A 288,358-nucleotide genomic window follows, 5' to 3' on the forward strand; every position below is an offset into this window, starting at 1 on the left:
CAATAGTGGTTATCTCTTGAGGCATGCTGTATCTGGGTTATGCCACATATTTATTTAATCTCTGCTAGAAAGGAATCTGACAGATACACATCTTTATATTTAAACATCCACCCTTGATTTATACTGATATCAGAAAGACAATGAAAGACAAACGTTAAATTATATGTTTCAAAAGTATGAATTCCACGTATAATGGAACTGAGCTGAAAACTTGAAGAATATCATGACAAAAAATAAAAATAATGAAGCCTAGGTTTATATTTCAATATTTTGACTGGAAATGCATGACAACAACAACATAAGATCGTATTTCTATTTGAATAGCCCGGACAGCCTGTTTTAAAGTTAAACATGATTTATTTGTTTCCTCTCCATTCTCTAAATATACAGGAACGTTGTCCTTCATTAATGATTCAGGTGCTGACAGGGTTATTTCCTTTGCCCTGCCTCATGTCAACAAGCCTAGAGTGTGAAATTGTCTGAGATGATTTACTGTTTGCCCTCCCCTCCTGTTCATCCGCCACCACTTCAGTACCTTACTGCTATTTCCAAAGGAAGATGATTTCAAGAGCTAAGTGTTATTTGGGTTTGAACCATCCACATATAAAAAATATATTTTAAATAAAAAATTCCTCGTGTAAACACCTAGAAATAATAAATATATATATGTATATATATACACACACATATACCCACCCCATATATATATTTTTTTATATTTATTTATATATTTATTTTTTAGCTTTCATGTGCCTACTACTGTTGTAGTGGTTAAGAGCTGTAGCTGCTAACCAAAAGTTGGCAGTTTGAATCCACCAGGGGCTCCTGGGAAGCTCTGTGGGGCAGCTCTACTCAGTCCTATAGGGTCAACTATGAGTCAGAATTGACTCAATGGTGGTGGTTTTTTTTTTTTTTTTTTGGTTTGTAACAGACATTGAATAGATTCTGGGAATTATTTGCGGTAAATTCTAAATCTCTCTTCTAATGGGAAAAAAATTGAAAGTGAATTTCTGAAATCTCAGTATGACAGAATCTTTAAACATTCCTTTTGGAATACTTTATTTAATAATGGTACGTATATTCTTGGTACATAGGTTTTTATTCACAGGAATGGTTTTTCCAAAATTGTGATTAGTTTCTATAGCAGAGTATTCATGGGCAATGATAGGAAAACGCACATAGTTTAGGTTTAGAATCTACACATATTGTTCAGAGGTAAACAGTTTGCTTTTGCTTTAACTGTATTTAATAATGAATCAATTAATTAAAACAACATAAAAATTAATGTTATTAATTTCTTCTGCCAAAACACAGTGTTTCAGTTAAAAATACCTTAGCACATTATTTAACTTTTATAACTATGCATCGATGAAGGTGTCACTGTAAACAAAACCAATTTGATTTCACACACTACTTGACAAATCTTTATGAACAGAGAATTATTTCTTAATGTGTCTTAGATTATCTTTTTCAGAACACCTTGAAATGTTTAAAAATAAAATTTGCTCACAACTAGATGGTGTGCAGCTACCACCACCGACTGCTCTGACAGGAATCACAATAGAGTGTCCTGAACAGAGCTAGAGAAAAATGTAGAACAAAATTCTAACTCACAAAAAAAAGACTAGGCTTACTGGTCTGACAGAGACCACAGAAACCCAAGAGTATGGCCTCTGGACACCCTTTTACTCAGTACTTAAGTCACTCCTGAGGGTCATCCTTCAACCAAAAATTAGACAGACCCATAAAACAAAACAAGAGTAAATTGGAGGGACAGGGACTAGAAGGGAGGAGGGAACAGCAAAGCTGGTAACAAGGAACCCGAGGTCGAGAGGGGGAGAGTGTTGACAGGTGATGGGGTTGGCAACCAGTGTCACAAAACAATATGTTTATTAATTGTTTAATAAGAGGTTAATTTTCTCTGTAAATCTTCATCCAAAGAACAATAAAAAATAAGTAAATAAAAATAAAATTTCCTTAGACTTAAGGCAAAAATCACTGAAAGAGCCTAGATTTGAAATGCAAGGCTCTGCAGTTTAATGGTACATGAAATTAATATAACTCATAGATTATTTTAGAATCACTACTTTAGACAAAGTTTAAGTCAAAAAATAGCTGAATATGTTTAAAGAATATTTTTTCCCAATGGAAAGGTTTTCATAACAAAAGGGTAAAAGTATTTGAAAATATTTCCGGTTTATATATTGCAAGGCTTGGGGAATCAAATTTGAGGCCACTATTGGTTTATTTTTCTTTGTTTTTTGCAATTTCATCTTTTAATAAAATTTATAGATTCAAAAATATAATTGTTTACAGTACATGAAAAGTATTAATTAGTTCAAGACAAAAAGCCATTGAACTAATGAATAGGTCAATGAAGCTTGATCTATGTAAATGAAAATAATTTTACACAATTCTATTTTATCTTTTCCCAGTGAGTACAATTTTTCCTAAAATTTTCCGGCCTTAAGAAAGTGTTAACTCAGACATTAAGTGGCTGGAAATTATAACTAAACTAGAATATATCAATTGTGCAAATATTCTACCAAAAAAAAAAAAAAGGATAACAACCAGGACTTTATTATGACTAATGGGAGCTCTAGGCACTTCTGCCTTCCTAAGCCCTTTTCTCCATAAAATAATATTAAAAATTATATTTTAAAACTGTTGGCATCAAGATGAATATGCCCTTTGAGTGTATGAGTTTTTTTTCTTTGGAATTTAAAAGAAATTAAAATATTTCCATGGTCTCCTAAACATCGTGTGGGCCACACACTCTGCCACTCTGCCTATGGTGTCCAGAGAGTAAGCCAACTCTACTGAGAATCATAAGAAGACAAAGTACATACTCCTGGCTCATACCCAAATGCAATGCCTAAAAACAGTATTTACTACAAATAAATACAATTAATTCTTAGTTTTACACATTTATATAGGCCTTTTTTTTTTTTTAGAAATCTAGAAGAAAACCATAAAACAAGAGAGCCAAATTATTAGTGAATTTTACTTTTCACGTTTTATCGTCAGAAAAAGAATAAAAAACCAACCCACTCATGCCTCTCAAAAAAAGAAAGCTGACTTAGGATACATTGAGAATATCAGAATGTCATAGTGGAGAAAAGATGGGTTTTGGTTTTATTGGCATGTGATTAAACCATATCTCATATATTAGTTGTGTTACCTTGGTCAGTTAATCTCTGTGGATTAGTTTACCCATTAGAAGAATATTAGAATTAACTTGTGTATTATAATGGGGGTTATAGATAAATAATGAAGAAGCATGAGGCAATTGTGAGGACAATATATGTAGTTTGTTCTTGCTAACACCGGTAAGGTTTGGTTTGGTTATTATCTGTGAATGGGTGTTACTGACCTTGTCTGCCCTATATATTTGTAGTGGAGCAGTAACTTCAAATGGCATTTGTACTCCTTCATTTAAAATACCTTTGCCTACCACTACCCAGGTGTTTAAAAAGAGAATGTAGAGTCAGACAGTATTTGTCCTTTTGTGATTGACTTATCTTACTCAGCATAATTTCTTCCAGCTCCATCCATATTGCAGCATGTATCAAGACTTCATTTCTTCTACTGGCTGAGTAGTATTCCATTGTGTGTATGCACCATATTTTGTTTATCCATTCATCTGTTGATGGGCATTTAGGTTGTTTCTACCCTTTGGCTTTTATGAATATTGCTGCAGTAAAAAAAAAAAAAAAAAAAAATTTTTTTTTTTAAACATTGGTGTACAAGTCTCTCTTTCAGTCTCTGCTTTCAATTCTTTTGGGTATAAACCTAGGTGTAGAATTACTGGGTCACATGGTATTTCTTTATAGTTTTTAAGGAACCTGCCACAGTGTTTTACACAATAACTGTACCCTTTTACTAAGAGCAATGGATAAGGGTTCCAGTTTCCCCATGTCCTTACTAGCATTTGTTATTTTCTTCTCCTTTCATTTTTTTTTTTTTTTTAATTAGTCATCCTAGGAGAGTGAAATGATATCTTATGCGGTTTTGATTTGCATCTCTCTGATGGCTAATGACATTGAGTATCTTTTCATATGTTTGGTGGCCATTTGAATGTAATCTTTGGTGAAATGTCTATTCAAGTTGCCTTTTCGTTGTATGACCTCACAAATATAAAAAAACAAGTAAAGGCAAATATATAGAGACCAATGTTTATTAGTGGTTACCAGGAGTGAGAGGGAGGGGGAAAAAAAGGGGTGGTTAATCGTAATGGAAAAATCCCATTAAGGGTAGGGTTGCGTATCCGATTATTGTATGTTAAGTTGTCAGCAAGTTGTATACTTGTAAAAAGTTGAACTGGCAAAATTGTATAATAGGTATATTTATAACACCAATAATAACATAAAAAGAGTAGCTGCCGAGGCTGCTTACCTACAACCAAAACCCTCTTGGTTCCTTGGTTTGGGCTTTAGGGTCATGGTTTCATGGACATTCCAGTTAACTAGCTTAATGTATTTAGTGCTTCTGTTCTACCTCCTAGGTCATTGCACAGTACTTTGGGTATTAAAAGTTTGCAAGCAGCCATTCAGGGCATGACAGTTGGCCTCTTTCTATTTGCCTAGAGGAGGAAGGGGAGTCAGGAAAAGGAGAAGGATATGGAATTTTTGGCTAATTGCCTTCATGAACAGCTGCCTCCTTTGCCGTGAGACCAAAAAAACTGGGTGGTGCCCAGCTACCATTACTGAACAGTTTGGGCAAATACACTATAGAAGATCCTGATCAAAAGGAAAAAAATGCAGAAAGGAATTTCAAATTCTCCTGGATTCTAGACTTTATGGAGCCATGGGGGCTGGATGACCCCTGACACTATTGCCTGGAGATCATCTTTAAAACTTAAACCAAAAATATCCCCTGACATTTTCTTAAAACTAGGGTAGTTTAGCTTAACTAGTAAAAAATATCTGCCTTGAGCATTATGCTCTTTTAAGAACTGCCTATATAGGACTGAAGTGACTACAGCAACTCAAAAGATTGAGTTGGTTTTTGTTGTTGTTGGAAAGTTTTTGATCACTGATTCAGTCTTTTCATTTGTTATGGGTCAGTTGAGACTTTCTATTTTCTCTTGAGTCAGTTTGGTTAGGTTCTGTGCTTATAAGAGTTTGTACATTTCATCTAAGTTATCCAGTTTTGTTGTCATACAGTTATTCATAATAGTCTGTCATAATTCTCTTTATTTCTTTTGGGTCAGTTATAATGCCCCCTCTTTCATTTATTTTTTTTGGCTATTTGCATCTTTTCTCTTCTTTTCTTTGTCAGTTTCTTTGTCGATTTTATTGATCTTTTCAAAGAACCATTTCTGGGTTTACTGATTTTCTCTATTGTTTTTCTGTTTTTTATTTTATTTATTTCTGTTCCAATCTTTGTTATTTTCTTGTTTCTGGTAGGTTTAGGCTTAGTTTTCTCTTTCTAGTTCCTTGAGTTGTTGAGTTAGGTTGTTGATATGAGATCTTTCTTCTTTTTTCATGTAGGCATTTATTGCTGTGTGTTTACCTCTGAGTACTTCCTTCATTGCATCCCATAGGTTTTGGTATGTTGTGCTTTCATTTTCATTTGACTCTAAGAAATTAGTGATACCTCTTTTGATTTCTTCCTTGACCTATTGGTAGCTTAATAGTGTGCTGTTTAATTTCCATATGTTTGTATATTTTCCAGGGCTTTTTTTTCTGTTATTAATTTCTAGCTTCACTCCATTGTAGTCAGAGAAAATGGTTTGTATGATTTCAATCTTTTTAAATTTATCAGGACTTCCTTTGTGACCTAAGATGTGGTCTATGCTGAAGAATGATAAAAGTGCACTGATGTAGAATGTATATTGTGTTTTTGGGGGGTGGAGTGTTCCATATGTGTCTGTTAAGTCTGGCTGGTTTATAGCGTCATTCTGATCCTCTGTTTCCTTGTTGATCTTTCAAAAAAAAAGTTACTGTAAATATGCAGATATTCTGTGACATACTGTTTTTAAGTTCAGAAAAGGCAGTGTGAATAAGGCAGTATTGGTATCTTTTTTTCTTCTTCTCTGGAGGAAAGATATTAAAAATTAGTAATTACGCTTATACTTTTATAATTACAATAAATTATCATAGGAAAGAGGGAAAAAACTCCTGGCCATGTTCAAAAGTATTCTCCATTCCTAAAACCATACCTAATAGAAATTATTTACTATATAAGTTTTGATAAGTAATAAATTAAGGAAAGGAAGAGGTTGAAGAAAACTGTGGCAGGGGCCTCATTAATGATTGAGTAATAGAGATTGCAAAGAGACACATTTGAAAGAAAATATGTAGGACACAGAGTCATAGAAATGGTGTGATGATGAGAGGTGAAGGGAAAGGAAAAAGGGGGTAAAAGATGACCCTAATATTTCACTCTCGGAGGATGGGTCAGTGGTGACATCCTTAATGAAATAAGGCAGACAGACACAGAATGCTACATTGTGATGTACATATATCTTTAGATGATTTATAGCATATAATTACTTGTAAAGATCAAATATAAAATATATGAGCATAATATTATATTTCCATTTGATTTTAGAACCAGCATTTGCTAAACTTAAATTCATAATGGATTGAAATTCTGCTTAAAGCCACTATGCATAGATTTATACATACATACATGTATGTACAGGTTATAAAATTTTCTACTGTCTCTTGTATACATATTAACACTAGTAGAATTTTTCTAGACAATTAACCAAGTTGCAAGTGACATTCATGAAATTAATAATATAACCCAGCTATGAAATAGGTGGCTATTTGTATATCTTGTGTATATCATTTATTCTCAGTGTAACTGTGTTGCTCATGCCTTTCCTCCCATTCTTCTGTACTGACACATTTTTAAAGTTCTTTGATTACTACACGTGGCTTGACATCATGTTATGACCTTGGTTCACTTTATTATATTTGTGTGCTTGTGGGTGTTACAAAGGATTGAGAATTCTATCAATAGAAGTGTCACATCTTGAAAGAAAACAAACACTTAAAAACAAAAAACAACGGTATATTCCTCGGTTTCTCAAGACTGTCACTCAGTCGAATATGAGCTCTTAATAACTAGAGAGATTGCCAGCTGTACTTCAGTTCCATACCTCTTTATTAGCCTTGGTCTTTTAATGTGAGGCTTTATTTAATTTTTTAAGTGGATGGAAGGAAAGTGACAGACGCAGTCAGCTACAAGACACTCAATGAAGAAATTCATATTTGTAATTTAACTGTAAAGGCCAGGACCATTCTGCTTTGATGATATGGCCTTTGTGATGAACTTGGCTTGAGAAACCCCATGTACCACACAGTCTACCTAATTGAGCCATCAGAATGCACTGCAGCAAACAGAGTGCCTCATATGGACTGGTATCAGTAATTTTTGCTCCTCTATTGCTTGGTTAATAAAAAGAGGCACTATTCTAGATTATGACTGATAGAGGCTATGTGGTACAGCTGTTGCAATTGTGCCTGAGGGTGGAGAAAGTGTTTGGTTAAGAAAAAAAAAAAAAACTGTTTGCCTGAGACACTCCCATTACTTCATTCAACTATTTTTCCCTCAATTTCTTAGTGAGCATTCATTTATTCTGCCCTTTTTTTCTCTTATTACTCGCATCTTTCCTCTGTCCACCTGCCTGTGTCCTTTGTTTTATAAACCGATCTGGCCTCTACGATGTTTTCACATAGGAGGATTATTTTAAAAATTATGTCCTTTCAATAATTCAATAATTCATAAGTGGATATTTTGTACTAGTAATATAGGAAATATGTAAATATCACAAGGAGAATTTAAATGCATACAGGCCATGTTGGCCCTCTCCTTCAAAAAGAATCTACTGTGAATATTTTAAAACAGCATTTAAATATGTGCGTATATATTTAAATATGTGTTTACACACATAAAACTGTATTTTTATTCTAAATTATTTGTACAGGTCTGGTTCATAGCCACAGATGATATGGAGGTAAAACATCAATTTTTAATCCTCTTTTAAGTGAGATAAGATTTATCATCTTCTTTTATCACCATTAATAGTCATTCTCTAAATGACCAGGGTACCAGGATGATGGATCTACACAAATGAGTAGATTCCTTATATTTGCAAATATTTCTATAGAAGTATTTTATACACTTTCTCATGTTTCTATCTAAATGGTAGCTCATTTTTCACCTTTATTTTAGTGTTATATCCATTTTATATTATATATATGTTCATTCATATTGTATGTACTCATTCATGTGTTGACTTGCAATTCAAGCACAGACATTAGCATGGCAAATCTATCATAAGAGACAAGAAGTGGGACTCAGCCAGCCCCATGTTGCTGTTCTTGTTTACGACATATCGTTGTTCACTGAGTAATAAGCTTTCCTTATAAACTTGTAACTCTAATAGCTTCTTCCTATCTCTTCCATTGTGCATGAGTGTTTTTTTTTTTTTTTTTGGCTCCTTGTTTTCAAAAATATAGTTTTTACATTTGTTGATATCGTTAGGTGCTGCTGAGTTGGTTTTGACTCATAGCAAACCTATGTACAACAGAACAAAACACTGCCTAGTCCTGCACCATCCTCAAAATTGTTGTTGTGCTTGAGACCATTGGTGCAGCCACTGTGTCAGTTCATCTCACTGAGGTCTCCGTCTCCTTCACTGAGCCTCTACCAAGCATGATGTCCTTCACTGGGGACTGATCCCTGCTGATAACATGTCTAAACTATGTGAGATGAAGCCTCACCATTCTAGCTTCTAAAGATCACTGGGGCTGTGCTTCTTCCAAGACAAATTTGTTCATTCTTCTGGCAGTCCACGGTATATTCAATATTCTTTGCCATCACTATAACTCTAAGGCTTCAATTCTTCTTCAGTCTTCCTTATTCATTGTCTAGCTTTTACATGCATATGAAGCAGTTGAAAATACCATGGCTTGGGTCAGGATCACCTTAGTCCTCAAGGTGATATCTTTGTTTTTTAACACTTTTAACCACTCCTTTTTTTTTTTTTTTAAGCAATTTTAAATACTTATCTGTCAGTTTGTCATACTGTGGTGGCTTGCTGTGACTCTGGATGCTATGCCACCAGTATTTCTTATACCAGTAGGGTCACCCATGGTGGATCGGTTTCAGCAGAGCTTCCAGAATAAGACATACTGGAAAGATGGACCATCTGAAAAAATTGGATAGTGAAAATCTTATGGTTAAAGCCGGCTTTACATAGTTTTGCATAGTTACATAGGAAGTATTATGCCTAACAATTTATAGAACTGATTTCACATTCTTTTAATAATCTACATTTCATCAGATATAAGGTACAGTTGATTGTAAGATATGACATTATATATTACTGAGAAAAAATTCCTACCAATTAATGTCTTAATTTATGTAAAATAAATATATATAATTTATGTATGATGCATTAATTAGTCAATCCAGCTTCTTATTGTTTTGAAGTTTGTTTTTATCTCTTCTGAAGGAGTAGACAATATCTCTTGCCTTTTAGTTGCATTGTTTGCTAGGTGTTATGGATTGAATTGTGTCCCCCCAAAATGTGTGTCAACTTGGCTAGGCCATGATTCCCAGTATTGTGTGGTTGTCTACCATTTTTTGATCTGATGTGATTATCCTACGCATTGGAAATGCTGGCATTATGATTAGAGGCAGTTATGTTAGTGAGGCAGGACTCAATCTACAGGATTAAGTTGTATCTTGAGTAAATCTCTTATGAGATATAAAAGAAAGAATTGAGCAGAAAAGGAGAGGGACCTCCTACCACTGAGAAAGAAGAGCCAGGAGCAGAGCTAGTCCTTTAGACCTGGGGTCCCTGAGATGAGAAGCTCCTAGACCAGAGGAAGATTGATGACAAGGACCTTCCCCCGGAGCCAACAAATAAAGCCTTCCCCTGGAGCTGGCACCCTGAATTTGGGTTTCTAGACTTCTAAAATGTGAGAGAATAACTATATCTTCATTAAAGCCATCCACTTGTGGTTTTTCTATTATAGAATCACTAGATAACTAAGACAGTAGGTAACAGACAATGCTTTTGAATTTTCTCAGTAAGTAGATGCCTTCTTCTAAGGTTATCTTCTTTTTGTAGAATAGTAAAACTTAATTTTTTCTTCATAAAAATGTAGATCTATAGCCATTGCTTCAATAATAATCACTCCACCAATGTCAAATCTATGCCTGAAATTTCTTTCTAAGCCTCAAATAACAATACATTTACTGACAATACTCATTCTTAGTGGTATCATGGAAAATGTTTTAAATGATAATTAAACTCATGTATTCCCAAAAATGCACACAACTCAAATGAAATGAAAACAGTATGAACAGTTACGATCAAGTAATCACTTCACAGTCAATGATGGTTCCATCAAAGTTACTTTCTGGCTTGGAACCGTTTAAGATGCCATCAACTGTAAGGATTCAGAGTCAAAACCTCGAAAAAAAAAGTATATTTTAATCAATGAAATATGATATATTGAGGGAAATTGAGCCTAACAAAGTCCTCCTTTCCTCATACCTATTTTATGTTAAGAAACAGATATTCAATAGTAAATTATTCTTGATAAAACCAAAACCAAACCCATCGCTATCGAGTGTATTCTGACTCATAGCAACCCTATAGGACTGAGTAGGACTCCCCCACAGAGTGTCTAAGGAGTGCCTGGTGGATTCGAACTGCAGCCTTTTGGTTAGCAGCCGTAGCTGTTAACCACTACGCCACCAGTTTCCATTCTTGATGGTAAATCATTATTTAAAGGCTCAAAATTGTCTAATATAAAGCAAATTATATAATAAAAATGCATGTACAGTTAAAATCTATCCATTTATTAGCCTCATTTTTTTCTTCTGGATGGAAGTGTTTTTCTCACTTATAGGAATCCTCATCAGAAAACCAGATCTCCTCACTTGGGATCTTACTACCATCTTAATAGCTGAAATTCCTAGCAATATTGACAGTGCTGAAATGAATATTATAGTTCTTTATTAGAACATTTTTTAATATTTTCCCACAGAGGTCCCTAGCAAAAAATAAGAAGCATCAGTAGATACTATGTTCTTTTTTCCACAAATTTGCTAGATTCCTAATAGTATCACTTCAATAACAAGAACTGACTTTACTTTCAAAAGTACACAAAGACGTAATTATGTACAGAGAGGAGTAGTTGCTAAGTATTAACCAGGACTGATTAGAAGACAATTTTAGACTTAATCACCATGGAACTAACTTATATAATGATTACACTGACTAAATAAATTTGCTAATGAAGTGAATCTTATTTCATTAAATCCTTTGGGGGTCATCCTGCTCTCATACTCATTTTGTTGCATTTTTCCACCCCATACCTTTTAAAAATATGTCATATTCTTCATAACAATATATTTTATTTTAAATATGTACAATAAAATTCCCCCGTGTGTAAACCCACCCAGAAGTGCCTCAGAAGGCAGGTCTGCCTCCAAAATGTCCCAGCTGGAAAACCTTACGGAGCACAGTTCTACTGTGACATACGTGAGATCGTCATGGGTTGGAATCGTCTTGACACCAACTAACAGCAATATAATAACTTCAGTGTAGAGAGATGATATTGGAAAGAATATTCTCTGTAGAACTAATAAATGAAATCATAATCAAATATGAAAAAGGTTATATAGGATTTTGTCAAGTTAACAGTAATATTTTTATAATTTAATTTATGGATTAATTAGAAATGATTCTGTCTAATCATAAAAGGAATTTTTTTTTGCATTTTAGAATATTAATTGCAGCTAAAAAGAAAAACAAAAAGGACAATATAATTGAAAAAGAAGACCAGAGAAAACTTAATGTGAAAAGGAAAGCATGTGAGTGGAACAAGCAGATGTGAGTCAGAATCTAATGTGCTCTAGGTGTTCACAGAAGCAACTCCACAGATATGGGAAGATCTGGAAGCCGATTGTTAATCATCAGAGCATAGATGGCTTATTCAAAGTTGAGCCAAAGCTTTTATCAAGTGTGTATACCCGTTGCTGTTGAGTCGATTCTGACTCATCACCATCCTAAAGGACAGAATAGAACTGCCCCATAGGGATTCCAAGGAGCGGCTGGGGGATTTGAACTTCTGACCTTTTGGTTAGCAGCCGCAGCTCTTAACCATTGAGCCACCAGGGCTCCAAGTATGCATAAGGATAAGCAGTTTTAACAGATTGCTTTATTTATAGTGAATAAATTGATACTAATCAAAAGCATTAGCTTTAGTGTCAGACTTACTTGAATTCTCTACCACTTATATGAAATGTGAGAACTTAGGAAACTTGCACTACTTTTTCATGGTGTTTTGTTTTGTCTTCTTAAAGGAAACAATATTTACCTTGTGATATAGTTGCAAAGATTAAACAAAGACTAAAGTGTCTCATACAAAGCCTGGTACGTTGTTGTTAGTTGCCTTCAAGTCGATTCCAACTCATGGTGACTCGATGTATACATAGTAGAACTGCTCCATAGAGTTTTCAGGGCTGTAGTGTTTCAGAAGTAGATTGCCAGCCCTGTCTTCTGAGGCATCTCTTGGGTAAATTCCAGCCAACAGCCTCTCTTGGGGTGGTCGTTGTTGTTAATTGCTGTTGAGTCAGCTCCAACTCATGCCTATTCTTGTACCATCTCCATGATGAGTGATATGTGTGAGCCCATTGTGGCAGCTATTGTGTCAATCTATAGTGCCTTTCTTCCTGAGGGGATCATCTTCCAACAATGTTCCATTGTGATCCACAAGGTTTTCAGAAGGGGACTGCCAGGCCTCATTTCCTAGCCTGTCTTAGTCTGGAAGCTCCATTGAAACCTATCCACTATGGATGAATCTGGAAGGCATTATGCTGAATGAAATAAGTCAATTATGAAGGGACAAATATTGTAAGAGACCACTACTGTAAATACTCATGAAAAGGTTTACATTCAAAAAGAATCTTGGATGGCTATAAGGAAGGGGAGGTGGAGGTGGAAAAACACTTAATAGACAATAGATAAGTGGAAACTTTGATGAAGGCTAAGACAGTACACAATACTGGGGAAGCCAGCACAACCTGTACAAGGCAAGGTCATGGTTGCTCCATAGATACAAGCAAACTCCCTGAAGGACTGAATTGCTGAGCTGAGGGCTGTGGGGACCATGATCTCAGGCAATATCTAGCTTGATTGGCATAACATTGTTTATAAAGAATATGTTCTACATTCTACTTTGGTGAGTAGCATCTGGGGTCTTAAAAGCCTGTGAGCGGCCATCTAGGATACTTCACTGGTCTTACCCTTTCAGGAGCAGGGAAGAGTGAAGAAAACTAAAGACACAGGGGTAAGATTAGTCCAAAGGTCTAATGGATCACATCTACCACGCCTCCACCAGACTGAGTCCAGTACAACGAGAGGGTGCCCGGCTACCACCACTGACTGCTCTGATAGGGATCACAGCAGAGGATCCTGGACAGAGCTAGAGAAAAATGTAGAACAAAATTCTAATTCAAAAAGAAAGACCAGACTTGCTGGCCTGACAGAGACTGGAGGAATCCTAAGAGTATGGCTAGTAGTGAGGTCACTCCTGAGGTTCACCCTTCAGCAAAAGATTGAACAGGCCCATCAAACAAAACAAGACTAAAGGGACACACCAGCCCTGGGGCAGGGACTGGAAGGCAGGAGGAAAGCTGGTAATAGGGAACCCAGGATTGAGAAGGGAGAGTGTTGACATGTCGTGGTGTTGTTAACCAGTGTCATAGAACAATGTGTGTACTGTTTGATGAGAAACTAGTTTGTTCTGTAAGCCTTCATCTAAAGTACAATTTTAAAAAAAGGAAAAAAAATTTCATCAGATTTAACTAATTAAAATAAATTTAAAATGTCAAAAAACATTGCTTAATTGAAGAAGGACTTAAATATAAGACAGAAAATATGTAGCTGAATCAAAGGTTACCTAGTGGCTTGGCTCTGCATGATGGTGTTAATGACTAAAACCAAGAATATTTGGAAAAGAGAATTATTTCAGATTCATGGGCGAGTTAGAAAAGAAGACACTGTGGTATAGAACTGATAGATTTCAATGTAGGTAGCGGATTTGGAAACAGTGGTTCATACACAGAGCCTTGAACTCCTCCCAGGTGTGCCACCAGGCTGATAAATGTGTTACGTCAGACACAGTAGCGTTCAGATGATACTAAGCAGTATAACCAAAACCAAACCCATTGCCCTTGAGTTGATTCTGACTCACAGCGATCCTACAGGACAGAGTAGAACTGCCCCATAGAGTTTCCAAGGAGCACCCGGTGAATTCAAACTGCCGACCTTTTGGTTTGCAGCCATAGGTCTTAACCACTATGCCACCAGGGTTTCCCTTAAGCAATATCGAGAAGAGTAATTTGCTGTGACAAACAGAAGACACAATATCATGTCACACCCAAATCAAAGAAAATAACTCAAATTTAACATAATATGTGAGGAGTTGCCTTATCATATGTAAGAAAGGGTATTGGTGTTAGACAATTCTACTCAAACAGTGATAACAAGAGAAATGCGCGATAATTGTGAGAGATTCTCTAAACCTGATGACATGTTTTTGTACTGTAGTAGTGATTTTGATTTAATTATTAGTGGATCACTTAGCATGATGAGAATTTTAAACATTTCAAATATGTCATCAAAAAATGTTAGTATTTGGAAGTACGCCTTGGAGTGCACAGAGCATTTAACATTTATTTTTTCAGGCATGAAGATTTAAGAAAGGATTTCAATATATTTGTACTGCTCTTATGAAGTACTTTACAAGAGATTTCATACACAGGCCATTCAATCTTTGCATTTCCTTTTTAAGAAACACACAAAGAAAGAGCGTATGCTGATTGCTCAGAATATTTGAAAATCCTTGGTCAAGAGACACTAGAGAAACATATAATAAAATGTTGGAATGTTTACTAGAATTGACCAAGGAAAGTTTGGTCAAATGCTGCCTGTTGTGAAGTATGTTTTAAGTTTTATCTTTTCGGTTCATCACTGTGTATCTTTTTGTGTCTGGTCCGTAGTGACTGTTGAAACAGTTCAATGATTGTAATAAAATCTGATTCACTATTATAGTATGTCATGATACATTTTGATTTAAACAAAATGGATTAATTTGCCCTCTGGAAAATAGAATTTAATTTATTAGGAATTACAGTTTTTCAGTTAGAGGTATTATGTGGCAGATCTGATTGGACTAACTTGATGTAAAAGTCAAAAAAACACCAATTTTGACTTAAAAGGTATTAACAAAATGGAACAAAATACAGTGAGGACCTTTGATATATTTATATAGTCTGACTGATTAAAGTAAATAATAAAAAAAAAAGAAAAAGACTACAATAATATTTTGATAGGCAGAATTGCCACTGATGTAATCATATTTTTATGACGCTATATGGAGTTTTAATGAGATTTAGGTAATAAACTAATTGTATGTTTTTTATTGAATGACCAAATTTTCTTGATTTGGCCCTTCAGTATTATTTATTTATTTATTTATGTTTGCTTTTTGTGTTTTTCTGACTTTAACTCTTTGGTTTTACTACTTCTTCCTTACCTTGAAAATGGATATAATAATTGAGGATATCTTACATGTTGTTGTTGTCGTTAGATGCCACTGAGAAGATTCCAGCTCATAGCAACCCACTGTACCACAGAATGAAACACTGCCCAATCCTGCCTGAGCCCATTGTTCCAGCCACTGTGTCAATCTACATCGTTGAAAGTCTTCCTCTTTTTTTTGACCCTCTACTTTACCAAGCATATATCATATAGTCATGTCATTGAAAGGAAAAACAAACTTGGGATCGATTTAAGATTGCATTATATCATTTCAGAACACCGTACTTCTCCCCTTGCTTAACTTAAAATAACTTATCTTAGAAAAAGATCAGCATAGTTTTAGCTATTTCATAAATGGACAATAAGTTTTTACTAGATACATTTTCATTACTTAATTGTTTTTTTCTCAGCCTTTCTGTTGAATATTCTACATAACAATATTAAAATATGTACCATACAACTATAACTTAACATTTCTAGAATTATACGGCAGGAATATTTAGTTTGTTTATAACTACAAGAATCAAATAAGCTACTTTATTTAATCAGAAAGGATTTTACTATGAGTATATGTACACATACTGACAGTCAAGAAGATATTTCAATCAATGTTCCATATTTATTCCATTTGATATATCACATTATTTCTAATAAAGCTCTTTAGTGCTAGTATGTAATCTATGACTTTTTTTTTGTAATTTTTTTTCCTTTCATCCAGAACAGACTTGAAATGAGAGTAGCATATTTCATTTTACAGTTTTACTTGCATGTTAAAATGTGTTTTTTCAAATCCATATATATATATATATATATATATATATATATGGAAACCCTGGTGGCATATATATATATATATATATATATATATATATATGGAAACCCTGGTGGCATAGTGGTTAAGTGCTACAGCTGCTAACCAAAGGGTCGACAGTTCGAATCCACCAGGCACTCCTCGGAAACTCCGTGGGGCAGTTCTACTCTGTCCTGTAGGGTAGATATGTCGACGGCACTGGGTGGGGATATATATATATATATTTTTTTTAATCAGCAAACTTATATTGAGTCATTTGATCTCTGATAGCAATATAAAAGGCCCAGGTAACTATGCTAAATTTGGGAAACCCAAACAAAAAACCTGCTATAATTTTCCAAAATATTCAGTGAGTTCATTGATGTTGCTACAAGTTCAATAGACTTACCTACTCCCAGAAATTACGGATATATCATATAGATACATGAATTAATTAACCAATTTAAACTTAAATTTGCACTGAATCAAACATGTAGGGGACATATGTATCAGTATATTTTCCCAAAACTTAATGTCATCCTTTTAATTTTTGCAAAGGAAGACATCATAATATACATTTTTAAACGAACTATTTCCTTAGTTTTTATAGTTTAAAAAAATTGTTTTCCTTCATAAACTTACAAGTTGACTCTGAATCATCATAAATGGTGTATTGAAAACTTTGTCTTTGTTAGCTCTGTCTTTGCCTCTTTGAATTTAGAAAGGTGTTTATCTCCAAAAATAAAATCCTATACCTCTTTTAACTTCCTACACATGACATCAAAGACTGGAATTTTTTTTTTTTAATGTTTGGAAATATTTTTAATATTATATTTGCAGAGTCATGGTGTCCAAATAACTTATTACATGATTTGAGCTCAAAACTATATTTAATTTTAATATCTGACTTTTAGTAACTTGGGTTTCATCTAGAGTTCTAAATATGCAATGATGTTGCCCTGGAATTACCTCTGGCCTTGGGAAGGTCACTCCTTTGCAAGTTATTGCCTCTCGTCAATTGATCTAATCTTCTAACTAATGGCTGGACATGCTGATGATCAATATTTTATTGCTTCTACATCCTAAAACACACCATGAATTACAGTTAAAATCGTTATCAACCAGCACCACAGACATAACCATAATATGCATGTGGTATTACTGCTCAGCTTGTGGTAGTGTTTATGAAGCAAGACTCTGCTTGAATGATCTTATTACAGCCTTATTATACTCTTCTTTAATTTATATACAGAGATCCACTGACGGTTATCACTGGGATAGCCCTCTCCAAGGCCAGAGTAGTAACTCATTGTGATTTTTTACTGTTGCAAGCAAATCCAATTTTTTCTTTGATTTAAATGCTTCTAAAAGTGAACATTATATTTTCAAAGTGTAGTGTAAGTTAAAGGTAGTTAGTAGTGTAAGTTTAGAATAAAGTTATACATAAACTAATACAATTTGCATGAAGGAATATCGCAAACATTAAAAAAATGTGATTTAGACTATAATTAGTGATTCAGTTATCATGTGATCATATTTTTTTAGTCAAAAACAATGTATGGTACACATTAAGTGTACTAATGTATTTTAATATCATTTATTTTCACCGTTTCATACCATGCAGTTTTCTGAACATTTTTCTTATTTTTCTTTGGTTTTGTATACAAATGCACTGATCTTTTTTAGTCAGATTCTCTTGTCCATGCATCACTCATCTGTTTCAACATTTGCTTTTTTGATGGGTGTGATGACAATCAATATTTGACAATCTGAAAGTACTTCTAGTAATCCACAGTTTGTTAGGGTCCTGATTCTGATGGAAAAATGGAAACTTCCTCTCTTGGGAGGCCGAGCACAGATGTCATAATGAGTGTAATCAGAAAATAGTTTTTCTGCCTCATAATCCTAATCCCATTGTCTATAATTTTCAATCAGTTTCATCCCCATAGTCATAGACACACACTGCAGTAATTCAGCTTCCTAGAGGTAACAGGGAATTGTTGGTCTATTTAAACACTGAATGTCACTATCTAGATGCGGTGTGTGCTCACTGTCCTTTGGGGATGTGTCCTTAGTTTGCAGCATACCTCAAAGCAATCTGGTAAACTCAAGCTTCAGGAAGTGTCTGTTTGTATAAGATCGTTCAGGTGGGTTTGTTTGATCTTATTAATATTCACCGTTTTTTCCCATTGATTGCACTGATATATTTCATTTTTAATTGAACTGTCTTATTAATGTGTTAGGTGTTGGACAAAATATTGTACATGTAAACATGCAAACATGCACATTGGAAAGCTTTATGTAGCAACTGTGAATTCACTGTGGATAATTTAGAAACTATTAGTTTTACATAGAAAAAATACAACTAAATTTTAAGTTGAATTATTATCCTATGGCACTTTTAATGGTTTAATCACTTGCTTTATCAGAATAAATATAAAAGTCTAGTATTGGTGCTTTAATATTTGATAGCTTCCCTTTCAACCTTTCTCAATTTATGTTAGTTCCTAGCTTTCGTAAAAAATATTTTTGGGTCAGCATTTGTTTTATTAGTTTGAGAGAAAATACCTTTAATAAACTGTCAGCAAAAGGGGTCAGTATCTTTAAAGGTTGTTTAGAACTTTAGTTAAAATTTAGTTCAAACATATTAAACTATTTCATTAAAACTCATGACCAAAAGGGTACCCCAAAAAACCCAACATGCATTTCTTCTTTCACAGTAATTAAGTGTGTGTGTGTGTGTCTGTGCCTGTGGGTGTCTAATAAAGAAGAATTTAGATCACCAACACAAATCTATTGAGGACAAATTAAAAAGGTGGTGCTAAGTTCTTCTAAAACAGTTAGGAGCTGCTTTTGTGGGTAACTATCACTGCTAGGGAAACCCTGGTGGCGTAGTGGTTAAGTGCTACGGCTGCTAACCGAGAGGTCGGTAGTTTGAATCTGCCAGGCGCTCCTTGGAAACTCTATGGGGCAGTTCTACTCTGTCCTATAGGGTCGCTATGAGTCAGAATCGACTCGACGGCAGTGGGTTTGGTTTTGGTTTGGTTATCACTGCTAGGAGCCCTGATGGCACAGTAGTTAAGAACTCAGCTGCTAACCAAGAGATCAGAAGCTTGAAACCACCAGCAGCTCCTTGAAAACCCTGTGGGGCAGTTCTGCTCTCTCTATAGGGTGCCTATAGTTGGGATCGACTCAACAGAATGGGTTTAGTTTTTGGTTTATCACAGCTTAGTGTGTTGTATTGTCCAAAGTGAAATCTAGCACAGAATATAAAATAAAATTATAAGTAGATTATAGACTCCCTTCCTAAGATTGGAAACCCTGGTGGCATAGTGATTAAGTGCTATGGGTGCTAACCAAAAGTTTGGCAGTTTGAATCCACCAAGCACTCCTTGGAAACTCTATGGGGGCAGTTCTACTTCATCCTACAGTGTCGCTATTCGTCAGAATCGACTCGATGGCAAAGATTGTACAGGATTTTTCTGTTTTAAAATCTGCAAATGTAATATATTTATATACCATACTGTATTCATAACCATTTTACAAAAAAAGTAATTATTTAGAATTTACGTCTACACTGTAATATGGGGAAGGGGTTGTGATTCTACTTGAATTCTGAAAACTGTGGTCCTCCTCACCGGAACAAAGGGCATGTGTGCATGGACACACAACATTTTGCATATAATTTCAGGAGGCTGAGAAATTGCTCTAAAGTTGATCCATGGACCCCTTTTTAGTCAGCAAGAAGAAAAAGCAAGAGTCAAGATTAAAAAAAAGATATATTCAATCAATTGGCCTTTTTCATGTAGAAAATAAAGAGCTTTATGGATTAGTCAAGGTTGAAATTGAAATTCAGGCATCAACAATCACCACACCCAACTTTTTCACTTTCTAATTGTTTGAAAATTTGAACATGGAGATGGAGAAGATTTGTTCATGGTCCATTAAAACAACTCAAATAAATTTTTCTCCTGTCCCTACAAAAATGTACTGTGTATTTGGATCCACTTTGCTTGTAGAAAAGGAATTTTCCCTAGGAAATGATTTATCTTTGCTTGAATTTTTTGAGCATTAGTTATTTAAAATTTTAATTTTTTTCTGTTTAACTGTAGATTTGTCAGGCTGCTTTTAAAAAATAATAAATGTAACATCTGAGTTGATCTGTCTACTTTTTAAAGTGTGTCAATAAAGAGGGGTGGGACTGGTGAAACTTCAGAGAATCAGCATTTTATTTGCTACACCAAAACTCAGATTTCCAAAAGAATATTGCATTTTTATCAGCTACAAAAGAAGTTCCAGGGTCACTTCATTTTTAGGTGTATCTAAAAAAAAATCAAAACTGTCTAAAAATCAATCTTTTATCAGCTTCTTAATTTAAAATTTCTGAATGAAAACATGGTAGTGGAGTGCAACATAATGCATTTGCCCTAGCTTCTCAGAAAGTTATAATAATTCATAGATTTAATCAAGTTAATTAAATTCAAGACAGGACCAAAATAACCAATTTAGTTTAACTTCCAAATTAATGACAACATCAGAGGAAAATGGAGAGCAATATTGACTGGAATCTCTTGAATGATGGAAAAAGTTAATAATTAATATGAGGAAGAGTAATACAATTAATATGAAACTTGGCCATGCATAAATAGACAACAAAAATACAGTATTTTATGTAGAACAAAATTCTAACTCATGAAAAAAACCAGACGTACTGACCTGACAGAGACGGGAGAAGCCCTGAGGGTATGGCCCCCGGACACCCTTTCGGCTCAGTAATGAAGTCACTCCTGAGGTTCACCCTTCAGCCAAAGATTAGATAGGCCCATAAAGCAAAACAAGACTACAGGGACACACCAGCCCAGAGGCAAGGACTAGAAGGCAGGAGAGGACAGGAAAACTGGTAATAGGGAATCCAGGGTCAAGAATGGAGAGTGCTGACATGCTGTGGGGTTGTTAATCAGTGTCATAAAGCAATATGTGTACTGTTTAATGAGAACCAGTTTGTTCTGTAAACCTCCATCTAAAGTACAAGAAAAAAAAATACAGTATTTTAGCTTCTGATGAGTAAGCATGGAATACCATCTGTATTGTAGGGAGCACTAAGAACAAGATATGCTCATCGTTATTTTTTCCCTTTTTTAAACACTCCTGGAGACTGAGATTGTATCTTTTAAAATGATTCATGATTAGAAGACTGTGTCCCAAATATAACTGTAGTATACTCTCCTGGATTTGTGCCACCCAAACACTTATTTTCATCAAGGTTAGACAGTTCTCCTTTTCATGATGGGTTTTTGCGATTGGATTTACAAATCACTGTTACTCTCTTTAAACCAAATAGTTTTTGATTTATTACAGTAAATAATTCAAACCTGGCAAATACATTCAGTAGCTTACTGTGTTATTAAAACAAATAAAACTGAACTGAAAAGCTAATAACAACATATTTTCTTGCTGCTTTCCTCTTTACTTAAAAATAATTTTTTTTAAATATGTAGTTCTTAAGATCTGTTGTAAGATACATGATTCCACATTAAACTTAAGTGAGTGGACAGCCTGTGAACCTGAGTTATAACTAACATTAATAAATTATTCCTGATCATCTTGTAGGAGAGAAAATATTTTTTTACGTTGTTGTTCGGTGTTTTTGTTCAACTCTTTTTTTGTCATTCCTGAGTAAATTCAGAGCCAGATAGTGCTCTGTAGATCTCAGACTTTTTTTTGAATCCTGAAGATGACCCAAGGATTCATCTCTACTTAAGCAGAACCAGGAGATAAGCAATCTGAGTAAAGAGTTCCTTGATGCAAGAATTTTTCTGGTTTTGTTTTCCTTGTGTCTTTTCAGTTTACTCATTCTAGCATTATGCACAAATTGAAAGGGAGTAGCATTTCCATTTCGGCTGAAATCCAAAATGTCCCCATATCAAAATGTTTCCTATTAGCAATGGGAAACATAGTAGATAACAATCTGTTATGAAGATGTGAGATATGAGCTGGTCTACACTGATGATAAGGGAATGCAAAGTTCCCATGAAGAAGGGGTCTTAGAGCTACCTAAATGGTTTGTGGATCCACGTCAATGTTAAACATTGACTTTTGGCTAAACAGTGAATATTTGAATATGCATATTAGTACATATTTCTTTAAAAGGATAGTTGAATTAATAGGAAATGTATATTAAAAGTTTTCTCAGTGGATGGATACTAAAAGCTCCACCATTTTCATGAAAAAGAGGCCCTGTGAAATACTTATATACTAGAAAGAGCTCTCAGAATCAAAACTTTCAGAACTTACAAGTCTTAAAGCTGACTCGGCCTGGGTCTAGTATTTTCCGTTCCTTCAAGCCCTCTCAAGTGATGTGATGGGTGCCAAACAGAGAAGAGACAAGAATAGCTGTCACTCTTTTGAGGCCAGTGTAATCTTAGAAGTGTCTTTCCTTTTTTTTTTTTTTTGCTGTATTCGTTTTATTATCTTGTGTTTGATAAGGAAGGACTTTCAAGGTTATTCTCTATAAGTTGTCTCTAAAGGAAAGAAGCAGATTTGGGCACATGTGGGTTTGTAAGCCCACCTGAAAATTTTCATTTCAGCATCATCAACTAATAACTAGCATAACTGTAATTATTGTCAGTAATTATTTAAATGCTTATTATGTATTTCAAAAAGCATTTTAGATGCATTATTTAATTTTCAAAATTCTGCTTTCTCACATTATTCTCTCAGTTTTGAAGTTAAAGCAACTGAGAATTAAACAAAACCCTGGTGGCGTAGTGGTTAAGTGCTACGGCTGCTAACCAAGAGGTCAGCAGTTCAAATCCGCGAAGTGCCCCTTGGAAACTCCACGGGGCAGTTCTACTCTGTCCTATAGGGTCGCTATGAGTCGGAATCGACTCGACGGCTGTGGATTTGGTTTTTTGGTTTATCACTTGCTAAACTCGCGTGAAGAAAAAATGGAGTAGCTGAATGTAAACTGAGTTCTGTCAGATACTTGAGACTATGTTTAAATCCACTGTACTTAATGTGCCTCCCAGGCTCCCACTATTGGTGATGGAGAACAAGATATATTTGCAATGCTCTTTTCTACAACTAACAATGATTCTAAAGTAATATATTTATGAGCAGGATTCTAGAATTTGGAAATTAACTTTTTAGTCTCTTTCTGTAATTTTTTTTTTTTATAGTTAATACCAACCCTGTGATTAAAGTTCAGCAGTTATCTGGAGTAATTACATTTGATTACCATTCATATAAAATGAACATTATAGAGCTTAAACAGGGCATATGGTGGTTTTTTAGCAACTTACACTGAAATATGTATGATAGGATTTTCACTGTTACTAAAAATTTACTAGTGGGATGCAGACCCCAAATTCTCATAAAAAGACCATACTTAATGGTCTGACTGAGACTAGAGGAATCCTGGCGGTCATGGTCCCCAAACCTTCTGTTGGCACAGGACAGGAACCATTCCCGAAGACAACTCATCAGACATGAAAGGGACTGGACAGTGGGCAGGAGAGAGATGCTGAAGAAGAGTGAGCTAATTATATCAGGTGGACACTTGAGACTGTATTGGCATCGCCTGTCTGGAGGGGGGATGGGAGGATAGAGAGAGTTGGAAGCTGGCCAAATTGTCACGAAAGGAGAGACTGGAAGCGCTGACTCATTAGGGGGAGAGCAAGTGGGAGTACGGAGTAAGGTGTATATAAACTTATATGTGACAGTCTGACTTGATTTGTAAAAGTTCACTTGAAGCTCAATAAAAGTTAATAAAAAAAAAATTTACTGAAAAACGTGAAGTGGGTTAGCAGGGTTAGCAGGTGACTCCTATTCTGCGTATTTTATTTATGATCAGAAACATTATCAAGACAATCTTATTTTTATATGCAAAGTTAATATCTTGATTTTTTCTTAACTGTGAAATTTGAAAGCATGAAGTGTTTAGTTACTAATTTATAATATTAATTCATCAAGCTTTTAACAGTATATTTTTAGTTAATTCCATTGCTGTCAAGTCAATTCCAACTCATAGTGACTCTATAGGAGTAGAACTGCCCCACAGAGTTTCCAAGGAGCCCCTGGTGGATTCGAACCGCCAACCATTTGGTTAGCAGCCGTAGCACTCAGCCACTACGCCACCAGGGTGTCCTTTCAGTTAATTAGCTCTCATAAAAATTAGCATGCATTTTTTTTAAAAGTGGTATAAAATACTTGCAAAAGCATCCTAATCACTCTATTCGAAAGGACATATTTAAAAATAGTAATATCATAACAATAATAATTCTCGTACATTCTTTGCAATGTCACAATAAAATGTACCAACATTAAACATATAAAAGATCACCTTGGTGATAAATTAGTGTTTGACTTTGGCCCCCCATACTTCATTACATACTTTCTTTTGACTGAAAAGTTCTGACAAACAGAAATTTATGGGGGAAATGACCTCTCAATTTTATTTATGGAACCAGTAGCACAACACAGCAGTAGATCACAAGATGACATACGATTACTGTTTCCAGAAGTAGGTACAGTATCATGCAGTGTGGCGAACCGTGCCTGGTACTGGAAGCCCACATGCTCTGTGCTAACCCATGGATGGCATACACTCTAAGGTAGTAAGTGGAAATTTGACAGGGCCAGATTGCTACAAAAAACCTTGAGTTCTATCAGAAGTGTGTTTTGCATGTGAAAAATTGCAGAAAAGTATAATTTTCTTCACGCCTGGTTTAACCTTTGTGGGCCAATTTGGAGTTTCTAATTGTCTGCAATAATGGTTTTCCATGTAAGCATGTTTACCTCGAAATTGGAGTCTTTTCAAATTCTTCTCCATGTTCCATTGTTTTTTTTTTTTTTCCCTCTCCATTTTATTTTTTCTTATTATATAGTGGGTAGGCTGCTATGTGAGTATCATTTCGATGTTGAGTGTTAAACTCCTAAGATCTATATCATGGAGTAAATTTACATGATGATAGTCTTAATTTTTAAAAAAGTTGTACAAATATGGAAGAAAAGTAAATTATGTATGCTACAGCTTTTAAGATTCACCCCCATGTAATATTTAAAATACACATGCGTGCACTTGTCTGTGTGTATTTGCGGTATTTCTGTGTATATGTATATATGTATACTTGTGTACATAGCTGTGATTCACCTTAATATTAGCTTGTTGAATGAAAGAATGAAGTCAGATGAGATTTGCCCAAATTATCATGGTGTTTCATAAATTTTTGAGACAAAAAGTAGAAAAATAGGCTCTAATTTTTTGAAGCATTGTAATGTCCCTTGACTGAGAAGAAAATCCATATTGACTTCTTTTTTCCAACTTCATCTATAGGTTACACATCAAAATAAACCTCATTTAATTTATTATATATTTAATAACTAAAATATTAATATTCCCTTCAATGTTTATTACAGAAAAGCATATTTTACTCATTAACTTTTAGTTATAGTTCTTTGTAAAAAATTTAATTTTTTTTTTTAAATTGTATGTTTAATTTAACATACATTTTTGTGTAAAGTCTTCCAAATTTGGCTCCATGATGTACTGTGTTATTGTTGCTGTTAGTTGCCCTCAGGTTGATTTTGACTTATAGTGACCCCATGTGACAGACCCTATCTGCCCCATAAGAATGCACTGTTCGATGTATGAAATTCAAGTAATTTTAATGCATTAAAAAAAAAAAAAAGATATTTTTTTTTCTCTCACGGACCTTGTAGATTTCAAAATGAAGCACCAAATTGCATACAAATAATTTCTTTCATGTCGGATAGCTTAATGGATTATTACTGATAACTATTGGCTACTTCTCTTTCTTATTCAAGAATTACTGGATAATTCACATCATATAGACAGCCCACCTAAACATAGCTTTTTTTTTTGAATGAAGATGGTAAAAAGTTCTTTCCATACTGTATCCATCCAAGTCTTGTGGTATAAGAATAAAAGCACACTTACCACCAAAATGACCTTTCAACTCCAAAAGAATGAATAACCAGAAACAAAATATAAGCAGTTAACACTGAAGAGAAAGTGAGGCAGTGGGGATGAATGGGTGGACTTGCTTTGTTGAGGTGTTTCCAGTTGCATCATACCATTTGTCTTTACAGTTTCTCTCCTTCTTTAGAAATCATGGCCTCATAATCTACATTCACTTTTATGAAAGTTCATCCATGGTTACAATTTTCCTTAACTTATTTTATGTATCTCAAGATCAGTTTTGTATGCCACAAGTAGAAGGGAGTTTTACTGGAACAAAGCAAGCAACACCAAACAGAAAAAGACATGAAATGCTCTCGCCTACCATTTTTGCTCGTAGATGGGCACACTCTGACATTGAGCGTAGTATTTCATTCCAGCCATATACAAGTTCCCAGGGGAAAAGGTCTGAAACACTAGATACCACACAGAGATGAGATAAATTGGATACTGAGAATGCAATCTCAAAAACTTTTATAACTTTGTTACTTTTAAACAGAATATCTTCAAACATGTCAGAATCTCTTTACTTCACTAAGGCTCAGTTGGCTTCAACTATTTGTATGAAAAAATAATTTATTTGAAGTGTAACAGGAGGGCAAATCCACTGCAAGTTTTGTTTGTTTTTGAAGTGAATATTACTTTGTATTAGTATGAAGATTCCAATTAAAATTTAAGTTCTTGAATTGCCATATCATACTGAGAAAAACAAATGGGAAATAAAGTTGACTGGCTAAAACCAATTTAGCAATATCCTGAAACAACATGCTGTTGCTTTGATTTCATGACTGTTTATTTTGGTTTCACCTCATTATTTAATTAAACTGCATATTAATTGAATATTTTGATCCCCTAGCAAAGAAAATGCATTCATCCAGTCTTAAATATGTTCTATTGAACATATTTCAACTTAGATATTGCTTGAACCTCAGGAGAGAGAAAGTCATAATACCCTTTGGCAGATGATGTTTCAATAATATAGACAAATAAATCATAGACAATATTCAAATAAATGTGTTTTCTTTTGTGCTATTCTTTTCTTTTTTATTCTTCCTCCTTACTTCCCTCCCTTCCTTACTCTGTCTCTCTCTCTCACTCTGTGTGTGTGTGTGTGTGTGTAGTGTTTGTCAAATTAAAGATGGGAATTATTTTAGAGAAAAAGTAAATTTTACTTACTGTTAAGTGATATCTTTATGACAATAGTTCATTACATAGTTCATAGGCTACATACAAATAAAACATTTTGGCCTCTGACCTTTGTCTTTGAACCTGCTGTCAAAAAGTATTCATTTGTCAAAGGATAAAGATGAATTGCTGAGCTTATCTGTAGAGGCCAAATGTATACAATTTTAGATTGGGAAGATATGAAGTAAAGCCAGTTGTCACCTAGGGGTTATTAATTCTAATCATATAGAAATGGCGTTTATCCTCAGGAGAACAACAAATAACCCTAAGATGATAGGAATCATCCTTGTGCTATCTTACCTCAGGCATTTTGTGTCTAATAGTAGACAAGTAGAATTCTTAAATCCAACCATTTGTATTATGTTGCAACACTGCAGCCTTCCACTTGCTATTGTTGAACATAATGGTTTCTATCTGAATCTGTCCAATTCTCTTTGCCCAAACTGCTACTAATATGCCTTACTCTTTCATCACTTCTTACTTGGAAGATAGAACAATCTGCCAACGGTCTTGCCTAACTTCAGCCCTTCCTCCAAACAATATCACAGTGGTTCTTCTAAAACAACAAATCTGACCAAGTTAGTTTCCTATTTTAAAAAAAAAAAAAAAAAAAAGGCTTCCCAAAATCTTAGGGATAAAATTTACAGTCCACAGCATGGCATTCAGTGTCCTTTACGATGTGTTCCGTGTTTAAATCTACACCTCCTCCTTTTATTTCCTCCTTCACTCCAAGCTCTGACAAGTACTACATGAGTGAACTCTCTCAAGCCAGACTTTATGTTTTTCACTTTTTAGATTTCATGTGCTCTTATACGCTGCCTGGAACACCTTCGCCAGAGCCCTAGCGTCACAGGAATCAGCTCTTGCTATAAACCTCATTCCTCCTTTTAGGAAGGCCACACAGCTCAGTGTTTCTCTTTAATACCCCAAAGTCTGTGTACCTGCTTAAAATCTGTTTTCCTGCTGGTTCAAAAACTTCTTGAAGGCAAAGGGTCATGTTTTATTTGCCAGTGAGATTCTACTTGAATAGAAAGGCTTAGGAGAAATTGAAAGCCCAGATCAAGGACCGGATAGGGAGAAGGTCATGTTTCCATCTCTGGTGTAGAACTCTTATGAACACTGGCAGGAGGACTGTAGCCATAGTGTGAGGTCTAGGAATAATCTAGAAAATGCTTTCCGCTTGACTAGTGGAAGAGTCTGGCTGTATCACAAAAAGCCTGTTATTAGTCAAAAATCGGTTGGAAAAAAAAACAGACTGTAAGTCATTGCTGAACCACGTTGAAAGGCTTTGGGAGCATAGAGCAAAGATGGTGAATGATATACATAGATCATAAAAATTGTTAACATTTTTCTTGCATGGGCAAATTAGATGACAAGCTAATATTTGTTTGGTAAATTTCACATGATAACAAAGGAGTCAGTTTGTCTTTTCTTTGTACAAGAATCATTCATTTTCCCTTCACAAGTTAGAGACACATGATATTCCTAGCTTCACCTCCTACTGATGATGAGAGCAGACCAAATGTGATTTTACAACCTCAAACCCTATCGCTGTGAGCTCCATGGTGGGAAGGTGAGGTGGGCCACTAGACCCAGGATGGCTGATTCACTGCCACTGGCCACTGCTGCACCTCTGACAGACAGACATCTCTCATTGGTCCTGGCAATCTTTCCCTGCTGCTCCAGAAAGCCTCTTTTAATCAAATGTGCTAGCAGAAAGGATAAAAGCTAACTGCTATTCCTGAGTAGGCCAGTGACATTCTATCTGATGAAGGTAAAGAAAGTATCTTCTTATATGAATGTCTTCAAGTACAGTAATATTAGTGTATATTCTTAACTTACTGAATTATTCATATGATATCACATGTTAATTCTCTCAGCAAATAGTTTTAACTTCTACGGTGGGCAAGGAGCTCTGCTGGGCATGATGTTTATAGTGAAGACATAATCGTGCCCTTTTGATTTTCACAAAAAATCTGAATTACATATCAGGGAACTGTGGTACAGCCAGGATTAAACTAGTTCAATCCTGGTCCAATATTATTCCACCCCATAAACTTTCTGCCCTGTAGTGAGTTTCCTGAAAGATATATCACAATTCTTTGGTATGCTAATATTTATAATATAATGTGACCAACTGATATTTTGTTGATACCAAGTTTCTGTGTTACTTGCCAAAAGTCTCACTTGAAAAAAATACTCAGATATATTATTTAGTTATACCAAGAATTTGTGGTTCTTTTCTTTTGCAAATACTATGCTAGTGTGATTGTATTTTATTTTAAAATGATATATAAATAACCATATTATATAGTTTTATTTTAACCCAAGATGATATTTTGTAACAGAGCTGTACAGTCACATAATTTTGAAGCAGTATTATTTTAATATGCCTAATGTACTTCCTTTTTTTTTTTTTAATGTACTTCACATCTTAAAAATCCAATTTTTATCCTCAGACATGAGTTTATTTAAAAATAATACTAGAACTCATTAACTACAAATCTGCTGAAACTTTTCACATATTTGACAAGATTTACTTTTCAGGCTCATTAATACATAAGAGCTAAGTAACAATGAATCACACATTGATTGGATGCTTGACTGAAGCTTTCGAGATCTGTTAAAGTTTATAGATTCAAAGCAGGAGCCCCATGGACTGTTTTTTAAAGATGAAGTTTAACAGACCTGTGTATCTTTCTCTCATTTGTCATGCTCTCACTGGCTTGGGGGCTCTGAAAGTAACTTTTTCATAGAATAATAATATCTTTTCAAATCTAATGGAGAATACAGACAAAGTTGTAATAAAAATCATAATGTTTAATTATGTATCTTAAGGTTTTATAGTCGTAATTCATGTCTAAATAAATAGTTCAAAGTTGAATGAAGATGATAATGGAAACCTATTTGTTTAAATCTACATGTTTTTTGCTATATCTAATTCAGACTTTAGTCTAATTAAGACATTAATCAAAAAGGTCATCAAATAGATTAACAAAAGTACGTATAAAGACACTTTCAAAATTAAGATTTGCTTCATTTTATATAAATATTCCTTGGTATTATTGTCATTTTATCTTTTTCAAAATAAATTTCCATTGCATTTAGTGTTTCTTTTGTTAGTTACTAGATTTTTTTTTTCAATTACAGTTAAAGCTTAAATCCCTTGACCAAATTTTTCCATATCACATAGACATAATAAAAGGTATAAAGGCAGGCAAAAATTTACAAAGTCTTAAATTTATACTTATAGTTTTAAGCACAGAATAAAATATCTTACATTCAATTACAGGTACTTCCTTCTTCCCTAAAAATTCATAGAATATACACTGTTGAAACTCTTTGAATTCAAAGTCATGGGCAGGGATTTAAGAGTAAAGGGACTGAGTTAAGGGGCAAAATATTTATATGAAGAAGTTTTTTTTTTTTTTTTTTAAGACAGAGCTAAGCAGAAGGGCATAGTCGCACACATGAAACAGAAACAATTTCCTCTTAAAAACTTGTATTCAAGAGGAATTATAGAATTTTGTTATATCTTATGTCCATGGAGCAAAGTGAGGAACTGATTACTAACTTAGTGAAATTTGTATTATCTTTTCTATGTTTTATTCATTGGATTCAACCATGTCTGACAGGAAAACTATCAATACAAGTGAGAAGTAGCATGCCATTTAGTGATGGAAAAATAGAGTTTTACTTGCATTTATATCAGCATGTATAACTATATGTACTCATATGTATACATTCATATATATTTATATGTATATATATACTTAGATACATATGTATATGCATATGTATATATACACAAACAAAATAAAACTTTATAAATGGGTTTTGAATGAATAAATGGAAAAATACCCCTGAATTTATTGAAGTATGTTATAAAAATAATTATTTTCTCTTTTCATTGTGTAGATTACCTACAGTTATATGCAATACAGTGAGTGGAATTTACACTTGACTATGTATATGGATAAGGAGACTCAATTTGAAATACGAATTGCCAATAACTAGCACCCAGTCAACTCTCTATGCTGGTTATTTACTTATCATTATCAAAACAAAAATGTTGAATGACTAGATGATTTATTTACACAATTTTCAACAATTCTAAGATCTGCATTGTTTCACATATTATCATTTCTGACATCAGGATAACTTTTACAAGCACATTGTCAGTGTTGGCTTTGGGGAGGTTACTCAAAAAATAATGTGCTTTATCAATAATGATATATTTGATGAAAAAAGTTATTTAAAAAAATTTCTTTAAGAACTTAGATTCTATGATTCTATACATTCAAGGTATAAAAGATAAAAGTTTAAAAGCCTGGATTACAATACTGAAATATACTCTGACTTGATATGTAATTTTATGGAAGCAAATATAGAATACACCATCTTGCCTGAATCCGCTAAACAATCAGATTGATTCCTAAAAATTATATAACAAAGAGCCCACATCTTTTGCTCTGCTTCAACACACACGGCAAATCACATTATCACGCATCGCACATTCCACTGGATAGACCCCTTGATCAGATAAAATGTAGGTTATATGCCATTCCTGATATGTTATCACCATTCTGTCACTGTAGATATCATAATAGAATGAGTTTTGCTGAGTTGTAATTTTGCTGTTGGTTAGGCTCTTTTGCTAAGGAAATTATTCACCTGTATTAAATCTTTGAGGTTTTACTCAAAAGAAACCCATGGTGATAAAGACAACAGATATGTTAACCATGTAGCCAAGCCTCACAGGCAACCAAGAAAAGCTACATAAGAAAGCAAGAATCTCAGTTCCTACTGGCCACAAGTCCACTGAAAATGAAGCTCAGAAACTGGGAGATCCTTCTGGGTCTGACAGAATTTTGGCAAGTGGATTATCTCGCTGCCAGTCTACTGCTCTGTTAATGTTATCAGCAGCTTTCTCTGCTTCTTTCTCTGTATCTTTCTGCCCTTCTCTTCGTACCAGCTAACACACTCTGTAGCTCATATTGGAGATTAATAGGAACAATATGACCAGTTTAATTAATCATATTGTTCTTGTAGTTTGGCTGGCCATGTATTAGTTACGTTCCTGGGTCAAATACCTTCAGTCAGGATCATAAAGAATGTGGCGGTCTTTTGGTCTCCTCTTAACCAAAGTGATGAGCTCAGCAAGCCACCTGAGACTAGACCCAAAAATATGAGGGATAATCTAAAATATACTCTAATTTATAGTTTCAATATTTCTGTGATATTTCAAATGACAAATAAAAAATATAATTAGTAACAAATTACTTTTGTTAAATTTGAACATGAAACTATAGTGGTAAAAAAAGCCTTTTGTAGACACACAATGGTGGTGTTTTCATGTTCTTTTCCCATTGCCATGACAAAGCTTAGGACCAATTTAACTCAACATTTTTTTCTTTATCCAAAGTTCAGTCATTCCATGTATTAGGCCAATTTAGTTGTTCTGAGGTTAAGCTCTTATACTTTTTGAACAAATATGTATCTTCTGTGTGCCATGCTCCGTGTTAGAATCTTGCACCTTTCTTCTCTCAGTTATTTCTCATAATAAGCTCTCAAGTAAATACTGATAGCTCTAATTTAAAGATCGGAACAGTGAGGTTCTAAACTTTAAGGGACTTGCCCATATCTCCGCGTCTGGCTCCAACTCCAGTGCTCTTCCCGCTTTCTCAAACAGCCTGCTCAAATTTTTTTTTTAGTTAACTCTTTAGTCTTTGGAATAAACTGGGTCTTATCATGTTGTCATTCCCTTTTTCCAGGATCTTGTTCAACATATCTTTTCAAACTTACCTTATACTAGGCATCTTAAGCCTTAGCTGAATCGAGCAATTCAAGATTAATTACCTTTGTCCCATGTCTTTCTGCTTCCATGATTTTGCCAATGCCACTCCCACTGTCTGGGACGCCCTCTGCATATCTCCTTAGATCTACATTTTAACAGAACTTTACTGCTACACAAGCCGAGTATTCATTTTCTCTTCAGTACTCCTTGCTTTGCCCTTGTTATTGTTAGTTGCAATTGAGTTGGCTCCAACTCTTGGCAACTTTATGTGTAACAGAATAAAATGTTTCCTGTTCCTGTGCCATCTTCATGATCTTTGCCCTATGAAGGTAGTGATATCTCCTTTTTCTGATGTCCCAAAGAATTTTATTTGTTCAGTGCTTGTAGTATTTAATACTATCTTATTTAGAAATATAGTTTTTATATTCATAAGTTATCACCCATTGAACTGTCAGCTCTTTAAGAACCAGTCTTTTTTTCCCTTTCTAAGCCCCATGGTATCTAACTCATTATGATGAAGTTACATGGAACCAATAAGTTCTTATGGAATAGAAAATGTGTTACCTGAAATTAAATCTATGTATTGAAAACTTGACCTCATGATATCTTAGATTATTTACTATCCAAAAGTCCTGAGATTAGAATGAAGCTAATCATAAATTCTACTGGTAGGAAATGACTTATAAGCGTTGTCATTATACCACCAAAAATACTGGAAGCCACTGATTTATTGAGTTTCCACCCATCAGTACACTGTTTACTTATCAACTCAACATAAAACTTTGTAAGGAGTGATGAGAAATCAATTCATTTTTGATGCTTTATAATTATATAAATTAAGAACTAATTTATATTCATATAGCCAGAAGGCAACAGCCTTGGCCCTTCTCAACACAGAGAAAAAAGCAACGAGAGATATGCCTGTGTTGGTTCCAAACATTACAGATACATTCTGCATTATTTGAAATCTTCCTTGGAATTAATATTATGTGAAATTAGGTTGAATCATATATATTAATCAGAAATTTGTAGTTATTTCATACGCTCAAATGGAAATTACCCTTTTAATTTGGCATATTACTTAGTAATTGTGTATGACTTGATAAATAAAAATTTGAATAATAGTTACCTTCTTATTGAAAACTTTGCATAATCCATCATATTGTCTTAAAAAGATGATGTTTGATATATATCTCATATATAGCATTTTGTAATGACAGGGTGAACACTTCCCTTAAATGTTGTTCTATATTGCTGGAAGTTGATAGTGAGATTCATTTTTAAATGAGACTACTATGCATACTTCTATGAGAAAAGCATGTTATTGCCTTCTCAGAGAAAAATACATGAAATGATAAAACTTTATCCTGTGTATTTATGTGGTATGATATAATTTGAGTATCTGTGTCAGAATATTAAGTCAGAAACCTGATCAAAGAATAGAATTATTCAAAGATGGTGTTTGCGAAGTGGAAATTTTGTTATGGTAAGTCAAGACAGAACTGAAATCACCCTAGCTTGTTTGGGGAATAAGCACAGTTAGAGCTTGTTCAATTTTAAAACCCACTGCCTGACAACAAGTAAATGAAGGTGTCGAATCTCATTTTGATCACATTCAGTAATGGGCTCGAATGCATGCAAATGCAAAATTTACTCAATGGGGCTGTGTGACAACTGTACGATTCAACTGTGAAATTGGAGTAGCTTATGCTTAAAGTGGAATTTCACACCTACTGATCTAGCAGTTGGTTTTTTGGTTATAGTACGTAGAAAAAGAATACACAAAGGTTTATTTCCATTTGTTTATGTGATCCGTAATGGCCTTGGCAGTAGTAAATGTTCAGTGTATGTACTTAATACCCCAATCAGCTATTGTAATTATAGCAGTAATAAAACACCAGAAGCTATAGGGAATTGAAGTGTGTGAGTTTACAAAATGCACATTTTGAGCATTGCTGCATTTTCCTGGGATTTAACACATCTAGACAGGTATTGCAGCCTAACAAACAGAAATGATCTGCTTCTTATTCCCTATATAAACTGCCAACTATCTTCCAATGCCCAGATAATGATTGGGTAGCTTGAACTATTAAATTGGAAAATAATTTGTGTTGGCTCAGAGAACGTCAGTTAGGAATGAACGTTGGAATATTTACATATTGGAAATGCGTGCATATTTTTCTGTCTATTAAACTAGTGAATTTTCCATTCTATAAGAGAATAAAGGTTGCTTCCATAAAGCTCTATATCATGACAGCCTCCCCATTATTTCCACATTTAATTGAAAAAAAGTAAAATGCATGAGAACTGATTTGGGAGTAAGGAGATGAGTTTTTTTTTTTTTTAATTGCACAAGTAATAGGAAGGTAAATTGAACGAAGGCTGCGTTTAGTTTAAAGGTGACATGTGTGGATCTGAAAATATCCTGATCCACAAAAGAAAATAATGATATTTTCAGAGTTTGTCATATGTTAATATTATGAATGACTCTTCAAAGGGCATTGTATGTTGTCCTAGTATATTTGACCAAAGGTCTAGTTGTGTGTGTATTTTTCTGTGATTATTCTTCTGCAGAATACATTTTGGGTAACAATGTCTAATAACTTTTCCACTGCAGCAGGTAACCTTTAGAATCAAGCTGCAGCTTTAATATGAAAGAAAACTCTTTCCTTCTCACTTTTATCAGACTTTACAGCAAAATAGCCTGAGGACCATCTTTTCTTGCTCATCAGAGAGAATATAGAACATGAGATAAAGAGGTTCTCCATCCACTGTATATTGCCAATCTCGAACGAACATATGAGTGCAAAAGGAAGAAAAATACTTTAATTCCTGAGTGCCCTTTTCTTATCTGTTCTATATTATGTACCTGAAGAAAGAGGCTTTCTAAGAGCCTCTTTTGAAGGGTCTTCTAACTCCAAATTCATACAAAATTCTGCATTTATGCCATCACATAAAAGGCAGAATGTTGAAGTACCAGCCTGGGAATATCTCAGCCACCCAAACAGCTTGCTCTTCTTCTAGCAGATAGCTAATGCTTGAAAGGGGACATGACTCTAGTGAAGAACGTGTTCTTTGCCTAGATGAATATTTTCTTTCTCTGTCCTCCATTGGCTTTTCTTGTTTTGACTGCCAAGAAGTTCTTTGCAGTTTCCATCTTGAGTGAAGGTAGGGAATAAAGAAAATTTAATGACACATTTTTATTTTTAGAAACTTAAAGTATAAATGCAGTCTAGCCTGTACTCTTTAACTGCAGAGTAAATGTATTTCCCATGAAGAAGGTCACTTTTTTGCCACTCCTATCTGCACGGTCCACATTTTTTGACAGAAGTTATTTGTATGCCTTTATCTCATTCACTGTGATTTTACTATGTGTTCTACTAATTTTTTTTCCCCCCAAGAGTCATTGTTTTAAAATGACTGAAGTATGTATTCATGCTGGTCTTTACCAAAAGTGGAAATTATCTCTCCCCAGTATTTCACCATAATATAACAAATTGTTCAGATTTTTAAAGTGTATGCCAAGGCATGCATTAGTTTCCTATTCCCTATATATTAGGACTTCCATAAAAAATTACCCCAGAGAAGGTGCCTTAAGCCATCAAAAAATGTATTATCTCACAGTTCTGAAGGCCAGCGATTCAAAATCAAGATATCAGCAGGGTAGCTCCTTGTGGCAGCTCCGAGGGAGCATCTTTCCATGACTTTCTCCTAGCTTCTGTGATGGCCACCGTTCCTTTGCTTGTAAATGCATCACTCCACTCTCTGCCTCTGCCTTGCCATAGCCTTCTTCTTTATATATATGTATTTTTTTTTCTACGTTTTATAAGGACACTCTGATCTCATCTCAATCATTACCTTAATTACATCTGAAAATGCCTGTTTCCAAATAAGGTCATTTTCTGGGGTTGGGGGTAAACGTGAATATTGGGGGAAACCTATTCGTCCCACTACAACGTGTAAGCCATAATCTTAAGAGAATGGTGGTTTTCTGTCACTAAAACAATTACACCTGCCCATGTTATTTGGGCTTAAACTGGAGTATCAAATAAAGTTTGAGATGTTTCAGGTTCCAAATGGCATTGTAGGACTTGTGTGGAGCCATTTACTAAAGTGCTTCTCATTTTCTTTAGACTCTGAAAGAGCTTTTTAAAAGCCTTTCTTAGTATATACTTTGAACTTTGCTGATGCCGAGAGTAACAGCTATTCAGCGAAGTTGGGCTACCATTAGAAAGATGTTAGTTGAGCTGTAGTGCTTATTACACAGGAAGTCAAGAGGAAATCTGCTTATACACCCTCAACTTCGAGATGTTTTATTCTAAAAAATATGTAATAAGGGATACTTTCATTTTCTGTTCCATTACTTTCCAGAACTCCATAGTGTGGATTGTGTGTCCTGAGTGCTCTCATAACATGCTGTGCTCATTTCTAAATATTTTATCATGTATGTGTGTGTATAAATACATACGTAAGTCTGTGTAAAAGGGAGATTATGTCTGTCTACACACATATATGTATCATAAACTCCTTGAAGGCAATACCATTATTCTGCCGCATACTCGTTTTCATGTATAAAGCATGAATAACCAAAACGGAAAGCCAAATCCGTTGCTGTTGAGTCAGTTCCAACTGATGGCAACCCCGTGTGTCACAGAATAGAACTGCTCCATAGAATTTTCAATGGCTGTAATCTTTACAGAAATAGATCACCAGGCCTTTCTGCATGGGTTCTAACTGCCATCTTTTAGGTTAGTGGCCAAGTACAGATCGTTTGCACTACCCAGGGACCTTCTGAGGTATAGATAGTACTAAGTAAATGTGCAATGAGTTGATGAATGTAATACAAGTAAAATTAATTTGCCCAAAATTACAATGATTGAAGCATCTGATTTCCCCTTTGGACATTTATTTTGGGAGAACATGATTGTTTTTACAGGATTGCTCAGCCAAAGAGAGACCAGAATCCTTTCTGAAGCATATTTTGCTGTTGAAGAAGCAAGTGCATCACTAATGCTAAGTACAAAATCCTGGCTATTCATCTCCTGATAATGACCTCGTACCCTCTACCAAGCAGGGGAGCTCTTTCAGGAGGGCATCAGGAGAGCACTTTCAGAGTTGTTTTCTCCCATTTGTACATCAACCAGTACTCTCAGTGTGCCAACAGCTTGCTGTTCATTGGTGGAGACAGAGAATGATTCAAAAGCTTATTACTGCCAAGAGAGAATATTGGCTTCTAATTCTGGCCACTGCTTTCGGAGAGTAGTAGGAAGTCGTATTCACAAGTGGCCGCACTGGAGTTAGAGAATGAGCTGCCTCCCCTTTTCACAGTATCAAGTGCTGCTAATGTCACACAGACCTATTCACAGCCAATGACCGTGAGCCTAACTGTTGTAAAGGATGTCTTAGCATCTCTGCTGTTTTGTTTTATTGAAAGTTAATGAGAAAAATACACATTTTTCTTTTGCTGCCTATAACTGAATTAATAGCCTTATAGCCCTATATTAAGCAAATGTTTTTTCTGCTCATGTCAGTGTTATGCTTCTCATTCTTAAAGTCCACAGTGTGGTTCCACATTAGCTATCTACTTTTATGTAACACTTGGTGGTAGACTTCTTATACCCAGAATAACTCTTTAGTATATGCTGTATGGTAGAGAGTCATGGGGTTGGTCTTCCATCCAGAGCCTGGTTACCTACTGCATGGTAGGAGTGCTTCCCTCTTATAACACTTAATACAGTATTTTTAAAGAACTTTAATTAACGAGAAATAGATAAATTAAAAAATGGGTCGATGCTAACCATTGAGCTGAGTCTTACTCTGGGTGTCACAGACTCATGGATTTGCACAGAGAGGATCCGCACAGGGAGAGCCATGGTGATCCCATGTGTTAACAGTGTAGAGCTGAGCTCCGTTGGGCTTTCTTGGCTGTAATCTTTAACAGAAACAGGTCATCAGGCCTTTCTTTGCTGTGCCATTGGGTGAGTTTGAACTGCCAACTTTTCAGTTAGTAGTTGAAAGCAAACCATTTGTGCTCTCCAAGGTCTCCATGAGTTGAAATGGATGGGTTTGTTTTATTTTGGTTTATAGGGAGGTTAGGGAATCTTTCTGTGTTTGACAAGAAATTTCTGTGCTAATATCCTCTAATGAGTGTTTTTCTCTCAGATTATTTGCTGGTCACTGTTTAGGCATTTTGCTAGTAATTCAGTTAAGAGTTGTATTTGGTGCTTGAAACTATGAGGAACTTGAAACCTCAAAGATTGCTGTGAGGGAGCTCACTATATGTCCTCAACATCACTGAGATTGCCCTGCTTTTTCTTCTGGAAGCATCTCCCCCACTGGAAACTCGAGAGGGAAAAAAATCACGCCAGAGCATTTATCTTCTTGACTTTTCAGAAAGTAGTCCTCATCACCGCACTTTGCCTCTGTTAAAACAGCTGTATATCCCTGGGAGGGCACAATGGGGGCCATGTCCTTCTCATTAGAAAGCATTAATTAGAGGGAAGAGATTAATGACATAAATTCCTATTTCCTTGGATGCTCACCATCCTGAAGAGGATTTTTTTCTAAAAATTTTAAATATTTATAGGACTTTCCCAGAATCCTCCAAAATCATCAAGGATTACACTTACATCCCCAATATGTATCTTCCTCTCTAGTCATGTCTGCACGTTCCCACCCATTCACTCCCAAATAATATCTCATATTTTACTTACTCTGATCTTAAAAACAGCATGGTGTAGAACATGAGCTTTGCAGCCAGTCTAGATTCTATATACTTGAAAAAGTCTTACAATTTTGCAATTTCATTTTCATCCTCTGTGACATGGCATTAAAAAGAGCTACATTAGCAATAAAAGAAAATAAATGTGAAAACCTTTGGGATGAACCTCAATCAGTGCTCAATAAACTTAGTTATTTTCCTCCACATGTTTATATAAACCCTATGGACTCTTCCAAGCACAGTTCAAGTCCCATCGCTGATGGTTTTACTGCTTTTTAAATCCACATGAATATCCTCCAGAATTGACTGCCCTGTTTCTTACCTTAATTCTAAAAACAGGTTTTGTTTTTAATTACAATCAATTTAATAGTCTCTGGGAAACTCTGGTGGAGTAGTGCTTAAGAGCTACGGCTGCTAACCAAAAGCTCAGCAGTTTGAATTCACCAGGTGCTCCTTGGAAACCCTATGGGGCTGTCCAGTTCTACTCTGTCCTATAGGGTCGCTATGAGAATTGACTCCATGGCAACGGGTTTTTTTTTGTTTTGTTTTGTTTGCGTGGTGCAAATGGTTAATGAGCTTGGCTGCCAACTGAAGGGCTGGAGGTTTGAGTCCAACCAGAGGCGCCTTAGAAGAAAGGCCTACCAATCTAGTTCTGAAAAATCAGCCATGGAAAATCCTACAGTGCACGGCTCTACTCTGACACACACGGGGTCGCCTTGAGTCAGAATTGATTTGACAGCAACTGGTACTATAATGTACAATAAAACCTTGTCAAGATTACGGTTCACTAAGTCTTTAACTTCAAGAATCAACAGCTTTCTCTTATAATTGCCCTATCAGCATTTCTAAACATAACTGTTCTAAATAGAGCATACTGAGCATAAACTCTTCTTGATGACTGGAGGCCATCATTAAATAACCAGTTAGAGAAATGTGCTGTCGATAGGATATAATACTGAACGGACGTGGTCTGGAATAATTGACCTGAACTTACTTTCAAAGAAAAGTTCCCCATTATCTTCAAGATTATCAGACATCTTTCTCTTTCTAAGAAAAGTGGAGTGTACCCTGTGCAGCTGCAGGGCTCCTGTTCAGGAGACAGTGCATGAAACAACGCAGACTTTCTAAACACTTAGCTTCCCCCTTCTGGCTGTCCCCCACCCTTTCTCCTAAACTTACCTTCTTCTCTGTACCTGTCAGCATCCTTTGATTTGCCATTCACACTCAGAGCACTGTTTGTTTGGAATCACCTGCACAATGGCCCACAGATACCTCTTGAGAGTTTGCACCCATTCCTATCTCTGTTTGGGGCTGGGGATAAAAGGGAATGGCCCTCGCCATTTCATCACTGTATTACGCACATATGATGCCCATCCCAAAACCTATATATGTTTTAATTAAAGAGAGAAAAGAGAAAATTTCTTTTACGTGATACCTTCGTGGTCTGTGAAGGTACCAAAAGTTACTAGAATTAAAAAAAAAAAAAGTTCTAGTGCTTTCACTATGTTTTAGTTTGGGCTCTGGAAGCAGTAAATAATGTGTGATACCATTAAAAACATGTAAATAATTAAATGGTCCCCAAAACTGAAAAACAACCTAAAATGATTTTTCATGAAAGGCTCATATGGCCTTTCATGCTAATTTACTTGCTCCTGCTAAGATCAGTCTTAACCTGGTGAAGACAGACTTTTTTAATAGCATGAAATGAGATTAGTAGAAGGGTGAAAACATTCTCAGAAACAAAACATAAAAATACCTTATGGAATGCTGTTCTTACCAGCTGCATTTGTGCTGATATAATTTCTCGATTTGCATATTAGTTTATATGCTGCCATGAGAAGTTATCACAGACTTTGTAGCTTAAAACAACATCTACTTATTATCTGAAACTTCTTGTAGGTCAGAGTCTGGATAGTATTGAATGGGATCTCTGCTTAGGGTCTCACAAGGCCAAAATGAAGGTGTCAGCAGGGCTTCATTCTTTCTAAAGGCTCAACTGGGGTAGAATCTGCTTTCAAACACATTTGGATTGTTGGCTAAACTCAACTTCTTAAAATTGTAAAGCTGAGGTACCTGTTTCCTTGGTGGCTGTCATCTTGGGGCTGGTGTTTGCTGCCAAAGGTGTTTATCCTCCTTCTTTTCACATGGCTGTCTCCAGCAACAGTGAACCGAGTTCCTGTTACTCATCAAATCTCTCTGACTTCTTTTGCTGTATTCTCTGACTTCAGCCAGAGAATGTTCTCTGCTTTTAAAGGCACGTGTCATTAGAATTAAGCCCACTGGCATAATCCAGGATAATATCCCTTAATTATATCTGCAAATTCTCTTTTGTCATATAACACAACACGTTCACAGATTCCAGAGATTACAATGTGAACAACTTTAAAGGGCTGTTCTGCCTACAGTAATTTGAAATAAAAAAGTGTGTTTGACTACTGAATAAACCAACCAATATATTTTGCTCTCTACCAACTTTATTCCAAGAGATAATGGGGACTTTATATCACTCAAAATCCTTAAAGAATTTCAACAGCTCCTTTTTTTTTTTGTTCTTTTTGCCAGCTCTGCCAACATTTATGGCAAATTAACCCGGATGCTGCTAGTACTCTGTAGTTTTCAATATTTTATTCTTGTGAATCATGTCCAAAGTGCCATTGCTGAATAGAAATGGAAGTAATTTTTTTTTTTTTTTTTTTTTTTTTTAAGTCTCCAGCTTCTTGCCTTTTTCCTAAAGGATGACTGGACTCTTTCACTGTATGTAATCCTAGTATGGTTCTATCATATGCTTAATTCTGCCTCGCCTCCTAACTCTGCAAACCCTTATACAGGCCTTATTACCATACTGAGCTTTGATTTAGTGAGTTCAGATATTTTCTGAAACTGGATAGATAAATACACAAATTAACCTCATTTTAACATTTGTGACAGTTTTATATTTGCAATAGAAAAATCTACTATCTCAAGTTTTGTAAGGCCTATTCCCCTAATGTTTGTCCACATATTAACTGAATGTTGTAAATAAGAAGAAGCACTTATTGACTACTACAAAGTGTTGGGCTTATAGTTCATTAAGGTAGTTCTCCATGTTAAAATCGCCATTTTGCAAATGAGGAAAAGCACTTAGGAAGGTTAACATCACCAAATCACGCAGCCTGTACTTGGTGGAGTTGGCGCTGAAGCCAATGTTGTCTAACCCTGGAGCCCATAGTCTTTTCTTGGTGGCATGTGGTATCTTCTGCCAAGGATAGCATGAGTGGCCATGTTGAGATGCAGGGACGATGTCCTCTGCAACCTCCTTCCCCAACTAACGTTTTAATATTTTCTTTGTTGCTCATTCTTTATTTTACAGATACAGGAACATACAGTCCCACCAATCCATTCTTATCATTCCCAGCACTAAGCACGGTTCTTCTTTTCATGTTCTACTTCTTCATTTTTTGTCACCTTGTAAGAAAATGATTTTTTTTTCTTTCTTCTTTTCCCATCTTCACATTAAAATGGCGAGCTTGATATTATCTATCAATAAGATCTGCTTCCTTTTTCATAATACACAAACTCTCATAGTATACTGCATATAATTTTGTCATTTTAAAACCCCTTTATTGTTAATACCATGCTTGCTGTGGCTGAAGGTGTAGGGATTACTACCTCACTACTTACTTTTTAAGAGATTGTGGTAGGGAAATAGGCTTGAAGCCAACTCAAAATTCTCAGGTCCAGAAAGTTGTTGTTTTTTTCATTAATAAGTAAATAGTTTGCTTATTAACTCATTCACTAAATATGTATTGAATCATGACAATGTGCCTGGCGTTTGGGGAATAAGAGAGAGAGAGAGAACAAGGCAAAGATACAGGTTGCTTTCATAAAACTTTGCTTCTATGAGGGAAAACACACCAAATGAGTACACCAGTACGTAAGTTAGCTAGTTTTAGATATGTATAAGTGGTATAAAGAAAGGGAGACATGACAATGTGATATGGGAGTGCCTGAAGGGGTTGGATGAAGGCTGACAGAGGAGGTTGTGTTTCAGGTAAGACCTAAATGATGTGAATGGGCCCAGGCATGCATGGTTTGGGGAAAAGTGTCTCAAGCAAAGGGAAGTCTCATGCCAAGTTGCTAAGGCAGAAAAGATCAACATGTGTCCCTGTCACCAAAACAAGGCCAGAGGGGCTGAATCTATAAGGAAAAATGAGAGGAGTATATGATGATGCAATTGGGGTCTAAATCCTATAGGACCTTAGAAACCACAGTAAATTCATTTGTATTTTATTGTAAGTATCGAAGAAGGCAATGAATAGATGCTATCACTGTTGTTAATTGCCGTCAAGTCATCTCCAACTCATTGTGACCCTATGTATAGCAGAATGAAACGTTGGAAGGCACTCAAAATCCAGATGGGAAAGAGATGGGCTACTCAGCTATAGTCTCCCTTGATGGCTCACGTTTCTCCCCATGCATCACGTTTTTCAGTTACTGTCGCCTTATTTGAGGCATCCGTGAGTTCATGAAGTGCCCACGAGGAATTTCCTTGGGGCTTTACAATTTATTTTATCTAAGTGATGCTCACTGAGTAGTATTGCTTTAATCCATCCATTTATACCAAATGCTGTATAGGTATCTATGTCAGGCAGGGAAATGTTAAACACCAGTTTCTAAGAAATCTTCATCAAATAGCATTTTACAGATTAAAAAAGTGCATGAACAGATACCATCTTATTTTCTTTGAGTTTCAGAAAAAAAGCCTGTTAGGTAAGTTGGACAGATATTATATTATTTTATAGATAAAAACAAATCAACAATAAAATGCCCAAGGCCACATGATTACCCAGTGATTCCAGCCTTAATGTTTATTTTGTACCCTAGTATGGATGCTTATCTAGATGCATGTTTTTTGAACAAGAAGATGCCATTTGCAATATGTAAGACTTTTTTTTTTTAGGATTAAATTTCAGCCAGAAAGCTTTTTGATCAGGAAAAAAGGATATACAGAAAAATTTAGAAAGCATACTTACTATAATTTCTATCCAATATAAAAAGATGCACAGGATTTCAAAAGTTTTGGAGGGCCACTCCTAAAGGCTTGTAAATATGCCAGTCTCACACCAATATTAATATCTGTGATGTCACTCAAATGTAGAATACTTTTTACTTGGGACAACTTTATCTAATTAATTAGTTTACATTCATTTTAGAATACAAGTGAATCTAAAGTTGGGTAAATTTGAGTAATTGCTAACTATAAATTCAATATTTAAATCATTACTGTGAATATTCAAATTTTATAGAGAATAAAATAATCCAAAGGACTAAAACATAAAAAGAACAATGATACATTATTATAGATTAAAATCACAATATAGGCATGAAATATTCTTAGGAAAAAATTATTTTGTTCGTCTAGATGAAGGGCTATTAAGGAGAATTCAATTTAAAAAAAAGAAAATTCCTCATGCTTCTACACTTAAATGCAGCCTGTAAGTAGGCTAAAGAAAAATAAAGGTCTTCTTTACATATGAAAATCTTTGTTTATTTGTTTGAATCACTGATATTGATTATAATGTTCAGTCTCTGGTTGGTAAAGCCTAATGAGAACCCAGTTGAATACTGTATTGTACTGTATTAAAATCCTTCAATGCAATGTGTACCCCAGGGTCTCACTTTTATAATGTGAAATCAAATGATTCCTGGAATCATTTCTCATTTTTTTTCTTCTAGCCTATAAATATTTGCTTATTCCTGTTTCTGCCAAGCTAAAAAGGAAAGACAACTAATATACAGAGGGACTAGGTGATGAACTGTAAAATATACCAATGCATTTGCATACACACAACTATCCTGAATCCTAGAGTCCATTTCCACAAATGCAATTAGAAAATCTCATGGGATCTCTGCAGGAATACAATAAAAATTAGATGAGTTCTCTTTGTGGATTGTAAGTTGTTTAGAGTGAAAGATTTCTTGAGTCAGATCCTAACACAGCTAATAAAAAAGGTCTGGCATCCGTTGGGAAAAAAATAGATATATGTATGGTTTTGTATAGATTAAGTCCAGATTTATGATTCTGAACTGCTCACCTAGCACTAACCATAAATCAGTATGGTGACAACTCAAAAATAGGAGAAAATTTTACATGCAGCTTGCATAATCCATTTAACAGGTCAAATCAATGGTCTTGCTCTGCGCTTTCTTTCAACTGGGCTTTCCCATGACGCCCTCTGCCTTTACCAATTTTATGATTCTCTCAGGCAATCCAGGGCAGGGAATGCCCCACGGTAATTTTATGCCCTTGTGTCAGAGAACACAAATCAACTTGAAAGGAAGAGTATGTCTGGTTTAATGCCGTAGATTATGCAGAACAAGAGAAATGTCAGTTTCTAAGACTGAACTTCAAGCCTTGAAAAAAAAAGTCAATCTGGAGAATCTTACCTTTAGGATGAATTAGCTATTATAAGCACATTTGTCTTTTTTCCCCCCTAGAAAAATGTTCACCAAAGTGATTCCAAGTATGCTGTATAGTTAGGAAGATGAGCTAATGATTAGCTTCTCTTCCTCCTGCGCCTGCATGAACAAATGCCTTCTCAGGAAAGTCAGGCACTCTATTCAATTATTGTTGAAATACATACACATAAAGGTTGGTATTTTCATCAAATAAATATGAAAAACTTCTAAATCCCATTTTTACATCATTATTATATGCAAGATCATGAATTATTACACTCTATAACTTGTTCCATTTGAAATGCTATTTAGAGATACTTATTTTCACTAAAGCATATCAATATATTAAAGGCTGATGCTTTGGCAGGTTGAAATACTTTAAAGTTCAACCCCTGCACCACCCTACCCAGAAAAAAACCCAGTGCCGTCGACTCATAGCGCCCTAACTATGGCAAATGAAAGCGTGAGGAAGAAAGCAAGCTAGACTATCAGAACAACATCTGAATCTTGGCTCAACAGCATCCTAACTGAGTGAGTAGGGACTTAATTTCTTTAATCCTAAATTTCCTTGTCCATTAAATGTAAATAATAGAGGTTTTGTGGGGATTAAATGAGACATTCCATTTAATTATTGACAGAGATTTTAATTTTTTAAAACAAATCATGAATCATTGCCAGTAATGTCATTTATTTCTAAAATGTGAATTCACTCCAAATCTCTAAATATATACTGTGCATTGGAGTCATGGAAGAGCCTTGGAGAAAAAAAAAAAAAATCTGTTAATGCTGATAAGTTAGAGTTAGCTTTAAAAAAAAAGGTCACTGTCTTTCTGATGTATTTCTGACTAATAGCTTTATTCAGAAAGTTACGGTTAAGCTTTTTCTTGCCACAATTTTGTAACAACCTGGAAAAGCAAATTGCAAATCTGATAGATAATAAATACTTGAAGTTTAGGAATATTTTAAACATCTAAGTTACGGAAATTTGTGAGTGAATGTAATAGTGCAGACTTACATGCCGAAGCAGAAAATTAGAATCTGTGATTTTAGACACTTTAATAATAAATCCAGTTAATTGCTACTGACAGTCCTTTAGAGATGAAAGATCAGTGTATTTTCAGTTTGCCCCAGTGGCTGCAGAAAAATATTATTCCTCATCAGTGGATGATCTAATTTAACTGAAGAGCAAACCCTATAAAATCAGAGTTGATGACCTGGTTGATTAATGTGCTTAGTAATTCTATTAGAGTAAAATGGAATTTAAAAATCCGATAACTAATAATCGTCATTCTTTTGGTTAAATTACTTTTAATAAGAGAATTCATTGTACTGTGTTGAATAGGGTCCTCTAAAAATCCATGTCTTCCTGGACTCTCAGAACGTGACCTTGTTTGGCAAGAGGGTCTTTGCAGACATACTTAGGTTAAAACCAAAAACCCTTTGCTGTTGAGTAGAACTGCCCCACAGGGCTTCCAAGGAGTGGCTGGTGAATTCGAACTGCTGACCTTTTGGTTAGCAGCCAAACACTTAACCACTGCACCACCAGGTCATACAGGATAGAGTGGACCCTAAATCCAATCATCAGTGTCCTTATAGAAGGAGACACAGAGACAAAGAGACACGGGGAGAATGCCATGTAATGATGGAGGCAGATATTGGAGTGATATGTCCTCAAGCCAAGGAATACCAAGGATTGCTGGTAACAACCAGAAACCAGAAGAGGCAATGGAGAGCCTTCAGAGAGAGCACAGCCCTAAGAACACCTTGAGTTCACACTTCTGGCTTCCAGAACTGTGAGAGAATAAATTTCTGTTGTTTTACTCTACCCAGTTGCTGATACTTTTCAACAGCAGACCTAGGAAACTGATACATTCATACACTTTTTGTGTATACTAATATTTAAATTTATATATCTTAGATACCTTATAGAAATCACATAGAAAGATATATCATCCAGAAAATGCACAGGTGGATTTTTGGGGGATAATGGAAAGTTGACAGATTTCATCAAAATATTTTGGTGAGCTTTTAGACCCAAATATCTGAATTTTACAAGTTTAAGGGAAGCATCTTTAATACACTTGTATACAACTATGGTAATTTCACTTTCCTAAAATAAGTACTGTATCTATTTTAATTTTGTGAAAGCACTAATATATCCCACCCCTCCCCCCCAAAACAAAGAAACAAACAAACCTCTTACTCTGTGCCCAGGAAGCCATAGGGACGTGGGGTCGAGTGAGGTGGGGATGTCAACTCACTGTCAAAATATGGATTGTTGTGGGTCATTTCAATCAAAATCAAGTAGCTGAAACAAGGTCAAATCAGTTGCTTGAACTGACGTGTCACTTCACTTAAATTACAGCGAGCAGTTCAATAACCCCATAGAACAGGGAGTGAAATGTGGGCGAACGTGCATGGGTTAACATCAGTGGAATGCGTAGCTGTTGTTGCTGATGCAGCTTTCAGACATAGTACAATTTTCAAGAATAAACTTTGATTTAAAGTGAGACACACATTATGCAGTATGAGTCCCTATGTATTTTCGTAAGCTGTCTGAGGTTGACACTGTTTTGAAATTTTATTGTAGCCAGGCTTTTGAGATGGATAATAGTATCTTTACTCACCAGAAATGTACTCAAATAAGAGTGCAGTTCATCCATTAAGTCTATAGAAAAAGTAATTGAAATTTTCATATATATTTTTATTGAAAATATAATGCATACTATATTATGGGAGGAGCCCTAGTGGTATAGTGATAAAGAGCTCAGCATATTATGGGAAATTTGTGTAGTATTCAATCAAGCTCTTAGGAGTACTAAGAATTATGCATAGGTGATAATATTAAAAAGATAGCCTTTGTGCCCTTAAGCAAGCTTAATCTAATTTAAAAATATACGGGTGCATACAAAAAATATAGCTTAAAAATGACAGAAAAATTCCAAAATGCTGTTGGGACATATTAGAGAAGAAACTTTGTATTCAGGTCGGATTTCTCAAAGAAGATAAAATTTAGACTAGACAGTAGATAGTTGGTTGAACTGGAAATGAAGAAATGGGGTGTTAAAAGCATTTAAGGCAGAGAGATGAGTATAAGGAAAAGCTGATATACATGTGTTTATTGAACAGAGTCGATTTTTATGTCTGGAGTATGGGAGTCTTGGTGGGGAGTGAAGTGGTAGATTGGGTAAGGAGCTGATAATTATTGATGTTGAGTGATAGTTGGATGAAGATCTGTTTTAGAGAGTCCACTTGACTTCTTGAAATTTTAAACTTTAAATACATTTTTCTAATATATGTATATACATACAGATGCGTGTATATATAAATATATATGTGTGTGTATATAAATATATAATAAAAGAGTGATATATATACAAAAAAAAAACACACATACATATATATATGTATCTACATATGTCAATCACACACACACATTCAGGAAAGAAAAAGGGGCCAGAGAGCAAGATTTGGTTGCAGTCCATATTTAGCTTGTGCAAAATCACTACAATGACAAATGTCAATAATAGCTCAGACTAAGAGACAAACCACACAGAAACACCTCATGGGTAAATCAGATTACATTTACACATGAAAAGGTAGACATGCAGTCAAGAAATAGATGTAATCAAAAGAAATCAGCTGCCTTCTTCAAGGCAGATCCCTGCTTCCTCCTCCTTACCTCACTATTGACCGCAGATAATATACCTGGGTGAGAGGGGTCACACTAGACCTCACTAAAGGTCAATTGTCCCCCAATTCTGAAGCTCAGAGATATGTAGCCTGGTCTAGATGTATGCTGGAGCCCATATAACCTGGACTGGGTACAGCTTATTAATATTGCTGTAATGTAATATGGGACATAGCTGCAGAGTTCAGTAGAGTATGCAGTCAGGAACACAGTCTTCATTTGACCTTCAGCCTTCCCAGGCTAACCTAGTCCAAGATTAACAAACTAGGTCCAAGAACTGACATTATCTTATTGTTGAAGAACTAGAGGAACTGGAGTAATGATCTTACCCAGTCATCTCTTAAAGTCATTGCAAAAGTGTACTTATTGTAGCTTTTGGGCCTGGGGGCTGATATTGAAAATATGTAATTAGTCACAATGGTTAGAAGATACCAAAGACCTAGGAAAACATTTACCTTTAACATGGCTTGAATGCTACCCATGCAAATAAAACAGAATTTCAGTTAATATGTCTTTTATCAACAAAACCTGTATGAGATTCTTTGGGTAACCTTTTAAACTTACAGTCAGTGAACATATGCAACTCTAAATTCTAGGCTAGAAGCTAAGTTATATTTTATGAAACTATTGCAAAGGGCATTGTCCAACTCTCAGTTCCATGAGCTTTTATGATACAAATATAAGATAGGAACTTTTTGAACTGCTGTGCTATAATACCTTTATTTAGCGGTGCAATATTAGACTGAAAATCCTTGGTAAAATGTGTCAAATTTCAGTTCTCTGAAATATAACATTTCTGTAACTTATCAAACAATGTTGGCTCATGTACTATAATTAAAGTAATCTCCATGGACTTATGGAAAATAATTATATTAGTGAAAGAATTATTGCAAGTTCAAAGTCTAGATTCAAGTCCAACTTGGTGTCACATGTAAAATTAATCTTCGGATCTTTGCAGAATTCCTGTGGGCAATAGTCCACATTGTAAAATCAAACATAATGATTAATAGACACTTTTTACTCTGAAGAAGTCCAGGAAATAAAATTTCACTGCACGATTGGGCATATGTGTTATGGCAAATTTTATCTTCTTCTTAAGCATGAAAAATCGTTCACTTTGTGATGGTGGATGAAAAGGATTAATCGTCTGATCTACTCTGCAAATCCTAATATAAAGCTCAAAGATAGAGGGTTTTTATATTTTTTCCAAACTGCGAATAATTTAAACAGTTAATCAGCCCTGAGTCTTTTAATCATGAAATCAATTAAGCAGTTTTAACATTACTAATATATATAATAATATCAAAGTGCATTTTTAATATTTTTATATGAATCTATCAGAAATGTATACCTCAAAATGCAAGAACTATCCAGCCATGGTTTTATAGAGAAAGACATACTGTTATTAAACCATTCTATAATTGTTCTGCACATAGTCTAGTCATCAAAAACCTAAAAAACTCACACACTAAAAAAAACTATGTATCCTTAATAAAAAGCAATATATATAAACCTAAAATTAGCTTCAAGTATTGCTATTTGCATTTTTCTAAATATCTATGCTAAAGTGCAAGGAGTATTAAGGCTTGTTTCCATGGCAAAATATCTCCTAATTCCATTTTGTAAATTTTACAGAATGCTCAAAATTTCTTCAAAAACATGGCATGATAGAAAAATCATCGGTGACAAACTCTAAAGGAAATATACGTTTCAGCTGGTGACGATTTGGTTGCCATTATATACATGAGAGGCCGAATTATTTGCCAATGTACATATTTCCTTTTTTATTTCTTTTTTATGGGGGTTAGGGTCTGGATAACACTGTCACACATGCAGACTTTTGGAAGAAACCCCTCCCACTCACCCCGTCATTGTCATCTGGTCGGGAGTTTTGTTTTTGTTTTTAATTATAACCAGTGTAGTCTATCGTGAGTATGAACGCTAGCCTCTGTTCTTTGATATGCACAGAAATCCAATCACATGTTTAATTACATCTTAACATGAGTTCCAAACAGCTGGCTAATTCCCTTGTTTCTGATTAAAAAGAGTACCAAAAATAAAAAATTTAACATGGTATTGACATACAACTCTAAAAGAAAACATTACTAATAAGTTTCAGGTATTTAGGAGATGCAACACGTTTTACCACTGGGGACAACAATTTCTAAAACAATGAAGCACTTTAACCAAACAGGGAGGGGGAAAAAAAGGAAGAAAACAATATCTAAAATATTAGCAATTCTAAAGAGTATATCCTAGAAAACTATCAGGTAAACATTTGCAAATACAGTGTCTAGCCTGGCTAACATTGATGTAGCAGAGTTAATAATGTACATTTTGGATTGCAGTTGACCAATAGTGGACATTTTAGAAGCATGGAGATAAACTGCCTAAATTAAGCACAGCAAACCCAACTGTATAACTTGGGGTATGCACTTTTGTGGCAGTATCAATTATAATGTGCCCAACTTTTTTGCATGTAGACAAAACCGTTTTTTGTTTTTTTTTTTAAACAATCTCAAAGGAACTATTATGTATTTTGAATCTTCTTGTAGTGTTTTTAGGAAAGTGTTTTTCAATGTCTTTATCATTAACATCCTCAAAGAAAGGATGTCTTTGTAAAGTGAACCAGGCATTCTTGGTCATTGTGTTACTTTTATCTTATGAATTGGGAAGATAGATTAAATCTGTATTAACTATTTTAGATAGCAAAATTGTTAGCTGCAGCCAAAGTTAAAATGCTCTCAGCCATGAATATAAGAATGTTGCCTAAAATTACATAACATGCTTAATATCTTTTATTCCTTTGATGCTGATGAGAGTTTATAAAGGAGATTTAATAAATGTGCTTTATTTAGAGAAAATGAAAGAGAATCAAAACCACTGAGGCAAATGGCTGTTATTGTCGCATACATTTCTCATGTTATTTTCAACATTAAATATTTATTTATTAGGTCCTTGCTTATTGCCAGGTGCTTAAATGCATCACCTCGTTAGATTACATGGCACCCCTGTGAGATGAGGAATATTCTTCATTTCACATTTGAAGAAAAAAAGGACAGAGAGTTCAGTATGTTGCCTGAGGTCTCAGAGTGAGTTAACAGCAAAGTCACATTTTGAAGTAAGTAGTTTGATTCCAAGTCCTATATTAATTCTACTATCCTGTGGTTTTATCATACAGCTTTTAGTATTTTAGGTTACACCAAAGCTAAGTCATTTTTTTTTCAGCTGAGAAAATTTACATCAGAAAATTCTTAAGATTGCTTCTCATAGCAGCACTATTTCATATGTAAGCTATAACTGTACTTGATAAATCAGCAGTATATTGTAAAATCACACTTGGTGTTTTGAAATTCTTCATTACTTCTAAATACCTTTATGAGTTAAAAAATTTATACTTTATAAATTAATGTGTAAATTTTATATAATTACACTTGAATGCCCAATAGAGTTTTCAAATAAATATTATTCTTTAATTTATCTACATGAATAAATGAATAAGCCACTAATTTTATTGACAGAGGAAAAAGCATCAGAAAGACACTTTCTCTTCTAGAGACACTCCATAAAGCTACAATGCATGATGTTGACACCAAAATAGACAGATGTGTAACAGACTAGAATACTTTATGTATGTATGTCTGTATGTGTACGTACGTGCATGTGTGATAAATATGTGTGTGTATACACAAATAATAGAAAAGATTTTAGGAGACTGAATATATATATATATATAGTGGTTAAGAGCTCGGCTGCTAACCAAAAGGTCAGCAGCTCGAGTCCACCAGCTGCTCCTTGGAAACCCTATGGGACAGTTCTACTCTGTCCTATAGGGTCACTATGAGTCAGGATCAACCTGATGGCAGTGGGGGTATATACATGTATATGTGTGTGTTTGTATGTATATATATATATACACACACACATATGTATGTATGTATCTTAAATGTGAAAATTAAGGCAGAAAACAATCCTTAAAGAAAAGGAATTCTCATCAATTCTAAAAAAGTTATTTTGTTGTATATGTACATTCAGCTATTTTGAAATATTATAGAGCAGCTTAAAAATGTAAAAAAATGTGTAAATAAATGGATAGATTTCTAGAATATGTTGTTTGTGGGAAAAGCAAGGTAGAGAATATTACAATGACAGATATTTTATAATCTTATATTAAAAAGTGTTTGTACATACATAATAAATGCATATAAATATATTGAGATAAACTGTGGAAAAAAAATACCCCTAAGCTTGTAAAAGAATTGGGATTGATGGAGGGTGAAATCAGGAGCTGAGGATCTGCCTCTCTGTCTCATGAAGTTCCCTCATGGTCATAAATGGCTGCCACAGCCCCAATCAGCAAGTCCTTACATGTCAGTATTCAAACACAGAAAAGAAGGCAGAATGTAAATCTTCCAGATCTCTATCATTACAGCAAACAAACAGAAGTAAATCTGTCTGAGATATCTCCTGCACACCTTCCTAAGATCCCATTGGTTAGGACTGGTGTCATAGTCATGCCTTTGCTGAAAAAAAGAGAGCAGAAAAGGAAGTAGTTGGAAATTTCAAATTCTTTTTTTTTTTGAGTCATATATATAGGTCACTATGAGTTGGAATCGACTCGACAGCAACTAGTTTGGTTTTTGGAGATATATATATATATATAGTGCTTTAAGTGAAAATTTATAGCTCAAGTTAGTTTCTCATACAAATTTATATACACATTGTTATGTGACCCTAGTTGCCATCCCCATAGTGTGCTAGCACACTCTCCCCTCCTCCTCAAATTTCCTGCTTCCATTCAACCAGCTCCTATCCCTTTCTGCCTTCTCATCTCGCATCCAGACAGTAGCCACCCATTTAGTCTCATGAACCTGAACTAAGAAACACACTCCTCATGAGTATCAATTTATGCCTTACAGTCCAGTCTAATATTTGTCTGAAAAGTTGGCTTCAGGGATGGTTTTAGCTCTGGGCTACCAGAGTGTCCAGGGGCCATGTCTTCTGGGGTTCCTCCAGTCTCAGTCAGACCAATGAGAATTTGAGTTCTGCACCTCGCTCTTCTCCTGCTCCATCAGGGACTCTCTGTTGTGTTCCCTGTCCGGGTAGTCATTGGTGGTAGCTGGGCACCCTCTAGTTCTTCCAGTCCCAGACTGATGGAGGCTCTGGTTTATGTGACCCTTTTTTGCCTCTTGGGCTAATATTTTCCTTGCGTCTCTGGTGTTCTTCATTCTCCTTTGCTCCAGGTGGGTTGGGACAAATTGATGCAACTTAGATGTCCGCTCGCAAGCTTTTAAGACCACAGACACCACTTGCCAAAGTGAGATGCAGAATATTTTCTTAAAAAACTTTGTTATGCCTGTCGACCTCGATGTCCCTGGAAATCATGGTCCCCAGACCCCAGCCCCTGCTACTCTATCCCTCGAAGTGTTTGGTTCTCTTCAGGAAACTTCTTAGCTTTTGGTTTAGTCCAGTTGTGCTGACTTTCCCTGTAATGTGTGTTGTCCTTCCCTTCACATAAGATGGTACTGTCTACTGTCTAGTTAGTGAATTCTCCTCTGCCTCCCTACCCACACTGGTAACCATCAAAGAATGTTTTCTTCTGTGTTAAAACCTTTTCCTGAGTTCTTATAATAGTGGTCTCATACAATATTTGTGCTTTTGCTACTGACTAATTTCACTCAGCATAATACCTTCCAGATTCATCCATGTTATGAGATGTTTCACGGATGCATCGTTGTTCTTTATCGTTGCGAATATACCATAATTTGTTTATCCTTTCATCTGTTGATGGGCACCTACATTGTTTCCATCTTTTTGCTATTGTGAACAGTGCTGCAATGAACATGGGCGTTCACGTATCTATTCGTGGGAGGGCTCTTATTTCTGTAGGATATATTCTAAGGAGCAGGATTGCTGGACCATATGGTACTTCTATTTCTAGCTTTTTAAGGAAGCGTCAAATTAATTTCCAAAGTGATTGTACTGTTTTACATTCCCACCAGCAGTGTGTAATTTTTCCTGTCTATACACAACCTCTCCGACATTTATTATTTTGTGTTTTTTGGATTAATGCTCATCTTGTTTTGGTAAGATAGTATCTCACTGTAGTTTTGATTTGCATTTCTCTAATGGCTAATGATAGGGATTATTCCTTCACGTATCTGTTAGCCTCCTGAATGTCTTCTTTGGTAAAGTGTCTGTTCATATCCTTTGCCCATTTTTTGATTGGGTTATTTGTCTTTTTGTTGTTGAAGTTTTGCAGTATCTTGTAGATTTAGAGATTAGACCCTGATCGGATATGTTATAGCCAATTTTTTTTTTTTTTCCCCCCAGCCTGTAGGTTATCTTTTTACTTTTTTGGTGAAGTCTTTTGATGAGCACAGGTGTTTGATTTTTAGAATCTCCTAGTTATCTAGTTTCTCTTCTGGTGTTTTTGCATGTTAGTTATGGTTTGTATTCTGTACGTGTCAAGTATTACGGCTTCTAGAGTTGTCCCTATTTTTTCTTCCATGATCTTTATTGTTTTAGATTTTGTATTTAGGTCTTTGATCCATTTTGAGTTAGTTTTTGTGCGTGGTGTGAGGTATGGGTCTTGTTTTATTTTTTTTTGAAGATGGATATCAAGTATGCCAGCACCATGTGTTAAAGAGACTGTGTTTTCCCCATTTAACAGATTTTAGGCCCTTGTCAAATATCAGCTGCTCATAGGTGGATGAATTTATGTCTGGATTCTCAGTTCTATTCTATTCGTTTATGTATCTGTTGTTGTACCAGTACCAGGCTGTTTTGACTCACATGGCAGTATAATAGTTTCTAAAATCAGGTAGTGTGAAGCCTCCTGCTTTGTTCTTCTTCTTCAGTAATGCTTTACTTATCCAGGACCGCTTCCCTTTCCATATGAAGCTGGTGATTTGTTTCTCCAACTCATTAAAAAAATCTCATTGGAATTTGGATAGGGATTGGATTGTATCTGTAGATCACTTTGGGTAGAATTGACATTTTCACAATGTGGAGCCTTCCTTTTCATGACCAAGGTATGTTTTTCCACTTATGTAGGTCTCTTTTGGTTTCTTGCAGTAGTGTCTTATAATTTTCTTTTTATAGGTCTTTTATGTCTCTGGTAAGATTTATTCCTAAGTATTTTATATACTTGGGAGCTATTTTAATGGTACTGATTTGGTGATTTTCTTTTCAAAATTCTCTTTTTTTGGAATCCAACTAATTTTTGTATGTTTATCTTATATCCTGATGCTCTGCTGAACTCTTCTATTAGTTCCAGTAGTTTTCTTGTGGATTCTTTGGGGTTTTCTGTGTATAAGACCATATCATCTGCAAATAGGGATACTTTTACCTCTTTCTTACCACTCTGGATGCCCCTTATTTCTTTTTCTTTCCTAATTGTTCTGGCTAGGACCTCCAACAAAATGTTGAATAAGAGTGGTGATAAAGGGATTCTTGTTTGATTTCTGTTCTCAAGGGGAATGCTTTCAGACTCTCTCCATTTAGGATTATGTTTGCTGTTGTTTTTGTATAAATACCCTTTATTATGTTGAGGAATTTCCCTTCTATTCTTATTTTGCCGAGACTTTTTATCATGAATGGGTGTTGGACTTTTCACATGCCTTTTCTGCATCAATTGATAAGATTATGTGGTTCTTGTCTTTTGTTTCATTTATATGATGGATTACATTGATTGTTTTTCTAACGTTGAACCATCCCTGCATACCTGGTATGAATCCCACTTGGTCACGGTGGATTTTTTTTTTTTTTTTGATATGTTGTTGAATTCTATTGGCTAGAATTTTGTTGAGGATTTTTGCATTTATTCATGAGGGATATTGGTCTGTAATTTTCTTTTTTGGTTGTGTCTTTACCTGGTTTTGGTATCAGGGTTATGCTGGTTTCATAGAATGAGTTTGGAAGTATTCCATTCTTTTCTATACTCTAAAATACCTTTAGTATTAGTGGTATTAACTTCTCTCTGAAAGTTTGGTAGAATTGTCAGGCAAAGCTGTCAGGGTCAGCACTTTTTGTTGCTGTTGTTGGGAGTTTTTTAATTACCTCTTCAACCTTTTCTTTTGTTATGGGTTTACTTAGTTGTTCTACCTCTGGTTGTGTTAGTTTAGGTAGGTAGCGTGTTTCTAGAAATTAGTCCATTTCCTCTAGGTTTTCAAATTTGTTGGACTACACTTTTTTGTAGTATTTTGTTATGATTCTTTTAATTTCAGTTGGGTTGTTGTGATACCACCCATCTCATTTCTTATTTGGATTATTTGCTTCCTCTCCTGTCATTCTTTTGTCATTTTGGCTAATGATTTATTGATTTTGTTGACCCTTCAAAGAACCAGATTTTGGTCTTGTTAACTCAGTTGTTTTTCTATTTTCTATTTCATGTACTTCTGCTGTAGTTTTTATTATTTGCTGTCTTCTGATGCCCAAGGGCTTTTTTTTTTTTGCTGCTTTCTTTCTATTTGTTTGAGTTGTCGGGTTAATGTTTTGTATCTGGTCCTTTTTTCTTCTTGGTTGTGTGCATTTATTGCTATAAATTGACCGAGCGCTGCTTTTGCTGTATCCCTAAGGTTTTCATAAGATGGTTTTCATTCTCATTTGACTCTGTGAATTTGTTTCTTCCGCTCTTAATTTCTTCTATAACCCAGTAGTTTTTGAGCAAGGTGTTGTTCAGTTTCCATGTGTTTGATTTTTTTTTACCTTGCTGTTTCTGTTATTGATTTCTACTTTTATGGCTTTATGGTCAGAAAAGAGGCTTTAGATTCTGTTAAGGCTTGCTTTGTGGTCTAATATGTGGTCTATTCTGGAGGATGTTCCATGTGCACTGGTAAAGAAAGTATACTTGCCTGCTATTGGGTGAAGTGTTCTGTATATGTCTATGAGATCAAGTTGGTTGATTATGGCATTTAGATCTTCCGTATCTTTATTGAGCTTGTTTCTGAATGTTCTGTCCTTCACCAAAAGTGGTGTTGAAGTCTCTGCTATTATTGTGGAGCTGTCTGTTTCTCTTTTCAATGCTGTTAGAGTTTATGTATTTTGGAGCCCTATTGTTAGGTGCATAAATACTTATTATGGTTAAGTCCTCCTGGGGTAAAAAAAAAAAAAAAAAAAAAATTTTTTTTTTGCTGTACTGACCCTTTAATCATTAGTGTCCTCCCTTATCCTTTGTGATGGATTCTGCTTTAAAGTATATTTTGTCAGAGATTAATATTTCCACTCCTGCTCTTTTCTGATTGTTGTTTGCTTAATATATATTTTTCCATCCTTTGAGTTTTAGTTTGTTTGTGTCTTTGAGTCTAAGGCATGTCTCTTGTAGGCAGTATATAGAAGAGTCATGTTTTTTAATCCATTCTGCCATTTTCTCTTTATTGGTGCATTTAGTCCATTTACCTTCATCATAATTATTGATTGGTATGAGTTTAGTCCTGTCATTTTGATGTATTTTTGTGTGTGTATGTGTTGTTGACAGTTTTTTTTTCCACTTAATTTTATGTGCTGAGTCATTTTCTTAATGTATATTCATTTTTTTCATTGTTGTTGATTTTGTATTTGCTCAGTCTTTAAGTTTTTCATGTTTTTTGTTTTGATGTGTAGGATCAGTAGTTTCCTTTGTGGTTACTTAATATTTACTTCTGGTTTTCTAAGCTTAAGTCAATCTTGTATTTCTTGATAATGCCTTGACTTTGTCTCCATATGAAACATCTATAACTATATTATTTAGTACCTCTTTTTTGTTTTAATGTCATCTTTTACATATTGGCATCTCTGTTTCCCTATTTTCAGTGTTTTAGCTTTGATTTATTTTTGTGATTTCCCTATCTGGGGTGATACCTGGTTGTTCTGTCCTATGTTCTAGTCTTGGGTTGTTATCTGATGTTAGTAATTTTCTAACTGGAGGACCCCCTTTAGTATTTCTTGTAATTTTGGTTTGTTTTATACAAATTCGCTAAACTTCTGTTTATCTGGAGGTGCCCAAGTTTCACCGTCCTATTTGAGAGGCAGTTTTGCTGGATATATAATTCTTGGCTGGCAATTTTTTTTCCTTCAAGACTTTGTGTATGTCGTCCCATTGTCTTCTTGCCTGTATGGTTTCTGCTGAGTAGTCAGAGCTTAGTCTTATTGACTGTCCTTTGTAAATGACTTTTCATTTATCCCTAGCTGCTCTTAAAATTCTCTATCTTTGGTTTTGGCAAGTTTAAGTATAACATGACTTGGTGACTTTCTTTTGGAATCTACCTTGTTTGGGGTTTGATGAGCTTCTTGAATTGGTACTCCAGTCACTCACAGGTTATTCCTCTTGATAGAATCTCACATATTCTTAGGTTTTTTTTTTTTTAATTCTTTTATCTGATTTTTTCTCAAATATCACTAATTCTGACTTTCATTGCCTCAGTTCTCCTCCTATGACTTTCTATTGAATTGTCTAATTCTGAAATTTTATTGTTAATCTTTTGGATTCCTGTTTGCTGTCTCTCTATGGATTCTTGCAACCTGTTAAATTTGTCATTATGTTCTTATATAAACTTCTTAATTTCTTTTGTTGCTTTGTGTATTCCTTGGCTTAGACTGCATTTTGCTGATCATCTTCCTGATCTCTTGAAGAGCTCTGTATATTAATCTTTTGAATTCTACTTCCAGTAATTCCCATAAATTATCTTCCTCTGGAAGGCTTCTCGGTTCTTTGTTTTGATTGCTTGCTGAAGCTATCATGGTCTGCCTCTTTATATGATTTGATATGACAGCTATCTCCAAGCCATCAATAAGTTACTATATTTATTTTATGTTTGCTTACTGTGTCCTAGCTTCTTGTTTTAATATGCCCAAATAGGCTGGTCATGTGAGCTAGTTTGATTGTTGGAGTCTTTGAAGCTCTTACATCCTGTTATCAGGTCCTTAGAGCTATTACTGAGATGTACCATTTACTTTTCTTGTGTGGATTCAGGCCAGGTGTCCAGGTCATCAGTCACAGAGTGTGTGGGGCAGCCTGTCACCTACAGTCCTAGATGGGCAGGGGTGGTTGGAGTAGGCACAAGTATCTGGCTACATTGTGCTGAGCAAGGCAGGGGGCTGATGACTGCCCCTGAATCTCTGGGTGGAAGGTGTGTCCCAGTTTCTTAAAGTGTGTAGGTGGGTGGGTTTTGCACCCAGACTATGGGTACCCAACGCTGTTGGCTCTGAGGACTGGGAGGCACCACTTATTCTTGAACCACCTTCATGGGTGGCTAGGTGGAGCCACCAGTCCTCAGGCCCCTGATGTGTGTAGGTAAGAACTGTGCTTAGTGGGCAGGTCAGTATCAAGTGTCATGAATCTGCCACTCCTCATTTTAGCTGATGCAGTTGAAATAGGCTTCAGGTATATATGCTGTTGTATTGTGCTCATGAGGGCCTACACTGTTGAAATGTGCCCACACAGGTCTATGCATAGGTGAGAGGCATTCAAGTCTGTGAACATCTTATGCCTATGCCTAGGCAAAGGGTCTGTGCCTGCCATGAGCTCCCAGCTTAGGGGAGCTGGCAGATTATTTTTACTTGTTTGTTAATTTGTTCCCTCTCCAAAGCCAGGAGAATGGCTCAGGATGCATGACAGGCCCTAATTCCAGCCCAAGGTGTGCAGCAATCGCTAAAGCTGGACCGACCTGGAGCAGAGTGAGGAGGGGGCAGGTAAATGGGAGAGAGGTGCTTTCCACTGGGGGAAATAGTTTTTTGATCCAAGTGGTAAGTTAGATACTTGTACTCATCTTTCACCAATTGAGTGCCACTTCTCCCTGGTTCTGGAGGCTTGAGGAGACTCTCCACCACTCAGTTTCTCCCGATGTGGAAAATGCATCCTGAGCACTACTGCTTTTCTCAGCCCACACACCCCATTTGATCCAGCCTGCCGGGTGCTGGTGCCGGCTAGGTCAGGTCTGGCAAATCCTCGCTGCTTATTAACTGTTTCTCCCTCTTTCTGCCACTCAGTCTGACTCCTCAACTTTGTCTTTGATGTTCAGGGCTCCTAGATTGTCATGTATAATCAATTCACTTGTTTTTTTTTTTTTGGTTTTTGTTGTAAGAGGGACCACAGTTTGCCCTCTTGGCCCCGGCTTGGAAATTTCAATTTCTATCAGAACAAACCAGAAAGGAGGAGTAAGGAAATGACAATTGCATAGACCATCAGTCTTGTGTTCCACGGTTCATTACTTTGCCATACACTTAGGGGAAAGACGCACCATAATGTTCTCTGTCTTCCATAAGAACTCTGTAGCGCATATGGAATTATAGTGTCCTAACTGGGTTTAAATAACAGTGATACGTAAGTTACACACACTTTTAGAGTAGGGATATTTGAAGCCTGTAGTGAGGAATCTGACATAACTCGTTGCCCTTGAGTCAATTCCAAGTGACCCTATAGGATAAAGTAGATTCATTGCGACTCTGTAGGATAAAGTAGAACTTCCCCATAGGTTTTCTAAGGAGTGGCTGGTGGATTTGAACCGCTGACCTTTTGGTTAGTAGCCAAACGCTTAAACACTGCTCCACCAAGGTTCTCTTTCTTATTAGAGTTCACATAAAAAAGGACCCTGATTATTTGCACCAATGTCTCGGTATTCCTAAAATGGATATTTCTGTACTTTCCCACTGAATCCCCAAGAGTTTGATTGTTGAAAGTGTACACTCCACTAAATATTCTGAATGAGATAATGGAAGTCTTCTGGATAAATCTTCATTCTTAATTATTCCTTCCTTCTGCAAAATGGTGCAGGTCTCAGGTTTGGGGACTTGTGAGTTTTTTCTATGAAGTGTTTTTCAAGGAGAAATCGTGTAGAAGATGATTCATCTTAACTTTATACTGGGAAAAAATAAGCAAGCACTGCAATGGGATGTAAGTACAAAAAGACAAACCAAGCAGAGAACTGACTAAACCTGTATGTCAGAGGTAAAGCTACAGTCAGCAGTATGCATGATGGAGGGAGTCAAATGCAGAGAGTAAGAAGCCCCTGATCGAGGTTCAAGGGGAGGTCAGGTGTGTGCCTGCAGGATCAGATTCAAATCCTATTTGGAGACAGGAAATCTAGAAGGCTTAATTTTTAAAATAGCCTTAATAAATCTGTCAATAGATGGATGAGCTGTTTGATGAGGGAACTGTAGTCTCCAGGGCTGAGGACTGAAGCTTGAGTGTGTTGTACATTTGGTTCTTTTGAAAACCATCAAAAATAAAAGCACTGATATAAAGGAAAAGATTAAGATTTCCTACTTTGAAGAAATACCAAGAAGTTACGTATTTTCTTCTTTTAAATAGAGTGACAGAGATTTTAAGACTCTAAGAATTGAATGTAACAATATACTCAGAGTGGCTTGGCTTACCTGTTATTAGGTGAGAAATGGAACAGTTTCTCCTACAACTATGCAAATAATCAGAGAGAAAACAAGGAAGGATATCTGGGAATTTACTGCAGGGAGCAAGCTATCATTGCCAACGATGGAAGTTTCTAGAATTCCTTTAGCTCTGCATAGAGGTGGTGGGTGCACTAGCTTTATATTATTGTTGTAATTTTCTATTGTTGTTACAAACTTAGTTGCTTAAAACAACACAAATTTATTATCTTCCATTTTGGCATGTTTGAAGTCCAACATGGATCTCAGTGGGCTAAAATCAGAGTGTCAGCAGGGCCGTCCTCCTTTCTGGGGTCTCTAGTGGAGAATCTGTTTCCTTGCTTTGTCCTGTTTCTAGATGCTGCCCATAGGACAGTGGTCCCCTTTCATCTTTAAATCTAACCATGGCTGGTTTAGTTAGAATAATTCTGACATCCACACTTCTTCCTCTCTCTTTCACATTAAGGACCCTTGTGAGTACTACTGACTCACCTCAATAATCCAGGTTAACCTTCCTTTTTTAAGGTCAGTTGATTAGGCACTTTAATTGTATCTGCTGCATAATTCCCCTTTGCTAGTTAGTGTAACATATTTGCAGGTTACAGGAATTAGTAGCGCCCATCTCCCAGCCTACCACAGTGAGAAAAATGCCAAAATATAAGTATCCCTGCTACATATTGTTTTGAAGACTGAATAAAGTAAATGTAGGCAGAGTCCTAATACTTAAAAATATATATATTTCAAAAGAGCGTGCATATTGATTAAGAGATTAATAATTAGGACCAAAGGCAAAATATATTCAATTCAATTAAGCTAATAGGTATGAAGGACCCACTGTATATCTTCAGCATCATGTCATGTGCTTAGAAGCAGAAAAGAAATTCAGAATTGACTCAATCCTTAACCTTGTCTTTCTGGAATTGACAAAATTATCATTTCCTTCCAGTCATTTGTAGAAGTCCAATACAAAGAGATCAGTAAAAATATTATTCTCACAAAGTTAAATACTTATTAGTAATTTAATATCATTTCAGCTGTTGACTTACTGTAAAAGAATATTATTTCAAGTGAGAAAGTGAAATAATCATATCCCATTAAGTCATATTGAATTAGGCATTATGTGAAAAGTGAAAAAGTGATTTTTTTTTAAGTTGTTTTACGTAGCAAGTCGAAAGGAACCACTAGGCACTACATAATTAATAATCATATGGATGGTGTAGAAAATGTTTTAAATTTTCGGAAAGAATATCATGACCGCAGGCTCCAAACACAGATTTAAATTGCAGAATATGTATTTGGTTCCTTCCCCTTCCACTTCCTTTCCTGCACACTCCACAGCATCGCAGTACCTCCTCCTTATGCCACCTCCACAACCCACGCCTATGTTGGCACCAGGCAGTATTCTATACTACAAGGAGATTATCCACTTGCTTCCAATTAAAAGTCCCAATCCCTTTCCAAAAGACTTAATTAAATGATAAGACAAAAGCGGTCAGATGATGATGACTGATTGGTAGTCTCCTAAACATAATTCAATTTAAATGGACTTATCCAAGTGATGCCATAAATGAGAGCATTTCTAGATATGTAGGAAGATGGAGTCAAATGGGTTTTGCAGGGAAAATGAAACATTCTGAGTCTGTCCTGTTTGGGATCTAGTCCTTTATTGAGCTGTTTCTGATTTTTGCTGTTTCTTTCCTCATCTCTGATCTCATAAATTCTTTAAAAGTTGCAAGGGTTTTGTTTTGTTTTGTTTTTTGACAGTAGTGACAGCAATTACCACAGTTCAGGATACAGAGATGATTAGAAATGTGCAGTTGTATTTGAATATGTTTGTGCCATATGTGAGAAAATATCAGTGGTTCAAATATCTGTTACCTGGTCTCGTGCTCTTTACCAGTTCAATAGTTTCAATAAATTCTGGATTCAGATTGACTTTAAATGTATGTGTGTGTGAGTGTGTGTGTGTGTGTATACCTACTATATTTTTAGGTTTACTATACTATATAAAAAAAAAATTTTTTTCTTTTTATACTATATATATAGTAACACCGTCACTCCTGTTCTATTTCACCATGTTTTGGGACTCATTTTTCCAGTTGCTTGTTAAATAGTTCTGTTTGCATGCCTTAAAAAAGAAAAAAAAAACCTACTGCCATTGAGTCAATCCCAACTCATAGCGACCCTAGAAGACAGAGTAGAACCGCCTCATAGAGCTTCCAAGGAGCACCTGGTGGATTCAAACTGCCCACGTTTTGGTTAGCAGCCACAGCACTTAACCACTACACCACCAGGGTTTCCTTGTATGCCTTGCCATTTTTAAATACATCTAGGATTACACTTATCTTTCTTTGACCTCTATTTAGCTTTATAAAGATGTAAATAGTATAAAAGTTTGGAGTCAACTTGTGTGCCAAGGGAAAAGTAGGTGCCACTCTCCTTTTCCTGGTGGATCTAAGCTCTTCCATTTTTCCTCTCTTCTTCATTCCTACTGCCAAGCATTAACCGCAGTAACTTCACAGTCAAATAGCCTCATGCCAGTCTCTCTTCTAGTTTGTTCTATACAAACCAAAACTCCCTGAAAAAATCCCATTGCCTTCCAGGCAAAGTCAAATGACAGCACTCACGCTCGCTTCTAAGGTTAATCAACGTCACCTTAACTTTTGCTCCTGTCAGATCTTCTTTTTCACACACCATCAACTTTGCCTAAAAGTCCAGTGACAGTTTATGCACCTTAATGTTTCAAGCCATACCTCAAATTCTCTCTCCTACATGATATAGTCTCAATTTTTAATTCTTCCTACATCCTCTCAATTCTTCTTATTATCTGTACAGATTATCCAATGATTATTAGTTCTTTCTGAGTGACTTTTGATTTCTGCTTTGAAACTCATAACATGATTAATATTTCATGCTTGGGGTTTGATTTTCCTGACACGATATGCCATCCTTGCAGCAACAACCATATTTAATACAATGCATTTACATATTGGGAAAAAAATTGAGTGTCTAACTTTGATGAGTTACTGGGACTAGACACTGGGTTTACCCTGTCCAAAAATCCACCAAGGAGTTCATGGATGACTTTGCTATATTTCCCAGGGTTTCTAGGATGCATTCATACTGTATGTGCATTTAACTTTAGGACACACAAAAAATTACATTATTTCTATTCAGCTGTTATAATTTATGTGTCAAGCATGTAAATAGCTGCTGGATAATATTTCACTAATTTCATTTATTTAGTACCTGTTATGTCTACAGGAGTTCTGGTGACACAATAGTTAAGAGCTCGGCTGCTAACCAAAAAGGTCAGCAGTTAGAATCTACCAGCTACTCCTTGGAAACCCTCTGGGGCAGTTCTACTCTGTTGTATAGGGTCGCTATGAGTTGAAATCGACTCGATGGCAATGAGTTTACTATGTCCACACATAAGGTTCCTGTTTTTTAAGAAATTCTAGAAATATGGCACTACAGGTATTAATCAATAAATCACACAAATTGATGTCAAATAGTGGTATGGTAAACCTGTGAAGGAATGTGTCTGGTGATTATGCATGTGGAAAATAAAATACAGTAACTAAGTCAGAGAAGCCAAGGAAGGTTTTCCTGGAGAAATGAAATTTTACCTGAAGATATTTACTTAAAAAAAAAGAAAAAAATCGAATAGGGCTGGTGTAAGAATGGAAACCCCAGTGGTGTAGTGGTTAAGTGCTACAGCTGCTAACCAAAGCTTTGGCAATTGAAATCCAACAGGCGCTCCTTGGAAACTCTATGGGGCAGTTCTACTCTGGTCGCTATGAGTCGGAATCATCTGGATGGCAACGGGGTTTTTTTGGTACTTTTTTGTGTAAGAGTATTCAGGCCAAGAAAACAACATACACAGCAACACTTACCTAAAGGAAGAATGATGCTTTTAAGAAACTGAAAGTTGGCTGGTGTAGCTGAGTCCAGAGGGTGAGGGACAACATCCTGCAAGATGAGGTTAAAGAGTAGCTGGAGACAGGTAATGCATGGGCTCTGTGAGTCGGAATTGAGTCATCCGCAATGGGTTTGGTTTGGTTTTTGGTTTATAGGTCACGTAAAGGTTTCCTGCCTTTGTTATAAGAACAATGAGAAACCAGTAAAAGATATGTGTATGTGGGCGGGTGGGCATGGTCACAGAATGGGAGTTCAGCGAGCTAAACTTGTTTGCAATTTGAACAGATCCCTCTGGCTGCTCAGTAGCAAATGCATGGTTGGGGAACAGAGCAGACGCCAAGTCAGCTAGGAAACTATGACCATGGCCCAGTTTGACTAGAGTAGTCACAGCAGAATTTTTTTAAAATGTATAGATTTGAAAGGTACTTAGGAGGCAAAACTGACAAGCCTTGAATATGGTTAGTTATGGGGAGCCCAGATGGCACAACGGTAAGTACTCAGCTGCTAAATGAAAGGTTGGCAGTTCAAACCCACCCAGCAGCTCTGTGGGGAAGACCTGGCAGTCTGCTTTTGATAATATTACAGCCTAGAAAACCATATGGGGGCAGCTTTACTCTGTCATGTAGGGTCACTACGAGTCAAAAGTTGACTTGACAGCACCTAACAACAACAAAAATGGGTAATGATAAAGAAGTTTTAGGATGGCTTGAAGGTTTCTATCTGTGTTACAGAATAAATAGTGATGTTCTCAATGAATGTAATCATGAGTTTGGTTTGGGGCATGTTGCGTTCAGAATGTCCAATCCAATTAGCAATGTCAAACAGGCAATTGACAAAAACAAAGAAATTTTCTAACACTAAGAAGACAGGTACCCAGTACGGGTACCCGGTACAGGTACCCAGGGTTTCCCCTTAGAAGACAGGTATTGGTTGAATATATATATTTGATAATCATTTTTTGTAGGTAGACCCTGATGCTATACCTATTAATATGATCACCTGGGGGAGAGTATAGAATTAGAAGGGGAAAAAAAAAGCATTGGTATGAGTACTTTGACAGTAACAAAACAATATTGAAATAATTCTGTTTTAGAAATAGTATGTGATTAAGACTCAGAAAATACTGTTATTTTTGTTAAAGCAATTTTATAATATGAGACTTTTACCTTTATATCAACAAACACAATAGGTTTTTAGGAGTAGGCCGTATTCTCAGTTTTCATTTCCCTAGCTATTTACATCTTAGAAGGGTAGACATTACTGCATTTTTTTCTATGAATGTAAAGAAACAAGTATATCATGGATCCATTTTTTTTAAGTTTGATTATGCAACATTTTAATACATTTACTTATGTATTACACATCAATTAAATAATAAATTTTCACTACTTTGACTTGATTTTAATAGAAATAATGAAGACTGTTCAGTTAACTCATTTTAATCCAATAGTCAAATTCTCTTGAGGCTTACTCAAATCTTTGAGTTTTTTCTTTTCCTTAATAATATTCCTAATAGGAATTGACCTTTCTCAAACCATCTTTAGGGTAAGACATTATTATTATTTAAACAACATGTTTGTTGCTGTATATGAAGCATAAACAGAGACTATAGAATATTAATTTAGCAATGAATGAGTCCTATAAGGCATTGTCTAAAACCAACAAAAAAGTGTTATGAAATTGACATTATTGTCACTGAGCTCAAGTGCACATTGCAGAAATAATTGTATGCATCATTTATGCATAATGGAGGCATGATGTGTCTACATATACAAGTATAAAGCAGTCTTACTGCAAATTGTCTTTAAAATAGAATATTCCAGAAAGATGTTGAGCTGTTTGTTCTTTATGATCTTGAAATTATTTCCACAAATTTCTATGGTTAAGGCATTCAGCTGTATCACTGACAATATTTCTAAGAGACATTGAATTCAATCCTGAGCAAAAATGTGGTACTTAAAAATAAAAAAAAAAAAAAACTTTTAAATTGTGTGGTTATAAATGAGCATCCATTTAAATCGTGTCATTTGGTATAAGAAGCTGTGTAGGACCAGGAGCCTCATTTATTTCTACTGACAATATCTGTTGTGATGATTCAAACATTGCACAAAGGCTAGTAAATACTAATCTTTGGGTCTCAAATTCCCATTAAAAACATGAAAGATTTTCGGTGGTGAGGCTGAAGGGTTTAGCTGCTTTGCTGTAATAACCAAAGTCGTTTCAATGTTGGAATGTGCAGTATTTTGATAAAATCACATCTATTTGTGTATGCATATTTATTTTGCTATCTACCTAAGATATTCTGAACAGTGAAAAATGTACATGAAGCCATTGCAATGGTGTTTATATTGCCAGGAATATGGGCTAATGTGTTTTCATCTGAATTTGTTTAATAAAAGTCTTATTGCAATGTTATGAAAATAAAATGTTGTATGATAACCCAGAAAGCATATTCACAAAGCATATCCATTAAAACAAACAAACCAAAACAAAAATTAAAACAGATGTCAGGTTAATATAATGCCTGGTTACTAAACAGTAAACAAATGAGCTTTGTGATTGTGCATAATTAATTTATTGCTATTCATTTGCTTGTTTTAATACATGTGACAAAACGCTTTTATGTGTTCCTTTTTTATTATTAATATGCTGTAAAATAGGAATAGCGGGACATACCATTCCTGTATTAGGATAGAAAGGTCCATATTATCAAATCTTCTAGGCACTCATCAATGAAAAACTGAGAATCAGAATCTCTACTCTTACAATCAGATTATTATCCTTATATTTTTGACAGTAAAATATCTTTTCAATTTGGTTGTTGAGAGTCAGTATTCACACATACCATATTTTCTAACAATATATAGTGGAGCTCCATTAATTTATTTATACATAAGTGTGTCAGCCCCACCTTCCAAATGACCACTAGCCTTCCTGGTCTGTTTCAGCTAGACACAAGGCAAACCTACAGATTCTCATCTCGGTGTCTATGTCACAAGTGACTGAGAACAGCTTAGGGAAGTCAAACTTACGGATTCACTTTGCCTGAAAAATTGCCTTCATTTGAGATACCTGTCTCATAGTTTTGTAACATGCAAGCATATTGTTTTCAAATTGTTTTACACATCTCTCTCATCTCTTAGGTTAAGCTCCAAATAGGATAATCTATGAACACATACCTATTTTGTGTTTTCACTCTCTCCTGTTAAACAAACAAATCTTAGAAGAGAAGTTGACTTTTATTTCCTTTCCCTATGTTATATTCTCCTTCTTCCTCACCCCAGTAAAGAGTAGATCTGCTTCCTCATTAAATTAGAGGGATTATTCTAAACTGAGTTCTTGAGACTTATCTTCTAATGGGCTGGAGAAGAAAATAAAAAAATTTAACAAGTCTTCTGATCAAAAATCCAAGACTAGTTTCTGCCACGCTCTCTTACTGTAGAACAATAAACTTCATGGCTCTGCTTTGGAGGTGAGAAGTTGCAGCAAATATGACTGAATGGGAGAAATAAACCAGCATTAACCCATTTATATATGTCATAGTGGTCCTTTGCTTTGTTTATTTATTTTTGCTTTTGGCATGGGGCAGGATTGTTGGGGACAAACCACTAAATCCATCTACACTGATCTCTCTTATGACTGAATTATTATAGTAGGTCTGACACTTTTTGGAAAATTGTTGTTTTTCTAAGGTGCCATTGAATCGACTCTGACTCATAATGACCTTATGTATAAGAGAACGAAATATTACCTGGGTTGTGCCTTGCCATCCTCACAATTGTTGCTATGCTTGAGACCATTGTTTCAGCCACTCTATCAATCCATCTCACTGAGCGTCTCCCTTTTTTCCGCTGACCCTCTACTTTACCAAGCATGATGTCCTTCTCTAGGAATTGGTTTTCTTGATGACGTGTCCAAGGTAAGCAAGAGTCTTGCTATTCTTGTTTCTAAGGAACATGCTGGCTGTACTTTTTCCAAGACAGATTTGTTCATTCTTCTGGCAGTCCATGATATATTCATAGCTCTTTGCCAGTACCACAATTCAAATGCATCAATTCTTCTTTGTTTTTTTTTTTTTTTTTTTACTGTCCAGCTTTTGGATGCATATGAGGCTATTGAAAAGACTACGGCTTGGCTTAGGTACACCTTAGGCATCAAATGACATCTCTGCTTTTTAACACTTTAGAAAGGTCTTTTGCAGTAGATAGATTTGCCCAATACAGTATGTCATTTTATTTCTTGACTGATGCTTCCATGAGCATTGATTGAATGAAGTCTTTGACAACTTCAATTTTTTGCCATTTATCATGGTGTTTATTGGTTCAGTTGTAAGGATTTTCGTTTTCTTTGTGTTCATATGTAATTCATACTGAAGAATGTAGTCTTCAATTATCATGATTTAGTGCTTCAAGTTTTCACTTTGGTAGATTAGAAAATGAATATTTCCAAGCCCTATCAAAGCAAGATTCCTCTCCATCATATCTGGATTCTTCCTAAAGCTAAACATTAATTTCAAGAGGGAAGAAAACAACAAATATAAATGAACAAAAATTTTTGTAACAGTCCTGATTGTCCTTTGTACATCTATGCTTGAATTTCTTCTTTTTTTTTTTTTTTTCTGATCTGTGGACTCAAATTCTAAGACACTATTGCAGCTACTCTTTAAAAAAAAAAAAAAAAATCTACTAAAATCAAAGAGTTGTTTGTTCTCTCCTATCTCTTCACAAATTTCCAGGTACATTCCTAATGTAAAATTCTCATCTCCAAGACATAAATGAGACTATGTGTATTGCATTTTATATGTATTATATTTCTTGCTGTATGAGATGCAATGCTGTACTTTTTCTTATTTTCTACAACGTATGTTGCAAATTACACATATGAATATGTTAAGCACACTTCAAATATCACAGATATCTTTTCAAATTTTACAAGTAAGCAATACTTCAATAAGTCCTTCCAAGTTTGAGAAATTTCTAATATGCCATATTTACATGCTGTATGTATGGGTATTGATTATCAGAGTGAGTTAAAAATCTGTAGTAAAGAGACTAAAATTTTAGAATGTTTCTGGGAGTTGATCCAATTATTTCTTCCTCTTTTTTCTTTAACAAAATTTCATGAAATGTTGTAAATGGGTGAGTGGATGTCAGTGGCTATTTAAACAAAGAGATAGCATGAAACATTCCAGGAATTAAATTAGCTATATGCCTGCCTTTCAATTTATTACTTTCTAACAATCCGTTGATCTATCAAACTATTTATATAATCTCTTTACACAGACTCTGCTTTTCTACCGACTAAAGTGGCTCTTCCCTCTGTCAAAATGCTTTGTTTTACTATCAATTTAATGCGAACTTCTCTTTTCAGGAAATTACCTAAATATCAGGTTGTGATGTGTTCCAGTTCACTGATACTAACACAGTATCTCTTTATGTCAGATTATGAAAGACAAGATTTAAAACAGAACGAGAGATTTAATCTTTCTTGTGAGCATACTAGTTATCTCTTAATGTAAAGGAATATTTAGCGGTTTACTACAATTTGTACACTTTTATTGAAATGATCAAACCAAATTATTTTTTTGAAATTTTTAGTTTAAGAGTTGATAGTGTTTCTGTAAGTGTCATTGGTGATTTTGCTGAGTTTAGCTGTCTAAAAAGGCCTTGATAATTCCAAAGAGACGGTAATCCCCTCCTTTTGTCACTGACTTAATCAATATCTCCTTGAAACACAGATGAATTGAATGTGTAAGAAAGGCAGAATTTTTTGTGTATAAGGTATATTAAAGTATTGTTCTAGATGTTATCGTTTTACAAATAGTATTAATCATAGGAAATTTAAAAGAATTTGATTTAAGAGTAAAGTTGGCAAACTATTTAGCCACTGAATTATTTTTGGTCATTGTAGTAACAAACCTAAATCAAACCCTGGTGGTGTAGTGGAAACCCTGGTGGCATAGTGGTTAAGAGCTACAGCTACTAACAAAAAGGTTGGCAGTTCGAATCCACCAGGAGCTCTTTGGGAACTCTATGGGGCAGTTCTGCTCTGTCCTACCGGGTTACTATGAGTCAGAATTGACTCAAAGGCAATGTTTTTTCTTTTTAATAGCACTTTAAGGAAAATGTTCTTTTAAATTCTTGGTTGAGACATTCCAAAATTTGTTGAGAATGTAATCTTAAATTAAAAGAAAATAACGAAATAAACATTGAGTTATAGAGCTCAGTTTATCTTTATTAGAAATATATTGTTTTTTTTTTAATGGATTCGTTTGAGTAAAATGAAATAACGTATCTTTTTTGATTTTGGAATATATTCTCAAGAAACTATAAAGCTGATTTTTTCAAATAATTGCCATTAGATTTCACCTAAGTTATGCATGGAAACCTCCAATGAAATCAGAGAAAAATTGATTTCACTGTGTAGAAACTGTGATAAGCCCCAATTCATACTGCTAAAGGGCTTAACATTTCTGTCACATTTTGGCAACTTGTTAGAATGTAAAGTGGGAAATCTTATGTTGGTCCATACATATTTAACATCTTTTTTTTTTTTAATCTTTGAATTAATCCCAGTTCTTTAGAATCAAAATTGCAAAAAGTTGTTGAATTAAGCCTTCTAAATTTGACTTCTAATTTTTGACAACTAATGCCTTAAAATTAGGAAAAGCTACCTAACTTTATCAGTGAATAGTTAAGTTAGACAAAGATTATGTTGCCATGAATTGGAGTGGTTAGTGGTATGGACTTCAAATCACACACTCCTGGATTCAAAGCCTGTATCCATCTGTTATTAGATGTAAAAAGCCGTTCAATCTGGACAGTTTTGTACTCATAGGGTTGTTGTCAAGACTAAAAGACTTAACACGTGCATTCAGTTAACAGAAATCATACACTCAGTACCACTTTTCGAATATCTGTTTGGCAAGCACTGTGCTCTGAAATTATGTTCTTTTTGAACAAAACAGCCCTCCCTACAAGATAAGTATCATTGTACCCAATCAAGAACATAGCTGAGCCTCTATTACCACATGTAACTACTTGTCACATGGTTACAAAGCTAGTAACAAAGCCATATTTTGCACACATGTATAATGTTTTCCTGGGCCACACTGCCCAATAGAATGTTGATGTTAGTAGGTGCTGTTGAGTTGATTTTTGACTCATAGTGACCAAATGGACAGAGTAGAACTGACCCATGAGATTATCTAAGCATGAGTACTCTATAAAGGATATTTACTCCTCTTTCGGTTTCGTCCCTTCTATAATATATATTTTAATAGAAATGTTCATTTAAAATATTTCAGTATTTTTAAAGAAAATATCAAATTTCAAAATATTTTAAAACATTCTGAACTTATATAAGTTCTTCCATGAGAAGATACAACTCATTACTCTAAGTTTCTGAATAAGAATTTTGCTAAGGAAATTGAATTTCAATAAATGTACTTTTTTATATCATCTCTGAGATTTCATAAATACATGATTAAAATATATGGAGCCAATTTTATTATTAGTGTCATACTTTGATCTTTAAGAGAGAAAATTAACTTTGAATATAAAGTCTTGAAATAAACATGGGCTTCTAAAGAAACTAAATATAAAAAGACTGATATTTCAATACAGAGTTGCCGCTGGATGCTTAGGGAAATAAATTGATGAAAAACACATGCCAAAATAATTGATAAAATACATACATAAATAAACTTTGTCCAAGTAGCAAATTGTCAGAAAAAATATGCATGCTCAAGAGTATAAATAGGGTAGACAGGGTTAGAAACTGGCAAAATTGTCATGAAAGGAGAGACTGGAAGGGCTGACTCATTAAAAAAAAAAAAAAAAAATTTTTTTTTTTTTTTTTTAGGGGGAGAATAAGTGGGAGTATGGAGTAAGATGTATATAAGCTTATATGTGACAGACTGACTTGATTTGTAAACCTTCACTTAAAGCTCAGTAAAAATTATTAAAAAAAAAGTATAAATATTGTGTTCACATGGTAATAACTGGAACTTTTTACTTTTATTTCTCACAATTATTTCAATAACAATCTCTAAAATGAAGTTTTAAAAAATATTTTAGTGAATTTTTTTTTTTAAATGAAAACCCCACTCACTATAGGAAATGTACTGAGGGGCTTAAAAAAAATTAAATACTATCTCCTTCTACTGGATATTTTAATAGACTATTTCTACATTTAGTATTGTTTTCTCTAATTTTTTTATCTTAATGGTATAAATTTAGTTATAAACAATAATATGGGCTTTTCTCATAAAATAATTTGTGATTTCATGGCAGAAAATGGAGAATACAAAGCAAGGTAATATATTGTTCAATGTTTCTAAATTTTTACGACAAATTTCCAAGTATTTAATATACTAGTCTGAAACCTATGTGGTGTTTAAAAAATATGAAATAGATTTTCTGCATTGTATTGCTAGTATAAGAGAAATAATAGGACTTTGTGCCTTTGTGACATTGGAAGAGTAATTTCTTTTTTTTTTTTTTTTACCAAGTTCAATTAAAAATATATTACATGCCTTTTATGTACCAGAGCTTTCAAGGGTAGTATGGGAGACACAAACAAGCATACATAGATCAATTCAATCAAATATAGTTAGTCTAGGATAAAAATCCAGCTTCTTTTTGCCTTTTTCCCCAGTTTTTAAATTGCTCCATATTTAGACAGATGCTCTTCTTAGCTTCAAAAAACCTGGAAAATCCTTCAAGTAGTTGCTTAAACAAACATGTTTACCAAGTATAATATAAAGAATTCACCTGCAACAAATTATAGCTACATACCAACCGCCCCCCTACACAAACAACAATTCAAATTTTCTACTTTTATGATTGTATTTGTCTGAGTCCACTACAATTTATTAATTCTTTTCTTCTTTTGATATAAGTTTAATCTGGGATTTACTGAAAATTAAAGAGTTACCTTCAGACATTGTAGATGTTTACATATTATAGACTCATTCTTCAAATAAAATATGCTTACTAACTACAATTTTAAAATACTATTTAAGAACTTTGCAGTTCATATTTCACAATTTTTAATTTTTCACAGTAGAAAAAAATTCTACACACCACTAAACCAAAAAATCAAACCTTTTGCCATCAAGCCAATTCCAACACCTAGAGATCCTATAGGATAGATTAGAACTGCTCCATAGGGTTTCCAAGAAGTGGCTGGTGGATTTGAACTGCTGACCATTTGGTTAGCAGCCAAGGTCTTAACCACTGTGCCACCAGGGCTTCAATACATACCACACACACACACAAAATCTCTAATGGGGAAGAATAAGTGGAAGTGTGGAAACCCAGTAACCCAAATTACTCTAGCCTAGGTGCCATACTGATCACAAAACCCTTTCCTTTTAGTTTCCTCTAGTCATCTCTTCTTCTTATCAAAAAAAAAAAAAATTGTTTTCAGGAAAGTATGTGATCCCATTCATGGTGTACATTACTTTGTCAAAGTGTTACATCCTCCAAAAATTTAAAAACCAACCATATATCCCCAAATTCAGAAATAAGTTCACGAGAGTTACCGCTGCCTTAGGCAGTATAATCGACCCCTTAGCTCTGAAGTAATACTAAATAATGTTTTCATTTGCGTAGAATCAGTGATCTAGCATTCTCTTGGTAGAGTGTCCTCTCTTGGATGCCCTGTGCATGAAAAACAAAAGGTCCGTCCTTTCAGTCAGTAAATGCTACTGTGAGTTATTTTGTTTTGTTTTACTAAAAGACTGAAGATTCTATCAAAGTGTACTAATTTCTTCGCATCTTCATATGGGGTATGGAGGAAATTGGACTTGATTTGTTTCTGTGAAACGCCTTGTAATAGGGAGTGCCCATTGTTTTAAGTATATGAATAACTGTCAGATAATTTTGTTCTTAAAATAACTGGGTCAGGTCTACTGTCCATGAGATAAATACAAAATGTCATATATTTAATTTTAAGGTACACATGGCAGAGCATCTTTAATATTTTATATATTTAATAAATGTTTTGTTTTGTTTACTTGAAATAGGCTTTGTACTTAAGAGCAATAGTCTCCAATGGAGGTATTATTAAAATTCCAGTTTTTCTATGTTGAATTGTTTCATATAGATAGATAGATAAATGTGCTGTATGTATGTATGTATGTATCTATCATCTGTCTCTCTGTATTTGTCTTCCCAGAGAATGTGAGCAGTTGAGGGCTAATGGTTTCATAGTCTGTACTCTTCAATTTAAACAATTCAAACGTTTTTCACGGAATTTAATGTAAAAATAAATCATTTTAAAGTCGAACCTTAAAAAAGTACTCATTTGCAAATATAAATGTCCTTTTTAAATAGAAATAATGATGTAGAGATCTATTAAAATATATTCTGCATGTATTTATGGGCATCATTGTTCCTTCTTTCCTTCAGCAGCACGTTGAGTACCCCTTCTGATTCAAAACTCCTCACTGGACATTCAAGATGCAAAGGTCATGTAGTGTCTCCTTGTGCAGACAAGTCTATAAATGCAAGCAAAATTCAATGACCTGAGTGAGGAAAGCTGGAATGATGATTCTAAGATTGAGGAAATGCTTAATTCTGCAGAATTCAGGAGAAACTTCAGAAGATGATCTCTGAGTTTCTCCTCGAAGGAAGAATGGCAGAATGCCAGAGGCAGGAAAGAGGAAGAGAGGACATTTCAAAAAGATGCAGCAGCCTCAGCAAAGGCAGAGCCCTGGTGGAACCAGTGGTTAAACATTTGGCTGCCAACCAAAAGGTCAGCAGTTGGAATCCACCAGGCGCTCCTTGGAAACCCTATGGGGCAGTTCTACTCTGCCCTCTAGAGCCGCTGTGAGTCGGAACCCACTGGACAGGCAGTGGGTGTTGTGTCCGCACCCCCCGCCCGGGCCGACAAAGGCAGTGGTGTAAAGAGCCACGGTCTGTTTAGACGAAGGTGGAGCATTGTCGCTGAGAAACAACAAATCATTACTGGTCTTGAATATCATTCTAAGAAATTTGCATTGTGTTCTAGCAATACAGTTACCAACAGAATATTAAAATATAGAAATCAACACCTGTTATATAAAAACAGCTACTCAATTCTGATCTTGAATCTGTGTTTTTATTTACTTATATTTTTGATCAGCTTTACACATGTAACCATATGGGAGGTTATGATGAAATACAGAATTTCTTTTATAGTGTCAATGTCACTTCATTTGGATTAATTCAAAAAGATAAATTAATATTTTATATTTCCATAACCAATGTACATGTACAGTATGGGAGAAAAAGGAGGGAGGCAGTCGATCTTCAGGTCACATTCAAGGCACCACCATTAGCGGTACCCCCCAGGTATTTTCTGCATGCTCTCAGAAACAGACTGTGGACAGGATAAATTCTCTGGATTTATAATGCAGGCGAAATGTGGTAACTTGTAAACCGGTTGCCATTGTTTGATTCCAACTCATAGTGACCCTACAGGACAGAATAGAACTACCCCATAGGGTTTCCAAGGCCTTAACTCTTTAAGTAAGTAGATTGACACATGGAAACATTACTATTATTACTATATTATTATGTTAAAGATGGTTTAGTGTGTCTGGAAGTGTTTCTTTAATGGTTTTTATGCATAGAAAGGTACAGCAGGGCTGCTGTTGGGTTCAAACTGCTTACCCTTTGGTTAGCAGCCAAGTGCTTAACCATTGTGCCACCAGGGATCCTTCATGTGGTCACAGTGTTTCAAAAAAATCTGGCAAAAGAAAATGTTTACTTGAAACCAGCTCAAATGTTTACTAGAAATCAACTTTAGAATACATTCTGAAGGCAGTTTCTCTTGAAGATATGGAAGAGTATTCAGTCATTTTAACTTCTCTCCAAGCTTTTATTTAAGAAGTCACCAGTCTAACACATGTATTTGAATTAACAAAGGCAAATAGTGCATTTCGTCCAGCACCGTTCATCTGAATTAGGTAAAACATCTGAAGCAACTTGAGTGATTGGATTGAAAAAGGCCCGTTGAGCTCCTAGCTTCTTCTGCCACCTAGTGCTTTGAACAGCAAATTTCTGTTTCACCAACAGCTTAACCAATACACTTAAAGCTCAGGAAAATAATTTACAAGATTCCATACATAAAAATCTTACAGGCACTAGTTGTTCTTATGTTTTCTTAGTTAATATGTATATATTTAAGGCAGTATGATGCTTGCTGTAGTTGCTTAAATTTTTTAGGAGCAAATAACAGAAAATGATTATATTACAATCAATAAATGATCAATTGTGGCAAGATGGAAGATGCTTTCCCAAGTGGACTCAACAGCCACTTGTTTAGATTTGCTTTTTGAATGAGGTAAAAAAATGACGAAGCTGCAGCATTAAGATAAAAATTTGCTTTTTCAATGACTATGTTAATGTCTAGAGAAAATCTAAAATGTATATTGTCTCTTTAACACAATGAGTTGTGGTCTAGAGAATTTCAACAAATAACTGATTGTGTCTTATTGTGTCAAGTGTTTTTGACCTGTACTTTAAACCAAAACAGAGTGGTTTTAATCTTATTTGAAGGTATCTTTTCTCAATAATTGTACTTTTTTATCTCTTTAAGAGGCTCAGTATTATTTTTAGATTAGTGCTTTAAAAGTATTTTTGAACAAAGAAAGTTTCATTGAAATCAAATGTTAGAAATAGAAATATAAATTAACTTCCAATTTGTTTGATAATTGTTCTTCTCTCAGGTGGCTTTCAGCCACCATTCCACTCTATATAGATCTATTGATTATTCATGTAATCTCTTTATTTTTAATTCCTAACTTAAAAAAAAAGCTTAGCCCTAAAATATTTTTATTTTTCTGTATATAGTCATGTGTCTCTTGACATCCATGATACATTCTGTGAAATAGGATGTTATGTGATTTTGATGTTGTGCACACACCATATTATATACAGGTAGTCCTTGGATTACAAATGAGTTCCACTCCTAAATCTGTCATTAAGTCAAATTGGTACATTAAGTCAAAACAGTTAGGTATGGTTTGTATCTAACATCAGTTAGTCAGATGTTTGTCGTAGTATATAGTGTACCTTTCTATGCATAAAAAACATTAAAGAAACACTTCCAGATACACTAAAACATCTTTAACATAATAATGTAGTAATAATAATAATGTTTCGATGTGCGTCACAAAGTAGTGGCTGTTTGTTGTTATAAACCATTGTATGTACCTCGTATGTTTAATATCATAGGCTTTACGGGGGTTGGGACCACAGAGTCCTGATTTATCCATAAATTACTCCAATACCCCTCCCAATCAGGAAACATAACTGAATCAGCCTTTATCTTACATATTAAATACTTGCAATTGCTGAACTAACAAAATTGGATCCTTATTCTCCCCTGCCCTCTCTAATACCACTAGTATCTTGAGACCTAGTGCATGTGACTCAATCACTGAGGCCAGAGAAATGGAGCACGGGCTCTCCTTTTTTCTCACCATCACTCACCTTGTGAGGTGCATACATATATAGTAATAATGAGGGAAGAAGGGAAAACAGGTATGCTGAAAGACTAAACCAAGTGTGTCAGAAAGCTGGATACTAACCCTTAGACTCTGAGACCTCTTCTAAAATACAGGTCAATACAACTGATAATGAACTAAGACTAGCTTGATTTAAATGATGTCCTGCACCTTAAAAGGTAAGTGCCATCGAGTCTTTTCTGACTCATAAGGACCCCATGTGTCAGAATAGAACTGCCTCATAGGGTTTCCTTGGCTGTCATCTTTACAGAAACAGATTGCCAGGCCTTTCTCCCATGGAGCAACTGGGTGTATTTGAACTGCCAACCTTTGGGTTAGCAGTCAATTGCTTAACCACTGTGCCACCACCAGGGCTCCAAGGACTGTAATAGGGTGACAATATATCCAAGTTTGTCAGTATAGTTCCAGTTTACCCCTATAACCCCTCTTTTTTTTTTTTTTAAGTTTATTATGCTTTAAGTGAAAGTTTACAAATCAAGTCAGTCTCTCATACAAAAATTTACATATGAGTCGGAATCAGCTCGACGACAGTGGGTTTTTACTGGGTATACACTCCTAGTTGCTCTCCCCCAAATGAGACAGCATACTCCGTCTCTCAACCCTCTGTTTCCGTGTCCATTCAGACAGCTTCTGTCCTCCTCTGCCTTCTCATCTCCCCTCCAGACAGGAGCTGCCCACATAGTCTTATCTGTCTACTTCAGCCAAGAGGCTTACTCCCCACTAGTACTATTTTCTGTCTTATAGTCCAGTCCAATCCCTGTCTGAAGAATTGGCTTTGAGAATGATTCCTGTCTTGGGCTAACAGAAGGTCTGGGGACTATGACCTCCGGAGTCCATCTAGTCCCAGTCAGACCATTAAGTCTGGTCTTTTTATAGAGAATTTCAGATCTGCATCCCACTGCTCTCCTGCTCCCTCAGGGGTTCTATGTTGTGTTCCCTGTCAGGGCAGTCATCTGTTGTAGCCAGGCGCCATCTAGTTCTTCTGGTCTCAGGCCAATGTAGTCTGTGGTTTATGTGGCCCTTTCTGTCTCTTGGGCTCATAATTACCTTGTGTCTTTGGTGTTCTTCGTTCTCCTTTGCTCCAGGTGAGCTGAGACCAGTTGATGCATCTTAGATGGCTGCTTGCTAGCATATAAGACCCCAGACACTGCTCTCCAAAGTGGGATGCAGAATGTTTTCTTAATAGATTTTATTATGCCCATTGACCTAGATGTCCCCTGAAACCATGGTCCCCAAATCCCTGCTCCTGCTACACTGGACTTCGAAGCATTTGGTTTATTCAGGAAACTTCTTTGCTTTTCTTTTACACTGTCTTAATTATTAAAACAGGGCCCTGGTGGTGCAGTGGTTAAGAGCTAGGGCTGCTGACCAAAAGGTCGGTAGTTCAAATCCACCATCCACTCCTTGGAAACCCTATGGGGCAGTTCTACTCTGTCCTACAGAGTTTCTATGAGTCGGAATCGACTTGATAGCAACGGGTTTGGTTTTGGTTTAATTATTAAAACTACTTTGACTCTCAGTCTTGTCCTGGTTTAGACAATAAGTTTACATTATGCTTGGTATAAATCTGCATCTAAGCGCCCTGTCTCTAGTGAGAATATATTTCTGTCTCCATCAGCATCAGGCTTGGTCATGTGACATGTTTTTCCAATGAAATATGAGGAAGAGATGTATGTTTGTTATGAGCAGAAGCTTTAAAAGCCATCAAGAATGTCTTAGATATCTCCTGCTCTTTCCATCTGCTAGGCAGGTCTCATGTGGGGTTGGTCCTTCAGGCTAGGTTCTGGAATGAGATGCATTTCATTCCGGAATACAGCAGAGTCACGCTGCCATGGGCATGAAATATGAATGAGAAGCGCATATTGTTGAGATCCACTGAGACTTGGAGATTGTCTATCACCTCAGTATAATATGGTAAGAACTTTATGCATTGTGTTTGTTTGTTTCCTGTTATGGGTCTCATACATAAATCTTTAAAACAATGCTCCTTGATCATATGACTCACAGTATGTTCATGGGTAATTCTGAACCTCTTTCTGGCATATGCCAAGACGCTACATATTTTAGGTAGTAATAACTCTGAGACAACCTCAAATTGTGGAAAGAGGAAACGGAGGAAGGAAGGCTGGGAGCAGCAGATGCCACTGCTGCCTCAACTCTGTCCCCTTTATTTTTGTTTTGCCTCCTTTTCTTTAGTTTTTATCCCTCACTAGTTTTTTGCTGTGCATTTCTTCTCCCAGTTCTGAGTATCTACTACCAGGTTGGTAAATTAAGTAGGCATATTTGCCAGTGTATTGGCAAATTCAACTAGGGCTAAGACCTAGTAGAAGTAGAATCCTATATGCGATCTAGTTAGAGCCTAACTGTTCTGGCCCAGCCAGTCTAGATAAAATAGAAAGCTACAACGTAGTAAGATTTTAGCTGCAGTGCAAGGTCGCCCTTTCCTCACTTATTTCTTTCACTCTCTTACCACCAGGTGGCTCTCCATTCCAACCTGGTCGAGAAGCTCTAAAATCAGAGATTTTTTTTATTATTTATTTGCAGAATATCGTCAATTTCATGCAAGATATCCAATGATCATTTCCTAGAATACCAAAAACTCTTTCATTCAATTCTTTACTGTTTCCTCATCTATTTCCCAACAAGTGAATGCTCGAATAGCTTCGAGTTAGAGAGCTAAAAGCTAGTTTCATTGTATAATAACACATATAAAACTCTTAACATAGTGCCCGCCACATAACAAGCACTCAATAAGCATTATCTGCTATTAATATAATTTATACAAACTATTTTTACATATCTAGTCCTAGGAATTCTACTAGAAATCCTAACAAACTTTAATCTCTTGTTTTCAATTTCTTCTGTCTCTGTTTATATTATATAAGTAGGCAGAGCCAGATTTAAACAGGTGTGAAGATGACCTGAGTTGGGATAAACATTTCAGGGTTATTATTAGTACAAATTAGTGCATTTAAAGCCATGGGTGTAAATAAGATGGATCAGGAAGGAGTTTAAAGTAAGAAGGCAGCAAGGGATAAATCTTGGGGTCTGCTATGTTTAAAGGTCAGTGCAGTAGAAAGGAGCCTTCCAGGTACGTTGATGTAGAGCAACATAAATGTTGTAGAAAAATCAGAGGGGAGAGCTTTTTCCAAATGCCAAGGACAAGAAGTTTAAGTAGGGAGAGAGTGTTGGTCATTGTCAAATGTTTCAAAAAGGTTGAGGTGAGGACAGAAAGTGTCCGCTGAATGTATAAAGTTAGGAGGGTAGTGAGCATTATCAGTGGAGTAATGGGGGCACTAAAAAATACCAAACCAAATCCATTGCCATCAAGTCAATTCTGACTCACAGCGACCCTATAGAACAGAGGAGAACTGCCTCATAGGGTTTCCTAGGAGTGGCTGGTGGATTCAAACTGCTGACCTTTTGGTTAGCAACTGAGCACTTAACCACTGCACCACCAGGGCTCCTAGTAAGATTGAAATGGGCTCCCAAGTGAAGCAGTAGAGGATAATGAGAAAGAGAATAGTAACTATAGGATGAAACACGATTAGGAAAGACCGAGCATGTTTTAAGACGAAGGGAAATAGTTCAAAAGAAAGTCTTTAAGTATGGTAGAAAAAGGGGCTAATACACTGTGATGCCTTTTTCACCCATTAGATTGACAACAAATCTAAAGCTGGATTACACGTTTTCTTGGTAAATCTGTAGGAACACTGTTACTGTCATGCACTGCTCATGGGAGTGTCAATTATTGTAGTCCCCATTAAAGATAATAATGCAATATCTTTCTCATTAAAAGTACACATAACTTTGATTCAGCATCTCCGCTTCTAGAACTTTATCATGTAGGTAAACTGACACATATGTGAACTGGTATGTATTTGGGAGTATTTATTTCGTATTGTTTGTAATGGGACATAACTAGTATACCTATCAATGGGGAATTGTTTAAATAAATTTTGATACATACATACAATGCAATACAATTACAGTGAAATAAAATGGAGCTTTAAGAAACATATACCAAGCTGTCTATGTGCTTGCAAAGGGAAACCTCCACAATATATCAAGGTGAAAAATGCATAAAGGCATGTATAACCTGTTGTCATGTTGTGTTTAATGAAAATGGAATCAGAATATACTTATGTTTACTTACATATACATAAAGAGACTATGAAAAGATTCACCCCAACTCATTGTGACCTGTAGAACAGAATAGAACTGCCCCATAGGGTTTCCAAGGAGGGGCTGGTGGATTCGAACTGCCAACCTTTTGGTCAGCAGCCATAGCTTTTAACTACTGTGCCACCAGGGCGCCAAGATTCATAGGTAACTAAAAATAATGGTAACTTGTATATGGAGGATGGGAATAGGGAGGGTTGTGTGGAACTGGCCTAGTGGGATATAGATATGGGTGAGAGATTTTCTGTTAAACTTTTTATTCTCTTTTAAAGTTATATATGTTTCATATTAAGAAATTAAAAAATACATTTTTAAAACATAATTATAGATGAGTTGAAGGAAGAAAGTTTATGAAGGAAGAAATGAAAGGGACCTTGAGATTATATATAAAAAACATTTAATCTATTAAGGAAGATAAAGAGCTTTCTGACAGGTAGCATTTATGCTGAGTCATGAAGTGTAAGTAGAGTAGACCAGTAAATAGGAGGGCAGGTATGTGCCAGGCATATGAATATTCAAGGGCAGAAAAAGAGGAGAGATAGGCAGAGAGGAGGAAGGGCAGAGAGAGGGGAGCTGGAGGCAGAAACAGATAAGAGAACAAGGAGAGTGCATGGGAGTGAAGATTGAGGGTGAAGAGAAAGGAAGGAGACAGGAGAAGAGGGTGGTCAGGAAGCTAAGCGGAATGAGAGAAAAGAAGCTAGAGAGAGGTAAAAGAAGAGAAAGAGGAGACAAAGAGAAGAAGGAGTAAACACTTACCTGTGAGGAAAAAGACAAACCAAGGATGAGAGAGGAACACACACTCAGGGAGATAGAAAGCGTTATAGAGGTGAGACAGAGAGAGATTAGATGACCAAAATAAATCTGGTATGCTAAATAGCAAGTTAGGTGAATCTGGCTATGAGGTCCATGATGGCAAAAGCTACATTGTGTTCTTTTAAGAACTATCCGTATGGATCAAACTGACAACAGCAACTTGAAAGATCAGTTAGGAAACTTAGGGGGCAGTGACCCATTGCTGTCGAGTCGATTGTAACTCATAGTGATCCTATAAGACAGAGTAGAATTGCCCCATTGAGTTTCCAAGATGCGCCTGGTGGATTCAAACTGCCAAACTTTTGGTTAACAGCCGTAGCACTTAACCACTACACCGGCAGTGAGTTTATGTTAATAGAGAAGGAACAATCAGGAAAAGGATGGTTGCACAACTTGAAGACTGTAATCAATGTCACTGAATTGTACATGTAGAAATGGTCCAATTGGTGTATGTTCTGCTGTGCATATTCTCAACAACAACAACAAGATAAAATAAAATAAGTTAAAGTTTTAAAATGCTGCCCTTTATATCTGGGTATTATCTGCAGTCTTAGTAGAATGCTTTGCAGTAGTTGGTGTGCAACACATATTGTCTGAACGAGCAGTGAGTTCATGAATGAGGAAATAGTATTTCTGTGGCCACTGTATTCACATTTGTTGGTTTATTTTAATCTAATAATAAATTAAAATTCAGTGATTGACAACCTGCTTATTAATTGTCAGGCTTCAGAAGTGTTTTCTATGAAAAAATAAGATATAGAAACCATGTACTGTACACTATAATAATGCACATTTTTTCTTATATGCACCATTTCTAGAAGAAAAGTCTATGATCCAGTGTCATGGATCGCATCGTGTTTCCCAAAAATATGTATCAACATGGCTAGGCCATCATGCCCAGTATCATGTGGTTGTCCTCCATTTTGTGATCTGATGTAATTATTCTTCATTTTGTGATGTGTTGTAAATCCTAACCTCCTATTTTTTTTTTTATATGGTAATGAGGCAGAATTAGAGTGGGGTGTATCTTGAGTCACACCACACTTGCTCAGGTCATACCATTACTCAAGTCACCTTCTTACTTAAGTCATACCCTGATCAAGTCACACCCTTGCTTGAGTCATACCTTTTATCTTAAGAAAGATAAAAGGAGAGAGAAGATAGCAAAAAGGAGAGGAACTTCCATACCACTGAGAAAGAAGAAGCAAGAGCAGAGTGCCTCCTTTGGAACCAGGGTTCCTTTGCTGAGAACCTCCTAGACTAAGGGGAAGGTTGATGCCAAGACACATGGAGATCTCCAAGGACCAGGAAGCAGAAGCTGAAGAGACAAGGACCTTCTCCAGAGCCAACAGAGAGAAGAAGCCATTTGCTAGAGCTGGTGATCTGGATTCGAACTTCTAGTCTCCTAAACTGTGAGAGAATAAAATTCCGTTTGTTAAAGCCATCCACATGTGGTATTTCTGTTACATCAGCACTGAATAACCAAGACATCTGGTAATACTGGAGGAAAGAAACTTGGAGACTGAAAGTCAAGTGAAGGACAGAAATTTTATTTTCCTTATAAAATTTTGTGATTATTTTAAAATCATATGCGCATATATGACCCATTCAAAAATAAAATATACTAACGCAAATAAAATTTTAAAAGATCACATGTAAACACATCAGATCAATACCTTTTAAAAATGGTTAAATGCCAATTGGCTGGAATGATGTACAGATATTTTATGATTCTTTTTATGGAATATTGCCTAATCAAAATGTGAGTATGATTCAAGGACTATATACAGTTTTATTAAGCTAGGTTTCAGCCAGATGAACATTGAGTAGGACATATACTTGCATATACTATTTTGAATATATAAGTAATAAAAATACCAAGGATATTATTTATAAATATAAGTCTGAGGAGATTCTGAGAAGATGTGGTTATATAGTCTCAATTTGTAGTTGGAAAATATTTAAAAATAAAGCAGTGTGGACCCAATTTTTTAACAGTTAAAGAATGTCTGCTGAGCAGCCACCAACATCAAAGGAAATTTGCATCTTCATAATAAGTGTTACATGAAAAGCAGAGCCCTTTTCACATGCCAGCTCAGCTATTCAGGCTATTCTTACCTTCTATCTGGAGTACTGCCTAGTTAGGATAGGAAATTCTTCATTCATTTTTCCAATTATATCTGCCATGTGCAGGCAACACAGACCATTGGCAAACATTCAGAAGCCTGCAGATTGAATTTGTTGGTGGAGGACGGTCAGTATTGTTCAGCAATGCAGGAAGCTTCGCTTGCTTTAATAATACATGAAGAGGAGGGTGGAAGACTGGTTTGGGTTATTTTTCAGCTTATTCTGTTGACTGCGTGTGTGCTGCCATGAGCCATGGAATCACCCACTTCCAGGCTCTGTTTGTAAGAAGAAGTTAGAAAGCAGGTCCTGGAGAATTTTACATTTAGCCATGAACTGCTTATGCAATAAACAGTATTCAAAAAGGGATAGTAAGGTAAGGGAAAATCATTCTTTTAAATTATAGAGAAAACATTTCTTTTAAATACTAAAATGAGAAAATACAGTTAAACATGTGAACCCAGAACTTTAATTTTTTTCTAAATGATGAGGCTCTTTTGAAAGCCAAAGAAGGTACTATAGGAACAAAAGCATGTTTCTTTAGACTCCATAAAAGCTCAGTAATTAAAATTACTAATAATAATTAAAATTAAATGGGTATACTTTAAATATGTATGTTTTATTGTGTATAAATATAATTAAGTTCTCTATGAATTTGCTGAATGCAAAGATTAAAAATTTCACTTCTTATTCTTTAGTATTAAGCATAATATATTTAGAGACAAAATATCTCAAACATTACATGGAAATCCCTACAAATTCATTCTCTCCCTCTCTGTCTTACACACACACACACAGATACACACATACACCAGTATGTTAATAAGTTTTCCAATGATACATCCCAGGTTAATAATCTCTAACACTAGACTCTTCATCCAGTGCTCCGAACAAGGGATTAAAAACTCACATGCCTTCCAGCCCTTTGAAAAGGTCTAATATAAAACAATAGCAAACTGGAGACTGTGTCCTGCCCAAAGGTATTCATTCAATTAAAAATAAGAAAAAGTAAAACCCAGCATTGGCCAAACAAAATTGGCAACACACTAGTCATGGTTTTACATCTTCAACGCACTTCTGCTTTATCTACCTCCTTCAAAAAACACCTTAAAAGGATCAGAGTATAAACCATGTTATGTCTATCACAGGAGCCCACCTGACCTTCCGCCTACACACACCCCATATGGATCTCCAAGTTAAAAGTATCTTTTAATATTAAGGCCACAAATAAACATTTTATGTTTTCTTCCTTTCCTCCCCCCAAAAGCAGAAGGGTCTTTGTGAATGCAGTGAACAGCCTTGATCCACCTCATTCCATCACCCTGGCTTCCCTTGCTCCCATCCTGGAGAGCTGTCTCCCTGACATCCTCTAGTCCCACTTCCCTGAATGGCCCCCCTACCCAAAAAAGTGAGGGACAAATGCATTCAAGATCTTGGCGAAAAGTAGTAGCTGAAGGTAGTGGCCTAGGAATAAAAGATTTCTGATCACGGTAGTTCTCATTAGGGACAGCAGTAGAAACCAGTTCTGAGGCACCTTGTATCTAATATCCTGCAGCACCAGGATTATTTTCTGCTAAAGCTTTTGAAATACAACCATACAAATCTCATTTCTTTGTGCTCCTTCAGCAATGTTATTTTGCCAGTGGGGTATTGAAATTCACTTTTAAATTTCATATAGGTTGAGTAATAATACTAACTTTAAAAATCACTACTGTATTTCAGTTGACGCATCAACAAACCCAATAATAAATAATCTTATGGGCCCAGAAAACTGAGTTTCTCTTCCTTACCGTGGCTAATTCACGTTATTCTTCTAAGTTTTCTTCAATGTAAATGCTGAGTCTGACAAAGACAACATTCCCCTCAGCTTATGTAGGTCAAAAAGTGACTTAATCGCTCTATAAAAATGTCATTATAAATTGAATTACTTCTCAGTTATATAGTAAATTATGAATTTACCCAAGGATGGGGGCAGAGAGGGAACTTGCATGATAACAGTAATTTAATTACTTTTGCTATAACTGAAGGTGTAGTTTGAATTCATGGTGATCCTCTTCGAGCAATGTTTTATAACTCTGTTAAAGTTTTTTGAAACATAAGGATTATTTTATTAAAAGATTTTTGTGCATTAAATGTTTCTCCTCAAGAAAATGTAGTGAAATACTTTTATTTATATATAAATACATAGATGTATTATTACATATTTTAGAGACTTCAGGTCATTGACTGGTCGTCCGTGGTAGAATATATTACATTTTCTTCCATTTGTTAATGTTTTCTTACAAAATATGAGATTTAAAGTTCCCATAGATCAGTTAAGGAGCCCTAGTGGCACAGTGGTTAAAGCGCTCAGCTGTTAACCCAAAGGTCAGCTCTTCAAACCCACCAGCTGATCAATGGGAGAAAGGTGTGGCAGTCTGCTTCTGTAAAGTCTTACCACCTTGGAAACCCTGTGGCAGAGCTCTACTGTGTTCTATAGGGTTGCTGTGAGTTGGAATCGACTCGACAACAACGGGTTGGGTGATAGATCAGTCGGAGCACTTACAAAAGGTTTCTTATACATCCTTAAATACACTGCTGGTTTGTTTGCCGATACTTCCTTTTGGTTATTTGTTATTTTCTAATGTCTTCTAGAATTTCACAGATCAGTAATCTGAAATGAGATTTTGATGTTCAAAACCAAAGTCCTTTGCTAGATATTAAATATTCCATGTGAAGTTCGGGTTAAGGTTGAGTCATAGTGCCTGATACAAACATCAGCTTTCAATCAAGCCTTCTTTTTTTCTTTTTATAAATAATGGGCACTTTAGCTGGGAAGATCTGTTTTCTGCATTATTGAAGAGAGACAAGCCACCTTTCTCTAAGAAAAACTTTGAAAGGCTTGGATTAAAATCCTTTACCGTGTATTTTGTTTGCATGGTATTATTTGTGTTTAGGACTGTTTATCTCTCAAATGTCTAACACCAGGTTTTCCCTGCAGGTTCAGTCTTTTGTTTATTTCTCTTTCATCGATGTGATGCCAATGTTTTGTTTTGGAATATATTATTCTATTGCAATGATAGTAATTAAAGTCCATGTGATAAACTCTTCCCTGTTTAGGAAAAGGCAATTATTGTTAACATTTGTTTAGTTTGTTCCCTTTCCTAATGTCAGTTAAAAATAACGACTCAAAATTTTAGAAAAGGAATGAGATGTAACGTCAAGAATTCTAGCAGCAGAGCCTTACTTGCTACTTATTATGAACGACCTTGGGAAAATTATCAATATTTTCAGAACCTTTTTTTCCTCAGTGTTGACTATGGGAGCACAGCATGCACCTAACCTCCCAGGTCTGGAAAACCAAGTAAATTAATATGTGTAAGTCCCTTTGCAAAGCATAAAGTAAAAAAAAATATGTAAAGTATTCCAATTTTAAAAGTTAAAGAGTAATCACAAAAACACATATTCTAGATAGCAAATGTATCAGAACTGATTTCAACTCTGGCTGGATTATGTCGATTTTCTTTTTCATGGTTTGTAAGATCTTAGTGGGCCTTTGCTCATGTTGGCTTTATTCACACAAAAAACCTGTAATGAGATCACTTGGAGCCACTTCTTTTTAATAAATAAATGCCTGCCCAAACAGATTATTTAACTTCCCTGCGCACCAGTATGTTCTCTAAAATGTGGTAGCACCAGAGAATATGTAAATATTGTTATTAGACTTCTTTTTGAGCTTCCCTCAACTCTCCGGCTTGTGATTTGCTTGGTCCAGAACTGAAGCTGAAAAAATATCCCGTCCGGTGGGCTGTTCTGGCTGTCCTGCTGCGCTGAGCATCCTTTCTAGATGCTGAGTGTGTAAATGCGGAAGCTAGGTGATAAGCATTTCAAAGGGAAATGAGGTAGGCAACCAGTTATTTGAAGGCCAAAAGCTTCAGGGAATAGTAATAACTGAGAAGAACTATACACTCATATATTCACCTAAAAGGGGGGAAAAAAAGTTTCTCTCCTTTTAGGTGAATAGACTGTCTTATTTAATGTACAAACTAATGGCCCATGATAATTAAAATTATTTACATTTTAGAGATGAAAATGAAGAATGTGAGGCTCTGAGAGAGTAAGTTAATTGTCCAATATCAATGGACAATTTACTGGAATTCTAACCTAGGTTTTTGTGAGTCCATTAAAAAAAAAAAATCTACAATGAACTACTTAGGTATTACTTGAGTATTCTCAGCCATCACCGTGCCCCATATTGTGAAAGCTGCAACAGAGCAGAGACCTTGGGTGTTGTGCTCATGACCATCTCCAGTGCCTTGGAGAGTCTCCAGTATGTATTCAGCATGCAAGATATATTTGTTGATTGAATGAAACAAGATCTTTACAATTGATAGTATTGGTTGAATAAATTACATATTTTACATTATTTTAAAAAAGGTTGACTGTTTTATATTTTTCTAAAAGTTTAGTTTTTTCTTTTTATCTATATCTTCATTTTTGACCTGAAGGCTAAGAGTCCTAAAATAAAAATATTCCCAACTCTTAACATATAAATTCAGCAACTATATTAAAATGAGCAAATTTATATTTAAAATGTTTTTAACAATTTACTCTAAAATCAAAAATATTTGCTTGTCTCCTATGAAAGTAGGAAGTGTGAAATTGTTTTAAATGTTTTAAGTAGGAAAGCATGCATCCCAAATGTGATTTTGAGACAGGATAGAGCTCCAGGAGTTCGTAAAAACTTTTAAATATTATTTAACCCATTTAATTCCAAAATAAATATGTAACATCATTTTTTAGGAAGCCTAGGAGTAATAGTCATGGAATCTAACAGCGTCAGAATGCAGTACCTCCTAAATCTTGAGATATTTGCGTCAAGCCACCAACAGCTTGTATAATTTGTCCTTTCCTTTCCATGACGTCTCTTGTTGCAGAGACATTGCAGACCTTATACAAATTTTATTTTCCCCTAGCTCATTGGATTCTGTTTCGGGGAGTTGACAGCAGTGGAGATATTTTCCTAGAATGAAATAATCTAAATACTTCAATTGTCTGTGGGGTGGATGGAATATCATGGCGCTTAAGAGATTTCTTACCCCAGCTCCTCAAAAAAAAAAAAAAGAAGAAAAGAAAAAAAGGGGGTTTGGGGAAAAGAAAGGATGTTCAAAAGAACTGTGTATTCTGACAGAGAAATTTGATGTCGATTGCAGGGATGTGAATTTGCTGTTGTTAGTGGCCGTTCAGCTGGCTCTGATTCATGGCAACCCTGTGTACCACAGGGTAAATGTTACCCAGTCCTGTACTATCTTCAAGATCATTGGTATGCTACTTCATTGTTGTGGCCACTGTGTATTTTGAGTGCCTTACAACCTAGGGGGCTCATCTTCAGCACTCTGTTGGACAATATCCTGTTGTGATCCTTAGGGTTTTTATTGGCTAATTTTCAGGAGCAAATAGCCAGACATTTCCTTCTAGTTTATCTTAATCTGGAAGCTCCAATGAAACCTTTCCATTTTGGTTGACCCTGCTGATATTTGGAATGTTGGTGGCATGGCTTCCAGCATCATAGCAACATGCAAGTCACCGCAGTAGGAAAAAGTGACTGACTGGTAGTGGGATGTGCATTTAGTCAAACCTAATTTTTAATCAGGAACCCTGGTACTGCAGTGGTTAAAGCACTTGACTGCTAACCAAAAGGTTAGGAGTTCAAGCCCACCAGCCTCTCCACAGGAAAAAGGTGTGGCAGTCTGCTTCTGTAGCCTTGGAAATGCTATGGCCAGTTCTACTCTGTACTATAGGGTAGCTATGAGTTGAATCAAGTCCGTGACAATGCCGTTTGTTTTGTTTTGGTTAATTTCTAATCTTGTTGCTCTGTTTCATACTTGTAAGGTCTTCAGCATTACATACCCTTTCTGAACATTGATATCTTTTTTTGTTTGCTTGCTTTTCATAGGAATTATAGTAGTCCATACCTCAGAAGGTTTGTGTGATGGTACACGCTTTGCACAATGCTTCAATGCTTTATATACAGTAAATATTAATAAATGTCAAGAGTGAAAATGGGACTCAGATTTATGATTCATAAGAAGCAGAATTGCTAAAATATTATCCATGATTCAAGTCTGTTTTTCACAGAAAAATGTTAGTGTGTTTCTTGGAGGGAGGTTGAAACCAAGGAAGAAGTTATTTAGCATTATTCATTAAACTGTATAACCTTGTTAACAAACCAAGGAGCACTGAGGGCTTGTATATGTCTAGTTTGTGCTAAGTACCAGACAATGCATTTAAAGGAAAGCATGTATGGTCTTGTGCTGTATCTAAGAGAGACAGAATTTAATCAAGAAATCTCATTAATGAATATATAATTACAAATTGACATTTGCAATAAGGGGGAAGAGTTGAAATAATGGTAAATTCCATACTGTTTGTAGAATTGTGCTTTTTATGACCAAGCAGGGAATGGACTTTCAGAATAGTGAAATTCTAACTTTCTTAATACCCCCCATAAACAAGCCACAAATCCTGGCAGCGTCTTCAGACAGGATATAGCCTGTAGACTAGGCTCCAAGTAAACAAGAGGTCACATTTTAAAATGAGCATAAACAGGAACTGTAAGAAGAAAGGTGTTTAAAGTGCAGCAAGTGAGGTTTAATTCAGTCCTTAATATTGTCAAGTCTTGCAATTTGGCTACCTTCCTGGAAAAAAAAAAGAAATTAAACAGAGCCAGCTATCATCCCAGGTTATGCTGGACTAATTCATTCAGAAGAAAAAGGCAATTCTTTGTGACTGCTTTGCATTCAAAAGAGCTCTGATTCCATGACAGAAATAAACTCAAGCAAAGTAACATTTTATCTTTTTCTGATATATTAACTATGTATCCCCACATTGTCCAATTGCTTTTGCTATACATTATTGAATAAACTTATGCACATCCTGACCTTGGAGAAAAAATATCCCTTTCCTCAAATGTGTCTTATTTTCCACATCATTCTAGGACCTTAACACTTTGTTTTATCAGCTTCTCCCTTAAATGGAATATTTGTTTTATAAGAAAAATGTCTGAGGCTGATTCTCTAGAGGAGAAAAACCAGGGAACTGTACATAGAGAGAGAGAAAGAAGTTTAAAGGAAATGACTCACACCATTGTGGAAGCTGGCAAGTCCCAAATCCATGGGTCAGGCATCAGGCTGGGGGCTTCTCCTGACTCAGGTGCTTGCAGGGGCTGACAAACCCATAATTGGCAGGTCAGAGAGCAGGCTTCTGAGTCATGGGGCTGCAGGGGCTGGTGAATCCCCAGATCTGTAGGTCAGACAGCAGGCTGTTGGCTCACTCATTTTCCGAGCAGAGTTCAATTGCTTTATTTATAATTTTGTAATTTTTTCTTAAAGATAATTGCAAAACTGATACCAGATTCTACATTTTATTTTGTTGTGATACCCATATAATTTTTAATCAGAACATGAATTCTGAGAATTTTCTTTTGGGGGAACGGAAAACCCTATTCTTTTGCAAAAATTGCTTTTGTTTAAACAATGTAAAGATTTTGATCAAATTGCGTACATTCTGTGCAGCATTGGCAGTTCGTAGGCCATATCTGTGTTGCCAAGGATGTTGGCAAAGCTCCATCATGAGTATTACTAAGCAATATTTAATAAAGAAAAATTAAATGTTGGTAAGGGAGTGACACCATTAGTCTGATTACTCTGTCCTCTTAGTATGATTTACTTCTGCTTCACCCTCTTTTCTCATGTCACCATCCAGGTTTGGGGCCTTATTAATTGTCATTTATGTATGTTATCACTCTTTTACGTAATATTCCTGCCTCCAGTCTCTTTTCTATTTCAATTCTGCTGACTCCTTATTGCATGAGAGTTTTTCTTAAACTACACTTCTAATCACGGGATCTCCCGCATACTTCCCATGTTACAGATTACTAAAATGGTAATGATGATGATAATAATAATAAAGAAAACAAAACGCTCTGTAACTACTCTTTTTCATCTTAATAAGATACAGAGTCTTTATTCCGTAGGACAAAACATTCTTCAAACTCTTCTCTAAACATATTTGTGGCCTTAACAGTAACCCTCTTGATATAGTTTATACTTTGTTCTACTTAAGTTATTTGCAACTCCCCAAATGCACCTGATATGATCACACTGCTATACATTCGTGTAGACTGTTTTTATGGGCTGTAACCCTCTTTTACCCATAAATAATTGTCGTGGTCATCCTGGAAGGCATACCTCAAATGTTGATTCTTCCTTGAAGCTGTACCTTAGCATCACAACTGTGAATCTCTTTGTTCTATAAACCAACCAATGTGTGCATCTTGTGTTATTGTCATTTCCTACCTGTATTATCTACACTACTAGACACTAAGTCCAAATTAGGCACAATCTGTTTCTCTTTTTCATCTTTATTGCCCATCTGATGTCTTTTCTCCAGCAGAATGTTAAATCAATGACCAAGTTACTGCAAACTATTCAGAGTTGGGGTAGCTTTCCCTGTTAACAGGCAGCCATTTCATCTGTCTCTCCATACAACAGTTTGCTAAAGAAAAGCCTCTACTATCTCTCTCTCATAGCATGGCCGTTAATGAAGAAAAACAGCTCACACTACCTGTTGGGCTTTGAAAAAAAATATACGTTGCTTTCCTGAACCTTAACAGTATGACATATGGTTTTATACTTCTGCTTTGCTTGACCAAAGTCGTATCACTATTCTCAGATCATTGCCTACAATTAAGAAGAGATGAAATTTTGCCTGCCTCCTTTTCCTCCTCTTCCTCCTTCTTCTTGTCTTCCTCCTCCTCATCCTCCATCTTCTTCTTTTTCCTTTTTTGCCAGAAAATTGAAAAAGACTTTAAACAGAACAATAAGACCTATTAAAGGAAAATGAAAATATATTAAAAAAAGAAGTTAATAAATTAGAATGCCTTCCTCTACAGATGAATTCTTCAGTTAATTAGGAGCACTAATACAGAAAATTCATACTAATTCAGCCTGAACAATGGATTCTACAGGAGTTCATTTCAGCATAAGTAAAAGTGTAATTGTAATGGGATTGAGTATTCAAAGGGATAATCCAGGGATATACTCTTTGCACCTATAAAGTATTTGAAGAGCTGCCAAATGGAACATGCTTTCTATCATAATCATGTAATGATTTGTCTTATTGAATATGGAAAGCTATACCAGAACTTTGGACACTCAACCAAGACACACACACACACAACTATTGCAGCTTTTTGTTGTTAAATATTGTATATTTATTCGTAAAATTATTGTAGTTGTGAATATCAACCTGACACGCAGGAAATAAGAAAAAAAAATGGAACAGAAATCTGAGAAGCCAATATGCAAAATTTGTATCATCCACTCCAATATACTAAAATTATTATGGGATAAGTACCAGTTTAAATTGTGAGTGCTTCAAATGTTACCTCAAACCATAATGAAATATAATAATCTATCAGTAATACTTGCTGATTAACCTCTTCAGATAAACTGTTCATTGGGAAATGCAACCCTATGCATCCAGTTTACCTACAAATATTCAAGTTTAGAAAAATATGGCTTTAAATTCCTTTTTTATGATTTATTTGGCATTGCCAAAAAAAAAAAAAAAAAACCCAAACCCATTGCTGTTGAGTCAATACCGACTCATAGCAACCCTATAGGACAGAGTAGAACTGCTCCATAGAGTTTCCAAGGACTAGGTGTTGGATTCAAACTGCTGACCTTTGGATTAGCAGCCCAATTCTTAACCACCAGGGCTCCATTTAGGGTCTATATTTAATGAATTCCCCATAGGAAACTTATTGGAATAATAGCTGTTTTATTTTTAACATTTTACAATGCAAATTGTTTCTGACACCATTATGAATATATATTTATACTACATTCTGGGAATTTACTAATTTGTCCCCATTTTATCAACCAATATTTATTACACAACAAACAATATTTTTTTTTTAAATTTTTATTAAGCTTCAAGTGAACATTTACCATTCCAATCAGTCTGTCACATGTAGGTTTACATACATCTTACTCCCTTCTCCCACTTGCTCTCCCCCTATTTAGTCAGCCCTTACAGTCTCTCGTTTCGTGCCAATTTTACCTTCTTCCCTCTCTCTCTATCTTCCCATCCCCCCTCCAGTCAAGAGTTGCCAACACACTCTCCCGTGTCCACCTGATTTAATTAGCTCACTCTTCATCAGTATCTCTCTCCCCCCCACTGACCAGTCCTTTTCATGCCTGATGATTTGTCTTCGGGGTTGGTTCCTGTCCTGTGCCATCAGAAGTTCTGGGGAGCATTGTCTCTGGGATTCCTCTAGTCGCAATCATACCATTAGGTGTGGTCTTTTAATGAGAATTTGGGGTCTGTATCCCATTGGTCTCCTGCTCCCTCAGGAGTTGTCTCTTGTGCTCCCTGACAGGGCAGACATCGATTGTGGCCGGGCACCAACTTGTTCTTCTGGTCTCAGGATATTGTAGGTCTCTGGTTCAAGTGGCCCTTTCTGTCTCTTGGGTTCTTAGTTGTCGTGTGACCTTGGTATTCTTCCTTTGCCTTTGCTCCCGGTGGGTTGAGACCAATTAATGTATTTTAGATGGCTGCTTGTTGGCATTTAGGACCCCAGGTGCCACAATTCAAAGTGGGATGCAGAGTGTTTTCATAATAGAATTGTTTTGCCCATTGATTTAGAAGTCCTCTCAAACCAAGTTCCCCAGACCCCAGCCCCTGCTTCGCTATCCTTTGAAGCTTTCATTTTATCTCGGAAACCTCTTTACTTTTAATCCTGTCCAATTAGGCTGACCTTCCTTGTTTTGAGTGTTGTCTTTCCCTTCACCCAAAGCAGTTCCCATCTACAGATTGATCAATAAAAAGCCCTCTCCCTCCCTCCCTCCCTCCCTCCCCCCTTTGTAACCACAAAAGTATGTGTTCTTTTCGGTTTTTTCTATTCCTCAAGATCTTATAATAGTGGTCTTATACAATATTTGTCCTTTTGCAACTGACTCATTTCGCTCAGCATAATGCCTTCCAGATTCCTCCATGTTATGAAATGTTTCAGAGATTCGTCACTGTTCTTTATCGATGCGTAGTATTCCATTGTGTGAATATACCACAATTTATTTACCCATTCGTCCGTTGATGGACATCTTGGTTGCTTCCAGCTTTTTGCTATTGTAAACAGAGCTGCAATAAACATGGGTGTGCATATATCTGTTTGTGTGAAGGGTCTTGTATTTTTAGGGTATATTCCGAGGAGTGGGATTTCTGGTTTGTATAGTAGTTCTATTTCTAACTGTTTAAGATAACGCCAGATGGATTTCCACAGTGGTTGTACCATTTTACAATCCCACCAGCAGTGTATGAGAGTTCCAGTCTCTCCGCAGCCTCTCCAACATTTATTATTTTGTGATTTTTGAATTAATGCCAGTCTAGTTGGTGTCAGATGGAATCTCATCGTAGTTTTAATTTGCATTTCTCTAATGACTAATGATCGAGAGCATTTTCTCATGTATCTGTTGGCTGCCTGAATATCTTCTTTAGTGAAATGTGTGTTCATATCCTTTGCCCACTTCTTGATTGGGTTGTTTGTCTTTTTGTGGTTGAGTTTTGACAGAATCATGTAGATTTTAGAGATCAGGCGCTGGTCTGAGATGTCATAGCTGAATATTCTTTCCCAGTCTGTAGGTGGTCTTTTTACTCTTTTGGTGAAGTCTTTAGATGAGCATAGGTGTTTGATTTTTAGGAGCTCCCAGTTATCGGGTTTCTCTTCATCATTTTTGGTAATGTTTTGTATTCTGTTTATGCCCTGTATTAGGGCTCCTAGGGTAGATCCTATTTTTTCTTCCAAGATTTTTATCGTTTTAGTCTTTATGTTTAGGTCTTTGATCCACTTGGAGTTAGTTTTTGTGCATGGTGTGAGGTATGGGTCCTGTTTCATTCTTTTGCAAATGGATATCCAGGTATGCCAGCACCATTTGTTAAAAAGACTATTATTTCCCCAATTGACTGACACTGGTCCTTTGTCAAATATCAGCTGCTCATACGTGGATGGATTTATATCTGGATTCTCAATTCTGTTCCATTGGTCTATGTGCCTGTTGTTGTACCAGTACCAGGCTGTTTTGACTACTGTAGCTATATAATAGGTTCTGAAATCAGGTAGGGTGAGGCCTCCCACTTTCTTCTTCTTTTTCAGTAATGTTTTGCTTATCCGGGGATTCTTTCCTTTCCATATGAAATTAGTGATTTGTTTCTCTATTCCCTTAAAGTATGACATTGGTATTTGGATTGGAAGTGCGTTGTATGTATAAATGGCTTTTGGTAGAATAGACATTTTTACTATGTTGAGTCTTCCTATCCATGAGCAGGGTATGTTTTTCCATTTAAGCGTGTCCTTTTGAATTTCTTGTAGCAGAGTTTTATAGTTTTCTTTGTATAGGTCTTTTACATCCTTGGTAAGATTTATTCCTAAGTATTTTATCTTCTTGGGGGCTACTGTGAATGGTATTGATTTGGTTATTTCCTCTTCGGTGTTCTTTTTGTTGATGTAGAGGAATCCAAGTGATTTTTGTATGTTTATTTTATATCCTGAGACTCTTCCAAACTCTTCTATTAGTTTCAGTAGTTTTCTGGAGGATTTCTTAGGGTTTTCCATGTATACGATCATGTCATCTGCAAATAGTGATAGCTTTACTTCCTCCTTACCAATCTGAATACCCTTTATTTCTTTGTCTAGCCTAATTGCCCTGGCTAGGACTTCAAGTACGATGTTGAGTAAGAGCGGTGATAAAGGGCATCCTTGTCTGGTTCCCGTTCTCAAGGGAAATGCTTTCAGGTTCTCTCCATTTAGAGTGATATTGGCCGTTGGCTTTGCATATATGCCCTTTATTATGTTGAGGAATTTTCCTTCAATTCCTATTTTGGTGAGAGTTTTTATCATAAATGGGTGTTGGACTTTGTCAAATGCCTTTTCTGCATCAATTGATAAGATCATGTGGTTTTTGTCTTTTGTTTTATTTATGTGATGGATTACATTAATGGTTTTTCTGATATTAAACCAGCCTTGCATACCTGGTATAAATCCCACTTGATCAGGGTGAATTATTTTTTTGATGTGTTGTTGGATTCTATTGGCTAGAATTTTATTAAGGATTTTTGCATCTATGTTCATGAGGGATATAGGTCTAAAATTTTCTTTTTTTGTAATGTCTTTACCTGGTTTTGGTATCAGGGAGATGATGGCTTCATAGAATGAGTTGGGTAGTATTCCGTCTTTTTCTATACTTTGAAATACCTTCAATAGTAATGGTGTTAAGTCTTCTCTGAAGGTTTGGTAGAACTCTGCAGTGAAGCCATCTGGGCCAGGACTTTTTTTTGTTGGGAGTTTTTTGATTACCATTTCAATCTCTTTTTTTGTTATGGGTCTATTTAGTTGTTCTACTTCTGTATGTGTTAGTTTAGGTAAGTAGTGTTGTTCCAAGAATTTATCCATTTCTTCTAGGTTTTCAAATTTGTTAGAGTACAATTTTATGTAGTAATCTGATATGATTCTTTTGATTTCATTTGGTTCTGTTGTGATGTGGTCCTTCTCGTTTCTTATTCGGGTTATTTGTTTCCTTTCCTGTTTTTCTTTAGTCAGTCTAGCCAATGGTTTATCAATTTTGTTAATGTTTTCAAAGAACCAGCTTTTGGCTTTGTTAATTCTTTCAATTGTTTTTCTGTTCTCTAATTCATTTAGTTCAGCTCTAATTTTTATTATTTGTTTTCTTCGGGTGCCTGATGGATTCTTTTGTTGCTCACTTTCTATTTGCTCAAGTTGTCGGGACAGTTCTCTGATTTTGTCTCTTTCTTCTTTTTGTATGTGTGCATTTATCGATATAAATTGGCCTCTGAGCACTGCTTTTGCTGTGTCCCAGAGGTTTTGATAGGAGGTATTTTCATTCTCGTTGCTTTCTAAGAATTTCCTTATTCCCTCCTTGATGTCTTCTATAACCCAGTCTTTTTTCAGGAGGGTATTGTTCATTTTCCAAGTATTTGATTTCTTTTCCCTAGTTTTTCTGTTATTGATTTCTAGCTTCATTGCCTTGTGGTCTGAGAAGATGCTTTGTAATATTTCGATGTTTTGGATTCTGCAAAGATTTGTTTTATGCCCTAATATGTGGTCTATTCTAGAGAATGTTCCATGTGCGCTAGAAAAAAAAGTATATTTTGCAGCAGTTGGGTGGAGAGTTCTGTATAAGTCAATGAGGTCAAGTTGGTTGATTGTTGTAAGTAGGTCTTCCATGTCTCTATTGAGCTTCTTACTGGATGTCCTGTCCTTCTCCGAAAGTGGTGTGTTGAAGTCTCCTACTATATATGTGGAGGTGTCTATCTCACTTTTCAATTCTGTTAAAATTTGATTTATGTATCTTGCAGCCCTGTCATTAGGTGCGTAAATATTTAATATGGTTATGTCTTCCTGATCAATTGTCCCTTTTATCATTATATAGTGTCCTTCTTTATCCTTTGTGGCGGATTTAAGTCTAAAGTCTATTTTGTCAGAAATTAATATTGCTACTCCTCTTCTTTTTTGCTTATTGTTTGCTTGATATACTTTTTTCCATCCTTTGAGTTTTAGTTTGTTTGTGTCTCTAAGTCTAAGGTGTGTCTCTTGTAGGCAGCATATAGATGGATCGTGTTTTTTTATCCAGTCCGTGACTCTCTGTCTCTTTATTGGTGCATTTAGTCCATTTACATTCAGCGTAATTATAGATAAGTAAGTTTTTAGTGCTGTCATTTTGATGCCTTTTTATGTGTGTTGTTGGCCATTTCATTTTTCCACATGCTTTTTTGTGCTGAGACGTTTTTCTTAGTAGCTTGTGAGATCCTCATTTTCATAATGTTTAACTTTGTGTTTATTGAGTCGTTACGTTTTTCTTGGCTTTTTTCTTGAGTTATGGAATTGATATTCCTTTTTGTGGTTACCTTTTTATTTACCCCTATTTTTCTAAGTAAAACCCTAACTTGTATCCTTCTATTTCGCCTTGTATCACTCTCCATCTGGCAGTTCAATGCCTCCTATATTTAGTCCCTCTTTTTGATTATTTTGATCGTTTAGCTATTGATTTCCATGATTTCCTGTTGTGTGTATTATTTTGTTTATTTATTTATTTTTTAGAATTAGTCTTAATTTGTTTGTTTTTGTGCTTTCCCTGTTTGAGTTGCGTTGATATCAGGACGTTCTGTTTTGTGACCTTGTATTGTGCTGGTACCTGATATTATTGGTCATCAGGCCAAACAATCTCCTTTAGCATTTCTTGCAGTCTTGGTTTAGTTTTTGCAAATTCTCTAAACTTGTGTTTATCTGTAAATATCTTAATTTCTCCTTCATATTTCAGAGAGAGTTTTGCTGGATATATGATCCTTGGTTGGCAGTTTTTCTCGTTTAGTGCTCTGTATGTGTCGTCCCATTCCCTTCTTGCCTGCATGGTTTCTGCTGAGTAGTCTGAACTTATTCTTATTGATTCTCCCTTGAAGGAAACCTTTCTTTTCTCCCTGGCTGCTTTTAAAATTTTCTGTTTGTCTTTGGTTTTGGCAAGTTTGATGATGATATGTCTTGGTGTTTTTCTTTTTGGATCAATCTTAAATGGGGTTCGATGAGCATCTTGGATAGATATCCTTTCTTCTTTCATGATGTCAGGGAAGTTTTGTGTCAGGAGTTCTTCAACTATTTTCTCTGTGTTTTCTGTCCCCCCTCCCTGTTCTGGGACTCCAATCACTCGCAAGTTATCCTTCTTGATAGAGTCCCACATGATTCTTAGGGTTTCTTCATTTTTTTTAATTCTTTTATCTGATTTTTTTCCAGCTATGTTGGTGTTGTTTCCCTGGTCCTCCAGAAGTCCCAGTCTACATTCTAATTGCTCGAGTCTGCTCCTCTGACTTTCTATTGCGTTGTCAAATTCTGTAATTTTATTGTTAATCTTTTGGATTTCTACATGCTGTCTCTCTATGGATTCTTGCAACTTGTTAATTTTTCCACTATGTTCTTGAATAATCTTTTTGAGTTCTTCAACAGTTTTATCAGTGTGTTCCTTGGCTTTTTCTGCATTTATCCTAATTTCATTCGTGATATCTTTAAGCATTCTGTAAATTAGTTTTTTATATTCTGTATCTGATAATTCCAGGATTGTATCTTCATTTGGGAAAGATTTTGATTCTTTTGTTTGGGGGGTTGGAGAAGCTGTCATGGTCTGTTTCTTTATGTGGTTTGATATGGACTGCTGTCTCCGAGCCATCACTGGGAAACTAGATTTTCCAAGTAGTCAGCTAAAAAAAAATGCAGTCAGATCCCTATCTGAATTCTCTCTCTGGCTCCGGGTATTCGGATGTTAATGGGGTCGCCTGGTGAGGGTGGGGGAGGGATCTGAGAGCTAGGAGTGTAGCACCACAGAATATAGAGCTGAACACCACGTTCACGCTCCGCCCCCGTTTGCCAAAATCCGGGCTGGACGGGTCCCTGGCTAGGACACTGCTTTCCTTGCTCGGAAACCAGTCCCTTCCTCCTGGGGACTTCCTCCGGTGCGCGGCACCGCTCGTGGGCACTGGGTGGGCGTTTCCCGCACGAACGGGTGGGCCCGCCCCCAGGGTCTATTCAGGCGATTATAATTAGATCCCGCGGTCACGCCCCGCCTGTGCGCGCGCCCAAATCCCAGCGGGATGACTTCCGGGTTGAGACGCTGCTTTCCCTGTTCGGGAACCAGTCACTTCCTCCCCGGGACTTCTCCTTCCGGAGCGCCACACCTCTCGCGCGAACTGGGTTGGCGTCACCTGCACGGCCAGGTGGGCCCGCCCCCTGGGTCAATTCAGGGCAATAAAAATGGACTCCGCGCTCACGGCCCGCTCGTGCGCGCGCCCAAGCCCCAGCAGGGCGGCACTCTGTCTGGGACGCTACTTTCTGCGCTTCGGGACCAATCAGTTCCTCCGCACGGCCAGGTGGGCCCGCCCCCTGGGTCAATTCAGGGCAATAAAAATGGACTCCGCGCTCACGGCCCGCTCGTGCGCGCGCCCAAGCCCCAGCAGGGCGGCACTCTGTCTGGGACGCTACTTTCTGCGCTTTGGGACCAATCAGTTCCTCCCGGGGACTTCTCCTTCCAGTGTGCCGCACCTCTCGTGCAAACTGGGAGGGCGTCACTCGCACGACCAGGTGTTCCCGCCCTCTGGGTCAATTCAGGGTAATAAAAATGGACCCCGCGCTCATGCCCCGCCCGCGCGCGCGCGCGCGCGTGCCCAGATCGCAGCGGAATGGCTCCCCGTCTGGGATGCTGCTTTCCCTGTTTTGAGACCAGACACCTCCGGGGATTTCTCCCTCTGGTGTGCCGTGCCACACGCGCGGACTGGGTGCGCGTCCTCCCGCACGAACGCGTGGGCCCCGCCCTGGGGTCACTCCAGGGAAACACAGCTGACCCCCCCCCCCGCGCGCGCCCCGTCGGCTTCTCGCCTAACTCCCGGCGGACGGCACGGCACCCCAGCTGGGACGCTGTTCTCCCCCCTCTCAGATCAGTCACTGCCTCCCGGGTGTTTCTCCCTCCGGCTGCGCCCCTACGCCGCCCGCGCCAACCTGCTAGGCTTCCTCCCGGGATGGGTTCGGGGGGGAAGGGGTGGGCCCCCTTTCTGTGCCGTCTGCCCCCCTGGGCTCTGCCCCCGATCGAGCTCCGAAGGTCACCTGCCTGGTGCGCTGGCTCCTAGTTCTGAAAACAGTCGCTGTCTGCCCGTATTTGTTCGTCCTCTGTCTCTAAGTCTGTGCTTGTTGTTCAGAGTTCATAGATTGTTATGTATGTGATCGATTCCCTTGTTTTTCCGAGTCTTTGTTGCAAGAGGGATCCGCGGGAGCGTCCACCTAGTCCGCCATCTTGGCCCCCCTCCCAAACAATATTTTTTTACGGAAGTTTTTGTATGAAGAATAGTAAAATTTATCTGACAAACCAGTGTACGATATAAAAGATATTTCTAACCGTTACTATCCAATATAACATTCAATAAAATTAATAAAACCAATATAATATTATTATAACATTACAGCTAAGTTTAACTTACAGATTTTCACATGTGATTGTTATAATTTCTGTTACTTCTTTAACATTAAAAATGTAGTCTACACTGAGGATTTTTTGAACACTATCATATGTTGGTTTATGTAAGGACACAGTCTTACGGGACCTCAAGGAGACCTGACCTTTGGAGTATCAACCAGGAGCAAATTCCTTCTGTGCCTTGTAAAATAAAGCTGAAAATTTTAATAATAAGAGCATAAAACTTTCTTCACAAACCATAGAATGTTCATTCTGTTAAAGTTTATCCCAATTGAAAGGAGTCCCTGTTGACTGGTTGGTAACAATATCTGAGAGAAGTTCTTATAGACAAATCCAGACAGTGCCTATTGTCTTATATGATGGGAAAAACATGCTTCCACTTGTTATGATTTTATATAGTAGACTGAAAACAGATTTCTTAGAAATAACTATGAAGTTACAATCTTGCTCTGGTATTTGCTGCTTTCGCACTTATTTCTCCATTTGACTATATCATTTTGTTTCCTCCATACACCCTGTTCTCCACCATAGGGAGCTGCATGATTTTGTTATTTAGAGAGAGGACCAAATGAAGACATGTTAAAATAACTTGCCCAAGAGCCCTCAATGTTAACATGCCTAAGAGTTTTCTGAGTGCTGCTCTATCACTGGACAACATCATGCTTTATTCCCCTGAGTCTCACTAGCCTCATTCCAAGTAAGGCAGGAAAAGGAGTATGCTTTCCCTACACTGATACGTGTTAAAGTTAGAGCTTTTTGACTCAAAGTGCTGTATTCCAGCCTTACCTTTTTAGCTCAGTATAGTGTCATTGTTACCTGTAAACCAGTGTACGCTTTTCCTAGTCTCAAATAAGTGAGAAGAGAACAGTTGTTGAGTATATTCAAAATTGGCAATGATCGTTATTACGAGGTGGAAATCCTGTGGCCTTGGAAGCTCATATGTTGAGGGACTTAAATGAAGTAGGATTGGTTTGTGTGGGGTTGAGACAAAATCTTTTCATAGCTGTAATGATGGGGTTTTTTGGAGCCCTGCCTGGTAGCGCAGTGGTTAAGAGCTACAGCGAGCTAAGGCTGTTAACCAAAAGGTCAGCAGTTCAAATCCACCAGCTGCTCCTTAGAAACCCTATGGGACAGTTCTACTCTGTCCTTTAGGGTCACTATGAGTCAAAATTAACTCAGTGGCAATGGATTTGGGTTTTGTTTGTTTGGTTTTGGTTTTTAATGATGGGATTAAGAATACTTCTTACCTGACTAATCTGGCAATAATTCGAAAAAGAATTCAATGTGTATAGACTAAAAAAAACCTAACCTTTACTGAGTTTTGTTGGTGCATGGTAACTATTTTCTGAGTTTATTTTTTAAGTTCTGATAGCTAGGGATGGAACACAGCTGATTGCTTCTATTTCACCTCCGCTTCATCTGCAGGGCTGCTATGTCCACAGGTTAGCATAGAGAGACTCAATACTAAGTGTTATCAGCATTGTTGGTTTTAGTAGTCATGGTATCTTAATATTATATTTCCTCAGAGGATATTAATGCCAAGAACTTTCTGTCCTGCTCGTTCTAAAAGATGAAAGGCAGGATTGTGAGAACTGTGTCAGGTCAGTGAAAAGTCATCAGTACAGAGTTCAGTGGACTGGTTGGAAAACAAACAATACTTGAGAGCAGGAATAGCCAAATATTTCCTGTATGGGGTCAGATAGTAAATTTTTTTAGGCTTTATGGGCCATGCAGTCTCTGTCACAACTACTCAGCTCTGCCTCTCTAGCAGGAATGTGACCATAGGCAATACGTAAACAAATGGATGTGGCAGTGTTCCAAGAAAAGTTTGTTATAAAAACAGATGAAGAGCTAGATTTGACCCACAAGTCATGGTTTTTCAAAACTTGCTTTACAGTTGTAGTGACTCCAAAAATTAGTCAGCCAGGTATGTGTCATGCCTTGGGTAGAGGAGGTGCAAAGTGTCACTTGATTAGAAAGATAGATAGGCAGGTAGACAGAGAGACAGAGAGAAAGATGGAGAGAGAAGAAGAGAGACAGTAAGCAAACATTCAGAATGTATCCCGCATTTATAACATGTCTGGTCTGATGTGGTTCACGTTAGAGCCTCCTTCTAGGTTAGGGCCTTCTTGTTAAAGTGCTTAAGATCTTAAAATAGATGATATATTAGCCCGTCATCCTTCTTTAAAATACAGCTTTTATGAAAGTGTGGTAGGTAGAAAACTATGGTTAACACTCTGGGTTTCTCAAGCTTATTGAACTATAAAACCTATTGCCATTGATCCAATTCCTCCTCATAGCAACCCTAAATAAACATTAAAATATTGCCTGCGAGTGGACTCTGACTTACAGTAACACCGTGCGTGCCAGAGTAAAACTGTGCACCATAGGGTTTTCAATGGCTGATTTTTTTTAAGTGTATCACTAAAACTTTCTTTTCAGGTTCCTCTCTGTAAACTTGAACTTCCAACCTGCTGATTAACAGAGGCGATTTTTAACTGTGTTAACAGTTAACCATTTGTACCACCCAAGGCTATACAAAAAACAAACAAGCAAAGCCATTGCTCTTGAGATAACTCCAACTCATAGGGACCCTATATGACTGAGTAGAACTGCCCCATAAGGTTTCCAAGGAACTGCCCCATAGGGTTTCCAAGGCTATAATCTCTACAGAAGTGGACTGCCACATCTTTTTCCCTCGGAGAAGCTGGTGGGTTCGAACCACCAACCTTTCGTTTAGCAGCTGAGTGCTTAACCACTGTGTCATCAGGGCTCCTTATCCAGAGCTATAAAAAATAAAAAAATTAAAAAAAAACCCACTGCCATCGAGTTGATTCCGACTCATAACAACCCTGTAGGACAGAATAGAACTGCCCTGTAGAGTGTCCAAGGAGCGCCTGGCAGATTCAAACTGCCAACTTTTTGGTTAACAGCCGTAGGTCTTAACCACTGTGCCACCAGAATTCCCAAAAGTTGCCAGTTCCAACAAAATCTGCTTCCGGTACCCTGTGTATATTACTGTACATGTTCCATGATAAAACTTCTATTACCACATTATTTATTTATTAATGCTTTCTTTTTAAAAGAAATTTCCAATCATCTCTATGTTTCCTTTGCTGCTTGTCATCATTGTTTTTAGATGTCACTTAAGTGAAGGCAAAGGTATGAATTCTTAGTTCATAATTAGTATATTTTATTGTGAAATGGAACCCTGGTGGCAAAGTGATTAAGAGCTCTGATGCTAACCAAAACGTCAGCAGTTCAAATTGAACAGCTGCTCCTTGGAAGCCCTATGGGGCAGTTCCACTCTGTCCTACAGAGTCGCTGTGAGTTGGAATTCACTCCATGGCAATAGGTTTTTTTTTTTTTTTTTTTTTTTAATTGTAAAATAGAAAATTCAAATAACATTTATATTTTAAGAATGGGGAAAAAATGACCAACAGATGGACCAATTTCCTTATGAATTATTTTAGCTTATGTAAGTTTAACTTTCTTTAGAGACATATTTGCCATTCTTTAAATAATCCAGGAGTCCCTGGCTGGTACAAATGGTAAAGTGCTCCACTACGAACTGAAAGGTTGGCAATTCGAGTCCACCCGGAGGCGACTTGGAAGACAGGCCTGGTGATCTATTTCTGAAGGGTACCTGCCTTGAAAACTTTATGGAGCAGTTCTATTCTACACATATGGGCTCGCCATGAGTTCAAATCAACTTGACAGCGACTAACAACAATATTTAATTACTTTGTGATTTCTTGATTGACAAGTTCTTATTAACTTTAATTACTTTTAAAGATTGTGTAATGGCAGCATTTGTTACTGAGTAAACAATGAATATAAAACCAAAACCAAACCCAGTGCCATCGAGTTGATTTCGACTCATAGCGACCGTATAGGACAGAGTAGAACTGCCCCACAGAATTTCCAAGGAGCGCCTGGCAGATTCAAACTGCTGACCCTTGGGTTAGCAGCCATAGCACTTAACCACTATGCCACCAGGGTTTCCACAATGAATATGGTTGACTAAATATTCAGTTTCTCATTTTTCACTGAGTAAGTAGAGCTGCAAGCTGTATGTTCTCTACAATTGGGGCACCATATTTTAAAATTATTTTTTAGGGCAAGAACATCTGCACAGATACATGAAAAGCGTTCTTTTTCTAAACATACCTGTGCTTAACATAAAAGTCAAACCCGCTGCCATCAAGTCAATTCCGACTCATAGTGACCCTGCAGGACAGAGTAGAACTGCCCCACAGTGTTTCTAAGGAGCAGCTGATGGATTCAAACTGCCAACGTTTTGGTTAGCAGCCAAGCTCCTAACCATTGTACCACCAGGGCTCCATGCTTAAAATAAATATTGTAAAATATAAACCAAAACCTAAATCCATTGTTGTTGAGTCAATTCCGACTCATAGCCACCCTACAGGACAGAGTAGAACTGCCCTGTGGGGTTTCCAAGAAGTGCCTGGAGGATTCAAACTGCTGACCTTTTGGTTAGCAGCCATAGTTCTTAATTGTTATGCCAGCAGGGTTTCCTGTAAAAGATGAGCACCAGTAAAACTGAAATAGAAATCAAGAAATGATGTCAAATGGTGAATTTGTGGTAACATAGTTTAAATGTCTACAATACATAAAATATATTTTGTGTATTTCGTACATTCACCTGTATCATACGATAGTGCAAATTAGGAAAACATATTTAAATTAATATGTATTGAAATTATAAATTTAAAAAAGGTAATAGTGACATCTGCATTTTTTAAATAGTTCTTGAATTTTTCAAACAACTACCAACCTATGAAATCGAAACAATTAAGGAAACAGCACAATAAAAATATTTTCTTTGAAAAGTAAAACAAAAGGTAACACAAAATACATATTCTGGAAAATTATTACTTTTGTCTTTCTATGAGCACTAATTCTTACTTGTTAAAATTATGAGCTTTTCAAATTATTGCTTTCCACCTAGAAACTAAAACATAGTTTTAGTCATCCGAGGTGTAGAGAGACAAGTTTTTTGTGATAGTCAATTTTATAGTCATTTTGGTTAAAAATTTGGGGCAGAGATCCATAGAACATAAAATTATATGCCTAGGTTCTCTATTTTTACTCTTCATTTTGTGTGGATCACACCTCCTTGGATTTTAATAGCTAGAAGTGACATTTACTTTTTTTTTTTAAATAAGTTCTTGATTTTTTTAATATGCCAAACCTACAAAATAGAAACAATTAATGAAAAAATGTTTCTTATAATGTTCACTATTAAAAAAAAAATTTGTCTCTAAAAATATTGACAATAGTAAACTTTGATTATAGAAAAGTCACAGAAACATACTTCAACTGCCTATGTTTTAAAATTCCACTAGAGGGCAACATACACCAAGATTTTTGTCCATTTGCAGTTTCAAGGGGAGAAATGCAGTTTTATTCTGTCATGAATAAATGTCATTGAGTTAATATTTAGCATCATTCAGTATTAATTGTTATCTTTATGATGCACATGTAGTCATAAGTGAATACTGTCTTATTTATAAAAAAAATCATATAACGGGTGTTACTCCATCTGATTTCGATTAATTGCAATCAACACTTACTCTTCAGTTACCATAATTAACCAGAAAACAAAATAACACCAAATTAAAAAAGGCATTATTTTATATGTAATGAGTTCATGCGGGAAGGTATTTGTTTTATGTGTTTTAAATTGTAAGTATGCGTACATATTTTTGGTTAAAGAAAAATAAAATGAAAGCCATGGGAGATATTGGTAGTAAATTTGAAAATGAATTTTGAAGAAATAAAAACATGTGCTCATTACACATTCTCGGCGACCATTTTAACCATGACCAGGAAGACTGATTGAATGGTGTGAATGGTGTATGTCGGACTAACACTTCTTATCCTTTCTGAGAAAGGAAACCTGCGTCAAGCTTGCAGCTGCACCATGTTTTTGCAATCTTCCCAAACATTACTCTGCCTACAGCCTGTCCTCTCCTATCTTCTATTTCTCTACCTATATTAATAGCTATTAAATTAAAATCTTCTAAATATGAGTGGTTGTCACTAAACCACTGACATTGGAAGGAGCATAATTTTCTGTCTGCTTCTGTTTTTGTGTTAAATTTTATGCAAAAGAGGGCAAAGCAATATTGACATAGGAAAAGAGGTACAAATCCAGCTTTTGAAAAATGATTATGTAGGTTTCATAGAATCATTTGTAGAAAAAGATACATAATAAAACCAAAAACCAAACCCAGTGCCGTCGAGTCGATTCCGACTCATAGCGACCGTATAAAATATTAATATGCTTTAATTTCTATGACAGACATTTTACAGGAATAGATCTCAAATTAAATAGACAGATGATAGGTAGGTAGGTAGGTAGACAGCCGCCATTGAGTCTACTCTGACTCATGGTGACCTTATGTACAACAGAAGGAAACATTGTGCAGTCCTGCATCATCCTAGTGACCGCCGCACGTTCGAATCCATTGTTGTAGCTATCGTGCCAATCAACCCATCTCACCTAATGTCTCCTTCTCACTCGCTGGCTCTCTACTTCACTACCCATATCCTCATCTAGCAATTGATCCCTTCTGGTGATTTGTCCAAAGCAAGTAAGTTATAAACAATATTTGGTTGTGATCCAGAAGGTTTTCATTGCTTGATTTTCTGAAGTAGATTGCCAAGTCTTTCTTCCTAGTCTGGCTTAGTCTGGAAGCTCCATTGAAACCTGTCCACCATGGGTGACCCCGCTGCTATCTGAAATACCGATGGCATAATTTCCAGCACTATAGCAACATGCAGGTCATCAGAGCATGACAGACTGACACATGGGCAGTGGAGATCTCAAATTGCCAGGGCATAATGATCACTTATTTCAATAAAACAGTGCTTTTTTTTCCTTGCTTTGTTAATATATTTTAAAGACTTTTGTATTCACAAAAAAAGATAGGTGCTAATATAAGAACAAATAAACAGCAAAGATTTATTTTTACTGCTATCAAAATGTTACCCTGGTAACTGTCATTTTTATCATACACGTGGAGTCCTGGTGGCACAGTGGTTAAGAGCTAGGCTGCTAACGAAAAGGTTGGTAGTTCAAATCCACTAGTTATTCCTTGGAAACACTGTGGAACAGTTCTACTCTGTCCTAGAGGGTCACTATGAGTCAGAATCAAATCGACAGCAACAGATTTGTTTTTGTTTTTTTTGTTACATACATACAAGATAGCTGGACAAGATTTTCAGTGCTTTACATGCATCAATTATTTAATCCTCTCACTCCTCTCTGTTATTATCCCCATTTCAGAGATGATAAGACTGAGGTAATGATATTAGAAAAGTAGATCATTGAAAGGGTAAATAGTTGTCTAAACTGAGATACATAAAAAACAAAAAAAATAAATAAAATATTATTTCCCAATGGTACTACTAAAGTTCAGAAAATTTTGGAAAACTTTATAAAACTGAGCCATTTAAACCTCATATTTTACGTAAGAAAATATCAATTTATTCCCAAAATGGCTGGTAGAAATCAGTACCTTTGCCCATAACCTTTCCTTCCCTATGTCTTAAATTTTTATTAATGCTTTCCTAATGTTAAAGGTTAGAACATTCTCATTTCATTCCGTAACCATCATTTGCACTGTTGCTTAGCCTTAGGTCTGTACTTAAATAGATTACACCCGTAATAACAGGGTTTTAGAGATTTTTATTTTAGTTAACTTCTTGTGCTTCTAGAGGTCTTCAAAAATATATTTTTCAAGGAGGATATATGTATTCCTTAGTGAATACCTCTCTATTATCATTATACTTAGAAGCCAGTTGGCAGGGCACAATTTTAATAAATATTTCTTTGCCCCATGTCTGTAAGCAAGTGTGTTTATTCTGAAGAAGATATCAGTAAGAATTTCCCTTTTGAATGTGGCCTGTTTTTGTTGTTGTTGTTTTGGTTTTCTTTTTTTTTCCCCTGTCCAGATTACTATATGGTTATGTATTTATTTTATTTTATATGTTTGTTCAACAGATAGTAATCAAACACTTTATGCGTCCCAAGCATAGTTACTGGGGTTACAACCGTGAAAATAAAATTTGTCTACTTGGAGATTGCATACTAATTGGGGAGAAAGGCAGGAAAAAAACAATGTATCTATCTCTGTCTGTCTGTCTTGCTGCCTGTCTGCCTATCTACCTACTTAGCGAGTTGTCTGTCTACCTGCCTGTCTGTCCGTCCGTCCGTCCGTCCATCCATCCATCCATCCATCCATCCATCCATCCATCCACCCACTCATCTATCCATCCATCCATCCATCCATCTATGTAATGACAGTGACATTGGAAAAAAAATATGTAAAACAAGTATAGGAATTGTGGGTCAAGGGTAGGTGGCAATGCTATTTCATACAGGGTGTTTAACAAAGCCTGCCTATTAGGGGTTATGTGAATGTGTAAGCAGTGAGGACACATCTGGGTTCCAAGACAAAGACTCTAGGAGCAATCATTTGTATCAGTTTTTCCTGGATCCACTATTCCTTTAAGGAAAGTTTGCTTGTTTTTCTGTTACATATTCTTTAATTAGTTTTTATTCTTTTTGTTTTTGTACACTTCTTCAAGAAACCCAATGATGAGAAGGTCAAATTTGTTTGGAAAAGAATCTCCCTCCATTGTGAGACCATGAGAAAGAGACAGAGAGCATATGAATTTTTTCTCTCAAGTTAATTCTATTAAGATTCTTGAGAAATCCAAAGTAAAACAGGATAAAGAGACAACTCTTCGGCAGACTAAAGGCTAAATACCTTTTTTTTAAGTATTGTAATTTTGCCATTCAATAATTCATTTTGATCTTATTTATTCACAGACAGATAGCTACAGGTACTTTTTTTTTATTTTATTTTGAATTAAAAAAAAATTTGCTGTTGTTCAGTAAAAGCTGTTGCTGTTAGCTGCCATTGAGGCCATTGAGTCAGCACCTCCCACCCCCAACTCATTTCAACCCCGTGTAAAAGCTAACCGATTCTAAATACATGTGTCTTCCTAGTTCAGAGAAGGTAGCAATCCTTGTTAGGCTCATTTTTACCGTCAGTTGCCTCATGTTTTCATTGGCTGAATTTTTTATATCTTCATCATTTTTTTTTACAGTTTTAAATTGTGCTGCCTTTATAACAGCTAGGAAGTTATTGTTACTATTTTTCTCTTTTTTTAATTTAATATAATGATCATTTTACATTAATAAAATTTCTCAACTCTTATAGCTTGAGAAGGAATTGAATGTTAAAATTAGATACTCTATATTTGACCTCAGAAGTTAATTTCATAGTGTAGTGGTAAGTTCTTCAAAATTATTCACTTGTGATCTCACAAAAGCTTTAGGCCTGTAGACCAGGTGACCACCCTAAGGCTAATTTGAAGGCTAAGAGTTAAAGCTCTCTTAAAAACATAGACCCTAAACCTAGTATTAGGGAAATAAAGAGATTAAAGTATCAACACAAACTTTAGCTATATTGTTGGTCAAAAGTAGTTTTCACAGGTGGGAGAAGAATGAAATAAAGTGGCTTATAGAGGGTCTGCTGGAAGACCCTCAACGAGATGGATTGACACAGTGGCTGCAACAACGGGCTCAAGCATAACAACGGTTTTGAGGATGGCACAGGACCAGGCAGTGTTTCGTTCTGTTGTACCTAGGGACACTGTGAGTTGGAAGCGACTTAACGGCACCTAACAACAACTTTTTTAACAACAACAGCAGAGAGCAGAAAGTCAAGCTGCAGTACTCTGGTGATATTTCACTGCTGCTAACTCAACCAAAAATATGCTGGTAAAAACATATTTGGAAGATATCATGAATATAAGCATGTCCCTGCCAAAAATGTTTTCTGGGCAACCCAAAAGTTAGTGCTCATAAAGAATTAGTAGGTATTCCACTATTCTTTCACTCATTGAATCTTTTGCACCATCAACCAGTACTGGCTGAACTTTCGAGAGCTTCCTAGGTGTATGTCCTGGTGGTAGAGGGATAAAAGGAGTTAACAGTCAGACAGAAAAACAAGTAATTGTAATGTGGTATCATAGACACTGTAATAGAGATACTCTGGGAAGGCAGAGAACATATGTCTAATACGTTTCTGATGTGACCAGAAAAGATGTTGCAAGGTGAGTAGGAGTTTATCAAGCAAAGGCAGTGTTGTATTTAAAGGCATTTACGTTATGTTTATCTTTGTACCTTAAAGAAGAAATATATTTAATGAACCATAGAGAGTTCAGTATTCGTTACATATGAGAGGCTTAAGCAGGAGTAGCAGTAATAACATAATAATATAATTACAAAAAAAATAGCTAATACTTTTTGAACTCGTTGCTAAATGATAGTCACTCTTCTGAGAGCTTCCGTTGAATCCTCATCACAACTCTTTCATATTGGTACAATTATTCATTTACGATAGATGAGGAAACTGAGGCAATAACAATTTTCCAAGAAAATATGACTATTAGGAGTCAGAACTAGAATTCAAATCCAGGTTACCTGGTCCTAAACTCTCTACATGAGATTGAGTAGGTGGCAAAATTGAGGTAGCAAATAACCTTATTAGTTTGCTCTCTATTCTATAACTCACTGCCATTGAGTTGATTCTGACTCACAGCAACTCTATAGGACAGGGTAGAATTGCCCCACAAGGTTTCCAAGGCTGTAAAACTTTACAGAAGCAGACTGCCACATCCTTCTCTCACGGAGCAGCTGGTGGGTTTGAACTGCCAACCTTTCAGTTAGCAGCCAAGCATTTAACCACTGTACCACCAGGGCTCCTTTTCTAGTCTATGGGTAGTAGGAAAACATTGAAGTCATTGAAGTTGAACAAATGATTTCTAATCACATTCCTTTGGCAAGGACACAGTCACCTGGCCCTACAGCTGCAAAGCGGGCTGGTAACTTTCAAGCTGAGCTGCCAATGGCTCAGCTAAAACAGTTTCTGTGGAAGAAGGGACAAATGAATCTGCGGGTACAGTTCATCAGTTAGCATCACTAGTCAGACACTGTAGCTCAAATATACCATGAATGTTATTTCCCGAATTTAATCCAACGTTTCCAGGTTAAACCCAATTCTACTTCCTTTTTGGTTAACATGATCCCTAGGGATTTCTGTTACCTAACATTCACTTTCCCTTCATTTTGCATTTATTCTGTACCATCATATTTAGCTGATACAAAGCTCTATGTGAAGTATCCTTATTATTATTATTTGTATGCATTGCCACACAAATTTTAAGTTTCTGGAAAACAGGGAACACATCTTACAATTCTTTGTATAGGTAGGGCAGATCAGTGTCTTTTCCATAATAAGCAATAAAATTATGCACAAAGGTTTAATTGTGCTTACACTACTGACAGAATCAACAAAAAATTTTTTTTGGCAGTGTCTCGACAAGGTACATAAGAAATGAATAAAATATGTGTTTGAATAAATAAATAAATGGATTAATTAAATATGAACTTGATCCAGTGCCTTCCCAAATATTCATAGATTGAGATTTAGATGAACCTTGATTAAAAGATCTTTTTTTTTTTGAAGTAGTAATAAAATCATTTAGAGTGTATATTTTCTTTGTGAAATTCGCATGAAAACCATGCTTCTCAATTTATTTTCTATTCCTGTAAATCCAATGCCTCACATAATCCTTCCCATTTAACCTTCCCGTGTCAACCTTCTTATGATATTAAGATGAGAAAAGGCATTCTGGCACATTCTTTTGTAAGTTTGATTGAAAAAGTGAAAACACAAAATGCTTCAAACCAGGTCCAACTTGTTTAAAATAAAAGCAAATGACAAGTTGGAGAGGTAGTAAAACAATAGCAAGGAAAGTGGCCAGGGGACAAAATAATAGTAGAGATCAATAAAGATCAAAGTCAAAACCAAAAATGATTTTAAACATTTCCGTAAGTTCACATAGCACAGAGTGGCCAGTACGAGAAAGGATCAACGATTAGATTTGGGAACCATTTTTTCTAATACATATTCCCATACTAGGGACTTGAGCCAGCTGATTGGCAAGGCAAAGGAATGTATTAACAGACTAATTCTACCTTTTTGAAATGGATCTGTACTTCAGTAACATAAATAGTGGTCTTATAAGTACACCGAGACTATTCACAGAATCAACTCTGCAGATGAATCCGCCCACAAAATGCTCACCTCGTTTTTATTTTCTTTCCTAGGTAGCAGGATGCAGGAAAAAAAGACTCAATGCCATAATACAGAAGTCACATAGATTAAAGAACGTAGATAGAATTGCATTGGACAAAATTCAGCTGATCTCCATTCTACCAATGTCTTTCTTTTTCATCTGTGGAACAAAAGAAAGGAGTTCACTTTAAGTATAAATTCATAAACCTTTTAGGATTTCCGTTCATACTCTCCTTGGCGTTTTCATTGGAGGCAGTTGATTTCTTTCTATAGATTTCATTATTCAGACTTCACCATCGGTAAAATACATTATAAATTATGCAAAAAGTGATAATTACTAGCAAGCAAGAATATAAATAAAACTGTATAACCAATAAAAGGTCATAAAACCTGGCAAGTAAAATTAGTTCCTGTATGTTAAAATAGAAAATGTATGAGAGGAAAATAAAATTGATCTCACATGTCCTCTCTGAGCTAGAGAGAAATTGCTATATTGCGCATAGGTCTGGAAATGTATATGTATAGTCTATTGGAAATAAAATAAAGCCATATGCAATGCAGTGATTTAAAATGATTTCAGAACAAAAGAGCCATGGTCCAATGAAAGTAAATGATTCTTTTGTTAAAGTAAAGCTTATAACAGCCTTCCTCCTCCACACAAAACCAAGCTCCAGTTTTTCAAATGTACGTCATGGTCCACAGTTTGGTTTTGCATATTTTGAAAGTTTTGAAAATGATACTGAAAATCATAATAATTTTTATTTGCTAAACCAACAAAAACATATGCAGGTCTTTTTTTTTTGTATATTTCCTGGAAATCTCTGTTTAGTGAAATGCCCATCACAGCCGTATTAAACAAAAAGTGATCCTAGTGTGTACAATAAGTTACAAAAATTTACATGGCCCATCCAGCAGCGATCAACTATAAAAAAAAAATATATATATATAATCAGGGGAAAATTCCATATGAAGTGTGCCCATCTAGAAAGGAAATTTTTTAGGCCTGTATTGATTTAAATGAACCCTCTATAGATATACTTGAGAAATTATAATGTAAAGGTTAAAGCAAGGGCTAGACTTTATTTGAATAATATATTCTAACGTATTCTATAAGACCCAGTTCACTGCATCAGAGAATCCAAATGTGTACATAAAGTGTGCCAATTGCATCAAAAGTGCCAAAATACTTTGGAAAGGAGCACCATCTTTTCAATCATTGTAATGTTTTTTTAGTAAAGGAGTATTTGTTATCTCAGCAATGAAATCAGCTTTCTTGATTTTATTTAACAATTTGAAAAACAATTCCAGTTAAAGCCAAGTTTTGCTATCAAAAGGGAATTGGTGCACAAAATGCCTTTTGAATACTTGCTATTGTATATGTTTTTAGATTCATTTTTCCTTTATCATTATGATTTGCTCAGATTTCAATGTCACAGGAGTCAAAATGCCCAATATAAATGCAAATTTCCTTTTCAGTTTTTAATAAGAAAAATATGAAATGTGAACTTCAGTGTTTAGGTAGCCTGAGTAGGCAAAGACATATTGAAGTAAACGTAACACGATAACGTTATGAAATGTCTTATACTATTTATGCTTAGGGTCTATTATAACCCTAAAATTCTTTGCTAAAAAAAATCTCATTCCAGAGGCGCAACCATCTGGCAAATTGGCATAATAATATGCTTGATTATTTTTTTAAAATCAAAGGGGCAACAGTCATACTTAACTTTGTTAATAAGAATGATCAGTGAATGATTTGGAATGATATTAAAATATGACAATTATTTTGATACTGTGAATTTCCCTTATTCATTACCCATCATGGTGAGGTGACTATGCAAAGACTTGACAGATGTTTAAGTTCCACAAGGGTGACCTCCAGACACCAGCTTTGTCCCATTCTTCTTTGCAGTGTTCCTACTCTAGATCTTAGCAGACATATTTACAGACTGTGAATTACTTTTCATCATCCTTGTTTCTTGATAAGTTCCACCTACATGCTAGACCAGAAATAGAAGAAAATAGATATATAAGTGGTTAAACACACCGTGACTCCGAGATCCTCTTCTGATACACCTCTAGAGAGCTCTGCATTTTCTTCACTTCAGTACCCAGTATTCTGCTGCCTTTTGGTTGTCGTTGTTGTTAACCTGCAGCTACTCCTAGATTTTCAGTTTATTGACAATAATACTGTATTCTTATGCAAATAACACCCGCATTATATGTTTTTTGCCAACTGTACAACCCCGTAGCGCATTATTTTCCTAAGTGTGCTACGTACATTTTTTGTGTGGGTGCATTATTTATGTGGGCATGCTTTTTGGGGAAAATACGGTAACCAAGTGGGGCCTGTTTCTCCATTGGGTACCTAGTGCTTAAAAAATCTCATAAATGTGTTGTTGGAACACCGTCATGAATGCATCAGGGAAAGACTATGGTAAAGCACTAAACAGAACTCCCTGAGAGTACTGAAGAAAAAAAAAAAAAGAGGCAGTCATTAATTCTGCCTTGGCGTTTGGGAGAGCAATGAGGAGATCTTCGCAAAGAAAGGTAGCATTTGAAATGGTTGAGAGATGGTAAGAGGGCAAAGTGAAGTAAAGGGAGTAAAGTAAAAGGATAGAAATTTGAAGTAGACATTACATTCTGAAAAAGTTAAATAACCTCTCTGAGAACCTTAGAGTTAAACTGGGAATTGGTTAGCGTATGGGACCCTGGGAGATAGGAAAAGAAATTTCCTCACAATTGTTGTGTAGCGAATTTTGTGAGGGGAGTGGTTCAAATCCCACAAGTTGGAATATTCCAGGCATATTGTTGAGTAAGAAACAGAGCCTTGTATTAACAAACTTAACATATACATAAGTGTGGATTCTCTTGAATCTGCACTGATTCAGCTGCAAGTTGGTTAAGCTGTATTTTCTAGTCTTCAATTATTGAGGAGTATTTTCTGTCTAGTTAAGCACAAATTTGCCAGGGTTTGGGCCTCACAAAAACATCAAGGTATTTCTTTAACACTGTAAGTTCATTATTTAGTACCTTGTTTCAGGATTTCACTTGTCTTTTTTTTCCCCCCCAATAGATACTATGGCCTTTGCAGCCATACATTGTTCTTCCATTTGCTTTTATGTTTTAATCACAGTACACTGAATTGCAACATAGTTAATATAGCTATTGTCTATAGCATAAGGATTAAGGTTATAACATATACAAAATGAAGGGGGAGAGACGTGCTCATGTGTTCACATCTATGTTCTTCGATATTAAAATGACGTATATCTGTCTGCACAAGAATATGCCAAGTAATACTAACTCAGTAAAGAAGCTGAATCCAAGAGTCTTAAGCAGATAAATATGCAATTATGCATCCTTTATACCAATGACTTAATACACCTAAACTTGATCATTCCACTATTCGTCTGTCAGTTTGTTCTGCTGTAGTGGCTTGTGTGTTGCTGTGATCCTGGAAGCTATGCTACTGGTATGTCAAATAACGGCATTTCAGCTATGGTGGATGGGTTTCAGTGGAGTTTCCAAATTAAGAAAAACCAGGAAGAAGGACCTAGCAATCTACTTCTTAAAAAAATAGGCCAGTGAAACAACACAAAATGAGAAGAAACTTTTACCTGCAAATAGCCATTAATAATCAAATGTGAGTCTATGAATCTAGGAAAATTGGAATTTGTCAAAAATTAAATGGAATAGGCATTAAAAAAAAAATAGTGACCTGAAATATTGGTCATTTTAAGTTGGACAGTCATGTGGTCTACACTGCCAAAAATTACTACTTGAACAACAATGGCATCATATTCATTGTTAAAAAGGACATTTCAGAATTTATCCTGGAGTACAATGCTGTCAGTCATAGAATAATACCCATACATCAACAAGGAAGACCAGTTAATACAACTATTATTCAAATTTACACACCAACCACTAATGCCAAACATGAAGAGTTTGAAGATTTTAACCAACTTCTGCAGTCTGAAATTTATCAAACATGCAGTCAGGATGCATTGGTAATTACTGGTGATTGGAATGTGAAAGTTGGAAACAAAGAAGAAAGATCAGTAATTGGAAAATGTGGCCTTGGTAATAGAGACAAAGCTGGAGATCACATGATAGAATTTTGCAAGACTAACAAGTTCTTCATTACAAACACCTTTCTTCAACAACATAAATGGTGACTATATGTGTGGACCTCATCAGATGGAATGCACAGGAATCAAATCGACTGCATCTGTGGAAAGAGATGATGGAGAAGCTCAATATCATCAGTCAGAACAAGGCAAGGGGTCAGTGGAAAAACAGATCATCAACTGCTCATATGCAAATTCAAGTTGAAGAAAATTAAAACAAGTCCACCAGAGACAAATTACAATCTTAAGTATATCTCAACTGAATATAGAGACCATTTCAAGAATAGATTTAAAGCATTGAACGCTAATGACCAAAAAACCAGACGAGTTGTGAGATGACATCAAGAACATCATACATGAAGAAAGCAAAAGATCACTAAAAAGACCAAAAAAAAAAAAAAAAAAGACCAAAGTGAGCGTCAGAATATATCCTGAAACTTGCTCTTGAACATGAAGTAGCTAAAGCAAATGGAAGAAATGATAAAGTAAAAGAAGTGAACAGAAGAATTCAAAGGGCAGCTTGAAAAGACAAAGTGAAGTATTAAAATGAAATCTGCAAATACCTGGAGTTAGAAAAACAGAAAAGAAAAAACAAAAGATGCATTTCTCAAGCTGAAAAAAACTGAGGAAAAAATTCAAGCCTCAAGTTGCAATATTGAAGAATTCTATAGGCAAAACATTAAACAACACAGGAAGCATCAAAAGAGGATGGAGGGAATACAAAGAGTCACTGTACCAAAAAGAATTGGTTGATGTTCAGCCATTTCAGGAGGTAGCATATAATAAGAACCAATGGTACTGAAAGAAGTCCAAGCTGCATTGAAGACATTGATGAAAAACAGAGATCCAGGAATGGATGGAACCAAATTGAAATGCTTCAGCAGACGTACGCACTGTTGGAAGCACTCACTGGTCTATGCCAAGAAATTTGGAAGACATCTACCTGGTCAACAGACTGGAAGAGCTGCATATTTGCACCTATTTCAAAGAAAGGTCATCCAACAGATTGAGGAAATTATCAAACAATATCATTAATATCACACACAAGTAAAATTTTGCTGACGATAATTCAAAATAGTTGCATCAGTAAATTGATATGAAACTACCAGAAATTCAAGTCAGTTTCAGGAGAGGATGTGAACAAGGGAAATCACTGCTAATGTCAGATGATCTTTACTGAAAACAGAGAGTACCAGAAAGATGTTTACCTGTGTTTTATTGACTATGCAAAGGCATTCTACCATGTGAATGAACGCAAACTATAGATAACATTGCAAAGAATGGAAATTTCAGAACACTTCATCGTGCTCAAGTGGAACCTGTACATAGACCAAAAGGCAGACATTCAAACAGAACAGGGGAATACTGCACGGTTTAAAATTAGGAAAGGTGTGTGTTAGGGTTGTATCCTATCGCCATACTTACTCAATCTGTATGCTGAGCAAATAATCCGAGTATCTGGACTATATGAAGAAAAACACAGCATCAGGATTGGAGGAAGACTCCTTAACAACCTGTGTTATGCAGATGACACAACCTTGCTTGCTGAAAGTGAAGAGGACTTTAAGCACTTACAGATGAAGATCAAAGACTGCAGCCTTCGGTATGGCTTACATCTCAACATGAAGAAAACATGATAAACAGAAAATATTGAAGTTGTCAAGGATTTCATTTTACTTGGATCCACAGTCAACATCCATGGAAGCAGCAGTCATGAAATGAAATGATGTATTCCATTTGCCAAATCTGCTGAAGAAGACCTCTTTAAAGTGTTCAAAACAAAGGTGTCACTTGAGGACTAAGGTATGCCTGACCCAAGCTAAAGTGTTTTCAATTGCCTCATAAGAATGCGAAAGCTGGACAGTGAGTAAGGAAGACCAAAGAACAATTAATTCATTGAAATTATGATGCTTGTGAAGAATGTTAAATAGCCATGGACTGCCAGAAGAATTGAACAAATCTGTATAAGAGGAAGTACTACAACAATGCTCCTTAGAAGTGAGAGTGACCAGTCTTTGTCTCATGTTCTTTGGACATGTTATCGGGAGAGACCAGTCTCAAGAAGGACATCATGCTTGGTAGAGGGTTAACAAAAAAAGAGGAAGAACCCCCAGTGAGATGGATTGACACAGTGGCTTCAACAACGGGCTCAAATATAGCAACAATTGTGGGGATGGCACAGGACTGGGCAGCGTTTCATTCTGTTGTACATTGGGTCCCTACGAGTCAGAACTGACTAGATGGCACTAAACAACAATAAACTTGACCTTTATGAAATATGTTTTTAAACTACCTTAGTATTTTGGTCAAAATATTGTGCATCTCTTTTACCTCTAAAACCTCAAATTCAGAATCAAAACTATACACACATCCTCTGGTGAAAGCTACTTAAAACAGCTTTTCTTCTCACGCATACCAATTTGGTGAAGATAAAAACATGTTTATCCTTGTCACCTTTCTGACTTGCTGGGTTTTCTTTTTTTTTAGTTCTTTAGGGAAGATGCTTTTTAAATGTCTGCTCTTGCATATCATAAGCCATCTCTCTTCTGCATCTAATAAAGAAGAGAAAATTATGTGCCAGGACTTATTGCTCACTACTCCTCAATCCTCATTGTACCTGGGTTCCCCACTGCAAAATGAGAGATTTACAGGCATGTTAGTGGGGATTTCCCAAGTAAAACACTAGATGAGAAGTTTACAAGCTTTAAAGCCTACTGTAAGCTACACAAAGTGTATTACTTAAGATTCACAGATCCTCAAAGTCCCTGGATGGAATTCAGCAAATTTATAAACTTGAATAGGAAAAATGATGCATCATTATTTCCATTTAGTTTTATTGAAATTTAGCATTTTCTCCAATTATAAATGTTACAAAAACCCACACTAATATTAGCAGTACCTGCTACCCTTTACCAATAAATCACTGATCTTCTTTCTTTATTATATTATAATTGCTGTGGATATTTCAAAATATCATTTATAGTCACTAGGACTTCAAAATTATGGTAATTTGATGTTCTGCCACTAGATCTTATTATTTAATGTATTAGTAAAGAAGCATGTTAATAACCACATTGCAGATTTAAAAAAAATATTTTCATTAGTGAATTTCAGTATCATTTTAATTTAATGTCCTTTGTTTTATACATTAAATAATATGTTTGAAAGATGCTAGGTAACCCTGAAACTTTTAGGATCCATGTGGGAGCTTGGATTATTGGCGGGACTGTGGAAAATGACACAGATTCAAAGCAGTGCATTTGGCCACTCTCTTTGAGCAATGCGCCTCTGTTTGTTTTCTACTCCATTCGAAATCTGATGGGCAACAGATTTGGTTGCTATATAATACGGACGCTTCCCTCATTTACTCTGACGATTACTAAGCTCACAGAACGAAACACTGCCCAGTCCTGTGCCGTCCTCTTTTTGGTTGACCCTCTACTTTACCAAGCATAATGCCCTTCTCCAAGGACTAGTCCCTCCTGATAACACGTCAAAAGTACATGAGACAAAGTCTACCCTTTCTCACCTCTAAGAAGCATTCTGGCTCTACTTCTTCCAGTAAAGATTTGTTTGTTCTTCTGACAGTCCATGGTATATTCAATATTCTTTGTCAACACCAGTGTTCAAATGCATTGATTCTTCTTTGATCTTCCTTATTCATTGTCCAGCTTTCACATGCATATAAGGCGATTGAAAACACCTTGGCTTGGGTCAGGTGCACCTTAGTCCTCAAGGTGACATCGTTGTTTTTTTAAACTTTAAAGAGGTCTTTTGTGGCAAATTTGCCCAATGCAATATGTCGTTTGATTTCTTGACTGCTGCTTCCATGGCTGTTGATTGTGGATCCAAGTAAAATGAAATCTTTGACAACTTCAATATTCTCTCCATTTGTCATAATGTGGCTTATTGTTACAATTGTGAGGATTTTTTGTTTTCTTTATATTGAGGTGTAATTCATACTAAAGGCTGTAGTCTTTGATCTTCATCAGTAAAAAAAAAATCAGTAAGTCCTTCAAATCCTCTTCACTTTCAGCAAACAAATTGTGTCATCTACATATCACAGTGTGTTAATTTGTCTTCCTCCAATCATGATGCTGAGTTCTTCACAGATAGTTCAGCACCTTGGATTATTTGCTCAGCTTAAAGACTGAATAAGTATGCTGAAAGGATACAACCCGATTGCCACCTTTCCTGATTTTAAACCATGTATGGATCTCTTGCAGTCAGTTGGCGAGGTAGCTGTCTTCCCAATTTCTTGGCTAGAAGAGTGAGCGCTCCCATCATTGCATCCCTTTGTTGAAAAATCTCAGTTGGTATTCCATCAATTCCTGGAGACTTGTTTTTCACCAATGCCTTCAGTGCAACTTGTACTTCTTCCTTCCATACCATCAGTTGTTGACCATATGCTACTTCCTGAAATGGTTGAACCAGTTCTTTTTGGTATAGTGACCCTGTGTATTCCTTACATCTTCTTTTGACACTTCCTGTATCATTCAATATTTTGCCCAAGAATCCTTCAATATTGTGACTTGAGGCATGAATTTTTTCTTCAGTTCTTTCAGTTTGAGAAATGCATATCATATACTTCCCTTTTGTTTTTCTAACTCCAAGTCTTTGCACATTTCATTACTTTGTTTTTTTCGAGCTGCCCTTTGAAATCTTCTGTTCAGCTCTTTTGTTTCATCACGTCCTACATTTGCTTTAGTTACTCTAAAAGCTATTCAGTCTTTTTATGGCCTTTTCCTTTCTTCATGTATGATACCCTTGATGTCATTTGACAACATGTCTGGGCTTCCATCATCAGTGTCCAATGCTCCAAATCCGTTCTTGAGATGGTCTCTAAATTCAGGTGCGATACACTCTAGGTTGTACTTTGGCTCTTATGGACTTGTTTTAATTTTTTTTAGCTTCTACTTGAACTCGCCTATTAGCAATTGATTATCTGTTCCATAGTCGGCCCCTGGCCTTATTTTGACTTTTGAGCCACTCCATCATCTCTTTCCACATATGTAGTTGATTTGATTCATTGTATTCCGTCTTGCAAGGTCCATTTGTATAGTCACCATTTATGTTGTTGAAAAAAAAATGTTTCTAGTGTCATTGGTCTTGAAAAATTCTATTATGTGACCTCCTGTTTCATTTCTATCACCAAGGTCCTATTTTTCAACTACTGCAGAAGTTGGTAAAAATCTTGAATTTTTTCTTCTTTGGCATTAGAAGTTGGTGCATAAATTTGGATAATAGTAGTATTAACTGGTTTTCCTGGAAGGAGAATGGATATTATCCTATCACTGACCACACTGTACATCAGCATAGATCTTGTAGTCTTCTTCTTGGTAGTGAGTGTGATGTTGCAGCTCTTCAGTTTGTCATTCCTGGCATAGTAGATCATATCATTATCCATTTCAAAATACCAGTCCATTTCAGCTCATTAACGCCTAGGATATCAGTCTTCAAGTGTTCCATTTCATTTTTGATAACTTTCATTTTTCCTAGGTTTATACTTGTTTCATTCCTCATTCCAGTTACTAATGGATGTTTGCAGCTGATTCTTCTCACTTTGATTTGGGCCACATCAGTAAATGAGTTTCCAATAAGTTTTGCTCCTTCTATGTCATTAAGGTTGACTCTACTTTTTGAAAGCATCACTTCCCTATCTGTATTTTGAGTACCTTCCAACCTGAGGGGCTCATCTTCTGGCACTATGTTCTGCTGCTATCCAGGGGTTTTCACTGGCCAATTTTTTCAGTTGATTACCAGGTCCTTCTTCCTAGTTATCTTAGTCTGGAAGTGCTACTGAAACTTGTCCACCATGAGTGACCCTGCTGGTATTTGAAATACTGGTGGCATAGCTTCTAGCATCACAGCAACACACAAGCCACCACAGTACCACAAACTGACAGATGAGTGGTGAGTGGTTCTTTATTATAGGATTAGAGAAGCTTTAGCTTATCTAAATCTTCAAGGGGAGATGTTCCTTCAACATTGTTTGAATCACATATCATTTTGTTTTCCAGGAAGCATACCAGGAAGCATGGGTTAAAACAAACAAACCAAATATTTGAAAAAATCCACCTGCTTCTTTCCTAATGTAAGGCATTTGGTTTGAGATGTTTTACTAGCTAGGAATGCTTATCTGTTTATTGAGTGAATTTTTCTTAAGCTACTTAGAATTATAATTCTAAAACTGAAAAACAAGCTTGCATTTTTAAATAAACTTGTCAAATTACACTCCCTTACCTCCATTATCACTCCCTTACCGCTGCCCCTTATCTGACTAATTGCTGATTTTCTTTAGATCTTAGTTTTAAGATCACCCTTTTTAAGGAAGCCTTCTCTAATCCTTGGATTAGATTTGGTGACTCACCACCATATATGCTACCATGTCAAACTCTAATCCTTATAATTACTGCTTAATCATTGTCTTCCCCATGTAGAGTGTAAATTCTGATTGGGCAGGAACCATCTCACATCTGTATTTCTAACTAAATGCCAGGAACAAAGTAAAAGTGCCCTATATAGTTATTTAGTTAATAGTTATTTAATTAATTAGCTAAAATTGTTTTTCAAGTTTATTGAAAATTAGAGTTTGGGAGTTAAGATTTAAAACTTACATTTTAGTTTTCTTCTCTTCCTTTGATTCAGGACCTAATAAATTTCTCAAGTTGGAAATGTCCCCAAAATTAGGACCCTTCCTCCCTCTGGTGGTACAGTGGTTAAGAGCTATGGCAAGCTACAGCTGCTAACCAAAAAGTCAGCTGTTCAAATCCACCAGCCACTCCTTGGAAACCCCATGAGGCAGTTGTGCTCTGTCCTATAGGGTCATTGTGAGTCAGAATTAACTTGACAGCAACGTGTTTGGCTTGGGTTTTTTTCACGTCCGTATATAAAGCCCTTAGTTCTAGTTCAAATGCTGCTTTTAATATGTCTGGATATGTTCCAGTATAAAGGAGGTGATTTCCAATTAAAATAATCCAAACTTGGACCTAAACCAAAAATCATTTTTATTTCTGGACTAACTCAAGGATTGTGCTCAGATGCTTGGATAGGCCTATAGTGGAGTCAGATTCCAGGGTTGTTCTAAAAGTGTCCGTTTCTTGGCCATTTCAGAAACTCAGTCTACTAGAAACTAGAAAAGGTGACATTGGGCAGGATTCAGGGAAACTTCTTATGAAGTTGGCATGAGGGACCATCCTCCTTTACTTATTAACCAGGACATGACCAATCAATAGGTTTTTACTTTAGAAAACAATTCTTCATGTTCTCATTTTGGGAACTAGCTTCCTGCCCAGTGTTTCTTTCTGAATTAATTTTAACTGTCATCAAAAGACTGAAATGGTTTATAAATTCATAAAATCCTAGTAAAAGGAATATTGAGCTTCTTCATATAACTTTTTCTGGAAGCAGAACATTTCAAGTAATCCTTGAATGACTTTAACTAATCTCCAATTCCCCCATCAATACACTACCAATGAAACAACTCTTTATGATAAATCTTAACCTGATTTTTGTGAGAAAATCACAAAATACTATTTTTGGTTTCTTAAATTTATGACATGATAATATGTCTGATTGTTATAGAAATTAATGCCATATATTAAAACATGAAGTCGTATAAATACTAACACATTATTTATTTATTTATAGATAATGGAAATAAATGAAGATCAAGATATTTATGTAAACAAATGATATGAATAGGCAGTAGACAGAAACAGATGAAAATAATATGATTTTTATTATAGAAATGCAACTTAAAGCTGACATTACATAAATATTGAATTTATGGAAAAATAATAAATAGTGTCTTTCTATTACTTTTACTCACCATTCCAGACACTCAACAGTATATGCAGAATAATTTAACTTCATACTGGTAATTGTCCATTAAATTGAAGACAACTATTCGGGCCAATATATTTTCTTTTATCTGATGATTGTCTTAATTTGTTTTAGCCCTTGCTCGTAATTTAATGTTGCCCTCCCACTCCCCATTCTGGATATTTTCTTCTGAGTGTCCTCAGGCAGTACCCAGATTATGAAAGAGTTCTGTTCCTAAATCTGCCCTTAATTTGAATTTGTACATATGTCGGAACAGTTAGGTACAGTTCAGATCTAATACCAGTTAGTCAAATGTTTGTCTTAGTATATAGTACAGTAATATGTTGCTTAATGTCCACAATACATTCTGTGAAATGGGACGTTATGTGATTTGAACGTTGCTTGAACATACCTAAGTTGCCAGCAATAGTATTCACTGATTTTCCACCTTCATGTTATTTAATGGAGTCATGGTGGCACAGCGGTTAAGAGATTGGCCGCTAACCAAAAGATCGGCAGTTTGAATCCACCAGCTGCTCCTTGGAAACCACATGGGGCAGTTCTACTCTGTCCTATAGGGTCACTATAAGTTGGAATCGACTCAAAGGCAATGGGTTTGGGTTTTTAGTATCATTTAATAATCTTTTGTTTCACTTCCAAATTGATACTTCTCCTTTGCCTCTTGCTGCTACTATCCCTAGCACTGGTTTTGCTACATTTAGGAGCCAGGATGCACTTCAGAGTAATGTTTTCAAAAGAAAAATAAGTGGCAATAATGTTAGAACACTCAGCAATGCGCAATACGTGAGATTTGATGCTGCTGCCTATGAGTCAAAGCACATACTGTTATATGGTAAACTTTTTATTTCAAAGTTCATATTAAAATAACCAAAAAAAGTACAGTATATACGTAAGCCAGTAACACAGGCATTATGACTATCAAGTCGTATGTATTAAAAGTTGTATATGTACTATGCATTATACACCTGGCAGTGCAATCGCTTTACATACAAGAGACTTCAGATACACTTATTCCATGCAGGAAACTACCGCATTCACTATGTTCCATTCTCTATTCCAGATGTCTGAAATCTGTTATAACCTTATGGGACAGATATGCGGTCGAATGTTGCCTGAATGGCTGTTATGTGGTGTATGGCTATATATGGTATACTTTTCTATGCATAAAAACCATTAAAGAAACACTTCCAGATATACTAAGACATCTTTAACATAATAATTCAGTAATAATCATAATAATGCCTTGATGCTTGTTGCAAAGTAGAGCCCATTTTGTTATTACAAACCGTTGTATGTACCTCCAATTTTTAATGTAATAGACTTTACGGGGATTGGTTTGTAACTAACGGTTGTATGTAAATTGGACATTAATAACCCGGGGACTGCCTGTATTCAAAATTAAACTAAACCAAACCCATTGTGGTCAATTCTTACATATAGAGACCCTATAAAACAGAGTGGAACTACCCATAAGGTTTCCAAAGCTATAATCTTTATAGGAGCAGACTGCCACATCTTTCTCCTGTGGAGTAGCTGGTGGATTCAAACTACTGAGCTTTTTAGTTAGCAGCTAAGTGCTTTAACCACTCTGCCACCAGGGCTCCTTTATTCCAAATTACCAAATTTTAAATGACCAGCAAAAGAAAATATATATTTTATTCCAGCTTTGAATCACGTCTAGAATCTACTTTCTATTTCTAGTTTAACATTTATTTCTGGCAAGCAATTTATAGTGTATACCTTGGTTTTCTCAGCTATGAAAGTACAGACCCAGTGAGCAGTTCATATAAAACATTAGAGATTTTTTGCTCGCTTTTAATTTTTTTACTACATTAAAAAGGAAAATCCTTCCTATTATTTCAAATTGTGGCCTTGTATTAAAAGCATGTCTATGTCACAGTAAAATGGAATTAGAAAAAATAAAATTAAAATTAAAAACATTCAGTGCTATGTGTTACACAGTGTTGGGTGCATTTTAATGTTCTTTATATAATTCCTTCTCACAAAAACCATAGGAAATAATTTCCCTCATTTAATAAGTGAGAAAACGAGAGCTCAGAGAAGTCAGGAACGCTGCACAGCGAGCACAACTGTGCATAGAGTTTGGATTCACACCTGGTTTCTGCCTTTCACTCTAAGCCCAGTGTTTATTCTGTTGCATCATGCAGCCACTGCTTATGATGTACCTGCATGTGATTAAAAAAAAAAAAAATGCTGTCCAGTCGAGTCCGACTCATAGTGACCGTATAGGACAGAGGTAAAACTACCCCAGAGGGTTCCCAAAGAGCAGCTGATAAATTTGAACTGCAGACCTTTTGGCTGGTGACCATAGCTCTTTACCGCATGTGTTAGTTATGTTTAATCTTCATTTTTGTTAAGTCAGGTATTTGAAGCCCTTCAGTAAGGGCAACACCGTAGCAGTCTCTCCTTTTGAGTTTTGTTTTGTTTGCTTTCATGTGTTTTGTTTGTTTTGTTTTTCCTCCTTACAGCCCTGCCAACATCTTAGCCTGTGACTTAATCATTTCACTCTGGGATATCTTCAGTAAATGCTAACTCGTTTGCATTTTCCAGTTTATGCCAGTTTCAATTTATTCTGCAATTAATCTGCTGCCAGATTAATCTATCTTTTTCTACCACATAATTTTTCTATTACATAATTTCTAATAACTTTCCTTGATAACTTCCATACTCAACTCTTTAGAGTCTTTCTAAATTCTTCTAAACTATTCCCTCTCTAATCTAAACATTTAACCCATTATTCTCCAATGTGAATAGATCACTTGTGACCAAACTGATCTCCACATTGGCTGGACCATGTGCGTTGAGTTATTTTTTGCCTCAAATTTTTGTCTTTTAAATAGATTTCAAGCACTTGAAGGAGAAAGAGGGAAAACATCCATTGAGTTCTTGCTGAGTGCCAAGTACGTTCTTATGCAATTTATATAAATAATCTTACTTATTATCCATACCACTTACATGAAACAGAGGGAAAAAAAATCAAGGTAATTAACAGGTATTGTACTTCTTTTGTGTTAGACACTGAACTAGGCACTTTGCTAAATTACTTCCTTTAATCCTCAAAATGGCCCAAATTGAAATTCGGAGAAGTTAAATGATTGCCCTAGGGACAGTCAGAAGAGTTAAATGGCTTCTCCAGGACGGTGAAGGGCTGGGATGGGTTTAATCAAAAAAAAAAAAAACAACAAAAAAAAATCAAGGCCTGTCTAAATCCACTGCCAGGCTCTTTCCATGTCTTACTTCTTTCTCAGAGCCAGGAATGGACTGTGGTCATCTCCACATTTCCTAGTGCCGCACAGATTATAGCTGTTTGAGGTGCTCCTTAAATAAATGAATGAATGTTGTTTTCCTTCGTGCTCTTTCTATTTTGACTCTCCTTTGCCTGTTACATTCTCCCTGATTTCAAGTCCATTCCTTTATCAAGCTCACCACCGAAACAAAGATATCCCTCTCTGAATTACTTTTGTCTTACCTGTAATAATTAACATATTTAATTACTTTGGTCAGCCTCTGTAGGTTGCCATTAAGAACATGGACTCTGGGCTGGCCTGCTGGATTCAAATCCAGTACTGCCTTGTGATCTTGGAAAAGTCATCTGACCTTTTGTGCTTCAGTTTCCTCATGTGTAAAATAGGGATAATTACAGTGCACAACTCATAACTTTCTAAGAAGGTTTACCAAGCAGTTGTGATTTCTAATGGATTTAGAATAGTGCCTGACACAATTTAAGTATTTGTTAATCAAAGGTTATACTCACCATGAGGCATCCTGTTTGCTGGGGCTACGACAGTAAACAAAAACAATAAAGTCTTTATTTTTACAGAACTTTTAATCTGCCACTTAAATATTGCTGGTGTGTAACATTACATAGTTGTTATATGAGTCCTAGGCTTGTCCTTTTATTAATGTTTTAGCATCTATAAATAGCAACCAGGTCCATTTTTTGTTCCTAACAGCGCTTAGCACAGTGGAAGGCATTTATAAGAACTCAGTAAATCATTTTGTTGTTCATGCTGGTGAAAAAGGTCTAATAGAGGTCATCCAGGCCAATTTCCAATAAGGTCTGCTTGTATACTCCCAGAGACTGCTCTTGCTGAGATACTCTCACTTCCCCTTACCCTCATTTCTGGGCTTCTCTAACTTCCTTACAGAGTAACCATTTGCTTTCAGGTAATGATTGCATTTTTGCTAGAGGAGACACATGTCATTTTCATGAACCAGGCCTTCAGATACTGAGTTGGTTTGACTGGGTCTCCATTTTTTTTTTTTTTTTAACTGAGTCTCATGTTTTATATTTTTCTCATAGCATAGTTTCCACCTGCCTAGTCATTCCAACCATCTTCCTCTGGATTATTCCAATCAGTTCCAGAGATAGTCTGACCACTGAAGAATACGGAGTGAACTCCCTTGAGGTTATCAATAAACCACTTTCTAAAATGAATTAACATTTTCCTGGCAAACCCAGAGAGATATATCATGTATCGCTATAAGATCGGTTTCTCTTAAGTGGGTAATGTCTGAGATGCTTCCTGACTCCAGTGCCTAACCTATTGAAAAAGACACATGAAGAGCTACTGGAATGCTCTAATTGTGTGGAAAAGCCAGACTCCTTACCTACAAATAATATATTATCTAATAGTACTTCTCTTATAATTTAACAATAATTATTTGACCTCATTGTACACTTATTTAAGGCTAGCTCCTTTAACTTATGACATGAGCTATATTCATTTCTTTGTCATTGGAATTTACAGGACAAAAGTGATGAGGCTTCAGTAGGTGCTTTTAAAAAAAAAAAAATCAAAACACATTTATAGCTAAAATGCAAGGGAAAAGCATTACAACCACAAATAGAAGTGACATGAATTTTTGGACTAGGATGCATATGGCCATTTGGATAATTATATAGAAAACATTATTTCTATAAAGGAAGCCATAGATTTTTTAAAAAATGTCATAAGTGTATATATATGGAGCCCTGGTAGTGCAGTGGTTAAGAGCTCAGCTGCTAACCAAAAGGTTGGCAGTTCAAATCTATCAGCTGCTCCTTGGAAACCCAACAGGGCAGTTCTACTCTCTCCTACAGGGTCACTATGAGTCAAAATTGACTCAGTGACTACTGTTAAGTATATATACCACACCCATTGCCATCAAGTTAACTCCAACTCACAGAGACCCTATAGGATAGGGTAGAATTGCCTCATAGTGCTTCCAAGGCTGTGATCTTTACAGCAGCAGACTGCCACGTCTTTCTTCTGCAGAGCAGCTAGCGGGTTGGAACTGCCAAACTTTGTTTGGCAGCTGAATGCTTAACCACCAGACCAGGGAACCTTCTAAAAACCCAAAACCAAACCTGTTGTGAGTTTATTCCAACTCATAGGGACTGTATGGGGACAGAGAAGAACTGCTCCATAGGGTTTCCAAGGCTGTAATCTATGGAGGCAGACTGGGGCATCTTTCTCTCCCAGGGTTGCTGGTAGATTCGAACCTCCAACCTTTCCATTAGCAGCCTAGATCTTAACCACTGTGCCACCAGGGCTCCTGTATGTGTATATATAATGTATTCTCATTAAAAATGTGTGTATGTTTCAAGAGTACAGACTTTGTTAAATACATGTCCATAGCCTTCAGTAGCAAAGGTAATCTTGTGGTTACAGAAAAAAAATAAATAAATAAATGGCAATTTCAGAGAGGATTTGAGGTGAATCTCAACCTTTTAAATTTTAGAAACGTCTGGTTTCTGTCAAAACAGAGTGACAATAATACCAATTCATTACCACATAAGCTGCTTAGAACTAAGATTGTTTAAAGATGACCAGGTGAAAAATGAAAGAGAAACCTAGCTATCATTTTTGTAGTTAATTAACTCTTGGAAGCTAGTGGTTTTCTCAAGGAAAAGCTAATGGGAAGTACAGAGATAAACCTTTGTATTATGAATAATGGGAGTTCTTGGTTCCACCAGGGAACAGTCCAGTATTTTCACATTTAAGAAGATTTGGATACATGAGGAAACATTTTCTTATGGCTTTTGGGAAGTTGCTCATATAAATATTTAAAAAAAAAAAAAAAAAACCTCCAGGTTGAACTGAGCAAAGTGGTTTTAAAATGTTTTAGAAACGGTATAAAATCAGATCACAGTGAAATTGCTAAACATTCCTATTTTAAATTTGCTAAGAAGTAATAAAAATGCATCATAAGAATTTACTAAAATAAATCCCAAATCAGTGGCAAGGGGTATTTTATCAATCAAGGAGAGCAAATGTTTTACTTGACATTGAAATAATACATTGTTTGAGAAATCAAGAAGTTACCAATTTTAGAGTCGGAAGCAGAGCAATATTGACACCTTGGAACAGTTGTTACTCTGTAGATAAAAATGCCTAACATACAAAACAAAGGAAATACTCTTAAGAAAATGAAACAGGGGGAGATAAATAACTGTGTTTGAAAGGATCTTACATCGTGATGAGTCTGAGGGGAGATAGTTTAGGGATCCATCTGGCTTTCCTGGAGGCCTGTTGTTGATACAGAATATTAATAAGTATCACCCTTTGATTCATAATGAACATCACTGTTACTTACATGAATAGTTAATGACGGTATACAGCATTTTCATAAAAAGTGAATGGAACATGATTTTTGAAAATTTCTCACACCATAAAACAGGGAAGAAAACTAATAGGTCCAGCAACTTAATATATGCAACCTACTATTAAAAATATAGTTCCAATTTAACCAGGAGTTCCCTTATGATTCCGCTTTCTGGACTACAAGAAACATGTGACATTCTTTAAGGATTAGGGCCTTTGTCTCCTCTTTGCTTCCTAATCCCATAGAAGTGGCGTGAGTCTCCAGCTGCCCAAAAGCTCTGGTATGCGATTAAGGCAGAGAGCATTACTGAAGTCATGTGCCCTTCACCTGTGCTCTATGCATAGTGAATCCATGGCCTCTTGGTGTAAAAATTCTCACCCAAAATATTGATCTTAATCCTTTCTTCAAGAAGCCATACCATACAAGTGACAAAAGAAAAAAAAAAAAGGATAAATTGAACTTTATCAAAATTTAAAACTTTTGTGTTTAAAAGAACACCATCAGGAAGTGAAAACCCAACACACGGCATGGGAGAAAATATTTGCAAATCATATTACTGATAATGCACTTGTATCCCACAAATATAAAAAATGCTTACAACTCAATAATAAACAGACAAATAACCCAATTTTAAAAATAGGCAAAGGATTCAAGTGGGTATTTCTGTAAAGAAAATCTACAAGGGCCAATAAACACATGGAAAGATGTATGGTGTTGTTAGCTATTAGGGAATAGCAAATCAAAATGAAAATAAGATACAACTTCATATCCACCAAGATGGCTATAATCGAAAAGTCAGATAATTACAAGTGTTAGTGAGGACGTGGAGAAATTGGAAAATTCACACGTTGTGGATGGGACTATAAAATTGTACAGATGCATTCAAATACGATTTATCAGTTCATCAAAAGGTTGAACAGGGAGTTGCCAAATGACCCAGCAATTTTACTTCTATATATACCCAGGAGAAATGAAAACAAATATTCACACAAAAACTTGTTCATGAATGTTCATAGCAGCATTTTTCATAAGAGTCAAAATGTTGAAGTTAATGAATGGTTAAATGTCGCATATCTATGCCACTTTTTTTTTTTTTTTTTTTTACTAGAATCCATAAAAATGGCCAAAGAAAAGGCTTTGGCAAATCCTTCTAGAAACTGAGTGAATCTCATTTCTCACAATCATAAAAAAAAAACATAGTTAATGTCCTAGGAATTAAAAAGAAAGTGTCCACCTTAACCTTAGCCAACGCCCTGTTTTCTTTCTTTTTATTATACTTTAGATGAAGGTTTATGGCACGAACTAGCTTCTCGTTAAACAGTATACATACTGTTTTATGACATTGATTACCAACCCCACGACATGACAACACTCTCCCTTATCAACCTTGGGTTCCCGATTACCAGTTTCCTGTCCCCTCCTGCCTTCTAGTCCTTGCCCCCCTAGGCTTGTGTGCCCCTTTCGTTTCATTTTGCTTTATGGGCCTGTCTAATCTTTGGCTGAAGGGTGAGCCTCAGGAGTGACTTCATTACTGAGCTAAAAGGGTGTCCGGGGGTTTCTATAGTGTGTGTCAGGCTAGTAAGTCTGGTCTTTTTTTATGCCACATTTTTTGTTAATAAAAATGAATGATGTACTGATACATGCTACAGCAAGAATGAACCTTGAAAACATTATGTTAACTGCAACAAGCTGGTCACAAAGGGCCACGTGTTGCACTATTTTATTTACGTGAAATGTTCAGAATAAGCAAATCTAGTGAGACACAAAGTGGATTGGTGGTTGCCTAGTGCAAGGGGGTTTTGGTAGAAACAGGGAATGACTGCTCGGGATTGGGGTTTCTTTTTTGAGTGCTGAAAATGCTTTCAAAGTGATTGTTGTGATGTTTGCACAACTCTGTAACATGGTAAAACATTCAACTGTACACTTTAAGTAGATGTATTATATGGTATGTGAATTATATCTCAATAAAGCTTTTTTTTTTTTTTTTAAAGAAATGTAAGAAAGAAGCTAGAGCAAGAATTTCTGGACAAGCATCAGTTCCACCATTTCAGTATTACTTTGATGAGAACGATTATTAGATATGGAGCTTAAGAATTATTTGCTCCTTTTGTTTGTTTTGCTTTGGTTAACAAAGTCTTCCAAAAGCTCTTCTGGTAAAAATCGCCATCTAAATTTGGCTTTGAGATATGCTATGTAGAATAATAGGAAAGCAATTAATTTTTTTAAAATAACTTTCTTCCTCTTTCTTCTAACTGTCTAACATGACTTACAGGGAGAGAGTCACATCCCTTGAGTAATGCTTTATTCTGTTGGAGTGCCTTGAAAATATTTGGATGGGGAATAGATAATGGGGAAAAAATGGCCAACATGTAGGAAACATTCAGAAGTGGTTCTCGAACAACAAGAAGTAACATGTAAATTAAATAATTTGACATAAAAATTATTCCATATCTCATCAAAATTGTTAGATGAATCACAAATCATTTCTGAAGACAGGGATAATGCATATATATACTATATGCCATGTGTGTAAACTGCAACATTGCCCTCAATTTCTATGGTAACTTAAGTAGCAGGTTTTCATTTTTTCACTCATTCGTTCATTTATGAAACACTGAGCATTAACTGCACGTTCAGATTGGCAAGCACAAGAAATACAAAAGGATTAATCTATAGTTCCTGTTTTCAAACCGTCAGACAAACTTCAAACATACATCAGCTTTCTGACGGTTACATTAAGGAGGACTTAACATTTAAAGACTTGTATTTTCCATATATTATTTCACAGGTAGCTTTATTTTCTTTCCAAAGGTGCTTTATTGTCTGATAATTCTATAAAGCTGTTTGAAATTCACTGCGTTTTGAAAGGTGTCGTGTGTAAAACAAACTCTTAGGTTGTTGTTTGATATGTCAACCCGTATTCTTTTCTCAATGACTTTTTAAAATTTACTTTACTGTACAAGTAATACAACTAAATATTAAAGTTTAATATTAATGTTAAAAATTCACAAAAATTCCTTTAAATGTCTATTGTTTTCATCTTTCCATGCTATCTTCTAGCATAGTGTATATAACTTGAAAGTATGTTGAACAACAGAATAGATACAAGGGTATAGTCTGCGTCTTCCACTTTATAATATAGGCATAACTTTTTTCACATAAATACAATCTTCAAAATCACTGTTTTACTTAACACGTAATATTAGACAGTTAGATATATCATAATATATTGATTTATATCATGCTTTTAACTTTTATTCTCACTACTTTTTAGCTTTCCTTACTAAGCTTGAAATGAAAATATTTCTGTTTATAGCATTATTTGCTTGCTTTAGGACAGTCTTTTTTTTAAACAAAGCATAGGAACATTTTTATGGCTGTGGAAATATTTCAGATTTTGTCACACTTGTTTTCAAATTGTATGTACATATTTACTCTTTCGAAAGGGTGGTTAAGAAACGAGTATTAGAATACTTGTGTCACCATTACATAGTTTTAGTTCTAAGAACCTATGTTTTCTAATTAGTTATTGTTGTATAATAAACTACATCAATACTTAGTGGCTTTAAAAAAAAAGTGACCATTTTATTATATTTCAGAATTTTGTGAGTAAGATATTCAGCAGGGCTTGGCATTTGGCTGGGTGATTCTTCTAGTCTATGAGGTTTTATATAGACTCACCTGATAGTATTTAGCAGGCAGCTGGACCGATAGGGAACCCTGGTGGTGCGGTGGTTAAGAGATTGGCAGCTAACCAAAAGATCAGTAGTTTAAATACACCAGCTGCTCCTTGAAAACCCTATTGGGCAGTATACTCTGTCCTATGTGGTCGCTCTGAGTCAGAAACAATTCTATGGCAATGGGTTTGGTTCGATGGATTGATGGAATATGGAAGAGAATCCGTATAGCTTCACTCTAATATATAGTAACTTGATAAGGACAACTAGAAGACCGTGCTAAGCAGTGCCCTTCTCTCTTTTCCTGTAGTCTCATGGACTCTTCCAGTGGTCTTTTCAGCAGAGTTGTCAGATTTATATGGCAGCTCAGTACCCAAGAGGCCAAGGTGGGAACTTCCAGTCACCTCAAGGGTAGTCCCAGATTTGTCATGTTGTTATTTCTGCTCAAGTGTATTGGTCAAAACCTCAGAGTCCAGCCCAGATGCAAAAGAGGGAAAAGAGACCCTATTTCTTGATAGAATGAATGTCAAAAAATTTGTGACCATCGTAGTCCACCATATGATAATTTTATAAGATCAGTAAAATTTACTTTTGGCTAAAATTTAGCTGAAATGCTTTGTAACTCTGATGAATTTAATTATAATTTTATTAATACTATATTCATTTTACTATCGCTAAACCAAGCAAATGTGCAGTTAATGTTTTTCTTAAACATTTAATTTAAATATCCTGTGGCAACCAAAGTAAGCAAGGTTGCTATTTACAGTGCTATATGTTAATCATTAAGGAGCTGTTGCCACTAAAATTATAAAAGGCTAAATTTAAATTTTCTGGTTGGCTCAGAAAAATGAGTTCAATTTTAAAACACTATTGTCTGCTGCTGTATTCAGATTTCTTCTATCTGTAAATATTCTTGATTCGAGAATCATTAGACTTCAACACAAAGGCATCTTGTTTCATCCTATTTGTAGCTATTTTACATGTATTGCTGTAAATTTATTGTGCAGTCGCATTAGAACACTGCCTAAAATATACATACTTTATTAAAAGATTTTCTTCCACTTTGGAGACTGTGTTAGATGGGTAGTGGATATTTAAATTGGGCCACACGATACATGGTAAATTTAAACACATTTGAGTATTTACAATCAGTATTACGTTATCAGTGGTGATTGTTTATGGCAGAAACACCATGAATAGTGGCAACACTAAGTAATTGAGAAGTGCACATTGAATGTCTCAATTCAAGTCTAAATTCTCAACAATAGTGCTTCTTTCCAGCCAGGTACTTTTTCTTTTTTTTTTTTTTTAAAGCAAGCCAGCCAGAAAACTGGTTGAGTTTTTTATGAGGTAAGAAGTAGGATTTATAAAAGTAGCTAAAATCTCTATTGTAGTCTTGGATTTCGAGGTCAAAATGAATGCCTAAATCATTTTTTCTTATCAAATTCCATACATTAATTTTAATTTATCATTTCTAGGGGAAAAAAAGCTCTAAAAACCTACATTTATTATTTTTACTTTATTTTTATTGCTATCAACACCTTATGAAATAATTTTCTATGTATTTTTAAAATATTAAATACCCTGTAATAATGAATTACATGTACAATATTCCAAAAATGAAGGTTACTTTATTCTGGATTATGTTGCTAAAATTTATATAGTCTTCCATTTTCTGAAAAGACGTCTTAAAGAGCCTATATATATTTCAACTCAAGAAGTTGTTTTTTAATTGAAAAACTATTTTAAAATGGTAGTATTTTTCAGAGAAGGAATAAGTATGGAAGTTAGATTAATAAATCAGTGGGGAAAAGTGAAACTTGAAGATTTGCTAAGCCCTGGTGGAAATTTTATTTGTTCTATATGGTTCATCTTTGTTCTTATCATATAATCCTTTCACAGATTTAATTTCACTTAATATGTTGTCTACATCTGTAGTAAATTAAATGCAGATAAAAAGAAACTTCTGAGACACCCACTTAACATATCTAACTTTTTAAAAATCATATGCCATGATTTTCTGTAGACAATAACTATTTACAATGCTTCTTGCTTGACCACAGGTTTAGTGGCTACCTATTGTTTGAAAATGTTTTCAAAATAAATGTATCATGTTATTTAAACAACTATAAAATTAGTAAGTCATAAGGAGGGCATTTTTAGGGGATAAGTGATTATAGAGAAGTATTTGTGCATTTCTTATGATTATTGTACACATTTTTTGGCTTTTTCTGTCTTTCTTTCTTTTTTAAATAGTAAATCTTTAATCCCCAGTGCTGAGTTTTGAAGTTACATCTGTATAGTCTTTTGAACATTTGATACTGTCTTAATGAAATATTTTTGGACATACAGAACTTTAAATGCTCTTATTTCATCATCTACCCCTGCTCAAGAAACGCTTCAGAAGTGGATCTTTCCTCCAAATTATTCACACTTCCTGTTCTAGACCAAGACATGTTGAGGAGGGAGCACGGTGTCTAGCAAAAGGGAGACAATAATTGCAAATGACTCCTTTAAAGTGTTACAAAGATGCCACTTTAAGGACTAAAGTACACCTGACCCAAGCCATGGTATTTCAATTAGTTTATATGCATGCAGCTCTGGTGGCTCAATAGTTAAGAGCCTGGCTACTAACCAAAATGTCAGCAGTTCAAATCCACCAGCCGCTCCGTGGAAACCCTATGCAGCAGTTCTACTCTGTCCTGTAGGGTCGCTATGAGTGAGAATTGACTCTAGGGAATGGGTTTGGATTGGTTTTTTTATATGCTTTTGAAAGCTGGAGAATGAATAAGGAAGACTGAATAAGAATTAATGAATTTGAATTATGGTGCTGGTGAAGAATATTGAATATACCATGGACCGGTAAAAGAAGGAAAAAATCTGTCTTGGAAGAAGGACAGCCAGAATGCTCCTTAGAAGCAAGGATGGTGAGACTTAGCCCCATGTACTTTGGATATGTTATCAGGATGGACCAGTCCCTGAAGAAGAACATCATTCTTGGTAAAGGAGGGTCAATGAAATAGAGGAAGACCCTCAACAAGATGGATTGGTACAGTAGCTGCAACAGTGAGCTCAAACACAGCAACCATTGTGAGGATAGCGCAGGACTAAGCAATGTTTCATGCTGTTGTACATAGGGTCCCTATGAGTTGGAACCGACTCTTTGGCACCTAACAACAACATCATCATCCAGCCATACTCAAGCAATACTTCAGAAGTGAATCTTTCCTCCAAATAATTTGCACTTACTGTTCTGGGCCAGGACATGCTGTGAAGGAAGCATTGTGCCCAATGAGAGGTAGAGAACAATTTGCCTTCCTGTCCTGGAGGGGAGGGACATTCTTAGGCAAAAATTCCTGTCCTGTCTTACCACTACACCCACTCCAGTTCTTGTTGTGTAGTCACTTTTATCTCTCTACCCATTAGGATTCCCTTCCCTTGAAGCCAAAAACTAAACCCATTCCCTTGAGTTGATTCCGACTCATACTAACTGTATAGGACAGAGTAGAACTGCCCCACAGAGCTTCCAAGGAGCGCCTGGTGGGTTCAAACTGCTGACCTTTTAGTTAGCAGCTGCAGCACTTAACCACTACACCACCTGGGTTTCCCCCTTCCCTCTAGTGCTGATTAAATTTCTGTGAGTGAAAATACAGTTCGCCCTTTTTATCTGCCGGTTCTGTGTACATGGATTCAACCAACCTTGGATGGTATATATTCGGGAAAAAAAAAGTTCCAAAAAGCAAAATTTGAATTTGGCACATTCCGAGCACACTGCTGAATCTCTGCGAATGAAGCGATGTGCAGGCATCCCCTGCTGTAACCTCCCCCATCTCACAGGTCCTCAGTCTCTCTCCAGCACTTGTTGTTTAAGGATTGTTCTCCTCACACCTTGTCATTTTTCCCTAAACAATACAGTACTATATAACAATTATTTACATAGCATTATATTGTATTAGGTATTATAAGTAATCTAGAGATGATTTAAAGTATATAGGAGGATGTGCATAGGTTATATGCAAATACTACATCATTTTATAGACTTGATCATATAGATTTTGGTATCTTCGGGGGATCCAGGAACAAATCCCCTGAGGATACCGAAGGATGACTGTCTTGTATTTTACCACCTTGGCTGGCTTCCTCCCTTTCACGTTCACCTTCTTCTATATGTAAGAAAAAAAAAAAAAAAAAGATTTTCTCTTGCCAATTAAAATAGGCTATGAGGATACTTTTTCTACCCTGAAGCCTCCTAAATCCTAAAATCACTTAGCTACCTTCCTTCTTTCAAGAAGTATTGGATGGTAGAAAACCATAGTTCAGTTTTATTCAAGGCCCTGATTAAAATTTTGTGCTTACTTCCCATATTAGTTTCCTAGGGCTGCTGTACCAAGTTACCACAACCTTCGTGTAACAGCAGAAGTGTATTTTCTCACAGTTATGGAAGGCAGAAGTCTAAAATCAAGGTGCCAGTAGGACCACACTCCCTCCGAAGGTTCTTATGGGTAATCTGTTTCCTGCCTCTTCCAGCTTCTGGTGGTTCCAGGTGTTCCGTGGTTTGTGGCTGTATCACTCCAATCTTTGCTCCCTTGATCACATTGCCTCCTCTTCTCCTGTATGACTTCTCTTCTGTGTGTCTTCCCCAGAACTCCCTCTGCCTCTCTCTTATAAGGATGCATGTGATTGTATTTAGGAACTACCCTGATAAGTCAGGACAAGCAACTTCTCTCAAGATCTTTAACTTAATTACTTTGGGCAACATTGTATGATATTCACACTTTTGCCATATTCACAGGTTAAGGGGATTAGGGTATGGACGTGTATTTTGGGGAGCACTTGTTTAGCTCATTACCAAACCAAAACCAAACCCATTGCTGTTGAATCAATTCTGACTCATAGAGACCAGATAGGTCATAGTAGAACTGCCCCATAGGGTTTCTAAGAAATAGTTGGTGGACTCAAACTGCGGACCTTTTGGTTAGCAGCCATAGCCCTTAACCACTGTAGTATCACTAGAGCTCCTGAATTTAGCTCATTAAGCTTCCCAAATTATGAGCCAAATCAAAAATAACTGTCACCTTAAATTCCACTTTCCCTCTCATCTGTGAGACAATGGTGAAATGTTCTACGTATCAAAAACCTAAATGTGCAAACACCAAAAATTAGTGCAACAAAATATGTGTATCATGGGTAGATATGATTCAAATCAGGCAGTGTCAACCCAAATGATTTGTGAAGGCATGAAGGCACAGGGAAGTTGGGACAGTGAAAGCAGGTTATATAAGTCAATGTTATGTTAATTTCTCAGAAGACAACATCAAAGCTCTTGCAGGGTTCCAGGTGGATGGAGAAGCCAGTCACTAAGGTCATGCCATATATTTTCCAGTCAGATCCTGGGTTTCTTGCTCCTTGAAACTGGCTGCACATAGATAATTCTCCAAAAGAACCCAGTGCCTAAGGCAAAATGATCTCCTTAAGCTGCTCACTAGGCTATTGTTTGACTTGAAAGTGGCTTTAGGGAAACGATTCCTTAAAGCCTGAAGATTGAACAGGATACCTAAGGGCAGATGGCCTGAGTCGGTCACCTCAATTCCATGAACCCAGAAATCTGGATTTCAGGATAATCAAAGCAATTTTGTGCTATGTTTGTGCTGACAATATCTGTGCCAAAAATCTGACTTGGGGGATGGAAGAAGTCAAAAAACATAGGGACACACACACAAACATGCACACTGTCATAGGTTTTACTTTATATTCTCACAGTGAACTTCATAAAATGATAATTTTTTTCTAAGTGTAAAAAACATTTATAACTAATAACAACATAACCAAAAACTAAACACACTGAGGTCAAGTCGATTCCGACTCATAGCGACCCTATAGGACAGGGTAGAACTGCCCTATAGGGTTTCCAAGGAGCAACTGGTGGATTCGAACTGCCGACCTCTTGGTTAGCTGCTGAGCTCTTAATCACTGCACCAGCAGCGCTCCAGTAACAATATAGCACTGTATGAATTGATCACATCTTTTAATGATTTAGGTTAAATTTACTATCAGAATTATTTTATAGAAAACCAATTCAGTCAATATAGGCCGATTCTTTTTGGTTTGTTTATACTAAGGATTTTGTGCTCCCAAATTTTAACATGTCTGTAACTATATGCCTTAAACATTACCAGGAAAATCCATTGCTTCCCCTCTGATTCTTCCAAAATGAAATTCACTGTTAGTGATGGATTCTGTGCGTTGAAAATTTGATGATTTAGGCACTCAGTGTTAAGTATTTCAAGATAAAGTCTTTGAAGTAAAACCGTATTAAGTCATTGTTTGTAGAGCAGGAGAAAAAAATTAACTCTGGCGAATAAACTTTCTTGGAGAGAAAGATGCATAAGTAGCATGTATTATGTCTAGAGCAAAGCTGGGACTCTCTTGGAGAAATTTTTTTTTTCTTTTATTGAACTTTAGATGAAGGTTTACAGAACAAACTAGTTTCTCATCATATACACATTATTGTATGACCTTGGTTAACAACCTCACAACATGTCAACACTCTCCCTTCTCAACCCTGGGTTCCCTATTACCAACTTTCCGGTTCCCTCCTGCCTTCTAGTCCTTGCCCCAGGGCTGGTGTGCCCCTGTAGTCTTGTTTTGATTCCTAGGCCTGTTCAATCTTTGGCTGAAGGGTGAACCTCAGGAGTAACCTCATTACTGAGCTTAAAGTGTGTCTGGGGGCCATACTCTCAGGGTTTCTCCAGTCTCTGTCAGGCCAGCAAGTCTGGTCTTTCTTTTTCAGTTAGAATTTTGTTCTACATTTCTCTCCAGCTCTGTCTGGGACTCTCTATTGTGATCCCTGCCAGAGCAGTCGGTGTTGGTAGCCAGACACCATCTAGTTGTACTGGACTCAGTCTGGTGGAGGCCGTGGTAGATGTGGTCCATTAGTCCTTTGGACTAGTCTTTTCCTTGTGTCTTTAGTTTTCTTCATTCTTCCTTGCTCCTGAAGGAGTGAGACCAGTGGTGTATCCTAGAGGGTCGCTCACAGGCTTTTAAGTCCCCAGACACTACTCACCAAAGTAGAATGTAAAATGTTCTCTGTATAAACTATGATATGCCAATTAAGCTAGACGTTCCCTGAGACCATAGTCCCCACAACCCTCAGCCTAGCAATTTGGCCCCTCAGGGAGTTTAGATGTATCTATAGAGCTACCATGACCTTGCCTTGTACAGGCTGTGCTGGCTTCCCCCCAGTATTACCCTTCATTAAGTTACCAGTTATCTATCATCTATTAAGTGTCTTTCCATCCCCATCCCTCCTCTCTGTGGTAACCTTCAAAGATTGTTTCTTTTTGTATGTAAACATTTTTATGAGTTTTTATAGTAGTGGTCTCATACAATATTTGTTTTTTGTGATTGACTTATTTCACTCAGTATAATGCCTTTCTTGGAGAAAATTTTTGTTGCTTGGCAGTTTTGGGGTCAGAATTAGAAGATCCAGAGACCTTACTGTTTGGGGGAGAAAATAGTACAAGGATTAAAAGTCACTAAATTAAAACATGTATTTAATAAACATTTGAGTACTTGCTGGGAGACGGACCCCTGGTGGTACAGTGGTTGAGAGCTTGGCTGCTAACCAAAGGTCAGTAGTTCAAAGCCAACTGCAGCTCCTTGGAAACCCTGTGGGGCAATTCTATTCTGCCCTATAAGGTCTCTTGCTATGAGTCACAACTGACTCGACAGACACGGGTTTGGTTTTTGGTTTGGTACTGGGCAGTAGATGTAATTTTCTGGGTCTGGCACAAGGAATAAGAAATAAAATTAATAAATATTATAAGAATTTGTAACCTATTTGTGTCAGTTCTTAGTTTTTGTAGAACCATCTTACTGTACTTGTAGAACAATCAACTAAAAATGGCTAAAAGTAGAAAATAATATAACAGAATAGGTTTTTTTCTCTCCAAGGAATTGGGCTTTAAACTATACATCCACTTTCCGTGTTGTGTCTCTGTCTCCAGAAAACACTCTATTTCTGTTCTGGAACTTTCCTTTGATATTCTTTGGGTCTCAGTAGAACAGTGTTTTTTTTTTTTTTTTTTTTTTTTGCCTTCTCAGTAGATGTGATATGTTCCCTGAGGGAAGTTAGGCTTAATGATAAGTCCAAAGACTGAGCTAAAGACTTCAGAGAAATACTTAAAATCTCCTCATCAAAATGTCTTTTGATTAAACTGTTATAAAGGACCAAAATGCTTAACAACTCTGTGTTAATCTCCAAGGCCATCTTGCTTTTTCAATAGGTAGATATGTTTGGATTTCTAATTAGTATCTCTCAATATAGTTAGGGTGGTAGAAGTTAAGGATAGCAAATTAAAATCAAACTGCTACTGATTTATGTAACTGTGGAGCATGAATACAAAAAAGAACTTAGGTACAAGACGTTTAATTCTAGCTATAACTGTTCAGGAGCCCTGGTGGCACACTGGTTAAGAGCTCAGCTGCTATCCAAAAAGTTAGCAGTTAGAATCCACTGGCCGTTCCTTGGAAACCTCATGGGGCAGTTCTGCTCTTTCCTATAGGGTCACTATGAGTTGGAAACAACTCAATAGTGACGGGTTTGAGTTTGCTTTTGGTGTATGTGTTCAACACATGGTGCCTATAGGATAGATAGAAAAGACATAAATGTAAGTATAATGCTATTTGGATTTCTTTATCTCTGATAAATGCATGGAAACTTAGTTATATGAAATCTTTGAACTTTTTACAGAGTGTTGTGTTTCAAATCTGACTGTACCTACATAATGCTCAAATGTTAATTCATTTTTTTTAAATAATTGACTTATTAGGTGATATCACATACAGATAACAAAAAAAGCCTATTATTGGACTAATATACTTCAAACAGTTGTGTTGGGAGTATAGAGAAATAGCCAAACCAAAATCAAAACTATTACCATCGGATTGATTCTGACTCATAGTGACCCTATAGGAGAGAGAACTGTCCCATAGAGTTTCCAAGGAGCACCTGATGGATTCAAACTGCCAATCTTTTGGTTTGCAGCCATAGCACTTAACCACTAAGCCACCAGGGTTTCTCAAGAAATAGCCAGTGAATCTCTGTTCATGGGTTTTGAGGGTTTGATTTGAACAACTCATGGATCAAATAGCTCCTCACTTTATCTATAATTAAACACACAGGGAAATTCCTCAGTTCTACAATTGAGGTAATTGTAATAAGAGATGAGGAACTTACAGGTGAGTGTTTAGATTATCTCTTTAAAACACTTTACTACTGAAAGATTTTACCTGAATTTTTGAAACTGTTTTTTAATGAATCCAAAATTCCTCTTAACATCTCTCCTTGAAACTGCTTTCTTTACTAATATGACATTTTACTTTTTTAAAAAGGAGGCAAATTTCTAGTCTCATAAAAATTATACGGGAAATAGCAGAACAGTCATGCCATCTGGTCCATAATGAGCTGTATTAACGAAAAACTAAAGATTGATGTTAAATGTTGCACTTCACCTATGCCACAGAGGTGAAATCTCATAGCCTAGCTTCAGGCCCTACTTTTTGCATTATAATGAGTCACTCTAAAGAGCAACACTGCTCCTTCTGTTGCAGAAGTCTTCTGTGTGCATATTTTAGCCTTTTTTACAAGGTGTGAATTGAAACTCAACTCACTGAGAAGTTTTAATAACTTCAACCAATTAGGTAATAAGAAAAGATATTCAGAGTGAGCATATAAAACTAATCCCTCTCAAAAAGTAGGATACTTAGAATGTTACCTAAGAAATTCTTGCCAACCTCTGAAAACTAGTTTTGCTGAGTTTCCTCTGTGTCTACCACATCAACTAAACAGTCAAAGCTCTAATAGCTGCCTACATTAATCAGTAAATGATGTGTTTTACTTCCTCCCTGTTACCCTATCAGAACTATCTGAGCTTACAACTGCCTAAAACACATCAGTAGTTGAAACCTTTCTACTGATTTGGGGGTAATCCTTCTTAAAAATGAAGCTGATGAAAAACTGTAAAAATTGGTTAGATGAAGGGATATAAAATAAATAAATGAAGGAAAAAATAATAGTTAAGGATAAATTCTCCATGGAACCTCTTTAGAATGTTTAAGAGCACTAGTTCATAGAGATTATAGTTTCTGACCACTGTATTTTGCCATAATTTTTATCCCTGCTTCAGCTTTAAAAAGGCACCCTGGTGGTACAGTGGTTAAAGCTCTCAGCTGCTAACCAAAATGTCGGTGGTTCGAACCCACCAGCCACTCTGAGGGAGTAAGATGTGGCAGCCTACCGCTGTAAAGATTTACAGCATTTGAAAGCCTGTGGGGCAGTTCTACTCTATCTTTTAGGGTCTCTATGAGTCACCTTGATGCCAAGGAGTTTGGATTTCAGGTCACCTTTGAATGACATCTCCGTATCTCATGCTAGAATGCATTACTATGGATTCGAAGCAGTCTGTCAACTTAAATACAGGGTGAATAAATTGCTTCTGTATGTCTGACATGTGCATTTTTATTTTTTCCTTCAGTTTATGGCTATAAATCAAAGCTTATGTCAAGTGTAGTAGGTTTTCCTTGTTAACATGGAGTAGCTGAATGAACAATCATCTCTAAACAGTCAATAATGAATGAAAAGAGGTCTTGCCAAAAGAATAGAAAAAGAACACAGAGCACTTACCTTTTTGTCTTTATTTCTTGATAATAACATGCTGCAGTGTTGTTGGATTTTTTTACTCATGTGATGATATCATTCCTAATTACTTTTCAGATGTGTCCTAAATACCTATGACAAGCCATGGATAATGTTTTGGCAAAAGACTTATATATAATTAAGTAGGCTAGGAAAATAGCTCAAACAATCCTCACCAAAATACCTTATTTTTGAAAACCTTATTAGACTTCACCTCACAGTCAGTTTTCTCTTTTCTTCTCATACTTGTGTTTGACTCCAGTCACACAATCCCATTTATTTGCTAAGGCTGAACAAGTACTGTGAGAAATTTCTATCACAACAGGCATACCTAACTGAGGCCAAGCAGCTGGGATCAACAAATGCCACATCAATTTTTCATTGTTGCTGGTGCCTGATCTTTCTTCATCCATGACTTTGTCCAGTTCGTGGAAATCAACTGATTTTTGAGAGTCAGTACAATTTTTGGAACAGCTATTTCCTTGTCCTTGGATAGTTCTTTTCTGCAAGTTTCTTGTTCTAGTCCGGCCCTTGGACCATCTGATGTCTCCTGCTGTGATTTATTCTGGGCTTGCTGATTCTCGTTTTCCTACCAAATTTTCAGCACTCTGCTTTTGATGTGGGTCTTTGTTGACACTGAAGTAATGCTGAGTCTTGACCAACTCTCAAAAGCTATTGCTTTTGACAGAGTGCATATCTTTCTCTCACTTGTGGCTGCCCAACCTCTTTCTCTCAATGTTACTTAAATTCAATATTTGTTAGTGTGGCTTTTTAAAAACCACGTAGTTTAGAGCTACAATCCCAGCAATCCTGGATTCTGTTTTAGTTGGTCTGGAGTGGGGCACAGAAGTCTCCAATGTTGACAAGACTCCAAGTGATTCTACGATGCACAGTCCACCATTTGACAAACAGCACTCTCCTTTTATTGACACTCTCTTCCTGCATGTGATATAAGAAAAAAATGGAAGAAGGTTTCTGTTACTCAGTCATCATAGTGACCAAAGACAACCTATTAGGAAGGAATGATTTTTTTCGAATGTTGATGGCCCATCTATCTCCTAACAGGAGATACGCTATTGCATATCACTAATATGTCTTTGTAATGAGAACAGAAAAATTTTCCTCCTCATGCCAGCATTGATATTTAGATGGTGTCAAGCTCATATTATGATAAGGAGGAGACTCTCTGCACAAACCTAAATTTGAGTTCTATGGGTCTCTACGAGTCTGAATTGACTCGATGGCTACGGGTTTGGTTTTGGTTTTGGTTTTTGGTTGGGGTCGGGGTTGTCCCTGTCATAGTCAAGAAGACTGAAACATAGTGGAGAAAAGTTACCAAACATTATGGAGCAATCAACTGGTACTTACTGATAACTGATAATGATATGAAAACATTAGATTCTATGAAGGATACTTGTAAAACATGAGAAAAATAAATGAATACCTAAAATAAAGTAATATCCCAAAAGATTTAAGAATAGTGTAAACATGAGATTAGAATGATGTGCTATATTTTGAGAAGCGTCCTGCTATAGAATAATATTATTACTTTATTTTAAGAAATCACACTCATAGAACAATTTATTTGAATCTTTTCTTTAACTAATACGAGTGTGAGATCTGAAGGCATTGTCTGATTTTAAATGTTGGTCTTTCAACTTTTAACCTATGTGATTTTGGACAAGTTACCAAACCTAAATTTGCGGCTATATTGTTATGTTTAAAGTACAGCTAATAATAGTACCTTGGAAACCCTGGTGGTGTAGTGGTTAAGTGCTATGGCTGCTAACCAAAGGGTCGGCAGTTCGAATCCACCAGGTGCTCCTTGGGAACTCTGTGGGACATTTCTACTCTGTCCTATAGAGTCACTATTAGTCAGAATCGACTCAATGGCACTGTTTTTTTTTTTTTTTTTTCTGGTTTAATAATAGTACCTATGTTCTACAGTTACTTAAGGAATAAATGAATCAATTTATATAACATGCTAACAAGACTACCTGGCATGTTATTGCAACTCCATAAACATTACTTTTCAGTAGGAGTATTAGTTGTAGCAGCAATAGTAGTAGTAGTAAAGGCAGTAGTACCAAGAGGAAGTGGAGGCAGAGGAGGTACAGCAGTAGCAGTAATGGAACTGGAAGTAGTAGTGGTTGTGGTATTTGTTGCTGTGAAAACAGCAGCAGTAATAGTAGAGTGGTACAGATTATCCACACAACCCAAGCCAAACTCTTTGGCTGTTGATAGAAGTAGAAAGTGTTCAATGAGCTGTTATATTTCTAATGAATTCACTATTATTTGTATCATCTACTGGTAATAAGAATGAGCAATTTAAGCCAATGTACCTATGTATCCATTACACTAGCACACTTTAGGACTTTCTTTTAAATGACTAGTTTTTATAGCTTTATATTTACAATCCTCCAGAATAATTGTTTGGTACAAATTAATCCATGCTGTGGTCATATCAGTTTCATCCATTAACTCTTGAATTTTCTGGATTCTAAATACTTATTGCTTTTGATTGGGCTTTAATAACATAAATCACATGATATAGCATTTTATGGTATAAAGCATTAGGTCTCAAGTTTGAATAGAGGCTAAGGGTTCAAACCTATCCAGCACTTGGATATGCTTTTTCTGTTACCACTTTTAAATAGTTTTGTTTAGACAGAAGCTGAACATCCATAGATGGATATATCATTGTCCATTTCATTTTTGAGCAGTTTGGTTTGTTACAAAACCCTTGCTTCTGTTGAATTTACCCAATAGAGAAACTGGGAGCAAGCGTAGCACTCTGATGTTGGAGTGGCCTTCCAATATTGGAAATCACTTCTCACGTCCCTCACTCCTCTCTGTGGCCTGGACCATACAGTCTCATTTTCTTCAGTGAGCTTCATGTGATACTGGCATATCGCTTTAAATCCTATTGCTTATCTTTTTTTCTCAAAACACTCCAATTTGTCAGTTTGTACTAAACTGTCAACTATCAACTCTTGTTCTAGCCTATATTTCTGTTAATGAAATGCAAGATAAAATTATTTCAGTTTCCTTTAGTTTAACTTAATGTTTTGCAGGATGTCATTCTGCTGACTTAAAAATTGTAGTCATCTAATACCTTCTATTTCTTTTTATTTATTCTTTCCTATACTTGGGCAATTAATATTTGGATTCATTGTCAGGATTTTACATTATCTATTACTATTTAACTTTTTTCTCTCTTGCTACCATGATGAATTGCTGAATAGGTCAGGTTACCTAACAGGTGATATCTCCCTCTAATCAGCTTATAATTATGAAATTATATTAAAGTTATTGTTAATAGGACTGTAAATTATGAATTATGAGGCTAAACATTTTTTTCTTTTGATTTAAGATTTATGTTTTCTTTTTTTAAATATAGACCAAGAATAAAAGCATTAAATTTTTGTTCTTAAACCAGGTAAACTAGATGACCAGACTAGAATGCTATCATAAATACATTGATGTGGTCCAAAATGTATGGTCTTAGTACCCACGACTGATTTTGTATAAGTTCACTGGGGCATATTATAATAATGCCATTAGCATGCAGATAAAGAACAAAATATACACCATGGTTTGTAAATTAACAGATGTTTCCAAAATTATGTGACAGCTTGGTGGGAGAAAATCCTCCATTTATCTTATTTTAAGTTTTATACATATCTATTATAGGCAACACTAATTGCATTATGATCTCATTTATTTCAAAACATTAAAAGTTATCTGTAATGTATACAGTTCCATTTTCAAATCATTCAAATAATGCTATAGGAATAGTATTGTATGGGACACATTGCATGATTAATTTTCAGAAATTTATTTTTGGAAAGGTGATTTGCAATTGTGGACTTGTAGAATTTGATTTATAATAAGTAAAATTGGAAAGGATTCTTAGGATTGAGAGGATTTACTTCTGATATTGCCCACCAGAAGTAAACATTTGAATTTACCACTCACATCAACTCAAGCTCTGTTTAGAATAACTAAAGGGACTCAAATGTTGACATAAGTAGGCAATATGAATATTTACATCCTCGTAAGTAACTTGAAAAAAAAGATAAAAGGAATAAGAGAGAAACCACATCCTTTATTGTTTAGAGTGATGGACAAGTGAAAAATGCATTCAAGTCTTTGATAATTACCATGGATATGATTCTACTCAGGAAGTTCTAGGGGCAAAAAGGCCATTGGTGTGATCAAGGTTGCTTTCTGAAAATGTTACACTGGGGTTAAAAAATGAAGGTATAATTGGAAAAAATGATAAATTTAGCTGAAAGTAAGTGGAAGTAATGATGGATCATTTTTCCTATTCAAGTTTACAAATTTGTTGAATTCTACATCCTTCGAGGATCTGTGAATCTTAAGTAATACACTCTGAGTAGCTTAAAATAGGCTTAAAAGCTTGTAAACTTCTCATCTACTGTTTTACTTGGGAAATCCCCACTAACATGCTTGAAAATCTCTCATTTTCCCATGCGGAAACTAGGTAGAATGATTGAGGAGTGGTAAGAAATAAGTCCTGGCAGATAATTTTTTCTTCTTTATTAGATGCAGATGGAAGGTGGCTAATGATATACAAGAGCATTCTTTTAAAAAACGTTTTCCCTAAAGAACTAAAAAAGAAAACACACTTCAGAAAGGCTACAAGGATAGCTATGTTTTTATCTTCACTAAATTGGTAGGTATGAGAAGAAAAAGCTGTTTTGAAGAAATTTCAGCAGATGATTTGTGTGATTTATTTTTGAATTTGAGGTTTTATAGGGAAAAGATACACACTATATTTTGACAAAGCATTAAGGTAGCTTAAAAAACACATTTCTTGAAGATGAAATTTGTTGTAGTCTTTGTTTTTAGGCTCTGACATGTCACTTCTAATTCATATAGCTACCGTATGTGTAACATACCGGAACATTGCCCAGCCCTGCACCAACCTCACACTCCTTGCTTTGTTTAAGAACATTGTTGCAGCCACTGTGTCAATCCATCTCCTTGAGGTTCTTCCTCTTTTTCACTGACCCTCTGCTTTGCCAAGCACGATATCCTTCTCCGGGGAGTGGTCCCTCTTAATAACATGTCCAAAGTATGGGAGGTGAAATCTTGCCTTCCTCACTTATAAGGAGCAATCTGGCTGTGCTTCTTCCAGGACAGGTTTGTTCCTTCTTTTCGCATATTCAGTATTGGTATTTCAGTATTCTTCACCAATACCATAACTCAAATGCATCACATCTTCTTCAGACTTCCTAATTCAGTCATTGTCTAGCTTTCACATGCAAATGAGGCTGTTGAAAATACCAAGTCTTTGGTCAGGTGCACCTTAGTCCTCAAAATGACATCTTTGTTTTTCAACAATTTAAATATATCTTTTATAGCAGATTTGCCTAATGCAATGTGTCTCTTGATTTCTTGACTGCTGCTTCCATGGGTATTAATTGTGGATCCAAGTAAAATGAAGTCCTTGAACCTTCAATATTTTCTTCATTTATCAATTATTTTGATTATTGGTCCAGTTGTAAGGATTTTTTTTTTTTTATATTGAGATGTAATCCATACTGAACGCTGTGCTCTTTGATTTTCATCAGTAAGTGCTTCAAATCCTCTTTGCTTTCAGCAAGCAAGGTTGTGTCATTCCTTATCGCAGGTTGTTAATGAGTCTCCGTCCAACCCTGGAGCAGCATTCTTCTTCATATAGTCCAGCGTCACGGATTATTTGCTCACCATAAAGATTGAATGAGTGTGGTGAAAGAATACAACCCTGATGCACACACCTTTCCTGATTTTAAAGCACACCCTATCCCCTCGTTCTATTCAAAGGACTGCCTCTGGTCTGTGTACAGGTTCTGCATGAGCACAATTAAGTGTTCTGGAATTCCCATCTTCTCAATGTTATCCATAATTTGCTATGCTCCACACAGTGCAATACCTTTGCATAGTCACTAAAACACAGTAAACATCTTTATGGTATGTTCTGCTTTCAGCCAAGATACATCTGACAGCAGCAATGACTTCCTTGTTCCACGTCCCCTTCTGAATCTGGCTTGCATTCCTGGCAGTTCCCTATCGATGTCCTGCTGCAACCACTTCTGAATTATATTCAGCAAAATTTTACTTGTGTGTGGTATTAATGATATTGTTGGATAATTTCTACTTTCTGTTGGACCACCTTTCTTTGTAATGGGTACATATATGTATCTCTTCCAATTGATTGGCCAGGAAGCTGTCTTCCAAGTTTCTTAACATAGATGAGTGAGAACTTCCAGCACTGCATCTGTTTGTTGAAACATCTCAATTGGTATTCCCTCAATTCCTGGAGCCTTCTTTTTCGCCAGTGCCTTCAGTATGACTTGGACTTCTTCCTTCAGTACCATTGGTACTTGGTCATATGTTACCTCCTGAAATAGTTTTACTGTCAACCAATTCTTTTTAGTAGAGTGACTATATTCCTTCCATCTTCTTTTGATGCTTCCTATGTTGTTCAATATTTTGCCCATAGAATCCTTCAGTATTGCAACTTGAGTCTTGAATTTTTTCTTCAGTTCTTTCAACTTGAAAAATGCCAAGTGTGTTCTTCCATTTTGTTTTTTTTAACTCCAGGTCTTTGCACATTCCATTGTAATACTTTGTCTTCTTGAACCACCCATTGAAACCCTCTTTCAGCTCTTTTACTTCATCACTTCTCCCATTTGCTTTAGCTGCTATATTCAAGTGCAACTCTCAAAATCTCTTCTAACATCTATTTTGGTCTTTTCTTTCTTCCCGGTCTTTTAAATGACCTTTTGCTTTCTTCATGTATGTTCTTGATGTCATCCCAAAATTTGTCTGGTCTTTAGTCATTAGTGTTCAGTGCATCAAATCTATTCTTCAGTCGATCTCTAAATTTAGGCGGCATATACTCAAGGTTGTACTTTGGCTCCTGTGGACTTGTTTTAATTTTATTCAGCTTCAACTTGAACTTGTATATGAGCAACTGATGGTCTGTTCCACAGTCAGCCCCTGGCCTTGCACTGACTGATGATATTGAGATTCTCCATTGTCTCTGTCCCAATGCATAGTTGCTTCAATTCCTATGTATTTCACATTTATAGTCACAATTCATGCTGTTAAAAAAGGTATCTCCAATGAATAGGTTGTTGGTCTTGCAAAATGTTTCATGCAATCTCTAGAGTCATTTCTATCACCAAGGCTATATTTTCCAACTATTGATCCTTCTTTGTTTCCAACTTTCACATTCCAATCACCAGTAATTATCAGTGCATTTTGATTGCATGTTTGATCAATTTCAGACTGCAGAAGTTGGTAAAAATCTTCACTTTCATCATCTTTGGTATTAGTGGTTGGCTCTTTATAGCTTTAGCACTTATGAGTTAAATTCTTTCTGCAATTGTTCAACTTAATATGTACAGAATCATATTGTGCGTATTCTTTATGACTCCTTCCTTTATGTTTAATGATATTATTTTGAACATTGCTATTGATATTTCTTTACATTAATACATATATAATGATTTAATGCCTGTTATTGCTGTGTAGAAGGAGCCCTAGTTGCACAGTGGTTAAGTGTTTGGCTGCTAACCAAAAGGTTGGCAGTTCCAACCCACCATCTGCTCTATGGGAGAAAGATGTGACGGTCAGCTTTTGTAAAGATTACAGCCTTGGAAACCCTTGCCGACACTTCTACTCTGTCCGACAGTTTCACTATAAATAGAAATTGACTCAACATCAACAGGTTTGGTTTGGATTGCTGGGTAGTAAGGTAATGAAAATACAATTTATGTACCCAACTTAATATTGATGGACAATTTATTTGCTATTTTAATAATAACTTTTGAAGTTTTTATAGTTCATCTCCCAGTCCTTATGTGGAGAGTTTATTTGGGGTTATAAATCTGGAAGTGGAATAATTGCTAGATCCTAGGACACATGAATATCAATATCAATGCAAAAGCTTTTCCAAACGTTTTTTTTTAATTAACAGTCCTGCTAGTAGTGGATGAGAATGTCAGCTACTCAGTATCCTTGCAAACACTTGACATTGACCAGCTTTTACATTTTTGTCCTTCTGGTCATTGTAAAATAGTATCCCATTACGGTTTTATTGTGCACTTTCTTGACTACTTTTTACATGTTTATGGGCCATTTGAATGTCTTTTTGTATCAAATTCCTGTTCACAACTTTTAACCATTTTCAATTGTTTTACATGCCATTTTATTTTAGATTGGTAGATTACATTTATACACCCATAGCATCAATCTTATGTCTGTAATATATTCTAGTTTATGGCTTCTCTTTTCATTCTTCTGTACAGTGTCTTTTCATGAAAAGGAGTTTTTAATGTGTTTGAAAATAACAGTCTGTTTCATTATGGTTTGTAATCGTGATGTCTTGTTTAAAATAATCTTTCTATTTCAAAGTGATAAAAAATTCTGTATGGTCTTCTAAACATTTTGTATTTTATCTTTACATTTAAATTTTTGATCCATCTAAAATAGGTTTGTTAAGATTGGTGTGAATTTGGGATTCAATTTCTTGTATTTTCATGTGGGCAGACAATTATCCTGTTCCCATTCACTAGAACATTCGTCTTATCTTCCACTGGCTTGCAGTACCCACTGTCATATATCAGGACACCGTACAGGCCTAGTTTTCTGTTTGTCTTTTCTGTGTTATATTTCTGCTCCGTATACAAGTTTATCTAGTTCTGCACCAAAACCACATTGCCTAAGATGAAATAAAATTTTATTCTGGTAGGTTATGTCCATCATTGAGGCCATTGTGCTAATATATCTTACCAAAGCTCTCCCTTACCCTCTCTGGCCCCCTACTTCACCAAAAATGATATCTTTCTCTAACAACTGATCCCTCCTGATGATGTGTCCAAAATAAGCAAGTTGGGCCATAATATGTGGTGATCCATAAGGTTTTCATTGGCTAATGTTTGAAAGTAGATTACCAGACCTTTCATCTGAGTTCATCTTAGTCTGGAAGTTCCACTGAAACCCTTCCAACATGGTTGACACTGCTGGTATGTGAAATGCCAGTGGCATAGCTTCCAGCATCACACAAACACGAAAGTCACCATAGTGCATCAAACTGACAGATGGGTGGTAGTCTTTCTATACATAGTGTTTACAATTCAGTTCTTTTTGAACAATGCAAAACTATGTTTTGATTATATGTGAAATGGATTTACTTTCTAGGTAAAAACCCAGAACCCAGTGCCGTCGAGTCGATTCCAACTCATAGGTACTGATATTTAAAGATGGGCTATTGCCCTATATGTGTAGCTAGTGGGACATTCTCAAACTTGTGCAGTCCACAGTACAGGACATCTGTCTCCCTGGCTTTTTGACCCAATGCTTGTAGTTCCTCCCTATCATTTAAGAAACAAAAAATGTTGCCCCAAATTCCCAAGACTTTCCCTAGGAGGGGGCATGGCCTCTGTTGAGAGCCACAATCTAAAATGTTTTATACGTAATTCTAAATTGTTTGGGAATTGAAGGATACATCACCACTTAATGGTGTCAGTAACCACCCATTTAGCTAAGATGTTTTATATCCAATAAGGAAGACACCCGTCATCCCAGTTAATTGGGGTTACATTGGACCAGATATTTCAGCTTGATCTCTGAGTGAATTCTTATGGACAATTCTGAATTTGCTATGTCATCAACTTCAAAGCTTATAAAATGGTTATTTGCATATTCCATGTAACTCGTATTCATGATTTTAAAGGACCTGATTTTAATATCCCACACTAGTGATCACCTGGCTGGATTTCTTTGCCTTTTAAAAAATATGAATACATAAAGAAATGTAAATGTTTAACTTTTAAGACAGTTGGGCTTGATGAGAGTCTAAGGAATGTAAAAGTGTTTTGTATCTAATGATAAAGGCTTTTAAACTTAATGTAGTCTTTCATTTTTTTTTTTCTTTCAATTTCGTAGTACAAGAGCATTTATCTGTGTGTTTAAATTAGCTTTGAATACCTCTCTTGGTTTTGTCTGACTTGACAATAAAAACGGATCTGTGTTAAAAAATATACCTGGCATATTTTTACTTGTAAGCAACAATTCTGTGAGACATTCCCCATTTGGTTTGTTTTTTAATCATTTCTATACATCTTTATTTCAAAACACATTGCAGGAAATTACAGGAATTTCTTCCTCTTGTTGATGTGCCTTAGGTCAGGCTCTCTGGAAGCAGAGCCTGAGAAGGAGATGCTTGTGAACGTGATTTACTGAGGAATGGTTGCAGGAGAAGTGACCCTGAGTGGCACAAATGGCTAAGTGCTTGGCTAATACTAATGCCAAAATAAAAAGGAACACAAGATCAGTTACATTATTCTCTAAGTCCAGGAGATAGAGATCAGATGCCCAAGAAATCCTGAGAAATTTCTATCAGAAATCTTCATGAGCTCTGAAAATACATGAGACTGTGTGTTCTATATTAATTATGACTTTTCTTACATTACTACTCAATACAGGCCAATGATATTCTACCACAAAGCAATTTAGGGAAAGAAAATCTATGAGCAGGAAAAAGAATGGTACACAGATAACTGTAATAGTTTGACTTCATCCAAGGATGCCGTTTAGAATATAAAGAAAAAAGATAGACTGCTTATCTTTCAGGCAATTCTCCATGAATGTTATTATTACATCTAAGCCAAAAAATAAATAAATAACTAAGAATTGAGCAGCTGAGAGATATTCTCTTGCAAAAGTCTGAATTGCAGTCATTCCAATCATTCTTTAATTTAGATTAAAGGCGTAATGATGAATAACCAAAAACTAGTTCAATATTTTTTCCACTAGGAAAAATTGGATCTCTTATTTTCTTGGGAGTCAACCTCCAAAGCCCTGTGGTCACCATAACTTTGTGAAATCAAGTTCTGATATGTCTATAAGAGATAAATTTATAGAACTATCACCATGTTAGATGTAAAATCATTTTATGTTGTGGTTATAAGTTCCCTCAATTTTGAAGTAATCTCTGGAGCACAGACTCATGCCTCTAGAGTGTCTCCCTATTACTACTTCTAAATCATTTTAGTTTTCTTTTAACCTCCCTTTACACTAGCAATCTGCAGACTCTAGGAAATGAGATTCATTTTTTTTTCCTTTTGACACTTTTTTTTCCTTCCTGTACATGTAGGTGCACCAGAGCCATATCATTATATCTAGGATGACTAGTTGCTTTCTTTCTGGGGATTGTAATTCAAGATGTGGCTATTTGAAGGACTAAGGACAGTAATGATGCATTTTTCACATGTTCATATTCTATATTCTTGATGATAAAATGTATAAAACAGAGCTACTCCAGCTCAGTGGTTTATATTCCATAGAATAGTATCAGCAAAAGATGTTGTCAATATAATACTAAGGTGTTATTTTAAAACTGGCCATGATTCTAAGAGACATTAATAGGACTGAATAGAGAAACACCAAACTGTAGATAGTTTGGGATATAAAGACACAAACAAATACAATATACCCTAGTGAAGGACAGAATGTGGCCTAGTGTTCAGTACCCAAGATCCTACAATTCATGGGTTCATTAATTATGTTCTGTTTATAGTTAAATTGTCAAAGCTCATAGAATACCATTTTACTATGTAAATATTTTCCTAAAAATTGTCTTTCTTAAAAAAGTTGAGGTTGTTTCTTACTAATAAATGTACTATACTTAACCGAATTCCACACTCTCCTGAAATTCAATCTCAGCATCTCTTATTGAGAGAAAATAACAGTTAAAATTTAAAAAACTTCAATTTAGCATATGTTTTTTGGCTGACAATGTAAATACTAACATGACTTTGGTTAATAAATATGATATGACTCATTCTTTGTTTAAAATTTTAACTTGACATGAATGTTCTCTATTTAAGAACTTTACAGTATAAATTGGATCATTCATTTGTTGAAATATTTGCTGCCATGCCCTCGCAAATTGAGTAGAGATCTAATTCCATATGTTGGCCATTATTTCCACCCAAACTTTTTTCTCACAATTCTAAGAGCTCTCTTGTCCTCCAATTTCTCATAAGTCAACCACACAGGATTATTTCTTGGTCTCCAAACCTTGTCTACATTCTCTTATCATCATGCCTCTATTCAACTTAGTCTAATTCAACATCAGTGAGAAAAAAAAAAAAATTGACCCGAGTTTTGTATTAGTTTCTGGAGGTAGTTGCTGCCACCCAGTAACTTATGGTCAAGGGAAGACACAAAACAGACAACTGCAGTTGTCATCAGAGTTAAGAAGTGGGTTTTGAGTACAATGACAAGCTGTAAGTTATCTAGCTCTTCAAGGGGAAAGCCGCGTAACGCTAATGGATCATTGATTAAAGTATGGGCTGCATAGCATTTGGAATCTTATTCAAGGTGGTTTTGAAAGATGAGTAGAAATTAGCTATATGAATAATAAGTGACAGGTCATTCAAGGCAGAGGATCCAACCTATACAAAGGTACAAAGTAAGAGACATCTTGATGCCTTTTGTGGCTGTGGTAAATGGAGGTGGAAGAAGAAAGAGCAAGTAATCTTAGATAAGATTGGAGAGAAAAACCAGGTCCTGTTGATGAATAAAATATATTCATGTTGTAATAAGGAGTTTTATTTTTCTTTGAAGTCAGTAGGGAAAGGAATGTGACACTATGCAATTTTTTTCTAGAAAGATCAATCTCATAGTAATGGGAAAGATGGCTTGGACAATTGGAGAAGTAAGCCTCTGGTGATGTTAATATGGAACACTGGACAAATTTACCTACTTCCTCTCCTGTGCCTGTAATACCTCCTATCTTTTACTTTAGTCTCTTGGAGTCCTAGCTATTTTTCAAGGCCTAACTCAAATGTTACCGCCCAATGCAGCTTTCTTAAATTTTTTTCCATCAAAAGATGTTGTCTCTTTCCCCTCATTATTCTCACAGTCTCTCCCTGTCTCACTATCTCTCTCTCCCCTAAAGTCAATTCTTGCACTTGCATTAGATTGCTATATTTGTACTGTATCTCCAACTGGCAAAGAAAATCAAAATAGAGTGTTGTCGTTGTTAGCTACTGTCAAGTTGGCTCCTTACTGATGGCGATGCTGTGTGTAACAGAGTAGAACTGCTCCATCAGGTTTTCTTGGCTACAATATTTATGGAAGCAGATTGCCAGGCCTTTTCTTCCACAGAGCCGAACCTTTAGGTTAGCAGCTAATCGCAAATCACTTGTGCCATTGGGGCTAGCCACTCAAATGTTTGTGGAATTGGATTTTTTTTTTTCGTTAAGTAGTCAAATGACATAGATTTACACTAAAGTTAAAAAAAATAGTGTAGTGAAGAAAAAAGATTAGAAAGGAATTGAAAACTATGTACATGAAATTAAATCTAAATTGATGTATATTATAACTATTCAATTTGTTTCTCTTGTGACTTCATCAACATCTGGTGTGCACTAGTTGGGGACAGAATTTCCTTTTATGTCAAATAATTGTTGATTTTAGAAAGAAAAAAAAATTGTGTCCTCTCAACTAAGCACGTTCAGAAGAACATGAGGGCATGCCTATAAAAATAGCCTCAGATAATGGTGCTTTCTAGTGAATTCATTTCTGTCAGATATTTAATTTACTTTTACCTTGAGAAGTAGGGGAAAATGTGAAATTTGTACCAAAAATATATTTTTCACAAAAGACTACCTTACCCTTAAGATTTTTTTTTACCTGAAATTGAAGAAAGCAGATAACTTCTATATCCTTACTGACTTAAGTAGAGCTTGTTAACAATTGCGATATTGTACAGTACTAAATTTGCCTGTTTTTGTGAAACACTCTTCCTTATAAATGAAATTCTTAAATATTTTCTACAATTTATTGTGTTCCATACTTATAAATAATTATTTTTTAAAAAAAATAATTATTTATGTAATACTATTTCATGGCCATGTCTACTATGAGCCACATACCTAAATTTTTTCCCTCAAAAAAGATTTCAAGTCACAAAAATGCATTTTTGTATAACTCTTCTAAATGCTGAAAAACACCCTCCTCCAAGTTTCTAAGCTCTCTAAGATTGTGGTAGTATAATGAGGCAAATAAATCAATGGTTAAGTTTAAGAATTTCATAGTCATTTATAATATTAGTGAAGAGCTGGCTGACATCAATGGAATTTGCCAGATCTAGGAATTAGTTTCAGCCACAGGTTATATATTCAGGTATCAAACCCAGCAGCCTAGACTATTATTGAAGAAAATGAAAAAATAAAAATGATCTAATTGGTTTAAAATGTTTTAATATGGCCAAACCTTTAATTTTCATTTAAATATAAATGAAGGATTCTGTTCACTGTAGTATAAGTGATCACAGGGTGATAACTTTTTTGAAAATAACAATTTGCTATCATTCCTTTCTATTAAGTGAGAAATAAACTGTTCAGTTTCCCTCCCTTGTTTATGGAAGGGTTCTTAAGAATGCAGACCAAACAATTTGATATATATACTGGTAAGTAGCAGTGACCTAATACCAAAATGTTTCAACCTTTATGGAAAAAAATATTTAAAATGTACATTTTCTTCTTGGTACACCCCTTCCCCCCACCCCCGCCATCATTAATTCATTTAAGGAACACCATATGTTAATATTACACACTTGAAAAATAAGAATACGTGGTGGAAGAAAGATATTATCTCTCTTTTTTTTTTTTTGATAATAAGCCATGATATTAGAGTGAATACAAGTTAAAGCATACATTTTGTTGGGCAATATCAAGGGTCTTAAAGATCGTGACTCTTACAGCTCTATATGTCTTAGATTACTAAATTATTCGTATAAAACTGTAAAATAGGAACAATAAACGTACAAGTATATTTGAGCTATGATACAACAGTATAATGGAAGTTTAAAATTATAAGTAAAAGGCATTCATAAAATAGCTTACAGAACATTAAAAGAAAAAGTCACCAAAGAATAGATAGACAGATACATAGATGCGTAGATAGATACATAGCCAGATAAACCAAAAACCCAAACCCACTGCCTTTGAGTCAATTCCAACTTTAGCAACCCTATAGGACAGAGTAGAACTGCCCCACAGAGTTTCCAAGGAGCAGCTGGTGGATTTGAAGCGCTGACCTCTTGGTTAGCAGCCAAGCTCTTAACCACTGTGCCACCAGGGCCCCAGAGAGACAGCTAGATACCCCAGTTTATGTCTCTGCATTACTACAGTGTTTATTTTATTTTTAAAGACTGGTAGAAAGAGCACCAGAAGATGAACCATAATTAGGTTTATATGATGAAGTTCTGAATTACTTAGTTTTGCATTACCCAAAAAAAACCTGTAGTGAACATTATTGAAGTATAATCTTTATACAGGAAAGTACACAAATCCCGATCATACAACTCAATGAGTTTTTGCACAGTAAACACATCTTTGGGTGTGTATTCAAGAAATCAAGCACTATCAGGTCCCCAGAGTACTTCTCATGCCCCAACCTAGACACTGTCTTCCCTAAACATAACCACTATCCTGAAATCTATCACTGTACATTAATTTACTACTTTTTATTACATAGAAATGGAACCATACAGTTCGTATTCTTTTGTTTCTGGTTTCTTTCATGCAATATTATGTGTGTGTGAGTTGTTGGTGATAATTTTTTTATTCTCGTTGCTGTGTATATTCAAATACATGAATATATAATAACTTATGCATTCTACTGTTGATATACATTTGGGTAGTTTTCAGTTTGGTGCTATTACCAATATAGATTTTATAAACATTCTTACAAATATATTTTGGTGGACATATGTATACCCTTCTAAAGTGAGTTGTTAGGTTATAGGATATGTATATGATAGACTTTGCATGTGCTACTTTTTAGTAAGCAAAAATAGAGAGGAGAGGAAAAGAGAGAAGAGGGGAGAGGAAGGAAGGCAGGGGAGGAAGGGAGAGAAGGAGAGAAGGAGGAGGGAGGCAGGGGGACCAGGTTTGGCTATATATGCAGACAAGCTTGGTGTTTATTTTACTTCTACAGCACCAACTAGTTGTCGGCCCGGCTCACCTCTTATCTCAGTCCCTTTCATTTGTTCTTGCTTTCCTGGTTAATCAGGAGAAAGCTGATAGTCTGCTGTCTGTATCACATATAAGGTAGTTCTGCCATTGGCTTGACTCTTCATACTTCAATCTCATCTTGACTTCTCTTGTCACTGATTAACATGAGAGGGACAGTCTGTGTCGGTACTGTGATTTAGAGATTAATGATGACATGTAGATTATTATCTTTTTTCATGATAATGCATGTGATAAACGCACAGAATCAATTTGATCACACTAAGGTTCAATGAAAAACCCAGAATAAGAAAAACCTGAGATTTCCCTGATCAGGAAATCAGGATAGGAACAAAAGGGATGAAAACAATATGTGTGATTCGAGAGAAACCAAACACTCTAAAAATCAAGTTAGGGTCATTGGAAGCATTTTAATTTTTAAAACTAATTTTCATAACCCAGAAAGCTATAAGCCATTTTTTGTAACTACCCTCCCTTTCCACAATGCTTCCTTTGATACAAGAAAGCTCAGTCTGAAGTTTTGGGAATGATCAAAATTAAGAACATGATCTTCATTTTTGTTGGCCCAGATAACTGCTTTAACACTTCAAACACTCTTTTAAAATATCTCACACTGTATCAAAAATAACTTTCCTTAGCCACAAAGAAATCCGAGAGCTCTGTCAGTCAACAAACCCATATGTAAGTGAGAAAGAAATGTGCTACTTAGTTTACATGACAACCTACAGATCAAAGCAAACTAAATAAATAACACTGAGTAGACTCAGGTTTCTATTTCTTTGGGAATAAACATGGAATATAAACACTTTAAGGAACCCTGGTGGTGCAGTGGTTAAGCGCGCTTGGCTGCTAACCAAAAGGTCAGTGGTTCAAAACCACCAGCCACTCTGCAGGAAAAAGATGTGGCAGTCTGCTTCCATAAAGATGACAACCTTGGAAACACCATGGGGAGGTTCTACTGTGTCCTATAGGGTCACTATAAGTCAGAATCGATTCAATAGCAAAGGGTTTTTTTTTTTTTAATTTATAAATACTTTGAAATGGAAGATTGGAGATTATGCTATGACTAAAAAAAAAAAAGATAATTTTTTTTTTATCTGTGGTGAAGGAAAATGGAAAGCAAAAGTCCCTGGTACAGGGAAATATAATTTTTACTATTTACCAAAAAATAGAAATCAAACGTGGTACAGATTGGTAGACTAAATATAAAGGTTTTTGCTTATCATTTTGGAAATTCAAACATTGCAACAGAAAAATAGTTTAGGCTTTTAAATGCAAACTAACCATATGTGGTTTGTTTGGTTCCATTCATTATTTTTAAAATGGTGTTTTATTCATTAACACATTATTATTAAGATTTAGTTCACATTAAATGATAATAAACAAAATTAAAAATAAAAGTAGACTATTCTGATGAGAAATTATTAATCTTTTTTTTTTTTTATAGGGGTTCAAGATATTTTCCTAAAATACAGAGCAGTTTGCTTTTAAACAGGGATTCATTTCTTCAGTAGTCTGGATTTTCCATAAGGACTTAGATTCTTATAATATTTTCTCCTTTCCCTTAGACTTCAAACTTTAGAACTAACTAGGTTTTTAAAAGAAGAGAAAGAGTTTCCTCCCTTCAGAGAAATAAGCTCAGAAAAGTGGTAATAAGTTATTTCAGGGATAGCGCCGCCATTACCTTACTTTCATTCTGCTCCTGGCTAACACGGAAGGGCAGCCCTCTGATACACAAAATTTGAGTTTAAAAGCAAGATTTCTCAAATTAAGAGAATATCCACAATGCCAGAAAACAGGAATTTTATCATGAATGCTCCTAAGATGTTCTGAACCAAACGCCTTCAGACAATTTGATGAATATGTAAAATTCCTTTTACTTTATAGAGCTCCAGTCTTGGTTGTTCCTTGTACAGTCTTAGTAGTTTTGTTTATGACTATAATTCTTTACATGTATGGGTAAATCCTGTATGGATTCAGCCTAAAACCATTTTAAAATTTTGTTTTTATTGCCTAGGTAAAGGGGAAGAATAAACTGAAAGGGAGTGTGCCTACCTCCCTGGCAGACTCAAAACAAATGGGAAGCAGACCTGAGTTATAGAGCAAAGAACTGTATATAGAAATAAATATGATTCAAAACATTTTAAAAACCCACAAAAATTTTTACTACAATTAATTTTACTTTACATAACTTTCATTTCTACAATCTGTTAACCCTTATTAAACAACATTGAACTTAAAGTTAAAAATAGAGGTTTCTGGTATATCAAAGTCAATAATAATATATGACCTGCATAAATTATATATGTGTTGGTAATATGTAATCACCCAGGATACCATTAATGAACTCTGGGTGAAAAGAAATATTTTAACATCATTTTTTTTTTTTATAACAGTATGGATCCATAAGCAGTCCAGCAGTAATCAAACTACACACGCATACACACACACACTGTGTGCGCATGCACTAGCGTATATACATGTGCATATTGTGCAAACTTTAAGAAATGTTTCCTGTCTCTCTCACACTTGGACCCAGAGTGGAGTTGGTGGAATTTATTTTGAAATATTAGATAATTCTCTGCAATAAAGTAGTTCAAAATCATTATCATAGTCATCACATGTTGACTGTATGATTTCTTAACATTTTTAAGTGCACCAAAATTAGTACTATAAGGATGTGAAAAAAAATTTTTTTTTCAGGATAGAAACCTATTCATTTAATAAGCCAGTTTAAACTCTCTTTAGATTTGAATTCCCTATAAGTGGTTCAATATCTTCAAGGTTATTCCCTACCCTTTGGCCTAAAACTTCCCAATCCATCTTCCATGGAGTACATAAAAATATTTACATGACACACAGGAACAAGTTGGAGTGGATGTGAGGTATCTCTATGCCATTTGGTAAAATATGCATTATGTTCATCATGTTGTTCAAACACGAGGCTTGTCTGTTCCCAAATATTTCCATCGCCCTTAGCAGAAGCTCAATCTGCCCTAAGCAATGAGTCTGCCTTTTCCCTTCCCTCCTCCTGCCCCTGATAACCACTAATAAACTTTGACCTCTTTACACTTGCCTATTCTAAACATTTCATATTTGTAGAGTCGTACAAAATTTGCTCTTTTGTGACTGACTTATTTCACCAACCATAATGTTTTCAAGATTCATACATGTTGTAATGTGTATCAGGACTTCATTTCTCTTTATAGCTGAGTAATATTCCATTGTGTGTATGTACCACTTTTTATTTATGTATTCATCTGTTCACGGCTATTTCCATCTTTTGGCTCTTGTGAGTGGTGCCACAGTGAACACTGATGTATAAGTATCTGTTCACATGCCTGCTTTCAATTCTTGGGTTTATAAGTAAGAGTGGGATAGTTGGATCATATGATAATTCTATGTTTAACTTTTTGAGGAACTTCTGAGCTGTTTTCTGCAGTCACTGTACCATTTCACAATTCTACCAGCAATGGGTGTGTTCACCAACATGTGTTGTTTTCCATTTTTGTTTAATCATAGCCGTTTTAGCCGGTGTGAAGTGACACCTTATGCTTTTCATTTGTATTTCCCTAATGATTAATAACATTGTACTTCTTTCCACATACTTGTTTACCATTTGTATTTCTTCTTTGGTGAAATGTCTATTCAAGTCCTTTGCCCATTTTTCTACTGGGTTGTTTGTCTTTTTGATGGTAAGTTGTTGGAGTTCTTTATGTATTCTGAATATTAAACCCTTATCAAATATACAGTTACCAAAATTTTTCTTCCAATCTCTAGTTGTCTCTTCACTTCGTTGATAAAGACATTGATGAATAAAATATTTTGATTTTGATGAGGATCCATTTACCTATTTTGTCTTTTGCTGCTTGTGATTTGGTGTCATATTTCCTGCATAGGATTTGAACTTCACTGTGTTATTTGCTATAGTGATAAAGACGTAAAAAGTAGATAATTCCGTGTGTCTTATGTATGTGGCATGTCAGTATACTGCCACATCCCCACCACACAGATACACCTCAATTTTAGAACTCATTGGATAATCCATTAGATTTTTAAGGAGATATTGAATTCTTTTGAAACTAATTAGTTAAATGAGATCTGAACCTTAGAGGCCCGAAACATTGATTGTCTTTGTATTATTACTACTACAGCAACATTTATTGGGATGTTGCCAAAAAGTTACCTGCCTTTAAACCTGCAGGGTTCATGAGTTTAGTGCCAGCAGGCTTTTTTTTTTTTTTTTTTGCATCCAAGAGCGTCCTTACTTAACTGAAAGTGAGATAGTCATGTTTGTTGTATCTCCTCAGACTACTGAACAGATCTCTGCCAATAGCTCTATAACTTGAATATGCTTTACATTCTTCAGGGTGCTTCTTTACCAGCCAAGTCCTCTGACCCAGAACCTGAGGGCTAAGTTAACCCCATGAGATTTTCTTGAGCAGAACTGAAGTCTTTGTGGACCTCGTATCTTTCATATTTAGCTACAAGTTTTTGTGGTTTTATAGTCTGGCTAAAGAAACAACATTTTAAGAATAGGCATAATGTTTGTAGATATCAGTTGATTCTAACATAAAGTTTTAAGATGAACCAGAAATTCCAGTCCTAGCCTAGGTTTAAGCTCAAAGGAATAGACCCTTAGGAGCTGACATTAGTTTTTCCACATATTTCTAAATAGTCTCTTGACATGGTTATATTTTTGGTTTCATTTGTTAAAGGCTGGCAATCTGCTTCTGTAAAGATTACAGCCAAGAAAACCTGGTGGAGCAGTTCTCTGTAATACATAGGGTTGCCGTGAGTCAGAATTGACTTAATGGCAGTGGGTATGGTCCTAAGTAGCACCAATGGTTTGTGCTCGATGGTTAACCTGAAGGGTTGGCAGTTTGAACCCACCCAATGGTACAGCAGAATAAAGGCCTAGTGATCTACTTCCATTAAGATCACAGCAAAGAAAATCCTATGGAGCAGTTCTACCCTGAAACACATGGGGTTGCCATGAATTATAATCATCTCAATGGCAACCAACAATAACAACAATTGAGACATAGCTTACATACAATAAAAGTCAATCTTTATGGTTGCACAGTTCTATGAGTTTTAAAAAATATACACAATTATGTAACCACTATCATAATGAAGATATAGAATATTTCCATCATTCCAAAATGTTCCCTATGTCTCTTTGTAGCTAACTCCCTGAAATGCATTGATCAGATGTATAACTTTATGGTTTGGCCTTTACTAGAATGTTATCTAAATTAAATTTTGCAATATATAGCCTTTTGTGTCCGTTATCTCACTTAGCACAATGGTTTTGATATCTATCTATGTTGTTGTATGTATCAATAGTCATTCTCATTTACTGTTGAATAGTATTTTTTGAATTTATATACCATTATATGCGTGTTTCACAGTATGCTCGTTTACTAACCATTTTTTGGACATTTGGTTTGTTTCCAGTTTGGGATGACTTTGAATAAAGCTGATATATATATTCACATGCAAGGCGTTTGTATGGGCATACATATGTTTTCTTCCCTGTTGAGTACATACCTAGGAATTTGATTTCTGGGTCTATGATGAGAGTACGTTTAACTTCATAAGAAACTACCATGCTGTTACCATTTCACTTTCCCACCGACAATGTACCAGAGTATAGACTATTTCATAATAATAACAACAAGAACATCAATAATAGCAGTAATGATAATACTGTTGAACACCTATGAAGCACCTCCCATGAAACAGGCACTGTGCTAAACACTGTGATTATTTAGAATTCATTGCATCATCACAGGGACACATAGATATTTTATTATCCTCACCATTGTAAAAATGAGGAAATTGAAGCTGAAAATATGTCATGTAACTTGTCCAAGAAGTCTCAGCCCATGAAGCTGCAAAATCTGACCTTGGAATTGTCTCCCCTAAGTATAATGTTCTACGGCCTCTCCATTGACTGGTTCATAGACATTAGGGATGATACAGAGCTGGTCATCCTAAAGGTAAATATAAGAATTCTAAAAATTGCATTTTCAGAGAGTGTCGAAGGGCATATTGAGCAGAATATAAACTGAAAAGTTAGCATCCAAGTACTTGAAAAAAATGCCATTAGTGTGTGCATACAATAGCTATTCATACATACAAGTTGCCCTATTTTTTCTGCATTTATCCAATCCCTATTCAAGCCAGAGCTTTTCTTGCTAACTTACGTGAAGTTAGAAGTGAACGTAAAAGGCCTAAATTTATAATTGGAAAGGAATCCTGGAGAAAAGAATAGAGGTTAAGAGTCAGGCTCCAATACACAAACACAATTTTATTTCATCTGTACCAGAAATAGAGCATAACATTTTTTTCTACATAAAAGCAAGAGACAGATAAAATGAATAATTAAAATAGATTTTATATTTCTATTTGCAGAATACCATAAAACTCTTTACGACAATTGACACTCGATAGTAACTTCACAGTGCCCAGAAATTGCTTTTTATTTTTCACCAATTATTTTGGAAAATGGGTAAGGCCTATATTTACCATCGTACACAGAACCACATTTTTTTCATTTAATTCTAGCTTTCTAAAACTGTTTTAGATGGTTTTCCCATGTGTTGTTTAGTAGAATGCAAAGAGAATAACCATGAAACTAATTGTATCTACCTATCTATCTATGTATCTATATATTTCTGTATCCAAGTATCCATGAATCTATATACCCATGTATCCATCCATCCATCCATCCACCCGTCCACCCACCCACCCACCTACCCATCCATGCATCCACCCACACATTCTACCTATCTACCTACCTACCTACCTGTCTATCTATCTATCTATCTATCTATCTATCTGTCTGTCTGTCTATCCCATAACATCTTTTCTGAGAGTAGGCACAATAGAATAAGATAAGGAAAGAGGGAAAAAGAGAAGCAGGAAGCGATAGCCGTGTTAGTTCCTAAAGGCCCTGGGTTTAGGGATATTATATTTATTGTTTGTGTTAAGTCACAATCTACAAAAAGGCATCCAATGCATATTTTCTGGTCTTATAGTTTTTAACGTTTTTACCTGGTGTTAATGCAATATTATTTTTACCTTCATTGTTTTCTAATAAAAAATTCAGAGTGAAAGTTCATATGCCTGATTATGTAATGTGTGGTATGTTGAAATTGAATTAGGCCAAATGGGGCAGCTATTTACCTCTTCAGCTAGTACTGGGTATTAAGTAAACACAGGCAAGTAGGAGCACTCTGCTCAGATCTCTGTAAAAATTCTTTAAGTGATTTTTAACTCTGTGAAGATTAAGGAAAAAAATCATTTAGAAGTGTCTGAAGCTATATTGTGGCATGAGAACAAAATATAATAGTCATCTGAAGCACAAAGCAAAGCAAACCACTACAAAAGACAAGAGTGTGAAATCTAGGTTTGTATTTCTAATTTCTTCTCTCCTTATCTTTTTTTTTTTTTATCCAGACTTGTGAGTAGGAAACTGATTACTCATCTAATGGCCTGATCTGTATCACTCAAATTTCAGTGTGTCTCCCCCCACTGCTTTTACTCCAAACTTTCTTGAGTCAGCATGTTTATACAGTTTAAGAAGATTCCTAGCCTTTGCTTTATGTAGACTTTACATTTGCCTGCAACTTTTTTTGTCTCTATGTATTTGGTGCTAACCAGGGAAATCTGGAATCTCTGGCCAGCCACTTGACTTCTCCACCTTTATTCTTGCTACATTGTACAGTTGTGGTCCACATTGAAAAAAATCCCAAATTGAGTAGAAAACTGACCTATCATGACACTATCAATATCTCCCCTGGATGGAGTAGATTAGGAATGTTTAAACATTTTGTTCTTAGTGTCGCATGAGCTACAGTTATTTATAAAGCAGTTTTGCTAGCGTCTTGAATAGACCAGTTAAAATAAATCACCCTCAAAACAGTTACTATGTTTTTAAGGAAGTACTGTTAATTTTCTAACTATTTTCTTTCTAGGACATTTTTCTTCATGTGAATCAGTATGCATGTGTATCTTAATATATGAATAAAATGTGAGAGGCACATAGTAGAAATGAAAGGAAGTAGAGTTTCATGCATCTTTAGCAGCAGTTGATGCCCTCCCTTTAATTAGGTTGTTTATTCATTGCAAGAAGAAATTCACCCAAGGTAGCTCCAATAATCAGAGTTTATTGGAAGGACATACACACAGGGATTTTCAGGAATAACCCTCAGGAAAAGTAGAAAAAAATATTAAGGTCATATTTCAAGAAGTATAAGAAATGTTTTAGGGTTAGATCAAACAGAACCTAGCTATAGAATTCCAGGCAGTGCTAGGTGTCTGAGGAGCATGCCTCTCTCTGCTGGCTTTCTCATCTTCCGTTCTTTCAACCTTCTAATTTTCAGTTTGCCAAGATTTCCTCATGAACTCTGCTCTCTTATATAGCCTTTTTTTTTTTTTTTTTACCCGATTACCTTTCAGTCTCTGTTCTTGGATTCTTTTCCTTATTTTCTTTGTGTTTTCAATTCATGTAATTAAGAGTTAAAATCAAATTGACCAAACATATCCCATCAGAATAGGTCTTTGGCCAACCTTTCGATGATTCCTCTTAGATCAAATTCTCACCAGATGTACCAAGGAAGCTGCATAGTATAAAACATTGCCCCCAAAGTTACTCCTTCAGCAGGTCTGTGGTCTTGGGAGGCACAATGCTTTTTAAATACGTTCTACCTCTTCATGAATAATGTTGTTGTTGTTAGGTGTCATTCAGTTGGTTCCAACTCATAGCAACCCCATGTATAACAGAATGAAACAGTGCCCAGTCCACCACCATCCTCACAATCATTGTTATGTTTGAGCTCATTGTCAATCCATCTCGTTGAGAGTCTTCATCTTTTTTTCTGACACTCTACCAAGCATTATGTCCTTCTCCAGGGACTGGTCCCTCCTGATAACATGTCCAAAGTACCTGAGACAAAGTGTCACCATACTCACTTCTAAGGACCATTCCGGCTATACTTCTAACAAATCAGTTTTGTTCATTCTTCTTGAAGTCCATGTTGTTGTTAGGTGCTGTCCAGTCAATTCCAACTCATAGCGACTCTATGTACAACACAACGAAACACTGCCTGGTCCTATGCCATCGTCACAATCCTTGCTATGCTTGAGCCCATTGTTGCAGCCACTGTGTCAGCCCATCACACTAAGGGTCTTCTTTTCCCTCACTGACCCTGTACCCTACCAAGCTTGATGTCCTTCTCTAGGGACTAAGCCCTCCTGATAACATGTCCAAAGTATGTGAGACATCATCTTGCTATCCTTGCCTCTAAGAAGCATTCTGGTTTTTCTTCTTCCAAGACAGATTTGTTTGTTTTTTTTAGAGGTCCATAGTATATTCCGCATTCTTCACCAATACCACAATTCAAAGGTGTCAATTCTTCTTCGGTCTTACTTATTCCTCATCCAGCTTTTACATGCATGTGATGTGATTGAAAACACCATGGCTTGGGTCAGGCAAACCTTAGTTTTCAAGTGATGTTCTTGTTTTTCAACACTTTAAAGAGAAATTTTTTTTTTTTTTTTTGCAGCAGATTTGCCCAATGCAAAGCGTCTTTTGATTTCTTCACTCTTGCTTCCATGGCTGTTGATTGTGGATCCAAATAAAGTGAAATCCTTGACAACTTCAATCCTTTATCCATTTATCATGATGTTGCTTATTGGTCCAATTGTGACGATTTGGGTTTTCTTTATATTGAGGTATAATTCATACTGAAAGCTGTGGTCTTTGATTTTCATCAGTAAGTGCTTCAAGTCCACTTCACTTTCAACAAGCAAGGTGGTGTCATCTCCATAGTGCAAGTTGTTAATGAATCTTCCTCCAATCTTGATGCCGTGTTTTTCTTCATATAGTCCAGCTTCTTGGATTATTTGCTCAGTCTACAGATTGAATAGGTATGGTGAAAGGATAAACCCTGACAAATAACTTTCTTGATTTTAGCCATGCAGTATCCCCTTGTTTTGTTTGAACTACTGCCTCTTGATCTATGTACAGGTTCCTCATGAGCACACTTAAGTTGTTCTGGAATTCCCATTCTATGCAATGTTATCCATAATTTGTTATGATCCAAACAGTCAAATGTCTTCCCAAAGTCAATAAAACACAGGTAAACATCTTTCTGGTATTCTCTGCTTTCAGCCAAGATCCATTTGACATCAGCAATGATATCCTTCATTCCACATCCCCTGTTTATCTGAATCTGGCTTGAATTTCCAGCAAATCCTTGTCAACGTACTATTGTAAACATTTTTGCATTATCTTCAGCAAAATTTTATTTGTATGTGGTATAAATGGTATTGTTCAATAATTTGCACATTCTGTTGGATCACTTTTCTTTGGAATGGGTACAAATATGGATCTCTTTCAGTCAGTTGGCCAGGTAGCTGTCTTCCAAATTTCTTGGCATAGATAAGTGATCACTTCCAGCATTGTATCTGTTTGTTGAAACATCTCAATTGGTATTCCATCAATTCCTGGAGCCTTGTTTTTCACCAATGGCTTCAGTGCAGCTTGGATTTCTTCCTTCAATACCATCAGTTCTTGATCATATGCTACCTTCTGGAATGGTTGAGTGTCAACCAGTTCTTTTTGGTACAGTGTCTCTGTGTATTCCTTCCATCTTCTTTTGATACTTCCTACATTGTTCAATATTTTGCCCACAGAACCCTTCAATATTACAACTTGAGTGTTGAATTTTTTCTTCAGGTATTTCAGCTTGAGAAATGTAGAGCACGTTCTTCCCTTTTGGTTTTCTAACTCCAGGTCCTTGCATATTCCATTGTAATACTATACATTGTCTCCTTGAGCCCTCCCTGACCTTGAAATCTTCTGTTCTTCTCTTTTAGGTCATTTCTTCTACTTGCTGTAACTATTCTATGTTCAAGAGCAAATTTCAGAGTCTCTTTTGACATCCATTTCATCGTTCCATTCCTTCCTGTCTTTTTTAATGATCTTTTGCTTTCTTTATGATGCTGGCTTGTCATCATTAGTGTTCAATGTGTCAAATCTGTTCTTGAGATAGTCTCTAAATTCAAGTGGGATATACTCGAGGTTGTACTTTGGCCCTTGTAGACTTGTTTTAGTTTTGTTCAGTTTCAACTTGAACTTGCATAGCAGCAGTTGATGATCTATTTCACATCAGCCCCTGGCTTTGTTCTTTCTGATAATATTGAGCTTCTCCATCATTTCTTTCCAGAAATATAGTTGATTTGATTCCTGTGTATTCCGTCTGGTGAGGTCCACATGTAAGTCGCCATTTATGTTGTTGAAAAATGTACTCGCGATGAACAAGTCATTAGTCTTGCAAAATTCTGTCATGTGATCTCCTGCATTGTTTCTGTCACCGAGGCCATATTTTCCAACTACTGATTTTTCTTCTTTTTTTCTAGCTTTCACATTCCAATCACCAGTAATTATCAATGCACCTTGATTGCATGTTCAATCAATTACAGATTGCAGAAGCTTGTAAAAATCTTCAATTTCTTCATCTGTGGCCATAGTGGTTGGTGTGCAAATTTGAATAATAGTCGTATTAACTGGTCTTCCTTGTAGGCATGTGAATATTATCCTATCACTAACAGCGTTGTACTTCAGGATAGATCTTGAATTTTTATTTTAGTATAAATCTGATGCCATTAGTCTTCAATGTGTCATTCTCAGCATAGTAGACCATATGATTACCCAATTTAAAATGGTCAATACCTGACCTTTTCAGCTCATTCATTTCAAGGATATGGATCTTCATGCTTTCAATTTCATTTTTGACAACTTCCAATTTTCCTTGATTCATGCTTTGTATATTCCATATTCTAATTACTAACGAATGTTTGCAGTGGTTTCCTCTCATTTTGAGCCATGCCACATGAGCAAATGAAGAATAAAAAGGAAAGTTAAAGTGTAAGTTCCGAGAAAGTCAAGAGTTTGTCTTTTCATAACACACTGTTATGTCTCATACAAATAACAGTGCTTGGCTCATTGTGAAACCTTGAATATTTATTGAATCCATCAATACATGGATGACTAATGAATAATTTGGACTAGCTGGATAACTATACAACAACTTCAGAATGGCGTGGAATCAGGATATCCAACCTGGTCCAGGTCATGTACAGTGGGAAATCATCTGAAGTGATTGCTTAACGCTAAATCCAGTGAATAAATTTGTATGATTAGTGTAATGGAAATCTCAGACTTACTCAGACCAGAGAATAGGGTGCCTCAGGCACCCTCTCCCAAATTATGTTATCTGAATATATCTTCTATAATTTTTAATATTTAATTTAGTTGTTTAGAGTAAAAGGGGATAACAAGATCAAAAACATGAACTTGATTCCCATGTAATTCAGTCACTGTCTCTTGAACCATATACAACCTTCTACCTACCATACATGTTCAGACATATCACTGAGAGAAGTAACTTCATGAATAATCTTACTGAAGTTGAATCCAAGGCATCTTATCTGAATTGAAATAAACTTTTCTAAATCCTTACATTTGAAGACCCAGGTGGAAAACTAACCAAGAAGGAAGGGCAATCTTGTAGACACAAATGTATATTAATATGGCCACCTTAGGATAATTATGAAAGAACCATTTTCAGCACTTCTCCATCTCACCCATGTGCATCCCTATCTTTCTCATTCTTCCGCACAGTCCTATTCACCAGAGTTCTCAATGACTGCATGCCTATGATTGCCACTTTACTGATTTAAAATCAAAAGCCATGTGCCCACATATCATCAGGATCTGAATGTAGGCCTTAATGCCATAAAGCTGTCTCTTCAGATTTCACACTTCAAGGAAGTGTGATCACAGTTTATCATATCACTACTTCCTGTGAATATTTACAGTGAAATTTACACTGGAAGTGAAGACCAGCAATGCACAACCCAAAGTTTCCTTAATACTCAAAAATAACATATTTTGACAGCTCTTTAGACATTTTATTACTGGAGAAGGTTATCTTCTCATTTCCTACAGGTGAGGTTAACTCCACCCTGATTTTAATCCAGTTTGCATCCAGACTGTCTCTTTGGTCTGCAAATGATGAAACTAGAATACTGATTTTTTTTTTCTTACTTTTATGTTTGTTTTATGTTGTAGATTGACTCTCTTTGTTTTTGAATGTTTCTTTCCATTGTAATCAGTACGGTTTTTTTAGGTTATATTAGACATGAGCTGAGTGAATATTTCAAGCCACTTTTAAAATATTTTCTTCTGTACAATGGTAGAATTGACTAAATGCAGTTGAATCGAGAGACTGACCTGCCCAGCAATGATAATCTGAATTGAGTTTAAGGCTGTGAGATCATAAGAGAGGGAGAGAGATGAACTCTGGGTGAATAGGTTTGTACAGTGAAAGTAAAAGTGAGCAAACCTGAAGTATTCTTGATTCTACTTCTATATTACATCATCACACGCTTGTTTAAGAATGACACAAATGGTTATAAGACAGATTGAGGATTTAGGTATAATATCTGATCAAACCCAAACAAATTGAGATTCTAACATATAAATGCACTGGGAATTAAATGAAGCCCTCCATTATCATCAGACCATTCTTATTTCTAAACTCTTTGGAAAGTCTGTTTCCCTTTTATCATTTGTACCCTTTCCTGGGTTGTGAAAATGGTTAATGCATTTGGATGTTAACCAGAAGGTTGTAGATTCAAGGCCACACAGTGGTGCCTTGGAAGAAAGGCCTGGCAATCTACCTCTAAAAAATCAACCACTGAAAACCCTATGGAGCACAATTCTACCCTGGCACACACAGAGAGTTGCTGCAAATTGGAGTCTACTCAAAGGCAACTGTTTTTTGTTGTTGTTGTTGTTGTTTTTTGTTACAAAGGCACTGATAAAAACATTTTAGCCAATGTGGTAATAAATTAATATTTTCATTTTCTATAGTAGAAGACAGAATGATACAGTCGGAAACCCTCTTGAATATAGTTAAAGTAATTAGCTTAAGTACTTAGTGCAGGTTTTGAATTTAAATAGTTGTCAAACTCCAGTTGCAAAGAGTTACGTATTATTTCACTAACTTAATTATAGTGTATAAAGAGATAATTTGTTTCAGTCCTTAATCAGTGTAGAGCCAGAAAAAGCATAGCTAATTTTCTTGATTCTGATAAAATAGGTGAAATTTCTGTTATTGGTTAAAATGTTTTTAGTGAATCATGAAGTTCACTATTTTTCCACATTTAAATAGTATTGGTGATAAAAAAAAAAAAGTGATAGTAGAGACAAATTCAATGTAAAATAGACATTGCTACAAAGTAGTTTAATGCAACCATACTTTTGATATGAATTGAAATCAGATTTATAACAAAAGGTTTTACATATGCAGGAAATCATTGAACTATCAATGAAAGTATCAAATAAATGCAGTAAATAAAGCAAATGTAGGTAAAATATTGGCATTCTCTGCTTTGGTCTGCATGGGTGTTGCAGCTGAGGTGAAAGTCTGTGCACCTCTGCTTGGAAAGGCAACGTTTTCTTTTCTATCCTGGTTTCTTAAAATAAGCTAGAAATGCCGGCATTATACTTTTATCTATAGCATTTGTTTTCAAAGATTTTTCTTCCATTTGGAGATTTAGGGATCTGATCTTATTCTGTGATTGCAGGAATCTGGCTCTTTTCTAAGGCTGGCAGGATACATAAGTTATTTTTTGTTGTAGTTGTTCTCTCTTCGTTTTTCATAGCTTGAAACAAAACAAAACAAAAAAACTGCATGAAGAGATGTACTGCTCATTCTCCATACAAGGAACCTTGCGATTTTAGAAAGAAACCCTATTGGTTTTCATCATATTGAACAAAGACCATGAGATACAAGAGAGAGTAATATTTGATAGAAATTAGTTTGCAAATGCTTCCAAAGGACAATCAATGGGAAGTATAAAATGTCACCAAATCAAAGCTTTTAAAAATGAAGATAAGACACCTAATAGAAATGGTATGCCTATCTTAGTAATCACTTTTCTTTTTTCAAGCATAAATATTATGTTTAGTAATTCAACTTGTAACTATTTAAAACAAATATATGTGTATACGAACATATGCATAAAAACAGATGTATACACTCATGCATATATATACACATCTATATGATACATATATAAACTTCTAATTATTTCAAATTTTAATTTAATTATATGCCATGTTTTTGAAAAACTGGACCCACCCAAGAACAACAAAAATAGTAATAAGATAAAATGAGGAAAACAAGGTATTAAAATACCTTGCTGTTAATGTCGTAGGTTTCTGTCTTTTTAGTAGATTTGCCTTGCTCCTAAGCTTTTATTTTGGTGTGTTCATTTTAATATGCATAGCAAACATTTTGTCGTTATTGCTATTAAAAAGTTTTATCAGTTTGAAAGTTAAACAAATATATTTGTATGCTCAAAGATCCTATTTTCTGAGTCTATCCACAGTTAGCTCGTTATTCTTGTAAAAAACCTGGGCTCTTTAATGAATGTACTCTTGTACTGAATATATTTAAAAATAAATAAATAAATAAAAACTACTGTTTGCAGGACACCAGAATGAAACCTGGCCTCTTTTCACATATGTGTAAAAATAATAAAGCAAGGCGGGAGCGGATTTGTAAAATCTTTCTTAATAATAATAACAGTTTATGGAAAATATTGGGCCCCTCCATATTCTAAGCACTTTACATATATAATGCAATTGTCTCACATCAGTTATTTAGTAATGCGCACATATGAATTCTGCAACAAAGATATCGTTATCTACCTTGTACAGAAATTAACTTCAACATAGAGTTTAAATCACTTGTCCAAGCCTCCAGTGCTAATAAGTGATAAAATTGAGATATGAGCAGAGGTCTGTCTACCTCCAAACCCCAGACTTTTTTAATAAAATTATGGTTCTTCTCTAGTTTCTCAAATACCAGTTTTCACTATAAAATGTTAAGAAGTGAATTAAGAGGCAAACACAAGGAAGAAGCATGCAGCTCCAAATGGCATTTATTTTACTAGAAGAGTGTATTCATCCAGTGGACATTTACTGAGGGTGCAGGAACTTAAAGAGAGTTAAGACAGGCCCTGCCTTCTGTGAGTTCACAATCTAATGGAAGAGACATATCTTAGTTACCTAGTGCTGCTGTAACAGAAATACCACAAGTGGATGGCTTTAACAATGAGAAATTTATTTTCTCACAGTCTGGTAGGATACAAGTCCAAATTCAGGGCGTTGGCTCCAAGGGAAGACTCTCTTTCTGTGGGCTCTGGAGGAAGGTCTTTGTCCTCAATCTTCCCCTGGCTGAGGAGCTTCTCAGGCACAGGGACACTGTGTCCAAAGGATGCGGTCTAGTCTTGGGGCTGCTTTCTTGGTGGCATGAGCTCCCCAACTCTGTGCTTGCTTCCCTTTCCTTTTATCTCTTGAGAGATAAAAAATGATATAGGCCACACCCCAGGGAAACTCCCTTTACATTGGGTCTGAGTAAGGGTGGTGTTACAATCCCACCCTAATCCTCTCACTATAAATTTACAGTCACAAAATGGAGGATAACTACACATGGCCTAACCAAGTCGATATACACATTTTTGAGGGGACATAGTTCAATCCATGACAAGACATATAAACAAACACCTTTAAAACATGCACATATCATTTTAACAATGACTACAGGAACACAGAGACTAGCTAATAACCTTCTGAGAGTGACCAGGTACATCATCACAGAGGAGGAGGTGCTGGAGCAGAGCCTTGCAGGAAGCGTAAAAGTTACTGCATAAATAGGAGAGGCCTGACATCGCCAGCACAGAGAACAGCATGTACAGAGGAATATAGAAAACTATGGTCTGAAATCTAGGTTAGGTATGAGGGAGCCATGGAGGATGATGCTGTAAAGGTAAGAAAGACTTGGTATGTTGTGCAAAGTCATATTAAAATGTTGAATTCAGTGACACCAAGCTAATCAAAATGTTAATGATATTATATATGTGAACTCATTGGCCGCAGTAGCTGGGTCCATAGCTATTCCTGAATAAGTCAGAGTTTCAGAGTGCACGCCAAAATGTGTGGTGGTTAAAAACTTGGACTCTGAAACAGAGAAGTCCAGTTCTGGATTTTATTATTCCAAAGCTAGTGTGGCTTTGGGCAAAACAGTTCATTTATCTGAGCCTCAGTTTCTTTTCTATAAAAGACAAATAGTAAAAGTAGCAGCAGCAACCGTAATAACAACAGTAATAATGTTGTTCATTAACTTTTTATTAATGCCTGCTTTTTCCCAGGTTCTGTTCTAACATATTTATTTGCACTTACACATTTAATATTCTCAACCACCCTACCAGTCAGATGTTATTGTTACCTTCATTATAGAAAACAGGAAACTAAAGCCAAAAAGAGTTTAAGTAAGAACACAGAGCTGGGCGTGTATGGATTCTACCCAAATAGTCCCATTCCAGGTCATATACTGCTGCTATCAGCTATGTTGGAAAGCCCATGGTGTCTTGCTCACGTGTCTGCGGAAACTGTCAGCTGTGGTAGCTCAGTTCTTTTCCACATGGCCCCTCATCCTCAGTAGCATAGACTAGATCCCTCTCGTGGCAATCTCAGTGAAGTGTTCAAAAGCGTGAAAGAAGATGCTGTAAGACCTCTTTAGTCATGCATATCACTTTTGCTGCATTTAATTGGTCAAAACAAGTCACAAGGGAAGTCCAGATTCAAGTGGTATTAAAATAGATTCTACCTCTCCATGGGAGGATTGCCAGAACCGCATATAAATGGCATTGGGATGGCAGGAACTATTGTAGTTATCTTTGCAAACAGTACCATAAATCTTTCAAGAGTACCCTTTTTCCTGATTAATGGCCATATTCAGAGTGCTATATAATAAGACAGATGAAACTTAGATACCACAAAAACTTGAATTGTTAATAGAAAATTAAATTTGGCACCAACCCCCAAAAATCAAACCCATTGCAATTGAGTCTATTTTGATTCATAGATACCCTATAGGACAGAGTAGAACTGCCCCATAGCATTTCCAAGGAGCAGCTGGTAGATTAGAACTGCTAACGTTTTTGTCAGCAGCTGAGATCTTAACCACTGTGCCACCAGGGCTCCCAAATTTGGTATACTAGATTATATATTTAATAGAAAGACACGTATTATGGAGAGTTTTTTTCTAATATGGATTGAAAGTTCTCAAGTTTACTTTTATTTAACCAGAAAATTTAATTAAATAAAGCATTCTCTTTTTTCATGAGTGTTGTTTACTCAATGTTCCCCTGTATATAAATCTTTTAATTTCTCCCTTCAATGATGTATTTAGGTCTTTGGCTGTTTCTGTTCTAAAAATGAAGAACCTCATGAATTCTGAAACACCTGTTCAGGTAGGAACATAATAATTTTAGAGTAGATTAAATAAAATCTTATGTCATAATAAAGCCGCACATAGTTTTTAGCATCATAAGTATTTATAATTAAGTTCTAGCAGAAGACTTCATTTTTCTGTCGATGACATCATTGTTTCAATGGCTTATTAAAGGCTAGTAATGCATTTCATGGAGAAGATTGGAAATACTGTGTATCTTACGAGTAGTTATTACTCTCTGCACTATTTCATTATGGAAAGATATTAAGGTATTTTCCCCTTATAATTCACTTCAAAAAGTTTTAGGATTTCTGAAAATTACTGAGGAAAAATCTTAATCAGTGGTATTCAAACCCAAATGCCAGATATATCTTGACTGTGGCTGCTGTAGCTTATGAGAATTCTGTGCCATGTCCTGCAGGTTGCTCTTCAGTTGCATTTTCAAGGGAAGTGGCAGGCTGAGCCTCAATTTTCTGACTACATTTCCCAGATTAACCTCCCCACACCCTCTCATAGCATTTCCTTTTGTAGTAAATAAGACCGCAGACCTGAATTCAAAATAAGGCTTTCACCTGCACTAAAATTATGCACACCAGAAGGACACAAAGGGGTTGTGGGAGTGAAGTTCACCAGCCGCAAGCACAGCAATTACCACCCCTTGGTTTTTGGCATGTCAAAGGCGTAATTTTTCTTTTATGCAGAGACACAACCTAAGACTGGTTGAAAAGTTGACTTCTCATACTCCTGGAGGGTAGAACTTATGATACTTAGGAAGGGAAACCTGTGATATTCCCGTAAGGGTGCAGCCTATGTGTAACACGTGCTGATTAAACACATACCAAAGAAATCATCTTGTTTTTCTCATTAAACATTGAGGCTCTATCTGTTTTATAAGACTATACCTTTCTGTCTGTTTATTATAATGGATGGCTTCCTCCCACTGCCTTGCTCAGACTTCAAGCATTTATTTCTTCGTTGCTCTCAGACTGAAATCCACACTCCTTAAATTAGTATTGTATGTTATTATATGACACTAACCTATCTCCCATTATAGCTTTCCTATGAAGGATCTCTATTTCAGCACAGAGGACCCTCTTGACATGACCTTAGAAACACACATCTAGGTCGCTTTTCCTCATCTTTCTATTCCTGTCCTGAATGTTCGAGTCAGCATTTGTCTTTGACCAACATTTGAGTCACAACTCACACACATCTCCTTAATAACTAGTCTGTCTCTCAAATTCCATTAGTATTAAATGTCTCTTTTGTTCTTTGGAACCTGATTTATTTGTGTTTTTATTTCTTTTTCTACTTGTGTTTGCTATCTGGTCAACTAGGTCATAAGTTTATGAGCATGGTTATGTCTAATCCCAATTTGGCACCCAAGTCAGAGTCTCCATCCATCTATCTAAGTATGCATCTATATCTTTCTTGAGCAGTTACTAAAAGAATTTGAGTCTGCTAGTAACCTATAGTATACCTAGTTGTCAAATTGAAAAAGTTAGTGTTAATATTAATTGAATAATTCAGTTTTCTTTATTTTTCATTCAATTAAGTAATTATGTCCAAGTTACTGGCAGGAAGAATGGGAGGCTATCATGGCTAAAGATTTTTTTTTTTCATCAATTATAGTATTAAGGACACAATAAAATCACATTTTCAAAATTATTTTCAGCCCACATGTATAGGCCTAACCTGCTGAATTCAAGTCAGATAATATAAAATAAAAATATACGGGTAATTACAGTTGAGTTCTAAGTTCTTATTCATTTCTAAAGTGCTATGATACTATTGATTAATTTAATATAATACCAAAAAAACAAGCAACAGATGGAAGAATTTTAAGAAATGGGCAACCCTCTTTCATGAGTCGTGGAAAGAAATTCATTTGTGCCTTTCTACAAAGAAAGAACCAGGTACATGATGTAGGGCTTTGTATCAGTTTCCTTGGACTCTGTGACTAATTACCACAAAGTTAGTGGCTTAAAACAACAGAAATTTATTCCCTTATGGTTCTGTAGGTCAAAAAACAAAATCAAGGTGTCAACAGATTTGGTTCCTTCTGGAGGCTCTGAGAGAAAATCCATTCCATGCCCCCCTTCTAGCTTTGGTAGCTGCCAGCAACCCTTGGCATTCCTTGGCTTGGTGCTGCATACTTCCAATCTCTGTCTGTGTTTTGACATGACATTTTCCCTTCTCTGTCTCTATGTCTTCTTTTCTGTCTTTTATAAGGACATTGTCATTGGATTTAGGCCCCACTCTAAATCTAGGACGATCTCGTCATCTAAAGATCCTTAACTTCATGATATCCACAATGACCCTATTCGCAAATATTCATGGGTACTGGTGGTTAGGCCTTGGACATATCTTTTTGGAGTCACCATTCAACCCAGTACAGACTTCCTTGAGAAAGCAAAAAAGATAAGGACACAATACACCATCACTCTTATTTTCTGTTCTACCATGTTGATTTTGTTCAACATGGAAAAAAACATGGAAAAAATCATTCTAATGACCCACTTATATGAGACATTTATTCAGGTATTTATTGAGAGCCTACAATGTGTCAGAGGCTGAGCTATAGATCTAATGAGCAGATATCCCTTAGAATTAGAGTATTTTATGTGGAATAGGAATGATATTATTGTGAAAAATTTGGCTATAAGACCCAAAAGTAAAGTGAAAAATTAAAGACTATTAGGAACTGTGCGAACTGGGAACTTCATGCCTAACTTAAAAACATGCAAATGCAAGATTTTAAAAACGTGTTGCTGGTGAAATAAAACTAACCTGTAGTGGTAAAAGCACTCAGCTGCTAACCGAAAGGTGGCCAGTTTGAACCCACCAACTGCTCTACAGGAGAAAGATACGGCAGCCTCCTTCCATAGCGATTACAACCTTGGAAGCCTCATGGGTCAGTTCCACTCTGTCCTGTAGAGTCACTATGTGTTGGAATAGACTCTGGCAACAAGTTTGGAGTTTTTTGTTTGTTTGTTTTGTAGTATCAATTAAAATGGAGTTCTGCAAGCTGATGATGGCCAAAATTAACACATTTTTCTCTGGACCCTACTCATGTAAAGGGCATTCAACAGTGATGTGATTGGTTGAAATTATGATTGCAGCCATAGCCTTTACCAATGGGGTGACAAAGTGTTCAAAATCAAGTCTCGTAAGCAGTTATGATGAAAAGAATGAGTATGTTGTTGTGATACAGGCTATAGTAGTTATTTATGGCTATGCAACAAATTGCCCCAAAATTTAGCAGCTTAAAACAATAGGCATCTATTATCTCATACAGCTTCTGAGGTTCGGTACTCTGTGAATTGCTTAGCTGGGTGGTTCTGGCTCGAAGTCTCTTATAAAGTTGCAGTGTAGCTATCAGCCAGGACTATAGTTACCACTGCCCATCAGTAAACTCTCAGCGTTGTTGGGAGACTTCCGTTTCTCACTGACTGTTGTCCTGATACCTCAGTTTCTTGCTATGTGAGTCTCTGTACTTGCTACTGAGCTTCCTCACAATCTGGAAGTTGGCTTCCCTCAGAGTTAATGATCAGAGAGAGAGAGACAGAAAGTGAGATAGACAGAAGGAAATCCCAATACATCCTATGACCTAATCATACACTGTCACTTCTCCCTTAACTCATGAGAGATAAGCCACATTCAGGTCGGGGAGGAAGGAGAATTAAAGCTCCATTTGTTGCAGGGAGAAAGTTCAAAGAATTTGTGAAATATTTTCAAAACCACCATATAATATAGTCTCTGCCATTTTCTAATCTTGATATTTAATGTTGAAAAGATGTTTTAAATTCGTAAACCTCAGTTTTTTCATTACAAAATTTGAACAATAAGCCTAACTCTATAAAACTGGTTTGAGGGTCAAAGATGTTAATGTTTGTGCAAGAAACTTGCAAATTGCTTTGAATAGTGTTTGTAGTTGTACTTGGGGTATTATGTCCGCAACAGCTGCATTATGCTACAGAATAAAACTGCTGAAGGTATGGAGATAACTCACATATTACACTCCGAGAAGTAACCACTTTAATAGTTACACATGATGGGCAATACTGCCTGTAACTGACAGTTACCAGTGTGTGTTTTCCAGCCAAAGTAATGCCATGTTTTACGAACTTCACCTTTTTTTAAATCTATCCATTCTGTTTTATCTTTACTGGCAGAACTCTAGGCCATTATCGTCTCTTGCCTGGATTGCTGCAATAGCCTTTAACAGGTTTTTCAGTTACAACACTTACCCTTCTTAATCCATCAATCATATTGTTAGTCCGTATATTTTTAATCCAAATCTTCTTTATATGAGTAAGTAGTAAGGTACTTATCGAAGCAGCAGTCAAGAAATCAAATGACATATTGCATTGGGCGAATCTGCTGCAAAAGACCTCTTTAGAGTTTTAAAAAGCAAAAATGTCATTTTGAGGACTAAGGTGCGCCTGACCCAAGCCATGGTATTTTCCCTTCCAACATATGCATGTGAAAGCTGGACAATGAATAGGGAGGGCTGAAGAAGAATTGATCCCTTTGAATTGTGGTGTTCGCAAAGAATATTGAATATACCACGGACTACCAAAAGAATAAACAATTCTGTCTTGGAAGAAATACAGCCAGAATACTCCTTGGAAGTGAATATGGTGAGACTTTGTCCCATGTGCTTTGGACATGTTATCTGGAGGGCCTAGTCCCTGGAGAAGGACATCATGTTTAGTAAAGTAGAAGGTCAGCAAAAAAGAGAAAGACTCTCAGTGAGATAGATTGACACAGTGGCTGTTAACAATGGGCTCAAACATAGCAATGATTGTGAGGATGGCACAGGACCATGCAGTGTTTTGTTCTGTTTACCTTTGTTCTGATAAAACCTTTAAGTGATATTCCCTGATAAACACCCACAGGTGCAACTTAGCAGCCAATTTTGTTGATTCTGCCCAGAATATGTTTCTAATCTCTTCCTTTTTTTTTTTTTTTGTTTTACTTCTATCACTGCTAATACAAAAATTTCAGCATCATTTCTTTAATGTTCTGATGTTCTCCTAACTGGTCTTCCCATTTCCATTTTGGCACTCTCCAATTTATTATCTCCATTAAAGGCGATGTAACATTTTAATGCGAAAATTTATTCCTTCTTAGAAACTTAGAATAAAGGTCATAATCCTACGGGGCCCAACCTGAATAGGCCTCTATGTATCTATCCCTCTCTCTACCTATTCTTTCATACTAACATGTGCCAAACTCTTTTATGCCTGAAAAAATTTTACATAAGCTTTCTTTCTTGTTACACCTATTGTCTGAATTTTCCACTTTACCTAGTATCTGCTTATCCATCCTTTCTATCTCTGCTTGTACATCACTTCCTCAAAGAACCTTTAAGTGATATTCCCTGAATAATATATTTTGAAATTTTCTTTTTCGCTTCATTGCAGATGTAAAGGTATGCATTAACAGTGAGGTTTATTATGGGATATCTATTTCCTATCATTAGAACATCAGCTCCACATGGGCAGGAATCGCTTCTGAAAATGTATTGCAACTCCTCAGTGACTTGCCTGTTGTCTGAGGTATTTTGGATGCTTGAGCATATCTGTTGCATTAATAACTGAAGGGAGGTTTTGATTACTCCCATTAACTTCCGTGCGTAAGGATTTATTTATTAGGTTAGTTGATATGACAGTACCAGTAAGTTCAGTTAGGAAGAATGAGATTGCTCCACTCCATGGGCTTAGACCAGGGTGGGGTGCACATTCAAGTGGAAGGAGCGTTTGGAGAAGGAAGGAAGAGATGGTGCTGAAATGCTCTTTGTCTATATGATATTTTATGTTGAACTAGCTCCAGACATGTGGAATTTAGAATGTGGTTGCCAAATAACTTCCTTTTTACAAATTTGTAATTTTTGAGCAGGCTCAGCCCATCTGCTGATAATCTTCGGTGCTTTTATGTTAGAGAGTTTGCAGATCTAAAATCTAGTCTTTGAATGGGTTTCTAGATACAGCCTCCTATATTTGTAATCGCTCCCTCTTCATGATCTCCTAATGAGCATGACCTAAATGTTAATATAGAATATAAACTTTGAGTTTCGACGAGCTTAGTATGGATTGTAGCGGATTAAAGGGCTGCTCTTATTTGATGATTACTAGTAAGCCAAAAGGGGATGGTGTAACTAGGATTTCCTATTTATCTGTAACATGTTGTAATACTAATGACGAAGGAAAACAAGCGGCAGCAGATAAATACATGCCCAGTGTGAAAGAAGTTATCCTGGCTATTTTTAAAATTCATATTTTAGTTTTAAAACTTTACCAACTCAAATTAATACCCATAAATTTTACCAACTCAAAGTAATACCCATAGCATAGAAAATTAGCTATGTCCTGTCATTTCAACAAATGTTTGATGATTTTTTGTCTATGTACAGCAATCAGTATTGAATTTGGGGATATAAAGAAAATATGATACAGTCTGGCCAAGAGTGAGCTACATACCTGGTGTAAAACACACACACTTCGACTTTAAAATCATATGCTGAGTTCTCTACTTCCAGGTGAATAAGTTAAAAGAAAAATGGGTAATTATGTCTCGGAAAGTCTGAGAAGATAAACTTCTGCTAAGTTATTACACATTAGTAGGATGATATGAAGTAGAAATGGGGAAAAGGTATCTCAGGGATAAAGAGAATGTGGGAAAAGACCTGACAGTCTAGAAGTTCGTATTCTTTTGGAAAATTGGGTGGTTTTAGAAAAGCCTTCCTTGATGCACCCAGATAATCAGATATTTTTTCCTCCGTGATTCCACAGCAAATTTCCCGTGGCTTCTCATTGCATTTATTATTGCACAGGAACATTGATTTTTTTAATCTCTCTCTCCCCCTAGCCTTAGCGTTGATTTTATGGATATTTGCTATAAATAAAATATCGGGTAAGTTGTAGGCATGCAACGCATATTTCTTTAATCAAAGAGTCTGAAAATTTAAGTTGAAACCACATTCAGAATGCTTGGCCTATATGTCTAGTTAGGAAGTTTGGAGCTGTGTCTTACTTGCTTTAAACATTAGGAGATTCTTGTAGTAATCGGCTTCTCTTTAAAATTTGAAACACCTGGTAACCTTGAGTCTGCAACTCACATGGCAACATACAGCTGAAGTTGAGTGGTAGCTGCCACCTTTCAAAAGGCCTTCTCTGTGTATAGTCATACTCTTATATCCCCTTATTGTCCCACACCCAGTCTTTTTCACTCATTTATATTACCTGCCTGGCTTTTGTAGAAACCCTGATGGCATAGTGGTTAAGAGCTACGGCTGCCAACCAAAAGGTCAGCAGTTCAAATCTACCAGATGCTCCTTGGAAACCCTGTGGGGCAGTTCTACTCTGTGCTATAGGGTCGCTATGAGTCAGAATCAGCTGGACAGCAACAGGTTTTTTGGGGAGTCTTGGCTGTTGTAAGCCTTAACTTTTTTCTCTTCTACTGAAGACCAGGAGAGTAAGAGCAAATACCACATTATCAGGTATGTGTTTTAGAAATATGCTTTGGCAGCTGCATGCATTATTTAAATATAGAAGTAGTTCAGCTTGTAGAACATTATTATGTGTTTAGCAGTGTCTGAAAATAGCTTTATGTGCTTGTTAAAAAGAAACATATGTACACTATTGTTCTGTAATGTTCTTCGAAGCATACACTTATCTTTATCATTAAAAAAAATAATTAAATTTGGTCCCACAGTGAAGGCAAGCATCTTATGCCATTAGAGTGAGTTCCAAAATCATCAATATAGGGATTTGCCCAAGGGAAATAAGCTTAATTGTAAAACAGGGATGTCTGATTTGCTAAAATATCTGCTGAGCTCATGAAGTAATAAAAATCATTCTACAGGAAACAGAAGAGATGGCATATATCAACACACATTTACAAAGCAAACGAGTTTTTCGGATGCGCCACAGATGATTCTGAACGTGCAGTGTACATTACGTTTGTCTGCTTCAGGGTTTGAGATATATTTGGCAGCCTGTCTTTCTACATTATTCCCTGCATATAAAAATCACAACAGGGCAGGCTAAGTAGGAAAGATGACTGTTCACCACTCCCTTTTTTCAGAGATATTTTTATCGTGCCTTAGGAGCAGATATTTATACATCTAATTCCTTCTCCAAGATGTTAGGTAGAGCTTTGCAAACAACGGCCCCCACCTTCCTTAACAACCACCTCTGTTTGAAATGAGGTGTGTTTGCAGTGCCCAAATTAAACATTCGGTTTTGTCAAGTACTATAATCTGTGGTACAGAATGGATAGGTGGGAAAATGCTGAACTCTCAGCTTTTTCCTGTTGTTGTCTTATGAAAAGTGTTGACAAACATTTGGGAGAACTGAGATGGCAGAAGCAGGTTAGGAACTGGTAGCTGCAGGGAGACCAGGGAAAACTGTCATCTTCTCTCTCCTGGCATTTGATGCTATGTAGGGAGGAAGTAGGGAGGAAGGTTTTACATCTCTCCTATTTTTTTTTTTTAATATTCCCTGAGTAATACAAATGGAAAGCCTGATGAAAACATACATGCATTTTAAAATTTATGGGGAAAAAAAATTGCAGCTTTTTTTTTTTTTTTTAAATTTCTACTGAATAATATGACAGGATTGGCTCCAGGTTTCTATTCCCTGTAAAAGCTTTCAGGTTCATCTGTGACAGGACTCTCCATAGAGGTTATTTTTACCTGGCATGGCTGTGCTGTTGCTGATGCTGCTGCTCTCGATGGCAGAAATAACTTCTCCTGTGGGTGTCTCGGGCAGAATGAAAGCTGGGTCAAGGTGGAGTGGTGAAAAGAATCGTGAGTAACGAAGATTTTTTTTGATCTTGGTGCATTTTTTTCTTTCTTCTTTAGACTTAGGAATGCATTCGAGTCTACCTAGCTTTGCAGATCACAGCATTTCCAAGGGGTGGTTTCAGGACTTAAAAATAATTTTGTACATTAAATATGCAAGCAGAATAAATGGGCTCCACCTTCCACAGGCTCCACACATCGGCAATATTGTTCTGGATTTCGGTGCAAGAGTTTTGCTTGGCTTTGCTAGTTAACTCTTACAATTCCTAGGACTTGTAAAGACTTTGAGCAGGAAGACCCAAAGGCCATGCCGTTTAATGTTATGTCTTATACATAAAGTTCCAACATGTTTCTGATGTTCACATACTTACCTGCCATTGATATTCGAATGCTAGCTATGTAATAAAATTCCTTATAACTGAGCCTTTTTTTTCTGAAGTAACAAGAAAGGAAAATTAGAAAGAACAAGTGCTGAAGGAACTCTGAATAACTTAAGAGTTGATGCTTTAAAACCGGGATTTGAAGACTGATAAATGTATTACTCTTTAGAATCATTAACTTTTTTATTCACCCCCTATGGAAATGCAAAAGCTCCACAATTTTAACATTAAATTTGTTGGTGCATTTGAGACATATAGAATTTAAACTACTATTTTAATCTAAGACTGAATCGGGTTCTAGTATCATTAAAGGAGAGGGAAATGGCTTTGCCTCCCTCTGAACTAAGTGGGCAGATCCAGTAACTGTTTCTTCTCTCTTTTATCATTCCATAGGCCGCCATATACAAAAGGGCAATGCTTTTCCTTTGGTGTGTGGGAGATGTGAAATGTTTAGACATGGATATATTCCTTTTCCCAAGCTAAGAAATAGAAGCAGTCCCCTATTTTTCTCTCCAAAAAAGAGACATAGAAATAGACCCTGAAATTTCTTTGGAGAGGGGAAATGCTTCTTTTAAAATGTCACCACAAAATTCAAAGCAACCTTGAAGCTAATTACAAAGCTTATGACATTTGTTTCAATCATGACTTTGGCCCATTTTGGGGGTACTGTATTAGTGACTTGAGCGGGAGTTGGAATGGTCTGATGAGTTGATCAATAGTGACTGGAAACCTCACAAGGTAGAAAAGTTCTAGGTTTAACTTGCTTAGCCTGCTACCGGAATTTCTCACTGCCTGCTTGCTATTGCCCCTTTAGCCCTCATTCTCTTTTTCCATTTTTTTTTTTTTTCCTTTAATCAGCCTTTTATTCTCCTTTATGATTAAGGGTGCACTTACCTATACATCGGAAACCCTGGTGGCGTAGTGGTTAAATGCTACGGCTGCTAACCAAAGGGTCGGCAGTTCAAATCCTCCAGGCACTTCTTGGAAACTCTACGGGGGCGGTTCAGCTCTGTCCTATAGGGTCGCTATGAGTCGGAATCGACTTGATGGCACTGGGTTTGGTTGGGTTTGGTTTACCTATACATCTGATATCTACATCCTCTAGAAAAACAAGTGATTTGTCTTACTGGCCATTTCAGTTGTTTTTTTCTCCTTTGGTCTCTCTTTGCTATTCTGAGGTATAACCATGGAATTTAAATCTTCCATTACCTCTGAAGAATATCAAGGAAGAATTAATTTCCCAGATTATTCCACACCTTGGAGTTAATCACCCTAGTCCATAATATTTATTATATTTTGTTTTCTTGCTGAGTATTACAGTTTAATTTTTTTCACATCTGTGGTTTTCATAACCACGCAGTGGTTAAGAGCTCGACTGCTAACCAAAAGGTCAACAGTTCAAATCCACCAGGTGTCTCTTGGAAATGCTATGTGGCAGTTCTACACTGTCCTGTAGGGTTGCTATGAGTTGGAATTGACAGCAACGGGTAATAGGAAATTTTTTTTTTTTACAGTAAGCCCAATATAGCAAAAAGTATACATTTCTGCCAAGTCATAGCTTTTGGATGTTTATGACCCAATTGTCTATGGGAAATTATATTCTCTGTTGCCAATATCAGTCTTTGACAATCTTTTTTTAGGGGGGGGGGGCTCATATTCTACTCACGGACTCCTGAAAGCAGGAAAAGGGTTCAAAGAATGTCAAAGACATTTCTCTACTTCAAAACGGATTTCATTTATGTTCTCTGAGATACTTCAGTGGCCTTAAACATTTCCTTTTCTTATATTTTTTCAGAAACTAGAACTTGATAATTCATTTTAGCATTTATCCAAGTTTTTGAATCTGTTTATAACTATGCGTTTTTTCTGGGAATTGTGAATTCCTCAAGGAGGAGACTCCCAGTATCATTTTTAACATCTGGTAGAATGCTTGACACAATGTGGAAACTCAATGAATATTTGCTTGAATAAATGGACTCTTCAAAAGTACCAACCAAATAAAATTAGTATACCATCAGTCAATTATTTGGAAAGATGTACAATTATTGAATATGGCCTTACTGTTTGACACAAAGATTTATATACAAGGATATCCATCAAAATGTTAGTTATTGCAAAAACAAATATCTAAGTGTGAAATATAGCAAGAAAATGAATATAGTAGATTCTGTAAAATTTTATCATTTTTAAGCATTAACAACAACAAAAAAAAAACATACCGATTACCACTGAGCTGATTCCAACTCATGGCGACCCCATGTGTTACGGAACAGAACTGCTCCGTAGGGTTTTCTTGGCTGTAATCATTACGGGAGCAGTTCGCCAGGCCTTTCTTCCGTAGAGCCACTGGGTGGGTTCAAACGACCACCCATTTGGTTAACAGCTGGTCACAAATCGCTTGTGCCACCCAGGGACCTTAAAAATGAGTTTTTAAAAAATAGCGGCATAAGAAGATGCTTAAAATGTAACACTGATTTTAAAGACAGGTTGTACAGGTTTATATACATTGTGATACAAAAAAAAGAAAAAAAAACCCAAAACTTCATAAAGTCCTTCCCAGACTAAAAGGAGCAGCACATCATATCACTCCCAGTCCTCTCATCCTTTCATTTTTCTTTATAGCACTTAATAGTATGCAATTTTATACTATATATTTCTTCATATGTTTGTTGCATTTCTCCAGCAACAGAACATAAATTTCAAAGAAGCAAGAGCTTTTTCTCTCCTATTGCCACAATTTTCCTGAGCTCTAGTACAGAACCTGGCAAATCAATAAATATTTATTGATTTGAATACATGTATGAAAATAAATTAAAAGGAAATGTACCAAATTAAGAAGAGTTTTCATTTGATGTTGGGATTATGTGTTGTCTTTATTTACATTTTAAATACTCAAAATAATAAAAGATTTAAAATAAATGTGTTAGTTAAAAAAAAAAAAGAAGCCTTATCATTTAAGAAAAATACTGAACTGTAGGTATAGCATATACATAGATTTGATACTTTACATTAACTTAGAAACTAATAGAAAATGCTTATACCTACTGAAGTAAAATTTTTTTATATAAATATTTGAACTGTGTTCCATCTACAGCTTATTCCTTACAAATAGTCTAAGCAGGGAAGAACACAGAAAGAAAATCATTATCAGAATTGAAATGAAGAATGCAATAATAACTTGGCGAGTGTTTTGCTGAGAAACACTATTTCTTCTTCAGGTTCACACTAGTTGAACTCAGCACAATACCTGTCATGAGTTCTCCCTATTTATTCTTTCCCCAAGTTTTATAGGCACAGTCATTATATCATAGGGAAAATAAAGTTTCTTATTATCTTTTCAGAAGATAAGGCCCCAAAGCTCTGAGTTTATGTGTACCCTCCATTTACTACCATCTCTGAATGGCTATATGAGAAATAGAAACAACCCCACCCCCTATTCTGTACTTTCAGATTTCAAGAAATGTATTGATAATGGAATACTACAAAATAGTATGGGAAGAAAAAGTATTATGCATAAAAGGGGTAAAGAGTTCTAGATTTCATTATTAAAACTTTATCAGAGAATTCTCAGAACATTTATATAAAAGCTCCAAAAGTTAGATTTACTCTTGCCCTTGCTTATACATAAACCTTAACACCTTTACATGTTGCCATGGCTGAAACAGCTTGAGCTTTAACTATATGATTCATTTACGGAGGCCCCCGTCCCCCAACACACACATAAACACACTCTATCTTTCCTTCAAGATTGCCAAAACTTCTATCATCTGGCAGAAGAAAATCCTTTATAAATAAACCACAACGTATTTTTTGTTCTGATGTTTTATTTTTAACCCTCCATCTCAACATTTTTTAATGGATTCTCTGTGGTTATCTTTAACCTTCTGCTCCTATTCTTCTGTCACTGGCCACTGGTCAAGAATTTCTTGTAGAAATTTTTGAAGTATTAGAATTATTCAGGGAAGGATCGTTCAGACATACCCTGAAACAATTTGAAAGAAACAACAACGACACAAAAATCTCTTTAGAAAATTTAGCTAGCATTGCTACTTATGTTTTCATGTTTCGTCTTTGTAACCTTATTATAAATATCATTATTTCCACAATTCCTCAAGAGCTTAATACTAGCCAGTTTTTCTTTTTTTCTTTCTTTCAGAGTACTAGTTTTGAAACGCTAGGAATCATTTAAACAGGCTTAGTAATTTTTGTATTGAAAAAATCTGATTTACCTTTTATTCTTGTTTCTTCTCTTTCCTGCCTAATCACATTTTTCAGTTTTTTTTTTTTTTTTTTTTGGAGAAATACCTGTTGTAAAGGTAATATCACAAGTTAGAATAATACATAGCTTTAAACTACAAAGTTACAAAAATATCTTTACTATTTTTGTTCTTTTTTGCATCCAATAAGAAAATATTTTTGCAGTGTTGATCAGGTAATGATGTTGATACAAAAAAAAAAAAATAGATTTATGGTGAACTAAAGTAGTAAATTACCTCTAGCAAAGATTAGTATCTAAGATTCACTAAAACATAACCTGAAGCTGACAGTACAATACAGAGAACTGGGAAATGTGAGAAGCTGATAGGATGTATCAGTGATTAGCCACAAGACTGTGTTGGGGCCCTATGTGACTAAGTGTGATGCACTTCTTAAAGATAAAAAGACAGAATCTGATGTCATCACACAAAACTGACATTGTTGCCTCTGCAGATCAAATCTTCATTTCTCCAACCATCTGATCTACCAGTTTCAGTAAGAGTGGTAGAGATCTCATACATTAGCAAAGTTCATAGAACCCAAGAGTGTAGTCTTTATATCATGATAGTTTTAAAATGATATAGGATGTTATAGAGAAACTTCGGAAAATGCATCACATTTCTTTTTTAAGGAGAAAAATATAGTGTGTGTGTGAATGATCATTTGTGTTGTGGTATACTTGATCACTAGTTCTTTTAAATTATATAGTTGAAATAGACTATAATAGCAATGGGACAATTAGAGCACTTTCCATTTGAAGCAAGGTGATGATATATATAATATGTGCACTCTCAATTCTTAATACAAGAAAAGTCCAAAGAGACTTTTTAAATGGCTATTATAAGAAAAGAATTAGAATAAAAATTATTTTTGTTACACCTATCAATTTTCCTACTCCAGTTCCGTAAGATTAGATACAATTGGGCCAAAGCTATTTAACATTTTTTAAAAGCACCTATAATTTAATTGGAGCCTGGATGGCATAGTGGTTAAGAGCTCAACTGCTAACCAAAAGGTGGGCAGTTCAAATCCACCAGCTGCCTTGTGGAAACTATATGGGGCAGTTCTACTCTATGCTATAGGGTCACTATGAGTCGAAATCGACTCTATGGCAACAGGTTAGGCATTATTAAATGGGCATTAATTATATGCTTTATAGATAATGCAACTGTTAATGCAGTAACCATGGCCTTTACATTAAAGCAAATCAGGCCTGTCCTTCCTGGGTCTCTTCCTATATGGTCAACACTAGATTGTTCAGAAAACCAAGTTTTAATGATTGCAAAACATGAGCTGTCTTTTGTGACTGACACAAAATCATCCTAAAATCGTCTCCCAGAGAATTCAAGGTTGGCTTTAGAAACATAAAAACAACTTGGTTTTTTTCTGATTTCTCCAGATTGTTATGCCTGTTGTGGGAGGATGAATATAAACACCAGGTGTTAGATCAGAACTGCAGAGTTAGTTATGTTTCTGAGACTGAGGCTTCAATTTGGAGCTTGCCTATTTTGTACTGCACTGGGCCTCAAATACACAATTGTGGCAGATATGGTTGTGTTACTAGATACACACATATGTAGAAAAGAAAGGGGTTATAGAGGATGATTTTGCCCATAACTGTGCCACAAAGGTCAATAGCTTAAAGCTGTAGCAGATGAACAGAAAGTAAATTCCTTGATTCTATACATTCCAATAGAACTTTGTTGCCTCAAGTTCCCTTATCCCCAAGCCTAGGGACCAGAAGAAAGTGCTCAGCTGTTCCATGGATGCTTAAGAAAACAGCTGAACTCAGCTGTCACACACATGAATAGAAAAGCAATTTCCCAGGTAATCCATTCGGAAACCATTCTATACTGAAAAGTTAGAACACTGCTCAGGATTTCAAAATGATAAAAAAACAACAACCATAACTTTGATGCCATTTTTATAATAATCCTAGAAATTAAATGCATTCAGATAGTATGAAAAGGTGAACAGTCTTATGGGATGAGCAAGATGGGTATCTGTAATCTCAATTTTTGTAAATCCAGCGTTCAAGACGATTCATGCCACTGAAAAAATGACCTTAAAGTATTCTAGCATGATGCTTATAACTTGTATAATAATTCAAATATATCTTTTTAGTTCTAACCAAATTTATTCATAAATTTGAAGCAGATAGAAATAATTGAGTGACAAGGTTTGTTTTGTTTTCTTTTTATTCCCTCATCTTATGGTACAGATGTGTTCTAAAATATTTGGCTATGTGATTTATTTCTGTCAGTTGACTAGTATTTTCCAATTGACTTTAACTTTCAAATTAGAGATTTAAACTCATAAAAAAATTAGCCCAAGGGTATAGTAAAACCACACCTAAGAATATAATGTCTTTGAAAAACTAGTTATTTTAAGAAAGAGACTAGTTTCAGTTTTACTGTTTGCTTACTCCTTCTTAGAAACTACCTATTATTTGCTTATTGAGATTGTTCCTAGGTTACAGAAGTGTTAAATTTTTTATGTGCTGGAACTCGGTTAGTTTTGGACGGTGTAATGAGGTAGAACAGTGTGCCTAAGGAAATCTGGTGAGGAATATATCACTGCTGTAGCTTGTCCAAAACCCATGCCAAGGTAGCCACCTTTTTTTTTTTTTCCTATGAATCTGTTCAACACTCTTACCGTTAATATTTTAATACCAAAAGTCAGTTTGGTGGTGTTTAATTAGTATAAGAAAATGCAGACCAGACTTGCCTGTAGTATAGTCTTGGTTCATCTCTCATTTTTAACATGAAAGAAAGAATCCCTAAAATTATTAGCATTAAAATTTCTAGCCTTCAGACATTTTTCTCATCAAAGGGAAGCAGAGACATGGGCAGGGTGTGGGGAGGGTTCTGTAAGACTGGCTAATTGAGAAATGGATTGAGGGAAGGCTGAGTGATAATTTGAGCACATGTTGGCACCCCATTAACTTGAAGCATTTTATGGGGGAGTTTATCACCGAGTGGCATTGTAACCCAAACAACTTTTATGGGCAAGAAGGCTATCATGTTCACCCAGAGTTTCATCATTCACTGCCAAGGAAATTTCTTTTATAAGTGAAAGTATCCTATCTTCATCAAAACCATTTCCCCATGAAGAGTGGTACATAATTTAGACTAAAACTATGGTCAGTTAAACCACAAATTTAACTGAGCAAACTGTTAAAAGTCTCCCGTGTTTTTCAGAATCACCCTGTGTCATGGATTGAATTGCGTCCCCAAAAATGTGTCTCAGCTAGGCTAGGCCGTGATCCCCAGTATTGTGTGGTTATCTACCATTTTGTCATCTAATGTGATTTTCCTATATATTGTAAATCCTAGCTCTATGATGTTAATGAAGCAGGATTAGAGACAGTTATGTTAATGTGGTAGGACTCAATCTACAAGATTAGGTTGTGTTTTAAATCAATCTCTTTTGAGATATAAAAGAGAGAAGCAAGCAGAAAGACAGGGGGATCTTATACTGCCAAGAAAGCATTGCTGGGAGCAGAGTACCTCCTTTGGACCCAGGGCTTCTGCATCTGAGAAGCTCCTAGACCAAGGAAAGAGTGATGACAAGGAGCTTCCTCCAGAGCCAACAAAGAGAGAAATAAAAAAAAATAAAAATAATAAAATACTTAGGAAAAAAACCTGAAAATTACCCTTATTCTGAAAGTTTGCTTTGAGGTTTGCAAAGTGATGACTTCAAAGTAGAAGTGCAAATGTTTAGTGTGATGGGGAAAAAAAATAAAACGGTGTCACATTGTTAGTGAAAAAGCTGAAATGTGAGAGTAGTTTTGGGGATTCATATACAATGGTTTATCAGGTATCTGCCAAAAATAATGCAATTAGAACCTGTGTTTTCCTGATGTTAGCCTTTGTCAGACATGCACTTCTCTGTGTGTGCGTGTGTTTTCTGGAGGTTGTTGTTACAGATACATTTCTTACAGAGTGACTCAGGAAATTGATAGAAAATCTTGGAAAATATTTTATCATTGTGGCTTTTATGTGTAGGAAATTATGCAAACTGTTGAATTTATTTTAACTAATCCCAATATTTTTCTGATTTTTGTTTGGCTGAGAACTCACATTTATCATAGTTTGAAGTAAATTTACCTTTGGTGATATAACCTGGAGAACTGATCAGCACACGTAAAGCTTTTCTGAATAAGTCATTAAATATAAAACTGGGTGTAAATGTGGACCCAGTAAACCTAAGTACTCTGAGTTCTGCTTTCCTTACACAAGGGTCTAGTGTGAGTGAATCAGCAAGGCAGGTCTTAATGTCATTTTTGGACCATGTTTTGAAAACACCTGTAAAAAAATCACATTTTCAAGAATAAAGGACAATGTCAGTGTATTTCATAATCACATTGCCTAATTTTATATTAGGGAGAAATTTGGAAATGCCTAAAGGTGGAAAAATATGAAACACCTTTCACTCATACTCAACACGACAAGCCTATGCACTTCTGTCAACATGGCTGCATCGGTTTTTTTTCCTGTTAAAAAAAATCTTGATATTTTAAGGGAAATTTTATAGAGTGTTACATATGTGGTATTTTTTCAGTCCATAAATAATTTAAAATATTCTGGCAGTCTTCATAAATAAACTTTCACGTGCCAGGTTGTTCATAAACACCTTTGACTTAAAATATATTAGTGTAATCAGTATATGTTAATTCACTGACAGGTCTGAAAGAAGTGAGGGCGTGAGCTATGCTCCTATCTGTGGGAGAGTGTTCCCAAAAGAGGATGCACTGAAGGTATTGGGTGATAAGAGCATGCTGGGCCTGTGTGGGAGTGTACCAGATGTCAGCATGCCCAGAGGTCCAAGGGAGGACAAACCACCTAGGCCTTAGGGGCCAATGCAAGCGTTTGAGATTTTACTTGGAATGGAATAGGAAGCCACTGGAGTGGTTCGAGCAGAAGAGTAAAATGATGTAACACTTTTGTAGAACCATTCTAGTTTTGTAAATACATAAACTTAAAGCATCTCAGATGTCTATATTTACTGCTGCCTCAGAGGGGCTGCAACCACCCAGGGTCCCGGACCTGGGAATTTGTTATTGATCAGAAGACCCCAGCTGTGTAGACTGGGCAGAGCTCTTCCTCAACATGAACCATGGTCCTCAAGGGGGCTGTCAGTCCTCTAGAGACACACATTCTCTGCAGTGAGACATCACCTCTAACGGGGAGAAAATGCGTTTATACAGGGTGAAAAAATCTTATTTTATATGCATAAAGCACTGTGTACCTGTGCTATTAAAATTTCATTGAGGAGGTATAATTAGGACAAAACCAAACAAAAAAAAAGAAAAAACCCATTGCCATCGGGTCGGTTCTGACACATAGCGATCCTGTAGGACAGAGTAGAACTGCCCCATAGGGTTTCCAAGGAACAGCTGATGGATTCAAACTGGTGACCTTTCGGTTAGCAGCCATAGCTCTTAACTACTGCCACCAGAGCTCCATAATTAGGATAAAAATGTCTAAAAAGTCTCCTTGGTAGAGAAGCAAGGCAGTGATAAAAACAGGTTGCGAATCATTGCTCTTAGATATATTTTTGGAGTGCCTGGGTGTGCAAATGATTTACATGCTCAGCCACTAACCAAAATGTTAGAAATTCCAAAGGCACCTGGGAAGAAAGGCCTGGCATTCTATTCCTGTGGTAATACAGCAATTGAAAATCCTGTGTAGGGCAATTCCACTCTGACACGCATGGGGTCACCATGAGTAGGAGCTGACTTGACAGCAACTGGTAGAGATGATTTGGTTATTGTGGTTATCTGCAGGGGTGTTTGGTTGCCATAATTTTCAGAGTCATGACAACTGTCGTTTAGTGGGTAAAGGCCAGAGGCTATATGTCGTGCAATACTTACGGTAGTTCTCCAGAAAGAAAAGAAATTCAAATACTCGTTGAGCATTCATGTAGGCAAAAGCCTTATTTCTAATTGTCTGAGCCTAGCAGCTAGTTCTGCTTTCTATAACGATTATTACTATGCAACTACCATATAAAAGGAGGGAAAATTATACTGTTTTACACATAATACACAAAAGTGTTTCTTTTTGTATTGGAGTCAATAATAGCACATGCCTGTATCACTCTACAGATGGATCAGAATCACAGTGGTTCTACATACAGGTATAAGCAACTGACCATACCATTATGTCTTTGATGTGTAAATGCCTAAATATCATTTATACATTGAAATACATATTATTTTAGTAAAATTCATTTTAATATAAAAATGAATTTATGTTATTCTTATATTATAATAAATGAATATTACATTACATTATATGTGATAGGTTACCACATATTTTATTTATTTACCTTATTTTCAGGATAATAGAGATGTTAGAATAGAAGCAGTGTGCTGGGGACTAAACAGGAGGAAGAAACAACAGGGGAGACATCTCTTGCTTCTTCAAATTGCATAAAAGAGGAAATGATTTTTTTTAAAAAAATCTTATTCTAGCACTATCAGAGAAGTTTGGCAGTGGAAAATTAATAATATTAATAGCTAATATTACAAGAAAAGTAAGAAAAAATATTTCTAATTGCTAACTATATGATTTTCTTAAAAAATGTTTATTCATTAAGCTCTCATTCTGGACCAAACCCTTTTGTAAACATTTAATCTATTTTAATGTATTTAAATTTCACAGTAAAACAGTGAAGTTTATCTCATTTTACAGTTGCAGAATCAGAGGCACAGAAAAGCTAAGTAGCTTAGTCTAAAAATAAATTACTAGTAAGTGTCAGTGCCAGGTTTTAACTTACAAAGATCTTTGGTTAAAGTCTTTTATTGCCATGTGGCTGGCATTAGGGGTTCCTAGTCTCCGAATGTTTGTGTTTTTGACTGAATCGTCAAGCACACTGTATCCTAGGCTTACAAGTTACACAGGCCGTGGTTGGTTTGACTGCCTGTCTGATTGGCTGCTTATTTGTTTGGTTGCATGTTTTGAATTTAAGCTAAAGTTTCTAAATTTTACCCCTTGAATAATTGTTTTGTCTAGTAGGTTGTGTCTGATCATTCCTTGAAGTTGTTACTAGTCAACCTTGCATTTTCAATACACTGATCCTTTTTCAGATGTGTTGCCAAAAGTACAGCATCCTGGAGAAGTTGCGTCCAACATCACACAGATGTTGAAATGTTTACTGACTGAAAAAAAAAATTATTGAACATCAGAGCAAGATGGCTAATGAATGCGTCTAGCTTCTGTAAAGCAAATTCAGCTATTGTCTTTGGAGTCTGTCGATTCATAATCAGTAAACACAACAAATACGTATATCGTTTTTGAAACTTTTCTACAAATACTCTTATAAAACTAGTTTGTATAATTGCTATTTCAGTAGCTAGCTTTTCAGTCTATTTTGCACAGATTTTTTTTTTTTTCATTTTGGTAATCGGTGAACTTTTGAGTGAATGACTGACTGAATAAAAAGGTTTTTGTTTTGTTTCGTTTTGTTTTTCTCTTAAATTTCTTGTGAGCTTTGTTTTATTTTTACTTAAGGAAAATTCTTATTATTAGTATATATAAGTATATATTATTATATATATTCCTACATTACATTTTATATTACATAACAATATAATGTAGTCATATAAAATATTTTATATGACTATATTATGTTTTATCACTACATATATCAATAACATTATTATATACTTTTATTATTAATAATTGCACAAGTTGTGTTTCTAGAAATCATTATTAGAGCTTTTAAGAAACCAACATTTTCAAGTTTTGTAAAAACAAAATCAATCTATCAACCACTTATGTATTTCACTCTTTGTTCAAGTAGAGGAATAAAGTGAAATTATTCTGCATGGTAGAATATATACATAACTACAAAGAAGATGAAAAGTGTAGATTAAGTAAATGTCGACTTAATTCACAATCATACCCAGCTAACGTTTAGAGTGAGTCTGTAATATTCTAGGCACTGTAGCCACATAGTTCCTATATGCACTCTCATTTAATGTGTGTATTACCTTCATAAAATAATGCAATTATGACTAATAGAGTATCTGATTTCCTTAGAGTACCTGATAGCCTTATGAATCAAAAGACAGCAGTGTTGATAAACCTTGGACAAAATTTTATTTTACAAATGGTATGCTAAGGTACATATTAAGAAAAATAAAATATTGTCAACTAAAATGTCCTCTTATGACCTAAAATTATTCCCATACAAATCCATTTATAGAGCAGATTTTCAGTCAATTATTTCACTAATCATTAATACTTCCCCACATCAAACCAATATAGAATATTTCAAAAAGAAGGTTAAAATTTCGGTAATTTTTCTTTGCCATATTGGAAAAAAAAGTCAATAGTAGTTCAGGCTTTTGACTTCTAAAATGGCAAACATATGTAAGTCCCTGTTTCCTTCTTCTTACTCTGTTATTCCAATTTTATTAAAAGTGTTCAGGTCATTTCTTTTAAACATCATGATATTGTCCTTTGTCTTCACAGTTCCCTCATTCAAATAGACACATATTTTCTCAAGTTAATGACAAAAATATCTGAGAGCTTTTGTACAAAATTATAGGGCTATTAAGATGATTATGACTTGTTAAGGACTGAATTGTGTTCCCTCCAAAAAAAGATCTATTTGAAATCCTAATACCTGTACCTGTAAGGAAACCCTGGTGGCATAGTGGTTAAGAACTATGGCTGCTAACCAAGAGATCGGCAGTTTGAATCCAGCAGACATGCCTTGGAATCCCTGTAGAGAGTCCTACTCTGTCCTGTGGGGTTGCTATGAGTCGAAATTGACAGGTATGGTTTTGGTTTTATGCCTGTAAAGATGATCCTGTTTGAAAGAGATGTTCTTTTGTTATGTTAATGAGGTCATGCCAGAGTAGAGTGGGTACAAAACCCAATCACTATTGAGTTATAAAAAGAGCACGGTAGACACAGGCTACACATAGGGGAAAGGCAGATACCAGGGAGTGCTAAGGAACACCCAGGGCTACCAACAAGGAAAGACCTTGCCTTAGGGCCAGTGCCCTGATTTGGACTTCTGCCCTCCAAGATTGTGATCAAATAAATTCCTTTTCTTTAAAGTCAGCCACTTGTGGTATTTTGTTGTCCTGTTTCTATGGCAACAGTAGGTAACTAAAACACTGACCCTATGTCTATTTTGCAAAAGTGTATTTCAGAGATAATTTGGCACATTTCTGTAGTTCACTTAGACCGTGAGTGACTCCCCATCCTTCTTTAAACACTGACAACTAAAAAACTTTAACATATTTAATTGCAACTTACGTATAACTTCAACATTTAACATGTTAATCATAATATTACTTCTAATAATGGAAAATCAGAAACAAACTAAACATTCAACGATATACATATCATTGTTGTTGGATGACCTGGAGTTGATTTCCACTCATAAGGACACCATGTGACATAGTAGAACTGCCCTACAGGATTTTATTGGCTGTAATCTTTACAGAAGCAGATCTCTAGGTCTTTCTCCTGCAGAGCTACTGGGTGGGTTTGAACCACCAAACTTTCAGTTAGTAGCCAGGCACTTAACCGTTTGCACCACCAGGGCTCCTTATCCAGTGATACAAAAACGAAAAACCAAACCCATTGCCATGGAGCCTATTCTGACTCATAGTGACCCTATAGGACAGGGTAGAACTGCTCCATAGGGTTTCCAAGGCTGTAAATCTATGGAAGCTGACTGCCACATCTTTTTTCCATGAGGCAGCTAGTGGGTTCGAACTGCTGACCTTTTGGTTAGCAGCCGAGCACTTTAACCACTGCACCACCAGGATTCCTTTTGCCAAGAAAACCCTATGGGGCAGTTCTGTTCTGTCACATGAGATTGCTATAAGTCAAAATTGATTTAAGAGCATCCAACAACAATAAGTAGATAAGGGTATGTGTGTATACATTTAGTTAAAACATTCTAATGATTTAATCTTCACTTATTCACATAAAAATACAGTATGATCAATTAATTTTGACGGAAAGCACAAAGAAACTTTATCAAGTCACTTAGAGACCCTCCAAATATCTATCCATCCATCCATCCATCCACCCACCCATCCATCCATTCACCCACCCACTCATCTACCCACCCAGCCTCCCAACCATCCATCCCTCCATCCTTCCCTCCATCCCTCCCTCCATCCCTCCCTCCATCCCTCCATCCCTCCATCCCTCCATCCCTCCATCCCTCCATCCCTCCATCCATCCATCCATCCATCCATCCATCCATCCATCCATCCATCCATCCATCCATCTATAATCCACAGAGAGATAAATATAAATATAGAGAATAAATATCAAAATACATACACATATTTGGGTATAGTTACATATATTGACAACTATAGGCTCATTATGAGTTGGAATTGACTTGACGATGGTGGGTTTAGGTTTGGCAGAGCAGATGCCCATGAAGCTGCTGGATGGGTTCGAACTGCCAACTTTCAGTTAGTAGCTGAGCACTTAACTCTTGAGCCACCAGGGCTCAGCTGCTCCTTATACACGACCTATTCTTCTACATTTTTCTGACTTGAAATCTTCTCATATGTGTCAGGTCTCTTTAAAAATCATCAATATTTTTTTCTTTTTTTCTAGTTCCTAACCCAAAGCAGGAGTCTTATTGCCATCTATTTCCTCTGGATTTGCATCGTCAAATATTCCTTATCCTCTTGTCTCTTCCTGTGGTGCTTAAGCCAAAATGTAAATAAACTCCCTGTCATCTAGTCGATTCTGACTCACAGAGACCCCATGTGTTACAGAGTAGAAGCGCTCCATAGGGTTTTCTGGGCCGTAATCCTTTAATCCTTACAGAAGCAGGTTGCCACCTTTGGGTTAGTAGTCTAGTGCAAACCATTTGCAGCACCCAAGAATCCCCTGTGATTCTTAGAGATATCTAAATTTGCAAGGGTCAGTATCCACTTTTCTATAATTCCTTTGCCCTGCAATGTCCTGGAACATTCAGTTTCACACAAACTGCAGAATTTTTATTTTTCTACTCACTGAAGTTTCTAGCAGAGCCATGGCAGCATCTTCACAAAATTCCTCTAGTTTATCCATATATTTGGGTTTTAATTGTCCATCTTACTGTAAGTTAAATTAATTGTCCATCACTTCAAAGCTATTTTTGGAACGTCCTCTTCCCTTTCTAATTGATTATGTAACAACTTATCAACTACTTCTACTGCCTGTTGAAAAGACGTTCTCTTTATAAGACTATACGCAGACCTGTTTTTGTTGTTGTTAGCTACCTTGGGTTCTACCTCTGACTCAAGACTACCCCATGCATAACAGCAGAAGACCATTGTGATCTATAGGCTTTTCATTGTCTGATTCTCAGTAGATCACCAGGCCTTTTTTACTAGTCCATCTTAGTCTGAAAGCTCCCCTGAAACCGGTTCAGCATCGTAGCAACGTGCAGGCCTCCACTGACATATGGGTGGTGGCTGTACATGATGTGAATTGGCCTGGAATACAACTCAGGTCTCCCAAATGGACCGTGAGAATTCTTCCACTGAACCACCGTTGCCCTCAAGCCCCGTTGCCTATAGGTTCTATTTCTGCCATTTGTGGTGGGAATCTTACCAGATCATTGTAACAGCCACCTTCTTTGGAATTTTCAGTCATTCCTAAGATTTTAACTGTGGTTTCTCTTCTAAAGATTCCCAGATCTCTATTTAATAGTAAGCTGATTTTTTTTTTTTAAGAACTATAGGAGTATTATACTTTTTTCCAATTCGCTCCGAATTCCCCTTCCATGTAAAGTGTTTTTAAGTTAATTTAATAGTTATTGCATTATATTCTGTTTTAGGCATTGTTCCTTTGTTCTGTATGCTTAGTTTGTAGCTTTTAAAATATTCTTTTCTTGGCCTACCTAAAAATTCTTCTTACCTCCCTCTCTGGCCTTTGTTCCCCTTTTCTTGAAAACATTGCCCTATCATCCATCAATTTCTTAGCTATAATATTTCCCTTTCTCTTAATTGTTTTCTAATCATATACAGACAGAGATTCAATAGATTTTCCACGTTTGCCATCAGTTTCCTGAAACCTTTTTGGTTTCTTTCATCTCTCACCTATGACATTTCTGATCCTCTGATATATTCACAGCAGTCAGGTAAAATGATCCACTATTATTCTTGGGTGCTTTTGCTTGATCCTTTGACCATTGTGTCCCCTAGAAAACCCTACATCAATTCAAATAATATCCACACAGAACATTAATTTTTTCATCCTTTATCTTTTATTGGCAGAAAGAAGCACACAAGAGTGCAAGAGATAGAAGATTTATATATATATATACACACACAGTTATATTTTGACATGTCTTGTAATGATTACTGATGTTATGGCTCATTGTATATAACATTTTAAAATTTCTATACTACTATATTACTATAAAATTTCAAAAGGCTTTAGATAGTGGCATATTTGAGAAATTCTTCGTAGACTCCATTAAGTAATTTTAAACTGCATTAAGAATTCATGGAATTGTTCTGACAAAGTGATTGTTAGCTTTTAAAACTAAAATGTGTTCATTCTTTTGAAGATCGGATATTCTAATAAAATTTGTATAAAATGGAGCTTATTTAAATGAAGTTCTTTGCACTGTGGTAAGAAAAACAACTAATTCCGTGATATGATGCACGATGACTTTTCCTTTCTTAGATAAAAAGGTGGGTGCAAAAACCCATTGCCTAGGGTTGGTACTTTTAATACAGGTATACCATCCCCAGGCAATATGCTGCAAAAGACCTCTTTAAAGTGTTAAAAAGCAAAGATGTCTCTTTGCGGACTGAGGTGCACCTGACTCAAGCCATGGTATTTTTGATAGCATCATATGCTTGCAAAAGCTGGAAAATGAATAAGGCAAACCAAAGAAGAATTGATACATTTGAATTATGGTGCTGGCGAAGAATATTAAATATACTGTGGACTGCCAGAAGAACGAACAAATCTGCCTTGGCATAAATACAGCCAGAATGCTCCTTAGAAGTGAGTTTGACGAGACCTTGTCTCATGTACTTTAGACCTGTTATCAGGAGGGTAAAGTAAAGGGTCATCAAAAAAGAAGACCTCGATGAGATGGACTGACACAGTGGCTATAACAATGGACTCAAGTATAGCAATTATGGTGAGGATGGTGCAGTACTGTGCAGTGTTTTGTTCTGTTGTACATAGGGTCTCTGAGTTGGAACTGGCTTGATGGCACCTAACAAGAACAACAGCAACATATAGGTATAATCCTTTGACTATTAAAATCTTTCATTCTTATATTTATTAATTGCCTAACTTTTATGCAAACTCACCATATTCAGCGTTATTCCTGCTATATAGAAAGACCAGAGTCTTGTTCATTTTTTCTTTTAATAGTCACACATAGCCACAGAGAACATCAGCTGTGGTTTATATGAGAATAATTTTAAAATAATTTTAATTCATCAATCTATTCATGGTGATATTTATTTTTTCAAAGCATCAGTAGGGTTTACTTTGTGCATTGCAGTTCATAAAGGGCTATTCTCATATGTCATCCCATTTGTTAACTTTATAACCTTGTGAGATATGGGTTATTATTATCATCCCTATTTCTTGATAAGGACATTGAGGCATAAAATTTTAAATAGCTTGTCTATGGTAAATAATTGAGTATAGACTTAAGCTCAAAATCCTGTAATTTCCAATTCCATGTTTTTTTCTCTGAAACCCAATGCAGAATATACATATAGCTACATTGCCTGATAACTGGGCTCCATAGTATTAAGCCTCAGAAACTGTGTATAGAGACACAGCTTGCTTCTAAAAGTGCAGTCATCAGATAAACAGAAATCATATAGAAAATTGTATTTCAAGACAGTGCCAATTAAATCTCTTCCTTGAAATAAAGAAAACATCCTGAAAATCAGAATTATTACAGAATGTCTTATAATCTTACTCCTTAACATGTGTGTTTCTAGCCTTTAAAAATCAGCCTGTCTTCCCTGGCACTGACAAGAAAATACAGTGTTTGCAGCAGACACTCGCAGAAATGACAAACTTTCTTCAGTCAGGGCATCTATTGCCATTTAAGTTTTCGGTGGGACAATGCTGCTCTCTGAAAGATGCAAAAGTTATTAGGTCCAATGTGATATCAAATTATGAATCCACTTTTTGTTATCATATATATATATATTTCTCAAATCCTTTAATCTAGACATGGAAAGCATCATATTAACATAAACAAACAAACAAACAAACAAAATCCTTTTCCACTGAATTGATTCTGACTCATAGTGAACCTATAGGACAGAGTAGATCAAGGAGCGGCTGGTGGATTCAAACTACCAACCATTTGGCTAGCAGCAGAGCTCTTAACCTCTGTGCCACCAGGGCTCCCATATTAACAAAAGGCCAATACAATAACTTAAAAAATAAATTCAGTTATCAGAGAGATTTGTGATTAAATTTAATTAATCTATTACTTTGTATGTGTGTGTGTATATATATACATATATATATATATATATATATGTATATATATACACACAAAGAACCAAAAATAATAAACCTGTTGCCATTGAGGCAATTCCAGCTCATAGCAACCCTACAGGACAGAGTAGAACTGCTCCATGAGGTTTCCAAGGAGCACCTGGTGGATTTGAACTGCTGACCTTTTGGTTAGCAGCTGTAGCTCTTAACCACTATGCCACCAGGGTTTCCATATTGGTGTAATGATTAAGAGCTATGACTGCTAACAAAAAGGTCAGCAGTTCAAATCCATCAGGTGTTCCTTGGAAACCCTATGTGGGTAGTTCTACCCTTCCCTATAGGGTCACTATGAGTTGGAATCAACTTGACAGCAACAGTTTTTATTCTATATATACACAGATATATATATCTCCACCACCATCATCCAATCCATTCTACTCTCAAGGCAGTGCTATTGTCAGTTGCAGTATTCCCTCATGTCTGCCCAATTTATTACATAGTAAATGCCTTAATGGATCAATACTCTGTCAATAATTCTTATTCTAAAAGTATTGCTAGATGCTATGCAAATATATCTTTCGTTACCTAGATCGATTAAATCACCTCTTTTTGTATTTTTCTTTTGTTTCAAGTTCCTGAGAATTTATACTCTGTTACTGACTTAGATCATTTAATTTTTATTGCTAAGTAGCCCCCCAGTAGTGCGGTGGTTAAGAACTTTGCTGCTGACCCAAAGGAAAGGTCAGTGGTGGGAGCCCGCCAGCTGCTCCATGGGAGAAAGTTGTGTTTCTAAAGATTGCAGACTTAGAAATCCCATGGGACAGTTCTACTTTGTCCTATAGGGTTGCTATGAGTCAGAATCAACTCAATGTTTTTTTGTTTTTGTTTTTTAATTTCTATTTACCTCTGGTTCTCCAAAAAGAAAAAAAAGAAAAGAAACTTGGCTCACTGGTTGATTATTTAGTTCTCTTCCAGTCTAACATTTTCACACATGAAGGACTTGATCAAATGAAGATTCCACAAAACTGAACAAGGGTGAACCTCGGAACGCACATGAAAGAAATTTGCCACTTGTTGTCTGAAATGGATCTACTTTTCTTTTTCAAACATAAGCAAGTAATTGATTGTTTCAGATATTTACTAAAGTTCAGAAAATATTTCAAATACAAAAATTATTCATGTTAAATGGTCTTATATGACAATTTGGGGCCCTGGTGGTGCGGTGGTTAAGAGCACAGGCTGCTAACCAAAAGGTCAGCGGTTCCAATCCACCATCTGCACCTCGGAAACCCTGTGGCGGTAGTTCTACTCTATCCTGTAGGGTCCACTACAAGTCAGAATCAGCTTGATGGCAATGAGTTTTGGTTGGTATATGACAATCTGTCCAAAGATTACTAAATACATATATCATAAAGGAAACGAATAGCTGTGTTAACATGCCTAAAGAAATAATAAATACTATGCTGTAGTTTTCAATTATTTCTGCCCAGTTAAATATTATATTAGCTTCTCTATCCATAAAATTAAATTCTTCTAGATTTTCATTTTATCTGTGTGTATAGTGCTATTTTACAAAACTAGATTGTTTATGTATTGACCAAGCTGCCAACTTACAGAATAAAACCATTTCATTGTAGTGACTTTAGACTCTATTTTTTAATCCTATGCATTAAGTTTAGGTCTACACCTCTGAAGTTAGGTAAATACTTGAAATGTGCATTTCAGAGTCCCTTCCATGATGGGAATAATTGCAAGCTGAAGTAAATGACAGTATCAGGGAAATGAGTAGAGAGGGAAAAAACTAATGGCCTAAAATACAAAGTGCTGGGTTGAGGAAAATTTCTGTATCGTAAATTCAAAGATAATGGAAGGAGAACCAAGGGAGAGTGGTTTCATAGAAAACAAAAGAGTAGTGAATTTGAAGACTCTCAGAGAGGTAAGTAATATCAAGTGTTAGAGAGAGTTGGTGTAGAACAGCCCAAACGGTCCAAATTGGGCCACCGTATTTGGCATTTAATAAGTCAATAGTGACCTTTGCAACAGCAGTTCCAGTGGAATGACACAGAGAAAGCCATATTAACAGGATGACCAAAGATTGAGGAGTTGAATAATCCCCACTAAAAAGAATAATAAGCAAACATTTTAGCTTTTAATATTCCTCATTTTTATTCTAAGCCTTTTATGCAGAGGTTCTCATTTAATCATCAAACAGCACTTTTAATTAAAGGAGGAACTATTTGGCACCGTGGTTGAGAGCTATGGCTGCTGACCAGAAGGCTGGCAGTTTGAGTCCACCATCCGCTCCTTGGAAACCCAATGGGGCAGTTCTAATCTGCCCTATAGGGTTGCTACGAGTCAGAATCGACTCAATGGCAATGAGTTTGGTTTGGTTTTTGGTATTATTATCTTCAATTATTCAGATGTGGAAACTGAAATACAATGAGATTGAACAACTTTCCCAAGGCCACTAGCAGTAAAACTGGAACCTAGTTTCAAACCACACAGAGAAAATTAGAACTTATTCTTTTAACCACTGAGCATTGGCTATTCAGCCATTCAAGAAGAGTAGCCAACACACAGTGGTTGAGAGACTGGGCTCTAAATTCCCAATATTCCTTTGAGTTATTAAAGAGTAATAACCTTTTTGGAAGATGATTATCAAAATTCATGTGCTGCCTACTCACATTCACCACTTCAAAGGAGAAAACATGTAGTGGTCTAAACAGCATTCCTCAATTTCCAATTTACTGCCTCAGACAGGCTCACTGCCTTTAAAAGGGTATAATAATTCTACCTGGGACTGAATAATGTACAGAATAAGTATGGAAGAAAGCCCCAAAGAAGCGGCAACTTGAGGATTCCTGTCCAGAGAAGAAAGATCTCGAGTGATTTGTCATAGGTAGGATCTGAAAGGGAAGGAAGAGGAAACAGTCCTCTTTGGACTGTTTGGAAGAGTGGGAGAGATTATATTTCAAAGAGAAAGGAAGAGACTTTCTCAAATTTGGGTTCAGCCAGGTGGTGACAACTATTCATGATTTGTGACTTTAAGCAAGTCACTTATTTTCTCAAAGTCTCGATTTTCTTGTTTGTAAAATGAGCAGTTTGGGCTAAGCAGTCTGTAAAGTTTCTTCCCATTGTAACGTTTTTATCATTTTAAATATTAGCCATTGTTTTGTTTGCTGATATGCTCTCTGTGTTTGTGAGAAACAAAGGCCCTTTTATTGCTCTAGGCAGAAATTACATAAAAACATTAATTGGGTAATGTGGTTTCACCTGAGACCTTTTATCCCGTCATGCTGCAGAAATGTATTTTTGCATTTAATCACCTCAAAGGTCATTAATACTTTGTTGTAAAATAACACACCTCGCTTTTGGAATATGGCTCCCCCTGAAGTTAAAACCCATTCAAATAATCTAATGCATGCAGCCTTTATATGGTTCCTTTCAACCCTGTTTTTAATATCTCTATCCTGGAAGGCTGTCAAGAGAAGTTTATGACTGCAAGAGAGTCATCTGACCTTGTAATTACTTGGCTGGTAGCATTCTTTCCAAAACTAGTAATTATTTCTCACTGAAATAACTTGTTCTTCAAACTTGTTATTCTAGTAAAACACTGCTACGCAATCTGTTTGCCCCACAAATTATGGCAAAGCCATGAGGGGCAGATCAAAGTTGCCTATTTCGGTTAGCACGCCTGTGCCAGAGGGTTTGCGTGCTCATTCTGTGACCGCTTCTCTGACACTTTCTCAGAGGATCAATTCCTTGAGTGATAAATGAGAAATGGACTGCTTCCTTTGGCTCAAATCTGGTTTTCCTTTTTCACAGGGAGAATTCTGAACAAAAGAAATCTGGATTTCTGGTCCAGTGTTCTCGATTGCTTACAGTGATTCAGGCTTAAAATAGGAGATAACACACCATCATACCTGGACACACCAACTGGGGAGTCTTATTAAGTGGAATAAAAATTAAGAAATAAATGATATTTGTTTGCTTATCTTTTGGAAACCATAGTTTTAACTGACTAGTGATTTCCTTTTGAACCCAGACAGAAGCATCAATTTGCAAACGTAATAGTTAAGTATGTACACAAACACACACAAAAAAAATTACAGTAATTCTTGCTAAGTGATTCTCTCTTGCATTTGGTGGCCATAATAGAATTTCTTTCTCTTTTCTCCTAGTGATAATAACAATGATAAAATTCACTTATCAAAAGTGTAAGCATCAGATTAGTAAAATATATATTTTTTATATAAATATATATCTCTACATGTTACATTTAAGTTTTTCCATTCTTTGCATTCTTAAGGGGAGCTGTTGAAAGGGACTGCTGAGTTGGGGCGAGTATGGGGGAGGTGAATGGTTGGTAGAGGGGTTGACTGAAAAGATTACTCTATGGAAATAAAATGTACTATTGCTTACTTTATTTAATTAATTAATTAATTAATTTAAATTTGTTTATTAATTGATTGTATTGCTTACTTTATATTTGGATTTGGCGCCACAATCTGCTGACCATGTCATTTTTTGTATTACTTCTTTGACTGCAAAGCAAATTCGACATTGCCTCCCAAACTAATAATTATATAGAGAGAGTTCTTGATCCTATGTGAGGCTGGTCAGTTGCTGCTATTTTTAACAACTGATTGAGAATTATGCTTGTCAAAGCAGTGCTTTGGGGTATCCTTAAAGCATTCTTCCTCCTTCCATTCTTGAACATGTTCTTTATCAAGTCATCATAACACAGCTATTCATTTATCATACTAGCATCCATTCTCTGCACATGCCCATTAAAAGTATCACTTTGTGAGTAGGACTGCCAATCCTACTGAATTTTCCTTCAGAGTTTACTTTCCCACCCCACACTCCCACTGTCTTTTCTCTCTTCAAGGTTCCAACACTCTTCACCATTTCTCAGTTCCCAGGAATGCTCCCACAAAATTACATGCTCTACTACATCACTGAAAAATGAAAAACAACCAGTAGTATCCATTTTTGTCTTCTCATTGCCAAATCTGCTATGGTATATTGTATCCCCACCATTTTCATTAAAGGCTACTTTTGCACTAGATCTGGTCCCCATTTGCCTTAAGAATATTTTTCAGCAATAATTTCTCTTTCTAATATTATCAATTTCTCCCATTTAAGGGAATCATTCTTGTCATGCTCTAGACTCTTCCATCTTAATTAAAAAAAAAAAAAATTCTCTCTTAGATTGATGCCTTTCTTCAGTTACATGTATCACTCCCAGCTCTCTGCTCTCAGTTTCAGCAGAATTTCTTTTAAAATTTTTTTATGGTTATCTTCCCCCTTCTTACTACAGTTTCTCCTTATCATATTCTGACAGGTAGCCACACTAAGCACTCCATTAAAACTGATCTTATTAAGAGCATAAGCCTGAAAGCAGCTATATGTACATGTACATACAGATATGCGTGTGCATGTGTACATAAGAGGACACAGTTACAGATAATTCTCAGACCTAACTAAACACTTTGAGAGAATGGTATTCTGGGTTTGAAGGTTTAGGACCTTAGTCTCATGGGGCAACTCAGTTAATTAGCATCAAAAAGTTCACATTCTTCATCCTAGTGAGATAAGTAGCATCTGGGGTCTTAAAAACTTGCAAGCAACCATCTAAGATACAACTATTGAGCCAAATGAGAAAGAAGGAAACCAAAGTCTCAGAGAAGAAACTAGTCTGCTGAGCTAATAGCCTACATGAGCCACAACCTCATCCACCCTGAGACCAGAAGAACTAGATAGTACCTAGCTACCACTACCAACTGTTCTGATCAGAGCTACAAGAGATGGACCCTGATAGGGAGCAAAATGTGGAACAGAACTCAAAATCTTAAAAAGTTCAGACCAGCTGAGACTAGAGGACTCCCTGAGACTATTGCCCTGAGATACCCTTTAAACACTGAACCAAAACTACTCCAAGGTTATCTTTTAAGTGAAATAGAATATTGTCACACAAAATAAAGGGTATTATCCATGAGTATGGTGCTCCATTAAAAGTCTATCTGTAAGAGACCAAAACGACAACAATTACTATAAAACAAAGATGAAAAGATAAGGGCATAAGGAAACTAAAAACACCCAGTGCCGTCGAAACTAGCGTGCTGGAAACAGAGCAACCAGAACACAATTGAAGACAATGTTAACACATTGTGGAAAATGTAACTAATGTTGCTGAATAATTTGTGTAGAAATTGCCAAATGGGAACTTAATTTGCTGTGTAGATTTTCACTGAAAACACAATATAATGGGGGGCGGGGCTGGAAGAATGTAAGCCATCTAAACCCATTGCTGTCCAGTTGATTCTGACCTGTAGGGACCCCACAGAACAGAGTAGAACTGCACCATAGGGTTTTCAAGGATGTAATTTTTATGGAAGCAATCGTCCAGATCCTACTCCCACAGAGTGGCTGGTGGGTTCAAACTGCTGACCTTTCAATTAGCAGCTGAGCACTTAGCCACTGTGCCACCAGGGCTCCTTCATAAGCCATCTACATAATGTCAAATACCAAATACCACAGTCACTTCTTTTTTCTCATCTTACTATGGCTTCTTAGCAGCATTTCACTGTTGCCCACCCATTAAGACGCATTCTTCTCTTGGCTTCCGTGACATCACGCATATGTAGTTTTCTGCTACTTTGTCTACTCTCTCTCAGTCACTTATTCAAATATCTTCTTCTTTTCCCTACAATCTTTCTCCAAATGTTCTCTTACATTCACCTGTCACTTTGCCATCTCAGTATTCAGGACTTCCATTCATTCAGTTGTTCAAGTCAAAAATAAGAATTTATCCTTGATACTTCTTTTTCTGTTCCATTCAGTTTATTAGCAGATATTGTTTAACTCTATCTCCAAAATATATCTAAATTAATCCAACTCTCTCTGACTCCACTATTATCATTCTAATCCATACTTGTAACTGTATCAGAAATATCCAATGTTCTGGGAAAAGATATAGGAGAAAAATCTTAATTTCAGAATGAGGTATCAATTCGATATTTCTTGACTCGTGGTCAAAAGGCAAAATGGTACAATCATTTTGGAAAATGATATGGTGCTTCCTTAAAAAGCTAGAAATAGAACTATTATGTGATCCAGCAATCCCACTCCTAGGAATATATCCTAGAGTCATTACATGAATAGACATATGCACACCCATGTTCATTTCAGCATTGTTCACAATACCAAAAAGGTGGAAACAACCTAAGTGCCCATCAACAAATGAATGGCTAAACATACTAGGGTATATACATACAATGGAATACTACCCAATGATAAAGAGCAATGATGAATCTGTGAAACATCTCACAACATGGATTAATCTGGAGAGTATTATGCTGAGTGAAATAAGTTAATAACAAAAGAACAAGTACTATATGAGACTACTATTATAAAAGCTCATGAAAAGGTTTACACACAGAAAGAAACAATCTTTGATGGTTATGAGGGAGGGGAGGGTTGAGGAGGGAAAAACACTAATAAGACAATAGATAAGTGGTAACTTTGGTGAGGAGTAAGACGGTACACAATACAGGGAAAGCTAACACAACTTTAACAAGGTAAAGTCATAGAAGCTTCATAGACGCATCCAAACTCCCACAGGGATCCAGTTACTGGGATGAAGGCTGGGGACCATGGTCTTGGGGGACACCTAGCTCAATTGGCATAAAATAGTTTATAAGGAAAATATTCTACGTTCTACTTTGGTGAGTAATGCCTGGGGTCTTAACACTTGTCAGCAGCCATCTAAGATATATCTACTGGTCCCATCCCTTCTGGAACAATGGAGAATGAAGAACACCAAAGACACAAGGAAAAGATTCGTCCAAAAGACTAATGGAACACAACTACTACAGCCTCCACCAGACTGAGTTCAACACAACTAGATGGTGCCAGGCTACCATCACTGACTTCTCTGACAGGGATCACAATAGACGGTCCTGGACAGAGCTGGAGAAAAACATAAAAAAAATTCAAACTTCCAAAAAGAGACCAGACTTACTGGTCTGAGAGAGACTGGAGAAACCCTGAGAGTATGGCCCCCAGACACCCTTTTAACTCAGTAATGAAATCATTCCTGGGGTTCACCCTGCAGCCAAAGATTGAACAGGCCCATAACACAAACAGTAATACACATAGCTCAGCCATGTATACGAGACTAAATGGACACATCAGCCCGGGGGCAAGGACAAGAAGGCAGGATAGGAGAGGAAGGCTAGATGAATGGATATGGAGAACCCAGAAACAAGAAGTGGAAAAAAAAACTTATTCTTTTTATTATTATTAATTTATTTACTGGCCTTTTTAAGGCTTAAAAAATAAATGACTGAAAATTCCCTTCGGTTTCAAAAACATGAATCAGGAACCTCCAATATGCCTATATCACATAGCACAGAACACAGTGAAAGTTACAGACTTCAAATATTAAGAGAACATAGTATCTGTTTGCAAAGAGTTCTAAGACTGTGAATGTGACAGGTCATATTGACTCTGTCTTGGCAGCATCTCTCAAATGCATTATCCTACTCTAATTTATCCTGCACAATGCAATCAGAATAATATCGCTAATGCAGTTTTGAACTTTTACACTACTTTTTTTTTTTTTTCTACTTTAAAACCTTTAATGGCTTTCCATTGTCTTGATAACATCTGGAACAATTGTTTTGATTACTTGTACATATGAATATATATATTTTTTAATTCGAGCACTTCTCATGGCATGTTTGTTTTTCATTTATCTATAAAATAACTAAATACATGGCTATGCTAAATGTAGACAAACATAAAAAATAGAGAGTAAAAAATACAAAGATCAACAGGAAATAAGCCATTTTTTAAAAAATCTTGCTTACCATAAAGTCATGTTACTATTATTAACCAATATTGCTAGGCCAGCAATCTATCTCTCTTATACATTTAATGTACACACAAGTGAAGTAACATTTTAAATAGCATTCTGAATACAATATTGCCATGCCACATATGATTAGATAGCTATTGTTTTTACCCAATAATGTAGTTGATGAAGAGCTCAGTCTAGTAGTTGTGGTGGTGGTGGTGGTAGTTACTGCTACTGTTGTTTCTGCTGCCATTTTCTGGTTTACTTGTACTTATATTATCATCAATTCATGATTTCTTTGCAAGAATCTTTTCAGGCACTTGCCCATTTCATGAGATCGAAAACCTATTGCCATTGAGTTGATTCCAATTCATAGGAACCTATAGGACAGAGTACAGTTGTCCTATAGAGTTTCCAAGGCTGTAACCTTTCTCCCAGGGAGGACTGGTGGGTTCAAACTGCTGACCTTTCAGTTAGCAGCCAAGCATTTAACCACTGAGCAACCAGGACTCCATTTTATGAGAACTAATTTAGTTAAGAGGTCAGCAAAAAAGGGGAAAGACCTCAACAAGATGGATTGACATAGTGGCTGTAACAATGGGCTCAAGAATAGCAATGACCATGAGGGTGCCGCAGGACTGGGCACTGTTTTGTTCTGTTGTACATAGGGTCATTGTGAGTTGGAACCAACTTGATGGCACCTAACAACAACAAGTTTAGTTAAAATAAAATATGGTAATCCGAAATTTCCTTTCCTGGGTACATCTATAATAGTTCACAGTGCACTAAAAACAAATAGAAGAAGGACCCCACTTGTCACCTTATCTACTTTGCAAATTTACTACGGTGCCCTCAGGAAACTGTCTCCCAGTATATGACAAGTGACCATTCTGGTATATGGCTGGCTGAAGAAGTTGGTGTAAACTTGTGTAGTAAGTAAACATAAAGCTTAGCTTTTTCTCATCTCTTTGATACAAAATGGAAACCCTGCTGGCATAGTGGTTAAGTGTTACAGCTGTTAACCAAAAGGTTGGCAGTTCAAATCCACCATGCGCTCCTCGGAAACTCTATGGGACAGTTCTACTCTGTCCTATAGGGTCACTATGAGTTGGAATCGACTCATTGGCAGTGGGGGTTTTTGATACAAAATAAGAATAAATATAGGCCTCATCTTTTCTTTTCACCTTTCATCCTCTGCAATATGTGCTTACTCCACTACTCTGGAGAATCAAGTCCACAGTCCTTAGATTGGCTCCAGAATTCTCTGTGACCCAGCTCTAATCTGTTCATGTTAGCACAGGCAGGATTTATTTACAAGTATTGGTTCCCATCCTATACCCTATGGGACAAGTTGCACTGGGCATTTTACTATCCTCTGATTGGGCTGCCCTCTCTTGCTTTCATCCTTGTTTTGCCTCCAAATGAACGTCATGTCAGAAGTAATGTGAGAGAAACAAGCATCTCGCATTCACTCCGTGCTGCCTCAGATCTAGCACAACAATGGACGGAGTGCAGGCCTAACTGAGAATACAATTACAAATTGTTGACTGAACTTACTGTATTTGTTCATAGGAAAACCTCCGTAATTTCAAATTTTTACCCTAGTATGTGCTTTGTCTTCCTCCATTCATCAATTACCAAAACCCAGTGCCGTCAAGTCGATTCCGACTCATAGCGACACTGTAGGACACAGTAGAACTGCCCCATGGAGTTTCCAAGGAGCGCCTGGTGGATTTGAACGGCCGACCCTTTGGTTAGCAGCTGTAGCACTTAACCACTATGCCACCAGAGTTTCCCATTCATCAGTAAAGCAACCTCAAAATTATAGTATCTCCTTAACTTTGATTTATTTTGTTTTCTAAATCCCCATTACTGTATTCAGTGAATTTATATAAAAATAAAATTATTTGGATAAATGGGTCAGTAGTAAGTAATTAAAAGGTTTGGGATTTCTCTTTAAACTGATTTTCACAGTAGTTGTTATATATGTGTGTGTGTGTGTATATATATATATATATAAACCAAAACAAACCCATTGCCATCCAGTTTATTCCTACTCATAGCGACCCTGTAGGACAGAGTAGAACTGCCACATAGGGTTTCTAAGGAGCATCTGGTGGATTCAAACTGCCGACTTTTTAGTTAGCAGCTGTGGCTCTTAACCACTATACCACCAGGGTTTCTATATATGTATTAAAAAAAGAAAGAAGACATTTCCATCGAGTCAATTCCGACTCCAAGCAACCATATAGGACAGAGTAGAACTGCCCCATAGAATTTCCAAGGAGTGCCCAGTAGATTTGAACTGCCAACCTTTTGATTAGCAGCTGTAGCACTTAATCACTATGCCACTGGGGCTTCCATAATATGTATATATATGTATGTATGTATGTAGTGTGTGTGTGTGTAAATTGGGGACCTGGTCACACAGTGGCTAAGTGTTTGGCTGCTAACCAAAAGGTCGGTAGTTCAAATCCACCAGCTGCTCTTTGGAAACTCTGTGGGGTAGTTCTGCTGTATCCTGTAGGATTGCTACGAGTCGGAATTGACTCGACAGCAATAGGTTTATATTTAAATCATATATTCAGGTGTGCTGTGTCTATTTCTAATTAAACATCCTCAGATATCTCATGTTAAAAAAATCTTGTATAAAATCTATTACTTCAGTATTGTAACATCCAGGCATTTTGGTACTGGTATGTTTTTTTTTTTTTTCCTTGAGACCAACATAAAGATGACTTTACAATCTTAAATCCTACATGGGATTTAATATATTGCCATGTTCATTGCTTTTAGTTCAATTTTTAAAGAGCATATGTATTGTTCTCTGAAAATCTGTATCACGGAAGCTGACTCCTTTTTATAACCCACACCGCTTGAACACCAGTACTTCTAGAAGTTATCTTCACTAAATTTTTTTTCTGTATCTTCCCATGTATATTTTTTAATCGTCCTTTTTTTTTTTTTTCTTCATTCCCCCTTTACCTGAGAGAGATTCTTTCAGTTAAGTCATTTTTATTTATCCCATATTCTACCAGGTGGCAACTGATTCACAACACCCTAGGGAGATCCTTTCTTTTGCGGAGGTCTAGCATCCACCCCAGAGGGTTTCAGCAAGAAAATGTAAGGTCACAACTGATTACTGCGTGAGAGTCTCAGGTTCCACATTTTTATCCAGCAAGCTTTATGTCGCCTTTCGGATTAGCTGGCCCTTATGGAATGATAACCCATGGAGTCATGGAGATATTTTGTGTAACAGTGTAACATTACAATGATGAGACTAAGTTAAAAAAAAAAATCCTGTTTAGCAAAAGTTTATCTTTGCCATCATACCAGCACCTCTACTTTCCTGCTTCCAGGCGCCGTGGTCATAAACAACTTGAATTTGCATTTCTAAAAAAACTCTATTTCCAAACATTTGTGATAACACGTGCACATAAGGAGACATAGGATGCAGGATTAGGTATTTACAGAAAGTTTCAAAATAACTAGTAACATGAACTAGTAATGATAAAGTGTGCATTGGGTTTCTTTTTTCTCTTAATTGAAACTCAAACTTCAAGTATCAAGAAACACAGTGAGAGTCCTAAATTATAAAAATTATTTTCAGTCAGATTTGGGATGGATCTTTCTGAACATATGGCTGAAGGCAAACAAGCTTTTTTTTATTTCACCCTCCAGAGAACCTGACTTTAATTCTCAAAGCAATATTATTGTAATTTAGTATCATCAAATTGAAAATATTCCACTAGTGAAATTTCATGTAACAGTTTGTTTCATCCTCCCTCTGTAAAAAACAAGTGGCAGACCTTTCTTTATCAGACAAGTTTGCCAAGTGATGACGGAGTGTAATGACCTCTCTTCTTAAAGTAGAATATTATGAGATCATCTTATTCTTCAGTTAACAGAAACATGTTTTTTCCTTCCATGAAATCTGAATATATCCATAGCTCTTTAAAAAGAAAAAAATGCATATATGTGTATGTGTGTTTGTGTAGGTATGTGTGTGTGCTTAACTTCCCACAACTTAAACATACATAGACCTGAAGTCAACCTCTAGGACTTAATACCATTTGATTTGTTAAGAGATTAGGCAAACAAGCTTTAGAAGAAAGCATTCTGAACCAAACTCAACTTCGTCATTTAGTGATAAACTGTAATTTAGATCATGATATAATAATTTTAAAAATCTTCTCTGTTCAATGACTTCTTGGATTTTCTCAGGTTTGTGTATTCTTTTCCAATTAATTTTAGTTTTTCCTCTTCTTGTATAATTGCCTGTTACTTCACTGGCATGAATGGCTTTTTAAACACTGTTTTCAGCCTTGCTTTTATTGAGTTTTATGTATATACGGCCCTGGTGGTGTAGTGGTAAAGTGCTACAGCTGCTGAACAAAAGGTAGGCAATTCAAATCCACCAGCTGCTGCTTGAAAACAGTATGGGGCAGTCTATTCTGTCCTATAGGGTCCCTAGAAGTCTATTCTGTCCTATAGGGTCCCTAGAGTCTATTCTGTCCTATAGGATCCCTAGAAGTCTGGAATCGACTTGACAGCAATGGGTTTTATATAATGTTTGTTTTTCCCGAGTATTTTAGGACATTATTTCAGGAAGTAATTTTGCTCATTGTGCTTTTTATGTATATGTGGAACTCAAAAGTCCAAAGTTTAAATTTATGAAGACACGTGACAGAACTGTTTGAAGAATAACATTCAAACTAGTCATCAATATTATAATTTTAAAATACAAATATAAGATATTTTCTTTAACTTTGGAATATCATTAAGGTTCAGATGAATCCACCAATAATTTCTTTTTTGCATCAGGTTAGTGCTCCAAATAGTGTGGTATTAACATGTTTAGATGCACTGCATGTGTGATATATCCAGCTCATCTGTTATCTGTAAGATGGGCAATTATCTCTAAACTAAACCATTACTTAGCTCTCAAAACAACTAACCAACTAAATAAATAAGGTACATGGCACAAACCATTACTTTGGTATATCATCTTATCTTTTAAAAAGATTTGATTACTAAGCATTTAAATTGTAAGTCACTAAGAACCAAAGCTATTCATAGTTAAAGAGGCAGTTAACTAACCTGCCTCATCATTTATACTGTCAATTTATTTAATGGAACATTACAAAGAAAGTAAGTAAAAATTATTGGTATAAAAGTCAATTGAGACATGGGTTAACTGAGTACATGAGTTTTGAAAGGGGCATGGAAACTGTCATGCCTACTTTTCTGATCCAGTTCTGCTCTAAGTTAATAGTAAAAACTCTCTAGGGAATGTTTTGCTAAGAAAAAAAAAAAAAGGGGGGGGGGAGTGGGATTTCTTTCCTGTTCCTAAAGAAAAACCAAAAAAATCAAACCCATTGCCGTTGAGTAATTTCCAACTCACAGTGACACTATAGGACAGAGTAGAACTGCCCAATAGAGTTTCCAAGGAGTGCCTGGTGGATTCAGACTGCTGACTTTTTGGTTAGCAGCTGTAGCTCTTAACTACTGTGCCACCAGAGTTTCCATTCTTAAAGAAAAGCAAAACTAAAAGGAACAAAGAGATGAGATATATTAGGTGTGTTTATAATATATATTATAAAAAACGTAACCAAACCTATTGCCATCGAGTCTATGCCGACTCATAGCGACCCTATAGGACAGAGTAGAACTGCCCCGTAGGGTTTCGAAGGAGCAGCTGGTGGATTCAAACTGCCAACCTTTTTGATTAGCAGGTGAACTCTTAAGCAAGAATCACATTAAAACTGAGGCTTCAGTTCCAATTTTTAGTCAGTTTCTACCTGCTCAAAATCACTTAGTGTATTTCAGTCAGGACAAATGTTGACAAAATAATTTATTCTCAGATTTTAAATGTGCAAATTCTTATGAAAATTATTTTCTCACTCTAATATCAACCTTTCAGAGTTAAAACAATAATAAATAAAGAATATTTACAGCTCTCCAGTGGAATAAAATCAGTACAGAATTGCAGCATTTCAGGTAGTCAGAAATGATGACATTTCATTGTATAGCATTGATCTTGCATATTTTAACTTTGATTTAAGGAAAATCTTGGCAGGCGATTAACCTACATATGAAGATTTGTATAAAAGGAAGGTCTTTTTGAATTGCTAATAGGTAACTCTTTTTCTCCACAGCAACTCATTGAGGGCTCCTCTTTTTTAACATGAAGTACATCTTCCATAGTTTATTAGCATCATCTCTTTCAACTGTCCTTGGTGTCCACTGTTAAAAAAAAAATCCTCCACTGAGCTGTTTTTCCCATCCTATTTCTTAGGATATAGGTTCCTTTGTAAGGGAAAAACAACCGAGGTAACAAGGCCCGCTGGAAAACGCCCGCATTTAAACACATGCCTCATGTAAAGAGTTGATTACAAGGATTTGATCATAGAGGGAATATTATGGGAGTTAAAAAAAAGAAAGAAAAATCCTAGATATTATTGTTTGGGGGAAGTTTTTGCTTTAGCGAATAAATGACTGAATACATGACTGTATGAGGCACTGTTTCTTCAAATTCAGCAGGCATCAGAGTTACCTGGAGAGTTCATTAAAGTCAAGTGACTGGGACCCTCTCTGAAATGTCTGGAATCAGTGGGTCTTCAGTGGGGCTCAAGATTTTATATTTCTGGGAACTTCATACGTGATTCTGATATTTGCTGGTCTAGGGGACAATACTTTAAAAGCCGCTGGTATAATGGATGGTCTTTACTTCCATTAAAGTAGTAGATGCTTAAATACCAACATAGCCTTTGTTTACACAGCTTCACCTTACAAGAAAGAGTATTATCCTTAGCCATATTATGAACAGTTTGACATTATTACATAGCTGCAGAAATACAGCATTGAGATTTTTAGATTACAGGATGGATGACAATTATGTTTTAAGATATATATGACCCAGTTAAGATATCCTCGAGATTTGACCCAAGGCTGCAGATAGGGTTTAGATTTAATCCATATCTGTTCCTGTTGTGGTTTAAACTGAAGGACTGTGGCCACCAGATACATGCTGGGCTCATCATCATTACAGGAGCACAAGCAGGCAGGCCAACCTACAATTACTTTTCAATGCTCAGCTTGTGTCATGTCTACTAACATCCTACTAGCTCAAGAAAGTCACAAGGCCAAATTCCATAAGGATAGGGAAGTATACTCTGCTCACTGTGAAGCTGTGGCAAGAGTATGGGTATATTATTCCATCATGAGAGCGTGTGAAGAAGTGATATACAGCAATTCCCACCACATTCACAAATTAGCATCTTTTCTTTAAGATATTTTCACCCCTCTGGTCCATACTTTTCTTCAACTTCAAAGTGTCGACTTGGGTAATCTATGAGGTCTTCTCTTGTCCTTTCCTTGAGGAGCCTATGCTATGCTGACTGTAGCTGAGTCATTTTGTAAGCACCTACATGTATATGGTGTTCTACTAGATGATCCATAAAGAAGAGTCATCAAATACCATTCTAACAATATTTATATTATTTATGGAGAATCTGCTATAGTAATAATGTTTATATTCATATGGTGTCTTCAAAGCACATGGGGAAACACTTATGACTCTATCCTCACAACTAGTTAGAGACTTAAGCAAAAAAACATTATTTAACTCAATTTGCAGATGAGGAAACTGAGGCTGGGGATTAATTTCCTTTTCCAAGTTTATATGGGAAGAGGCGGGGTTGGAACTAAAGTTCAGGCAGGCCTTTCTCTCTCCTTGCTCCATTGCTCTTTTCACTCCATTATGTCCCCAAAGTATCATGCTGAATGCAATGGGAGATACAAAAGTCTCTAACAAATAGCTTCTGCAAGAAATTTGCTTCCCTTCTGAATATACAGTGTGTAAAGGAATGAAAATATAAAAATGAATGCATGCAATTAAAGAATAGGAAAATAATAGGAATGCTTTCCCAAGGCAACATAGGATTAATTGCAATAGGAGATAGAATTCTACAGAGAAAAAGATGAGAAGAGTTGAATGAAATACCTTATTAATCAGTGTTTTAGGATAAAACTTGGAGCACTCTTGTGAAAAGGAAAATGCTTTATCTGGAAGTCATTAATTATTCACCCCACTGTGTGCACTTGTACCTAGGATGATCACAGAACAACAAAAAATAAAAAACACCTTGAGGGATTAAGACACTGGAACAGTAAATTTCAGTGGGATCAGGGTATCTATCAGTGCAGAGGAGAAAGTATTGCTAGGAAGGCAAGTGCGGTGGGGAGTGGCAGGTCCAATGGTGCACAGGGAAAATCTTGGCACAAGGCTGGGGCCACGGGAAAGAGAAAGTTTTCCCAGACTAGTGAATCACTTCTGGATGGTGGTAAAACAAGGCCTGCTTAAGCCTAAAGCAGGTAGACTTTCACGTTAAGATTGAAAGAGAGAGAGAGAAATTAATTCAGTTTGCGCTTAAAACAAATACGTAACTTAAAAGTAAGTTGAATGTTTACATTCTCTGCAATCCAAAGCCTAAGTGTGTATAAGAGGACAATGGTGGGGGGGTGTGTGGAGGGAGTTCTATCAGAAAGAACTGCCTTCCACTTAGGGTTTTACCCTCTCATGCAGTCACGTAAACCCTGCTAATCTGCTTCGTTAAAATAAAATCAAGTCTTTTGTGTATATTTTTGGGATTAAGCAATTTTAAACATTCCAAATGTTTTTTTGGGTTTATCTTCTCTGGTGTGCTAGCAAGAACACATCACGTGAAATAAAGAAGACAGTAAAAGGTGGTTGGAACACAAAACATGAGCAGTTGGGCTCTGGCTAAAGAGATATTGCATATTATCAAGTGAACAGTTTTTGGCTGTTCTTAATAACTACCTTTCTTCATTAGCACAAACTCAGATGAATTACTAAGTGATGCTATAGTAACAATGATATGTGACGCCTAACGTAACAAAGAGGATAAGCCTAATTGTTGGGGGGAAAAAATACACCTAATAAATTAATTAGAAATAGAGTAGATGGTGATATTTTAAAATAAAGAATTAATGGAAAGTGGTATTTGATGATTTTTTTCTACTTATTTAGGTCCCCAACTCCTACAAAAAATCATTTGATATTAGAATAATTGTATATGTAGAAACCTTATTTAAATACCCTGTTTTCTCAGAGATATTTGGCAGGATTGGGTTATTTGTACAATGTTATATCCTGTCAAGAAATTAATGGAGGAAAGCTGTTAAATTTTTAATTTCTGCCAGAACACTTTAGGTGTCAGGATAATGAAATTTTAATACTCAGGCAACAGATTAAATAACATTTTTAAATATGGCCTGACATCTATGTGAAAGAGCTATGTATTTTTTCTCCTTTTTATTAAATTATGGCTATCACTACATAACAATGAAAAGAATATATTTTAAAAGGCCACAAATACAACCGGCAGGCATCAGGTCTCCTCAGTCAGTTGAAAAACTTGCTCTTCTCAGTGGTCACCTTCGTAATTGTCTTACTAATTCACAGCTGTGCTGTATATTTTGCTCAATGACTTAAGTACCTGTTTTTATTTTCCCCAAACACTGCTGTTGTTGATTATATGCATTTCTCTGTTAGATAAAATAAGCTTAAGTGGTGGGCAAGGATTTCCTTAGATCGTGGTCTTCATTATTTCTTTGTAGATCACCTCTTTATCCATTCCTTTTTATCCAGTACTTTCTTCAGTGAAAGACAAGTTCGGCAAGGAACTAAAAAACACATGTCTACTAAGTGTAAAATACTACCCATCATATGAATATTTGCATCCTAACAGGGAGCAAATGAATAGATTTGAATTATGAAATTTAAAGCATCTATGAAACATGAAAGAGCTTGAGACAAAGGCTTCAACAAGTAAGCATGTTGGTGCTGTGGCATAGTGGCTAAGAACTTGGCTGCTAACCAAAAGGTCAGCAGCTTGAATCCACCAGCCACTCCTTGGAAGCCCTATGAGGCAGTTCTACTCTGTCCTAAATTGTTGCTATGAGTCAAAATCAGCTTGATGGCAATGGGTTTTGTTTTGGTTTTTTGGACTGTCTTTCTAATTAATTTATTAGGTGTATTTTTTAACCCAACAGTTAGGTTTATCCTCTTTGTTATGTTAAAAAAAAAATTGCCTTTGAGTTGATTCTGGCTCATAACAAACCTATAGGACAAAGTAAAAGTGTCCCATCTTTTATTAGCCCTGGTGGCACAGTGGTTAAGAGATTGGCTGCTAACCAAAAGGCCAGCAGTTTGAATCCACCCGCCATTCCTTGGAAGCACTATGGGGCAGCTCTACTCTGTTCTATGGGGTAGCTATGAGTCAGAATCCATTCACGGGCAATGGGTTTGGTTTTGGTTTTTAGATTTTAGTAGAGTTATATAAGATGCAGAAATTTGGGAAATAAGAAGAACTACCTATGTACTACATGATTTCTAATAGATTGTCTCAAAAATGAATTAAGTTCCAACTTAGAGAAAAGTAAAGAGTTATAAAAATATTTTAAAGTGTGTAGCAATATATTAAGGTAACCCTGGTGGCATAGTGTTTAAGAGCTACGGCTGCTAACCAAGAGGTCACCAGTTTGACTCCACCAGGCACTCCTTGGAAACTCTATGGGGCAATTTTACGCTGTCTGATACGGTCGCTATGAGTCAGAATCGACTTGACAGCAACAGTTTGGTTTTTTGGCTTTTTTTTTTTTTTTTAGTTATTTAAGCTTAACAGAGTTAGGCTACATGAATTGGGAATGGTATACAATATAGTTCCAAATTACCATAGCAAAGATAAGCCTACATATCTTCTGATCTCACCAGATCTCTAATTTCAGTGCAAGTTCACAGTGTTCAGGACCAAAACCTGGTCTGTAATCTATTGGCAAGCACTTCTAAGAAAGGTCTTAACTCATATTTATTTTAAACCTCAAGTACAAACCAGTGACAATATATTTTCACATTTTGCTGTAGTTGTTTTTTGTAAATGTAGAAATTCTCTTCTTTCTAAATAATCTCCTCCTTTGGCTTTCATAACACTGTCATCTGGCAGAAATGATCAGACGTTTCTTAGATTTTCATCAGTCTTAAGTTCTGGGACTTTCGTTATATCTGTGAGATGTTTGGTGACCAACTATTGCTGCAGGTCACAGTCATACTCTCAATGTGGGTGAAAGTGCTGATTTTGTAGGCATATGCCTGTTTGTAGCCCTTTGTTCAAAGCCATATTGGAGTTTTCATAGGTAGCTTTATATAGACAGATGCTTTTCAAAGTTGATATAAGCTTCTAATCTTCTAATGAATTGATTTTACAGCAGTTGGTTTCAAACATAGTACCTGCTCTATTTGCAAAAAGAATAGGATTTGAGAAATAGCTTAGATTAAAGGTCGGTTCTATCATTCCCTGGCTTTTTTATATTGAGCAATTAATTTAGCTTCTCCCAGCTCAACTTGCCTAATCTTAAAAATCTTAATACTTTTAGTACTGTGAGGATTAAATGAGGCCAATGTGCTTCCATTTAACTTTCATAATATGTGTACAAGTCATGTTGACTGTTCCAGGGCCCTTATTCTGGCTTCTAGACCTCCACTTTTTCTTCCCGTCTAACCTATCATGTACATTGTTACTCAATTATTCTGTTGTCTAAAGGAACTCATTCAACACTTAAATCCCTCCATAATCTAGGATAATCCATTGTCCAGCCTTCTCTTCTCTTCACATATTTCTGTGACTTTGCCCTTTCCCATCTCAAGGACTTTGTCTTCTTCATCTCCCTAGTGATAAATCACCCTTTCCTGTCTTCAAAGACCACATGTCCCTCACGTGCCTACTCAAATCACTGCCTAACTACACAAAATGAAGATTTTTAACCTGAAAGCACAGTCATGGCCAATGGCATAAGCAGAAGCCTCATTCTGCTAAAGAGTGTGGTCTAGAATTAATCTACAGGTATCATCTTCCCCAATTCTACCAGTGGTATCTTCAGTCCACCTGATTAAGATACGCATTGGAAACTTCTGCTCTGACCTTGTCCTGAATTGGAGCCCTGGTTGGGGCTGTAACAAGCATAGACTTTCTCTGAAGGAAGTAGACCATGTACTTATCTCCAGGGTCACTAGCTGGTGACCACTTCGAATCTGAGCCTTGGAATTAAAGCACAGATACTTCCCTTACTGAGTCTAATGCCGTTGCCATGGAACTGGCTTGGTAATGAATTCTTCAGGCTAATAAACTGTAGAAATCCCATTGTAAATACCCAAACCAAATGGTGTTGAGTAGATGCTGACCCCCTGTATGCAAAGTAGAACTACACTTGTAGGGTTTTCAAGTTTGTGACCTTTTGGAAGCAAATCATCAAGTGTTCTTCTGAGTGCCTCTGGATGGGTTTGAACCACCAAACTTTTAGGTTAGTATCTGAGTGCTTAACTCTTTGTGCCACCTGGGGACTCCATCATAAATAAAGAAATTTTAATCTATTCCCTTGGGATGCTGGTCATTTTCAGGAATCCATTCCATAGTAGAGTCAGTCCTTCTAGCATCACCCTCTTGCTTTTCCTCCCATCCTCAACTCTATATACATTTTTCTCATCAAACTGTTGAGTTACCAACAAGACAAGAAACTTCCTTTGACATGCCAAATAAGAGGCCTTTTTCCCAGATCGAAGCTCTAGATTCATATCTCATAATGCCATTAAATTCACCCTCCTGAATCACATACTTTTTGCCTATCTGAATTTCCATAGTAGATTTAAAAATAACGTTTTGCCTTCCTGTGATGGCTAGGACCATGGAGCTGGCACTGAGTAAATAAATGTTGAATAAATGAATGAAAAGATGGACAAATGTAACAATTACATTAAGAATAATCTTTAAGTATTCCTTTCCAGTAAGAAATAATGTTTGTGCTCTAGAACTAACCTCCTGATGTGTTTTAATTGCTCTGCTTGCGTGTGACCTTAAAATGTTGGTCCAGTGAAAGTCATTGGAATGGATTCCATTTTCTGTCCAGCAATTGAATTAAACCATTTTGACTATCAGACAAGACCAAATACAAGATAGCTTAGACATTCCTTTTGTTAATATGAATAGAAAAAAAAAAAGGAATACACAACCATTTTACCAACTATGAGTCAAATTCAAATAATTGCTAAATGCCAAATTTTAAAAATAGCAAAAAGAAAGCAATCTTCAATTCAAGATTCTGTATTCCTATATAAAGCTAAGTGCTGAACTGAAAAATAGTATTATTTTTACAAGTGGTCAATGCTGGTATATCAAATGCCAGCTTATATCACAGCTAGTCATTTTAAATATTAGCATTTAAATTATGTGCATGTCTCATCCTTCAAAATACTACCAAATAGTACCAAAATTGTATATATTTTAATGATTCCCTCTCCCCCAAAAAAATCAAATCTAGAAACTATGTTTTTCTCATTTTTAAAGAATAATTGCTTATTTTCATGGGTCAGTGTCATTAAACTTAAGCAGCTTGGGGATAGGTTTCCTCTAGATCAGATGAAGGTAGAAAGAGAGCCTTGCATTTTAAAACATGTACCCATCCTTTTATTTTTCAGTATATCCGTGTGAAAGAATGTCTGAGCTGTAATAATATTAATTTTAATCCAGGTGTTTGTGAATTTCAAGAATCTTAACTAGACACTCATTTACATATGCTACTGTTGTTGTGTGCTGTCGATTCCAACCCATAGCAACCCTATAAGGCAGACTAGAACTGCCCCATAGAGTTTCCTAGGCTGTAATCTGTAGGGGAGCAGATCTCCAGGTCCTTTCTTCCCATAGGCCACTAGAGACTAATATATTTGAAACTGTCATTGAATTTTGGTGATAAATTCAGCTGAAACATCAAACTCTTTATATTGTAGTTTCAAATTTCACCCTTAAGAGCTCAATGCCTGGTTTTTTTTTTTTTTTGTCCATTTTAAAAGTCCTTTTCTTTCCTGTTACTGTTCTATGAGGTTCTCCAATAGTTAATAGAGACTTGCTTTTGCTTTTAAAATAAACATATGATATAATTACTAAATAAGAAAATTAAAAATAAGAATGATGGTCCTATTAAGTAGTCAATATAAGATAAAAAGCCAATTAAAACCCCAGATGGAAGCAGTGCATGAAAGAAAATAGCATAAATGGATAAAGGTAATCAGTTGATTGGTTTATAGATCTAAAGTTTCCCAAGGGATGTTTTAAATTCACATAGTGGCCTAGAACGCTGAATTTTGCATTTGGGAGCTTTTATTGAACTTATTGAACTAAAAGATCCTTAGAAAGCTGTGCTCCCTCTTGGCTTCAGATCCAAGGAAGGCTCAAAAGTAAGTTAATTCAGAGAGGGTCTGGAATAAATTGAACACGATAAATTCAACTTCAGAAGATCTTTTTCAAATAAGCTGGAGACTATCCCATTACAAGTCCTAAGGATCAGTTACAAACAAAGCTATAATTTTCGGGAAATGGCAGAATTTCAGTGGCTCAATAGTTAACAAAGATACTTCTCTCCTTTATTGCTTGTATTGAATTGCAGTCATCCTTCGTCTGTACGCTCTGTGTAGTACCTACTAGATATGACAAGAGATAACACATTTGTGAAGAGTTAGCCCTGTTCTGCTTAAGCTGTTCAGAATTAATCAAGTAGTCTGCCAAGTGTTGTGAAAACAAATCAGAAGCCACAGTTCATCTAATACGTATATCCTGGGTCAGAAATAAGTCAAAATAAAGCAATGAAGGTCAGACAAGGGACCTAGTTAAGAGAAACAAAGCTTGCTTATAGATACTAGAACATATTTTGCATTTTAACAATGAAATGTGATACTTAAAGCAAGAAGTAAGTTTAAGCAGACATCACTAATTTTGCTTCTTGTTAAATTGAACAGGTTTTTGGGTTAGTTGGTTGGTTTTTAATAGAGATGAGGGAATTAGAATTTACTTGCCGCTAAAAGACATAAAACTTAGTGTTAAAAACAACTTCAGACTCAAGATACATCATTTAGTTCTCATGCACCTCCGCAAGCCTCAGTTATTATGTGTCAGGCCTTCTACCTCACTACTGACATTGTTTGTGTGTGTCTTTGTGCATTTTGGTCTTCTGTGTCTTACTATGGTTTTGAAATTTCCTAGCCAGCTTTATATTTACTATGAATAATCATGGCTTTTCTTATGTGCTGTGTTTTGTTTTCTCTTGGGCGTCATCTTCCATTCTCTACATAAATAGAATATATCTATATAGTACCTTAATTTCTTTTACATGTCTCTAAATTCTGTAAAGGCTTGTGTTCATTTGAAGCTTCAAATTCTGTATTCTTGGAAATAGGTATTCAGATGTGTTTCCAGGAGACTTATGTTGCAGGTTGATTAAATATGGAATATAAGTTATAACAGTTTGTTGAAGAGCTCAAGACGCTGAGAAGGAATCATCATAGCATATTGGCTAGAACTGGAGAGCAATTCCAGGGCTGCCATTTTTTCTGATATATCACCTTGGGCTGGTTATTAAACCCACTGAGTCTGTTTCCATATCAGAAAAAGTGAAGATGACATATAATAATTGTCTTACCCCACATAAGGTTGGTTTAAGGACAATGAGACTATCTATCCATATGTAGCTAAATCGTATAAGAGTTATTCGAAGAAGCAGTTAAGCATAAGAACAGGATTTCTAGTTTTGTTTCCTTTTACTTCAAAAGAAATGTAAACATGAAAAATATGTACTATGAAAGTCTGTGTGCTTGAAAAATTAAGTATGGCAGAATTCTTTCCCACTTGAATCAGGTTTTAAAAATTCATTCTTCTATTCTTAACTTATATACAACTTTCAGTTTTAGCAACTGCATTCAAAATTTTTAGAAATGCCAATTTATTCTGTTATTTTGTTAAAGATTCCAATTTTACTTACTCAAACATATTTAAGGAACACGTGACATACTTTTTCCTGTTATCTTGGCCTTTCCTTTTTCTACAAGGACAAAATGTTAGACGTAGACCAGAAATCGCTCATCGGTTAAGACAAAAAAAAAAGCTTATTAACACTTGGGAGAAGTAAAAGGATCTTGAAATGGTCATATATTGGTTCAACAAACTCTCACAGTACGATAAAAGACTTTCTGAGAAGTTGCTCACTGACCCACAGCTTGCAGAACAATGCAGCAAATAAGGAGTAGTGGTGTTGCCGTAGTATTTACTAAAATCAAAGAAAATTATTATCTAAACTGACTTTATAAGAACTATATGGAGTCAAAGTAGTGGGAATCGGGAAAGGGAGGAAGCTACTGCTGGTTATTTTTCTTTTCCTGTCTGTGTTTTTGGTAGGCAGGATTCAGGGATGTTCTCTGTGTTGAGAGTTGTGCTCAGACAGGAAGCTTGGTATTCAGTAAGTACTTTGAGCTGGCTTTTCCCAAGATGTGTAAGGGAATTTGCTTATGAAAGTGTGCCAAAGGGATTTCACACATGGATCTTGTTTGGGTTGTTCCCATATTTTATTCTTTTTACATGGGGAATTTAGATTTCTGTGTGACTAAAAATTTGCAGATTTTCTACAGGGCGTCCTATTTTTAAGCAGAAAGAAAAAAAAAGTTCGTATCTTCATGAACTGAATTTTTTGGACCTCTTTTGTGTTACATTCACCTGTACCATTGGTTTAAGACATGTTAATTTCTATTATGCATACTGATACAAGATTTTCTCATTTATTTTCCACTGTTCAGATTACTCTGTGGGTTGTGAAGGAGCCCTGATGGCACAATGGTTAAAGCACTTGGCTGCTAACTGAGAGGTCAGCAGTTCAAACCTACCAGCCACTCTGCAGGAGGAAGATGTGGCAGTCTGCTCTGATAAAGATTTACAGCATTGGCAACCCTATGGGGGGGCGGTTCTGCTCTGCCCTCTAGGGGTGCTATGAGTTGGAATGGATTTGACAGCAATGGGCTTGGTTTTTTGGTACAGGCTGTGAAAGCTCACTTCTGTGAAAGCTGTTATGTGAATTCACAAGGTATCTGAAAGTATTGGTTTTGCACAAGTGGTGCATCTTTGTAAAGTTGTATGTAGAGTAAACATTTTAAAGTCAAATCAGACTTAAAACCAACGACCACCCCGACAGGGAACACAACAGAGAGTCCTGGACATAAAAAAAAAAAAAAAAAATAGCAGGAGAAAAATGTAAAACAACTCAACTTCATGTAAAAAGACCAGACTTAATGGTCTAGCAGAGGCTGGAGGAACCCCTGAAACTATGGCTCCCGGAGGTACTGTTAACCCAGAACTGAAACCATTCCCGAAGCCCATGCTTCAGACAAAGATCAGACAGGACTATAAAACAAAAAAATAATACACCTAAGGAATATGCTTCTTAGTTCCATCAGATATATGAGACCAAATGAGCAGCTTCTGTCCAAAAGCAGAATGAGAAGGCAAGAAGGGACAGGAACTGGTCGAATGGATACAGGGAACCCAAGGTGGAAAGGTGGAGTATGCTGTCACACTGTAGGGATTGCAGCAAATGTCGCAGAACAATATGTGTATAAATTTTTGAATAAGAAAAAAACTACAGGAAGGAACAGTATTATTTAATGCACTGCTGTTGTGAGTCCTTTTGGGAAAAAAAAAAGAAAAAAACTTTCATAATGCAAAAAATTAACCAACATTTTTGTCTGTTTTGGGATATCTAAGTGCAAAAGGAAACCCTGGTGGCATAGTCGTTAAGAGCTATGGCTGCTAACCAAAAGGTCGGCAGTTCAAATTCACCAGGGGCTCCTTGGAAACCCTTTGGGTCAGTTCTACTCTGTCTTATACAGTTGCTATGAGTCGAAATTGACTTGACGGCAGCTCAACAGGTTTGGTTTGGTTTTAAGTACCTAAAGAGGAGTCCTGGTGTCACAGTGGTTAAGCACCAGAAGGTTGGTTGTTCAAACCTACCAGCTGCTCTGGGGGAGAAAGATGTGGCAGTCTGCTCCCATGAAGATTTACAGCCTTGGAAACCCTATGGGGCAGTTCTACTGTGTCCTATAAGTTCACTGAGAGTTGGAATCGACTCAACAGGAATCAGTTTGATTTGAGTTTGAAATGCCTGAAGGAGTCACTGGGTGGTGCAAACAGTTAATGCACTCAGCTGCTCACTGAAAGGTTGGAGATTCAAGGCCATGCAGAGGCACCAGGAAGAAAGGCCTGGAGATCTACTTCTGAGGAATCAGCAGTTAAAGCCCTATGGAGCACAATTCTACCTTGACACACGTGGGGTCACCATGATTCAGAGTTGACATGACGACAACTGGAACTGGTGTGTGTCAGTGCCTAAAAGCAGGGCCTGTGTGTATTTAGTTTCCGGGTGAGAGAAGAGCGATAACAGTGGAAATGGATCGAAAGAGCCAAAATCGGAAGAGATAGTTTTAACCACGCGATGGAATCAGAGCTGGATGTGGGGGAAGGGGAAAGACGGCAGGGCGAGACCAGCTGAAGAGAGCGCCTGAGGGAAGAAGGGGAAGTGGCTTTTGCAACAAGGAAGCAAGCTGCTGTGGTTACCGCAAGCCTGTTTCTCAGGCCTGTTAGCCTCACACCTGGCAGAATCTTAGGAGATTGGTTTGTGAGATCTGTGAGTCCTCAGATGACTCCCTCACCAATCCTGGAAATTCCACCTGGGGATTTCAAGCGTAGTGTACACTCTTTTAATGTGCAGATATGGTAGTAATAACGTGTGTTACTTGTATAATACTTTACCAACATGTTTTAGAAAGTTCTTTTCCATGCTTTTTCACTTGTGATCCTGGCAAAGTGTCCCTAAGACTTTAATGTGAATAAATTTATCAGGTAACTTATGAAAAACACACTGAATAATCTGGTTTTGGGAAAAGGCAAAGGAAAGAGTACAGAAAAGAAAGGACATATAGTTAGTTGCCATCGATTCTGATTCGTTCCCAAGTGTTACGGAGTAGAAATGCTCCACTGGATTCTCTTGGCTGTAAATTTAATGCAAGCAGATCACCAGGCCTTTCTTACTCAGCACCACTAAGTGGATGGAACCACCAACATTTACGTTAGCAGTTGAGCACGTTTGCACCACTAGAGACCTTTCACTATTCATTCATCCATTCAGCATCTTCTATGTGCCAGACAGTATACTCGGTGCAAAATAGACATGATCCCTGTATACCTTTATGGAATGCATGTCCCAGTAAAGGAGAGCAAGATTAAACTAATAAACACATAATACTCAATTATGAATTGTAATTGACCAAAGAGTGGTGAATGTTGATCAGGGAAGCCTGCCTCTGAGGAAGCTTTGTAATCTAAGACCTCAGTAGTAACATGCACTTACTAGGTGCTCAAACCCACAACAATAGTGAGGTACTATTATTGTCCACATGGATCATCCACTTTCACCGTCCAGATTCTGTAGAAGGAGAAACAAATTCATTGAGGTTAAATGAAAGTCACAGATTTAGAATTTGAACTAGGCATCCTGGCTTCAGTGGCACTGATGGTCCAATGGTAGAATCATCTACTTCTATGTGGGATATCTGGGTTCGATTCCAGACTAATTCCCTCAAGCACAGCCACCACCCACCTGTCAGTGCTGGCTTGCTTGTTGCTATGATGTCGCACAGATTTTAGTGGAGCTTCCAGAGTAAGTGACTAGAAAGAAAAGTTTGGCAATGTACTTCTGAAAAATCCATCAGTGAAAACCCAATGGATTGCCGTGGTTCGATTTGCAACCGATTGTGAAGATGGCACAGGACCGGGTATCATTGTGTTGTGAATGAGATTACCATGATTCAGGGGGTAGGTATACCACAGCAGCCAACAACAGCAACAGCATCCTGGCTTAAGCTCACGTGACCACTGCATACGGCTGCCTCAAAGCTGGAGTAGAGAATATTCTGGCAAGGTTTGGGGGACATCTCCATACCAGAGGAAATAGGAAGATAAACTTCTAACTCCTAGCTTTTCATAGATTCACTGGACCTTCAAGCAGTACAAGATATCAGAGTCAGTGTCACTGCAGATGACATTACTGGTTATAAGCTTCAGGGGCTCTAACTCCAGAAGCTGTATGAAATTTGCTTAATGTAAGGAGGAAATTGCTGGAGGTGGCCACTGGGTCAGAGGTCACCAGGAAGCTGGAAATAGTTTATTCCTTTCAAACTGAGCCAGCCTCTATCTCCTCGTGACAGAGACCAAAGACAGTGAGTCATGAGAAAAAAAAAAAATTACCGTACTCTATATGACACTGCGTGTAAGATTTTTTAATTGTGTTCAGCTATTTAGCATAATTACACCTAATCACATAATTCCTGTAAATTGGAGAAGTGACATAATTTAGGTGTTTAACAAGAAATGTAGATTAAATAATTATAATGTATAGCTGTAATTTCTGGATAATGACAGGAAAATTTTAAACTTTGCAATATAGTGTAATTTGAGCCTCCTTTGGAATGTGCCCCGCCATTCCTGGTTCCTGTTTCTGACCAAGTGCAACAGGTATGAAAGCTACATAATATAAACGTGAGGCTTTTCCCGCTGTTTCTAGGACATCCTGAATACTGAGTAATCATAAGAAGCTAGTGTGCTTTTAGCCTTTTCCCAGGAATGTGATATGAAATGAACTGCCTCCGAAGGAATTAAGGACTCCAGCTGTTTCCTGAGTGAACTGAACACCGAGAGGACTGAAACGGGAGGCACATCAGTGGCAACTTTGACCCTGGAGGTCTCATTCATGTGTCAGTCATTAAGTCATTCAAAACATTTATTGGTGGCTGTTATGTACATGTGTTGTACCTGCCAGATGCTGGACATTCTATAGGGAGCAGAGTCCAAGAAAGCCAAGAAAAGAGAGGAGATGAGGAAGGAGAGCATATCCAACCTTGTTAAATCTTGTCAAGAGAGCAACTAAGATAAGGAACTTCAACAGAAAGTTAGTATTGGTGACTTCAAAAAAAAAAAAAAAAAACTTCAGTGCAGTGGTGAATGCCAAAACCATAGGAAGTGGGTAAGGAAGTGAGCGGGAAGTAAATGGTGGGCAAGGAAGTGAGCCAGAATAGGAGAAAGCACTTCTTTTAAGAAGTTTCGTGGTGAAGTAGAACCTATCAGTTAAGAATAGAAAAGAGGGTTGTTGAAGTTAAGGGAGACTGCTGTCCTTTTACACCCCCAGTGGGACAAACTTATTTGAATTCTGAGGGAAGTAAAATTATAGCAAAATTTTATCAAAGCTTTTATGCCAGGTTTTTACCTCATCTATTTTTTTATTCTAATTTATTCATCACCCTAACCTGTGAGGTGGGTGCTATTATTTTCCCCATTTTATAGACAAGGAGAGTTTTGGAGAGATTAAATATCTTGCCCAGTCACTTAGCTGGTAAGCAATAAAACAAGTGAAGAACTCTATGTCCGTTGGAGTCAAGAGTCAGCATAAAGAGCCATTATATGGGTAGAACTAAACATAAGAGGATGAGTGTATAATCAAAAACTCTAGGTCCAGAGAAGTCTGAAGTGGATATAGGATTATATATGGAGAAGCGGGTGAAGAAGTCTGAGAAAAGCAGTACGAGTTTTTAAAAAGGGCAAGATAAATGTAGAAGTGCAGATGCAAGTTTACAGGTTCAGTGGAGGAGGTCAATGGAGCTTTTACAAGATGGCTTCTGCTTCTTTGTGAAGTTAGAAATCCTCTGCTGGGAGAGTAGGGAGATGAAGGAGCCAAGATTTCAGAGGAGAGGCAAATGATGTGAAATCTCACCATGGGGAAGAGCAGAGAGAGTTGACTTCAGAAGTGCTTTTCCCTGTCCACATTCAGGGCCAAGTTAAGGTTGTTGACCACGTGTTTGATATGGATGTGAATATTTAAAGGCTAAGAGATGGACCAGTACAAGGTTGTGGCTTTGTCCAGCAGATGAAAAGGAGATCTGTGATACATGTATATTGAGAATATTGATGCAGCAGGGTCATGATGATAGATGGACCTTGGACTTTAATCATGAGAGGAAATGAAGTGAAGTGAGGAAGGAGACAGTAGATAAGATAGAAATAGAAGATTTTAAAGTTTGGAGGTTCAGGTACAATCTGTGTACAGATATTTTTGAGAATTTACTGTGAAAATTGAATCACAAAGAGACTGTAGTTACAGTGAAGGATGAGAGAACATACTATTTCAGAACTCAGCCAGAACAGGAGTGGCCTACCTGTACCTGTATAAGAGGAGACGATAACCCCAAGAGGGCACTTTCTATGAAAATTTACTCTCATGGTTTCCAGAATTTTATCAGAAACTTCAATGTATATTTAGTCAACTCCTTAGGAAAGAGCTATGCATTCAGTAGATACACATGCTTTTATAATATTTTTTCTCCTTAATTTTTGCCTTTTTTTTTTTTTTTTTTTGATGGCATGTGTTTTCAGAATTGAAATGCGTGCTTACTAATTGAGAGTGTTTAAATTTTTGGCTGGTAATATGAATTTTCAGAAATATGATCTGGCACTATAATCCGTCAATGAGGCAAGTGGTGTTTTGGCACCACCGGTCTGTGGCATGGCAGTATACCACTGAGAGCTAGGTAGATAATTTATTGCTGGTGCCTTTCCATTAGGTTACATGGGGAACTTCTGGTTTTCCAACTATGACCCAGGAAACCAAAATAAACCCATCAAGTCTCCCAAACTATCTCACAGGGTAGCCATAATTATGCTTGCAAGCCTTATCTCACAGAAATAGAGGGGAAAAAACAAAAATTACAAAACTAATACATCCACCTAATAGAATGCTCAACCTAGGCAACAATGAGGCTCCAACTCCAGTTGGCTGAGTGGCACACATTTCAAAAGGGACCCACCTTAGAACTTCCACTAGAACTAGAATAACGCCTTACCTCTGAGGTCCAAAAAACAAAAACTAAGCCTGATGCTGTTGAGTCGATTCTGACTCATAGCAACCCTATAGGACAGAGTAGAACGGCTCCATAGGATTTTCAAGGAGCCGTTGGCGAATTTGAACTGCAAACCTTTTCGTCAGCAGCTGAGGTCTTCACTGTTGAGGCCCAGAGGCATAAAAACTGTCTGGTATACTGTTTATGCCAAAGGTAACAAAAAAAAAAATTTTTTTTAACTAAAGTTTCTGGCATATAATTGATATGAATAGCCATTAAAATGTTTTGCCAGAGTTCTTGATTCAGTAACTTTTTGATAATAAGAGTATTTTATGAAAAAGAAAAAAAAAGATCCAAAACTGTACAGTGTTTTGATTAGCCCCTGTAAGTTGTAAGCTGCCTCACATTGCTGCTTAAACAGAAAAGTAATGGGCTATAAAGGTCTGATTCTAAGCAGGCAGAAGCCTGTTAAGTGAAGTTCACTAAATTATAATACAAAAAAAACCAAACCAAACCCAGTGCCATCGAGTCGATTTCGACTCATAGCGACCCTATAGGACAGAGTAGAACTGCCCCCATAGAGTTTCCAAGGAGCACCTAGAGGATTCGAACTGCCATCACTTTGGTTAGCAGTGGTAGCGCTTAACCACTATCCCACCAGGGTTTCCTAAATTATGATAAGACTAACAAATTTCTTATACACAGAGAAAAGATTTGTCAAGAGTAAATAAATAGAGCTGAAATTAGAGGAAAGGAGAAAAAAATCATAATACGCAATAATGTATATGAGTGGTGCGGCAGGAGGGAGGATGATTAGTTATCAAAACAAATGGAGATATTTCAGAAAAGTTAAGATGAATTTTAAATGGCATTTTCAAAAAATACTGACAGCCCATCACTGAAACAGAGAGAACACATAATTAAATTATAATAAAATATGTAATTACCAAAGTTTTAGGAATTGTATTCCCTAGAATTTAATAATTCACCATATAGTGAACATAAACTCTATCTGTTAACCTTTACCATGAATACGCTCATCCTTTAGAATTTGGATCATGGTCTGGGTAGTAAAAATTGCTTCTTTTATAAAATTTCCCTTGCCATAATAATAATACTTATTATTATGTATCTTATCAGTATAATGTTCTGTTATAATTATAGAGTTGATATCGGGCCTTTCAAATTATAAATCAGAATGACTAAAGGAATATAAGGGCAAATGTGTGTGTATGTGAACACTTAGGTGAGCATGGGTGTGCATGTCTGTGTCCAGGAGCATTTGTGTACATATATGTGTGTGTGCCTGTGTGTGCATCTGCACATAGGCCTAGAACTCAGTGACACTCTGGTATCTTTCTTTGCTAAGAGGTGTAACAGCCATGATTTAATTGTACACACATTAATTATATTTTTTGAGGTAAAATGTGTTCAGTAACTATAGCCATGTAATTCTCACTTGTATTTAACTCTTGCTGTGTAATTCTTAAAAAGTCCATTTAACATTGGCTTCTTAAAAGTAGTAAAATCCGACTGGTATCATAAATAAGAAAATGAAAAATAATGCATATTTGAATGGATAACATTCCCACAGTTCCACACATTTATTTCTTTATTCATGTCTCATGGTCAGATTGAATAGAAAAGAACAGCAAAGAAGAGAACAGAGGGCTGAACTGAAGAGAGAATGTTTTAAGTAATATACAGAAAATGAAAGAAATCACAGCTGCTTCTGTATTTCAGAGGCAGACCAAGAAAACTCATCATGGCTAAGATTGGGAGCAAGAGAAACTGCCTGGCCGTTCTTATTCAGGGCCCAGTGCTACTTGTAACCATATTATTTCCTCTGAGTGGCTGAGAAAAAGAATACCCCCTCTCCTCTTGTCTGATAGCTCATTTAGGACATATAAAAGCCTTCCTCATCAGGCTGGAAAAATGACATCACTGATAAATCAACCTTACGTACCCTTTTGGACCCCATCTCTAGATAAAAAGTGCGGCATTTTTAGACATTAGGACTATTTTGGATTCTTTTGAATTCCTTAAAGAGCAATTGGGTCTGATGCGATGGGTTTTCCCCTTATCTCCTGGGCTATGAAGAGCTTCTTTATCAACCCAGCATTTGAGTTGGCAGAGTCCCTGGAATAGGTCAGGAAAAGCTCCTACGGAGATTTTTATATTACAGCATTGTTAGCTAAATTAATCCTCTTGCCTGGATTTTTTTTTTTTTTTTCCCTGAAGAGAAATTTTGTGAAGTTAATTGGAGTCTCAGGGAAAGCACTAACAAAAGACAGAATTTCAGCTGGGTCAAACAGGCATATTATCGGGAAGCCAAAAAGATGAATTACGAGGGAGTACACTTGGCTTTTGGTACAATTAAAGCCTGAAAGGAAATTTCTGCTAGTCTATTCCTTTTCTCTCAAGATTAGACACTTGGTCAACATTTCTGGAGGGAGAGTTTTCTTATTCTTCAGGACCTACGGTGGCAGAAATCATGTAACCTTTTATTAAGTCTCACAGTTATCAAGTATGTGGATCAATAATATCTTCCCTAGCTTAAATATCATCTTCTACAATTTTATCCACATTTTGTCTGGCCTGTTCTTTAAGGAAAAAGAAAAAAAAAGGAATATTTATTTTTTCATTGTAAATATTTAGCCATCCTATTTAAAACAACTCGAAACACAATCTGGACACCACAGACACACGTGGATTCGGTAGTGTTTTGAAACTGATTGTCTATTCCCCTTCTCAGGTCTTGTTTATCCCCTAAGACTGCCTTTTTGTATTTTTCATGTATTTTTATCTATTTATAGATATACAAATGGAAACCCTGGTGGCATAGAGGTTAACAGCTACGGCTGCTAACCACCAGGCGCTCCTTGAAAACTCTATGGGGCAGTTCTACTCTGTCCTACAGGGTCTCTCTGAGTCAGAATCGACTGGACAGCAATGGGTTTTTTTTTTTTTTGGTTATAGATACATGTTACTTCTTATCTCTTACTAAATTGTTAAATATTAAAATTTTGTGTGAGTGGCCTTATTGTTTGTCTAAGTGTTATACATTGAACTAGTTCTTGTTAGGTAGAGAGTGTAGGTTTTAAAATTCATGCCTATACACGTACACTTGATGTAGCTGAATCCCAGGCACCTTCTGCGGAGCTTAATCACAAAGAATCACCTCAGAGTTAACTGGCTTAGCCACTAGATGGCACTGATCTGCCTTCGGACGCTGTTACCTGGAGGAAAAAGAATTTCTTTTTTTAATCCCAGAATGATGAACCAACTGAACGGCACCTAACAACAACAACCATTAAACTTCTCAGTTTGCAATGATATATTTAATAGATTTTATTTTTTAGAGAAGTTTTAAGTTTACAGGAAAAAAAAGTACAAAATACAGAGAGTTTCCAAATACAGTACTCCCTGACCTTCTGCCCTCAGTTTCTCCAATTATGAACACTTTTCATTAACAGTGTGGTACGTTTGTTACAATTGATGAGCCAGTATTGACGCATCATTAGTAGCCAAAGTCCATAGTTCACATTAAGGTTCACTCTTTGTGTTGTACAATTCTATGGATTTTAACGAATGCGTCATGTGGTGTGTCCACCTTTACAGTATTATACAGAGCAGTTTCACGGCCCTAAAAACGCTATTCTCTACCTATTCATCCTTTCTCCATTGACCCCCAGTCCAGCCACAGGCAACTACTGATCATTTTATTGTTTTTGTAGTGTCGCCCTTTCCAGAACGTGATACAGTTAGAATCATACAGTACGTAGCTTTTTTACACGGCCTTCTTTCACGTAGCAATTTGCATGTAAGGTTCCTCCATGTCTTTATGTTGCTTGATAGCTCCAATGAGTTAACATGTGCAAATATATGGTATCTTTTAGAGCAACAATAAAAAGTACATAGATCAAATAAGTAAATAGTACTGCTCTTTTCTATAATGACATTTGTCGTCCCTCCATTATAGTATATATAGAAAAAGTATTGTTCAACACTGAATTTAAAAGTTCTCTGCCTAGCCATTCCTCACTAATGTTTGCCAATTGCATTTGCTAGTATTAAGTGGGTATTGATCCCAGAGTAAATGTTTAAACTATTTAATAGGCATCATTAATTCTTTGGAAAACCTGGTGGCGTAGTGGTTAAGTGCTACAGCTGCTAACCAAAGGGTCGGCAGTTCGAATCCACCAGGCGCTCCTTGGAAACTCTATGGGCAGTTCTACTCTGTCCTATAGTGTTGCTATGAGTCAGAATCGACTCAGTGACACTGGGTTTGGTTTGGTTTTTGTTTTTATTAATTCTTAAATGCTTCTTAATTTAGCCATCAACTTCTTTTTAGGGAATATATTTGTTTATTCTCCTTTAGCTAGCTATAACAAATCTCATGGTAAAATATGGCTCTTTTCTTGATTTGTGTTTATCTGACTCTTTGATTCAATCAGGATTACTTTTTAGACAGGAAGTAAATTTTTTATTTAACACAAAGATACAAAATTAGGAAAGTCTATTATTTGAGAAAAGATACATTTTATCCCCTCCAAATAATAATCCATTGTAAAATGTATCAAAAGAAATACTTATCTCAATTCATTCAACTTTAATTTGTCCTATATGGACTAATAAGTGTATCAAATACAGTACAGTAATTTAATTTAGGGTATGACTAAACAAAGAATCTACTCCAAGGTCCTCAGCCCTGGGAATGAGCATCAGAATTACTTGTGGGGCTTTTTAATAAGGCCTAGTGGTTTGAGGAAACCCTGATGGCCTAGTGGTTAAGAGTTCGTCTGCTAAACAAAAGGTCAGCAGTTCGAATCTACCAGGTGCTCCTTGGAAACCCTATGGGGCAGTTCTACTCTCTCCTATAGGGTCGCTATGAGTCAGAATTGACTCAATGGCAACAGGTTTGGTTTTTGTTTTGTTTAGTGGGTTCTAACTGCCAACATTTCAGTTAGCAGCCAAGTGCCTTAACCCCTGTAACTTTTTATTTTAACAGAAGCCTAGGCTCCACCACAGATCTATTTATTGAATCAGAAATTGTTGGGGTAGCCTTGGCTGTCTGTAGTGTTCAATGGCTTTAAGGTAACTTTAATGTGTTGGAGCCCTAGTAGCAAGTGGTTAAGACTTCAGCTGCTAACCTAAAGGTCGGCCCTTCAAATCTATCAGCTGCTCCTTGGAAGCCCTATGAGGCAGTTCTGTTCTTCCCTACAGGGTCGCCATGAGTCAGAATCGACTCAAGAGCAACGGGTTTTTAATGTGCAGCCAGAGGTGAGAACTACTGGTCCTCAAAGAGGAAGTTTGATTTCAGACATCATCATATTTAAACATCCTGTGTTTTGTTAGTCACAGTAGAGTTGGTTCTGACTCATGGCGACACCATGTATGTGGAGTAAAACTGCTCCACAGGATTTTTAAGGCTCTGATCTTTGGGAAACAGATCTTCAGGCCTGTCTTCAGAGCCGCTTCTGGGTTGGTTCGAACCGCCAACCTTTCAGCTAGTAGCGGAGCACTTAATTGTTTGCCCGACCCAGGGACTGAGAAACATCCTAGCTCAAAACTGTGGAATCTGGAGCCTGTTCCTCGTTTGCTCCCAGCTCTTCCATTTATTAGCTGTTTGATCTAAGTCAAGTTACTTATGTTACTATTACTCAGGTTTCCTAACTATATAATGGTGACAGTGAGAGTAGCTACCTTATATGAAGTTGTCTTAAGGAATAAAAATGTCTGAAATTTACTAACCCTTTCAATAGGTAGAGACATTATTATATTATTATCAAGGCAAAAACATAACAACTCCGTATATTAAACTGTTCTAAATTTGTCCTATATTATTGTTTCAATATTTATTTTAATTTTTGTCCTACATTGGGAGTCACAAGGCTCAAAGTTTATAAAAAAGATAACAATTAAAAAATCTTCATAAATAATTTTACAAATTACTGGATAGTCAAGAGTTGGTGTCATGAGTTGATATCATGACTTTTTCTTTTTGTCATCTATTATTTTTCAGAACTTACATTTATAGCAGTTAAAATTAAATTTATTTTATATATAAGGGATTTACATACTGATATAAGGACGAAGGCATTGAGACAATATCATGAAATTGAGACTATAACTATACTCTTCTTAAAAGAAGCATTTAGTTTTTAAACCTTAATGAAACTACAAGTTGGGCATACTTGAACTCCATGAAAATAAGTTCAGAGTAAATACATTATAACCTCTCATGCTATTGTTCCTCAGTGCCATTGTCATAAATAGAATCCAAAGCATATTCCACAATTTCCGGTCTGAAATTACCTCTGTTTGTATCTAGTGATTGAAGTTCTTCTCTTCCTTTAAATTTAGCTCAAGGATCACAAACTCCAGAAAACTTCCCAACAGGCCCCCCAATCCACTTACTTAGAGTCCCTCACTCCCTTGAGTTAATCTACCATATAAAAACAAAAAATGAGCAAACAAAAAAACAAGTATACCTTATTTTTACAAAAATAACGGTTTTTTACATTTCCTTGCCAAGCAATCCTTCCCTCCATAAAGTATTTTTGTAAGCACCTCTATGTCAATTTTTATTGACACATTGCTGTTAAAAAATTAGCATAGTGAGCTTATGAAAATACCTCTTGGGGAGGAGGGCACAGTCTACAAACAAACCTAGAAGGCACGCATGTATTTGAGTAAAAATACGATACTCCTGACCCTTGAGTCAATTCTGACTCTTAGTGACCCTACAGTGCTATTTAAATTCTTTATATACAGATATTATGTTTCCAGTTGGATTGGTTGTAAACTTATTGAGACAAAAAGCCTTTCTGGTGTAGCTTATGTGTTCTAGCCCTAGTCGGAACTACTTGATGCCAGCTAACAACAACAAAACATTATGGTGCCTTTTAATCAGCAATTTATTGTATTGATAATACAGCTGTTGTTTGTTTGTTTGTTTTCCCTTTAAGATCTTATTATCCCGGATGGCTTCATATTAGTAATACCGACAAATTTAGTTTTATGTTGAATGACTGAGGCCAGAATAATTGTTCTCATAGTGTACTGGGTAGGTTCGGAAAAGAATGAGACAAAATTTAACCTTTAGAATGAAACAGAAAACTTGATCTAGCAGGATCATGACAACACAGTAAGTAGAATCCTTGAAACAAGATAGTATCTACCATCGATCAGCTTAAAAAAAAAAAAGCCCATTGCCATAAAGTCGATTCCGACTCATAGCGACCCTGCAGGACAGAGTAGAATTGCCCCATAGGGTTTCCAAGGAGTGACTGGTGGATTTGAACAGCCAAACTTTTGGTTAGCAGCCTGAGCTCTTCAGCACTGCACCACCAGGGCTCCCCAACCAGCTTAGCAGCAGAAAATATTTTTGGAAACAATCATATCCATACAAACAACTGAATCAACTAATATATCCATTTTTACTATATGTGTAGAAATGCTTGTATGTATATGTATTTATAGCTGGGTAGTTTTAATTATTTATTATCTATTTGTGAGTGGAGACATTTCCTATGGTATGGTGTGGTATAATATCAAATATGATAGCTCTTTATTTGGAATCTCAGTGAATAATTCAATTAAGCAAGTTTTTTTTTTTTTTCTTGACTATGTATGCAAAATGCATTCACTGATGTTTATTTTCCAGAATTTAGCCTTTTTTTTTTTTTTTTTTGCAGACAGCAAGAAAGTAGAAAGGCTTATTTGGGTTTTATAAATTATAGTAGCAAGGTATGTTTTAGTTATTTATCAAGGAGTTAATTGAGTAATTCATTTGCTGTTTAATCATTATATTGTTATAGCATGTTGATGTGTGATTTAGTTTCCATTAAACGTTGCTAGAATTAATCTAGTTTAAGATGCTGACTAGGCAGGCAAAATGTTCGCTCACTGCAAGCATTTTTATAATTAATTTAGCAGCAGAGATAAATAACGAGTAATCCTCCAGTAGCACAGAGGATATGATATGGCTGGTCTCTGAAGAAGCACATTTTAAATAGTAACTCATTGATTTATAGGTAGATATTTGTGGAAAAAAATGCCTTCCACTTGATGTTTGACATGATATGTTGTCCAAACTTGCAGTTTTTAATTTACTTGGCCAACAAAATGTTGAGGACAATAAAATAAATGTTAAATCTGTGCTACATTACTGACTCATAATGGCAGAATGTGTGGATGGACGTAATTTTACATAACTGAGTCTTTTCATATGCAGAAAGGAGACTTATCTCACTGTTAAAATTTTAGATCACATTTGAGAAAGAGATTTTTAGCTGAAATTCTCACATTTCTAGAAGATTGTCTTTCCTTTTCTAAAAATACCAAATAGGTCTCAAATATGCAAGTACTATTTAAATGCATACTGAGACCTCCAGCATGGGAAAGTACAATTAAAGCACACCCAGACACACCTTGAATTCTAATACATGTGTTGAAATCCCAAGACAGATTTACACAAACTAAATGTATTACCTGGGAATCCCAAGACAGATTTACACAAACTAAATGTATTACCTGGGAATCAGCAGAACTTCCTCAATCACAAACCACTACTGGCTTTCATACTTCTTTGGGAATAACCAACTATAATCCCTCAGGATATCAATCAGTCTTCCTAAACTACATTCAAGAGGGAACAGAGACTACACTCAGGTAGAATCTTTACTCTGCCCTTTTGTATGTTCCTTAGTACCCCTAATTTCCTGACATGTATGTTTGAGTAATCCCCTATATTGCTGTACCAAAAATAATAGATAGCATTTACATAAACCGAAACCTGTTGCCGTCCAGTCAGTTTCAATTTATGGCACTTGTGTAGTGCTTACTTTATGCCAAAAACTATTCTCAGTGTCTTATAGGTATTAAGATATTTAATCCTTGTACCATCGCTATGGAGTAGTTAGTATTATTATCACAATATCAATTTACAGATGAAGAAATCTAAAAAAAAAAAATCTAGGCTAAGAAAATAAATAACACGAACAAGGTCACATAGCTGTGACAAAGGCAGGATTCAAACCAAAGCATTTTGTCTTGAAGACGGCTCTTAGCCAATATTTGAAACCACCACAAAAACTCATGATCAGATAAACTCTAATCTTACTTAGGTTTCTTCTGGTAATACAGAAAGCAAACTATAAAGTTTATATGTAGAATGTTACCTCCTGCCTTTAATTTCACATTTTATCCCTTGCTTGCATTGGTCTCTAGATGAAATATGATCTCACTTAATCTGTTCAAGAGAGTCAGGAACCAGATTTCATAATTTATATGTACAGAAATATCCTCTGGCTCCACCACTTGGGAAGGCTAGCACTAAAAAAAAAAAAGCACTAGAGGTTAGAAATTATACTTAAATGAGACTCATTTAAAACAAAGTCAGAATTAAGGAATCTGATTTGGCCATGTGTTGTGTTTTTAGAAGTCTTGCATTCTAGCTAACTACCCTGTCCTCAGGGAATTCATGAGCTTACAACTAGAACTGCAGCAGACTTAGTTCAAACTGGTGTTTTGAGGACATACATGTAGTCTCTCTGTAGTTGCAATTTTCAGTTAGGTAAATAGTTCAGGTAAACCGCTTCATTATTTTTTCCTGGGTAACTGAGGATAATTGTATAAATTATAACTAAATCTATATAAAATATTATCTCCTTGTAATTACCTCAATTAATGTTTTTAATTGACATAATGATTCACTTTTTAGCTTAATACCTGAGGCATTTCCATTAACTCTCTGACATGAAACACATTTTGAAATTCCCCCTGGGGTATGTCTGGCAGGTTTTTTTGCCCTTCTACTTACAAAACTCTCTACTTACAAATAGGTAGGTTCTGATAGGGACTTGCCACTCCCTTTGTAAACTGGGCATCATTCAAGTGTATGCTATCACTAGCTGCTAGAGACAGGCAAACAAGTAGTGGAACATGTTTATAATAGTTTTGAAAATGAAAATTGCTGGGGTAAAATTTCCAATTTCTTCTGAGTAGCATTCTGGCCCTCAAAAAAAAAAAAAAAATGTTCCCATTGAGTAGATTCGACTCATAGCGACCCTACAGGACAGAGTAGAACTGCCTCATGTGGTTTCCAAGGAGTGGCTGGTGGATTCAAACTGCCGACGTTTTGGTTAGCAGCCGAGCACTTAACCACTGTGCCACGGGGCCTCCATTCTGGCCCTAGACTGATGATACTCAAGATATACTCTTTGTGAAACAAAAAGTAGAAATTAATGAATATAAAAGTTTGGTTTCCTGAATCGCCCAACACATATAAACATACAACAAAAGAAATAAATTCCTTTTGGTCAAAATTCAAAATGCCCAGGGACAGAGATATTTGACATTATTTCAAAAAACATCAAACCAGAGGACAGCTAAAGGAGCCCTGAAATGTTCTTTTTAACTCAGGGAAATTCTAGTTTTCTGGTTGCTCTACTGAACCTCACTTACATGCCATGAGACTCTCTTCTGGTCATTGGTTTCTTTTCCAAATGGAAAGGCAAACAACACACTAGCACCATTGCTACCAAGTGTCAGCATCAGAGACGTGACATCACGTTAGTATACTGGCATCTGTTGTTATTATTGTTAGTTGCCCTCCCGTCGATTCTGACTCATGGTGACCCCATGTGTAAAGAATAGAACTGCTTCATAGAATTTTCCAAGGCTATGACCTTTCAGAAGCAGATCACCAGGCCTCTCTTCCAAGGCACCTCTGGGCACGTTCAAACTACAGACCTTTCAGTTAGTAGTCAAGTGCGTAACCATTTGCAGACTATTTGGTATCTGTGGGACCACAAATAAAGAAGCAAAAACTGTGAAATGCATTAACGGTTGGGTGAGTTTCCTTACAAATCCAGAATGTCAGATATATTATTATTATTGGGATAAATTTATCATTTCAACCTTCTGTTAACTTAGGAGTCTTGGGTTCCTGAAAGTGATTAGATCTGCAGGAGAATGCATTTACTATTGGAAAGTCCTACACTAAAACCAAGGTGGGAAGAGGAAAGCTATTCAAACTTCAATGAAAACATCTTTTGCATTTAAGAAAAGGCGATATGTCTTCATGTTAATGAATCGTGCTACAAATCTGTGGTCAAAATGTTAATTTTAGAATGTTTCTTATGATATAATGAATAATGATTCCTCTCCATTAAAATGAAAATTCAAATACTGTGGAATGATGTATGGACAGGAAACTGAATTTCTAAGTTTTTAGATTTAAAGCATAGAACTGAATCTCTGAAAATGGGTAATGTTTACAAAATTTAAAATGACGACTTCACATAGTCACACGGTTTCCACTAAGATCTATATGCTAATGATTCCAAAAACTACATCTCTAGACTTGATCTATTAGTAGTAGTACCACTATTACTACTGAAAAGCTTTAAGTAGAGGAGCAACATGGTTTAGCAATTTCACTCTGTTGCACAGGTGCCCATTACCTGTTGGAGCAGATGACGTGTGAAGTGCTGTAAATGTGTCAAAATAGACATGCAAGGAAGTGAGAGACAAAGCTGATGACAAATCAATACGAGGTTAGTCAGTGGAGCTGAGAGCCAGGCTATGCTTGGAAACCTTGAGTTGTTATGCTAGTCAACATATTTGAGTGATATAATCCAGAGGTACTCAGAGCAAAGACGTGGGCTCTAGCTTGATTCAAGATTAGAATTCTGCTGGGCCATTTCCGTGGAATGATAGGGATGCAAAGTAATCAAGGATGCTGGTGGGAGAGCAGGTCTTATGGTATATTAGGCCGTGAGAAAGCAGAGAAGCAGAAAAGGTCAAGATGAAGTTGATTGTGATAAAAAGGAGGAGGCAAAGGACAGGACATCTGGATGAGATCAAATGGCAGGTAGAGAATGCAGAAAAGAGCAGGGAAATAGGAAGTTCTACTTCTTCCTCATACTTTCCATCTTAGTCATCTAGTCCTGCCATAATAGAAATACCACAAGTGGATGGCTTTAACAAAGAAAAATTTATTTTCTCACAGTCTAGTAGGTTACAAGTCAAAATTCAGGGCATTGGCTCCAGGGGAAGGCTTTCTCTCTCTCTGTCTGCTCTGGTGGAAGGTCCTTATCCTCAGTCTTCCCACGGTCGAGGAGCTTCTCAGGCACAGGGACGCTGTGTCCAAAGGACGCACTCTGCTCCTGGTGCTGCTTTCTTGGTGGTATGAGGCCCAACTCTCTGCTCGCTTCCCTTTTCTTTTATCTCTTGGGAGATAAAAGGTGGTGCAGACCACACCCCAGGCAAACCACCTTTACCTTGGATCAGGGGGGTGACCTGAGTGAGGGTGGTATTACAATCCCACCCTGATCCTCTCAACATAAAATTACAATCACAAAATGAAGGACAACCATATAATACTGGGAATCATGGCCTAGCCAATTTGATGTACATATTTGGGTGGACATAATTCAATCCATGACACTTCCCCTGGCTATAATGGGTTGTGGGAGGATTAAGTCTGACTAAACATATTAAGAGTTTAGAAGAAAACCTGACACATGGTAAGTACTCAATAAATTCTAGCCAGAAGTAGTAGTACTAGTAGCAGCAGCAGCAACAGTAACAATAGTAGTTTTAGTACCTTACCTAGACTATTGCATTAACTTCTTGTCTATTCATTTGCAACCTACCTTCTAGTACATCCTCCATGCTTCCACCATAGCTTTCTGTTCAAATCTTCTGTTTGGTTCCCACTAAGTTAAATCAACATTATTTAGCTGGGTATAAAAGAGCTCTCTCAGTTTAGCTCCAGCAACTCCACACCACACACTTGGATTGAACAGGTAAATGATTGGTTTTCCATCCTTGGAAACTATGTGTGTGTGTGTCTGGGGAGTGTGTGTATGTGTATGCATATTTATCCTCTTCTGTGAAATTAATTTTCTGATTTAACTAGTCAGAATTAATTTTTCTTCCTTTTTACTTCTGCTTTATTCATATCTGTTACAACATTTCCTGCAAAACTTAGCAGTTTTCCTGTCTCTCCCAATAAATCCTTAAAATTTTTTCTCAAAAGCTCAGTACTTCTTATATAATACTGACTAAATAAACCTTTAGAAAATGAATAAGGAGGAAATACTACAGTCTGAATGCTAAAAAAAAAAATACATATATTAAATTAACTACATTGTCGCAGTGTACTCTTTGTACTCTTACTGTAGTCTCACACTTTCATATTATGGATAGACACTTTTAGGAACATAGTTTGTTAGTAACTAAGCTGCCTATAACTAAAAGGAGCCCTGGTGGCAAAGTGGTTAAAGAGCTTGGCTGCTAACCAAAAGGTCAGCAGTTTGAATCCACCAGCAGCTTCTTGGAAACCCTATGAGGCAGTTCTACTCTGTCCTGCAGACTTGCTACGAGTTGGAATCAACTTGACAGCAACAGGTTTGATATGTGTATTTTATTGCTAAAAAGTTGATGTTATACAATTGTACAATTTAAACAGTTAATATTGATCCTTAATTCTCTCTAGAGAGTAAGATTTTGGTAGATGAACTCATTTAATAGCAGCTTTGGTCTCCTTCAGTATGTATAAGAGTTATATTCTGTGTATTCAATCCAAAACATACATATAAATGAAATTAACCTGTCCGATATAAACAATAAGTACCTGTAAGTATCTTTTAGTTGATGAATTAAATCACAGAAAAGGAGAGAGAATGAAAAAGCAAAATATAATTTGTCTGTAGATGTGCAGAAATTTCTTTTTTTTTTTCTTCTCCACACCTTTCTGGCTAGATTACAGTATTATGGAGGCCAGTACTCTATAAGGAAACAAGCCCAGCAGTTTGACAGAATACTTGCATTTTAGTTAATAGTCCTGCAGTTCAAAAGAAACTCAGCAAAAGGAAAATCAAGCAGCAGGATGCTCTATTCAAAATTATCTTTGTCGGGATTTTGGTGTAATCGAATTAACTCAGCAGCGCCAGAGGAATGCTTAAAAAATGGTATTTAGAGTCTTCCTGTGCAAAGACATATGTCTTGATTTGTAATTACTGGAAAAACAGGTTGCACATACATCTTCCCAGCCGTAGGAACTAGTACAGACATGTGCACGAAGGATGCATAATGCTCTCCTTTTAATTTCCCAGAGGTTTTTTTTTTTTTTAACCAGATCTCTTTCATTAGAAATAACCACTGGCTCCTTAGCTTTTATAACTTTGTCTTTCACTAAAAAATAAAAAAAAAAAGCAAGAGAAGGCTGGTAATAAAAGTAGACATCCTATACAAACAGTTGAATTGAACAGGGAAGAACTGAATAATACTCAAGAAAGAATATTATAGGGAAGAAACTGTGGGAAGTGTTATCCTAAAATGATTAGGAACTTAAAAGAACCAAAATTTCATTTTGTGAAAGTAATTTTTTTTTTTTTTGCCTTCCTTTCATCATTATTCAAGCACAAACAAATTAGTAAATAAAGACTTCATTAAGTTGAAGAACATAGCCAGGAAAATATGTGGTGATTAATTACTGTCAACCATACAGACAGGTTAAATTTAAATGAGCCTTTGACATTTAAAAGAACATCAATGTATATCATTGATCTTTTACAGTAAATCCTAGCACAAAGCTGAGCTGTAATTAGTAGCTGCCTAAACTACTTTATATAAGTTTAATTTTTTTTTCCTCTCAGGCAGACCTGAGATCAAATGAAGTAATATTTCAGAAATACAAGAGGCAGTATAAAAAGGAAAACTATAACTATTTTATTTCATCTTAATTTCCATATGTCTGGTAAACAACAACAACAACAACAAACTCGTTTCTTTCAGTTTGATTCCGACCCAAGATCTAAACCGTGTCCATTGTAGACAGCATACAGTTGGATCTTGTTTTGTTTTGTTTTTCATTATTCTGGTATGACAGTCTCTGCCTTTTATTGGGCTGTTTAATCTGTTTACATGCAATGTCATTATTGATATAGTGGGATTTACATCTGCCACTTTTCTTTTTGTTTTCTCTATGTCTCTTTTTTATTACTTTATTCCTTCTTTGCTGCCTTCTTTTGCATTAAGTGAATATTTTCTAATAAAGCATTTATTTTTAATGATTTTTTTAACATATTTTTTGAGTTATGTCTTTGTTTTAGGGCACATCATATACATCTTACCTTATCAGAATCAGCTTCTAGTTTAAGTTCAATGGCATATAGAAAATACACTTTTTCAGAGCTATAATCTTTCCCCCTTTTTTAGTAGTATTGTGATATGTAATACTTCTATAAATGTTACAAATGCAGTGTTACATTTTTATAATTAATGCTTAACATAATGCATGTCTTTTAAAGAATCTGAGAAAAGAAGTATTTTTTAATAGATTTTGTTATACTAACTTTCTTATTTAGTGTTACTGGATGTCTTCATTTGTTCCTGCACATTGGGATTACCATTTATAGTCATTTTCTTTCATGTGGGGTCACCATGAGTCAGAATAGACACAATGGAAATTAGCAACAACCATAGTCATTTCCTTAGCCCCACACATCTTTTATCCCCCCTACTTTACTTGTGCTGTTATTGGCAAATACATTACATCTCTATGTGTTATAGGCCCAACAATACAATAAATACATATTGTTTTGTAAATGGCTTTTTTAATTAGAAGAAATATGAATATATATTGGCTTTTGTAATTACTAAATTATCTTTGCCAGTACTTTTTTTTTTTTTTTTCCAATTTGGATTCAAATTACTATATGAGTAATTCACTTACTTTTCCCCTGAAGAGCTTCTTTTAGTATTTCTTCTAAGAAGGATCTGGTAGGAACCCATTCTCTGTTTTTGTTTATCTGGGAATGACTTTATTTCACATTTATTTTTGAAAGATTACTTTGCTGGATATAGGACTCTGGGTTGACAGTATATATATATTTCTTTGAGCACTTTGAAGAAGTTGCCTCACTGCTTTCTGCCCTCAATCATTTTGGATGAGTGTCATCTATTAATTTTATTGGGGTCTTTTGTTATAATTGCTAATGCTATGATGGTGAGCAAGTTTCTGAAATTCTTTCTGGGTCCCAATGTCTTCATGAGTATGAGCAATTACTAACTTCCAGTTGATCTTCAAAAGCTAGTTTCCGCTCTGTGATTCTATCACCTTTATCAGATCTAGGTCATAAATGAAATAAGCCCATCATTCATAAATGCAAATTCTAAAATATAGTGGACATTTTACTTTCTTTTGGAAAAACTTCCAGGGTTACATTCCCAGATTTCCTCAGAATCTGAAACTCTAGGAAATCAGGACAGATTCAGAGATTTGACTGAAATGTTGGCCAAATAGCATGCTATAGTATGTTGTTTGAATGATATTAAAGCAGTGAAATGTTGATATTTAGACTCAGTTGATAACATTATACCAATTAAATTTTTCATTTTAATTGCATTATTTTTCTGTGAGAACCAGGCCTGTTTTAGAGAAGAAACTTGGAATTTTGCTTCTAAACCTCCTGTGTTCTTTCTCTTTGGAAATGGAAGGTAGCATACAAACATTAGCTTTGCCATATGCACATGAAGTTACTGGAGTGTTTGTCTCTTTTCCACTCAAAAACAGGAAATATATGCCTCATGGATAACTTCTTCTGAGAGTTGTACCACACTGCTTTATCCTAATGCTGGCCTTCACATTGGAGAGGAAAGCTGTTCATAATTCAAAGTCCAGCACAAACATTATACCCAGTGAGGTGCATTCTTTATATCCTAATGAGAATATTAGTCTTAGTCCTCTGCTGCCACATCACTTTATACACACCTGTGTTGTAACAGTTTTCTCACTGTTTTAAAAGTGTTTTTTGTTTTTTCCCTTTCTGACCCTGTAAAAAAGACAGTGAATATTTTGAAGAAGACCTTGTTTCTTGTAGGTATACGATAATAGCTCACATATAAAAGATTCTAAATAAGTGTGTATATTTTTAATATGATTTATTTTCACTCTGGCCATGATCACAATATTTCTTCTAAATGTATTTAAATGGACCAAAAAATAATGGAGTCAGAAGCCTAATCCACGTCAGTCCATGTGAGTGTACTCTGTATAGAGCATTTTAACTTCCTTTCATAGTACAACATTCAACTTTAAGCCTCATGGGTCATTCAGTGCCTTTGTTCAAAATGAGTTTGTTGCTTTCTCATTTATGTGAGTGAGCTCGCTACTCATCTTCCCTGACATTTGAAAGGTATACACTACGTGTTTTGTTACACTTTAAAAAGTCTTTAATTTTCCTGCTCCTGCTTGTGGTGGCCCAACATCAACTTACCTGCTTTTCAGTTATTCTCTGATCCTGTCTCTTCTATAAGGGTTCCAATATGTTGTTGCCAGTAAGCCATGTTGCCATTTATAATCTGTAGTTGAATATGAGGAAATTTCTTAACATCTCAGATGTCCAGCTGTGGCAATTCTGAGGCACACAGCCAAGCTGCAAGTAAAACCCCTTAATTAACTTGGTAACAACTTGGCATTTATTGGCCTATCACCTCATCATTATTTGGTGCACAGCCTTGAAAGAATAATTTAGACTGTGCTGAGTGCAGGCTAAAACATGACCTTGACAGTCATCAGACCTTTTCAGTCTGACAAATCTAATGACATTTAAGAGAAGTCTAGGTTCTCTACCAAATCCTAATATCAGGCAGAATAATTGTTCAGTAGTGTTTAAAGACAAATACATACATATTAAAGAGAAAAAACTCACCCATAAACTTTATTCCTGATAACTGCTTACTGCAAGTTAATGAAATATTTAAAAAGTAAAACTAATCACAGAGGAAAAATTGCATACCCTCTGTCATCTTCTGTATTATCAGCCCCGAATATAAGTGCTGTTACATTTTTAATATATTTTTCCTGTGCTGCTACTTGTCTGTCTACTTATCTATAAAACTATATATATAGATACACACACACATATTTTTATTTATAAAAATGAAATCATTGTGTAATGCTATTTTGTGTAAACTTTTTTACTTATCACTATATTATGAACTCAGTGAATAAGTTATCATTAAATTAAATGTTTTAACTGTCTATGATTTAAATTTTCACTATTATAATAGCACCAAAATAATAAAAAAAAAATCATTAAGAAAGCTATATCAGCTCTAAGTGTGAAGTATAATTCAGCTTTTTTTCCTGAATATAAATTATTCAAAATAATCATTAATAGAATTCATAATTTTTTATGAACATGATTCCGGGACATGTATCACTTTTCAAAATGGTCAGTTTAAAAAATGGTATGCATCCCTGATACCAAAACCAGGTAAAAACAACACAAAAAAAGAAAATTACAGACTTATATCCCTCATGAACATAGATGCAAAAATCCTTAACAAAATTCTAGCCAATAGAATTCAACAACATATCAAAAAAATAATCTACCATGATCAAGTGGGATTTATGCCAGGTATGCAAGGTTAGTTCAATATTAGAAAAACAATTAACGTAATCCACCGTATAAATAAAAGACAAAAACCATATGATCTTATCAATTGATGCAGAAAAGGCATTTGACAAAGTCCAACACCGATTCATGATAAAAACTCTCAGCAAAGTAGGAATAGAAGGAAAATTCCTCAACATAATAAAGGGCATTTATACAAAGCCAACAACCAACATCATCCTAAATGTAGAAAGCCTGAAAGCATTTCCCTTGAGAACGGGAACCAGACAAGGATGCCCTTTAACACGGCTCTTATTCAACATTGTGTTGGAGGTCCTAGCCAGAGCAATTAAGCAAGACAACGAAATAAAGGGCAACTGGATTGGCAAGGAAGAAGTAAAATTATCTCTATTTGCAGATGACATGCTCTTATACGCAGAAAACCCTAAGGAATCCTCAAGAAAACTACTGAAACTAATCAAAGAGTTTGGCAGAGTTTCAGGTTACAAGATAAACATACAAAAATCACTTTAAATTCCTCTACATCAACAAAAAGAACATCGAAGAGGAAATCGCCAAATCAATACCATTCACAGGAGCCCCCAAGAAGATAAAATACTTAGGAATAAATCTTACCAAAGATATAAAAGACCTATACAAAGAAAACTACAAGGTACTACTGCAAGAAAGTAAAAGGGACCTAGATGAGTGGAAAAACATACCTTGCTCATGGATAGGAAGACTTAACATAGTAAAAATGTCTATTCTACCAAAAGCTATCTATATATACAAAGCACTTCCGATCCAAATGCCAACGACATTTTTTAATGTGATGAAGAAACAAATCACCAACTTCATATGGAAGGGAAAGAAGCACCGGATAAGTAAAGCATTGCTGAAAAAGAAGAACAAATTGGGAGGCCTCACTCTACCTGATTTTAGAACCTATTATACAGCCATAGTAGTCAAAATAGCCTGGTACTGGTACAACAACAGACCCATAGGCCAATGGAACAGAATTGAGAACCCAGATATAAATCCACCCACATATGAGCAGCTGATATTTGACAAAGGCCCAGTGTCAGTTAATTGGGGAAAAGATAGTCTTTTTAACAAATTATGCTGGCATAACTGGATATCCATTTGCAAAAAAATGAAACAGGACCCATACCTCACACCATGCACAAAAACTAACTCCAAATGGATCAAAGACATAAACATAAAGCCTAAAACGGTAAAGATCATGGAAGAAAAAATAGGGACAGCATTAGGAGCCCTAATACAAGGCATAAACAGAATACAAAACATTACTAAAAATGACGAAAAGAAACCAGATAACTGGGATCTCCTAAAAATCAAACACCTATGCTCATCTAAAGACTTCACTAAAAGAGTAAAAAGACCACCTACAGACTGGGAAAAAATTTTCACCTATGACAACTCCGACCAGCGCCTGATCTCTAAAATCTACATAACTCTGCTAAAACTCAACCACAAGAAGACAAACAACCCAATGAAAAATTGGGCAAAGGATATGAATGAACACGCACTTCACTAAAGAAGATATTCAGGCGGCTAACAGATACGTGAGGAAATGCTCTCAATCATTAGCCATTAGAGAAATGCAAATTAAAACTACAATGAGATTCCATCTCACTCCAACAACACTGGCATTAATCCAAAAAAACACAAAATAATAAATGTTGGAGAGGCTGTGGAGAGACTGGAACTCTTATACACTGCTGGTGGGGATGTAAAATGGTATAACCACTTTCGAAATCGATTTGGTGTTTCCTTAAAAAGCTAGAAATAGAACTAGCGTAAGACCCAGCAACCCCACTCCTCGGAATAAGAGTCTTTAGAGAAATAAGACCCTTTACGCGAACAGATATATGCACACCCATGTTTATTGCAGCACTGTTTACTATAGCAAAAAGATGGAAGCAACCAAGCTGTCCATCAACGGATGGATGGATAAATAAATTATGGTATATTCACACGATGGAATACTATGCATCGATAAAGAACAGTGAGGAATCTGTGAAACATTTCATAACATGGAGGAACCTGGAAGGCATTATGCTGAGTGAAATTAGTCAGATGCAAAAGGACAAATATTGTATAAGACCACTATTATAAGATCTTCAGAAATAGTTTAAACTAAGAACACATTCTTTTCTGGTTATGAAAGGTGGGAGGGAAGGAGGATGGGAGAGGGTTATTTACTGATTAGATAGTAGATAAGAACTATTTTTAGGTGAAGGGAAGGACAACGCTCAATACAGGGGAGGTCAGCACAACTGGACTAAACCAAAAGCAAAGAAGTTTCCTGAATAAACTGAATGCTTCAAAGGTCAGCAAAGCAGGGGCAGGGATTTGGGAACTATGGCTTCAGGGGACATCTAAGTCAATTGGCAAAATAAAATCTATTAAGAAAACATTCTGAAAAAAAAAAAAATGATATGCCTCACTGATCTAAAGTAGTAAATATACCTGTGAGGCTCTTCAAAGGAAATATGAATTCAGGTGAGAACTATTTTAATGTAAGAAATTTCTTTGGGAGAGACAAACTTCAGTTGGGAAGTAGATGCTAAAAATAACATTATAAAACTTCTGGAAAGTAATTTGGTCTCAACACATAGAAAAATCCTAGAAGTCTCTACTTACCTAACCTCAAAAAAACAAATCCTTTGCCCTTGAGTCAATTTTGACTCATAGGGACCCTATAGAGCAGGGTAGAACTGCTCCATAGAGTTTCCAAGCCTATAATCTTTATTGGAGCTGACTGCCATTTCTTTCTCCTGAGGAGCTACTGGTGGGTTCAAACTGCAGAACTTTTGTTTAGCAGCTGAGTGCTTAAGTATTGCACCAACAGGCTTCTTCAAGTATTCACTTAGGTATTAAGTATTCCCTTAGATGATCGTCTGAAAAGTGTATATATACCAAGATAAGCAAAAAATATATGATTTTTAGAAGAGTATATACAGTGTTTCAGGCTCTTATAAAACTCCTATAAAATGAAGCCAAAGGAGGCAGTTGTTCCTGGAGGCAGTTAGCTACACGTTACATTTCCTTCTCTTATTCCTGACTCTCCTTCTTCCTCTTTTGCTCCAGGCAAATAGATACTAATTGTTGTGCCTTGAATGACCACTTGCAAGCATTAAAGACCCCAGATACTAGCAATGAGCTAGGAGGTAGAACAGAGGCATTAAACATGCTATTAGGCCAATTAACTGGGATGTCCCATGAAAACGTGACCCTAAACCTCCAAAACAAGACATGAAATCCCATGAAATGTTTGCCTGTACATAAGAAGCTTCCGCAGCTCCTTTTTTTTTTTTTTTTGGTAAATATATCTATCCCACATCATTTGCCAGCTTTTAACAGGTATACAACTGATTGATATCAATTATGTTAATTGGCTTTGCAATCCTTACCTTTAATGAACACAAACTTTCTATCACTATAAACTGAAACTCAGTGCTCCACTAGCAATAACCCTTTCTTTCCACCTCCCTATCACCCGTGGTAACCACTAATAAACTTTGGTCTCTATACCTTTGTCTGTTCTTGTCTTTTATGTACGTGAGGTCATACACTCTTTGTCCTTTTGTGATGGACTTATTTAACTCAGCATAGTGTCTTCAAGTGCCATCCATGTTATAGCATGTATCAAGACTTCATTTCTCTTTTGGGCTGAGTAGGCACTGGGTTTTTTTTTTTTTTTTTTAGTATTTCATTGTATGTAACTAGATTGTGTGTCTACCATTACTGAAAATTTTGATCAAAGATTCTATAGAAGAGTCTTGATCAAAAGGAGGGAAATGTGGAAGATAATTTCAAATCCTCATGGAATCTAGAGTTTCTGGAGACACTGAGGCAAGATGAAGCCCCCAAAATCATTGCCCCGAGATCATCTTTAAACAAGCCATATGACAAAATATTCCCAGAAGCTTTCTATAAAGCAAACAATAGTTTGGCTTAAACAGTAAATAGTGTCTACCAGGAGCATTGTGCTCTTTTAAAGAACTATCTATGTGGGATGAAATTGACAACAGTAACTGAAAAAAACAAACAAACAAAAAACCCAAACCCAGGGCCGTCGAGTTGATTCCAACTCATAGCGACCTTATAGGACAGAGTAGAACTGCCCCATAGAGTTTCCAAGGAGCACCTGGTAGATTCAAACTGCCGACCCTTTGGTTAGCAGCTGTAGCACTTACCTGAAAATAAATAGATAGAAAATTTAGAGGCAGTGAGTTTATGTTAACATGGGAGGAACAATTCAGAAAAGGAGGGTGAGCATTGCACAACTTGAAGAATGCAATCAAAGTCACTGAATTGTACACGTAGAAATTGTTGAGTTGGTGTATGTTCTGCTATGTATAGTCTCAACAACAACAACAAAATAATAAAATAAATTACATTTTAAAAAATGAAGCCAAACCATTTAAGGCAGACAATTTCTACATAATTGCAGAGTTGAAAACCAAACCCCAAATCCTTGTAATCATTCAACCTGGATTTCAGACTTCTAAAAAATTAAAAATATGAGAAATAGCATCTAAAAAGCCCTTAGTTCTGGTCAGAAAAAAAAAAAATATGACATATCCATAATCTTATCATCAAATGCCACTTTTATTAAAACATTCCAACCCCATTTTGTAGAACTCTGTTTTAATTTTAATTTTAACTTAAAATTCAGGTGACAGTATGTCTCCATGAATATAACAAGGAACCAATATATAGTCATTTACATCAAAGGCAAGACAGTAAATTCCATGAATATGTGTCACTGTATCTAGCTATCTAGGATTTCTTTTGTATGAAATTAACTTTAATTAGGCTCTTTTTTTAGAAATTATTTTTGACCTAATTCTACAAGGATTCCCCCATATAAACCCCTCAGTAATATTTAAATACGTTAACCAATTTTCAGTGTCAGATTAACCAATAAGCAAGGTAAGCAGGGGCTTACCTGTGCTTACTTACTAATCGGTCATGAACAATTTCACATTTTTTCACAACATCAAAGATTCTGCTTTAGGTATGGCTGGCATCTGTCTCACTCCCAACCCCATACCACCTTCCTACAAAATGAAAGCTTCTTTTCAAATTTATAATCCTTGACACGGGTGAATTACCCAATAAGCAAAGTAAGTGAACAGTTTCACATGAAATCCGCCCCTGCCAATTGTAGAAAAAAACACATTTGAAACCTGTTCTCTATTAATTCATTGGCTATCTATAGAGCATCCCAGAGTGCAAGGGACTTATGCAATACTCAAAATATATTTTTTAAATGTTTATGAAGAGATAAAAAGCAACACTGTTTTTAATAAAAGTGGCAGCCACTTGTAAACTGTCCAACGCTGAAAGCAAAATTGTTAATAACCCTGGAATATGTCAGTGACAGAGCCAGAGATTACAGATTCACAAGGGTAGGAATTCAGTAACTCAGTTTATCATATCATGGTTAGAAAGTGGCTGTGTGGTAGCATTTAGATAATTTGAATGAAAGTGAAACATTGTGGTTCTTTATCTCTTTTCCTATTTTGTGTGCCTGCAGAGATTGTTTTTGGAAGCCATAGGTAGATTTCCTATTCATTCGTACCACGCAGGTAATTAGACCCAAGAGTGTAAGTGAAAGACTTCCCTCGAGTGAGGCAGACTGGAATCTTTTGCCCCCAGAGAGCAAAAGCTATCCAGATCAAAGGCAGAAGGCAGAGAAGTGGAATAAAAGTCATGTGTCAACTGCCTTAATTTCTGCTCCCCTCAGCAACCATGTCCCAGAAATTTTAAGTGGCAAGGAATAACAAGAACGTGGGAATGGCCTCCAGCAGTATCAAGACGGAAGTCAAATACAATTGCAGAATGAAACCAAGCATATTCAAACAGTCTGTCCAAATCAAAAGTATATATTGTTAAAATACTTATAATGGCAGGACTCACAATTTTTGTAATGAAAGAAAATATTATTTATAGTTGTTGCTGCTACTGCTGTTGACAGTTTTAATTGTAAACTATAATCCAAACTACATATTGCATTTAGCTATTAAAAATTTCCCTTTAATTCAAGGTTTTTTGTTTGTTTGTTTTTGTTTTGTTTTTATCCTTGATACTACTGTTGTTCAAATAGTTCTTCTCCAGGTGGGGGGGGCTTGTGTCCTGTGCACTGTAGGATGTTGAGCAGCATCACTGGCCTCTACTCCTTTAGAAAACCTACTTGGACAACCAAATTTATCCCCAAAACCCATTGCCGTGGAGTCAATTCAGACTCATAGCGACCCTACAGGACAGGGTAGAGCTGCTCCATAGGATTTCTAAGGAGAAGCTTGTGGATTTGAACTGATGACCTTTTGGTTAACATCCAAGCCCTTAACCACTGTGCTACCAGTGTTCCCAATTTGTGTTGAGAACCACCACTCTATTTTACTGTAGAAAAGTGCCTCCACCTGAGCTTTGTGTAATTTCAGTTAGTAAAGCCTTAAAATAAGTCTGTATTTTACACCTGTATTATCTCAACATACATCACCATCCCTAGGTGGACTGTGGAAATTATGAACAGTCAAATCTCAGTGGAAGACAATCAGCCTTTGAGTCATCAGAAGAATCACCTGAAAATCTTACCACATACTGATTCTTGGGCATTCCGTCTACATATTTGGTGTTAGCTCTAGGATGGCGGCTGGCAATATGAGTTTTTTATAAACACACGATTGCTCAAGTTCTTTATTTCACATTTCCGTTAATTTTGCTATCATTATTCCTGAGGCCTAAATTGGCTACCATGTAATCATTACACTCTTTTCTCCCTCCTTCAATCTATAGTCGCCATGTTCTCTTAATTCTTCCTCTAGAGCAGAAGCTCTCGAACTTGAACGTGATAGAAACCACATAAGGATCTTGTTAAAATGTTCATTCCCATTTCCCACCCTGAAAAAAAAAATCACATTAAATAGTTTTGGAGTATAATTCAGAAATACGAATTTGCAGCAAGCACCTCAGGTGACTCTGAAATAGGTAGCGAAGGCACCAGGCTTTGAAACCTGTTTAAGTGTCTGACATGTTGGTAATTTTCTCCCCCTTTCTATGACTTTAGGCCTATTCTACTCGCACAGAGGTTACAATGACTCCTTTGCTGAAGATTCTAATTCCAGCCTCCATTTGCTACAATTATTCCTTTGTAAACTGCTAAAATAATCTTCTGCGAATACCATTTATATCATATCACCTTCCTGCTCAAGAACCAGCTACTCCTTCCATATCAAGTCTAAACTCTTGGCCTACAATTCAAGGTCCTCTGTCAACTAGCACTTTTGTACCTTTCTAATTTTATCTTTTCCACTACAGACTGACTTTCCCCTCCAGCTAAATTCAGCCAACTTTCCACTCTTCCTTGCTACTTCTTTGTGTGTCTTTCAGTGTCCCACCAGTTGGAATGCCCTTCTCTTTCATTTCCCCTAACATGTAATAAAAGTATTGTTTCCAACTCACCAACATCAGGAATATTCTCCTGATTAAAGTTTTCCACTCTTTGTGCTGATAAAATCAAATTAACATACTAGATTATGAGTCATTTGAGAAGAAATCACAGAAAAAGCCTCTAGTATGATAAAGGGGGGGTAGTACAATATTTTTCCAATTGGCCATGAAAACAATTATTTTAATAGTAATAATAATAACCACCAGAGTTTTAATGGAGAAAGTATATGGAATAAAATATTAAAAAATAAATGAGCTAACAGTTTAACATAAGGATGAAGTTGGAGTAAATACTTACGTGATACAATAAAACAGAGAGAGCCAGTGGGAAATAAGCCAATGGAGAAAAAATCAGATAGGAACTGCTGAGATGTGAAGTGAATGTGGTGACAAAGTACGTGTCAGATGGAAATGAGACAAGAAATGAAGCCTCACTTGCCTATCCAAGTAAATCCTCTAAATCCTTCCCAGAGGCAGTTTTGGTGATGCATGGGCATTGGTTTTATGATTTTATAGCTGTAGTTCACACATCTAACCAGTGCTCTTCAAAGTGGTCATTTTCGGACCCTGTACAACAACAACAACAAAATCACTTCTACCAGGGATTCCAATCCAGTGGCATGCAGCATGCGTGTCTGATTCGTCCAGTACACCCAATTTACTTCCACGTGTCTCTGTGCATTAGGAATTCATGAGGGTTCCTGGTTTTTCATGCCCTCACCAACACTTGGACTTACCTACCTACCAAATATTGTTAATTGAAAAACTGTAATTTGATATTGCATTGTGATTTTATTTGCATTTATATAATTACTAAGGAAATTGCATATCTCATAATATTCTTGGGAGCCATTTCCGTCCCCCTATCTATGAATTACCTACTCCTGTCTGCCTGTCTCTCGTGTTATCACTAATCACTTCCCCATATTCGCTCTCTGTCAGCCAAGTTGAACTCTAGAATTCATCCAAACATACCAGGCTTTGCTTCCTTAGTTTTGCACATGATTTTCTTTTTCCCTGCCACCTCCAGTATACTCCATGTGCAAATGTCTACCATAGCACTTTACGGATTTCATGAAAATTGCTTGCTTCCATTTTTTTTTCTCATAAGACCAGGATTTTTTTTTTTTTTTTTTGAACTTAGCATTCATGTTGTGTTTGTGTGCCATCGAGTCAATTCCACCACCAGGGCTCCTCGCTCCTAGGAAATGGAAGGTAAACAGTGGTGAAAGTATATTCCTAAGTGAAATTTACTTCTTAACATCCTAAGAGGGAAAATTATTTTCTCCATCTCCTCAGATAAAGGATCCAAGACCAACCACCATCAGCTACTTACTGAGAGGAGTCTGCCATACTCTCAGGATGGTTGGCAATCCACAGCCATGTCCACCATGGTCCCAGAGGGTCTCATGTTTCTGGAGGTTTAGAAGTTCATTCTTCCCTCATTCAGTCCAGGACCTGAGTTCACCTCAGATGGCTTAAACCTGAGAAGGTGAAAGATCACAAAAGCACGAGGCAGTCACTCTGGGTACTTGTTGTATATTGTGACATAGTTGGGGAAGATTGCGATGGTATGAAGTAGACCAGAAGAGGCAGAGAAACAGAATAAAATGTCTTTCGGACTGAGGCAGGTGCTATAATTTGGGTCTATCCAAAACCAAGAGAGAGAAATTCATTACAGATGATGAGAAAAGTCCAACCAGGCTGGCAGAGTTTGCTGTCTGTAAACTGGAGTGCCTGACACAGGGATGGTACAGCAAGCGACTTCAGGCAGGGCCATCAGAGCAAATAGCCGGCCCCACCTTGCCTGTGAATGGGGCTGAGCTGAACAGAATCTAGAAACAAGAACATCTACTGCTGGAATTAGATGGCCTGTTATTACATTTTAAGATCTGAGCCAACTGAGTCACCATGAGGAAGACATATTTCAGACCTAAAGAAATGGGAGTGGCAAAGAGCAAAAAAAAAAAAAAGAGAGAGAGAACATATATTCTTTTAAATAACTACATAAGTTCTATACTTTTACTTATTTAATTTTATATTTAACAAACATTTATTGAATTTTAATATCTCTAAATTGGTTTCTTATACTTGAAATTTTTTTAATCGGATCCAGAAACTTTAACTGCCTATGGGTCGGGTGCTGATTGAGGATATGGCTGTGAACAAATGGAAAAAAGTCTTAGCCTTCTTCATGAGCTCATGTTTTAGTGGCAGAAGATAGACACTGCAAAAGTAAATAAACAACATATATAGTATGTCAGATGTTGATAAGTGCAAAGCGGTAATACAAAGCAAGAAATAGGGAGTATCTGCAGGAATGTGGAGTTAGGATGAAATTCAAGGTAAGGTTACTAGATGAAAATAGATGACAATATTTGCAGGTTGAGAGAAAGTATTTATGCATTCTAGCCGGAGAGAACAGCAGGTGCAAAGACCATGTGGCACATAAGTATGTTCCTGACTTGTTAGAGGAAAAGCAATGAGGCAACTTGTACTTGAACAAGAGTGAGTGAGGGGGATAAAAGAGCAAACAAAGCCAGAGCTGTAATGGAGGTGCAAAATATCAAATAAGCCTTACTGGCCATTGGAAAGACTTTGTTTTTATTCATTATTAAAAATATTTAAAGAAGCGCACTACTATATTTTTACAAAGACACTATTCCCTCCCCCCATGAAGTGTTTTTGTAAGCACACGTGGGAGAGGATTGGCATGGCAGCACTTGTGAGAATGCCTGCTGGCAAACAAATGCAGAAAGCACACATTATTTGTGTAAAAATACAGTAATAAGCTTGTTGTTGTTGTTGTTAGGTGCCATCGAGTTGGTTCCTACTCATAGCGACCCCATGCACAACAGAACGAAACACTGCGCAGTCCTGAACCATCCTGAAAATCGTTGTTAATGCTTGAGCTCATTGTTGCGGCCACTGTGTTGATCCACCTCATTGAGGGTCTTCCACTTTTCCACTGACCCTGTACTTTGCCAAGCATGATGTCCTTCTCCAGGGACTGATTCCTCCTGAAAACATGTCCAAAGTGTGTAAGACACAGTCTCGCCATCCTTGCTTCTAAGGAGCATTCTGGTTGTACTTCTTCCAAGACAGATTTATTCGTTCTTTTGGCAGTCCCTGGTACATTCAATATTCTTTGTCAACACCACAATTCAAAGGCATCGATTCTTCTTTGGTCTTCCTTATTCATTGTCCAGCTTTCACATGCATATGATGCGATTGAAAATACCTTGGCTTGGGTCAGGTGCACCTTAGTCTTCAGGGTGACATCTTTGCTCTTCAACACTTTAAAGAGGTCCTTTGCAGCAGATTTACCCAATGCAATGTGTCTTTTGATTTCTTGACTGCTGCTTTCCGTGAGTGTTAATTGTGGATCCAAGTAAAATGAAATCCTTGACAACTTCAGTCTTTTCTCCATTTATCATGATGTTGCTTATTGTTCCACTTGTGAGGATTTTTGTTTTCTTTATGTTGAGGTGCAGTCCATACTGAAGGCTGTGGCCTTGGTCTTCATTAGTAAGTGCTTCAAGTCCTCTTCACTTTCAGCAAACAAGGTTGTGTCATCTGCATAATGCAGGTTGTTAATGAGTCTTCCTCCAATCTCGATGCCCTGATCTTCTTCATATGGTCCAGCTTCTCGTATTATTTGTTCAGCATTCAGGTTAAATAGGTATGGTGAAAGAATACAACCCTGACTTTAAACCCATCAGTATCCCTTGTTCTGTCTGAACAACTGCCTCTTGATTTATGTAAAGGTTCCTCATGAGCACAATTAAGTGTTCTGGAATTCCCATTCTTCGCAATGTTATCCATAATTTGTTATGATCCACAAAGTCAAATGCCTTTGCATAGTCAATAAAACACAGGTAAACATCCTTCTGGTATACTCTGCTTTCAGCCAGGATCCATCTGACATCACCAATGATATCCCTGGTTCCACATCCTCTTCTGAAACTGGTCTGAATTTCTGGCAGTTCCCTGTCGATATACAGCTGCAGCCATTTTTGAACGATCTTCAGCAAAATTTTGCTTGCATGTGATATTAATGATATTGTTCTATAATTTCTATATTCAGTTGGATCACCTTTCTTGGGAATAGGCATAAATATGGATCACTTCAAGTCAGTCGGCCAGGAAGCTGTCTTCCATATTTCTTGGCATAGATGGGTCAGCACCTTCAGCACTGCATCTGTTTGTTGAAACATCTCAGTTGATATTCCACCAATTCCTGGAGCCTTGTTTTTTGCCAATGCCTTCAGAGCAGCTTGGACTTCTTCCTTCAGTACCTTCGGTTCCTGATCATATGCCGCCTCTTGAAATGGTTGAACATTGACTAATTCTTTTCGGTATAATGACTCTGTGTATTCCTTCCTTCTTGTTTTGATGGTTCCTGCGTCGTTTAATATTTTCCCCATGGAATCCTTCACTGTTGCAACTCGAGGCTTGATTTTTTTCTTCAGTTCTTTCAGCTTGAGAAACGCCGAGTGTGCTCTTCCCTTTTGGTTTTTCACCTGCAGGTCTTTGCACATGTCATTATAATACTTTGCTTTGTCTTCTCGAGCCAACCTTTGAAATCTTCTGTTCAGTTTTTTTACTTCATCAATTTTTCCTTTTACTTTAGCGGCTTGAGGCTCAAGAGCAAGTTTCAGAGTCTTCTCTGACATCCATCATGGTCTTTTCTTTCTTTCCTGTCTTTTCAGTGACCTCTTACTTTCTTCATGGATGATGTCCTTGATGTCATTCCACAACCTGTCTGGTCTTCGGTCACTAGTGTTCAATGCAACGGATCTATTATTCAGATGGTCTCTAAATTCAGGTGGGATATACTCAAGGTCATATTTTGGCTCTCGTGGGCTTGCTCTAATTTTCTTCAGTTTCAGCTGGAACTTGAATATGAGCAATTGATGGTCTGTTCCACAGTCAGCCCCTGGCCTTGTTCTGACTGATGATATTGAGCTTTTCCATGGGCTCTTTCCACAGATGTAGTCAATTTGATTTCTGTGTGTTCCATCTGGTGAGGTCCATGTATATAGTCACCATTTATGTTGGTGAAAGAAAGTATTTGCAATGAAGAAGTTGTTGGTCTTGCAAAATTCTGTCATTCGATCTCCGACATTGTTTTTATCACCAAGGCCATGTTTTCCAACTGCTGATCCTTCTTCATGGATTCCGACTTTCGCGTTCGTGTCTATTATTTTGCCGTACTGTGGGCGCTTGTGTGTTGCTGTGATGCTGGAAGCTATGCCACCAGTATTCAGATACCAGCAGGGTCACCCATGGAGGACAGGTTTCAGCTGAGCTTCCAGACTAAGAGAGACTAGGAAGAAGGACCTGGCAGTCTACTTCTGAAAAGCATTAGCCAGTGAACACCTTATGAATAGTAGTAGTAATGAGCTTACTTACATATAAACATGACCATGCTTTCTGCTGTATTGAGAAGAGATTAAAGAGGAGCAAGGAAGAAAGCAGAAAGGCCAGCCAGGAAGTTACTGCATTAAACCAGGTGTGAGATGATGGCTCAGACCTGGGTTGTGTCAGTGGATAAAGTGAGATGTGTTCAGAGTCTGAGCACATTTTGAACTTATAACAAATAGGAAGTGCTGTCGAATTGGAGAATTACGTGCGGGGTAAGAAAGAGATGAGCCAATGTTGACTTCAAGATGTTTGGCCTGAACAACTTGAAGAATGGAGTTGCCATTTATTTGAATGAGAAAGACTAGGGGTATAAAATCAGAGTTTGACTTTTTAATATGTTGAGATTTGAGATTGAAATGTGTACTAGATATAAAGGTAGATACATTAAGCTGACAATTGCATATGAGTATGGAGTGCAGCTGAGAAACCTGGATAAAGATATAAATTTGGGAGCCATCCATATATAGACAGAATTTAAATCCATAGAGACTGAATGATTTTGCCAAATGAGTGAGCATGGACAGTAAAGAGAAGAGGTCTCAGGGTTGTTTAGAAGTTGGGAAGCTGAAGAGGTACCAGCAAATGAGACTGAGAACAAACAGACACAGATGTCGGGAGAAAACCAAGGAGATAAGAATTGAGGAAACCATGTAAAAAAAATATATCAAGGGAAAATGAGAGATCAAGAGTTGGTAGATTAAAATAGACAAAGGCCAGTGAATTTAGCAACATGGACGTCATTGGCGACCTTGGTTTATTTGATGGTGAACATAGTTTTTGCCAGAAGCCAAGAAATATTCAGCGATATGGACTTTAAATAAAGTGGACAATTATTTAATATAATGCCATTTGCAGGCGAAACTAAGGTGTGCCTATAGAGATAACACTGAATTTGTTGTTGTTATTACACTTAATATGAGTAAGGAGATAATTCCAAAAGCATAATGGCCTAAGTGACGTGAACAGTGGCAACATTATTGAAATAATTTTTACTGCCTCCTAATATAACCAGTTAAAAAAGTCATCAAATATTATTACTTTGTAGAATCTTCTGAAATATTTCATCTTGGCCAGTGTATTTTTAGCTTTTCTCTAAAGATCATTAAAAATGGCTATTATTAATTGAATACCACTGAGAGTCAAGAACTTTACATTAATTTGTCATTATTGCTCGAGGTAGGCTTTGTGACCATCATTCCCAAGAGGGAAAAAAAAACTGTTCTAGGTTATTCTGAGTAACAGCTTTCTATATAAAACTGTTATGTAACTAACTGAATAGAGTAGGAGTGTAGGTTCTTTTAGCGCAGAGACTGACTCTGTTTTATTTTATTGTTTCATTCACACAACACCTGCCTTAATGCTTCACCCACCAAAGGTACTTACCAGGTTTATTGAAATCCATTAAACTAAAAATGAAAGCACAGCTTGAAACTATACAGTTGACTCTGACTCTGGTAAGTAGATGATATGATAACCTGGCAAGAAAGGTTAGAAATGGACGACAGTTTTTTATGCAAGGTGATCAAGCTGTGTGTGGTAAAGTGGTAGAATGGTAGGAAAACAGTGTCAGGAATGAAGTGGGTAAATTTCCGAAACTTGTTCTTGAGAGTCAAGTAAATCTATTTTGAAAATATGACTAGCTATGTCTGGCAAAGGTAAGAGAAAATTAAATGCGATCTTCAAAGATTGTTGTCTGTATAGTTCGTGTCTGAAATTCATAAGTACATTTGCAGCTTAGTTGTTTTAAGATTACCTAAAGTTCAAAATAAATAAGAAATAGCATCATATAGTAACTAGAACACTTTCAAATTCTATAAAATTAGGAATTTAGTAAGTTTTAAATTATTGAAAGCAATTAAAACTAATAATTAGACTTGATTTTGAGCTTGATAAATGTAGTATACAATTGCATTGTTATTATAGCTTTTACTAATTTAATGGCTTATATTTTATAAGCATAATTATTTAAATTGTTAACTAATGAAGCATAATGCTTTGTTTTAAAAAAGGATAAAATGAAACTAATGCTTCTTGGTTGTACTAATGCCTTTAAAATAATTATAAAAGTTATATATTCTTTCTCTGTGATGTGTTCTTTTTATTATTTTACAAGTTTAGGATAAGTTGCAGCAAATGTTTCTGCATGTCATGGGGCTACATAAACATGGAATTTGGCTCATATTTAATTTGTTTAAATAAATACCTCCGTGTACTTTTTGGTAGAGTAAAGCGTGATTATAAACAGTTCATTCCTATATCATTTCTTTTCAATATGATGCCCTCATAAGGTGCCGTGAGTCAGAATCGACTCAACAGCAACTAACGACAACATGGTGCTGTCGTTCTCTGGTATGGTTTTCTTGAATAGGTATTTGTTTCTGAGGTGATACACTATATCAGCATAGAAAATGATTATAAACATAGTAATAAATAAGTAGTAAAGATCTCAAATGTATTTTGAATTCTGAAACCTCTAACTTGGTTTCTTTAACTTGAAATTTAAATTAAAAAAAAATTAAATGTAGCAGAAAATAGGTGAATTTAAGTTTTGTTTCTAATTTGAAGCAATCATTTGGATGCCACAAAACCACTAACCTGCTAGTGTTTCCCAGAATATTGTTGGATAATAGATCAAAGATATCTGTAAACATTTTCAAGTCTTCTCTGCTGAGTGGACTTGTTAACACTTTTATTCGCTCTTTCATGAAACATTTCTACCATTGGCCAGAACTGTCCTGAGGACACAAAAATTACCCAGACAAAATTCGTGAATCTAGTAGTTTAGTTTTAGAGGATACTTAATTAACTAAAAAAGAAAAAACATGATATGTTAGATGGTGATAAGCAAAGTAAAAGGGAACATGTAGAATATGGAGTGAAGGGTTTTGTAATAAGAAAGAAAGAGATCAGAGTAGATCTCTCCAAGTAAAGACCTGAAGAAAGTAAGAAATGGAGTCTTTTGCCAATCTGGGTACACTTATTTAGCTTTATTATGTTCCAGGCATATTTTCCTTGCTTTACATCCATTGACTCATTTAATTCTCACAATCAAATTCCAGTCTAGGCAATAGTTCCATTTTACAGATGAGGAAACTAAAGCACAGAGAGGAAAACCAAGTTGACCAAAGTCTAGGCTAGTAGTGATGGAGCTGGGATTCAATTCAGGTGGTTATTTCCAGAGTCCAGGAGCTTAAACTTAACCAAAACATCTCTGACAGAAGAAACACCAAGTGCAGACGCTCTGTGGTGAGAGCGTTTGGTACATTGGGTGAGCTTCCCAGAGGACAGTGTGGAGGGACAGAGTGAGAGGAGGGAGATGGTGGTGGGTGAGGCCAGAGTGGCATGTGGCTGAGATGCAGATCATGTGGGACCTTGTGGATTATCATAAGGACTGTGTCATGAGAATTCAGCATAGGTTTCACAATTATGTACTATCAACGTGCTTAATGTATGTGCTTCAAATAAAAAATGATTTATTGCCTATTTATTTAAAAACAAATGTTGCCATCGAATAGATTCTGATTCATAGGGACCCTATAGCATAGGCTAGAACTGCCCCATAGGGTTTCCAAGGAGCAGCTGGTAGATTCAAACTGCCAGCCTTTTGGTTAGCCCCTGAGCTATTAACCACTGAGATGCCAGGACCCTGCCTATTTATAGAGCGGGAAAAAGAAGAAAACAAAAATACTCAAGATTGTGAAAAAAATAAATAAATAAAAACTTTTAGACTAATTTTTGTTATAATATTCCCCAGTATTTCCTATTCTCCTTACCCTGCTTTGTTTTTCTCCAGTGCAATTATTGTTTTCTGACATCAAAACTATTTTATTATTTATTTACTGTCTGATACCCACCGCCCACCAGAATATAAGTTCCACAAGGTCAAAGACTGTGTTGGATTCATTGTTTTTTTTTTTTTTTTATCTCCAGGGCCTAGAACAACAGCTTGTAAATGATTAATACTCAAAAGTTATTTAGGAATTAATTCTATCAGGATTTTTTTATTATTACCAGCAACCACCACTTAATGCAGTATGGCAAATGTGGCCCTTTTCAAAGCATTGCCCTAAGTGTACATTTTCCAGGCTATTTGAGACTAATGTCGTAGTAGTCCCCATTGCACGGCTTGTTTATTTCACAGCCATTTACCGAGCCCCGACTGCATGCCAGCCATGATTCTGGATGCTAGGGATATAGACAGAAGTGGAAGGGAAGCAATGATACACCCTTAAGTTTTATGTAAGTATTCTTGTGGAAGAGCTTCCACTCTAAAAGTCAGAGATTGTGTCAGCTCTCTCCTCTCTTCATTCCCTTTTATGTTTGATTATAAGCAATTAATCGTTCAGCAGTAAGCCCTAGAATATTTACGATAGTGATATATATGCATTGTTAAGATTCATTTTTTATATTTCCTGGAGATGTAGCAATTGCTCATCTTAGCTTTTCTGGGACAAACCTGGCATTAAATATCTGCCTCCTCTTTTTATATAAGTGCTTGTTAGAACCTGCGTATTTTTTTCTTCTGAAATTAGGTCACCACACAAATAGACTCACAATCTAACAATCTCAGTGTCTGAGAATGTTCCGCGCCTTCATTATCACCAACAAGCTTGAGTCAGACAACAAATACAAGGCTGGGGAGAAACTGGTAACCTATGTCTGAAAGGGTTTATTTAGATCCCAAATGTTTTTCACACAGAGAGGGGATTTCCTAGGCATTTGAAAAATCTACCTCTGTAACTTGGCATGCTTTGCCAGTAATACTTTACAAGCTGTAACTGCTCTGGGTGAAAAATTCTTAATCACCATTATGTGCTTTCTACCAGAAGGTCTACAATCACTGCTACCACTGTTAATAAATTAATACAGAGGAATAGTCTAGAATGTTGAAATTAGCACACCACTTATTAAAGAGAAAAAGGAACTTATTCCTATTTATTACAAAATCAGAAGTCTCTTAAAAATAGCTTGCCTTTTATATTATATTTCATACTGTGCTTGCTTATGTCACTATTTTAGCTTTAATTGTTTTCTAGAATGAAAGCAAAACCAAATGGGTAAGCTAAATCTAGATCGCACCCTAGAGATTTTTAGAAAAGTTTTTACAAAGACTTCTAAAAACTGAGATAAACTTTATACTGTTCAATATCAAAACGTTGATTTTCTGGTAAAGTCCAGGTTATTTCAGTTCCTCATTAAATCTGGATTTGTATTTTTATGGTCTTGGAGGTTATCATTTATTTATACCGAAGCGTTTATTTTCCTAAATGACATTTCAATTCATTCAAGCATAGCAATTTGAAAATGCGTTTTGTAGTCATACTCTAAATGATGCCAGTTATTCTTATTACGTTTATAGCTGGTTATCCCATCAAGTTGAGAAAGCTTCTTTGAACAATTCATGTCTGGTTCTTACTGTGCTACACACATATTAGATGTATTTGTGTATATATAGCACATTTCAGGAACATGAAAGCAAAGAACTTTGGAGCATGGAGTGCGTGTTAGTAATCCGGTGCCATCATTTTACGAACACGGAAGCAGAGGACCAGAAACTAACGATTATGTCGAGGGAAGTGTGCTTAGTGAGACAGAGCACAAGGAGGTAACCCAAGTCTCAAAGTCTAAGAGTGATTCTCTTTTAGCTGTTGTTAAATTGTTATATGTCCAGTAACTATCTCTGTACTTTTAATAAAAATAAGATGTCACTGGCCTAAAGCAGGGATTAGCAAGCTTTTTCTTTTTAGTGCCAGGTGATAAATAATTTAGGCTTTGTGGACCATATAGTCTTTAACACAACTGCTCAACTTTGCATTTGTAGCAAGAGAGCAGCCACAGGCAACATACAAATAAATGAGTAGGGGTATGTTCCCATAAAACTTTATTTATGAACACTGAAATTTGAATTTCATGTAATTTCACATGTCATGAAATAGTGTTTCTTTCCATTACTTTCAACATTTGAAAACGTAAAAACCATTATGAGTTGCCGACTACTCACATCATCCCACAAATCATCTGGTCTTCCATCGTTAGCGTTCAATGCATCAAATTTTTTCTTGAGATGGTCCCTAATTTCAGGTGGAATATACTCAAGGTCATTTTTTGGCTTTTGTGGACATGCTCTAATTTTCTTCAGTTTCCACTCTGACTGGAGCACATTAGAAGATTCAAAAAATAAATTAGCATAGCATTTTAGCATTGTAGGTATATTGATACCTGTCAGCTTGGTTTACAAAAAATATTTTTGTTGTTATGAATAACTACAGGGGTTATTTTCATAAAAAATAATAACTTTATTCTGAAACGTTGCACAAAAATTTCAGACAGTCATTTTGTGTGACCCTCTCTGACAGTGTCACCCAGTGTGGCCTGCACCCCATGTACTCCCTAGTGATGCCACTGCCCAGACAGACAGGGTTTCTTCCTAGTCTGTCTTAGTCTGCAAGCTCCATTAAAATCTGTTCAGCATCATAACAACGTGGAAGCCTCCAGTGACAAGTGGTGGCTGTGCCTGAGGTACATTGGCCAAGAATCAAACCTGGGTATCCCACAGTGAGGGCAAGAATTCTACCGCTGAACTACCTCTTAACTACCACTGCCCCTAAACAAATGACTGACATTATTATTCATGATTTAATAACAGTGCATGAGTGAAGAGTAGATATTAAGCCAGGTAAAATGTATTTTAAAAGACTGAATTAATATTTAAGAGAATGCTGAAAGATAAAAACAACATATCTACCCCATACTTTTATAGTTCTTTCATAATAATAATACATATTGTAAGTTTATGTGCTGTTTTTCAAGAATAATGAATTATTGTTTTTATTTTACAAAAAGAGACTAATTTCCAACTGATAATATCATTATTCCAGAACCCAGGCCTTATAACTTCCATTTCTTTAGGGAATTGAGAAACCACAAGTAGACATTTGGCTTGTTCTGGGCTACAAGAAATAGAAATGCTGACAGCTTAGATGAGTACAACCAGGAAAATTAAGTGTTCTGTAACCTGGTAACTTGAGAAATAGTTGAAGGAAGTGAGAAAAATTGGCTTAGATTTTTAAAAAAAACTTTAGTATGGACAGGATTAACTTTACAAATTTTTTTCAAGATAGGTCATGTGGAAAAGAGGAAATACAGGCCCTTTATATTGCGCAGAGGAGAAAACTGGAACCAATAAGGAAGCAGATTTTGACAAAAGACAAGCAGTGATAGCGACTTAACAATGGAATAGTATAGTTATAAAATGGTCTATCCTTGAGAGAGTGAGTTCTCCTGGAACTCTGAAAACCTTCTACTAAAGAGGGAATTCTTACAAAATAAGTAAAGTTGGATTGGATTCCCTCTATGGTCCCTTCTATTCCTAAAGATCCATCATCAGGCGTATTTTCAAAATCTCGTATTATGAAATTCTATTATTTATAGATTTATTTTATGTATATGTAATTTTATGAAGAGTTTCAAGGGTTTTCCTTTAAAATTCTGTCTCAGTATAATGTCTCAGCATAGGTATGACTTAAATAACACCCTGTCAGTATTTTGGAAAATTCTTGGTAAATGGATTTAAAATGTCTTTAAATTTTCAACATTTAAATTGTTCTTATTTAAGATTGTCAACTAGGAAAATCAGCATTGATTTCTTATGAATTTTCTTACTAGAGCTGTCAACTGTCTTTTTCAAATATTATTTTTTAAAGGTGACAGTCTAAACTAGAGCATATCACAGAGGGAACCTATGTGTATTAATACAGGTTTTACTGTTTTTTATAGACATTTGCACTAAAAGTAAAAACTTCGCTAGGCCTAATAACTCTTTTGATCTAAAATAATTTATAATGATATTTGTAATGTACTTTTCACTGTATAAGGACATATTTTGGTGACTAATCCATCAGTTTTTTGTTGCCAAAAAAGCCAACCCATTTTAATCTATAAATTACATTTTATGTGTTTTACAAAATTTTGGTTAAATGTATTTATTTGATTTAAAGATTTTATTTATACAAATGATCTAACAAAATGACAAATCTTGGCTTTTCTCATTATGTCTACTTTTATCGTGTGGAAATTTTAAATTGTTCTAGTGCACTGATAGAAATAAAAATCTGATCAGATCCATGAAGCTCTGCTTCGAGTAGAGTTATTCTATTTCCATTGTTGCGTTATCAACTGGAGTTGAGAAGAAGCAGGCTTTGTTTGTTGGTTTTTGGTTGTCATATGAATCATTCCCAAAGAATGACCCCTTAGCTAAGGACTAGTGAGGAATCAAGAATGGATCATGGGACTTCTACTTTCTTCTTTACCTTTTGAGTATAAAATTTATTGCTTGACACACACACAAAAGTAGCAAATAGTGATTTATTTCTGCAGGATATAGTATATTACGTAGTTTTCTGTTCTTCAGCCATACTTTTAAAATTTATTTTGTGAAATCCATCTTGAGTTATAGAATGCTGATTAATAGCCATGGCACATGTTTGTAGGACTTGAGTAAGATGATAAAGCTGAAGACCTCAGGAGCTCTGTTTAAGTTTAAAATAAAATCTATTGTTCCTACTAGTACATAAGCCACTGTGTAATGAATGTTTGACTTGTTTTCCCTAACATGTATGCTATACTTAAAGCCACTTGGGTTTTCTTTTTCTTAGTGGAAACAAATTTATATTCAACTGCATATTTTTCTAAGTAAGAATTCATTTGCCAAAATACATTTGTATATCTTTCAAATATTTAATAATGACTATCTCAGTTGCTGAGACCGTGGTGGCTCTGAGGTTAAGAGCTCAGGCTGCTCACCAAAATGCTAGCAGTTCGAATCAACCAGCCACTCCTTAGAAACCCCATGGGGCAGTTCTGTTCTGTCCTATAGGATCACTATGAGTTGGAATTAACTCTATGACAACAGGTTTGTTTGTTTTGTTTAGTATTTCAGTTGCTCCTATTACATTTGAGCCACTTTAAGGTATTTCTCCTATAATGATATATGTGATCATTTGTTAAATATTTCTAAAAGAAGGGTTACAACATATACTTCTTATGGTGACTAAGTTAACATTCTTAAAAATTCCTGTTACATTTTTTGTTGGTCATTTCTGCATAATGTAAATAATAGCTGCTTATACCTTTTTAAGGTCGGTATAGCTTTTTAGTTCTAAATAGGTGTTGACTATTAAACATAAAGAACCCTGGTGGTGCTGTGGTTAAGAGTTATGGCTGGTATCTGAAAGGTGGGCAGTTTAAATCCACCAGCTGCTCCTTGGAAACCCTAGAGGGGAGTTCTGCTCTGTCCTATATGGTCATTATGAGCCAAAATCTACTCAATGACATTTTTTTTTTTTACATTAATTAACTCATTTGAACATCACAATGCTCCTCTTTTCTGAAGAGAAAAGGGAGGCTCAGAAAGTTTATGTGACTTGCTGGCAGTCAGGCAAACATAAAGTAGCAGGGCTAGGATTTAAACCCAGGAAATCTGGTCCCATAGTCAATATTTTTCAGCTCCAAAAGATACTGCCCACATCTAAGAACCATTTTTTTAGATTTGTCCTTGAGAGGTGTGATCAAATCTAATTTCCTAGCATAACAAAACCATACAGTAAGCCACAAAGAACAAAATATATATATTTTTAGTTTTAAAGAACTTCAAATAAATAATCTTTTTTGTTTTCTGTAAAGGAAAAGAATCTTCCAGTGTTTTCTGTAGACAGCCACTATGGACCTGACAATTCACGTTGGCTTTCCTCTTTAGGTTCCCTCCCACATAGTTGTTTCTTAATTTTCCTTTTTTGCTTAAATTTTCAAGTATTAGAAATTCCTTCAAACTGCCTTCATTATTTATCACGTCAATATTTGTGTGCTTTTTTTTTTTTGACAAGAAGATACTCTGACATTCAGGGAATTTTTTTTTTTTTTTACCTTTTTAGAAAAGTTTGATAAATTATAATCGATTTATATGTGACATAGTACCCATCCCAAAGTGTACTATATGACACTTTTTCTTCCTTTTTGGGATGTGGGGTATGAAATAAAATAATGCATACAGATATTGCATTAAATCAGGTGAGGTGTCCTATTGGAATTACCAAATCCAGCTATTCCATTAATGTTCTGTGAAATTGAATGTAGGAATCCCTGGCCTAGAAAAGTTTAAATATTGCAATATCTAATTTTATACAATTATCAGTGTAATGATGGTGATAATAATGATGAAAATGACAATTTTATATATATGTTTGCGAGTTTAGACTTTTTAGAATCTACACAGACATTCTCACTTGATTGACCTAAGTGCTCTGAGGAGCAATCAGATCTGTGACCTCATCATATCTGTCTCTAAATGGGTTCTCACCCTATCCACTTGTTCTTTCTCCACCACTACCACACTCCCCCAAGCTCCCATCCCCACTCACCCTGATAACTATGATACTGGCCTCTCCAATCTGCATATTGGTATTCCTGTCTCCCTGAGAGTCATTCTCTGCATGGAAGCCAGCACTGTATTTACAAAAGCGTAAATCAGAATATCTTCCCATTGTTTCAGACTTTCCCATTGAACGAGGATGAAAACTCAACCATTTAATTTGTCCTACACACACAAGGTGTTTCATGCACAAGATCCTGACTCTCATTCTGGCCTTATCTGCTGCTGTTATCTCTTGTGTTCACTATGTTCTGACTATGTTCCCATCTCATTCTTTTCACAGCACTTTGAGACTCCCTCAGGGCTTTCATGTTTGTTCCCAATGATGGGAAATCTTTCCCCAGATCTCTCACTTATCACTCAGGTTTCAAATTTAGAGTCATTCCTTAGAGAGGTTCCTCTGTCTTCCCAGCATCTAGAGTAGCTCCTCTCCCCTCCCCTCCCCCCACTGTGACCCTGCATTTCCTAATTTTTAGGTCTTATACTCCTAATCTTTTTTTTTTTGTTTTTTTTTTTTGGTCTTTCCACTCAATGTGAGTGGTCTATACAGCTACATAAGAACAAGGATCTCCCCACTGATGTGTTATTGGCTTCCCAGTGCCCAGATGTTGTTGTTGTTAGCTGCCCTCAGGTCAGCCCCAACTCATGGTGACCCCCAATGGGAAGAAAGGCTGCCCACTCTTGCACTTTCGCCATAATCGGTTGTGGATCGGCCTGTTGTGACACATACAGTTTTCATTGTCTGATGTTCTGAAGTAGATCACCAGGCCATTCTTCCTAGTCCCTCTTTGGAAGCCCCACTGAAACCTGTTCAACAGGCAAGCCACCAGTGACAGATGGGTGGTGACTGTGCATGAGGTTCTTTGGCCAGAAATGGAACACATGTGCCCTTTATGGAAGGGGAGAATTCTACCACTAAACTACCAATGCCTCTTATGCTGAGCAGATAAGCCAAAAAAAAAAAAAAAAACCAAACCCCTTGCCATCAAGTCGATTCCAATTCAGGGGTAGTAGGTACTAAATAAATATTTGTTGGATTAATTTATTAAATCTTTGCAGTTTCAAAGGTCTCCTCATTAATCCCTGTGAGGTTGTAGGACAGGCATTATCACTACATTTTCGGAGTAGGGAACCATTGAAATTGTTCTTCGCTTAAGGCCTACGGTCAGTGTGAGGCCAAACCAAGAGGAGGACACGGATGTTCAGCCTTTTAGTCAAGGTTTCCCACTACACT

This window comes from Loxodonta africana, chromosome 20 (genome assembly GCF_030014295.1).
Source record: "Loxodonta africana isolate mLoxAfr1 chromosome 20, mLoxAfr1.hap2, whole genome shotgun sequence".
NCBI lineage: Eukaryota > Metazoa > Chordata > Mammalia > Proboscidea > Elephantidae > Loxodonta > Loxodonta africana.